Genomic DNA, 278,500 nt, shown 5'->3' with positions numbered 1-278,500 from the left:
GGGAAGCAGCACAGACCCTGAGCGCCATCCCAGTCCCTTTTCCCCCAGCTCTCTCGATATCAGCGCTTTTTGCTCGCTTCTGGGCTGGCAGGTGGTGCTTTCCCACCCCAGCAGCTCCGCAGCATCCCTGCAAGGCAGGCGGCCCCAGAATCGCTGTCGTGAGCGTGGGGGGGGGGTCACAGCAGCGGGGCAAACCCCAACCTCAGCAACAGTGGGGGGATTTCAAAGGATGGGTTTAAAAGGAAAGGAAACCCCCTGTGCCCCTCTCCCCCAAACCCCCAGCGCCCTGGGAAGCAGCGGGTGGGGGCTCTGTCCCGCACCCTTCCCCTCGCAACCCACTCGAGCCCCGGCGAGCTCCATCCCAGCAACACAGTTTCCAAAATAAGAAACTCTGCTCTTCAGCAATTAACGCCGGGGCTGTGGTTACTCTGCTAAAAGTGTTTTTTCCGTGCATGACCAAGGATGGAAAAAGTTGTGGTTAATAAATGACAAATAACCTTTTGTCTCATCGCCCTCCCCCCGGGCACCCTCATCCTGTGATACCAAAAAAAAAAAAAAAAAAAAAAAGAGGGGAAAAAATATATATATATATCTAAAAAGCCACCACCAAAATCTCAAAAAGACGAAAGGACGCCCAGCCCCACAGGCCTTCGAAGAACAGCGCGCGGCGCAGTGCTGAAAGCGAAGGGACGAGCCGCCCGCCCTGCTCAGCGGTGAAAGTCTGCGGGCAGTTTCGGTGCGGCTCTGCGCACGGTTTCGCCTCTCCCGAGGGGAATCACAGTGCACCCAAACCCCTCCGGCTCTTACCTCATGGCAGGTTTCCCAGCTCCTGCCCTGGGGATGCCAGGAGAAGGATGAAATCCCTGGAGATGCTGGGAGAGGGATGCAGGGAGAGGGATGCGGCACCCAGGGATGCAGGGAGAGGGATGCCAGGAGGTGGTACCCAGGGATGCAGGGAGAGGGATGCGGTACCCAGGGATGCAGGGAGAGGGATGCAGCTCTGGCTACGAGCTGTCCAGTGGCCAAGGGATGATGCTACCAGGTCCCTGTTGGCTGCAGGATCAAGGCAGCAACCCTCACCAGCCTGGGATTATGCAACATTTTCTTATTGCCACAAGGGGGGGAGGGGGTGGGAAGTGGTGCGAGCCGGCTCGCCCCTGGGACGAGGGCAGGAGCATCACGGTCCAGCCCGCTCCGGCTCACAGGATGGAGACACCAAAGGGGATCCAGATTGACATAAACGTGCCTTTCCCCTGATGAGGGCGATGACGGGATGCTGAGATGCTTCCCATCACCAGCAAATCCCTTCTTGTGGGGCAAGACAAGACCCCGAGGTTCGCCGGACTCCGCGGCCAGCGAGTGCCCCGCTCGTGGTGGCCCAATAGCTCCTGGAGGAGCTCGGATGGATGCAGGGACCAACAACGCTGGGCTGTCCCCCTGAGGCCTTGCTGACTGCCACACAGAGCCCCAGGCGCCGAAAACCGGAGCTCAGCGGCGCAGGACCTGCTTGCTCAGGAGGTGGCAGTTCTCAGAAACCAGCTTCAGGTGAAAGGAAGGGGAAAAAGAGAGAAAAAAAAAAAAAAGAAAAAGAAAAAAAAGAGAAGAAAAAAAAAAAAAAAAGGAAGTCAAAGCAGTCTCACGCTGAGCAGAGATAAAAATACTGCTCCTCCTGCGGCCACAGCTGAAGACGTACGAGCTGTGACACAGGCACCACGGGTTTTCAGCGGAAGGAGTCTTCCCAGCTTGTCTCGGCATGCCATCGATTTACGGGATGCGCTGGATTTCATTAAAACGCTATAAAGAAACCAGCACAAATGCAAATCCCATTTCCCTTCCCCTTCCTGTAAAAACATCTGGTGAACAGAAACGGCCTGGGACATTTCCGTTGCAAATCACGGTTTTCAAGGAGTTCAGGACTCGGCCGTACCAGAGGAACGCGGGGCTGGGGCTCAGCTGCTGAGCAGGGCTGCCCTAAAGCACGCAAACCTGTTTGGCCAGCTTGGAATAAGTGTATGAAGCTGGACAACCCTCAGAGCTGCCTGATCCTACAAGCAATATGAGAACACATGGCATGGCGGAGGAGAAAGCCCTCAGTGCCCCCACAGAAAGCAGGGAGGACTGGCAAGCATCACCCTCGTACTAGACATCAGAGAATCCACCAGGGCCGTACGTCTAGGAGCATTCCCAAGGTTTCCCTGGTTCTCCTGTGCAGATGTATACACCCATCCGTACGTACAAGCCTTACAGATACCGTGATGTCCCCCCGTCCCAGGCGCTCTGCACGTCAAGGCGGCCGCGCTGCTGCTGGGTCCGGCCCCAGCAGCCTGGTGCCACAGAGCATCATCATCACCTCAGCCTGGCACCGGTCGGCGGCACGGCATCCTCGCTCCCCTCCTCTCCCCCATACGCTGGCACCCACCAGGGTGGGGGTCCGGGTGCCCCGAGCCCACCGGTGCCCTGCGGCCAGGCTGCGACCCCGCTCCTGGGAAAGCTCCGGATCCCGTCGCCTCCAACCCCCCTCCTTCACAACATCGTTTTTCCAGCGCTTGAGGGAGGACGGAGCGATGCCAAAACCATCCCAGCAGCAGCTGCGAGCATGGGAAGCCCCATCTCGTCCAGCCGGAGCTCCCGCAAGACGCGCGCGCGGCCCCGGCACGGCTTGCCTCGGCATCCCTTCGCCCAGCGCGGCGACATTTATATGGTTTTCACGGTTTTATAGTCGCTTATTTAAAACCATTCAACCTTTCACGATGAGCAACAGCATCTTCAAACCAGGGGCAGACCCACGGCACCGGGAAAAGGCAGCGGCAAAGCCCTGCGAGCATCCTGGGGCCAGGGGATGGAGGGGAGGGGGCTCCCTGCAGCCTTCCCTGGACGAGTTATTGGTTATTATTCACTTATTTTAAAGGAAAAAGGAAAAAAACCAAAAAAAACAAAAAAACACCACCACACCACCAAGCTATTCTGTTCCCACCGCTCTGGGGGTTTGGGACCCACGAGGGGCTTTCCACCATCCCCAGGATTCAGCAGCGGTTACTGGGAAAGGGGCTGCACAGCAGACAGGATCTGGCCCCGGCCCAGTTAACGAGAAAGGAAGGACCCGCCCTGTGTGTATTTCCACAGGAAGCAATTAATTCCGGAGCCTCTCAAAAAATCCAGCGAGGAACATCCCAGACCTGGCTGCGAAACCCCCCCTGCTCAGGGTCCTGGGGGAGCGCAGGGTCCCCGGCCTCTCGCGGTGATGGGGATGCAGCGGGAAATCTCTGTGGGATGGAGATTTGCTGCAGAATGCTGGGAATCGCTGGGATGGCTTCCCAAGGGGAAGGAGGGGGGAAAAAAAATAAGGAGACAAAAAAAAAAAAAAAAAGAAAAGATGAAAAGCAGTGTTTGCAGCGGGGGCCCGACCAGGCGCTCGTCCTGCCAGACAAGGGTGCTGCTCCGTGCGCGAGCGCCGGTGGCGCAAGGGCTTTGCTCCCCGCACCCCCCGAAGCCCTTGGGGGAAAAGGCTTCACAGAAAGGACGGCTCGGCTTCCCCGGGTCACTAGGTTTGGCACAGAAGCAGCCGAATCCATTGGGGTCATAACGTGCACGGGGAAGGAAGGGAAAGAAGAAGAAGAAAAAAAAAATCACCCAAAAAAACCAAAACAAAAACCAAAAAACACCACCAAAATTATAAAATCTGAAAGTAAAAGCGTTTTGCTCCATTGGGTCAGGAGTTGCGGTTGTTTGCCCCTTGGGAGCGCGTCCCCAACCCGGGTGTAGAGAGGTCTGGCTCCAAACAGCATTGTTTAGGGACCTGGGTTTTTTTTTTTGTTTTTTTTTGTTTTTTTTTTTAATATGTAATATTTTAAAAAATATTTCTGAATAAATATTAGCAGAAATAGCAGGAACTTAGCCAGCTGCTCCCTGGCCCCGCCGTCCCGGTGAGCAGCAGACACAGCCTGAAGGCAGGGAGCAGGCACTGGCTCTGCCCGAGGCTTCCTCTTTCCAAAGCACAAGCTAGCCAAAAAAAAAAAAAAAAAAAAAAAAAAGAAAAAAAAAAGAGAAAACCCAGCCCATCAGGCCTGCGTAAGACCTGCCATGTGGAGGAACTGTCTTTTTAAAGATTAAACACCCCGGCTCCCCCCGCACCGCTCCCCGTTCGCTCACATCCTGCATCATCTCCGCTCCAGCCGGCATCTGAGTGCCGCGGGAGCTCCCCGGGGTAGTCAGCATCCAAACTTCTAGCCACAAAAGTACTTAGAGCAAAATCAAATTAAACTCCCTTACAGGTCCCATGGGGAGCAGAGGACGGCACAGAGCCTAATTCCTATTTTCCCTTTCCTTTCCCAACCAGCCCAGGCAAGCAGACGCCCCAGCCGCTGAAGCTATGGGGACAGGGCGAATTTGGGGTTCGCCAGAGCTGGCGGTGCCCCGTCTCGCTGGGATGAGTCCGTGGGGCTGGCGATGAGTGGGACGGAGGCCGCCAGCCTCCATCCTCAGCTCATGAGGTGGGCACTTGGCTTCCAGCTGGAAAACCCAGGTGAGAAACGCTCAGAGTGAGAAAAACCCTTGCAACCCAACGGGGGATGCACCGTGGCCCTGCTCCTCCCCACGGCACGTGCTGGCGCCCTGGCATCGTCTCCAACCCCGCTACCGAGGGACCGGGGCATCGTCCAGCCGAACCAGCCGAGAGCCGGCAGGTCCTTACCTTGGGCGGGTCGAAGAGCTCCAGCACGTACTCCTCGCCATCCGACGGCCCCGCTCGCCGCAGCACCAGGCGACAGCGCTGCCAGCGCGTCCCGCTGTCCAGGGAGGTCTCGTCCAACAGCCCATACCTGAGGAGCCCCTCTTTGCGCACCTCGGGGGGCTGCTCCCGCGACAGCCCCCACGGCAAGATGCGCTTGCCCAGTCCCGGCTTGAGAGCCGACTCCGCCATCGCCTCCGTGTCCCCATCGCCGGTCAGGGCGTCCGAGGAGCGGCGTCGGAAGAGGCTGCGCCAGCTCCTGCGCAGCTGGCTGAGGGAGAAGGGCCGGTGCGCCGGCGTCGCCAGCTCCTCCGAGCTCCAGGACTTGCGCAGCCCCATCGGGGTGACCTCGGGGGCTCGGCCAGGCTGCTCGGGGCGAGCGACCGGCTCCGACTCTGTTTTGGTGGCCACCGTGCCCAGGGAGGCGTCCGTGTGCCACCGGTGAGTCTCCCGGTAATCCTGCGCCGGGCCGGCGGGCAGGATGCGGAGCTGGCTCATGGCGAAGCCCTCCTTCACCTCGTGGCAGAAGTACTGCTGGAAGAGGTCGGTGAACCGCACCGAGAAGTTCTCTGCGGCCAGGAGGTCATGGTGCGGGTGCTCGGTGGCGAAGCGCAGGTAGTGCCGCGCCAGCTCCTTGGCGGTGCTGATGGCATGCAGCTCGCAGAACTCATGCCAGCCCCGGGGATGCGCTGGCGTGCCGGCTGGCAGAGCGTGCCCATTCATTGCCGTGGCTCCAGCGAGGCGGCCGCACTGCGAAAGACAGAGCACACCGGCGGCGTCAGGCAACGGCCGGGCAAGGCAACCGGCACCCAGCCCCGCCGCCGCGGCACCTCGAGCCCCCCCCATCCCCTCCTCACAGGGCCGTGCCTCAGTTTCCCCACCCGCAGGCTGGGGTGCGGGCATGTCCCGGCGCGGGGGCGTCTGCGGGGCTTCCCACCGGCACAGCTGCCTGCAGCTGCCCGCCGCCCCGCGGGGAGGACCGGCCGGGCCACATCCGCTCTCCTCCTGCCAAGGCTTCGCAGCACCGATGGGATTCCCTCCAGGGACCCATTTCAACGGAGCTGATAAAGCTGGAGCGGGGGCGGGAAGAGGAGGAAACGACACAAAAAAGCTGCAGAAATCCAGAGACGGGGAGCTGCCTCGCCTGCCGGATCCGCCTGGCCGCGGCGGCCTGGGAAGACGCAGCCGCGCGGCCGGCATGGCCGCGGATGCACACGTGTCCCCGAGGGGATGCTGAGCTGCCCGTGGGACCGAGATGCCGTCAGGATCCGGCGAACCACGCCATATCTCTGCCCCGAGCAGATTTTGCTGCCAGGCCAATCTCACGGCGCCCACAGCCGGCGCGCGGCAGCCCCGGCGTGCCTGGCCGAGCCCGGCAGCGGCGTTCCCGACAGCCGGCCCGGCCGCAGGGCGCTGCTTACCGCCGAACCTCGTGCTCGCCCACGGCACTTATTGCGGCCACGCACTCCGCTCAGGCAGGAAACAACCCACCCGGATCCTGCCGCGCCGCCGCGAGCGTCCACGCCTCCCCAAAACTCCGGTCACCCAGCAGCAGCACCCCAGCTGCTGGGAGGGGAGGAAAAGTGATTGCATTTGTCAAGGGGAGGAAAAGTTTAAAAAGAAATATAAACAATAAATACAAGGGGCCAGGAGGAAGCGAGCGGGGCGGCGCGGAGCGCGCCGGCGTGGCGGATCTTGTGCGCGGCCGGGGAGGCGATAACGCTGGGAAGCGAAGCTCTATCTCTGCCCACCCGCCGCCCTTCCTAGTACGTCCTGTGAAGTTTCTGGGCGAGGGGAGATGTTATCTGTCCCCCGCCAGCCTCGCTGGGGCCCGGCTTCTCAGAAGAGCCGCTCGAGGCTCGGGGCCGGCCGGCGTCACGGCGGGGCCGGGTGTGCGCCTGCCCGCAGCCCGGCCGAATCCCCTGGCGAGGGCCCCGCACGCGGGCGTCTATCAGGGCAGCCAGCCCGCCCGTGACTCAGCATCCTCCGGCTGCGCTCCCGCTTCCTCTCGGCACCCGGGAATCGCCGCCGCCGGCGCCACCACCGTTGCCGGCACGCTCTGCCCAAAAAAATGCAGAAGGAAGCGAGACGCCCACACGGACGGCTCCTCAAGAAGGTGGGAGATTCCCAGGATGGGGAACTTGCCTTCCAAGTTTTCGGGCTCACTCCGCGCTGGCTTTGGGAGAGGTTTGTGGTGCGGGAAAAGCTGGGCTTCGCCTGCACCACGCGGCGGGAAGCAGCCAAAGGCCGTCTCCGGCAGCACTCTTTCCAACCGGCACAATGATGGGAAATACGCCCCCGGCGCTTCCTCCTGCCCAGCACCGTCAGGAACCGCAGCACCATCCTCCCTGCTCCTGCCCGGCGCGCTTCCCGGATCACCCGGATGAACCCACGGCTTGAGCTACCACCGCAGCACCCCGCTCCTCTGCCTGGCTCTGGGTTTCGGCAGGGACGTGCCGTGGGGATGCAAGCGCCCGCTGCCAGGTAGGCTTCTCCCTGCTCCAGCCCGTCGCGCTCCACGATGCCGGAATTCAGCAGCCGGTGGCATTACGGTAGAATTTGCCTTGGCATCCCTTACACTCCTGGCCGTCTTGCAGGGTCACGGCCGAGCTGAAGGACTCGGTGCAACAGCTCATCACTTTGATTTGCACGGAACGGCGAATCCAGCCCACCCCGGGGGGCTGGCTGGGATGGGGGGCTAACGTCCCCCTACCCCAGCTGCTGGAAGAGCTGCACGTCACCCAGTCTGCGCCCGTTTTCAGGTGCTGAGGTTGTTTTTGGGTTGCTGGGCCAGGAGCTTGAGGAAGAGTGGGACGGGACGGATGCGGGACAGGGAGGCAAGCCCCGGCTTGTGCAGGATCCGGCCCTGCAGCTGAGCCGCCTCCGGGAGATTTCATTAAACTCTTGCCCAACCTGGCGAGCGTCGCTGCGGCACGGTAACCCGCCTCTTGGACCCGGCATCGGGTTATTTGTTCCTTTGCAGTAGCAAAAAAATCCCAGCAAATGCGTTTGGTGTTGAATTGCGCCTGAGGAGCCGGCGGCACGGAGCCGCGCTGGGGCAACGCCGGACAAGGGGTTCGGAGACAGCTGGCCATGGAGGGGCCACGGGATCCAGCCCGTTGCCTTCCCACCACGGGATAGCCACGCAGGGGGCCACGGCTGGGCAGCACGGGCACCCTCCAGCACCCACTGCCACAAATCCGGCCTGGAAGGGAAACGTTACGGAGCGGAGACCGTGCGGCCATGCCCAACCAGCCGTGCCCGCGCACCCGCACGTGCACAGGCAGTCCCGGAGCATGTGCAGTGCGGCCAGCGTGCTGCGATCCGAAAATGAAACCGGCCCCAACTCCTCGCCGCCACTCTCCACGCCAGGAAAATGCAACACCAACGACGTAAATAGGAAATTTGATTTATGCGCTGGCTCTCTCAGCAACAATTCTTCCCCAGCTGGGGGAAGAGCGGCCGGCAGCATTTTCAGCTCCCTTGCCCCAGCACAAGGCTATTCAAACTTCACCCCGAGGATTATTTTCAGGAGGGAGCGAAGCGAGGGGCTGGGAGACACCCTCGTCGGCCCCGCAGCTCCCGGCTCCCCGAGTGGCAGAAACACAAAGTTCCCACAATCCCAAGAGCGGGAACATTGTTCCTTCCCAGGATATCCTCCATGAAAAGAGCTATTCTGAGCCGGCAGCAGCCTTTCTTGGCACAGCCCCGCAGCCCGCTCGCGAGGCGGCTATAAAAAGCCGGGTTACAATGAACGGCGCTTTTCAACGGGAGAGCATCCGGCGCAGGGGGTTCGGGGGGATGCGGGTCCCCGGGGTTGGGAGGGGGTGGGCAGCCCACCGGGAGTGGGCTCGCAAGGGCTGGGTGATGTGGAGCATCCCCCCGGCACGGTGCTGAGCGTCCTCCTGGGATGGTGCTGGCGCAGACCCTGCAGCCGCTCTCCACATCCTGATCCCCTGGGAGCTGGGGTGACGGATTCTGGATGTGACCCTGGGTTGAGGGCACGGGGCGGTGCGGCCGTTTGGGGACAGACACGGTGACGCAGCCACTCAGCGAGGCGGGGGGGGCTTGTGCAGGGGGAGAGGTGGGAAAGGGTCCGGCTGCAGCCTCCTGATGTGGGATGAAGGAGGGGTGACGGAGGCAGCACCCCGATTTCGGCCTCCCCGGAGCTGGGTCACAACACAATGTGTTCACGGCACGTTCTCTGCCCCGGACGGGCTCGCTGCTGAGCGAGCGGAGCCAGAGAAAGCAGCCCTGACCCCGCGCTCGCCGAAAGCCCCACAAAGTTTTATTGCTGCCTCTGCTCCCTTCCAGCAGTGGGGTAATTATTGCTGATTTACCCCCCAGCAGAACAGAAAGCCCCAGCCCACGCACCCCGGGCTGCGCAGACTCCACGGGAGGCAAGGAGGACGACAGGGCCCCTGGCACCCCTCCCAAAACCAGCACCCACATCTTTACCGCATCGCTACAGCAGAGCTGAGGCCGTTTGCGCGTCAGGCCAGCACAACCCACCCTGTCCCATCCTGCTCTTCCCTCCGGGAGCAGCTCCCCACTGCCGTGTGTGTGGATTCTCTGGGGTCTCATAGAAGGCGATGGCACAACACAATCGCTCCCTGCGTCCTGCCGGCTGTTTCCACACAAGCTGGAGGAGTCCCGGGACCTTCCCTCCCTCTCCTCCAGCGGAACTGAACTGACAAACTCAAAAGCAACAGCGGAGCAGGTCAGAGAGACCCCGCCGCGCGCTGACGTAGGCTGTTCTCTTAGGAAACAGAGTTAAAAGCTGGGAGGTTGGGGGGGGGCTGATTTTGCTCTCCTACCCCCCCCCCTTTCTCACAGGACACACACCCCTTGTTTGACCCCCTGGCACTACACCACTGGCTGTGTTAAAGGCCAGAGTTGGCCTTAACCACCAGCTCCGCACAGGGCCCAGCAGTGCTGCGGACCTCCGGGGACGCGGCCGATGTCACAGCACCTTAAACCCATGGGAAATCCCCCTTTTCGGCTTCCCCGGATCGATGGAGACAGCCCATCCCAAACCCATCTCATGCCAAACGCAACCCCACAGGGACAAGTGGCTACAGCCAGCTCGGTTCCCCAAAGACCCTCTGCCTGCTCCCGTTCACCCCAGCGCCCATCACTGTGGCGTCTGGCACCCCACAGCCCGGTTGACATTATTGCGCTCTCCTACACCCACCGCCTGCGGGGAAAAGCCCAGCAGCAGGGTGGCCTCTTTCGCCAGGGTTTGTTTTGCTGCGCGAAATGAATCGCTGCGGCGTAGGCGTGGGAGAAGGCGGGGGCTGGGAGCGCTCCTGGGGAAGCAGCCAGCTGGGGGTCCCCGACTTCACCCATGGGGACAGCGGCGAGCAGCCAGCAGCCCAGCCCCCCCCCCCCCCCCCCACCACAGCGGTACCCCCAGGGCCGGATTTGGCCCTTCCTCCTCGCCGCACCTCGGCAGCGCTGCCAGTGCCACAAACCCCGCCGGCGCTGAGCTCTCGCACTTTTACTTCGTCTCACACGCCGGGATTTGGCCCGACGTCTTCACAGCGCCACAGCCAGTCCCCGGCGGCCCCACGGGTGCACAGGCGGGGAGGGCGTAGGACCCCTCGAAAGCCACCAGCACCCACGTCTCTCCAGCGTGATACGCGGCACCGGCAGAGCCGCTGCCCCGCGGGCGCCGGTGAAACCAAAGCGGATCTTTTCGGAGGCGATAAATAACTAAAGGCGAAGGAGAAAATAAAAGCATCGTTGGGGGCGGGGGGAATGCACGGGGACAAGGTTCTCCTGCACCAAAAGCAAGTTTGAAAGAAACCCGAGGCGCCGATCTAGTCCCCAACAAGTCAAAGCGAAACCTGCCGGTAATTTCACGGGCCTTTCAACTCCAATCTCATAACCCACCAGGAAAGCGTGTCGGCAGACGGGGACGCGGCGAGAGCAGGCAGCGCCAGGTCCCCGCACCGGCCACCTCTTCCTCCGCTTTCGCTACCCAAGCGCTTCAACCCGAAAAAGTCCCCGGGGCCGCCAGCCCACAGCTCAGGCGCAACTCGAATCAATTTGCGACAACAATATCGAAATCGCAGCTTGACAACTCATCCCGGTTCTCCTTGACAGTAAATCCCAGCCTGGGCGGCAACGACTGCCGGAGTCAGCGGGTCCAGGTTCTCCGTGGGTGACCCCGCCGCGGCTTGGTGCGGGAGGGACTAGGTGCAGGGGGGGCCGCCAGGACGCTGCCCGCCATCGCAGCATCGTCGGCCTTGCACTCCGAGCCCCCCGCGCCTGCCAAGGTGGGCAGCGCCCACAGCCAACCAAGTCCGCAGGGAGCGGAAAGCCAGAGGAGCAGCTTGGGGTGCTCCGGCCGGCACCTCCGCTTGGCACCCGCAGCGGGGGCACGACCCCCACGCGGGGGCACGACCCCCCACGGGGGATGCTGCACCCTCCAAGGGGATGTATCCCCACGGTGGGGGCTGCAGCGGTCTGGGAGCAGGTGGAAGAGGGTGGCAGGGCTGGGTCCGTGCCTGCTGCACCCCTGGATCAGGGATACTGGGAAACGGGGGACACCGAGGGGGACAGGGACCCTGGGAGAGGGGGTGCTGTGGGGTAAAGGGAGGCTGGAAATATGGGAGTCCTCAGGATTGGGGGACACCCACGGGGGAACAAGGGCCCTGGGACAGGGAGTGCCCATGGGGGAAGTCACCCCGAGGGTGACGGTGACCCCCGGACAGAGGGAGTCAGAGGAAGGAGCGCGGGATAAGCGCGACCCACCCCACCCCCCCCGAAAAAGGGCGCAGGGGAGAGCCCTGGGGCTGGCAGCGGAGTGGGACAGTGCTCCCGGAGCGGAACGGGACGGGGCAGGGAGGGAGGGAGGGGGTCCGCGCCCGGGGCTCCCGGCTGCTGCGGCACCGCCCGACCGGACCCCGCAGCCACTTTCGCTTTGTAGCGATCGCTTCCCGGGGACGCCCGGCCCGGCAGAGCCCACCCCGGCCCGGCAGAGCCCACCCGGCCCGGCAGAGCCCACCGTTACCTGCAGGAGAAGGCGTCCGGTTGCAGCTCGCCCATGTTGGAGCGGGACGGGGCTGGGGGGGGGAGGTTGGACGGCACGGCACGGCACGGCACGGCACGGCACGGCACGGCACGGCACGGCACGGCACGGCACGGGCTCAGGCAGGAAACCGGAGCGGGAGGCTCCGCATTTCCGCGGGGCGGCGCGGGGCGCGGACCCCGGCCCCCGGCCCCCGGGCGCGTTATGTAAAGCGGAGCGGCGCAGGCGGGGGCGGAGGCTGCGCGGGGGCGGGGCGGGGCGGGGCGGGGTGGGGGGGCCGCGCCGTCTGTCCGCCTGCCCGTCCGGCCGTCGGCAGCTCCGCGGGTGCGCAGCGCTCCGCGCCGCCCCTCCCCGTCGGTGCCTTTATCTTATCGCGTCCGCGCCCGCGGAGGCAGCGGCATAAACAGCCCGGCTGCGCTGCCGAGGGCTGGTTTTGTGCTTTATTTATTTATTTCTTCGGTTTGGGTGACTTTTGTAATTTTTTTTCCCTCTGGGGATTTGGGGGTGTCCTTCCCCCCGACTCTGGTCCCCCGTGGGGCTGGAGGGAACCCGGGCACGGGGTCGCTCGGGGGTTCGGGAGGGGTTTCCCCACTTTCCTGCTCCCACTCGACCGCGTCCTCCCACGGCTCCGCAGGCTGGCACCCACGGGAGCTCTGCGGCCGCCGCAGTGGGCGAGACGCCATCTCAAACCCCATTTCTCATCGTTTTCCCTCTGCCTCTCGGTCGAGGAAACTCTCTCAATATGAAAGGCGCTGCCCACGCCCGGCGGAGGGGAGCAGGCTGTGGGGCCCACGTTTGGCCCATGCCACGAGCGAGGGCTTCAGTGGTGACAAACGGAGCCATCGCGGTGTCCCTCCCGTCCCAAGCAGGGCTGGGGGCTGGGATGGGTGCACGCAGACCAGGCTTGGCCATCCCAGTGCTGTCCCAGTGTCGCCCCGGGAGAACAGGGGCGTCATGGCAGAGCTGCAGCTGCCCACGCTGCGAGCCATGGGAAATGGGAGGACAATAAACTTTCACTGCACCTTTTTTTTCCAGGAAAGGGCTGGTCTGTGGTCTGTACAGTCACATCTGGCCCATGCACATCTGCCACCCACGTCACCGCTTGTCCCAAGAGCTCCTCTGGGGCCTCGAACTTCCCAAGCGGCAGCAGTGCCGCGGCAGAGGGGCTCTGCTCGCCCCACAGACCCCTCGCGCTGCGCTTTCAAGAGCTGCAGCAGAGCAGCCCTGCCCGGGGACTGGCATCACCCAGCACACCGAGCTGGGGAAACCCGGGGAAGTGGCAGCTGGGATTTTACAGACACCACGCGATGCATTTGTGGGTGTTGGGAAGGCGGAAGCGGCGGGATTTTGCCCTTGGAGAACGGGCTGAGGCACACTGAGCTGTTTGGGAACGGGCATCCGTGTGCCACCGCCAGCGGGCTCCATCCTCAGTCGCTCACCCCATCCATTCCCCATCCATCTCCTTCCAGCAGCAAAAATCTGAAATGGGGCCCCGCTCTGGTGCCGTTCCCGGGGCTGCCTTTCCCCAGACCACGGCCCCGGGCTGCTGCCAGTGTGGCCCCAGCCCCACTGCCCCCCCTCCAGCCCCACCGACGCCCAAAGCAGAGCAGAGCTTTCCTGCAGGGCCACAACCCCACGCTCCCCTTGGGCATCGCCTGCTCCAGGGGACCCTGCAGCCACCCACCCCTCCCCAAACCCCACAGGGAAGTGGCTAGGAGCAGCTGATGATAAAAATCTTACCTTAAAAGCTGCTTTTTAATTCCTCCCGCCGTTGCTTCATGCATAATTGCACCTTCTGGCTTTTTTTTTGTTTTAATTTTCCGAGCGCTGACAGCGCGCCTGCCCTCCTTCCCACGGCCGGCCGGCCCAGCCCACAGCTGTTGCGCGCTTTTCTTCGTGAGCTTTGTCTCTTTCCAAAGCGCCTTCTCAGCGCCCTCAGCCCCCGTGGCCTGAGATTTCTCTTTTGTTTTGCTTCCCGTACGGATTTTCTCCAGCCCCTAACTGCTAATTCACCACCACCGACTTCTGCTTTTTCTGTTTGTTTGTGCGGAGCTGAGCAGATGCCCCTGTACGCGTGCACACACGCACATGTCGCCGCTTCCCTTCCGCTCTGCACCGGGCTCAGCTTTTAACTATTGCCGCTTTCTCCTCCTGCAAAAGGCTTTGACCAGCTCCCGGCCATCCTTCCCCGCTTCTCTCTTGAACTCCCGCGCTCCGGCCCGCTCCGTTTCTCAGGACGCGTGGGATGGTTTGGAAGCAGCATGTTGGCATTTCCCGGCGTGGGACGCAATCGGTTGTGGGTGACCTCTGCCATCCCGCAGCGGGATGAGGGTCCCCCCTTTTCTGCCTGGAGGGAGTCTGGGGGTGACCTCTGGAAATGTTTGGCCGTTGGGGGTTTGGGGGGGGGGGGGTTTGCACTGAGCTGGCAATGCCTCCCAAAATCTCAGCCTGGCTTTCATGCGCCGCTTCGGAGGGCAGGGTGGGCGATGGGCTGGGTGGGCGATGCTCAGGATGCAGCGGGGCTGGGTGGTGATGGGCAAGGTGGTGATCGGTGGGATGATGATGGGACGGGTAGCGATGGAGCGGCTGCCCCCCGCCCGCCTCCCCCGCCCGCCCCGCAGCTCCCCGCCGCGCTGCCCGCAGCCGTGGCCGGGCTCCAGCCGCCCCCTCCCGGGCCCCCGCCGCGCTGCACCCGCCCGCACCGCTCCGCCCCGCCCCGCTGCCGGAGCCTTGCGGGGGACGCGGAATCCCGCGTGGGCCCGGGTGCCCGCCAAAATACCCCGTGGAGGATCGCGCCAGCCCCGCGCTGGGGATCCTGCGGCGGCCGCAACTTGTTCGCCTCGACGCCCAGGGCGCAGCTTTTGGGTGCGTTTGGGGTGTCTGACAGAGACCCGCACCCCGTCTCCTCCACGCTGGGGACACACACAGCTCTGGGTACCCCCCCCCAGCACCCCTAGGTTCCCTGGCCCCCCCGAGCCGGCACTGGCGGTGACTCAGAGACCCCAGCTCCCCTCGCTGAGCCGTCGAGCACCCGCCGCTGCGTAACCGCGTGCCCAGTCACCGGTCACGGGAGCAGAAGCAAGCGGAGGCCGAGGGCAGCCCATGTCCAAAACGGTGCCCGGCAGCCCCTTCCCTGCTTTCGGACCCTTTTCCCTGCTATCAGTCAAGCCCAGCCCGGGAATTCATTTTTATATCTTTCCCAGCAAGACCTGGCAGGGGAAACTGAGGCACGGGCACTGGGCTCCTCACCGGGGGCGGGGGGGAAGCTGGAGGGGACAAGAGGGAAAAAAAATCATCAGGCTGTGCGGAAGGGGAAGTGCTGGAGCCTACGCAGCAACACGCGACCGTCCCAAGGGAGATCCAACGGGAAGCAAAAACCTGCAGGGGAATTTTGCTGGTGCTTTCTGGGGACTTGAGATGATTTTCCAAAGGGCTCCCCGGGAAGCGGCTGCGCTGGAGGAACAACCCCTGCTAAAGCAGCCGGGGTTTTGGACTCCCAGCAAGGGAAGGCAGAGCTGGGAGCGTGGTTGCCTTTTTTTAATTATCCCAGCTGTTCTAATAAAGATACGGCCTCTCCCCACGTCCTTCCACTCCTCATCCTGCCGTGCGAAAGGGCACCTCTCAGCAAGGCAGCGAGATAAGCGGCGCAGAGAAACCGGGGACTTCCCACCAGTGGCCTTGGAGGGAGCCGCTCCGCTCGGGAGGGAAGATAAAGCCCACATGGTTTTAGTGCTGGCTTAAATCCCGTTTTATAGTCTGAAAGAGAAAGTCTGCAGGTGATAGGGAAAATCCTCAGTGAAGGGAAAAATGCTGCCCCAAGCAGAGGAGTCCAAAGCCCCAAGCCGTGTAGGGTGGTGGGGGAATCTACAGGGGGGTGCGGTGAGGACCACGACCCACAGGCAGCGGCGGTGGTGGTGGGCATTGCTGACAGCAAGATTTCTGCGTTAAGGGCCGGCAAAATGAGCGCCAACACCTTGTTTGCTAAAATATACACATTGCCGTGCAGCTGAGTGGGAGAACGGAGAAACTGGAGGAAAGGGACAGTGACAAGGAGAGCAAATCCCCGGCGCTGGTGTTGACTGGGACATGGTGAGGACAGCAGCGCTGCTGAGGTGGGCCTGGGGCTGGTGACGCTTCCAGGGTAGAGGGCCAACCGGGAGCAGAAGTCAGCCTGGAGGCTTCTCCCAGCCAAAAGGTTTAATGGCTGCTCTGGGACGCGGGTACCAGCAGCGGGAAATCCAGCTCGGCACGGCCAGTCTCGCTCACCCCTGTCCCGGATGGGGCAAGCGCTGGCCACTTGGCCAAGAGCGCATCAACAACTCGAGCGCCACGCGGTCAGGAAGGAGCGAGGGGGCTGCGATCTCTGCCCACGTGGTTGCACAACGCCCAGCAGCTCCAGCGCCTGCCTCATGGTCCCTCACCCTCTGCTTTCTAGCCCCTTGTACCAGTTGTCACCTTCCCACCTTCCTTATACCCAGTCTGAATCTACCCTTTTTAGTTTAAAACCACTACCCGTTGTCCTGTCGCAGCAGGTCCTGCTAAAAAGTTCATCCCAATCTTCCCTATCAGCCCCCTTTAGGGGCTGTGAGGCCGCTCTCAGGTCTCCCCAGAGCCTCCTCTTCTCCAGGCTGAACAGCCCCAGCTCTCTCAGCCTGGCCTCACAGCAGAGCTGCTCCAGCCCTCTCGTCATCTTTGTGCCCTCCTCTGGACTCACTCCAACAGGTCCACGTCCTTCTGATGCTGGGGGCTCCAGAGCTGGACGCAGTGCTGCAGGGTGGGTCTCACCAGAGCGGAGTAGAGGGGCAGGGACCTCCTGGCCACGCTGCTGGTGATGCAGCCCAGGATGCTGTTGGCTTTCTGGGCTGCGAGCGCACATTGCTGGGTCACGTTGAGCTTCTTGTCAACCAACACCCTCAAATCTTTATCCTCAGGGCTGCTCTCAACCCGTTCTATGTCCAGTCTGGATTTGTGTTTGGGATTGCCCTGACCCATGTGTGCATCCATGAGTACATCCATGGATGTGTATACACCCCTGCAGCCCCTGGGTCCGTGCTCCCATCCCAGTGAATCATGGAATCTTAAGGTTGGAAGAGACCTCCAAGATCATAAAGTCCAACCATCAACCCAACACTACCGTGTTCACTAAACCACGTCCCAAAACACCACGTCTACACCTTCTTTGAGCACCTCCAGGGACGGTGACTCTGCCACCCCCCCGGGCAGCCTGTTCCAGCACCTGACCACTCTTCTAGCACAGAAATTTTTCCTCGTGTCCAACCTAAACCTCCCCTGCTGCAACCTGAGGCCGTTTCCTCTCATCCTATCGCCTCTAATTTGGGAGAAGAGACCCGCACCCGCCTCCTCCTTCCGCACCGCCCGCACCTCGGCCCCGCTGCCTGGGGGTTTCACCCGCCGTGGGCTTTGGGCCGGGAGGAGGAGGAAGAAGGAGGAGGAGGAGAAGGAGGAGGAGAAGGAGGAGGAGGAGCCGGGCAGGAGCCGCGCTCCGCCCGTCGGGGCCGGGCCGGGGCGGCGGGGAGCGGAGGACAAAGGTGGCCGCGCGGGACCGGGAGCGGGGCCGGGAGCGGGGCCGGCCGGTACCGTGGGAGGGCGGCTGCCCCGATCCCAAACGTCCCCAAGGCTTTGGGGGACCCCGAAGAGGTCCCCGAGCTGCCTGGGGGAAAGGGGTCCCCGCAGTCCCCCAGGCCCTGGGCAGCCCCCGGAGCCCCCGTCTCGTCCCCGTGAACTTTGCGATGTGGTAAGAAAATAATAATAATAATAATAATAATAATAATAATAATAATAATAATAATAATAATAATAATAATAATCCTGGTACGCATCTGCCTTGTGCTCTGCAGGCTGGGGTGACGCGGGAAAACCACAGGCATTTTGGCGGCCGGAGCAAGGACATCGGGGTGCTGGCTCCCACGGTCTCCTTACACCCACCAACCCCAAACCCAGCGCTCCCGCGGCCGCCACGGCCACCTGTGCGTCGCTGATGCTGGCGAGAGCGCGGAGCTAGAGACGGAGTGCAGGTAGGCGGGAGCCTGGCCCAGCGAGGCCAGCGGCGATTGGGGGCCAAGGGGCGAGGTGACCTCGCGTGGGTGACGGGATTCACGACGGGATTCAGATCTGCGGCACGGGCCGTGAACCTTCCCTGCGCGCCGTGACGCAGGGCGAACACGGTGCCAGCGGTAAGGTCACCTGCGTCAGGTGACGTGGGACACTGGGACAAGGCCTCCCTGGGGCTCCTTCCTGGGAAAACACTCAGCTGGAGGGAAACCCCCTCCCCAGGGAACCCCGGGAGCCCCGACCCGCCAGACACAGCGCCTTGGCTGGGAGCAGGGTTATCCCGGCTGCCGTCGCGGGGCTGTTTATTTACCGGCTCCATTTCCTGGGAGGCGGGGACGGTGCCGCCGGGAACAAAAAGCCGACGTGGTATTGCCGTGCCATGAAGGTGTGCCCATCCCCAGCTGAGCACCCTCTGTCCCTCTGTCCCCGCAGCGCACGGAGCCATGAAGCTGAACGAGCGGAGCCTGGCCTTTTACGCCACCTGCGACTCCCCGGCCGACAACGCCGGCTTCCTGTACAAGCGCGGCGAGCGGCACACGGCGTACCATCGCCGCTGGTTCGTGCTGAAGGGCAACATGCTCTTCTACTTCGAGGAGCGGGAGAGCCGGGAGCCGGTGGGCGTCATCGTGCTGGAGGGTTGCACTGTGGAGCTCTGCGATTCAGCCGAGGAATTCACCTTCGCCATCCGCTTTGGCGGTGCCAAGTCTCGCACCTACGTGCTGGCGGCCGAGAGCCAGGCTGCGATGGAGTCGTGGGTGAAGTCGCTCTCGCGAGCCAGCTTCGACTACATGCGCCTGGTGGTGCGGGAGCTGGAGAAGCAGCTGGAGGAGATGCGCTGGGGGCCGGTTGGTGGATGCGGGGGCTGCCGGGGGTCAGCCGGCTCCTGGAAACCAAAGCCTTCGGGGCTGGAGTGCTCCCCGGAGCGGCTACCGGCTCTGCCCGCCGTCCTGCCGAAGGAGAACGGCTGTGCGGTGTGGAACAATGTGCCAGGAGAGGACCTGCTGTCCAACACCTCCAGCTGTGATGGGCATGACGATGAGGGGAACCCGCGGCCACCGCCGCTGCCACCACGCAGGCGGGCATCGAGCAGCGAGGCCAGCAGCACCGGAGCGGCCGTGGCGGAGAGCCCGTCCACCTTCTGCCGGCTCCACGAGCTGTACGGCCGGGAGGTGGCCCGGCTGCGGCAGGACTGGCTGGAGAGGCGGCGTGGCCACCGGCCCTGAGAGGTGGCCAAGCCCTAGGGACCTGCCAGGACCTGTGGCGGGGAGGAGGTGATCAGTGTCGGTGCCACCTCGGTCCCTTCCTCGCCCAGGGATGCACAGCCCTGGCCGTGGCGGTGATGGACACCTGCTGATGGTGCCACCGAGGGCCCAGCGCTGAGGGACACCAGTGCTGCTCCATCATGGTGAAACGCCAGCCTGGCTCCAACAGCGGCTGGGCTCAGTGTGCCACCAGCCAAGCATGAAACCCCTGGGCTCTGAGGGCTGGAAGCTGTGCCCAGAAGCAAGCTGGATGATGCCTCCTGGGCATCGACCACCTCATTGGGTCTGGTGGGGCCTCTTGATGCTCTTGCAGCAGGGTCACGCATCGACAACGCTTTTGGAGGAGGATTTTGATGGGATCTCTCCTGCCCGAGCCCCAGTGTGGGTGTTTCGCAGCTGGGGAGCCTGCCACCGCCTTCCCCTCCCTGCCCGGCATGAGCGCATGGCTGAGGTTGGCCGAGCTCTGCCGCATCCCTCTGCTCCAGCAGGATGTGGTTTGAAAATGAAAATATCAGCGGGTGCAGCCCTTCCTTAACGGCAGCAGCACCACGCAGGGAGCTGGTGACGTCCAGCCCCGGACACTTTGCACGGGGCGATCGCTGCTTTTACCCCGGCCGCTGAACCCGTCACGAGGGCAGACCCGAGGGGAACGCAGCGGCTGCGGGCATCACCTTGCCGGGCAGACATTTCGGGGCAGGGCATCATCCCCCCCGCCGGCTTGCTAAGGGGAAGCGTTGCTCAGGAAGGCGAACAGGAACGTGTGTGTCAGCGGCGGGGGGTGTCGAGTGATTCATGTGCCGAACTGGAGCAAGGCCAGCGTCTCATGCCGGTGTTTCTCTTCTATTTCCCCAATGGTTTCTATCGACACGGAAGCTGCTGGCGTGGCGGCGGGGTGAGCCACCCCGGGTCTTGGGAGAGCAGTCAGGGAGCCCTGCGTTTGGGCTGGGCGGCTCCGGCTCCCTTTGCCTCCCTGGGACAGGCACAACTTTGCTACAATAAAAGTCGCTTCAGAAATTCCCTCCCAGCACCAGTTCTCGTTTGCGCCTTTTAGCCCCTGGGGAGAAGGGCCCAGGTGGGAATTAATCCTCCGTTTCAATCCCCTCCTGTCCTCACGGTGTCCCTGGGGCCGGGCAGGGACTGTGTCACCCGAGGGGGACACAGCCAGCACCAGGGTCACAGCCTTCTCACGGTTTCACTGGTGGGAACGGCACCGGGCGCCCCGGCGCAAGTTGCTGGCACATTAACGGCTTGGTGGGGTTGTGCAGCCACCCACCCCTCCAAACCCCGCGTTACAGGCAGCACCGCATGATGCCACCCAGGTTTGGGTGCCCCTGCACCTGTGGCGGAACGTCCCCAGCCCTCTGCCAAGGCTGCGGGTCTCGGGCAAGGGACAAAATATCTGTCCCCTCGCCAGGGCCAGCGTTGGTGCTCCGCAGGGACCAGGGAGCCTCTGCTCGCGGAAGTGGCCAACGCAACCCCGTGTCCCTACCGGCGACGTCCCGACCGCGTGTACATCTCCAGCTTCTTGCTAATGTGGGGTCTCGCGGCGGCTGGAGGGGGATGCCTCTCGCGGAAACTGAGGCATGATGCCAGCCAGGATCACTTGCTCGCCGTGAGCCGCTGCGGAGCACGGCACCCTATGTGTTTCGGCGTTTGGAGCAGTGCCGCCGAGGGCAGCGTCCAGATGGTGAACGCGGCCCCGACAGTCGGCGGCAGAGGAAGACTCCGGTTTCCATGGCAGCTGGCCCAGCTCCTCCAGACGTTCAGATATTCATTAAAAATAAATCCTTCCCAACATGTTAGCCGACAAACAAGCTTAAACAGATACGCAACATATGGATTTATTAATTCATCAAACGCAAGCGCCCCCGCCTCACATCGGAAGCGGCAAGCTCGCCCCGCGATGGCCGGCTCCGAGGAAGAGCCATGCCGGGGCACGATGCTGTTGGGCGATGCCGAGCCAAACCTCAGGCCGGAGGATGCCCCAGGGACAGGAGCAAACCTGCATCAGGGATTTCCTGGGGCAGGATGGCACCCAGAGCTGCACCAGCCCCACTGAACACCCTCTTTTTTCCCTAAATCACAGGGAGGCGCTCCTGCCATAAACACAAAGCAAGGCTGAGATTTTGGAAGGAGCCAAGAACAACCCAGTTGCCCCTCCCAGCCGCCTCCAGACAAAACACACCCCAAGGCCGGAGTCGTATCCAACTTCTGTATTTAGTGGCTCTTTTACAGAACTTGTTCCTTCCAAAATTGTTAAACAAAGTTCATCGATCTCATAGAAACTTTTGAAGTACAGTACATAAGCCTAACAAAACCGTGCCCGGTGCGTCCCGCCAGCTCCAATCCAACAGGATTGCCGCGCTCCAGACCATCCTAAGTGCTTCCTTGAATCCCGTTCCACTAAAGCTCCCGCCAGCGCACCACGGAGACAAGCAGTCAGCGGTCGCGCCTCGACCTTCTGCAGCACGGCGGCAGGGAAAAGAGCGGCCGTGGACAAGCTGGGGCCAGCTGGGACAGGGCGAGGAGAGCTGCGCCTTCGCGGAGCCGCTTTTAGCATGGCTCATGGCCTCCCACCCCAATATGAAAATACCTTCTATTCTGGTAAAAACGTGTACCGTGGAAAATCAGTGGATGCATAGCCTCGGCGCCTGGCGGGGAGCCCTTGCGATGACCGCCTTGGTGGGCGACGGCTGATGCCACGTGTGCAGGGGACAGAGCCCAGCGCGGCACACCCCACACCGTTTAAAGGCATTTCGTCAGCAGAGGCCAGCTGGGACAGCGGGGCTGGGGACGTCGGGATGGTGCCACCATCGCCTCTGCACAGGGTCGGCCCTGACAAGCCAAAGCCTGATGATGCTTTGCCCCTTTCAGGCCTGAATTTGCCCAGTTTGGACAGGAGCCTGGCTCGACACCCCGGGGCTTGTCCCAGCTTCACCAGCAGCCACCGCCTGGGGACACGGCTGCGGTGAGGGGACACGGCCGCGATGAGGGGACACTCCTCCTGTCCGGGCGCTCTCCCTAAAACAAAGTGCTTCAGCCGCAGGAGCGGGCTGTGATGCCGGGAGCAGCCCCGAGCAGGGCTCGGCCCCCACGAGCGGCCAGCTCACAATTTTTGAGTGCTCCTCCCCGGGAACCAGTGTCCCAGGGACAAAGCTCGCAGGCTCTGTCTCTTTTCCTTTCCCAAATGGAGAAGGGCAGAGTGCGGGGAAGCAGGATCCCAGGGATGCCCATCTCCAAACCAGAGCCGTCCCCAAGCGCCGCACCCGGGAACCTCTTCCCATCTCGCTCCCAAAATGGCAAACACGAGCGGCCTCCTTCGCTTTTGCCTTATTTTTTTTCTCCTTTAGGAGCTGGCAGGAGCTGCCACCGGCCGCCGGAAGCGCGAGGGACGGCGTTGGGACCATGCTACATGTCGTTCCAGGAGGCTATTGCAGACATTTCTACAACATACACAACCACACAGGACACTCCGCGTGACACAGGTTTCGGAAAACACGGACCACCAGAACTAAACACACACTCGACGGCATCGAGGTTTTCGCTTTAGAGTCTTCAGGGACTTCGACGCAGTCTCTGGCTGGGGCAGAAGCGCCGCGGTGTCTTACAGACGGAGGTGGAAACCGCTCGGCGAAAGCTGATTACATTTGGTCAGTCTCATAGTGCTTCTTGATGGCTTTGCTCAGGAAGTCTTTGCTGTGGGTTTTTTTGTTTGTTTGTTTATTTTTTTAATCTCATCCAGTGGCAAACTACAAGACTTCAGTGTACATTTAATGACACGACTGCTACATCATCTTGATTTTATAGCTATCTTTAATATCAAAGCAGCTTCAGCTGTTAATAAATTCCAAAGTATCCTTTTATTAAAATAGCTAAAAGAGGTCTATAAATATTTTTTGTTTTTTTTTTTTTCTTTTCTTTTCTAAAATCGTTCCCAGTTTTTCACATTTAAAACAAAGCGGAGTGGGGGGGTGGCTTCGTAGCCGGTGCCCCCCCTTTTCCACGGGTGCTCCCCTCCACGGCGCCGGCCGCCTGTTGCCTCTCGGTGCGCGCTGCGTTTAACAAAATATATATATATATGTGCGTGGGGGTGTATATAGATATTTAGGGCGGCTCAGAACTCCCACTCGAGGGCCTCCTCGCGGTTGGCGGCCCTCTCCAGGCGGTGGATGATGTTGTTGAGGTTGGCCATCTTCTCGTGGCGCCGCTGGACGCTGGTGCTGAGCTGGGGGCCGGGAGCCGGCGGCAGCGCTGGTGAAACCGGCCCAGCGGAGGACGGTCCCGGCGAGGCCGAGCCGGCGAGGCCGGGCGAGGAGGCCGCTGAGGGCGATGTCGGGGAGACCTCCAAGCTGCAACGGGACGACCCCGCGGAGGACTGGGAGCTGTCGGGGTGCGGCGGCGGGGGCGGTGGGGGTCCGCCGGCTCGGCCTCCTCGTCGCGGGAGGCTGCCGGTGCTGGGGGCGGCGGCGTGGGGGGCTGCACCCCGCTCCTCCTGGGGAGGTCCGGTCCCTTCAGCCGCCCCGGCCGGGCTGCGCGAGTCCCGCCGGCGGCCCCAGCCGCCTGCCTCCCCGTGTTCCTCTTTCACCTTCACGGGCGCGGCAGCACAGGGATGCTCGCCCTTCCCAAATACGGGTTTATGGTCCTCAGCATCCAAATCGGGGCTGTGGGAAGCCCGGCGCCCAGGGACGGCCACCCCGCTGCTCTGCTCCGGGTCCGTGTCGTTGTCCTGCGTCCCCTCCACCAGCATCTCCCGGCGCATCCGCGACCTGCCGGGACACAACCGTGGAGGGTCGACAACTGCCACCCATGGCCCCACATCGCAGGCACTGCGCGTCTTGAAAAGCATCTCCAGCCAGAAAAATGCAACGACATTGCTTGAGATGTAAAATCCCACCCTGACAGCCTTTAAAACACTTTTTTGGGGGAAAATCATTGCCACTTGAACACGGGGGGAATGGATTTTGCAACATTTTGGGCTGCTTCCAGCCAAATCGACCCAGTTTTGCAAGCGCTTTCCGCTACGTTTTTTGTTGTTGTTCAATACGTAGCGCTTTTCAAAGGTTTATTTCAGGGCAGTTGTGTTTACCAAGAGCAGGAGGAGCTTTCCTGGAACCACGCAAGGGGAAAGGTCGTGGGTTTCATCAATGTTTCACCAAAAAGCTCGATTCTCTAAACTCTCCCCACACGATGGCTCCACGTGAGAAACCTCACCCGGCTCCCATAAATCCTGACCATCCACTCTGTGCTACCCGGGCAGGGTCAGAGGCTCCACGGCCTCAACACAAGTGCTTTTATGTCTTTTTATACTGGTTTATAGAGGGGAGGGGCACAACCTGTCACCTGGGACAGTTATACAGACAGAAAATGGCCCTTGGTGCAGGCCTGGGGAGGATTCAGGAGCCACGTGTCCTGCAATATCGCCCAAGGATGAAGCCCATGCTGCTCCCCGGGGCCGGGCTGCTGCAGGGACGCATCCTGTGCTCCAGAAGCCGCCATGAGGTTTTTCCTCACCCACTGTGGAGCTCCTGCTCGGTGGCAGGTGGTGTCCCGCCGCAGCGTGCAGGTAGACATGGGCACGGTAACCTCTTTAGATGCTCACCATGACTTGGTCAAGGTGGTTGACACCTCTTGACTACCCGCCAGCCAGGGCACACGCAGCGTTTCTGCTGCAATCCTGCACCTGGGGACCTCCAGCACCCATGCATGGATCTGCACTTCCCTGTCTAGGCAAGAGGGACTGGGAGGGCTGGAAGAGGAATGATGTCTCAAGCCCGAGAGTGCCCGTACCTGTAGTTGTGGAACCAGTTGATGACGGTGTTGGTCTTGAGGTTGAGCTGGAAGGAGAGCAGCTCGATGGTCTGCTGGGAGGGGTAGGGCTCCAGCTGGTAGGCTTTCTTCAGGGCTTCCTTCTCCTCTGGGGCGAGCACGACCCGTGGCTTCTTGATCTGGAGGAGGCTGAGGTCCTGCGGCTGTAGGCTGGGGCTAGCGCACTCGGAGCGGGTGCTGGGGGACTCGCTGTCCGAGCCGGCGCTCATCAGCCCATACCGACGCTTCAGGTAGGCTGCAGGAGAGGAGACCCAGCTGCGCGCCGCTCGCCCCCCAGCCCAGGGAGCCCCCGCCTTGGCCAGCACCCTGGACCTCGGGGGTGCTGCATCGCCCTGACCCTCACCTTTCTTCTCCAGCTTCTTCATGTCACGCAGCTTCTCCACGTTGTGGGGGTCATTGAGCCAGAGCTGCATGCGGACGAAGGGCTCCCTCCCCTTCAGGCTCAGCTTGTGCCACGGCTTGGGCCTGGAGAGGAGATCGGACACCGAGCCCTGCGTCAGGCCCAGGATGCTCTCCCCAAACAGCCGCTGGCCTGGCGGAGGAGAAGCAGAGGTTGTTAGAGCGGGGCAGAGCAGCGGGGCGGGCGCTACCATCCCCCCACGGAGCGGGTGCACCCCAGCATCCTCCCCCGCGCGCCACGATCCCCCCCGAGCACCCACAGCGAACCAGGGGCTGTCTGCGGCTATGGGAATGGGGGTGATGCATCCGTGCAGCCTCACCAGCAGCTCCTGAAAACCCGGGCGGGGAGAGGATCCGCACCTAAATTGTTGTCCGTCAAGACCTCCTTGACCTTCTTGGTGATGGAGTAGGTGTCCAGCTCGGGGGACATGGCCACGATCTCCTGGATGCCCACAGGTCCCTGGCTGTTGGGGTATGTCTTCCCCCCCAGCGCGGGCGTCGACCGGCTCTCGGGCTGCTGGTTTTCCTTGCTGCTCTCCAAGGCCAGGGTGAGGGGCTCCTGGCAGCCCTTCTCGTGCTCGGTGGGGCTGGGGGGCGGCGAGGGGGATGGCTGGGGCTCCGCCGGGCTGGCTGCGCAACACCGGGGGAGAGGGGTCAGCGGGACGGCAGGAGGGGAGAGCGGCGGGGACTCGGTGGGAGCAGGAAGGTTATTTTGGGGATGCCTGTGGCTCTGCCCTCTAGAAGGAGGGATGCTGGCCGAGTCTTTCCGGCGGCTTTGGCAATGCCGGAGGCTCCAGCAATGCCGGAGGCGCCAGTGGAATAGCTAGAGAGAGAAGACATCACTAATATATTAAAAACCCCATTACTTCATTATGCCAGGCACAAAGCCAAAGATTTTTGCTGTGGTTTTCCTCTTTTTTTTCCAACTAGATGACTTTCAAACCCTGTTTCTGACAAAATAACATCTGAAGATTTGTACAGCAGGCCCAAATTGTCTAAGCGACTGATTAAGGGGGCTCAAATGAGATGGATGCATCAGAGGAGAGTGGAATGCAAGGGGCTTCCCAGGATCAGGGTGCGGGTAGGGGCGCTGCGGATGGCTCTCCCCAGCACTGGGATGAGGGTCAGATGTGTGGGGCAGATGCTGGGGACACCGATGGCACACGGGGACCGCGGGGACGGCAGCACTTACCCTGGGAGGGGGTCGGCTGCTGGCTGATGCCTTGGCCCAGCTGGTCGGTCAGCCAGAGCTGCATGCGGATGAAAGGCTCCCGACCTTTCTGCGTCAGCTTGCTCCACGGCTTGGGCCGCGACAGCATGTCGCTCACGCTGCCCTGGGACAGCCCCAGCACCTAGGCACCGTGCAGGTGTCACTTGCTGGGGTCCGGGAACGCTCCCGCCAGCGCCAGGCTGCCGCCCACCCTCCATCCCCACGCTGAGGGAGGGGAAGCAGGCTGCCACCCGCTGCCGTGCTCACTTCGGCACTTTCGGACCCTTCGGCCCCAACCGCAGGTGCTGGAACCGTGGTGGGTCCCCCTGGGATACTCAGTGGGCTGGGAAGGTGGTCCCACAGGGCTCTGCACACGGGACAGGGCATTCCTGGTGGGAAGTGCCACCAAGCATTTGGTGGTGGCCACTGGGAGATGGCTCGGGGTTGGGTCAGACCCTGAGGACACAGCATCCTCCAAGGGGAAACCCACTGGGGAGAGCGGGGACCCGGAAGTTGCTGGCAGAGACCTTCAATGAGCCCCAGGCTGTGGGTTGCAGACCAGAGGGAACACCGGACCCCCCTCCTCCAGGCTGGTACCTTCTCTCCAAAGATCCTCTGGCAGATGCCATTCTTGGCCAACTTCTCCTTGACCTGCCGGGTGAGCTCCAGTGTGTCCACCTCCCTGTACATGTACATCTCGTACTGCTCCGGCGTCAGCGGCGGCACGGTGGGCTTCAGGGACCGTGGCACGTAGGAGGGGTAGTAGGAGAGACGACCACCAGCTGCCGGTTCTGCACCGGCTCCCTCTGCCTTCACGTCCGTCAGCCGGTGGGGCTCGTCGTCTGCCGGTGGCAGCTCATCCTCGTTGGTGCCGCCATCACCGGGCTCGCCTCGCGGCCAGCCCCGGCCATTGGCCATGCTGGAGTAGCTTGAGGAGGACGAGGAAAGCGAAGGCGAGACGGAGGTGTAGGGCCGGTTGAGAAGGCTCCGCTCTGATGCCCAGTGCTGGTCGAAGTAGGAACCGGCATCACCGATCTCCGACTTCACCTTCCGGATGATGCTCTGGACGAAGGCGGCGGGCGAGAGGACGGCCAGGGGCGGCTGCGGGGGGCCGGGGCTGGCCCGGCTCCCCTCCTCCTGCTTGACGTAGGTCGAGACAACGTTCTGGTTGACGGCAGCCAGCGTGGAGCGCTCGGCGGGCGGAGCGTCCCCGGGGTGCCCGCTGCCCCCTGACTCCATCTCCAGCAGCGCCTGCTGCTGCGCCTGCATCTCCCGCCGCGCCTGCTCCAGGATGCTCTTGATGGCGTCCTCCGAGCTGTTGCTGCTCGCCCCGTTGGCCACCGCCTGCGATGCTGACAGCGTTTTGGGTTCCCCTGCAAAGAAAAGGGGTGAGGGAGCCCCGAGGAGCAGCACGCACCGCTTTACCACGTGGCCACAATTCAAAACGCAGGGGAAAAGGGATTTTATCCCAGTCTGGTCTGGAGCACTCTCCATTAGGCGGATGCCCCACATGGATGCAGATCAGATGAAGGACCAGCAGCACCCACAAAGCGAAAGCTGTGACACCCCCAGCTCAAAGCGAGCTTCTTTTTTGACGATTGCAAAATAAATCCCATTACCAGCGACGGCAACACACAAACATGTTTGTTTTCCCTGACTGTTTTTCCACCGTTCCTGTCTAATTTAATTCTCCAGCATTCTGCTTTCTCAGCAGACTACCTGTTCTAATGTATTTCATTTCTTGTAATTGACTGCCAGCGCAGCTGCCTTAACGATTCCTTGCGCCAGATGGATCGTGCATCCTCATTTCATCATCTGTTGCGGGGCAGGGGGGAGGAAAAGGGTAGGTCTGAAGTTTCCGAAAGCCCAGATACAAACGCTGCTGCGTGGGCAGTCTTCCATCCCTAACAGTATTTACCAGCGTTTCTTCCCATCACGCCTCAAATCTCCTGTGTGGACGTCAGCGGGAGAAATGACCCCAAAAAAAACCATTTTGGCTCTGCCAGAGCTGGTCCATCCCGCGTGTCAGCTCCCGGCCAGCCGCAGGGCTAGCCCAGGGCCACCCTGCCCAGGACCGTGCCGCAAGCGCCGGGCTTGGCAGGGACTGGCTAACGTTTCCTAGGGAAGGCAGAGACCCCTGCGCCGGATGCTGTGGGTTTTGTGGGTGCGGGCGCTGCTCCCACGGGGGCCGAGTGAGGGCTTGGCCACCCCCGGGGCCACCCAAACATGGGCACCTACCTCCCTTCTGCGACTCGATCTCCTTCTTCGCCTGCTCCAGGATGCTTTTGATGGCGTCGTCAGAGCCGGTCTCCGGCGTCCTGATCCGCGGCGTGATGCTACCTGATCAAAGAAGCAGGATAACAGCTTTGTCACTGGCGCTGGTTTTACAAGCTCCGCTTGTATGTCAGGAAGTATTTACCGCTCCTCGTGTTCAGTTATTTTTAGGGATGCTGGTTTTAAGACAAATGTCACTCCCAATTAGTCGCTAGCTGGAGCGCGGGGAGCCCTGGCTGCCAGCTCTCGCCTCTGGCACGGCATCTCCCGGCCACCTTGCTCACCCCATCCAAGGGCACCCGCTCCCCACCGGTGCGCAGGGTGCTGAGCGGAGACACAGGATGGGGACCACACCGTCCCCAGAGCCATGCATGCTGGCAGCGGGGCGTTACCACCTCAGGGCGGTGCTGACACCACGCCGAGGTGCCGCAGCATTAAGACTTCATCATTTTAGCAAAATATTCCCCAGCGCACCGATTCACGAGCCACGAAAACAGCCCAATGAATAATTAAATGGCACTTGTCGGAATAAATGAGTAAAGCACGGCCGGTGACGCAGCCTACACGATGGGTTGTTGTTAATCGCTGCTGTTTGCGGGGCTCCATCCCACCCTGCGGTGAGCAGGGGGACGATCCCTGAGTGCCACCGGTGACTCCGTGCGGAACCACTGCCTGTCCTGCCAGCACACCCCGGCACGGGACGCCCCAGGGTGCTGCCGGGATGCGTCGGGAGGGGATCCCGCAGCACCGCTCGCAGCATCCTGGAGCGGGACCCCTTGGCCAGGGCCACCCCAACCACTCACCTCTCTGGCGCACCTGGATTGTCCTCAGGGCCAGCACGTTCTGCTCGTCGGAGAGGAACTGCTTCATCTTGATGAACGGCTCCTTGCCCTTCACCGTCAGCTTGCGCCAGGGCTTGGGCCGGGCCAAGATCTCGCTGACGGAGCCCTGCGACAGCCCCAGCACGTAATGCCCGAAGACCCGCTGCCCGATGTTGTGCTTCAGCAGCTGCTCCTTCACCTGGAAGGCGATTTCGGCCGTGTCCAGCTGCTCCTCGTCAGCAGAGCTGCCAGCGCTGCCCTCGGACGGCTCGCTGGGCGGGCTGGCTGCCGGCACGGTGCCGCTTTTGGCCCCGAAGATGGTGGAAGGGAAGGGCGGCCCCCCGCCAGAGTTCTCGCTCTTGTAGGCAGGTGGCGGGACGTGGGGGGTCTTGGGGTCCCCCGAAAGCCGCTCACCCCCTGGGAAGGGGGACAGTGAGAACGTCCGGGGGCCGTTGGGGGCCAGGCCAGGGCCGGGCAGAGGCGGAAGGGGAGCGGGGGAGGCGGGTTCGTCCGCCGGGGCATGCTGAGGGGACGGGTACGGCTGCTCCATGCCCAGTGAATCCTTCCCCGACTCGTCTTCAGAGTGATCCTCCTCTAGAGATGAAGGAGAGAGAGGGAGACGCACTAGAGTCCCCCCGGCCAGCGGCCCTGCCACGGCCTCACAGCGAAGCATCTCCTGCCTCAGCTTCCCCAGGTGGCATCCCATCCCTTGTCTGTCCCCCCCGCCCTGCCGCTGGTTCCGGGCTCCTTCCCACAGCCGGAGCAGGATCCGGCTCTGCCGCCCACGTTCCCAGGGACACTCCCAGGACCAGGGATGCCGTGGGACCCAGGGACCCTACCAGTGCGGGTCAGCAGGCTGGGCCTCTCCAGCAGGTACTTCTGCGAGGGGTAGAAAGGCTCCTTCCCCAGGAGCAGGGCCTCCTCTGCCTTCGATACGCTCTGCAAGGAGCCAAGCCGAGATGGGAAAGGGCGGCGGAGGCACCGGCGGCAGGGCTGGCACGCGCAGGCCAGCCTGGCGAGCGTGTCGGCGCGTGCCGCGGCACTTGCCTGGGGAAGGCTGCAGCCAGCGGAGGCCACCTTCATCGCCTTCAGGATGCTGGGAGGGAGACAAGCGGCGTGACTCAACGGGCACGGCTTTCCACTGCCGTCAAGTCGCCGAGCGTTACGGCTGCTGAAGCGTGCCGCGAGTGCCGGCGGCGCCCGGCCGGTCAGGGGACAGGCAGGCAGCGGGCACGGATGCCGGTCGAGCCGTACCTCAGCTCCGTTTTGATCTCCTCATAGTCCGCCTGCGCTTGCAGCTTCTCCTCCAGCTTCTGCGGAGCAGAGAAGGGGAGTCCTCACAGCTGGCTCCTGGCCGGACCCACGCCCCTCCCTCCCCGGCAAGCCCCGAGCCCCTGTGGGCGCACCTCGATGGCTTCGTTTTTGGCAGCCAGCTGCCCCTCCAGCTCGGCGATCTGGTTGGCAGAGGACTCCTCCAGCTCCTGCAGCGAGCTCTGGAGGTGCCGGACGTCCTTCAGGAGCCGCACAATCTCCCGGTCCTTGGCGGCCAGAGCCGCTTCCAGCCTCGACCCTGAGCACATGGAATAGTTCACTTTGTCCTGCCGGGAGAGGGGACACCGTCAACTCCCGGCCACCCGACACGAGGACACAGGCCACCCTCCCCATCAGACTCATCCCTACGGGGAGCAGGCGAGCCCAGGACTCAGCTCTGAGGGATGGGGACCCGGGCTGACGCAGCTCTGGGGGGGGACAGACCTTTCCTCTGCCCTTACAGGTGTCCCAAGCAGGTCTGCTCGGTGCTACGGGGGTGCACGTCCCCCTCCCCGTAGGAGGCTGGGGCTGCAGGTAGGGCATGGCCAATGCTACCACCCCCACAGCGGAAAAACGCCTCGGTCACGGGGATTTCCGGCTTGTTCCCAAATGCAGCAGGTGCTCCCAAACGCCCAAGGGTGGTCCTGAACTCAACGGGGTGCTCCTAAGCGCCACGGGATGCTCCTGAACGTGACAGGGTGCTCCTGGCTGCTATGGGGTGCTCCTAGCTATGCTGGGGTGCTCCCCGCCCCAAAAGGGTGCTCCTGGCCGTGATGGGGTGCTGCCGGCCCCGAAGGGTGCTCTCACCCCGGCAGCGCCCGGCGGGGAGCAGCAGGCCAGGCGCAGGGAGCTATTCACAGCCGCCAGCTGCTCCCGCAAGCTCTCCACTTCCCTCTGCGCCGCCTCCGCTCGCTGCAAAGAGAGCAGAAAGCACGTCAGGCTGGGCACCCGCGGCTCATCCCACCCCACAGCTGGGCAGAGCGGGGCTCCGGGACCTGAGCATCCTGCTCCCACCACCATAACGGATCCTCAATGGATTTTGGCTCCCCATGTCCTAATCCAGTTCCCATCTGATTCCTGGGCACTGACCACAGGCCACCTCCAGCACGCTGCCTTTTCCACCCAAAAGGCCGTATTTACATGGAAATTCCTCTTTAAGCCTCTTTTATCATCCACACACATTTATTTGCACCTACGTTTTCAGAACTAAATCAAACTAACGAATAGGAATGGATAGGACCAGAAGTAACAACGCCAGAAACCAACGCCAGGGTGGTGTGGGTCGTGCCCTAACACGCCCAGGAGAGGCCAGAGGTGACAAACACCAGCTCCAGCGGCCAAAATGGAGCCTGGCAGAAGCCCAAACACACCAGTGACCCCCAACACGGGGCAGGGGGTCCCGCCGGGCTGGTTTGGAGGAGCCACTGGGTGAAGGAAATCAGAGCCCTGCTTTGTAGGGCTTCCCAGTCCCGGAGCCTGGCCTCCCCTTGCCATTTTTGGGTACAGACGTCCGGGCTCTGTGGGGCAAACCCCAGCAGTGCCGGGGGGCCGCGGCCGAGCGCGGTGCAAGGGGAGCAGGGTATGTGCCCTGCGCTGGCTGGAAAGTCACCTCCTGCTCACCTGGTTGGCTTTTTCCAGGTTCGTCATGATCATGGCTACTTCGTCTGCCCTGGGAGGACAAAGCAAGAGGCGTCAGCCGGCACGGAGGCACGGACACAGCCCTCCACGGCCGGGGCTCCTGCCCGCGCCACAGCCGAGGGCACGGGCAGGTGTCTCGGATACAGGGAGCCCCCGCTGTGGTCACTTAAAGTATCTCAGCTCCTCAAGCCATTTAGCAGCCGTGCGAGGACGTCCCGGCACTGTCACTCAGCCTCGGGCACGCCAACGGCCTCCAGGCACAACCGGGCATCACCGGTGACTTACTTGGACGCGGCTTCCTCGTCGTATTTACACCGCAGCTCCAGCAGCTCCGTCTGGGTGGCCTTCAGTGCTGGGAAGAGGAAGAGGAAGGTGAGCCACGGGGTAGGGGCTTGGCCCCCCGTGGCCGGCAGCCCCTACCCCGGCCTCCCTACCTGCATGGAGCACTTTGATCTTCTCCTCTGCCTCCCCGAGCCGAGTGGCCAACGTGACCTGTGCTTCCTGCAGCCCCCTGCGAGAGACGGGCATCACCAAGGGCCGTGCCGGCCCCGCAGCGCCCCGAGGGCGCGCAGAGACCCCTCGCTGTGTCCCCTCCTCTACCCCATTGCTCGGTGACGCCGGGGAAAGACCCGCTGGCAGATGGCAGGATGTGTTCAAGCTGTGCTACCCGATGTTGAGGGGTTTATAGTCTGGGTGTAAAAAAAATTGACTTCGGGCTGAAAACGATCCTGATCCCCGCTCTGACGGGGCGGGGGGGGTGGCAGCCCGCTCCCGCCTGTAATTAATTGGAGGGGGAGGAAGCAATCAGGGAAAAGTTATTCTGCATTATTTATAGCCTGCACTTGCCAGGAACTTGCTCGCAGAGATCTGCAATTTAGGGTTTAAAGATTCCTCATCTGTTTCCCGGTGCAGCGTGCTAAGGAATAACAACGAAGGCACCAGGAAAGCCAGGAGCCCCACATTAAAAGGCCATTTCACGAGGTTCACCCCCGGACCTGGATGTAACCCATTTGTCCGAGCAAAGCCACGCACCAGGGAGACGGCGCGAGGGGCCGGCAGGAGAGACCCGTCCCGGCTCTGCCTGCGCCTGCCGCAGCCCAAAAACCGCCTGGGATCAGGGATGGACAGACAGACGGACGCTTGGAGCACCTCAGACTGTGTATCAGGTTTCCGGGCTGGATGCGTCCCCTCTCAACCCGGACAGCAACGGAGGCGCAAAGGGAAGGAGGAGAGGGAAGGACAGAAGGACACACCCGTGCAGAAAAGGGGACAGAGTCACATGTGCCCCCTGCACCCCAAAATGACCCCGGCTGCGGGGTGTGAAGCCCCGCTCCCGGTACTCACGTACTTTTGCTTTTCTGCCTCATTTCTCTGCAGCAAGGTTTCTGCGCACAGTGCTTTGCCGTCGACGCTGGAGAGCGGGGGCTCGGCCGCTGCCACAAGCCCGGCCGCCGGTGACGTCCCCTCTCTGCGCTCTGCAAGAGAGACACATTTCACACAGCCATGCTCGGGACGGCAGCAGTCACCGGGGACCGCGGGCCAGAGGCCACGTCCTTGCCCTGAGACTCCCCCGCACCCTGGGGATGCTCGGAGGCACATGGCGGGGACGCCACTGCCGCCCTTCTCCGACAGGGCGGCTGGCGCCGGGGGGTACCTTTGGTGCCAACGAGCTCCGTGTGCTTCTTCCAGGGGCGGCCGAGCTCCTTCAGCGGGGACGGGTCGGGCTCGAGGCGCTGGAGCTGCTGCAGCCGGTCCTCCAGGCTCCGGGCAGCCTCCAGCACAGGAGCGGGGTCTGCGGGACACGGGACGTGGCGGTGAGCGGCAGGGACGCCCACCACCGGCCCCTCTCCCACCGCCCCGGGCACCCGCTGCCACCCACCCCACGGGTGCCACGGGGACACCCCTCGCTCCCGCGCTCCCCATCGCCGGCCCCGTGCGGGGGCATCACGTCCCCCAGTGAGCCAGCGGCACCCGCGGCCCCCGTGCCACCAGCGCCGGCGCGTTTTTGGGCGCGGACAATGGCGGTTTGTGCCGAGGTAAGCAGGTGCGTTCGGAGGCGTCCGTCTTCCCTCCGTCAGCACAACACCATCGTTAGCCGGTGTCTGCTCAGCAGGGTGTGCCATTATGTCTCCCAGGGCTGATGTAATTATACATTGACATAATTAACCCAGCAAGCCCATTAAGCAGGCCAGCTAAAAATTCATCTATAATTATTTGTTGTGTGCATGCTAATGAGTCCATCTGCACTGCCATTGTACAACACGAACAAATTAATTTACAAGTCTGGGTTTTTTAATAAGTTCAAGAAAATGCCTCCTATTGAGCCAGGTTAATATAGGCTTGGATTTTTTTTTTTTTTTAGAAAAGGAGAGGAAAGAAAATAGATTTGAATTCTCCAGGGTCAAAAAGTTAGACAAACAGGGAAGTGGGACGGAGCCGGGCGCGCTACTGTACGGCTTGGACGCGTGGCACGCATCCAAGGGTGGAAAATAATAACGGTGATGGAAAAAAAAAAATCAAACAACCGGCTGCCTCTGCTCCAAACGGGATGCAAAGCAGCTCTTCCGCTCAGCGAGACCCCAGCTGAGACGGCAGCGGTGCGGGATGAAGGGGGTCTGGTGCCACCACGGCCGTGCCGTGGGATTCCGGGTGGTCCGGGGCTGCGCTGGCACAGCCCAACTGCAGCACCGGGTGTTTCTGGGGTCAACACGCGCCCTCCAAGATGGGGTTTGGGGGTCCCCCTGACTCGCCACTGCCCTCCTATCCTGCAGTGTCGCTGCCGCGGGGCGCAAGGCCGCACCACAGCACCTGCCACGCAGCTTCCCCGCAGGACCAGCAACCGCCAGACCCCACGTGCCAACGTCGAAAGCACCCGCAGCCTCCTGCTCCGCAGAGAGCGTCCCCCCTTCTTTCTGCCAGACATCAGACATCTGCTGGCTTCGGTGCTGAATCGGGGCCTTGACCCCGGCTGAGACCCTCCCAGGCTGCGCGTGGTGTCGGGCCGGCGCTGGAGCAGCGGCTCAGCACCCTTTGGGCCGGTTCCCCACCCAAGGATGCGGGAGCGTGCCATCGAAGGAGGCTAGAGCAGGACCGGATGCTCTCACAAACATTAATAACACCCCTAAGTACGCGAGCTGAGATAACGACACGGCTAATTAAACCCTGCGCTCCAAGGCCCCAGCACACAGGCTGCGGGGGCCAGGGAGTCCCCCCACGCGCTCCCCTGGCCCCGGGGGCTCCGTGCCAGCCCGCCAGCCGCCTCCGCAGGGATAAACACCAGGGCAGGCCCCGTCTGATCCGCACCGGCAACTCCTCTCACCTCCTCGATGAGAAATAATACGGGAGGAACTGGCCCGAGCGATAAAGCTCCGGGGATTTTCCTCGCATCAGCATTTCCCCTCCGGTGAGCCGCAGCCTGGCTGCTGAAATACAGCCAGGGCGATCTCCCGGCACGCTGCTCCCCGTTTGGAGCTGACATCCCGGGCTGAAGAGGTGGGCAGCGGAGCTTTTAGAAGAGAACAGAGCAAACGGCGCTCCGGCTCCGCTTCTGACAGCTGGGGCAGCGCTGATGCAAAACGCCCGACTGGATTAATTACATCCACAGGCGACAGGTGACACGAGAGAGGCGCGCGTGCCGAAACAGGACGTCGGGGTGCTGCACGCTCCGGCACCGTGGCGGCTCCCGCAGACCCGGGGACCGCGGCGTGGCGTTGCCCGCCGACGGCGTAGCCGGCTCGTGTGGGAAGCGGCAAGGCCCTGCTGCAAAGCAGAACCCGCTGCCCAGGAGTGCTTATCTATCGCTCCATATGCTCGCCCGCTATAAATATATAAATATATATACATTTTTTTAAATATCTACATATAACAAACGCTGCCACTAGCTGGCGTTATTGGCTGTCCTTTAGTGGCACCAGCAGTGCCGCAGCAGGGACAGGGGCAGTGGGCAGGGGTCCCTCCTGGTGTCCCCAGACCCGGCACAGGGAGTTGGGGCCAGGGGCCTTTCCCCATGCTGGAGGGGGTCTAGGCCACCAGCAGACCCACGCCCGGTCACCCCCACTCAGGCACCGTGCGACAGCGGGACGGGGCGTGAGGTACCCTGGGTGCTCATCACCTTCTCCAAGGAGCACGCGTGTCCCCGCGGACCGGCAGCCCATCCCTGTCCCAGCGCCCGGCCACTTGACCCGGCCTTCGGCGCAGGTGTCCGCGCCGGGGGCTGATGGGTGACATCGGCTCCACGAGCAGCATGGGGCACCCGTGGTCCATCCACGGAGCATCCACACGCATGCACGGTGCATCCACGGTACCCTCGCGGTGCCGTCACCCCTCCCAGCGGCGCGGCACCTCCTCCGCCACCCCATCCCAACCTGCTCAACCGCATCCACCGGCGCCCTACAAATCCCTCCACGAGTCCAAGTCAGCCTTAAATCAAATCATCCCCAACAACAATGACATTAATTATGCTTTTAACACATTTTACTGCTTCCCCCCTTCCCTTCACGCCACATCTGTGTGAACAATATCCAAAAGATTTACGGTTTTCTCCCGTAATTACAGACACACAGCCAGCTCACTTATCAAAATACTTGCTGAGCAATCAGGCTCCGTTACAGTCTCTGCCAGAGATTTGTGTTGACAGCAGCCATTCAAAGCAAAAAATTGTCGAATCAGGACTTATGTGGCGCTTGGAAAGTATTCCACAAAGAGTTCGCCTGTCGAGAGACACACGGACACGTAACGGACAGGGACAAAAAGACAGGCGGGGGGATTCGGGGGGCGGGAGGGTAGGGGGGAGCCAGAGACGGACGCTGTGGGAGAGCAGAGAGAGGGGAGGGGGAGGAGAAGGGGTGCAGAGACCCCAGGGGAGAGGTTTTGGGGCGTGCACGCCTGCGCACGCGTGTGCAAGCAGGAGGAGCGCAGCGGGCGAGCGCGGGGAGGTGGGAAGGGAAGATAACTGGGTTCTGGAAACCGAGCTGACATTTGGTTCTTGTAGCACAGGAGAAAATTTAATGAGGACGAAAATACGTCTCCCTAATTCCCCTAAGAAATCATTAAAACATTTTGTTATTCCTAAATGTCTGGAAAATGAATTAGTGGCCCTGCAGGAGCCTTTCCACGCATCTTCGGTTGTTTGCAGCTCTCTGTCCTCGCCGTGCCAGGGGACGCTCCGTGCACAGCCTGTACCCTCGGCAGAGCCCGCGGCGGCGAGCAGGGAGCAGCGGGGAGCGGGGTCCCGGCCACCGCGCCAGCTCTGCCAACGCAAGGCTCGGGGCTGCTCCGTGCCTCAGTTTCCCTGTCCCAAGACTTGAAGCGGTGCCCCGGACGCGGGGTACGCCCCAGCACGGTGGTGAAACGGGGAGCCGTCCCTAAGCCGCGGGCCGGTGTCAGGAGCCGTGCCGCGAGCCGGCGCTGGGTGGTTTCGGTTAACTTACCGTCGAAAAGACAACTGGGGATAGCCGCAGCGTTACTACAAGGGCTGAGCAAAGGTATTCCTTTCCTAACGTCAAGATGCATTTGGCTCAGGGGCTGAAACGCAGCGACGGCAAAAGCTGCTCCCGCTCCTCTCTTCGGCTGGTATTTCCGGAGCACCACGTGCCAGCGGAGGTCGGCGACACCGTTACGGCACGCGACTCGTTAGGCAGCCAGGTCGCCACCGCGTTGCTTACCTGGAGCTTCGATTAATTGCTTGTAAACGCTCAGGAAAGCCGTCTCAGCCTCCTTGCTTCTCTTACTAAGTGCAATCACCTGCAGGGAGATGGAAAAGGGGTGAGAGATGGGTTTGGGGGAGGGAACGGGCTCTGCGGGGCAGGAGCCAGCTCTGCCAGGCTACCAGGCCTGGTGCCATCCATGATGGGCACACGGGTCCCCGCCAGCACGTCTCTGTGCCCGCTCCGCATCCCCGCTCGCTGCCTTCGGCGAAACTCGCGCTGCCGCCATGTCACGCCACCTAAATCATTGATGTGCTCTGAGTAAATGAAAATTATAATTTAATGGCAGCGCTTAAATAAGAAATAAAGAAGCCTGCCTGTTGTTGGGCTTGCCGGGATGGATACGGCGCGCGGCTGCGGCGACGCCGTGGGCAGGAGCACCGCTCACACCGGCCCCATGCGCCAGGACGGGGACATCATGCCCTGTCCCCCTCGGCTGCCGCGGTGCCAGGGACACTCACGCTGGCCGCGTGGCGGGGAGACAGCACGCTGCGTCGCTAACAACCCAACAACCTATTAATCAGCTGCATGCTCCCATCCAACATTTATGAGCATGAATCATTTACTCCCTTTAATTTTCCAAAGCGCGGTGACATCTCGGGGCGGGGCCCGCTGCCCACCGGGCTCCGGCGCGTTTCGTTTGCCGAGGGTCCCCTCGCTACCCTTGCGCATCCAGCCCCGCCTGCAGCGGGTGGGATGGGGTGCCGGCGGGATGCGCGGGCATCTGCGTCCCTGCTGCCTCGGGCGCGGGAGCTGGGGATGGAGTCGCCCCATTCCCAGCCAGAAAACACCCAGTTTGATACAAACTGGGCACCCTTGCCACATGGTGATGGAGGAAGAGACGCTGACCTGGCATTCAGTGCTGGCACACGCGCTATTAGCGACAGCAGACCAGTCAATTAAATCACTCCTAAGCCACCGACGGGCTCATTATCAAACGAAGCCCAAACTTTGCCCCTCAGCCCGGCGGCAGCTCCCGCGCCGGTGGAGCTCCCAGCTCACCCCGCCGGCCCGGGCGGCGATTGCTTGTCATTCAAAGCCGAAGCAAACCGCTCATTTGTAATCCAGCAGCCACCTGAGCAAACCGCCTTCTCCTTCCAAGCTCGCAGGCACTGGAGCACAAAGATCATTTTTCTATTGTTAAAATTGTATAAGCCGGGCTTTTTATAGCCTCTCGTACACAAACCTACTTCTCGGCGCCGCGCTTCCAGCGGAGGAGGAATTTGGGGGCTTTTCTTCAGCGTTCTGCAAAAACGCTTGGCTTCAGGGTGCTTTAAAATAACAATAATAAAGCGGGGAAAGAGAGGGGAGGCGGCGAGCAGGCGGCGAATGGCGCTGCCCGCGCGTTGTAGCCGGACAGCATCGCGCCTGCCCGGCTCCTGCCGTGTCCCCCGGCACCGGGCTCCGGCTCAGGGCCGGCACCTTTCGGCACCTGGGCATCACCGGGACAGCTGACGGGCAGGGCAGTGAGCCAGGCATCCGCTCTGCTCTTTTGGAGTCCCGCTAAACTCCAAGGAAATGCCAGGGGAAAAAAGATATGCCAAATTTTCAGTGAACTTTTCCGCAGGGGAATAATTCACCAAAATGCCAGGCGAGATTCCTGCCGGAGCAGCTCAGGGGACAGCTCACCCCAGCTCCTGAAACTGCTGTTATTTCTCCTTTAGAGCTGAACAAACACGTGGAAAAAGCCCAGACCAGCCCCTAAATCAAGGTTTTGTAGAAAAAAAAAACAAAAATGTTTGCTCCCCCGGGGCAGAAGCTGGGCCAACCCCTGCGTCCACACCTGAGAGGGCTATGTCACCCGCATCCTGCTAAAACGAGGAGAAAATTGCTAAAAATGGGGGACCTGAACGTCCCCACCAGCAACCCCAGCTCGGCGGGGTCGGGACGGCATTGTTCCCGCTCACCTCACCCCCACGACGCCCATCGGCGACGGCGAACCCGCCGCCAACTGCCCTCCCTCCGCCCGCAAAGCCTCCGGCGAGCTCTCTCCCCGCGTCAGAAATCGATGTACTATTCATTTCTGTTTCTCCTCCCCGCTCCGTCCCCCTCCGCAGCATCTGCGGGCTCAAGGTGAGGCACGGCAGCGGCGCGGGATCGCTGCCGCGTGATGAATTACATTTACGCGCCGGGTCCTTTTCATGGCTGGTGACTTTCCAGCAAAGCAATTATCACTGCAGAATGCGTAATAGCCTAATTAATTACTATTGTCAGCCTGGCCTCTGTGCCATGATTATACCTTCCGAAGCCAACTTTTTAAACATTTGGAAGCAGAAATATTATTATAATTGACTGACAAAATGGTAAAACTCCCCCAGCGCAGCCGGCCCTCCTCCCGGCGCAGCGGCCAGGACCGAGCGTCTGAGCGTCTCCTCTCCAAAGGCACGGGATTTGCGGCGCACCGGTGGCGAGTTTATTCTCATATCCGTGAGATCAAGTGCGGGATAAGTAGCGGGTTATTTCCATCTAAATACTGGTGGCGGTAAACCGCAAATGAGCTCTTTTTCAGTGGAGAGGAACAGCTGTCGGGGGAGAAAGCGGCAGCAGAGACCCCAAATGTTGAAGCAAACTGATGAAAAAAACACATTCAAGCCTTCGCTATTTTCCTCGCTTTTTTTTGCTGATGTGTAAAGAAGGCGGGGAGAGCGGAGGGCTGCGGAGGGGCGAGGGGGGAGAGCCTGGGACGGGGGCGCTGGCCCCGGGGAGAGCTGGGGGTGATGGAGCTGGACCCCCGTGCAGCGCCGGCCACGTGCCAGGGACACCCCGCCTCGTGCCGGGGCCCTTTGCTGCCTTCCAGGCGCCCCGCGTCCGATCGACTCCTGAAACCCGTTGCACTCGTGCACACATCCATCACACGCTCACACAAACCCAGCACACAAATGCACAGACCCATCGCACACCCACAGACCCATCGCATGCTCACAGCCCCATTCCACACACACAGCCCCATCGCACACCCACACAGCCCCATCGCACACCCACACAGACCCATCGCACGCTCACAGCCCCATTCCACACCCACAGCCCCATCGCACGCCCACACGAACCCATCGCACACCCACGCAAACGCATCACACCGACGCAGCCCCATCGCACGCTCACAGATCCACCACACATCCACACAGACCAACCACACACACACAAACCCATGGCACACGCGCACACGTCTATCACACACGCGCACTGCACATGGACACAGACCAACCACGCGCACAGAGACCCAGGGCACACCCAGAAACTCATCGCACACCCACACAGACCCATCGCACACCCACACAGACCCATCGCACGCTCACAGACCCATCGCACACCCACACAGACCCATTGCTCCGACACAGATCCACTGCACACCCACGCTGACCAACCACACGCAGAAACCCATGGCACACGTGCACACGTCCATCGCACACGCGCACACTGCACATGGACACAGACCAACCACGCGCACAGAGACCCCTGGCACACCCCAAAACTCATCGCACACCCACACAGACCCATCGCACGCTCACAGCCCCATTCCACACCCACAGCCTCATCGCACGCCCACGCGAACCCACTGCACACCCACGCAAACGCATCACACCGACGCAGCCCCATCGCACGCTCACAGCCCCATCGCACACCCACCCCCCATCCCTGCTCCTTCCACTTCCTCCTCCCCCAGCCCGTTCCTCTCCAAGGCAGAAACCGCTCGCGCCGTTTTCACCGGGCCAAAAAAGCAATTCACGTCAAAAAAATCAATAACATAAAAATAAAGTCTGAGAATTCTAGTTAAAGGGAACGTCACAGAAATATGTTGTTCACGTTCATGATTCAGAGATTAAAAAAAAAAAAAAAGACCAATCAATAGAAGTTCTTCAGATGATGTTATTTCTAATGAGAAATATACCCGGGCCGCTGCAAATAACTGCTTAATGGAGAAAAAACCCCATTAATAATTTACTTTATAAAGCATAGGATCCCGAACACAAGAAAATTGCTGCTGGTTCTTAATTTTGTTGTAATACTTCCTGACAAGCCCAACGACACTTTGGCCACGTTCCTGAGAGCGGAGTGGGAGCGGGAGGACGCTCAGCTCATTACGTTATTTTTCCCCCTCATCCCTGGCCGGCTCTGGGAGAAGGCGCCCGAGCTCTCCTCTTCCTCCACAGCGCAGGATTTCTTGATTTAATACACTTTTTTTTTCCGCACTGGTTGGTTTAGTTGGTTTTTTCCTTATTTTTTTCCCCTTTATTTTTTCCTTAATTTATTTTTTTAGTGCGTTTGCTGACAGTTGGCAGCCCTGAACCATCTGCTACCGGCACGCATGCTGAAACAAAAGGCACCAGCGCGGCTCAAAGGCGCGGGCTGATTTCCGACCGGCGGCACGAGAAGGTGCCACCCTTGCAAACCCACCAAATTTACTCTCCTGCAAAATTATTTTCCTGCAAAAAATATGGAAAATTCCCCGGGGCGATTGGCGGCAGCGGTCCAGGTCGGTGGGGGCGGGCAGGGATGCGCGGGACCCTGCATCCCTGGTGCGGGTGAAGTGGGGTGACGGGGCTTCCCGCTGCTCCCCGCGTTCCGGACGGAGCCGGGATGGAGCTGGGCTGGTCCTGGCACGCGGGCGCACCCCGAGCGTGGCAAAATTTCACCTCCCATTTAGCAGAACAAAACTTTTAATTTAGATGTTTTCATCTATCTATCAGAGTAAAAAAAAATAAGTTTAAAATAATGACTGTAATAAATGAAGGTAATTAATTGTAGTTTGTTCCTTTACTGTCTAGTCAGCTTAATTTTACCTTTTCATCTAATAATGAGAAAATAATTTTTGTGCTCTGAGGGTTAATGATATGTAACTGCAAGAGCTGCTAATTGCATGTTGCAAACTATTCATCAAAATCCCCATCTGCGCTACTTGATTATGTTTGCTAAATTATTGCTTTGAATTATCTTTCATAAAGCAACTTTTGTAATTAGCAGGGCTTTCGCTTTGCTCTTTTCTCCATCGCAAGGATATTCAAACTTTGTCCCTCTCAAGCTGTTGCCATTAAACCGCCGTCACAGGCGGCTTTTGGGGAGAGAAAGAAGCCGCCCTTTAGCTGATCGGGGTGGGGGGGGAAATAAAGTCGGGTTTATTCGCTGCAGGTAAAATTTATTCTCCTGGCCCTGCTCCTCAATCCTCGAGGAAAAAATTATATGGGAAGGATTTAGGAGCCTAAAAGTACATGAGATGTATTTGGGAACGGCGGAGAGAAACGGCCCGAAAGGCCCGTCCGCACCCACTCAGGTTTGTATTTCAAAATAATTTTTTTTTTTTTTCCTTCCCATCTAGAAGAAGGAGCGGAGAGGGAATGCTGGCCATTCATCACGGCGCTTTTACGGGCTCCTTCCCGTGACGCAGATGATGTAGCGCTCTGCTCTCCCTGGTTAATATTCATGGGGAGCGCTGGAAAGCGGGCTCTGCGGGGGAGGAATATATATCGAAGAGGTATTTTTACAAATTTGAAAAAGAGGGAGAAAGAGAAGGGAAAAGAGGGGAAAAAGGGAAAAGAGGAGGAAAAAGGAAAAATATTTGGGAAGAGAGGAGGGGGAAAGAGGGGGAAAAGAGTCCCCAGGGTGCGGGCAGGCTCAGGCCAGCAGACACAGCAGCACGCTGGTGTCCATCCCACGCTGGTGTCCACCCTGCGCTGGCGTCCACCCCGCGCTGCCTGGCACTGAAGCAGCCCAGAAACCTGACCTCAGGGGAGCAGAATTCTCCTTTTTGGGATAAAATCCCCCAAAATCTTCCACAAAAAAAAAAAACAAAACTGGGGGAAAGAAGCCGGCAGAGGCGGGGAAGCAGCTGCCACCCAGCCCGGAATCGCAACCCGCTCCATCCTTACGTCCCCGAGAACCCGGAGCCGCTGGGCGGAGGCAGCGGCCGGGCTCCCCAAGGATGTAGCTCATGTTCTTGTCGCGGATCTAATGAGGACTATCGGCAAAAACGCAGTATTTAAAAGACTGAAAATGTATTCCTATTGTTATCACTCTCTTTTATGTGTTTACGCATAGCGCACGGGAATGAATCAATACTGGATTGCCCTATAAATAAATGAGCGGATCAGGAAAGCCAGGAATAAAATGAAGTGATGAAAAATATGGAAATCAGACGCATTTGTGTAAATCCACTTATTGTTTACTTTAATATTTTTTCATGCAGTTCCGTAGCTCCAAAGAGACAGATTTAGAACCAGGTAATGCTCAGCAGATGACAGATCCTAATGTGTCGCTGCTGGCAAGCTCGGAGTACCGGCGGCTCTCCGGGGGTTTCCATCCAGGCGCATTAGAGGAGCAGACAGCAGCCCCCAAAGAGCGAGCATTAAAAAGCTGGGAGGAGAAGAGGCATCCTGAGGCACGATGCATCTCTCATTGGCATCGGGGACCAAAGCCAAGGCACCCAGTGAGCCTCCGGGGACGTGGCAGGGGGCTGGGGACCGCCTACGGCCGGCTGGAGAAGTGAGATGTTTCTGCAGCAACAGGGTGGGCTGGGACCACGTCATTCCACCCCGGTGCTCAGCTCCTCCTCAGATTGCCCACCGCAACCTCGTCTGGTGCATCCCGGCCATGCCGCGAAACCTCCTGGTCATGTTGTGGCATCTCCTGGCCACGCTACAGCACCTTCCAGCCACATTGTGACACCTCCTGGTCACACTGTGGTCCCTCCTGGCCATGCCATGGCACCTCCTGATCACATCATGACTTCTGGCCACACCATGGCATCTCCTGGTCACGCCATGGAACTTCCTGGCGATGACAGCTCCTTCCCCTGACCGGAATCTCTCCACCATCCCTGGTGTTGGGGTCTTCATGGAACTCACTGGCAGCCCTGCCCATACCCCCCACCCATGCGTAGCACAGGGACCACCCAGTACCACCCAGGAAGGCAAAGCAAACGGATTTTATCAGCTGCAGAAACCCCTCCAGGGGTGGGGACAGTGACCCGTGCCCTGGCCACACCAAATCCAGTCTGTCCCTCCCAGCGCTCTCCCCTTCCCGTTTCAGCCCCCCATGAGCTGACAGCGTGGGAAGCGGCTGGGACCACGGGGGTGAGGGCAGGTCCTGCCCGCTCCCTGCCCTGTCTCCTCCAAGCATCCCCTAGAACGCTGCCAGATTTCCCTCCCACCCAGGCCAGCAGAAAGCACCATCCCCGCGCAGCCTCCGAGGAAAGCTATTTTAGAGTTGCTCTTTTTTTTTCCCCTTCTTCTCGTCTTTTTTTAATTTTTTTTTTTTTTTTGAAAACAACACATCTCCCCCCATCTGGGCTGCGAGCAGAGTGCCAGCATCTCAGCGCCCAACGCTTGCTTTTTATAAATGCCTCGCAACACAAAGTTTCCTCCCGCGCTGCCGGGATGCACCCAGGCGATGCCGCATCCCACCGCAAAGCCCCCATCTCCCGCCGGGACCCAGCTCTGCCTCTCCAGAGGGGCTACCAGAGGCAGCGAGAGCCAAAAATCCCCACAGCCCAGGGTCACGGGCTATGATTCGTCTTTGTGGCTAATTAGCTTCCCTTCTCGTTAGCCACTTACATCTACAATTCTCAAAAATCCAGTTGTCGGGGAGGGAAATCGGCCATCCTGCCGAGTTAATTCTTCACCAGCAAATCTCCCGTACCTCAGGTACGTTTCTCTTAAATTCCCGGCTGAGTTCAATTAAATGTTTATGAGACCGCGCGCTTTCCCCCCGCCGCGCTGCCAGCGCCAAAGCAACAGAACTGAGCTCCTTCTGGAAAAAAACAAAAACAAAAGGAGGGGGAAAAAGGAAAAAAAAAACAACCAAAACCCGGAGGAAAAATATAAAATAAAGGTGGTTTAGGAGCGGTGGGTTTTAGGATTGCAGGAATATAATTCCCCAGGCCTGATTTTGCTCTGCGCTGCGCAGCCACGGTGCGATGGCGATATCGACAAGGAGGTTCATATGAATAATTGAAGAAATTCTGTATTCCCCGCAAAAGAAAAGGCAAGCGGAGAGGGTTGTTGAGATAATCAGGCGCTCGCTAATCAATATGCTCAGCCCCAGCCTCCTCCTCGCTCCTCCGAAAGGAGCAGTGCCATAAGCTCATCAGTAACTGTAAAAAAAACATCGCACTCCGAGTGTCAAAATAGTCAAGCGCAGCATATTGTATCGCCAGCTTTCCCTCCCGGCCCGCCCCGGCGCCAGATTCCATCCATCAGCGGGGAGGGAAGCCGTCCAACGATGACTTACTTAGGCTTAAGTGTTCATAAATAAGGTTTTTAAGATATAGATGGCTTTTTAATTTTGGTGGAATGCGGGGGAAAGAAAAAAAAAATCGAAAATGATGGAGTTGACGCGATGTGAAGCGACCTCTCGGGTGCTCCCCGGTAAATCCCGCAGCCTGGCTGTGCCAAGGGACGTCCCGGTCCCCATCCGACCTGCGCCACGGTGAAAACAGCCAGAAAAAATTTACACTAGCACCATAAATCGCTGCAAAGCCTTCGTCTGGGGGGGGGCATACGGCGAGAGACCGCATCCCCGCCATGAAAACCTCATTAGACAGACTCTAACTACCGCCCTGCCGCCGGCGGGAGGAGGCAGAAGCCGTAAAACCCGAGTGGGGGGAGAGGCTATTAATGGCTTTTTGACAAATTGGGGGCCGAGGTGTTGGTGGCGGCAGTCGGATGCGTCCCATCCCCAGCTCACCCACCCCAAGCATCGTCACTCAGCTCCTGAAACGGGCACTTTTGGGCAAACCAGGTTTGCAAGGCAAATCCCAGCACCAGCAGCTGGTCCGGCTGCGGGACCTGCAGTTTGCTCCGTCACCTGCATGTCCCACCCAAAACCTCAGGACCACGACCACCACGCTCGGCACGGAGCCAGCCTCGCGCCCCAGCACCGCGGAGATTTAAGCCGCAACCGCCCAAACCGTGGGGGACCGAGCTCTTCCCCCCGGCACCACCAAAACCCCACCCGGCCGCGCTGCGGTGGGACAGGAGGAGACACGGCCACCGCCGTCCCCTGCGCGACGGGCTGGGGAGGGCAGGCGGGGCGCCCCCCGCCATCAATCACCCCCGGCGCCTTGCGTAAATCCGCGACGCTAAAGATGTATGGAGCCAATTACCGGGGGTCGGTGCCGGGTGTAAAATCCAGACAACGAAGCTCCGGGTCTCAAATGAATTTGCGCGAGATTGCAAGCTTACTGCCTTTTATTGGACAATATAAATATTTCACTGTTATATAAAAAAATATTGGCGAGAAAGCAGATCAGCCCGTGCCCTGTGTGTATACAGAGAAGCCGGCAGTGAAAAGCGGTCATCAGCATCTTTTTAACGGCCTTTGGCGCGCAACAGGGGTTGTGAAGGGATTTGATGACCAGAGCGGGGCTGCGGGACCGGGGGCACCCCAGGGACCCCCACCGTGGACCCGCCGGGGCTATGCCGGGAACGCGAGCGATGCTGGCAGCGCAGCCCGGACGGCGGCGTGGTCCGTGGGGGTCGTGTCTTGATCCGGCCGTGACGGAGAGCGACTCGCGGGACGCAGAAACCTCGGAGGCGCAGAGCTGAGCCTGCGCCCACCACAGAGGATTCCCAGGAGGGGAGGGGTCGGGAACAGCCTCGCCACAGAGATCAATCCCAAACTTCCTAACAGTTTTCCCCATGTTGTCCTTCCGGGATTAAATCCATCCTCATTCCCACACCTCCATGCCAGCACAGGGCATCCTTGTTTCACGCTCACCAATATATCAACCCTTCCCCGCGACAATAAAAGCGAGAGAAAGGGAAAAAAAAAAAAAAAAAGCCTACAGGAATCAATACCTCTTTCTCTCTCTCTCTCCCTATATTTTATTAAAAACTTTAGCATCAATATTAATGTTTAAATCCTCACCAAGCTGAGTTTAATTACCTGTAAACTGCATCCACCGCTACGTGGACTTTGCTCCTCGCCGCGGTAAATGCAATGGAGGAGGAGCAGCGCCAGCATCTCCCAGCGTCGCCTCCCCGTCCCCGCAGCAGCGGCCGCATCCGGCCCCCTCGTCCCTCGGCAGCGGCGCCGGCCACGCGGGGAGGGGACGGCGGGTGGTGGAGATGGAGCCATGGTGGGATCCGACCGGGGATGGAGCTGGAAGGAGATGGGGGAGATGAGAGAAGGGGAAAACTGGGATCCCGGGAAGAAAATGATGCGTAAATATAAAATATCTGGGTGTCGTCCAGAACCAGGACCCTGGGACTCTCGCTGCCAAAAGGAATCTGCTTTCAGGCGTGACGTGAATCACACTTTGGGAGGCGGGAAGGAGGGAGCGGTATTTGAATGGGGTCCATTAGGGGCTGAGGACGATGAATAACGCACAGTTAGCGGGAACCGCTCCCGAGGTGCCGGCGAGTTCACGGCCGGCCCGCACGATGGCCAGGAGCCACCGGAGAAGCCAACCGGGGCTGGGACCGGGCCTCCCTTAACCCACCCAGCATCCGCCTCCGCCTGTTGCCCGCTGTGCCAGGAAGGAGAAACACCAGCGTGCCGCGCTTTCCCGGCCGCATCCTTTAACCGTGGGTACGAAGCAAGTGGGCACGGTGGCCAGAAGGGAGCAGGGACCAGTCCCGCTGCGGCTACTGGTCACCCCAGGGCCACCAAAGGGCCGCGGTCCTGCAGCACGGACGCTGAGCCGCGAGGTCTCGGCATCTAAAATGGAATCAGGGTTTACAGCGCCTTATCAAAAGCGCCGTAATGGGATCTCGCAGAGGGCAGGGATTGGAGACGCGCATCAGATTTCCATTCCCGCGGAGATAGAAAAAAGCCGAGTTTTTCAAAAAAACCCATACGTCAAGAGACGCTATCTCGCGTGTCGTACTGGCGGCTGCTCACGGGCCGCTCCGCCGCCCTGGAGTTCTGTCGTCCTGCTCCTTAGCGGAGGCCAGAGAGGGGCTAATGGAGGGGGCCAGCCTGGTCTTGCCCCCAGACCCCACACCCCAGCAAACCCCAATCCCCCCAACCTCTCCTCCACGCTGGGCTCCTCCCCGCCGGCTTCGTTAAGACCCTTTCCTCATTACACCTCTTACAGCGGCTTCCCAAGGCCAGGGCTGGGACGGCGACGGCAGCACTGGAGGGGCTGCGCTCCCGGAACCACATTCATTACCATATCCATTCAGTGTTTATCTCGCAGATGTACGGATCCGTTACAATGGAGAAAAAAGAGAACTCGGAATTTGTTCTCAAAAGATATTCAAATTAGTTAATCAAGAGTCCTTTTATTACGTGTCTCATGTACCAGCAGCAACTCTCCACCGAGATAAATGATCAGCTGCTAATAACTGATTACACTGCAGCAAGTGTTTTCTTATCCCCGTTACCACCATGTTTAAAGACATTTTATAAATTTCTAATTATTGTAAATTGTTTCTCCTTTTGAAAACATCTTCCCATAGTCATCAGCTGTCAATTTCCCCTGAAAACCTCGCTCTGAAATGAGCTCATAGCAAGACGCCCGGGAAGCAGAGAAAACCCTTCCCGGCTCCCGGCCGGCGGGATGCAGCCCAGTCACCTCCATCCCAGGGCACTGGGGGACCGGGATGCACCCCCAGCCCTTTTATAAGTGGACTGGACTTGGGAAAAAAAGAAAATGATCCGTAAGATGGATCGATCCTGCGTGGTGCTGTCTTTACCCGCTATGCACGGTGGAACAGGCCATCCCCCGGAGGGATTTGCTCTCCAGCCAATCCACAAATAAAGAAATAATATCTATAATGTATATAACGTATATAATGTATGTCATACAGCTCCTGGCGAGCACAAGGCACCCGTTCCTACAGACACCGGCATCCGAGGGCAGATCCAGCGTTGGGAGAGCCCTAAACACGATCCCGCTCGCTTCCTGCGTGTTTTACAGACGAAAGCTGAAACAGTGGCGAGGGTCTGACGCCAGCCAGGACTTTAAATCCCGCTGCCGGCCTCCAGCCGATTTCTGGGCTCCATTCATTACTGCAATCAATCAGCTTAAAATAAAAACAACCGCAAACCCAACAATAAACCAGCCTCTAAACTCTTGCAGACACTTTAATGGAAAAGGTATCTCCTTCCATCTTCCCCAGCCGCGACCGCGGGGCTGGAGCAGCGATCCCCGGGCCAGGCTGCAGCTGGGAGGGGCTGCACCACGCCGGCGACTGCGACGGCATGGCCAGAGCATCCATGTGCTCCTGGCAGGGACTCAAGATCCAAGCCGGGGCAACGAGCCCCTCTGGCACGGTGTCACTCTGCCACTGCCATCGCCTCGGGTGATGGTGGCTCCGCGAATGATGTTTGCTGCCCTGGCATGGGGACAGCCGGGGCAGGAGCACCTCAGCCACGTCCCACAGCGTAGCCAGATCGCGGAGACATTCAGTGGGGTCTGGCTGAGCATCTCCAGGCACCAGCTACGGGCTGGAGCCGACTGAGCCAAATTTACCAGTGGCAGCTGTATTGCGGAGGCACGGCACAGAAGGAGGAGGAGGAAGAGGATGAAGGCTGCCTGGGATAACCTCCCCGCAGAGGACCAGGGTGTCCAGCCAAGCAGGTCCTTGGGCAGAGCAGGGCCCGCGGCTGCCAGGAAAGGGAGGAGCAGCCGGCAGGACGCAGAGCGGCCGAGGTCCTTCCCGGCTCCAGGAGGGCTCAGACCAGGGGAGGAGCCGCCGCAGGCACCAGCCAGGCCATTATACGCTTTATTGATGCTGTTCTGAAGAAAGCTAATCAATATATTAGATTTCCCAAAGAAAGAAAACACCAGCTGCCAGCAGCACATAACTCCTCCGCCGCGGTGCATTTTTCCATCAAGCCCCGGAGCCGCGCGTGTCTGCGCAAGATGAGGTCACGGTCAAGAGGAGACCTCCCGCTCCCCCGGCAGCCGGGTCAGGGCCAGGGCCACGGCCACTGCTTCGCCACGCGGCAAAGCCCCCGTCCTCCCGCCTCAGCTTGAAATAAAACCATGAAATTCCCCAAACACCTGGCACCAGCATCACCATGGGGTGCGGAGAGACAGCCCAGCACCCAGGACAAACCCAGTTGGGTCCAATGGGGCTCCCCAGGGACCCCCACCCCAATCCTGATGCCTCTGCATCCCTGCGTGGACCCGCAGCCCCCAGCGCTCATTCGGGCTTCACGGAGGCTTCCCAAAGAGCCTTCCCCACTGGGAAGAGCCATGTCAAAAAAATCCCCTTTGCCAGCAGCATTTCCCCAGCAGAGCCGCTCCCGCAGCACCCACCGGCCCCAAGCGCGGCCGCCCAGCCATGCACCGGCACTGGCGAGAAACTGGGAAGCATCAAAATGACGGATGCGCTTGGAATAGAGGGGATCCTGGCACAGGACCCCCTGGAAAATCAAACCGCTCCTCGCTGCTCACGCCCCGCCGCCGCTCCAGGATATTCATTCCTTAAACCATTAACGCTGACGCCGTCGCAGGTCCAAAAGCCGTTTCAAAAGGACAGGATAAACCCACGTCGGACCCGAAGCTCAGCACCGGCAGGAAGGCGGACTGACGTCACGGGGAATTGATTAGTGTTTTAACAGAATTAGATCATCAGGAGGCTCGCGGACCTGTTTCCAAAACCCAAATGTTACGCAGATTCGCGTTCAAAACCCTAAACCAGGGCACATTTAACCAATGTCCCACATTTCCCCGGGATTATCTGAACCGTATCAGATATAATCCAATGATCTGTAAAGTGATTATACCCGGCTGAATATAAAAGATCTCTTCTGGTAATGCAATATTTCATCCAGCTGCAGACATTAGGAGGAGGCAAACAAAGGAGGAGATTTAATAAGTGGAAATAAAACTATAGGCAGAGATAGTTTTAAATTTTTTTTTTTTGTATCGCATCTAATTGCAATCAACAACAGACATCTGACACAGTGACAGCATCAGCAAAATTGCTGCTGAGAGCACAGAATCTTTGTCTAAAAATAATCAGACATTCAGCGCGCCACTGTTTGTTATAATGGTAATCGATGCTGGAGGCTTTGAATTCCATCAATTTATAGATCCGCTCTGTTCTGCCTGGTGATTGTGTTCTGCACACATCCCCTCCCGCCCCGCGCAGGCAGCGCCGGGGCACTGTGTGATTAAGATAAGCTCAGATTCCTTTCATACATTCCTTATCAGCTCTAATTCTCCACCAGGCAGAGATGTTCGCAGCAGTTAAAGATTAGTTCAGCTTCTCAGACGCCAAATTTGAGGGTATTGATCAATAAATCAAATCACGGGCAATCAATCGCCCGATGCGGAGAGTCTAGCCGATGCATTATTACTGGCGCCTTCGAAGCCCAGGCTTTTTTTTCATGGGTTTCATCAAAACGCCGCTTCCCTGGCTCCCCGCCAGCTCCCGGGCTGCCTAATAGACTCCGCAGCGGAGGAGCTCCAGCCCAGCAGAAGAGCAATAAATTTCTCATCAAACAGCCGATAGAGAAACAAGATGAACATCTGTTTTGCTGCAATGAAACTCCTGTGTTCTTCAGAAGCTGCAAACCAGCTCTGACAGACCACCCCAAAGGCAGCTTTGCCTTCAACAAAGCAGCAAAGCAGAATATTCGCCGGTTATTTCAATCAGGTAATTTAAGAAGACTTTGCATTCTCCTCTCCGCAGCTGCCGGAGCTTTACAGACAGGATTCCAGCTCAGTCGATAATAAAAGCCATCCTGGGACCCCACGCTATGCAGGCAGTTTTATGATACCCATTATGTGGCAATGTAACTTCATTAAAAGCTGTTTATTCCCTCTAAGCATTTTAAGCGCTTTCCCTCACCCATCAAGAAGAGCCTCTCGCTGCACCGGAAAGGTTCTTTGTGCCGGCAGCCGCTTTCGGGTACCTCTTGCCGGGGACGGGGGTCGCGCCGGCAGCGGGATCCCTGGCAAAGGGGCTTCTCCTCACGGCCGGCAGCGAGACGGGAGCCGCTGAGAGGCAGCCGTATTTTATTTTTATTATGCACTCAAGATGAGCTATGTTTACCGGAGCTCTGTTTAGGTGACATTTATTACGCCGGCTTCTTTTATAAATTAACATGGACAAGCACCCTGAAAATTCGCCTCGGCTGCGAAGACAGGCTGGCTCCTCTGCACGCCCGTTTCCTCTTCCACGTGGGACCATTTGGGGTGTCTCAGCCCCGAGAGCTTTATTTTCCAACCCGGCGTTACAAAATTCAGCATCCAGAGACGGAGCCGCAACCACGGCGAAGCGGGAGCCAGACCCCATCCTGCAGCCGACTGCATCCCTGCGGCACGCAAGAGCTGCCCTGCTCCAGAGGGACGAAGTTAAATCCTTAAAAACAACCAACCAACCCACCCCGAAATCTCCAATGTAATGCTCCTTACTCCTGCTGGTAACTTCCCACATCAGCAAAAAAAAAAAAACACCCCACAGTTGGATCCCATCGTGGCGCTCACCGAAGTATTAATTGAACGAGTTAATTCCCTGTAAGCACCATCGATGGGACAGGGTGGGTTGGGGACATTTCTCCCAATTGCTGACAAAAATCCCACATGGAGCTAAAGAGTTAAACCAGGGCAGGGAGGATTTTTGTCTCTGTAGGGGCTTTAGTAGCCTCTTGTCTTCCCAGGTTGCCAGAGCAGGTGGGTCTTTATTTGAGACGTCAAGCCAGCCATCGGTGCACAGCTATTTTTGCTCCTCTGATATTTAAGAGCCAGTGAAACCACCCAGCAGCCCCTTCCCCGTCTAACGATGCATCTTCAATTAGTCAGTGGCGTGGGAGAAAATACCCATAAAGCAGGGCAAGTCAGCCCCCATTTGTAAATTCTCTTTAAAACAACGTGAATTAAAGAAAATAAAAGGCCGGGAATGAGAGAGAGAGACGCGATGGCTCGCAGAAAGGGTTGGATCCCCAAATTTTTTGCTCCTGGCAAGTTTTCTCCTCTGGCCACCGGGGTTTTTCCCACCACACAGAGGCTGTGATGTCTTTAGGGAACGGACCTAAAAGTCCATTTACCGCTGGAACGCCGCAGCGGGACACAGTCACACATCGCTCTCGCATCCTCTCCATTTAGGATCACCCAAAAAATACCTCTAGGAACGCGCTCGAAGGACGCAGCTACATCTCCAGCAATTAATAATCAGGACAACCATTGGCATGAATATACACATTTCAAGGAAAAGAAAATTCCTCCCTTATTACCTTCAAAAAAACCTCCACCTTTCCCCAAACAAACAGGCTTGCGGGAAGAAAGCGGGGCACGGCACGCTCATCGCCGGACGCCAAACTCGACAGCAATAGTTCAGTATTCTCCCATAAACACACAAACAAACACAAAATACTCTTAATGGCTCCGTATTTCTTTAAACAGAGTCGCCAAGGAAAAATAGAATTACTAGAATACATTTTAATTGATTTACAACAGCACTTAGTAACAGTGATAAAAGAAAAACTTGTTTTATTGGACCTCCCGCTAATTAGCTGCCTGACTCTGGATTAGAAGAGCGTATCCCTCGCAACCCGGCACAGCCCCGGCCGGCACCCAACACGGAACAGCTTTCAGGCCCAGAAAATCCTATAAAATAATCAGAGAAAATGCTTATTGCCAGGAGACAGCAGAGGCGAGCGGGCTGCTCCGGGGCCAGAGCCACCGGACGGGATAAACCAGCCTCTCCGGCGGATTCCAGCATCCCCTTCCCATCCCCATGCGCGCCTTCCTTGTGACTTTGATATATCCTTCCCTTAATGACTTTTAAGGGCAGCGGATAAAGTCGAAAGAAGCGCGCCAGCAACCAGCAAATGTTTAATATTCAATAAATGTGTCAATTTTACATACGGAGGCAAATGGGGCTTTATTGAAGAATTGGTAAACTTCCTCGGAGGAAAGTAAGTGCGCTTCAGCCTTCAAGGGGTCCCCGATGAATAGAAATGGAATGCGATTTGTGATAAAACTCAGCTGCTCTATAAAAGACGTTAAATAAATGTTGCTGTTTCACTAGGGATATACAGAATTGATTGCATTATAGACTGATTCGAAGACGCGCTCCCCACGAGCTATCTGCTCGCTCCCGCACGCTGCCCAGCCCGTTCCCACCGCCTCTACGTCGGCCTCTCAACACCTGCGCAGAATTTTCTGGAAATGCTTTTTGTTTGTTTGTTTGTTTTGCCCTGTCCAGTGTCCTGAGCATCAGCTGCAGCGGCGCGGGGTTGGATTCGCCCCAATCTTGAGGAAACGCCAGACCCCCTGGCACAGGACGAGTGCCACCGCCAATCCGCCCCGGGCAGCTCGGTTCCTCCCAAAACACAAGATTCCCCTTTCCTTTGCATCGATGCAGTTAGAATCACAGAATCACAGAAGGGTTTGGGTTGGAAGGGACCTTCAAAGCCCATCCAGTCCAACCCCCCTGCCAGGGACATCCCCAACCAGATCAGGTTGCTCGGAGCTTCGGCCAACCTGGCCTGGGATATTTCCAGGGATGGGGCATCCACCGCCTCTGCTGGTTGGCAGCACAGAATTTAGAATTACCATTAAATGCAAAACTAACAGGAGTCGGGAAGAAAGTAAAAACATTTTTATCACTGAGACCCAGCCGAGTCCCCAGCCGTCCCCAAGCATCCGGTGCCGGGGGACACAACTCATCGGAGTGGCGAGCGACGCCCGGGAAGGGCAAGGCAAACAAACCAATCTCCAACAGACAAACGAGAGGCCAACGGTAGCGCCGCAGCGAGCGCAAACTGTGATATAATTGCGCTGCTGCTCCATCATCTGGAATCAATAACATCCAGGGCTGCCGCCGTGCGCGCAGCCCAGATCCCGGCCTCCGCCAAGGAACAGCGTGTCGTTAAAAAGCCCGATAGCTTTTTCCCCGCTAATAGGTGGCTCGTTCCCTCGGCCCTGCTGATTTTTTAAATAAACCTAAATTCCAATAATTGTTTATTTTTATTTAGCTCTGGTTCACCTACCCTGGCTCTCCATGTCAGAAATTGATATTTTGCTCGGGTGGCTGGGGAAAAAAAAAAAATTAGGAAACTTGGTTAGACAGACCGTGCCAGACCGCAGCCTCCAGCTCACCGGAGGGACGGCTCTACTCCCCCTAAATTCAGATTTGCTGCAGTTTTCCAGGAATCAGCTTGTCCCAGGACCTTGGGAAGGGCTTCCAGCAAGCAAGGGCTTTCCCATAAGCATGGGGTTTCCCCCCCGGCCAAACAAAAGCCTGGATGCTCTCGCTTTCCCAGCGGATTCATCCCTTAAAAACCCAGTGCCGCTGCCTTCCCATCCTCCCCCCGGAAGGTTGAAGGTGGTTCTGGAAAAGTACAGGAAAGCTACAACCAATTCCTTTAGGAGATCCATCACGTCGGATTAGCAACTTAGTTTCTTATTAGCTATTTTCCATCCTATCACATTAATATTTGTTTTCACTAATACAATGCAGGAGTCTCATCATATTAGCAACTTTCACATCACATTAGTGAAAACAAATACTAATACAATACCATACTAATATGACATGATCTGATGGGAAATCAGACTCTCCTACCAGATTAGTATAGAAACGCTGCGTGTCCCAGTTACGGCTCTCTTTGAACCAGGTAAATACCCGGCGTTTCCAAAACCAGCCACCTTCATCGCATCCGAACGCGCACGTGTGGGATGGGGGATGCGCAGGATCGGGCACAGAGGACCTCGCTCTAGAGGACCTCTAGATGACCCACAGCAGATGCATTGAACTGCAATGAAAATTCCGTATTCAGCAGTAAATTAGGGAAATCTGGGTCCCCGCTTCCGAGCAACTGGCTCACCGGGACCAGTTCCCCAGGTCATGGTGGTGGATGGAGAGCCAAGCCAGCCACCGCAACACTGGGAAACATCATGGCCTGAAAACTTGCACAAGTAACAAAAATTTGAAAGAGAAATCCAATTAAACCAAAGAGCCTGTTGTGGAGTTTCAGCGCTGGCAGCTGCCTCTCCCCAAGCCCCCGGCACAAATCCGCGGTGACGCCGGTGGGAGCAACCACGGCGCTGGGAAACGTCCCAAGGAGCAGGAGACTCCCCAGCCAGTTTGCAGCAGCAACTGGTGTGGGGAGCACAGCCCAGATGCCAAGGGGGGAACATCCCCAGGCAGAAATGCCACGCGGAGGAGGAGGAGGAGAAAATCCAGATGTCACGCTGAGGAGGAAGGTTGGACCGCGGGTTGGTGTCCTGGTACCCAAGCCAGGAATGATCCCCTGGACCTCAGGGAGCTCAAGCTCAGCACCAGCCCAGGAATGAGATGGGATACACGCACGAGAAAAAGCAAACATCTCAAAATACTGGCTCTGCTGCAGCCGGAGGAGGAGGGTGCCTGACGGATGGCCCTGGCAGGGAGGCTCACCCTCCCACGCCAGCTTTATTTCCCCATCGCCTCCAGCACCTGGAGCCATTTTCCGGCTCTTCTGCCTCACTTCTCCCGCAGGTCCCACCTCACATCTCCCGACCCCCAGCTGTGAGCTTCGGCTCGAACGCAAAGCAGGGTTTCTCGCCCCAGCTCCTCAGCAAAGCCATCTCCAGAGCCGCTCTCCGGCTCGGCATCGGCACGCGCCCAGGGATGCTCCGCGCCGTCCCGACTGACCGTGCCACCAACCATCGCAGGAAATGGCTCCAGCACGGAGAGCGGCAGGCAGCGGGTCTCCTCCCAGCAATGCCCAGCTTCGGCACGCTCAGCAATTTTCTATTCTCTCAGCAATTTTCTGTTCTACTGAATTAGTAGTTTGTATTGAATTAGTATTCGTTCTCCCTAATATGATATATAAGCATAATCACGTTAGTGACTTTGATATCGCATTAGGCTCTACCGCCGGCACGCATCCCAGCCCCGCAAGCGCCAGGTGGGGAGCACCGTGGCCGAGGAGGAGCATCCAGTGGGAATATTCCAAAGGTGGGGCCGGATCCTGCGCTCACCGACCTCCCCCAGCCCCACGCTGAGGGCATGGCCAGAGCAGGGTGTCCCTGCTCACGATGGTGAGACGCAAACCAAAATAAAAGGTGCTGCATCCAAATTAATAACTTGTTTGTCTAAAATAAGATTCCCAAAGGCCCGCGCAGCAGCCAGCTAACAGCATGGAGACGCGTTCCCAGTGGCACTGGGCTCTCCGCTCCTCACGGAGCCGTGGCAATTTGGGAATTAAAAGCCAAGCAGACAGCGGGATGCAGCCAGGTAGATGGGGTTAGAGCAGGGCTGGGGGTGCTCACTCCGCTGCAGCCGAGAGCCAGCATCGTCCCGCGGGAAAACCCCAGGAGCACTCAGCCTGCCTCAGTTTTCCCATCGGGATGACATGGGGCTCTGCAGGGCCCGCTCCTTAATTAGCCGATGAAGTCGCAACGAGCACAAGCAGCGACATGGAGACGGTGGGGACAGGGAAGGTCCCTGCCCCGCAGGGCACAGAGGGATTGGGGAGGGAAGGGCACCAGGGCCAGCACGGGGCCACCGCGGGCACAGATCGGTAGCTCCGGCGTGGATCCCGCACGGCTCAGCGTGCCTGGCAGCGGGACAGGAACGGGCTTTATGTCAGGATGAGCAGCTCCGGAGCCGCATCCCCAGCGCGCGTCTCCCTGCTGCTGGTGTAGAGCGGCCGGGAAACAGCCAGCGATCTGCTGCATCCCTAATTACCTCTTTTACGGCCTCAAATAAATTGTCTTCACGTTAACGTGAAAGCGTGGTGGTTCTCATCCACTGCCCACGAGGCTCCAACGGCACCAGGCCCGCGCCTCCGACCGAGATGCCATCGCCCACAGCGGGCGCGAGGGGCACCAGGGCCGGAGCAGAGCTGCCCCTAGTGCATCAGCCACGATCTGAGCAGTCAGTGCGAGATCAGCACATTTTATATCTATTTTCTATACATATTTATATTTTAATATCTGTGTGTGCACATATTTTTAAATATATATATGTAAATAAAATCCCCCACCTGCTGATGCCCATGCAGCCATCCCAGAAGAGCCGGCGGCTCGGCGCCGAGCACCCAACGCAGAGCCCAGAGGTTACCCCACGAAAAGAGCTCCCGGCCACGAGCAGATGCGTACACGCGGGTGCAAACACGCGCACAGAGGCATATTTTAAAATCCTAAGAAAATCCGGAGTCTTCGCTGTCAGCGCTGTATATCACTTTGAGATATATACCATATTAGCAAAAAGAACTGAATTATATTGCATTCATGATGCAATTAAACACTTCACTAGGAATCAATGTAAAACTGATGAGGCCTGAAAGTAGTGCATATGGCTTAGAACATTATAAAACATTACCTTCACTCAAATCCTTTTCAGTAGCAATTTAAATCTTCTTACAGTTACTGCTGCCAATGGTAAACCATCTACTGATTCATAACAGTGCATGGGAACGAATGAATTTTTTTAAAAATTTATTCAACTACTAAATTACCCATGAAACCGGAATAGCTGACAGGAGTAATCTGAATTATTATTAGCTCTGCAAGTATTCTGCATTAGCCAATTTAAAACCGCGGCTCACAGGCAGAAACCAGTTAGTACAGGCAGGGTGTTAAATGACTGCCATAGTTCTTCATTTTACTGCTGCTTACCCTTAAAGGTCAAGAGATAAAAATTACATATGACTGCAAACACAGAAAGGGTGTTTATCTTTTTTTTCCCCATGAATCAGGTCAAGCAGAAACTTTAAAAACATTTGGAGATATGATCGTATAAACCAGGATGCCTCTGAACTGCCCCAGGATTTGGGTGGGGGGTTGTTCTTCCTCCTCCTCCTCCTCCTCGCTGTTGCTTTTTGACTCAGCAAGATGGGAGAAGAGAGGGATGAGATGGTCCCGGTGGGGTCCCACTCCGACCACCTTCTCCCAAACATGGGCACCGAGTCCTGACCCGATGCCCGGCCGAGCTGCGGGGGTGACGCGCTGGATCACCTCGCGGTGACGGAGGGTCCCACCGGCGGAGCTCTCCCACCCCTCTCCATCAGCTCCACCACAGAGCCAGCGCCAGGACCCGCTCGTACGAGGACGAGTAATTCAGCCCCAGCCGAAATCCCTGCTGGGCTCCCAATCCACAGGCCAATCAGTCAGAAAGCAGAATTACCTGGGGATCTGGGCACCCGCTGCTCCCGGCAGCGTCAGTCGGTGGGGCAGGGGAGACCTTGATGGCCCCCGAAACAAGGGGAGGGGGTGGTACCCAGGGACAGGCACCCACCGCCCCATAAATCCCCCATTTATAAATCCCTGTCAAGGTGAGAGCAGCCCCCTCGGACGCCAAACGTGCCACAGCCCTCGTCTACCTCCTACAAGGCAATTAAACCCTGCGCAGGGCAGGGGGAGGGATGGGCTCAGCCCCTGGCACGGGCACCCTCGGGGTCCCCAGCTCCCCACCTGCCCGTCTCGGGGCACGGAAGGTGGCTGGTCCCCCCAAAACAAAGGCAGATCCAGCTCTGCAGCGACGGGCAAAGCGACCCCGAGAGCTGCCCCGGCCGCACACACATCCCACGAGGATCTGGCCGCTCGCTTTGCCCGTTTTCCGCAGACGAAGAGGGCAGGACGGGGCAGGTTTCCAGGCAGAAGCCCCCGGTGCCGGCATGCAGCAGAGGCGGTGTCTCTTTAACTGACCATAACACTGCATCATCCTTTCTCTTCCTATTTTCGGTTTTATTAGCAAAGCAGTACAATGTTTATACTAGTGGGTATTACATTTGCCAGAACAATTACGCTATGACAAATGGCACATCAATGTAATCCATCAACTTGGCCCAGACAGGAATCCTTTATCCCGGCCTGCCATTAATTCCCAGCCGGGTCTCTGGGGTCCCATGCGTCAGTAACCATGACAACCTGGGGGGACGCCGGGCGACGATGGCATCTCGCCGGGAGAGACGGGCACCCCGGGGCGGGGTGCTGGGATTTCACCTTTGGCGCCGGCACGTCAACCTTGGGATTGAACTTGGGGGGCGTTCACGTGGCGAGATCCCTCCGTGCAGCATCTGCATCACGCAGGAACCCGAAGTCAGTGTGGGGACAGCAGGAGAAGCCGTAGAGGACGGTGGCACCGGATGGTGGCGGCACAGGAGGATGGTGGCACAGCACAGGCTACGGCAGACAGCTCCCATGCAGATTCTCCAGTGTCTAATATAACATCTGTGCTCGCACTCCCCTCTCGCCACAGAGGACAATTGTTTAAGGTGTTTTTCTCTGGCAGTGCAACAGCCCATTTTCATGAAAGTCTTTGGAATATCTCTTAAAAAAGCTCACATCTCCAGTAACTGAGTTAAAATTAACCACAGGAGTCCAGCGTTACTGAGGGGGATGGTTACTGAGGTCAAGCCTCAGCCCTGGAGGAAGTCAGGCGTGCGGGGAGTGGACTCCGTGCCCGACAGCACGTGGTCTGGGCCGTTGGGGTTGAAGGCCGTGGAGCTTGCCGGTGGGAAGCACAACGGGGTGGTGGCTCTGACAGGCGGGGAGTCAGCAGCACATCCTGCTCTGGACAAGCACTGGTCAGGAGGGACGGCTGGAGGGCTCTTGCCCGACCCACTGTGTGGGGCCACGTCCCGGTCAGCTCCCAAGACCTCAAAGGATGGAGGTCCCAGCGCCTCTCTGGTCCAAGGCTACACCTTGCCATGTGGATGAGCTTTTTCTTTCCATCTGCATCCTCCACGACGGAGACCCTCGCCCAGCACAGCGACCTGGAAGCACACACCTTTAGAGCGAGGACTCGTGTGCTTAGAGAAACGCAGGCTTCACACGAGCTGATGGATTTGGGATCTGAACAGCCAATGCAGACCCTTCCTCTGCTTCCCACTGCCCGTCTCTTGCAGAAGACTGCAGCTTCCATGAGATCCACAGCCCGTGGTGGGTTTGAAGCCATGAGGAGCATCTGCAGCACGAGCCAGGATCACATCTGCTCCCTGAGCACAGAGTTTGGAAGCAACCACGCATCTCGGGTCCCACCAGGGCAGAACCCCAACTGCACCAAAGTTCATTATGAGATGAGATTCGGCTGCACCGATCCCCGGCCAAAACCACCTGTCCCCTCGGTGAGGGGGCTCCCCAAACCCCACGCTGCGAGATGCCCCCAGATGCTCCCTTCCCACCCACGGACACACAGCTTGGCTGCTTCTTTCCCCAAAAATGAAGACAAATTCCACCAGGCAAGAATTCCCAGAGGTCGGCACATCCCCCAGATAACGAAAGGAGCCAATTGCTGCTACTCAGAAGCCAAAACCAAGAGGGAAAAAAAAAAAAAAAATCAAACCCTCCCCATGGCCACGCTCTCCAAAGCACCACAGGGTTTCTCCTCCTCTGCCAAATCAGTCTGGCCCCGACCCAAAGCTGTACGCAGACAGCCTCAGCTACCTCCCCTGTTTCACTAAGCCATTACCAGAATCATCTTGTCCCCATTTATAATGTTCGATACATGGTCTGAAGACTTCTCTAATCCCGTAATTAGATGCAACGCTCAGGCGGATGAAACGGGGACGGTATTTTACGCCATTACGCTGCATTTTCCAAGGGTCTGCCCTGATTTCAATGCCCCAAGCGGTGGGCTGTCACCTGCATCCCGTGCCCAGGAAGGGCTTGGCTCGCTTTTTGGAAAGCAGATGGGTTTGTGGGGTAACAGCGTCGTCCCAAACCCCCTCTGCCTCCACTCGGGTCCCCTCTTGTCCCAGCACAGAGACAGGCAGAGCACAAACACCCAGGAATATCCACGGAGCATCCCCACCCAGCACAGATCCCATCCCTTTCCCATCCATCCCCACTCAGCACTGATCCAGAAGGAAAATCAAGGCTTTTCCCATTTTTCCATCGGTACCAGCACGGGCCACTGCAGCTGCCACAATAAACCCGTTTTCTCTCCAGCCTCTCCCACGTGCGGGGCCAGGAGACGGCTTTATCCCCCTGAATCCCGTAAATCATCTCAAAGCCATCCTGGCAATTTATAGGTAGGACATTAAACATTATAGCCACTGACGGCATCAAATTACACTTGAAAAATTGAGTTCTGCCGGAAAATGAATTTAAAAACTAAATTAAATTAAAACCTAACTAAATTAAAATTAGGTTTCTAAACTAAAATGACTTTTTAATATTTTCAGGAGGAAAAAAAAAACAACAAACCCTTCTGTCAACTAATAAAATTTGCCAGTGTCTTTTATAGCTGACAAGTCTCGTCTGAGAGCAGTTCTGGTTACACTGCATAATAAATAACCGGAATGGGAAAGGCAGCGGAGGACGGGACCATCAGCTGTGCTGCCTCAGCTCCTTGGAAGGGGGCTGGGGAAGGACAGAAAGACCCCCAAAGCAATTACAAAATAATCATAATTAACACAATCTTAAGCAAACAGCCGGATGGGGCAAATCCAGCCGCAACCGCTCCGCTGTAACGATGCTCATGCGGCCCTGGTACGGGGAACCACAGACCACAGCATCCCCCACCGAAACATCAAGACTCCAAACCATCAGCTGAAGCTTCCTAAAAATCTCTCCCCGGTCATTAATGGCGGTAATTAATTCATCCTGCTTTTTAAACAGCGTTCGATGTATGAGCCTGCCTGCTCGCATCTTGATCTGGTGTTGTCAGGGCGTTGATAGAAGAGACACAGAAACAGCCTGGCTGACCATACGTCTATCGATTATTAGTGCCGGCAGATTTAACACGAACCCCCCTAATAGGACACATCCAAACGAGCTCTAGGAGACGAGAGAGATCAAGCACGCAGCAAGCAGGTCTACACAGCCTCATCTGGTAATTTCCAGTATCCAGGGGGAGCTTGTAGGTGTTTGGCCCTGGAAAAGCATCCAGAGGAGTAACGCCAGGGAGAACAGGACAGGACAGGAGTCTTTTCACTTAGATGGGACCTACGATGACCATCTAGCCCAACTGCCACCTCAGGGCTGGCCAAAAGTTAAACCAAATTACCAAGGGCATTGCCCAGATGCCTCTCAAACACCGCCAGGCTCAGGGCACCAACCACCTCTGCAGGAAGCCTGTTCCAAGATCCCAAACCGGTACGGTCCTCGTGAACACCCACACACGATGCTGAGCTGGGGAACAGAGGAACCAGCAACAGCAGCACCGCATCCCTTTTTAAATGCTCTTTTTTTCTCTCTCAATATTATTTATTGCTCCGCTCAACTGGCAGTTCCCTCGGTGGGAAGCATCCCCCCCTCCTCGCCTCGCTGCTGCTTCACAAGATGCCAGACTCGGGGGCCAGCCTGCCAGACGCCAACCCAACGGTCCTCTTTCAACAACATTAATTATCTCAAGCTTTCCATAATAAAAAAAAAAAAAAAAAAAAAAAAAAATCTTGACCCCACTGGCTGCCAATAGCAGAGAAGCTCGCGGAGGAAAAAGCTTTTATCTTCGCATCTTAGAGAAGAGCCTCGTGTTTGATCAGTCGGGTTTTTTTTCCTTCTTCCTTCTTTGTACATTTTGAACTTTACAGACTGATTAATTCCTCCTATCGCGGTAAACTGCTGTGTATGCTCTTGAGTGTTGACTTGATTTTCTTTCTATTAAAAAATAAATATCTTCATAAGAAATTTAAAAAGCTGAGCACATCTTTGCTCCGTAAGCAAGCTGGAAAGGATCTCAGCCTGGAGTAGTGGGATGGAGGAGGGGAAGTGGCGAGTTGAAAAGATTTCTTTATTTTTAAATTAAAGTTCAGGATTAAAGGCATCAAGCTTTCAAGAGTTATTGTGAAAGCCTTTTAAAAAGTCCCAAGTGGATAGTCCATAATCTTCTTTTAAATGGCTAAATTTAGAAGAAACAGCCCTCCAATCTCCAGCCCTGGCGCACAGCACCAGCGAGGACGCAGGAGTTGGGGTTTTTATACCATCGCTGTTTCACAAACACCGAACAAGACTCAAACTGTTTTTGTAAGCCCTGGGTCCACCAGGCCCGGCTTTCCTGGGCCCAGTATCAACAGGATAACGAATAAGCGCTCGTCCCTGCTGCCCAGAAGCGCGAAGGATGGAAGGCAGAAGACGAAGATGGGAGCCACCGAGTTCAGAAGTTAATTTCTCCGGCGGGGCAGGGAAGGCCGCGGCAGGCACCATCCCCAGCATCCACAGGATCAAAGAACCCATGTATTGTAATTTATTCCCTACTTTTTCATTTTGCCATGTTATCTTAACCCTTACCTCTTATCACAGATCAAAGGGCTGACTGGCAGAAACTCTGAGCCTACCACAGAAACCCACTTTACGTTTTACTCTCTACCTTGCAGTCTAAGCTCCTTCATCGTACCTAACAAATAAAGGATTTGAGTGAGTTCGCAGCCACGTCGGATGATAAATGCTTCCAGATTTATGATAGTTATTCATGCAAGGACTACATTACTTGTAAATCAATACCATAAAGAACAATTTGCTAAAAATATAAATACTGTGTTTGGGCTTTAACGAGACGAGCAGAGCGGGATGCTTCGCGCTGCGTGTAAAATAACCGCACCTGTTCCAGAGCCCAGGCTGAGAACCCTTCCCTAAAAATAAGAAATAACAGCAACGCCTGCTCTTCCAAAACAGCTCCTGAAGCCCTGAGGGGCTGGGGAACTCTGCCCTCCATCCACATGGATGCTTGGTTACAGAAATCACAGATAATTCGGAAATAAACACAAAAGCTGCCGCAAACCCTCTTGCAAGGAGACACCAGCCATCTGTAGAGACCTCCCCTGCTCCCGCAGACACTTAGGGTTTATTTTTGTTGTGGTTTTTGGTTTTCCCCGCTCTGCCCAACGGTGGGCGTCCCCGTCCCATGGCCGTGCCACCCGCACCCAGGCAGGACAGGCGCACGGAGGAGGACCCTTTCCCCCCGGGACCGAGGGCTGTGCCGAAGAGAGACATCTCTCCCTGTAACTACATAACTCAGAATAAAAAGCCGAAGCTCGAACACAGCACAATTAATGCAGGAAGCATCGATTTCTGCACAGCACCAAGCTGGCTCATTAATTCCAGGTGCTCCTACAAGCCAATTCCAGCACCGGCCTCCCTGCAACAGGAGACAAACAGGGGAATATCGAAGGCTGAAATTCCTTCATGCGCTGACCTTTCATCACCACGGAGCTTCAAAAAGCCACGCACCCGCCACTGCTCCCCTCCCCAAACTCCACGTTTCGGCTACCGGCGTTGCAAAGCCACGTGAGCCGCTGTCCCGGGAATGCCAGGGCAGGGACACGATTCCAAGGGCAGCACGGCCGGCAGCCTCCCACCCGCCTCTGCCGGGGACCAGCATGATGCTTGGATGCAAGGGACGCCTTTTTGGATGCAAGGGACAAGCCACCTCCACGTGCCTCGGCTCAGCCCCTGCCACCGCATCCTCACAAACCCCCTTTAGCCCCTCGGTCCGCCCAGAGACACCCTCTGCCCTCCCTTGTAGTGGGGTGGGGGGATCTCCCAAGCTTTTGGGGAAGCCACTGGAAATCATTTAACCTCCTAAAAACCATCGGAGATGGACACTGCTGCCCCAGTGCCACCTGGCCACGAGAGCATCTCCCCACGCTGGGAGCCTGCTGCCTCAAACAGCCCCTGGGACAGGAGCCTGGATGTGGGAACATGGGTCAGGCAGCCAAAAAATAACCCCAAGAGGGGTAAAGCTGCCTCCTCGCCCCAGCACCTGGGCCCGTGCGGCTGGAGGAGCAGAGGAGGCTGTAGCCCACCTAGGAGCCGCCGCTACGGGGATGGGAGACAGGGGCCCAGCCAGTCTGGCCCCCCGGCACCCAAACCACCCCCCCGTGCCCTACGGGACCACGTCCCTACATGGGGGTCGGACGCGGCAGCCGGCAGCGACCGTGGCAGCATCCTCCCCGCTGTAACGAACGCCAAATCTGGTTTGCACTTGATCGAGCCTGACAAGAGCAACAATCACAGATTAGTAAGAAAACTTCTTGCTTTTCAACAAAGGTTAATAAATAGTGACAGCATTAAGTCTCTTCTGATTAACTATGCTGAAAGATATTATTGCCGTTTGTAACATGGAATCATTATTGGATTAAGCACAGTGTATAAAAATGAAATGTGAGTTTTAATCTCCAATGCAGGCTCCTCCACGCTCCGATGCAGACAGCGCGACTCGCAAAAGCTTCCTTGTATTAAATTCCGGAACTCCGTCTGCGGAGAGATACCACCTAAACCATGTTGTCTCTCTAGTTTTTGGGGGAATTTTTTTTTTTTCCTTTCCTCAACTAGAACAAAGCCACCGCGACTCGACTTGACAAACGTCTAAAAAACGAGCTGCGTGCTTTGGCTAAAATTAAGCCCCAAATCCCCCGTCATTTCCGAACAGAGGGGAAGATTTCGCCGCGCTCCAGCCCCCCGTGCGGAGAGGGTAGGGATGAAGGCAAGAAGCAGGAATTGCTGGCTAATTAAGGAGGCACTAAATTAAGCGCTTCTGCTCATGTGTGACCACCTCCATGCTTCCTCACCCCGTGGGTCTCAGCAGAGACATTTTAGGGGGCAATGCCCAAGGCACAGCGAGAGAGGGGGACAAACCCAGGGCCTAGGACAGGGCCTAGGACAGGGCCGTTCAGTTGGAAGGGACCTACAATGCTCATCTAGTCCAAGATGTTCAAAGGGAAAAGATTTTTCAGAAAACAGCTAAAAGCAAAACTCCCGAAGCGAGAAGGCCGAACGCCGCGTCCGGGATGGCACCGCTTGTGTCCAAAACCTCCACCTAAACCTCACGATTTGCTGCAACCTCATCACTTCCATGCATCACAAATTCTCTTCGGCCGCTCATCAGGCATTTCTGCACAAACCTGAGACTTAAAATGGAGAAAAAGGTGCTGCCGGGTTTAACGGGACGTACTCGGGCCAAATCCAGGCGCAGGACAACCCAACGCCAACACAGTTACATCAGGGAGGAATTTTATCCCTCTCTACTTAATATTGAAAAAGAAAAGCTCGTGACTGAGCAGAATTTTGTCAGCTTAGGGATATGTTTGGGATTCCTCCCTCCAACCCTCCCACCAGGACTTAAAATATCTCCAGGCTTGGCCAGAGGAAAATCAGGTGGGGAGATAAAGAGAAAGCTCATAGTAGAAGTGGTTTTTTTTCACAGAAAATGCCACTTTTATGAAAAACAAGATGCATTTTCTCCCGAAAAAGGCATTTCTGAAGATGCTCTCACTTGAAATACTGAGGAAAACAAATCTGAACATCCCCCAAAAGAGAAGATTTCTGCTGTTTTATTTTAGGAGGATTCTCTCACATTCATCGTTCCTGCTGTTGGTATTACGCCTGCCTTATTTCACTCCACAGCACTGCGGCTAGTTTATAATACAATAACTTAACTACTTTTATTATATTTTTTAAAATTTTTATTTTTAAAATCATTAAGAGCAGCTGGTAGTTAGCACCGATTGAAACCCCTTATCTTCTCTTTCCGGACAAAAGGGGAGTCTCTTTGTCGTAATGAAACCGGTTTGCACCTAGATCAAAGCCTCCGCTGTCTGCATCCTCGGAAAAGTGTTTGACTCTCGTGTCAAAGTGTCAAACTATTTCATTACCACGCAAAGTGCAGACACTTTGACTAGGGCAGATAAGATGTTTCCATCAATCAGTATCGGGAAACAGCTTCCCCGCGATGATTAGAAAAATAAAATAAGGTGGTTTCAGTCACAGCAGCGGTTTCTGACGCAGAGCGTGAGGACTGCGGATGGGAGCGACGCGACGTAGTAACAAATAACGGCACGAAAGTAAGGCCCAACAGCAACGCACGAGCCTCCCGCGACACTCCTGGGGGTCACCGGCCAAGGGGAAATGCCACTTGATAAATGGGAAAACAGGGAAAATAAAGAACAACTGCCCCAGGGGAGGGGATGCTGCTGCTGTCGCCAGTCCTGGGTTTGAGGCAGGAGCTTGGGGGATATCCCTGGCCTAGCAGGTGGGAAGAGACGAGTCAGGCCTGAGAAATGCCAGAAAGCCTAAAAACAACCCACCTCTCTGCCCACGGAAAATAAAACACGTAGGTGGGAAAGCCCACATCTTCACTGCCTTGCAGCCCGAGCGCAGCAGAGATTACGACGCACGAGGAATAGGTTGAAGCAGAGGAACATTACAATGCCCTCAAATAAATCACCAGCCCAGTGAACTGCAGCCCAAGCCAACTTCTTCCATGGTGCATGACCAAAACCACCCCAACCAGGCAGCTCCAAGGAGCAGGCAGGGCTCAGGGACTTCCACAAAGAAGGAGCCACCTGAGGAACCAGGACTAGGTCAGCAAAGCCACAGGAGGGAGCTGGGACCCCTTGGATATAGCAAAGGAGACAACAGCCAGTTGGATCACATCTTAAGGGACGCATCACATCCGCAGAGCGCTTTTGTGTTTGAAACAGACAGAAGATAGTTGCAAAATTCAGTTAGGAAGGAAGATCTCGGGTGTCTTCAGCTTCATCTCCTCTGAGAAGTCCAAGACTGGGGGGCACTTGTGCTTGGTGCACAGTGTCCCTGCATGGCATCGTCCCACCAGCACCACCGAGCTATGCCAAAAACGGTCAAAACGGGCTATGGGATCTTCTTGACAGTGGGCACAATGATTATGTTTGTTCAAGGGAAAACAGAGTTGGAAGCAGCAGCCAGTCATGGTGGAGATTAGAGAGAAGCCTGCTTAGACCTGGCCACGCTGGAGTAGCCGTACGGGAACACTTCATCCCTATGTAAATATGGCCAGTGTAATGCCGGCAGAGCCGCCAGCTCTGAGACTGGCTAGAAGTTATCAGCTGAGCAAATCCTGCTTGTTTGGTTTTCTATTGCCTTCAGGGACATTCACCTCTCTGATTTTCCCAAAATGCTCTCTCTGGAGGAAGGAGACTTATTCCTGGGGCTCACCCTCCCATAGGATCCATGTGGATTTACAGAAGAGAAGAGCGGCCACGACCTGCGCCAAGAGTGCTTCCCGGGTTAATTCAGGTCGGAGGCGAACTCCCAGCCGGAGCGAGCCATTTGGGGCACAGATGCAGATCTTCTCTGCTAACCTCTTTGCAAACTCCTCCTGCAAAATTGGTTTTTAGCAAAGCCACTTATCACCTTAACCATCTATCGATTCCCTGACTCCCGGCCAGAGCTCCCAGGATCCAATACAGCCCGGGCAGGAAACGCAGAAAAACACAACTGCAGGCGAGGGCACCATGGCGCGCGGCTGAGACCGCCCTCGCCCCGCTCGGAGGCTCACTGGGGACTCCAGCGCCCTCGTCTTGGGGCAAACACTGCCAGACAGAAAATTTCTCCTTTTTTTTTTTTCTTGTTTTGCCACATCCAACACAGGAGAGACGCAGGTGAGCAGGCTCCATCCCACCAGTGCAAATCCTGCCCTCCGATCCAGCTGCATCGCCGAGCTGGGACCCGTGCAATGCTGGGACCTCCCGGCTCCCGCGTGGCAATGGCAAAAGAGAATAAATAAATGAATAAATAAACAACCACCCCCCCGAGCATCCTCCTCCCCCAGGGACGGCACGTCGCCATGCGATCGGCAGCCAGGACACGGGCCGCGAGCGGGAGCCCGACGGCTGCAAGCCGGAGCTCGCGGCCCCGCACGCTTCCCGGCAGTATCGATCTGCCGGCGGTAACAGCCGGTATAATTTTGCTTAGCTTCAAATACCTGGTGATCACGAATTCTTTGGCCACGAGGTTATAAAGCATTCTCTAAAACATGAGAAAAAGATTAAGCCTGCTTATAGTTAATAATACACTGTACCCTGTCTATCAAGCTGGCTGGTTGCTATTGAGAGCCTACTATTAGACACTTATTTAAAAGGCCTTTCAAGGCTTCCCAAGAAAGTGCAGCTAGGCTTTTTTTTTTTTTTTCCTGGCAAGAACTACTACAGATAAACATCAATTCGCTCCTGCAGATCGCAGTCGCAGTAAATAAATTTTTCAGGAAGCTAAGTTCCATACAAAGCCTCCTCAAAGCTCCCATTTCACACAACATCAATGTTTGGCCTCTGAGAAATAAAAAGCTCTAAGGTTGCTTTATCCAGAGCTAAATTACCAATTGTAGCTACCTGAGAAAAAAAAAATAAAACCAGGGCATTTAAATGAGAAATCAGTGTGGGAGGCCAACACCACGATTGCTAGATGGCGATGCCGGTCAGAGAAAATGGGGAAAGACGAGGATTTTGCCGGTGATTGATCCGTGCTCTCAGCGACGGCGTCTGCAGCCCCGAATGTGTCGCTGCGGCTCTGCATCGGCGATGGCATGAAGGGAGCGACCAGCTTTGGGCAAGCTCAGCAGCCAGTGCTCGCGCTATTTTCTTTTACAGCTTTTTAAAGTAGCAGACTGGGATTATCCATTATAAAGTACTTGTCACCAAAAAAAACACCCACGTTGGTTATAACCATAAAAGCCGCAGCTCCTCGGGTCGCTCACAAGCTGCCGGCAGGGGCAGGGTGGAGGGAGAGCCACCCAGCACCCGGCCGAGCCCGCGGTGGCCACGGCGTGCTGGATTTTGCCAACTTGGACCATGGGAAGGAGTTACAACCCACCAGGGCCCAAAAGTTCTTTTTGAAGCAACTCATCAGAATTCAGTCACGGGATAGGGAGGGCCGGAGAGGCGTCTCGGCTCACCTCTACCTAACGACATCCTTGTAATTTTGAGCGGCAGAGCCAGCACCGCCGCCGAGCAACGTCCCACGGGGCTGCTGCCCGCTGCCTGCCCAATAACGTGGACCCTGGGGGGCACATCCAAACCCCGAGCTCCAGGACTCGCTGGCGCTGTCGGAGCCAGGACCACGCTAATGCTCAGGATGCTCCATCTGCTCTTTAAATAAAGAGAAGCTGGGCTCTGTTGTCATTTAATTATTGGCCTAAAAAAAAAAAGACTCAAACACAGAAACCCTTGAGGCTCAGGTCATGCAACCTGGAAGGAAGAGGGGTTCTCTTCCTACCAGGGCAATTTTAGGAGTTACCAGAGGAGCCACTGCCTTTCTCAAGCACAAGAACTGGGCACCTCGTCATTGCCCGACACGAGTCGCTGAAGACCAATCACCTCCATCGATGCTTTCCAAGCACCCGTCATTAAACAAATGCCAGGTCAGCCACCCCTCTACTCTTCGCAAAAGCGTCTTTCCCTCAGCTCGTCTCAGAAAATAACCAGCAGAGAAGCACATTTTCCATCACTAAAATAAACTTAATTTTGAAGTCGTGAACTCGCGACACCCATTGCTCTCCCGAAAATAAAACCGCCACGGATGATATAATATGCATATTTAACCTTCCGATGTCGCTAATGTTTTTAGCAGAAACTGATACATCGCCCGCGCCCGCTGACAGGCGCGAGAGCCCGAAAGCTGCGGCCATTAGCAAACGCTGCTTACCCGCAGCGTTATTTCCAGGTTCTAGAAATGAGCCCTTGGGCTTACAGCACCGTAATAACTCTGGGGACCAGAAGGCCCCAAAGGAGACCCCAGAGCGTGGTTGGCCACGGGCGAAGGCCAGCAGACACAGGGCACACGGGTGCCCGTGCAGGGCTGGAATAGGGTATGGCACGCAGCGGGACCAGGGAGCTCATCCCATCGCCAGCATCCCCATCGCCGGCCAGAGGCACACCTTTCCTGGGGCTTAAACCACTACCTCATCAAACCAACAAAAATCCCTATATATTTATATGTATAAATTCATAATCAACCAAAAACTGTATCTACAAATTCATACATACACGTATTTTTAAATAAGAGGCAACTCTTTCAAGGAAAAAATTGAGGAAAAAAACTGCCAGGAGCAAGCCCTGACACAGTCGTGATCTTAATTGATTCATGGCAAGAGGGAAAAATATTTATTTAGGCTAAGGAGGCTGCCAGAAGGTATAAGTTTTAAAAGTAAAATCCCAAAGCATCCAGGGCAAAACCATGCAAATTATCACGACGACTGATGGTTTTTATCGCTGTCAATAGCCACCAGTGCCTGGCCAGCAATGCAGAGCCGTCTTTACGCTGGTGACACTCCTTGCAAAGCTGCGTTTACCAGACTTTTACCTTTCCTGTTCTTAGAAAACAAGTTCAATTTTCTGGGAATCTCGTTATAATGGTTGTTCACACTTGCTTCAAGTCAAGATCTTGACCCAGTGGATTCCACTTAGGGGAAAACAAACAAACAAACAAACCCGCAATACGTCAGGTTCGGCGTGTCTTTTGTGCTCCAAGTAAGCAAAAAAAAAAAAAATTAAAAAGCAACAAAAAAATAGCATCAGCCCAGGTCCCCGCCCAGTATTTAACTTTTCATGGGAATTTCAGTCCTAATGATGGAATCAAAGCTACTCCCTCGGAAACTTTGCTCGCACCCAGGAATTTGGCCAGGACCTCCTGGCATCCCACGGGGACGCTCTCCCAGCACCCACCAGCTCATCCTGGAGCTGGCCCTCTGTGACGGGAACTCCCTGCAGGGATGCTCGGGAAGGGGCAAGCCGAGCACCCCTGAGGGATTTGATATAAAATGGTGGTTGGTGATGCAAATGATGATTGGTAAGCAAACATTTTTCCATCGATAACAACAGATAGCTAAATCACAGCTTCAGTGTGCCCACGGATCTCAACCAGCGCCGTGGATTTCCTACCGAATCAGCAGACAAATCCAACAACCCGGTGCGAGGCCGCAGATAATCCCGACAATTTATTTTGGGGGAACCGGGACAAGGAAAGGCGGGGGGCAGGCTCCAGCCCCGCCGAGGATTTGCGTATTAGTAAAAACAAACAATCCTGTAAATAACGAGACCCTCGTCCTGTCTCCACCACGCTCCTCTTATCGAGTGAGTCAGATGTTCTGCTGATTAAAAATTGATCCATTTCAAAATCTAATCAACAGAATAGGATTCTTTCATATGTTATCAAGGCAGCTGCTGACAACAAAAACCAAACCTGTTATTAACCCATGAACCCCGATGACCCGAACCTGGCTGGGATCTGCAACTGTAAATTATTCAGCAGTGCAGGAGCGATACCCGTAAGCCTGATGAATTTACGCCCCGACCGGAGCCGGTGGGGGTTAACGCCGATATCACAGACCCCGGGGTCCCCGGGGACGCGGTGCGCAACACGCTGCCACTCCGTGTCATGCCTGGGAATACATTACCGGCGTCTGCTCAGCTTCGCCTTGCAAATATCTAATCCTTTTTCTTTTTTTTTTTTTTTTTGTTTTTAAATGCTTTTCCGGATTCAGCACGGCACCACAGGGAGCAGCCCCACACCAGCGGCGCGGCCGAGCCCAGGCAGCCCTGTGGGCACGGCCAGCGTCCGCTCAAGCCCCAAGTTGCCACCACCGAGCAAAATTCACAGAGTAAACGGTTTGCATCCCTCCTTTAGCCGTAGCCCAGCATTACCAGATCAGTCATGGAGGAACAGAGAAACTGGGAAGGAATTAGGATTTTTTTTTTTTTTATTTTAATCATTATTTTTAAGCCCTGCTTGTGTTCCTTGCCCACGCTACTCAACACAAGGGTGGAGACATCGCAGTGGGTCGATGCTGCCGCTGGATGTTACCCTGTGGGTCATCTCTTGGATCTTGCTTCACTGACCAGCGATGTTTCTCCGCGGTCACACCGCACCCAGGGGACACCCGGCTGGCACGGACCAGGCTTGGCTCTGGTGCTGCTCACTCACATCTCTCCCAGAAAAAACCCTTCACCCAAAAGCACCCAGGACACAGACGAGCCCCAGCCGCACCACAGACTCCGACCCCACACCTCTGCCGGCACCGGAGCAAGCCGGGATCGCCGCCGGCTGAGCCACGGCACCATCGCTTGGATCCCCAAACCTCAAATCAACATCTTTCTGCAAGTTTCGGGGTGGGGAGGGAGGAAAGCAGCAGTTTTAAGTCCAGGTTTCGATGCTTTTTGGGGCAAAGACCTCCTGCTCAACACTGTTGAAGTTTATTTTCCGTCCCATGCTGCCCAGGTGCTGCCCTGGCCGCAGACAGCATCCCCCCGGGGGGTGATCCACCCAGCGTAAGAGGCTTGGACCAGCACGGGGAAAAACCGGCGCCACATAAACCAAGCTTGAAGATAATGACGGCTCTTCTCTTAAATCATAACGTATTTATAAGTTTAATGACTCTGACCTCTCCTTAAAGCCCAAATAACCCCCAGGGAGCCCCCTCAGACCGGCCGCGATCGATCCCAGCTGGGCTGCCATCTCCCAGCGAGCAGCGCCCCCGGAAATGCTCCACACGTTGAGTGGGAGGCAAAACCCCTCCTGCCCCCCGAAAAAACCTGCGGGGTGCCATGCCAGAGCTTCTCAGTTATTTAATACTGAGCCCATCGTTGTCCTTCACCCCACAACCTCGGGGGAAGCTGGGGGACCCCAGCTGGCAAGGTACAGCCAGGAACACGAGATATTGACTGTTTCTTTCCTATATTAAGTCCAACAGTGCCTTAAAAACAACCCAGAGAGCTGCTGGCAGGGGCAGCGCCCACAGGGATGCTCTCCAGCTACCCTAGAAGCAAAGCTCGGGCTCCTCCTCAGCCAGGATTTTGGAAAGCCACGCACTCCCCAGTATGCCAAAGTGGCCACAGTCACAGCCCAGCTCCGACATCAGCGCACAGACGTCACCTCCATCGATTTTTGGATCTAAGTCTCAGCTGAAGGCGGGGGGGCTGGGGGTATGAGGGCAGGGCACAGCCCCTTTTATGCAGGGGTGGCAGAAATCTAAAAAAGCATCAGCGATTGGGCAGTGGGTACCATCCCCACCAGCAAAAAGCAAAAGCAGAGCAGTTTTGTGTTGTTTTTCCCTTTTTTTAAAGCCTCCTTGGTTAAAGGCTTCTGGCTGGGCATCCCCAGGCTCTGCAGCTGGAACAGGCTGATCATCCACGTAAATCCTGGAAGGGGGCTCTACAAGCCCCCCCGCTACGGGGCACAGGGGTCAAACCCCTGGCAGGCTGCAGCCCCACATCCCTCCTCACGCACCGTCCTGCCCAGCCGGCTGCAGGGATGGGATGCCGCCCACACACCCCAGCGTCCTTACAGGGATACTGCCCGGTGGGATACCGGAGTGATTCCGACGCTGAGGATGGAGCAGGGCTTTGCCTCTTGGTAAATAGGACATTCCGTATCATTTTGTTATATTACAAGGTAGATATTGGGGAATGATCTTGGAAGAGAAACTGAGCACAGGATCCAGCCCAGGAGCATCCCCATCCTGGCACAGCCAGTGATCCATTCCCACAATCCGCAAGGATGTACGTAAACAACTGCCTGTTTCCCTCTCCATCATCATCATCGCTGCTCCAGGGCCACTGTGGGTCCGTCGGCGCTGCCAGGCTCACCCACCGCCGGCCATCTCCCCCTCCACTCCCTCCTCGCTACCCGATAATCACACTTGTGCAGAGCTGTTGCCGTACATAAGGAAAAGAGGAAAAAAAACATCCTTGGAGAGCCTAACAATCAGACAATTTTTAAGATCATGGAGCATTAAACCATTCCCAACAGGGTTTACTAATCAAACAGCCAAATCCTTCATAACCAACCAATCCCTACAGAGCAATTAAATCCTTCCCCTTTAAAACACTTGGCACGCCGTCTGGGGAGAAAAAGAAAAATTTGCAAAATTCATTTGATAAATTAACCAGGGAAAAGAAAGAAGTGAATCAAGCTTTGTTCTTTTCATTTTTTTTTTAATTATGGAATTCACAATGCCTGAATAATGTTTAATAAGAACTATGAAAATTCCTAACAGTATTACAACACAACACAAAAGAATTAACCTGGTTACCGTGAAAAATTGCATATTTAATTAAGAACAGAGAGTTCAAAACTATCCAGAGATTTCAAAAGTACCGTTGCCTAAGGGGCTAAATTACACGCTCGCAGTGCTGCTAACAGGGCTGGAGCGCGCAATCATTACCCAAGTGTCCCCATTAAGTGACAACGGGCAGATGACATCAAATTCATTTCAAAAGCAACAGGAATTGAAGCACTCGCTTGGGTAGTGGAAGGGAAAGCGACTATCCTGCTGGTATAAACCAGACCCCTTGTTGATAAAGGCAATAATTAAAGAATAATGTTAATTAGCTGCTTTTATTTGAAAGAAAAGTGCAGTGGCGGGAGACGCCGCTACCTCTGCGGCGTGTGCTGAGCGGAGGATGGAGCAGGCGAAGGCGCTGGCCCTGGATGGCTGCCACCGGCCTGGATGCCAGGACGCGTGCCGGGGCCGTGCCCAGGGTTGGGTCCCGCTGGTCCCGGGCATCCGTTGTGCCGGCCAGCCCTCGCCTCTGCCAGGGCCGGGGTTTGGGGAGTCCAGAGGTGGCTGGGATCAGCAGAACACCAGTCTCTGGTGTCAGAGGAAGGGAACTGGAGCAGCATGGTCGGGGCATCCCACTCTGGCGAACGAATGCGGCACCAGCAAACACTCACGGGAGAAGAGAGATCTCATGGGGGAGCCTTCACCGGCAACTTGGGCGCTGAATTTGGGGCTCAGAGGACCTCGCGGGACCCAGGGCGATGCTCTGCCTCACCAGGGAGGGTGGCGAGTCCTGGTGGGGTACGGGGAGCTGCAGTCTCCCAAAGCCTTCCTCCTGGAGGGCACCATCCTCCCCGTCACCCCATCCAAGCTGCCGTGCGCTGCTGCATCGCGTGCCGTCATTTTAGCAACACCGCTCCCCAAAACCACGTCCAGCTCCCCCCTCGGCCGAGAAACCAGGGAACGAGATGGGTAATGATTACCCAGCTCCTGGGGATGAAGCAATGTTTGCAAATCTCTGCGAGCCACAGACGGAGGCAGCTCTCCCCATCGGCGTGATTAATAAAGAATAAATGTCCTCTGCAGCCAGGCTGAGCAATAACGCACCAGCCCCGGCACCGGCAGTGCTTACGCCGCACATTACAAGGCCCGCTGCCAGCGCCAGGTAATACTCCATTATGTTATCCCAACGGAAGAAAACAAAGGATGCCTGAGGTCCTGACTTGGGTGTAAAACTGCAGGAGCGTTACCAAAGGCAACGGCAGCGCGCTCAGAGCGGCTGACGCACGGCGCAGCTCCCACCAGAGGAATATTTACATGGGGTTCAAATTGGTTATTTACTTTTTTAGAAGTCCGCGTTGCAGAAGAACTACCTAGCACGCGCACGTCAAGCAATTAATATGAAAATGGCCACGCGTTAGCGGCGAGTCGCTTAAACTGCAGCTCAATCAATACTCTGGGGTCCTGTTGCAGCTTTGGGGAAATCATTAAGTGCTACACCAAAGCAGTGAAAAAAATAATTACACAGCAAGGCCGAATAAAAAGAAAAAAAAGAAAAAACAACCACTGAAACCATTTTGGAAGGAGGTGTCGGTGCGTTCAGCTGCGTGAAGTCAGGAAGCTCAGCCTAAAAGGAAAACCAGCAAAGGTGGGGGTACGGCAAAGCAGCTCTCTGGCAGACGCAGCCAAAATAAATCATGTTAGATCTACAGATGGTGGGGCCCAGGATCGCACGCGGCCCTTCCGACTGCCTGCAAGCGTGGGGGGAGCAGTCACTGTCCCCCCCTCACCCAGGGCTCCCCGTCCGCCCCAAACCTGAGCCGGGATCCGCCAGCGCCGGCCGGGACAGACGTGGGAAGGGGCGGACGCTGCTGCGCCCCTGCTCATTAACCAGCACTACGGTAAATAACGAGCACTTCAGCTTTCCAGGCTACCTAAGCCTTTCGGTTAATTTTGCTGATGACCCCCCGTGGCTGGCAGCTTGCTGGCTTCGAGAGCTAGCTCTTCATGGCACTGATACAGCCTGGACCTCTCTGCAGACATGCTCCTCAAGATCCTCTGCGTGGGCAACCAAAACGGCACACGCAACCCTTCCGGGGTCCCTTTGCTACGGGAGAGGGTGGACGAGCGCCCAGCCACATCCCCAGGGCACGGGCACAACTGCCACGATGCTGCCAGGCCCCTCTTTGGGGTGGTTTGCAAGAATACTGCATCCCTTCTGGCCCAGGAGCAGGGTGACCGAGGCACAAGGCCTCAGTTGTCCATTGTCCAAGGCAGGTGCTGGGACAGAGCCCAGCCCAGCGTCGTAGCTGTTTCACTCCATCCCGAACCGCAGAGACTCCTCTGCCTGTGACAGGGAAGAGGACACAACGCCGTTATTTTACGGTGGCCCGGGAACAGGAATCCTGAGTTTTAACCCCCCCACAGAAAAACCCAGCACCCCACGCGCTCAGCCCCATCCTTCCCACCCACCAAGCCCCAAGACGATGGGGTGAGGCATCCCCAGACCCCGCTCCCCCCGCCCTCCATCGCCAAAGCCACGCCGGGAGAGGGGGATCTTAGCAAGGCCGCGATCTCGAGCAAGCTGGGCTCAGCACGGGGCTGAATCGGCTTCCCAGGTTCTGCTGTCTCAGCAAGACACACCAAAAGCTGCAGGAAAGCATGCACCAGAGGAAAAAAAGAGGTAATTAATAGAAACTCAGTCACAGATCCTAATGCAACACGCACGAGAAAGTGTTACGAAAGGGGAAAACTTTTTAATAAAGTCTGCAAGTATATATTCCTCCTTTATCAACCTCCAGATGTATTGACCCGAGAAGCTGTATTGACTGAATAAATCTCGATAACGACCCCAGCAGCAGTCAATACCTGCTTATTATCTCCCAAGTTGGGGAATTACATCTTTTGGTAATAGGAGCAGGACGGTACAAAACGTTCCGAGAAACTTCACCCAGGCATTTTGGGAGGAACGGGCGCTTCTGAAGTGCCTTTTCCAATCCGAGAGGGAATCTGCTGGACCATCAACGCACTGAGCGAGCTGCTGCCTGGTTTCTGGCTTGAGGTCTGGCAAGGGGGGAGCAGGCATCGTCGCTTTGAACCCTAAATTAATTTCATTTCAAGGCAGGCTGTTGAGGAGCAGGATGCTGCAGCTCACCATCACCCTCCCTCCTTGCAAACAATGGCCTCACATTTTCAATTTGCCTTGTTGTGCCAGCAGCTCCTGGGATAATTCCCTGAAATTCAAGACACGGGAATTCCCAAAGCCGGGGATGTACAGCACCGTGATTACGCTGGCACCCAAGGGAGGAGGGGAGCAGCATCGCTGCCATCCCACGGGAGACGCAGCCACCCCCGGGAACCCAAAGACACCACTTTTCTCCAACCAGCAAACGCAGGAGGGGAACTGGGGGAGCAGACGGGCTGCTCCAGCCCCAAAATCCATAGGCAAGCAAAGCCTTCTGCATTTAAAGATGGCGCTGCTTTGGCCAACAGTTAACTTTTCCTTCAGCAGAGAAAACAGTAGCTGTGGGACCGGCGCATGCAACAATTATGCCTGCATTTTTATTTGAAGTCTCTGCAGACAGCAAGAAAAATTAACTGAAGGGAGCAGCTCCGGTGCCAGCATATGGAGGGAGACGAATAGCACGTTCTGCACGCTCCGCTGAGGTTATCTAGTTAAGCAAGTACCTCCTAACAGACTCGCGGGCTGGGAGTGTACTGTTTGCTTAATCTGGTCATAAATAATAATTCGGATCACCGACCGTTTTAACATTCAGCTCCACCTGCAGCACAAAAGCCCTGCTGAGCCCTGCCAAATTCGCTGCCTGCGAGGCAGCAGGAGATGACGACGCAGCCCCCGAGCCCCAACGAAATAGCTCCCCTCTCTCCACCAAGCCACGCTGGGCATCGACACAAGAGCCTCCTCCACCCGGGCTGGCCCGAGGTGGGGTCAGCAGGCAGCTGCCTCCACCCCGTGAGCCCCTCTCCGCGCTCTCCCCCATTTCAGTGGGCACAGCAGCCCCATGCGCTCCGCTCGCTGTCCCCGTGCCCACCTCCAAACCGATAACCCACGCGGAGCCGGCAGGGCTGATACCCTTCCCCAGGTCCCACTTCAAATTCCATTCCCATCCCTGTCCCCTACTCGCCTCCTGGTCACAATCCCATTTTTATTTTTGCCCCCCTCCAAGGCCACAGAGGCAATCCACTAAACTGGATCAGGAGGCCAGCGCGTACATCTCTAATGGGCTGCAGCACACACACAATTAATTAATGGATTTATTAATTAGGGAAGAAGTCACTCTTCGGGCTGGAATTGGGGTCACCAGTTTCTAAAGTGAGAGCTGCAGAGCTAAAGATAAACTCTCATTTTCTGCGGTTCTCTTCTTGTCTGGCAGCGTCTCAATTATTCAGCCACAGCAAAAAAAAAAATTAAAAAAAATTACATTTCACTTCAGGAACTTCACGGTCCAACTTTCTGCCGATGCACAACGCAGACCCAACAGCAGGTGGGACCAGGAATTCAGCCCAGCTCATTCTCCCCTTCACATATGAATTGGAAATATTAGAAATATCAAGTATTTGCTTCCAATGAAGGATTTGGGGGGAAACAGTGGGATGGATGCTGCACCTCATCCTGTCCCAAGAAGGGAGCTGCAGTGGAGGCGTGGAGGAAGGTGACACCACAAGGTGGTCAATGATGGTGACATCCAGAGACACACTGGTCCCTCAGTCGCTGAGGTTTTAAATGGGTCATGCTGGAGCATCAGCTACGCTTTGGTGGTCAGTTCAGCTGAACCTTCTTCATGCGACACAGAAGGGACAAGCATTTCCAGCTGCCATAGCCCTAGATCTCTAAGGAAACAGGGCTCCTGGGTGAAGGAAATGTCACTAGTGTCCCGGCCAAGAGATGGGCTACGGAGCACAGCCACAATAAGAGACAGCAGAGAATCCACCATGAAGAGCACCACTGCTAACATCCTGGTCATTGGGAACCTCTCAAGAGGAGCACACAACTCTCAGGCAACAGATAACCCAATCATGGGACAGACATCTGCAGAGAACCAGGCTTCATCGGTGCCACTGCTCGTAAATTCATCCGAATTGCTCAAACGCCACAATTCCGCAGCACAGAGCCACTGGAAAGCACAAACCACGTTCACCGCCCCGCAGTGCTCCTCAGCCATCCCCCAGCATGGGCTGCACTCGCAGAAACCCTGCGATGTCAGCTTCAAAAGACAAAAATCACGCTGAGATGGGGGCACCCAGAGCCCCCTCGGGCTACCCCCTCTTCCCCCTGGGCATGGTGACCACGGGCACCGTCCCACCCTCCACCTCCGTGGGTGAGCATCGACAGCGCCGGATGCCGGAGGGAACCGGAAGATCCCATGGGTGTCTCCATAAGAGCCCTAAAAACCACACGGGAGACGGTGAATTTGCAGAGGCAAAGCTTCCCCCCACCCCATTCACAGCCCCAAAAGCACCTCAGCCTCCCCCCGAGGTTCTCTCGCCCGCAGGCTGCTCCGCAACGGAGCGGTTAAGTTCGTTAGTCCAAGCTCCAAGAATTAAGCTTCAGCCAAGAGGACTGATAGCTTATTTACTGCTGTCGTCTATATAAAGCAGAATTTTGACACATTGTTAAATGATAGCACATTTAGATAAGTCAAGCTGTCATATCATTTAATGGATGTCTAAACTCCCTCTGTAGCTGATATGTAAAATTTATGCACTTCAGAATATCATAAGGTTATAATATTTTAATCACATCCACACTTCTTTTTTTCCCCTCCCCTAAACTTTGAACAGCAAACACATTCCATCAACCGCACCGCGCTCCCAGGCTCCCGGCACGGCGCCGCCGCCGAAGTTTCTGCCCAACTCCGCTCCAGCACACGCGGAGCATTTGCATTCCGGGAAATAAAACAAAGTGCATTTTATTTGACGAACCAAACACCGGAGTCGCGTAGCCAGAGCTCATTTGCATAACGAGACATGAAGACATTTATTAAAGATGGCTCTAATCGCTCTCTCTCCCCTCACTCGCGGTTGTATTTGTTATCCCAAATCAGCCGCTCGCAACTCTTCCCGTTTTTTGCCATTTTAACACAGAACGGGTTCGATTAAAACGGCATCCGGCACGCGGAGCGTGTAATCCGTACAATGCTCACTGGAACATAATAAACCGAGCGCAAATTAAAACACAAAAAACCCATAAAGGGATGAATCCCGCTATGACCGTTAGACACAAGAAAGCTGTAAAAAAATACCGCATTAGTAATGTACACAATAAAACAATCTCATAACCCAGTGAAATATGTCCGGTATCATCTCTGAGAGAATTTTATCTCTTCTCATTTCCAAGACTATTTGCTGTAAAAAGGCTCAACGGCGTTCCAGCCCAAGCGCTGCCGAGCGGCGCATGATCTGCGCGTTTGACATATGCCCACCATTCATCAGGGCTGCTCCAACTCCGCCGTTCCCGGCCAGCCCCAGGCCGGCAGAGCTGCTCAGCCACACGCGTTAAGGAGGAAGAAAAAAAAAAAAAGGAAAAAGCTCTTGGAAGAATAACAAATGGATTGTTTCTCATCCTTTTTCCTTTTTTTTTTTTAATGGAGGGCATTAGGCCAAGCTGGCACAAGGTCACCTTTCCCAGCGCGATCCCAGCGAGGCGGCAGAACTGCTGCCTGGACAGAAGTCAATCCCCACCGCTCCCAGCCGCGGCCACCCGGTCGAGCGGAACAGCGAGGACGGAGAGCTGCTCACCTCTCCCTCCGGCGAAGGCACCCCCTCCACAAACCCGGGCAGAAGTGGCTGCCGATATTTTTGTCGTTAAATAAAAGGTCTGCGCGCACCCGGGAAAAGTCATTAGTGTGATGTAGCGAGGAATGCTTTTGTATCCGAAGCGCTTAGACCCGTAATCCCTTCCCGACCACAACGCCGTAAACGAGCAGTCACGGCACGCCGGCCGGCCGCGGTACCTGCCTTACTTTTCGGGTCGCGTATCGCAGATGTAGCACATAATCTGCTTAAAAGCCAAAATGCATTAAATGCTGGGGCTGTTGATACAGCACCAGAGCCCCGTAAATCGCATTTCAATTTGTTTACTCCCCGGCGAAGCACGCCGCGTTTTCAGCTCCGCGATATCCTACAGGGATAAACCCATTTAATATCCATGTAAATGAGCGTTTCGGCTTTGGGAGCAGATCCAGGTTGGGTGTCATCCCACGGTGCTGGGAGAGCCATTTGTGTCCGTTATCCGCCTCTCCGCTGCCCGTTTAGGGTCACGAACCCCCAGCACCCCCACAGACCCTCCCCTCGCACCCCTTAACAAAGGACTTACCGTCGGTTTCACGCACGGCGGCGGGATCACGGCACGCGTGACCTGCCCTCTCCCCCGCCGCATCCATCCCCGGCCCCAGCCCCCGGGCCGGTACCGGTCGCCTCTCCCCGACGTTCAGAACCGACCGAGCCCCGGCCCCGAATAACAATGGGAGCCCCCCCCAAGGCGGGGGACGCGGTGACAGGGCCGGCCCCGCTCACGGGGACACCGGGGTCGTTCCGCGACGTGGGGTCCGGGGTGAGGGGGGGAACCGCGAGAAACTTGGCGGAGCGGCGCGGAGGACCGCGCTCCCCGCAACTTCATCCCGCGTAACTTCCCTCCTCTTCCCCCCCCCCCGCCGCTCCCGGCGGGGAGGAGCGGCCACCCCCCCCCCCCCCACCCCGCCGCCGCCCCCCTTCCCGCCACGGCCCCGCTGTCACCTCGGGGGCGGCGGGGCGGGGGCCGGGGCGGCGCGGTTCCATCGCCGCTAGCGCTGCTCCATGCTCCCGGGCGGCGCCGAACAAAGAGCGGCGGCGGGGGGATCAATTTCTGATACCTATCGATGGGGAAGGGCGGGCGGAGGGAGGGCGGGAGGGAGCGGGGAGGGGTGGGGGGGAAGAGGGAGGGATGGGGGCGGCCGCCCGGATTCCCCCCCCCCCCCCCCCCCTTCCCCAGCCCCGCCGCCGCCACCAACCTGGAGCCGGCGGACATCAAACCGCGTCCGGTATCGAAACATCGATCCCACCTCGGCGGCCATCTTGGGGGAGACCGGCGGCGCGGAGGGGGCGCGGAGCGGGCGCGCAGAGGGAGCAGAGAAGCCCGCCCGCCTCCGCCGCCACCGGGGGCGGCCCCGCCACCGCCCCGCCCCGCCCGCGCCCCCGGGGAGGGGGCGGCCTCACCCCCCCCCCCCCCGCCGCAACCGGGTCCACCCGCGCGTCGTGAGACCCCCCCCGCGCGCAGGCATCCGCGGGGAAGGGGCGCAGAGCCCCGGTGCGGTGCAACTGATTTTTTTTTTTTTTTTTAAATCGGTGTTTTACCAACAGCCAGCCGCCGCGGAGGAGGTGGGAAATCACCCTCCAGAAGCCACCGGTTGAAACTTTTTCAGGGTTTTTTTTTTTTTTTTTGCTTCTCCTAACCTGACACATCCAGCACCTTTGACCCTGGCCGGAGCTGCCACAGCAAAGCCACTCACAGCACAGCACCGCCAAGAAAAAAAAAAAAAAAAACCCCAAATTTGGATTGTTTGAGGACTGTATTTTTAAATGACTTCACGTGGACGGGCTCCGAAGAATTCACACAACTCCAACACCAGAACAGGGCACAGAACAAAGCCTGTCCAGCAACACCCCCTTTGCTTTCCTACCAAAAAACCACCAAACTTCACAGCTCCTGCCCCGATTTGCCCCGTATCCTGTCACGCCGACCACACCAACACCCAAAGGCCTTTTGCACGTTAATTTATTTTTTCCGGGGGAACGCAGAGTCCCACTGTGTTTGCCCAGGAGAGAGCCAGCGCTGCGGGCCGCGACGCGCGTTTGGGCGCAGGAAGGCCGAGCTGCCCCGTCGGACGCATTTTGCAGACCGAGCGCGATATTTTAAGGTTCCTGCTAAGAAGCAGAACAGCCCAAGCCGTTGCACAGACACACACGTGTCTCTGTGCATAGAAGAGCCTGGGGCTCCAAAACCAAGAAGAGGACGAGGGTGACGGGCAGCAGCCCACTCCTTCGCCAGCACGCCGGTCCCCGCCGCCTTACCTGTCACCACGTGCCGCTGTAGAGATCCCGGTGCTCCGATGGGCTGGAAGGAGGTGGTCAGTCGCCGTGGCAGCCTCCGCTACCTGTGTGTGTGGATGCCAGCAGAGCCAGGACAAACGCTCCTGCAGCTGGCACGCGTAGTCCTTCACCGTCCCAGCCCCAAAGCTCGCAGCTCCTCTTGCCGCAGCAAACATCGCAGCACTGGAGCCTTCTTCTACGTGTGGCTGGGGAGAAGGCAGCCCTTTGGCCACCGCTGGGCTTGGTCCCACCTGGCACCCTGGGTACTGTCCTGCTGCCGTTACCCGCGTTTTGCGGGACTCTCAAGATTCCACTAAAAATTCCAGCTGTCACAGGGACAGGCATGCTCCTTCCCTTCTTGGTGTCTGAAGTTCACCTGAGCCAGGAAAACTGTCCAAAAGGATGAGGCAGACACCCAAAGCGACCTTGGTAGCAGAGTATAGCACAAACAGCTGTGAAATCATCTCATCCTCCTCATCTCTTCCTCTCATAGCTGCTCACAATCCCACAATTGCAAAATGCCTCAGGCAGAAAAACAAGTGAACAGAAAAATCGGAGTTCAAAGAGATGATTTGCAAGAGCCAGGGCAGTTTGTGTTAGAGAGAGCCGGCATGCTCCAGCCTCTCCCCCGCCTCCAGATCTGGTCCCACAGCAGATCCCCCTCATCATTCTGCAACAAAAGCATCCATCTGGAACCAGGGAACCCCAGGCACAATGCAAATGCTGAGCTGGAATCTTGACCTTGTTGGATCTGGGAACCCAAGCACTATAAATAGATCCTCTCTTAACCCCCACAGCCACAAAAATCAGAGAGCCCAAGTGGGAAGCGTTGAGATTCATAATGGGATTGGGTCTCCTGGTGGTGCTAGGCAGGTGCTTTATCTTTGGCTTAATGAGGCTGTAATTAGCCAGCCCAGGCTGTGCATGGGGAAGAAGGATCCCATCCCATCCCATCCCATCCCATCCCTCCATGGGAATTCATTCCCATCCCTCTCTCAGGGCCGCGCACAGGCGGAGCTTTGGTTGTAGGATGGCTCAATAACCCAGGTGGGATGGGTGGTCTTTGCTAGCGTGAGGGCTGGTTTTTGCTCTTCGATACCAAGGTGTCCACTCCGTGCCAGCACTGGGGATGACCCAGTCTCTTCATGACCAAGATGCTCCAGGGGTCAGGGACGGGTTCCAGCGAGGGGACCTTCTCCCTGTGCCCGCAAAGCTGATCTCACGTCCATAAATCACTGCCCCGCTCTGCTGCCTGGGGAACAGAGGAGCTTGCTCATAAATCAAAAATAAAACTCACTTGGCATCTTTGGTGAGCAAATTAAATTGTGGGCTTTGGAGGAATGTTTCTGTTTGGCCAAATCATTAATAAATCGATGAGAGCAGCAAGGAAGAGGAGAGGGGCTGTGCCTGGCGCGGCGCAGAGGGACGGAGAGCTGCAGGGCGGCACGCTCCCTCCCCGGTGTCCTGGGGCGCCCTGGGGAGAGCAAGGGGAGCCGGGCCCGGCCGCCTCCCCGCCGCCCAGGGCTCACCCGCCCCAGGGAGCGCTGCGAGGCCCAGGTTAATAAATCAGTTTGTCTCCGGAACGGTTTGCTTTGTGCGCCTGACAATAGCCCGTTGTAAATGGCAGCCCCTTGCCTCCTCTTCTGAAAGGCTTTTAATTAAAATATGGAAGGGGCTTTTCTGTGTACTTAAAAAAATATACATATTGTTAGATTTCAGCACGCTCTCATTTCAGGCGTTAATTTATTCTCGCCTTCCTGCCGTTTGTGATCCACGTGATGAGTCCTTTGTGCGGTGATCTGGCCCCGTAAGGCAGCCGAGGGGCGATGGTGGCAGCCAGAGCCACGTGCCAGCGGTGATGCTGACCTCGCTTGGCCACCTTGTCCCGAAGATGAGCAGAGGGATACAAGGACCCACGCCGAGGGACAGCAGTGCGATCAGGACGACTGGGGACCAGTCAGGCCTTGGGGCCAGCCGGGAGCTTGGGGCCAGCTTCACGCCTGGGCACAGAGTAGGAAGACCCTTGTGGAGCCCTGGAGCTCCGTGGCCATCCCGGGCAGGGGCAAGCAGCGTGGCTCCTGTAAGCTGTCACCAAGCAGAGCTGGGACCTGGGGTGCAGGGAAACCTTGGCAGGGGTCCCACTGCCCCGCCGTGCCCCTCGCTGCAGGGTCGTAGAATCACAGAGCGGTTTGGGCTGGAAGGGACCTTCAAAGCCCACCCAGTCCAACCCCCCTGGAAGGAGCTGTGACATCTCCAACCAGATCAGGTTGCTCAGAGCCCCGTCCAACCTGGCCTGGAATGTTTCCAGGGATGGGGCATCCACCACCTTTCTGGGCAACCTGGGCCAGTGTGCCACCACCCCAGGAGGTCCTGGCCTGCTCCCCAGCAACACCTGGCCCTGCCCGGCCTCTGCCAGCCCAGGGGAGTGGGGTACGGAGCCAGGCTGGCCTCTTTCCCAAATTCCCACAAACGGGTTAAAGTGTTTGAGAGCATGGAAGCACATTGCTGCAGGTGACGTATCTTCATGGCCCGCTCCCCTCTCCCCATAGCCCCTCTCCCCATGGCCCCTCTTCCCATGGCCCCTCTCCCTCCTGCCCCTCTCCCCATGGCCCCTCTCCCTCCTCCTCCTCCTCCCCCCCCACCCCCGCCCGGCCGGGGACCGGGCAGCGCCCGCACCGCTCCCGCTACGACGGCGCCACCTGGCGGCCGCTCCTGGGAACTGCAAACGCGTCCCGCCGGGGCGGGGCGGGGGCGCACGGCCGGACACGGGGGGCACCGGGGTGGGGGCACGGCTGGTCACCGCGGGGGGACAGCCAGAGGGGGACACTAAAGGACGCGGGAGGCACAGGAGGGCGCAGGGCGAGGGGCACAGCACCCCTCCATCTCCCCTCCACTGAGCTGTGCCCGGCCTCAGCCCTCGGTGCCCCAAGATAGGCAGGGAGGGTGCCCAGATCCCCCCACTGGCCGCATTTCTGCCAAGGCAGACTTATTTCCAGGCACATTCCCCCTACAATTAGCACATGCTCTTTAATTAATTTTCCTCTTTTATTGCTTCGCCCAAATTATCTCGACTACGGCGCCATTCAGTGTACGCACAGCAGATAATGCTGCTATTTATGGCCTCTCCCCGTCAATGCTGCGGCTTGGGAGGCCAGGATGGCTGCCTCCTCCTGGGGCTGTGTCCTGTGCACAGCACGGGGCACATCCCCGGGACAGGCTAGCGGCTCAGGAATGAGGGTGTCATCTGCCCTCACCCCCATCACCTCCCTGTCCTCAGGCCAGCCGGCTCCCGGCTCCGCTTTGCAGGCAGCACCTCTTCCCCAGACCCCTGAGCTGGGCAAACCCTCCTGGCCATCGCTCCTTCCGAGTCAAAATGCAGCTGAATCAGGCAAAGCTGCTAAATTAAGTCTGTCTGGAACAAGCTGTTAAACATCGAAACCTTCTGAACCCCGAGGGGAGATGGATAAAACTCTTGGAAAGCTCCTGAAGATGCTGCCAGCAGAAAGGGGCTGTGGATGGAGGGGGGAGCGTGATGAGCAAGGACGAGCCCAAGGAAAAGGGAGCGATGCCCCAAAATCCCCACGCAGTGGGAACCGGGGCGCGGGGATGTGGCCGAGGGCACAGAGGCATCAGCCACCAGCCAGCCCTGGGACACGCAGGCCACCCCTGTGACCCCCCTCGGCATGAGCACCGGGGACAAGGTGGCCACCGCCGCCAGCCTCAAGCTGCAGCTCTGGAAGGCACAGGAATCCATCCTTCTGTCTTTAATAAGCGTTCTCCCTTTAAAAGTAATCATTACCAATAAACAAATAAACCAGCCAGTGTATATAAGCATCAAATTAAGTAGCTACACGCATTTGTTATATTTGATATAGCCTTGTTAACTGGAAACTCCTGGGTTTGGAATATGTACGGATTTCAGCAAACATATATTATTTTACTGTAAGTACCAAGAGCCATTGTAGTTAATACACAACAGTTTAATTTAAAATGCATTAGTTTAATAAAAATGCATAAAATAGAAGAGAATTGCATTAGCTTCAATAAAAAAAAAATTCAATTTCATAAATATTATCCAGTGTTAAAATGCATTGATTTCCTGGGAAAATGTATTGGTCAAAGGTAATTTACATTGGGTTGGATGGGAACGTACCGGCGTGTATACATATGTATTAGTTTAGTCAAATGTATCTGATCGCAGGAAAAAATATCAGTTGGAGCAGAAGATATTCATAAGGAAACCGCACCAGCGTGGAGCGAGCGGCTGCAGGGGCAGGCTCTGGAGCATCCCAGCACGCTGATATGGCTGTGCTCGGCTAGCCCTCACCCCCAAATCAGCTCTGTCAATGTCCAGATTCGGGGCTACCGCTGGGCGCGATGCTGCCGGGCTCGCCGGGACGAGGGCAGCTCGTTATCGGCCACGGGCAGGGCTCAGCTCGGGCACGGGCACGCGTCTCGCTCAGGCAGAGCGCGCGCCTGGAAAAGAGCGGGGGTTAATCAAATCCTTTTGACTCCATTTTTTATCGCGCTCAAGAGGGGCTGTCCTATTAATTAGAAAGGCTTTTTCATGTAAAACACAGGCTCTTTTGCTGATAAGAAGGGACAACGCTCGATTTCGCCATGGCACAGGTACGTGTTGTTCCCCGACAGCCATTCACAGGCTGCAGCCACTTCCCAACAGCTCTTTTGTTCACTGCAGAGTCCATAAGCATATATAGAAATATATCTCTAGTTAAAGCACTCAGTTGTTCCTGGATGCCACTAAATCCCCCAACATCCACAGCAGGAGAAGGAAAAGATGTCCCTGGAGCCGCCTCCATCCCCAGGCTGGACCAGGATCCTCGCTGCAGGGACAGGATCTGGCCCGCGCAGCACAGAGGATTACGTCTGACGGCGAGAAGTGAGCAGCAGAGCAGATGCACTGTCTTACAAATTACGGCAGAAACACAGGCAGCCATCTGCCCCCCATCCCCGGCCAGGATTTCTGGGCTGCGCTTGGTGCAGCCGGCCCCTCAAAGCCCCCAGCCACCATCTCGCCCCCAACCGCAGCATGGGGAACACCAGGGAGAGACCGAGATCTGCCCTCTTCCAGGCTGGGCAGGCAGAAATGGTGTTTCCCGCCCCCCAAAAAAAAAAATTCTGGGAAATCTTTCTGGCTCCAGGGCTGCCTCCTGCGTCGCCAGCCTTGCCCCGGCACAGACACGGAGCCAGGGATGGGCAGCACCCGGGCAGCGCCGGCAGCTCCATGGCCGACCGATCCCCTTAAACCGCTACACATCACTTCCCTGATGCTTATGGATTTTTCCTTAATGCCACAAATTAAGGTAATTGGGCTCGGTTGGCCGATGCATCCAACTGAACTTGGCAGGAGGAGGGAGCGTCTGGGCTGAGATTGATCCCCCTCATCCCTGGCCGTGCCCGCGTGCCCGGGGCTGGGCCTCGCCCCACCTCTGCCCCTTGGCTCTCGCCTGACCTTTTCCTCAGACTGATCCCAAACCCCATCCTGAAATCCCTGCCCTCGGCTGCAGTTTCGTCCAGACAAGGCAGCCATTCCTGGATCCGAAGTTTTCTCCTCTCTGGGCGCTTTTCCCTGCTGCCTACTTAAACCCCCCGTGCAATGCCGTCCTTGCTGGCTCAGCCACAGCAGCCGGGCGTTGAGGTGGGACCGAGCGGCGAATGCCAGGGATTCAATGCGATATTTGTGTCCCCTGAGGGAACAAGGGCAGTGTCTGGCAGAGCTGGAACTCCGAGGATCCCGTTTCATGCTGCCTTTGTTCCCAGCCCTGTCCCACCAGCCTCCTCGGCACGCGGAGGGGACGATGCCGGGCGGCGGTGAGGGCAGTGAGGTCCAGGCAGCCACCGGGTCAGGGTCGTGCCAGGCACGGCGGAGCGTGTCAGGCCACAGCGGCGGCTGGCAGGCATCCTTGGATGTGGCCCCGCACTGTTCGCCAGAGCTCGGGATGGGGAGAGTTAATCGTGTGTGCGTCTGGGACCAGGGCGAGCAAATGTTTGGCTTAACTGGGTGACAGGTGCCCCGGTGGGGGGTGACACATGAGAGAGGAGCCCAGCGTGCCTGCCTGGCTTTGCAGGAGCTCGGCATCCGCCTCCGGCCTCATCCCGGCCGTCTCAGACGCATCCGAGTCAGTACTGTGGCAAGGACCATCCCCTTCGGCAAGGGACAGGGTGGCCAGGCAGCCGCTTCTGCTCCTCGAGCATCACAAGCGATGGGACCCCGTTGCACCCAGGACCACGGGGCTCCTCCACCTCCAGCAGCCGAGCAGCACCCGGCTTTGCCATGCAGACACCGCAACAGGGATTGAAGGCTCCCGGCAGGACCGTGGCGAAACATCCATGTCCCAAGGCTTCGGGGACTGTCCCCCCGAGACAAAAGCCCTCCTGGCACGTCCCAGCGGCAGGGAAAAGCCTGGCCCCAGCCCGAGTGACAAAGGCAGGTGGGATCGCTCCTGCGCAGCCCCCGCCTCGGGTCAGCATCTCCAGTGTGGGAGCTGCGGGGCCGCCTGGCACTTCCTTAACCTTGAAGTCCTCTCTGGCTCACATGTCACGTCAGCCAGTGACAACCACAAGCTGCTATTCCAGATTAGACAGAGGGGGACAGAGAAAGCCAGAGACAAGAGGGCTGGGGGCGGCTCGCTTACCTATTACAGCCAAAAGTGGGCATGGGGTTATTTTTAACCCGGAGCGGGACGTATTTATTGTTTCAGGCCGGGGGAAGCGAGGGATTGACTCCAAGACGCCCCTCGCAGTGACATCGGCGGCTGTGCGAAGCCATGGTGAGTACAAGAGCCCGAAGGGTCTGCGGGAAGAGGCAAAATCCTTTCGCTTTTTCACCAGGACAGCTTTAACGGGCAAGCCGGCGAGCTTCTGGCTGCGTCGGCAGCATCCTGCAGGGATGAAAGGTGTCTCCCATGCTGGCAGAGCTTTCCAACCAGGGCAGACTGTTTTGGCGTCCAAATGCCATCTTTCTGCTTTCCCTCCCTCCACGCAGGGAGAGGAAGGGCCGTTGCGTCCCCCAAAACCCTCCCGCTCTGCCTCCTCCCGGCAGACCCCTCCGCGCGTGTCCGGATCAAGGGACGATGGGCAGGGTGGGACAGTGATTTTTTAATAAGTAAACATTTTAATAAGTGCTGTGTCCTTAGCGAGAGGCACAGAAATGTGAGGAAGTGCCTAATGACTACAGCCCTTACGTGCAACCCCAGCAGCGCTCCAAAATCCTGGTTTTCCGCCAGGGAAGATCTCACCCCAGTGCCGATCCTCTTACCCGCCGTAGCCTTCGGTGGGGAAGCGATTTCTTTCCTTGGACCTGTTTGGTGAAATTCACCAGGAAAGTAAAGACAGAGCTGTAATTTAGGCTGGGATCTTAACAACTTGGAGGGTTGCGTGTGCTCAGAGCTCCTGAGCAACGCACAGTAAAAGCACCAAGGGCAGTGGCAGAACCAACCCAGCGCCGCCGTGAAGGACTCAGGACCAAGAATAGGGCAGTTTCGTGCTTTTGTTCCACACCATAAAAAGCCAGTGAGTTAGCAGTACATACTTGGACCCCTGCAGGCACCCAAGAAAGCCAAGAAGAGGATTGAAGGTGCTAATTCCAACGTCTTCTCCATGTTCGAGCAGGCCCAGATCCAGGAATTCAAAGAGGTAGGTGGGTTTGGTAGAAAGGACCAGGGGTCCTTGATGCAATGTGACCCTCAGCTCTTTCTTCAGTGTTTCCAGAACGCGGACAGCGGGCAGCACGCCCGCTTTTGAGCCATTTTATTTTAAAAGTGCGAATAATGACCCGGTGACATTGTTAAATACAGCATCGCCTCAAAGCTTCCTAGGAGCCCGCACCCTGCGGCAGATCCGGCAGCATCCAGGAGAGCGGGAGCATCCCAGCTAGCTCCCACCTGCCCTGCCAGGAACTCTTCACAACTTACCCCCTGCACGGCTGGCACATGTAGATCCCAGTTTCAGGGATAACTGGTCCCAGTTGGGGGAGCTGACGGCTCAGGCTGTCCTCCCCAGTTGGTCTCATCCCCGGGGCGAGAGGCCTTCGTCCAAGGCAGAGGTTCTGCAGGGTGTAGGGTTTGGGCTGCCGTAGGAAGCTGTCACCTCGCGCTGCCCAAGGGCACGGGACGAGGTTTGCTGCTGGGTTAGGTTGTTGCTGCCTCGCTGGGTGAGGACCGCCAAATCGCCATCCTGGGCAGGGCTCAAAGTGCCCTTGTCCCATCCGAGTCGAAGGGAGGAGGAGGAGGATGCTAAAGCCTTCGCAAAGGCCAACAGGTCTCCCTGTGCTCCCTGGCCTCCTCCTGTGCTTCCAGGCGTTCACCATCATGGATCAGAACCGGGACGGCTTCATCGACAAGGCGGATCTGAGAGACACGTTTGCTGCGCTCGGTGAGCCCCCTTCTAGGACCCTCCCCTCCCAGACAGCTTCACCAGCACTAGACCTATTAAGTGAGAAACCAGCTGCGAGCCCCCAGGTATCCAAGCCCCACTGGTTAACTGGATTTCCTGTTTTGCTGGAAACCTCCTGACCCGAAACCACTCCTGTTGGCTGGTGAGGTCCCACATGGGGTGACTCGGAGCAGCTCTGAGTTGGGATGGGGGAAAAACCTGCAGGGCAAGGCTCCCACAGTGTGTCGTTGTGTCCGTTAGCCCACGGCATGTAGAGCAGAGCTCAGAGGTCCGCGTGCATTTGCGGCCAGACAAGGACAGGAGATTCACCCAACGCTGCTCTCCGTAGGGCGCCTGAATGTGAAAAACGAGGAGATCGATGAGATGATAAAGGAGGCTCCCGGCCCGATCAACTTCACCGTGTTCCTCACCATGTTTGGGGAGAAACTCAAAGGTGAGAGAGCACCCGGGGAGCAGGGGCGGGGGCTCAGGGGGCACCCACACCACCACTGCTATCCTGTCCCACTTGGGGAAGCCACCCAGCTCCCGGGGCCTCCATCACCCTTCCAAGTTGCTGCTAAAGGAGCTGCTAAAGGAGGGGCAGGTGGCACTAACTGCCTGGGAGCCTGCGAGGTGGGTCAGACCAAAGACGCCTCCTACACCATGGCCAAGAGGTGACACCTGGGGACGACCACGGGATACCTGTGAAACGATCTCCCTCACCCATCCTGCCTGCATCCCTTAGTGCCACCTTCTCCTGGTGGCAGCACAGGGACCTCCCCAAAGACTGAGGCTTCAGCGGGACCATCACCAGCAATAAGCCCTCTCGCCAAGAGCTCCAGTCCTCGTCCTCCAAATCCTGGACTTAGGCACTGTCCCTGCCACTCCGTCCCGAGACACCACGGATAGGACAAACTCAGCGTCATGTACCCTGAGCAACTGTCCCCAGGGAGGACCCCACACCCCAAAACTCGTCCTCACTTGCAATACCAACAGTCCCAAAGGCAGGACTGGGGCTGCCCATCTGAAGACCTGGATCTCATCCTGTGTGTTCCCAACCTGTTGAGGGCTATGAGCAGGTCTCCGTGTCTCAGTTTCCCCAGCCACTAAAAAAAGAAACCCAACAGGCTGTGATGCTGCTGTCCCCACAGAAAAAGGGGACAGGAGATCTTGCGGCACCTCTGAGCCCACTGACACCAGTGGTGGCACCGACGGCCACCCTGGCAAGGACACTGGCTGCAGCCCGACTCTGACCCAACGGCCCCGCCAGCTGCACCCCGTATCACTTATGCAAGCTGAGGCATGCAGCCTCCCCGCAGATCTCCGGGAGGCGACGCGGCCCCAAGGGCCGGTGCCTGCAGCTCTAAAAATACACTCGGAAGATTAGATAGACGCCGAATGCCAGGGCGGTGGTGACACCGCCGGCATTGTGAGCGCACCACCACCCCAGGTCTGCTCCTCTACATGCCACCACCCGCGCTCAAGGCCCCAGCTGGCATGGGTGGGCTGTGGGGTCAGCGTTCCTGCAGGGACCCTGCTTCCCAGCCTGCCCCACCATCTTGCCCCCAAAAGGCTGGGGGAAGCAGGAAGTTGGAGCTGGCTTCCTCCTCCAACGGCTGTGGTCCTGTCCTCTGCAGGTGCCGACCCGGAGGAGACGATCCTGAATGCGTTCAAGGTGTTCGATCCGGAGGGGAAAGGCCTGAAATCCGCCTAGTGAGTGCAGGGATGCCCGAGGGGGAGGGCAGGGGTCCCCACTGAGCCCTCCCAGGTGTTCACTGCGCTCTTTTGTTCGCAGCATCAAAGAAATGCTGATGACGCAGGGTGAGAGGTTTTCCCAGGAAGAGGTACGAGCTCCTTCCCGCCCTCTGCCTGCCCCCCACGCCCTCCATCCCGACAGACCCCCAGCCCTCCTCCCAGCCCCAGCCCCAACCCCTCCTGTGACGCCTTTTCACCCCGGCTCTCTCCCGGCAGGTCGATCAGATGTTTGCAGCCTTCCCTCCAGACATGTCGGGCAACCTGGATTACAAAAACCTCGTCCACGTCATTACTCACGGCGAAGAGAAGGACTAGCCCACGCTCGGCAGCGGGGCTGGCACCATGGCATCGCCTCTCCGGAGGTCGCACGGGGAGGGGTTCCCCTTGCCTCTCCCCCTGGGGAACATGTGAATGGCATCCACATTAAACCGCCTTTTGGCGAGAGGAAATCCAGCTGCCGGTGTGCGTGGTGCTTGGGCTTGCGTGGCGTGTCTGCGCGGTGCGTCTGTGCCCAGGGGGAGCCCCCGGACCCTGCCGCCCCCAGCCTCCCGGCCCCACTGCACACCCTTGAGTCCCTCAGCCCCGCCGTTTCCCAGCCTGGCCCAGCTCCCAGCCCCAACCAGCCCATTTTGCACCGGGCTTTGGGTAGCGGCCACCTGGTCCCACCAGCCCAGCACTGAGCTCGGCTTTACTTTAGGCAGCAGAGAGCTGCCTGGTTCTCCCAGCTTAGCAGGGAACATCTACCAAGTGTACTCATCCCCTGGTAGAGAAGAGCCCGGGAAGACCCTTCCACTGAGTCGTGGGACTCAGACTGGACCCCCTTGCTTTCTAAACCCCATCCCAGGAAGGAGCCCGGGTGCAGCTGGATCCAGGCTTAGCCCTGACCGGAACGAAGAGTTTGGACCTGGCTTCTGCCACAGAGCCGCTTTATTTCAGCTGGAGCTGGGCTCCTCCCACGAGGGACCCCGAACAAAGAAACCCCTGGGCAATTCTACCCTTCACAATCTCAGCTCCCACCTCACACACTGTGCAGCCCAACGGCATTTCAGGGCCGGGGTCTGCTCGCTCCTCACCAGGTCCCCTCCTCATCTCTAGACAGGCCATCTCCTTATCTCCAAAGTTTGCAGCTGGTCGCTGGTTTCCTTGTCTCCTGGCTTGGGCCCCTCGGTTATCAAGGTCTTTGTTCTCCTGCCTGATGTGAAGGTCTTATTTTCCCTTGAGTCATGGGTTTGGTTCCCCTTATCTCGGAGATGAGGATGTCCTGTACTCCTTCGTTACCTCCTCTCCGTAGCCATCCATGCTAATGAGCGGAGTTCATTTAAAATTCACTGATGCTGAGTTTTAACGCAGGCACGTGGAGCAGGTCCAGGCTGAATCCCCCTCACAGAGCCTGGGGACCGTCCCTCCACCCTGGGAGCAGGGACATCCCACCTCACCCCTCTGGGGACCACTGTCCCCAGGCCAGGAGGGCAGGCGGGGACCCCACACTCCTTCTCCCTCCACCCAGCCCCACACACAGCCAAGGCAGCTCCTGGAGACTGCAATATTTTTGCTGGGTACACGGTGGCAGCATTTAGACGCTTTTAGCTGCGAGAACGCAGCGTTGGGTCTGTCGCAGCTTTGGCCAGAGAGATTTTAAGTTGGCCCTGCACCAGCGTTGTCCAAGGGAAGGCGGCCTCAGGCAGCTCGGTTTTGTCACCGAACAGGTGCAGACCTGCCGGCTTCTTGGCACAGCACAGGTGCTGCTTTTGGGTCACCAAGCTTGAGGGAGCCTTTGAGATATTCTGGGAGCAACCAGGCCAAGGGAACAAGCCAGGTCCTTCACACAGCTTTGTGTCAACGTGGTGCATTTACACCGTTACCAAAAAGCGTTTTGCGCACAGGCCCCGGTGTGGCCCCGCACGTGGTCTTCAGGGTCTGCAAAATGTTGGCTTACAGTGTTCAGATGCATCTCCGCTGTCTCGATCTTGCAGCCCTCTGCTGCTGTTCACGTGCTTCACCTTCACTGATATCCGGTTTTGCCCCACAGTCTTTTTTTCCAGCTCTAGCATCTGCACACACCGAGGAAAAAAACCTGACCCACTTCCGAGCAAAGTCCGCCGGGTGCTTTGCTCCTCAGTAACCCACCCCCATGCTACCACCACTCCCCAGGGCAAGGAGGTCTCAGCAGCAACCAAAACGGTGGCTTCTAGCTGAGAAACCGCCTGACAGGTAAGCACAGAGCTGCGGCAGGCAAATCTACCTCGACCTGCATCCTCAGCTGACCCATATTCCCCAACCCCTGCCTCCCGCAACACCCAAACGTCAGCCCACTGCCTCACCCCCGGCACGGGAGGGCATGCAGAGTCACCCCCACCGCAACCCAGCACCTTGCCGGTGACAGATATCCCGGCTCCCCACCGCCCGGCCGGCTTACCGCACTGCGGCGTTTATTTCTGTGGGTGAGATCCCCACGGCGGATCCTCCACAGCGCCTGTGGAGAAGCTCAGCTTTGGATTGTGCTTCAGTTTTTGCCTTTGAGCCCCTCGTTTCTTCCAGCTAACTCCGCCGGTCGCTCTGCAGACGCTTCGGGAAGGGGGCAAGGAAGGCTCCGCGGGGCCGGGCCTGCTTTCCGAGGGGAGAAATGAACCCCGGGTAAGGGAGCAGTTGTGTCCCCCTGCCCGTCCCTCAGCACCCGCTCGCGTGTTTGGCACAAGGAAACCATCACAGATGGCTGCGCGATGAATAAAAGGAGAGCGTTTGTAGTGATGTCATAGCGATTTGAGTTTAGAAATAGGGGAAGAACAGACGGTTTGAGCTCTTCCACCCCGTTCGGTATCTGGGTTTCCATAGAAATCCCAGCGAGGCCGGGCTGCCCCAGTGGGAAGCGCAGGAGAGGCGAGAGCCCAGCAGGGAGCCGGTCCCGGTCCCACCCTGGCCTGGTTGCCACCATAGCATCTCCACACTGGAGTGCGGACAAGTTGTCCATGGGGGAGGCCACCAAGGAGGACGGGGCAAGGTGGTGGCCTGGGCACCCCTACCCGCCCCAACGGGGAGTGCTGGGAGCACACGCTACATGGACCAGAGGGGTATCCACGCCCCACAACCAGCCCTGAAGCGTGTGCACCAATGTCTCCCTGGCCGCACGGCCACAGCAAGCAGAAACCCTCGTTTTTCCGGTTCTGGCTTCCCTTCGCAGTGTTTGAAGTCCCATAACCTGGGACTTCGAAGCTTTTCGCTCCCACCAGAACGCGGCAGCCAGGGCTTTGCCATCCCCAGCAGCACCTTGGGGCCACAGCGCTGCCGCTGCCTCCTCTTCCTCGCCGGCCCCACAGCCAGATCCCTGGGCTTCCCTACCTGCCTCCTCTCTGTTTTGCTCACGGGGACACTGCAATCGCCACACCACTGCCACTGCCCTCGGCGTCCAGATGCTGAAGGTGAGCAAAGGGATCCGCGTCCCCGTTTGTGGGGCTGTGGCGAGTTCAAGGCGACGGGCAAAAGCCCCCAGCCAGCGCATCGCTCTTGAGGTTTGCATCTCCCTGTTATCCGGGAGATTTTGACGAGCTAACAAGCCAGCTGTCAAATTTCAGGCCAATTCACAGCCAGATAGGCTCCGAGGGTGCATTTAATTGGAAATAATTTAATGGCAGAAAGCAGAATGCGGCGTTATATAAGACAAATCGCAACCAAGGGCAGAGTGATGCTGGGAAGGCACTGGAGTCTGAGGGTCTGGAGCTTTTTGTGCTGTCCCCGCACGATCGACAGCTCCGTGGGACAATAACGCCAGCATCTCCGAGGACGAGGTTGTCACGGTCTCGGTGGCCCTGGCTGTGTCATACTGCAGATCCCTTCTCCCTGGTTTGCTTCTCCTCAGCCTCAGCAGAAATAGGGCCAAACCTCCCGTTCAGCATAAAGGCAGAGCCGCAGGGCAGGACGTTATTTTTCCACAAACAACACTGCCGGGTGGCTCAAAAGCCTGATTTCCCTCGGTTTGGACTGCTCCAGCCTCAAAATACAGCCCATATTGTCTGTCCTTTCTGTGTTTCTTCTCCACGGACAAATTCTCAATTGTTCAGCGATGAACGAGTCAGTAAATTAAACTATTGAGGAGGGATCTGATTCGGTAAGGTCTGGGTCTGTCCCACTCTTTGCAGAAGCATTTCTTTTACTAAAGAGGACTGTTTTCACCCAAACAATGCTCGACTGTCAAATCTGCTCTGAGTGAGGGTGGCTTCATTGTCCAGATGGACCTCCAAGCTCTGGCTGAGCAGAACGGAGCAGGAGATCATCCGTAACATCTGAATCCAACGCGTCTCCATCTTCTGGGAGAAACAGAAGAAAAGTGACTTTCAGTGCAATTTTCACCTTAACCCATCTTCCCTGATTTAACAGGAACATTTAGCACTGATTGACATGGAGAAATTATCCCTTCAGCTGCAGCTTTGGGGTCTAATTAAAACTACTTGTATCTTTTTAAGGGCCAAATTCTGATCAGTGCAAGCAGCGTAAATCCTTCCCGATCCCAGCAGTGATTTCCCCGTTTCACCGGCTCCAGTTAAACGGTGGCGGAGGGGCTGGTCAGAGCTGGGCTGGCTCTGACCCGAGCTCACCTACCCGGGAGCGCCCCGTCCACGTCGAAGAAGAACCTCTGGGGTAAGCTGGAGAATCAGGCCCATATTTTCATGCAAATGTGATACATTCACGTTACTTCATGCCTATTTATAACAAATTCAGAACTTAATTCTACTTAACCCGTCTTCGGAGTTTGACACATGAAATCTGTGAGTCAGGGGACTATATAGGGAACTGTCAAAACCTTCTTTTTTCCCTCCTCTAAAAGCCTGGATTAAATCACCATCGAGCTCCCGGCAGCTCCAGCAGCAGCGCTGGGAGGAGCGGGAAGATGCTGACAACTGCCAAGGCAGCCGTGGTGGGGAGAGATCTCAGCCGGCAGCGCAACGGCAAAACCTCACAGAAGAGGTCCCGGCTCTCGTGCCCAGCATCTAAAACACCACTGCAAACTTCTGACAGTGTTTTCCTTAATTAATGCTTAAAATCTCAACAAAATGAGAGCCAAATACGCCAGATGCTCTACAAGCACGCAGCAGGATGTCCTTCTCACACTGAAAGGGTAAAAATAACACGTGCATATCGTGGACCTGCTGGAGTGAGTCCAGAGGAGGCCACGGAGATGCTGAGAGGGCTGGAGCAGCTCTGCTGTGAGGCCAGGCTGAGAGAGCTGGGGCTGCTCAGCCTGGAGAAGAGGAGGCTCCGGGGAGACCTGAGAGCGGCCTCCCAGTGCCCAAAGGGGGCTGCAGGAAAGATGGGGAGAGACTCTTCAGCAGGGCCTGGTGTGACAGGACGAGGGGTAATGGTTTCAAAATAGAGGGAGGAGATTCAGATCAGATATTAGGAAAAAAATTCTTACACTGAGGGTGGTGGCACACTGGCCCAGGTTGCCCAGAGAGGTGGTGGAAGCCCCATCCCTGGAAGCGTTCCAGGCCAGGTTGGACGGGGCTCTGGGCAACCTGATCTGGTTGCAGATGTCCCTGCTCCTTGCAGGGGAGTTGGACTGGATGGGCTTTAACGGTCCTTTCCAACCCAAACCATTCCATGATTCTGAGTCTATGATTAGAGACAACAAAATACCACAAAAGTAGCTGGTTTTCACCTCTGGGTGTTTTTTTTTCCGACAGCCTGCGAGGGCAGCAGCAACGGGCAGTGGCATGGGATAGAGATGTCACCGTACAGGCACATGGCTCCAAGTTTTAGGAGTAATTGGTGTTAAGTAAGGGGAGAGGAGGTTGTTCACTGCCTCCTCAGTTACAGCTGTAATTCCTCTTCACTCACAGAGGAAATTGTCATCGTGATTTCCCGCAGATGGGTTTTTTTCTGAAGCGCTGACACCAAGCGAAATGCGATTTCCAGCAGTGCACTGACTCCTTTCTGGCATCCCTTGGTATTTTTTAAAGGGTCATTTTAGGAGCAAGTTCCCCAGGCCTTGACTTTGGGAAAGTAAAAGTCTTTTTTCCGCTGCAGGCTCAGCCCCTCCGGAATTACTGCTCCGAGGCTGCCGCCGCGGGTGGGAAAACGCAGAAGGGAAATAGCTGAGGGCGTGCTGAAAGCAAGAAAAGGCCTCCGAAAATTTCGCTGGCCTGAGGTCAAACCTGGCAGGTAGCAAGCGCTCGTATGCCGCAGGGAGATTTTAGCTAAAGCCAGAGAAGGGAACAGAGGACTCAAGGACGGAGCCGTCGCAGAAGCTGCTGTCACACGGGTTCTTGCCGGACCGGGAATATTTTTTTGCCTGTGATTTAGGCAAAAAGTAACGCACAAAGTAACGGTCTTAGCGGGGCCACTGATCCGTCAGCAGTTTCGGAGGGACACGGCCATTTTACAGCACAAAGCCAAGCAGGAGGCAGCCGTGCTCAGGGGTGGGGTATGCGGTGCAACGGCTCCGACTGTCTGGCAGGGCGCTGGGCTCCAGCTCAGCCGAAGGAATCAGTTCCAGCCGTGACCTCCCGGATCCCCGTTCTACCCCAGGGAAGTCTGTTGGCAGATCCAGATGCCATGCGGGAAACCCTCCGTGCCAGGTCCAGCCGGAGAGCACTGGGAAGAGGGGTGGGAGGGTTATTTGTGCCTGAGAAAGCCGCGCACCTTGGGGGGAGTCCCTTCCCCGTGCCCCCAACGGCTCCGGGCAGAGCAGGGCAGCACGGGAGGGCGCAGCGGGTGCAGCCTGGTGTAGAAGAGCCATGTCCAATTAATGATTCCTGATTCCCATCCCGAGCAACGCTCTTGATAGGACCATGAACACCTCATTAGCTGAACGCATTCTGCAAGTGGCTTAAGGCAACTGAGGATTTGCTTCTGTAAGATCACTCAGGGAAACTATTTTGAATTAACATTTAAAGGCAATTAATTAAACTACTGTAGTGTTCTGCACCATCTACACTCAGTTTATCTTCTTTCACTTTTCTGTTCCAAATCAAATGAAGGCTCCTTGATCTCTGGGTTGGGCAAAGGTGGAAAGGATCGGGGCTGGGGGGGGGGAGCCCAAAATTCCCAAGGAAAGCGGGACAACTGCAATAAATCTGCTGGAGGAATCTGCACGGACACATTGCCAAGTAATTGCCCTGTCTCAGCCCTGCCAGTTTTCTGAAGGAGAATTTCAGACCAACTTCACACTGGGAAGAGCCGCTTTCCCAGCCTCCAGCGGCACGGCAGCCCTTCTCTGGAGCAGGAACAGCTTGTTCCCAACGCTCCGGCCCATTGCCATTTCTGTGAGCTGGCTGGATTTGCTGTTTATTGCCACTCACTCAGCAACTGATCTTTCAAAAGATCGCAGCCATCGGTTGCCTCCCCGCCCGTCAGCCGTTGCTTCACGCCCCTCGCTGCAGCTCCAAGGCTTTACCGGGGGCATCGGCTGATCCGTGTAACAGGCGGTTGTTACTCAAGAGTCGATTTAGATTAAAGCTTTAAAAAAGAAAATCCCAAGGGCTTGGGCTGCATATTTCTCTTAGTGTAAATCTGAAGCGACTCCCAAGGAAATGCAGAGGTGACACTGACCAAAGCCGGGTTGTAATGAGCCCTCCTGGGTGTTTTGCTGGGTGCGTGAGCGCACATTTCTGGGGCTAGTTCAGAAGAAATCTGCACAGCTTGGAGATGGGCTGGAAGAGAGACCCCATTTCTAACCCTGCTGCTGATGGCAACTTGCTCTGGGTCATCCCCGTCAGCTGGGAGCATCTTGTCCCAGGGAGCTCTGGGCTGGCCAGGGCAGCGGGATGCAGGGATGCAGTCATCCCCTGCCTGCTCGCTGCTCGGAGGGAGGAGAGGAGCAGGAGGCGGCAGAGCTGTGCTGGTTGCTTGGCAACTCCCTTGCAAATCTCCATCCTGTCAGAAAACATTTTTTCCAGCGATTCGGACGGGTTTCACAGGATCAGGCCTGGATGATCAGGTGGTTTTAAGAAACCACACATCGTACCTGGAGGGGCTGCACATCTGCTTTGGCCAGGTCCTGGCCACGCGACCAGGGAGCGCTGCGAGCAGGGTGACGAGGCTTCCCAGGGCTCCTACATCCCCATTTTGGTCTCTGCTCGGGGACCACGATGCTCTGCATCATTTATGTCCCAGCAAAAGACGGGATGCAGCAGTCTCCCCCTCTGCCATCTGCAGGCAGCCCACAAAGGGGCACGAGCCACCACCAAGGGGGAAACGAGGGGCCGACGTGAGCCCAGGTGAGCTGGTCCCTAGTCCCACTGGCCAGAGCAGACTCTCGGTTAGCTGCCCCTTGCTCTCTCCAGGCTGAGAGGACCAGGCTGATCCTAGTCCAACCTTTGTGTCCCTCCAGCACTGCAGGAGCAAGGCTGCAGCAGCACCATCCCCTGCTCATCCCAGCCAGGCTTTTATCTGACATCCCGTGCTTCAGCCCTCCTTCAGTCTGCACCTGGCTTCATTCAGCCCCCGAACCAGGTGGTCAAACCTGACCTGAGAATCCGCCTGGCTCTCCTGTGACTGCCCAGCACCTGCGGCCTTCACTCTGCCTGCAGAGAGGAAGGAGAAGGAAGACAGGCCGGGGTGGTTCCCAGCATTTCATGGAGAACAGGGACGGGAGGGAGCATCCTCCAAACAAAGCACGACGCTGGGCTTGGTGGTGGAAATACAGCTGAAGAGGAAAAGGGCAGGAGCCGAGGGAGTGCGAAATGTCCCCAAATCATTGCCAGGCAGGCTGGATCCCAGCACTACAGCATCTCTCTGCATTCCTACTTTCCTCTACTCCTGCTTGCGTTTCCCGCAGGAGATGCTCCTGGCTTTGTCACCTGAGAGCACAGGAACCAGTGACTTCGGCCACAGGTCCTGCGGGAGCCCAGCTCACCGAAACCGATGAGCCATCCAAAACTCCCGTTAACCCCCTCCACACTTCGGCAGGAGCCAATTTGTGTGGGAATTTTCTTAAGGAAAACAAAATGGTCTCAGCCCAAAAAGGCTTTTATCTTTTGGATTTTTTAGCTAGGAGCGGTGGCTGGAATTTTCCTCTCGGCTATGCTGACACAACCCCTTCTCCTCCAGCATGGGAGGGGAATTTGGCCCACTGAAATTATAAGCCAAGTTTAGATCCGGATAATGATAGACTCCTTGGGTTTCTATAGATTCTCAGGTCACTTTGTGAGCATGGATTAATCTTGACAACGCAGCTGCAAGGAAATGGAGGTTTTATTGTTCCTGATTTAAAGAGGGGGAAACTGAGACCTGGGGAGTAAACGCTTTTTACAAGGTTTCAGCGAAAACAAGCGACGGAGGCTGGGAGTGAACCCAGGGTCCCAAAAGCCTTTCCGTTTCCCGCAGCGCTGCAGAGCACTCCTTCCCACACAAACCTGTTCTGGAGCATCGCTTTGCACCAGCCCAAAATGTAACTCTCTTTTATATTTAGCTCCCAGGTTCTGTAAAGGGACGTTACATAACAGACCTCAAGTGTGGCATTTTATAATTTACCAGCTCAACTTGTTCTGCTTCTAGAAGCCCGCCTGTGCAGCGTATTCCCCGGCTCCGCGCAGAACCCTCTCCCACCTCCTTCTGAGCTGGAAAAATATCCCACTGGACACTCATGTGCGGTTTTAAAACCCCACATCGTGCCATCCCCCCAGCCCCAGGCTGCCAAGCTCTCTCTTAAGCATTTAGTGCTGTCATCAGCTCCATTTTCATTGTCAAATTTTTTGCTCCTGCAAGAGGAGGAAAGGAGGCAGCTGGACACGGGCAGCTGCAGCCCTCGCTGGTGGGAAATCCTCTTTTGGGCTGCAAAATGGCCCAGTGGGCTCTGAAATCCCTGGGGATGGAGGGAGGGAGGGCGGGCACCCAGGCACCGCAGCCCAGCTGGGCTCTGCAGGGACTCCCACCCGTCCCTTCAGCAAAAATCAGTGTCCCCAAAGTTGGAGGCAAGTGAGGTGACGCAGCCAGCAGTCAGCATCGTGCAGGGATGGCCCTGCTGCCGTACGGCCCCTGTATACCCACTGCTCCCACCCCAGGGCGTGCCAGGAGGGCTGTGGACCCCCGTGCATCAGAAATGGGGGCTTAATGCCCTAGGATGCACCCGCAGGGAGAAGAAACCCAACCCCGAGGCTCCAGAGGCTGCACGGTGTCTTTGATGCTCAGTACTCCCGACAGCCTGTCTGGTCCTCTCCGGATCTGCCACCCCGGCCCAATGCAAGAGCCCAGCGCTTTGGGAGGGCCATGCGTTGCTGCACGCACCCGTCCCCACACGTGTCCTCTTTCTCTGACCAACAGCGAGTTACGCATGGACCCACCGGAGCGGGAAGAGCACGTTGCCTAACGGCAAGAGCTCAGCCTGCTCCCTCTGCCTGCAGCAAACTGAGGCTGCTGGGCTTGGGAGAGAGATTTTCCAGCAGCTCCTCCGCTCTGGCAGCAAGCATCCTCCCCAGACAGAGCTGGTCCTGCCGGTGGACCCCAGCCTGCCCCGGCACAGAGCTGAGCCGGCAAACACCAGCCCACAACTGTGTTGCTCCCTTCTGGCACTGCGGCACAAGTCCCGTGTGACGGCAGCCCGCAGACCCCGGCCCCATCCGTGTGCTGAATCTTCTCCGTGCTCCAAATTTCTACTGACTGCTAAAGAGCTTGGAAATCTGTGGTGTGAGGGAAAGGAGGGCTGATCCCTTTCGGCTGAGCCAAGCAATCACACGGAGTGGCCTTAAATCCTGCCATGTGCTTTTTCCAGGACATTATTTCTACAATAACATACATAAACTGGAGCTCCCTGGAAGTTTTGCCACAAGCTTGGGTGCCTGGTGCTGACGAGCAGTGAGAGTCCATCCTGCCGCTTGCTTCCTTCCCCCTCTAAAAGTCCAGCACTTAACTCCCAGATTGTTGTACCCCTCAACATCTGCAATAAACAATAGAAAGGACTTGGTGTGTGACTCAGACAGGGACAAGGAAATGACCAGAAACTTCAAATCCTGAGCTGCAAATACTGTTTTACTAAAAATACGCATCCAGCCTGTTCCGGTGCATGAGACTGTCCCCACCCCGGGAGGTGACCTTCAGTCACACCACTGAATATCACCATCAAACTAGCGAAATAGAAGAGCATTAATTAATCAAGCAGTTGATGGCCCAGCATTTAAAGGTTGTGCTTGGGAAGAACCTGGGAGGAAGGAGCAGAGGATTTAAAGCATCACTTCGTGTTCCCACTGCAACCCAGGGGAGCTGGGGACACCCCGCAGCCCGAAAGGCATTTCCAGAGCAGGACCAATAAAAGCACGAGGATGTGTGGTCACCCAGCATAGGCATATATGACAATTTCTATATTAATCTGAGAAAAATAAAAAACACCTAACAGAAACGAACTCATCGGTGTGGCTGAGCTCCCAGCACATGAAGACCAAGTGTGTTCTCCTCGTGCTGGCTGCTTGCGCCCCTGGGATTTCCAGTCCCTCCTTGCGCTCCGGTTTTAAGCCCCATGGAATTCAGCCTTGATACAGATACCGCAGTTTCACCAAGTGACTCACACCTCTTCGCCTTTGGACTTTATTTCCTCAGGGCTCCTCGCTTTCTCATGCAAACATGTGGGGCTCCGGCTCCTGGGAGCGTTTCTGGCATCGCCTGCTGCTGCTGGCAGGAGCGAGTTCGGATGAGACAGGGCAGATCGCTTCGTTAGCCGGGGCTGGGAAGAGACTGCAGTATGCACCCTTGATCAGTAAACGCATAATAAAAATACGTGCAACCTTGATAAAAAATAATTAAATAAAGAAATTAAAGTGCATCCGCAGCCAGGCAATGTAACACCGCAGTGAAGAGTTGCTGGCTTGTACCTGCTCCTTCTCCTCCGCAGACGGCAGCGGGGACCAAAGCACCCGGGGACACCAGGCGCATGGCTCACGATGGAGGAAGACGCCCAGGTCTGGAAAAGGTCATTTGAGCAACCAAAATGTAAAAGGGTGCAAGAAGAAAGAAAGCAGAGGAAACGGTGGCTGCTTGCCTTGCTTTGACCCGTTGCCCATGCTTATGCTGCCATTAAAACAGAGAGCGAGCTGGTGGTAGCCGGAGTTGAAAGAGCAGCGAAGCCAAAGCAAATAATGGCTGGGAGAAGGAGCACGTGCTCCAGCACGGCTCCATAGGTCCTCTCCAGAGGTAACGGCTGTGCCGGCAGCTCACCGGCAGGGCAGGCTCTGCAGTGGCCGGGACACACATCCCCTGGGGTCTCCGAGCCATCCCAGGGCTCCTGCACAGCCCCCAACAACTCACGTCCCCCCTGGGCTCGTCCTCAGCAGCCGCCCCCTTATCACCGGTCCTGCCATGTGCCGCATCTTTCCTTCCTCGGCTGGGGAAGGGCAACGACCTTGCCGCTGCCTGCACCTCCCGTGTGCCAAATCGCAGCTATAAAAGGGAGAAAAGTTCAGCTGAGAAATACGGCTCACCTTTTTATAGAAAAATATGGGATCTGTTACATTCCAGCTGAAACCCTTCCAAAAAGCCAGGTGGGACTTTTTCTATATATATCTAAATAAAAGTGTTTCTTTTCTAACAAAAAAAAAAGAACTCTGGCAGCTATCCCACGCCAAGAAAGACATTTAATGGAAGCCACACAAAAGGCAGTCGGTCTCACCAGCAACTGCACTTCCATCGCCTGCAGAACGCCTGACGCACAGATTCAAAATCGAGGATGAATGTCAGCTGTCAGGTCCCTGAGGCTCTCCAGTGACCTACATGCTACCAAGAAAAAAATACCCAACACTTGTTGGAGGCTGCGTTGGGAGAAGTGGCAAAGGCAGGATGGCTCGGCAGAGGGGGGGTCACCGAGCCAGGAGCCGGGGTGAAGCCTCCCCCATGCAGGCACCGCCCAGAGCGAACCCTCTCTCCTGGGGAGCTGTGGTGCAAATCCATCGGTGCACGGAGTTACCCAGGAGCAGTTGTCGCTGGTCCCTTTCTCACCCTGTGTTGGAAAAGTTAAATTCACGGCAAGCTCTGTGCAGAGAAGTCAAACGGCATCAGAAAAAGACAAAGTCCAGGCCAAAGGCTTTTGCCTTTGTTGGAGGCAGCAGAGAAGCAGGCTGTGTGGGTGCATGGGGCTACTCTGACTCCCGGCGGGGTTTCTCCATCTCGGGAGATGTTCCTGGCCTGCTTCGACTCCGGCTGCTTGTGTTTCAAGCTGAAGTAGCTGGGAAGAGTTGGTTGTGTTGGGAAATGTCCCATGAGAGGGTATAAAGGAGAAGCTGTGATGGTCCAAGTTATCATCAGATAAACCTTCAGGTGTGCACAAACTTTCACAAACTACTTTCCTTCTAAAATACTGCCTCTTGGCCTCAAAATCTGCTTTTCCTCCTTGTGCACAACGGGAGGGGAACGGCCCCTGCAGCAAGTCTGGGCAAGTTGCATGTGCTGAATCAATGAGCACATTGGGAGGTGCCGCAAGAAGGTTCAGCCTGATCCTCACCGGGTCTGTAGAGCCTCGTGTGGGCTGTCTCTTCCCTGCTCCGGCTTTGACGTGACGGCTGCTGTCACCGGGTGCATCCTGCCTGATGTGTTTCCGGACGGAAACATGCAGCCTGACCCTCTGCCACAGCAGGATCCGACACAACAGTGCTGAGCACTCGAGCTGAAAGGGCCGGTACGGTCCTCTCTGCTTCACAACGCTTGTTCCCTTTTCGTATGTGCCCTGATTGTCCAAGGCAACATCCTCTCAGGTTTCACTCTCTGCCCATGGTTTGCTTTTGTACTCCTCTCCCTTTCCCACAAAGCACTTTAATTTCCGCAACCTCCCTTTATGGTAAACCCAAACCCACCAGACTCGGCAGCAAGCATCCCCTGGAAGGGGAGGATGGGAATTTGGTAACAGGCATAACGACACAATTGAACCCTAAATGCATCCTTGAATAATCAAAGCTGTTCTGGCTGCAGGGTGAACGCTTCCTCTAATATTCTTTTTTTTTTCAAATGGAAGAAACAATCTGCCCATGCCCAGAGCCAATTTGCTCTGAGGCAGAAGCTTAACGTCACGCCCATGTCCGGCCGGCTGACCCGGAGCCAGTGCGATGCTGAAGTCTCACTTGATCTCAGTTTTTCATTAGGCTGAACCTCACCCGCTGCACAAACACGCGCAGGGTGTTCTCACCGCAAACAAGGCGTCTGTTTTAAAAAGGCAAAAAATCACATGAAGCAAAACATGGAGGGAAAGAAGGGGAAAATTGAATTCCCAGAGAGCAGGGATTGGAACAAAAGTGGCAAGTTTCCAAGGCACCCTTTTCTCCGCAAATTTATGTTCCTGACTCTCCTATCTCACCTGCCGCCCGGCAGCATACGTGTGCATGGAAGCATTTACGTAAAAGCTCAATTTATTGGCTCCAAACCATTATGGTGTATGCTGTCATTCACAGCCCTTAGATTTATCACCGCACCTGAACTGAAATACTCGTGATTTATCACCGAAAGCACCCGGCTGGAGACCAGCGTGGGAGAGAGCCTGGCTCCATGGCTTTGTCACGTTTGTTTCAAACCAGCTCACACCAGCACCTAAAGCGCCATGCGTGCTGCCTTGCTCCCCTTTCCGTCAGGTGCACCCCACAGCATTTTGCAAGCTCTCCGATGTGCTGGAGATCTACACGTTCTCCCTCTCCACTGCTGGGCTGAGCCCCCGTGTCCTCTCCAAGGGCTCTGCCTGGCTGAGGTTGCCCACAACGTGGAGGAAAGACCGTCCTGGGAGAAAAAGGGCTTCCTTGAGTTGCTTAAGGCGTCCTCTGGATGCGGGTGCAGGTCTCCTGAGCTGAGAACACAGATCAGTGCGGCTCTGGCTGAGGCTTTCAGATGAGTTAAATCAGCTTCATACACATCTCCTCAACCAGATAATTACCATTAATTATACAGGCTTGAACTCTGGCCGCGCTCTCCCGGGGACCTGGGAGATGCCGCTCTCGTAAGTGGCTGGATGCCCAGGAGAGCCAGCGCGGGACCCCACCTGCCGTCACGTGGCAGGCGAAGGCGGCTGCAGGAAAGGCAGCGCTCGCCGAGTGGCGCGGCTGGAGACCTCGTCCTCCACGTTACACCGGGTCTGACGGCAGATGATGTCCTGGGGCAAAGTAGCAGCTCACAACAGCGTGCCCAAGCTGTGCGGACAAACCGGGAGCGACTCCAGGCATCAAAGATGACTCCAGCCACCGACTCCTCTGCGTCCTTTTGTACCAAATTCAGCGCAACATTATGTAAGAGCAGCCCGGCTCCTGAAAATCTGCCAGGCTCGCGAGCAGCGAGCCGCGAGGAGGAGGTGAGAACAGAAACAAATAAGTACACGTGGCAGCTACCTCCACAGTGGACCATGTTTTCAAATGCTGATTGTAAGCAGAAACTCCAGGTGTCTGAGAGCCATCAGTGGGATTGTTCTGGATTTTCAGGAGCATAAGAGAAAACAAAACCTGGACCAGCAAACCCTCTGCCCTCTGAACACTCGTAACCTGTCCCAGGCCTGGGAAGGGTTTGGTGCACCAGCTTTGGGAAGTCTGCAGGCACCTGCAAGGGGGATTTCCCACATATTTCATCTACATTTCAAAATCCCCAGCGCAGTCAGGGATCCCCAGGGTGTGCGGAAGATCTCGTTCTCAGTGCTGCATCTTGTGTTCAGTGATGTATCTCCCACCAGGGTCCAGAGAGGCACAGCAGCCATTTGACCAACAGCAAATCAAAAGACCTTCATCTTATTTCCACTTTCTCAGTCCTCTGGCAGCCCTCCTGGTCGTCCTTTTTCATCAGTTTTAATTAGAGAAGCAGCTCATCCATGAAGCAGAGTTATGCCCGGGTAAAATCGGAGGAAGCAAAGAAGCCAGCCGTGTCCCAGGCTGCTAACATGCATTTCTGGCCAATGCAATGAGGAACATCCACAAAGAGCTTTCTCCGAGTCACGTGAAGCTGAAGCTACACAAAATGTCCCACTTAATCTTTCTGAGAAGCAGTTGCCTCTCCCCATCCTGCAAGGTCCGCTTCAGACCATGGGACAATTCACACCCCTCTATAACCACATCCAGGCAGACCGAGGCGAGCCGTGCAGAAAGCCACTCCGCTCCCCACTGCCTTTCCCCTTGCACAGCACAGAGAAAAGGCAAATTATGCTTGCCCCACCATAAACCAGATGGAGAAGGGCTGCAAAGCCCTTTGCTGGATGTATAGCACTGGCTGCTGTGTATGTTCTTCCTTTTCTCCCCCTGTGAACAGCTCAGCTGAGCCCCGCGAAAACCCGCAAGAGCTCTCTAGCCCGTTACGAAAGCCAGGCTTTGGCGGAGCGTAGAGATTCCTGACCGAAGAGGGGAAGACGGGGGCTCTGCTCCTTGCCAAAGCAGCGTCAACTGATCTGCTACGGCTGTTCTCCACTTAAAGTAGGACAAAGCCTCCTTTAGCACCGTTCCTCCTCTTTTTCTAAACGACGGAGCAGATCTCCGCCACACTTGCCCAGGGATGCTCGATGGGGACAGGAGACATCAATCAACTCGTTCTCCAAACGGCTCCTGTGCCTGATCTACCCTCAAAACTCAGATTCACATAAGAACTCACTGAGAAGGTGGAATGTGCTGTGTTTTCTTAATGCAAATAGCTATAGCAGGAAAAATCCTATTGTGGTCACTGCTATATTAGAAAAAAAGCGACTTAAGACATTTTTATATGAGAATGATTTTATTGGTAGTATTTTTGCCAACATGAACCTTCCAAAATTCACCAGCAGAACATTTTTCCATTTGAAAATACCTTTCATCAAAAACCCAAGAAGTACATCAACTTTTATTAAAAAAAAAAAAAAGTAGGAGACATGGCAAATCACATTTCTCCCATGTCAAAATACCCTGCCTCAAAATTTTTTGAGCAGAATCTTTTAACATTTTTTATCAAAAATGTGATTTTAAAAAACTTGAGATGGACTTGTCATCGTTGTTGACAGCTTCTGTTGGTGGGAGATCTCAGACAGAAACCAGCTGTTGAGACTGGAAAACGTTCGGCTCAGTGGGAATTAAGGCCTGGCTCTGGTGTGTGGGGTACACCAGCGAGAAGAGAGAGTGGAACGAAGTTTGCAGCAGGTATCCTGCTGCTGAGTGTCTGGGGATGGGGTTTCATTTGGTTTCTGCACACGACTTGAGTCCTTGGTGAGCCCTAAGGTAAAGCCAGAGGCTCTGGAGCAGCAGCCAACGCCGAGCTCCTTGCCATGTCCCACAGAGCGCAACCGCCTGCCTGCAGTCCACAGGTTTTGTTGCTGTAGGGAGATCACCGCACTGTATGTTTTGTAAATAAAATATAATACTAAGAAAATACCTGCCTGTGCGTCATCAGCTCCCTTCCAAACAGGACACAGACCTCTCCATCTCCTGATCAGCCTCGTGGCACATTCTGGCTGCTCTTCTGTCTGACAAATTGGCACCGTCTACCCCCAAAACTCTGCAGCATCTGAAATTTTTGGGACAGCAAAATATTTTAGACACCAGAAGCAAGACGCATGCATAAAAGCCTTATCTTGATTGTAACACAAGGAAATCTGGATGCAAACAGTAGGAGTTATGAAAACATTTAAACCCTGGCTGTGTATCACGTTAGGAAAAACAACATTTGACCCCCAAGTCACCCGTTCTTGTTTTTGCAGTGTTTGAACAGCCCGTGTAGATCGTTGTTTGAAATGTACACAAATACATTGAATTTCAGGGACTTGGCAAATATGTAATGTAAGGCAAGGGGAAGAAGTGTGGGCGACTCGCAGTTCTTAGGATCCACCTACACACAGGGATAAACCAGGGAGCATTTCGGTATTATGTGCATACGTACACACGTATACGTGTGTGTACAGATAGCGTGTATGCATTTTATATCATACACACTGTATATGTACGTGTGTGCATGTGTTATGTATAGATACGTACAGAACAATAACGAAATTCTCCTTATTTCACTCCTGTATGTAGGTGGGTATTATATACATAATATTTATCTGTTTAAACATAGTCAGATGATGAGCAACCCTACGACAAACAGAAGCGGCATGCGCATGAGATAGCAAGGATAAAGCAGTGGGGAAAGATATTTTACACGGAGGCTTCCAAGGAATGTTACCAAAGCAGTGATTTATTTGTGGAATTTCATGGGGGGGAGGAGGAAAAGACACAAAGGTCTCAGAGCTGTGAGTGAGACAAACCATACATCATGTGTTTAGCAAGCTAGAATGCAAATTGTAGACAAATAGAAAGAAGGGGGAAACCATAAGCTTCACAATTATCGAATGCTTCAAGCCCACATCCAGAGTTTAAGGACAAAGGGATTTCCCTGATTGTTCTCCCTCAAGAAATAAATCATTGTTGTGAGCAACACAGGAGAACAAAATAGTTTCAGGCTACTTAAAACCCCTTAGCTGAGTCCCTTTTCCAATCAGAGAAGCTGGTGTGGGGCAAGGCTTGTTACTTGCAGCAGAGAAAAGTTCTCTTATTAAAAAGATAATGTTGCAGGGGCATTTTAATATCTCTGGCTTGTCACAGAGTTTCTTGCTGTTAAGTATAGGTCCTTATTTTTCACATTCACGTAGCAAAATGTAAATGTGAAAGACCCTGTGCAAAAACACAGGCCCCTCTGAACAGGACACCAAGCATCGGCGGCTGCTGTCAAGACGTAGAGCTGTAGCAATGAAGCTGGTTATCAAGGTGATGACGGGGCCTCGACAGATTCGCCTTTATCTGTCACTTCTTTCCCTTCCCTTCGGCTACGCCTCTTTTAACAAGAATTGACAGTGCTTTGGACCTTGCCTGATGTGCTTCAGCAAGTGAGATACATCCTTTGACCTCACCAGTGTCATTCAAAGGGCCGGATCCTTCCTTCCACAAGTGCGGTGTTCGCAGTGAATTCCCAAGTACATCCCATGAGTCGCACCCTGGAATGTGCTGAGCTCTCCCCCTCCACCCCATTTTCCAGAGCATTAACAGGAGTGAGGGGACTCAGCACCCTATGAAAGGTGCTCAGATCCTCACAGGACTCATCCCTGAAGAGGGGGTAACAGCTGAAGGATGAGATAAGATGAAGAGATTTCCAGCAAGGAAAACAAGGAAAGTTCCTCTGGAAACAGAGGATCAATTTCCCTTTTTAAATAATTCAGCTAAGTCCAAGGGAGCAACTTGCCCTGCAGAACTGGAAAGGATTTGAAAGAGAAAGCAAGCATTGAGTGCCAAAGAGCCGGGGGAGCCATTGCCCAGGAAGGTGCAGCACAAAAATAGATGTAAATCTCTAAATGCTGTCACGTTGAAGTAAATCTGAAGTAACTCCATTGTCTTCAACGGGCTTACTTTGGGCTTACACCAGCGTGACTGAGATTAGCCTATCAGCTTGGGTGTGCTCCTTACGATAAGTGTCCGCTCGCGCAAGTCGAGCGTTAAAGCTGTGTTTTGAACCGGGCAAGCACCTGCGTTTTGGGTAAACTCTGCGTCCTCTTATCTCCTGCCTCCCGACAGATCTAAGGTGTGCTGAGACTGCAAGTCCTGTGCTTTATCAGCCTCACGAACCCGAACTCTGCTCTGGCCCCGCTGTAGCAATAAGCTGTTACGAATATTGTATAACTGTCAGCAGGAGGAATCCGGCACGCATGGTGGGAGCAATTCACGCAGGGAAGGGAGGGGAAGAGGAAAGAGGTTGACACAGCCATCCCTGCAAATTAAAGTAGGAGTAAATAAAGCAATTTAAAAATATTCAGAGATGCAAACTGGACACTGGGAAAGGCCCGCGCAGCCCATCTCCCTCACAAAGACGAGCCAGTTTACAAGCAGAAGCCTATTAAATTGCTTGTAGCCAAGCCATTGCTACATGTAGAATAAAATAACAGCAGAAGCGTGAAATAAAATGGCAAGATGCTCTTGTAAGAGTAGGCTAATTTCTCCATCCATAAGGATTTCAAAGAGCTGTATGTTTGTTACTTAAAAGTATTCCCAGGAGGAGAGCCAGGTACCTGCAATTACTCAGGAGCTGAAGGCTTTGCCCAGGCCGCAAAAAAACTCCCGTGAACGAGCTGAAACGGGAGCTGCCAGCTCAGCAGCGACCCGCCACCGGGCACCGAGCGGGCACCTCGCCCAGGCCGGGGAGCGGGAAGGGGCCACCGCCGCCTTCACCCGGTCCCCCCAACGGCGGGACAGCCCGGCGTGCCCCACAGGGCTTTCCCCCCCCACAGGCCACAGCACCCCGTGAGGGGCACGGCAGCCGCAGGCACGATTTTGGTACTGTTCGCCCCGGTTTGGGGCAGGGGCTGGGGTGGCGGCCATGACGCTGGGGAGAAGGGCAGCCGAGGCAGCGCAGCGAGCGGGTGCCATGAGGCGGCAGCACTCACAGAAGCCCGACCCCAGCCACCGCCTCCCAGCGTCGGGCAGGCGCTAAACGGACAGCTGGCCCAGCTCACGGCCAGGCTGCGACGGACGGAAACCAGGCCCGCTGGCGACCGCGACACCGGGAGGCGGCAGCGCCGCACTATTTCACCTCCTGTGAGCGGCGGAAGGATCCCGCCCCTGCCGCGGTAAGTTTTCCCGCCCCGCTCAGCTCTTCCCGCCCGGCCTATAAAGGGTTACGGGTGAGGCGCCGCGCGCTCGTAGTATCCGTGCGCCGGCGGGGCTGGCTGAGGAGACGGCGGCCATTTTGTTCAGTGCTGGGTCTCTGCTGAGGCCGGCTGTCGCGGGGGGGGGTGGGGGGGGAAGAGAAAGAGGGAAGAAGGCGAGGGGAAGGGGAACACAGAGACAGAACGAAGCGAAAAGTCGGGCCGGCCAGGCAGCCAGCAGAGGGAGGGGAGCCGCGGGGAGGGGTCCGCCCGGCCGCTGAGAGGCGATGGCGGATGTAGACAAGCTCAACATCGACAGCATCATCCAACGGCTGCTGGAGGGTGAGGGTTGGGGACGGCACGGGGCGGGCGGCCGTGGGGGTGGGTGGCGGCCGGGCCGGTGCCCGGGAGCCCGCCCGTGGGGCTCCTTCCTAATCCCGCCTCGGCCACCGCCGCGGGTGATGCACCGCGTCCTGCCCGCCCGCTGGGGTCGAGGGGACCAAAATGGAGGGGCGCCGAGGCGCTTTGTCCTCCCGGGGCTCGCCTCGGCCGCCCCCCCGGGCCGCTCTGCCCTTCAGCTCCAACTTTTCCCTCAGCCCTTGTGTTTCCAAGCTGTGCCTGCCCTCTGATCCCCTCTGCGTTCCCGGTGCAGCGTTGGGACCAGCCGGCTGCCCCCCATTCTCCCCTGTACCTCTAAGGAGATGCTTAATTTTGTCTTATTTTGGTAGGAAAGCGTTTGAAGAAAACTGGGGTTTTCTCTTGCTTTCCACACATGCAGGTGGGCTCTGTGCATGGCTGGGTACTCGTGAGGCTCTGGAAATCAGACTTAGCATGTTTAAAGAGTCTGTTGAGGCAGGTTTTCAGAAAGTCGGGAGTAGACTTGCATGGATTTGGGGATATTGCAGTTTTAGCTTTGATTAGCTGCTTGCATTAATGCTACCATAGGACTTTGGCTCGTAATTCGTAACATATGGTGGCTTTTTTAGGTGTGAATAGGGGGTTGGGTTTTGGTGTTTCAGACAGTCTGTGGAAGGGCTTATTGTCTTGTCTTGTTAATGCTTTGGCTTGGAGAGTTGCATGGAAGTTTCTAAATGAAAGGCAAACCTAGAAGTTGCAGGGGGTGTCTTCTGCGTCATCCCTTTGGTTGCAGGGGTCAGCACTGGACTAGAATTGGTGGCTGATCTTTGCTAGGGCAAAAGGCTGAAACGTAGCCAATGACAATTTTTTTTTTCCAGGCACCAAGGAAAATCATAACTATTCAGAGATGGAAGCTAGCCTGATGCAGCCTCATTTCACAGATGTCGGGGCAGGCATCCCTTCTGGACTTAAGCTTGAAGAGCTCGGTCAGGGATTTAACTTTTTGCCATTTGGCGCAAAGTCATCCGAGATGTTGCTGAGACAAATGGGCAAGAAATGTCTTTCAGCGATATTACACCCTTTCCTTCTTAGAAGATTTTGCTTGTGTAATAGCTTGGGTAGCAAAAGGTCAGACAGAGGAACAGTAGTGCTGCTCTAGAAAGTTAAAAATCCTATAGATGTATTATGGGATTATTGAACTAGAATAAGTAAAAGGAAATAAGGCTTTTCCTGTGATCCGTTTTGGGTTTTGCCTGTTACCAATTTCAACTGCCCTGGTTTAAATTATTTAAAGACTTCCCTTCATAAACTTAGACCAGGATTTTCCTGAAACTTAAGTAGGATGACTTGTGGATGTCAGGTCCTGTATATCATCTCTTTGGTGACGTGTTAATACACGCTCAGTTTTACTGCAGGTATTAGTTACAGTTCTTACTTTATTTCCCCTAGCGTAACTAGCACAATTTTCTCAAAGCGTAAGTTCTTACTACCAAAACCATGGAATAAAATAATCTGGAAAAAGATGTGAATGATTTAGAGTTATTTCTCTCATTTAAAGTTTCAAGAAGTAGTAAGATGTAGTATGTCAATATGTTACGTTCTTACCCAGCTTATATCAGTAGTACACGTTTGGGGGTGATGAGAGCTCGTAAATCAGGCTTCAGAACGTTTACTGACAAGATCTTTTAAGAGGTGGTTTGTGCAGCTAAAGATGTTACCCGAGGTTGCATCAGCTCCCAGAACTGAAATTAATTTTTTTTCCTTTCTTGACATTTCAGCTGGGATTTTGGATTGTCTTGTCTTTCAATCTTTAAAACAATTACCAACATTAGTAACCCATGCTGGTGCTTTTTTTGTGGCTTCTTTAATGTCTATTATAAACATCTTTTCCAGACAGAGGAGTGATTGACCTTTATGGCAGTCTGTCATTCTTCTATTTCTTTTCCAGAAGGGGTAAAATGATGCCGCATTTTAGCAAATGCTGCATTTTTTTTTTATAGAGTGCTAAATTGTGTGAACTACTGTGCAAATGCCATTCTTTTTTGTTTTCTTGACTCATTGTTTTCCTGAAATTATTTAGGTCCATCTAGGTAGGTGACAGGACTGAACTTCTGAAGTGGAGGTCTGCATGGTGTTAAATGGAGGGGGGAGGAAATCGAAAGAATGTGTAGGGATTCTCATCCTATGCAGATTTGGAGCAAAGGATAAATTCTTTTTTTTCTGTGCGAGTCTGGTAGAACAGCCACATGGAGCACCTTTCCTGTGAGGCCAGGCTGAGAGAGCTGGGCTGTTCAGCCTGGAGAAGAGGAGGCTCCGGGGAGACCTTAGAGGGGCCTTCCAATGCCCAAAGGGGGCTGCAGGAAAGGTGGGGAGAGGCTGTTCAGTAGGGCCTGGTGTGATAGGATGAGGGGTCATGGTTTTAAGATAGAGGGAGGGAGATTTAGATTGGATATTAGGGAAAAAATTTTTTACAATGAGGGTTGTAGAACACTGGAACAGGTTGCCCAGAGAGGCGGTGGATGCCCCATCCCTGGAATCGTTCAAGGCCAGGTTGGACGGGGCTCTGAGCAACCTGATCTAGTCAGGGATGTCCCTGCTCCTGGCAGGGGGGTTGGACTGGGTGGCCTTTGAAGGTCCCTTCCAACTCAAACCATTCTTTGATGTTAGTTAGACAAAGTCTGGTCTGTCTGTACCAGCACTCTGTTTCAAGTGATATCCTTTTCAGACAAGGTTGTGCACAGGTTAAAATCATACTCGAGCATGAAAACACTGCAAAATCTGGTTTAATAATCAGCTTACGCACAAATTGAGTTGCCCAGATCCTTGTGCAAGCTTTGATTTTTAGAGCAATTTGGTATTTTATTACAGCTCTCTTTAAGTGGGATACTTATTTTCGTAACAGTGAACTTTAGGTGATTTTGCTACTAAACGGCAAAGGATATGAAGAGGGAGCATTATCCTTTCTGAAGGTAATAAACCCAAGTGTTAAGGAGATACTTGATGAAATTTTTCAAATCAAGCAGAAAATACAGGTCAGGAGATTTGTGTTTTATAATATGCCTTAGCATTCCACTGCTGGAAGAGACCAAGAGAGCTGCCAGTAGTGAATCTAGTCTGATGGTCGAGGTAAAGTGATTAAAGGGTGAATAATAAATTACTCTTGCTTTTGTTCTTAATAGAAGGTAGTAATAAGGTCTTAGTGGGGAGGTTTTACTTGCTTTCTATCCTGACTTCTCTAACCAAATGATGTTATTCTTTCTTTTCTCCAACATAGTTAATATTCTCCCACCCACCTGAGACTGTTTAGCTGAATTTGTTTGTTGTGTAAAAGGCCTGAAAGTAAATATTTAGCTTCTCATTCGAAGGTAAATATTTGAGGAGTCTTTCTTGCTCCAAATGTTTATAGTACAGAGCCTTTTGACATTGAAATGTCACCAAAAAAGATTTTTCAGTAATGTTGTTCCCAGCCTTGGAAAGCTGTTCAATGAAAACATTGAACATACTGATCTTCTTTCGCTGTAATTGAATTTGTACCTGTTGCCCTCTTTCCTAGTGAGGGTTGTGTTCTGCTAGCAACAATTTCATGAGTACAGGTTGTCTAGTTTTATCACTTCAGTAACTGTTGTAACAACAATTTTCACAAGAATAAGGCTTCTAAAGTATAGGAAATTACAGTGTTCTGCACTGAGTATTGAAATGTTTTCGAAGTGTCCTTATAGTGGTCAAAAGCTCGAATATTTATGGAACTAACTCACTACTGAGGAATAAGAAGGGGCGAACATGAGAGCAAATGACTCTCCTTCGAGGAGGAACGTTTTAGGCAGTAACTTCATGGTTCTGGGCTTGCAGTACATGTCTACTGGCAGTTTTTGCTTCGCAGACAAGGAGATGCTAGAAAAGCTCCCTGTAAGATGAAAAATCATTGGCATCTGAATGGTCGTGGAAAGAGTTCCAGGAAATGGCAGAATTCCCGCTCAGCCCTGGGCAAAGAATGAGTGACAAATCCCAAGATTCCCCGAGTGTGAGCACGGCTTCCTTTCCGCGTCATGTCAGATGGTGTTCCTGTAACTTGAGCCCCTTATCCGTTTCCTTCATCTAGTGCATTGGCAGCTTTTCACAGATAAGTAGGGTCTGGTTTGAAAATGGAGCTCACAGTAACATACCTAGAAAACAAGCTAGAAATGTGCTAGTCTGACCATGGGAATTCTAAATAACAGAGGGAAATAACACAATTTCAACTTACGTAAGTAGAATCCAATTTGAAATATGTTTCTGAAAATCTTTTCTGTGCTCCAGCCCCTGCAAGTGCTATTAAGGGAAAACTAAGTAATGAACGGAGACTACTTTGGATAAAGCCATGTGAGGCTAGAATGGTAGTAGCCCTTCTGAAAACCGAAATACTGGTTAGTGCACTAAAATCGGCAAAAAGACTCTAAATCCTCAAACTTTCCTGTTTATACACCCACAGATTTCTATTTGTGGTAAAGCCTGTTGTATAGCTGTCAAGGAGATATTATCTCTAATTTGCTTTAAATGGGGAAAGAGGATCATCCAGTTATTAAAAATAGTTGAGCCAGAGAGTATGGATAAACTTTTTCTGACAACAGAGAAGACTATTTCTTACGAATGCAGCTCTCCAGTTTTTTCACTTTTCTGGTAAATCCAGCATTGATTGTGTCTGAAGGGTTGCATGCCGTTTAGCTTCATAATACTGAGTGTTTGTCTCATTCTCCCAGTTGTCAGTCTGAGAGGGAGTCAGATTTCCCTCACTGGGTTGGGATTCTGTGATAAAGTTCCTAAGCACTTGCTGACCTCAAACCATATATTTTCCATAGTTTGTGTAGCTTAATGTTAATAGCTTCCTGCTGCGTTGCAGCCCTTTCTAGTAATGGGAAAAAAGGAGCTCTGCATTTGGAAGACAAGGATTCGATTCCTGTCACTGCTGTGGATTCAAATAAGTCCGTTAAATTCTGTGTTTGTTGCCTAGTCAGTCAAGTGGAGGAACTTGTCATCTCCGAGTATTTGTGATCAGCGTGAATACCTATTGCTACGTAGCTCCCTCCAGTGCGGAAGTATGTTACAAGATGAAAATTTTGCAGTTGTGCAGAATCTTCTGTTTGATCATGCTGCTGTGAACTTTTGTCATACTAAAAAGTAGACTAGAACTTTTTCTTTTTAGAGGCTTGGGCACTGAGGAGTTTCTTTTCACTTTCAATTTTGAATTTGAAATGATCTGATCAAAGTTGGTAGTGCCTGCAATAAAGTAAAACCTTTTTTTACATCAGCTACTTTCAAGTTATTTATTCCCTTTGTGCCTATGGTGCAAAACTGAACGTGAAACTGTCATCAAGAACTCCTAAAAACAAGATAAAAAACAACCTGCAGTATTTTTGGAAATGTCTCTAGGATTGCAGACATCTCAACGTAAAATACAGTAAAACTGAGACAGTTGTTTTAAAGAAAATAGTCCATCAGCAGGTCAGTTCATTTTTTGCTTTATTAAACATTTTCTGTACGAGCACTTGATTCTAGCACTTCAGTTGACAACATTTCAGTTGCTTCTTGTAATGTAGTACTGAAGGAAAATGAGACATTTGGATCACAGACATTTCTAGTATTTGTGAATTTTCTGTTATCTTTTTAATACTTTCCTAAGTATCCCTCCCTTTGCTATTAACTGTGAGTGAATGAGGTAATATGCTCCGTTTTATAATAGTGTTTGTCTTCGTTAAATGATTGTGTGGCACCCAACTGAACGTTGGAAAATGCTAGCGATGGGCTGTGGTGTAGAAATCTGTGCTTTATGTGCATGTGGTCACCTGACTCTTGTACATTCTAAATCCCAGAGTTCTTGAACCATTTATCCTTTGCGAAGAAACGTGTAAAAGTTATTCTGGATGTCAGGTGATGTTTTAAGTCCTGGCAGCTGCCCCTGTGCTGTGCACTGGCTGTATTTACTTGCATCGAAATGACAGGGGTGCAGTTAAAGTTCTTGCTCCTCTTCCTTTTACTTCCTTTTCCCCCTCTGCTGGGCTGCTGTTGTGTTGCATTCACCCCTGCTTGTAATACTTCATTTTGGAGTTGGTATCTGTTGTTGCTTTCCAGCAGTTTTCCTCCTTGTCTTGAAAAGCAACATTAATTTTAATAGTGGGAACCTATTTTCAAGTCAGTATCTCTGCAGAGATCATCCTGTTTGTGCAGTGGAGAAGATTTTACTTGTTAGAAGACTGCCCAGACTAGACATTGAAATTCAAGCTCTTGAAAAATTACTTTTAAGAACAGAAGCATCTCTGCCTAAAAGAGGATGGGAATATATTACTGTCTGGAAGTAGTGCAGCAGTACGTTGATACAAGATATAAATAAAATATTATTTGAAATGGGCTGACTCTTTTCCTCAACTGATTAATCTTTAGTGTGTTCTGCTGTCCGTTCCTGACTGACATTTCTGAGAGGTTATTTTTTATGCATTGAAAGAACAAATGTGCATGTACATTGAGCTGCTCTTTTGACTTTATGTCCAAGCTGCCAATTAGTATCGTACTGTCTGATCTCTACAAGCCGCCTTGTTTTGGTCCAAAACAGAAGAAACTAAATACAGCATATTTTTTCATACAATATTATTTTTGCCTTGCTTAGTGGTACTAAATAACTTCAAGATTGAATCAGAGAAACCTTTAAAGAAGTCATTCAGACTGAACATCCTGCGTTTCCTTGCCAGCTCTTTCATTATGGATGAGAAAATCCTTGCACTAAAAATACAGGTTTCTCAAACCAACATGCCCTTCTGCATATTTGATTATTCTGAAGCCAAAAATATTTTTTTCCAGCTTTTCGGGATATATAGGTCAACGTTAGAAGAAATTGAACACTCTCATTTCTTCTGTGCTGATTCCACATTGAACGAAAGTGGTCAAATGTCAGTAGCAGGCAGCGTGCTACAGAACTGAATCAAATTGTCCTATTCTTCTTCCATGCTGCTGGTGTCTGTGCTAGTGAGTCTGTGAACTGCAAGAAAGCATCGTTTTATCTTGTCAAGGTTTTCCACAAGCAGATGACTAAACCCGCGTGAATTATACTTATTATTATACTGATTCAGTGAGATGCATTGAAGAAACATAGGAAACTTCTGTCTGAAACAGTTTTTGGATTTTCATTTAATCTTCAGCAAAAATAATACATATGTGTTATTCATGAGCTTTAGTGACTCAGTGCATTACATAGTCTGTATAATATTTTATACTTTTTAATTTATGGATGTGAGATACAGGATTTGGTTTTAGCGATTTCTAACAAGCCCAAATAATGGAAAGTTAGATTTTTGGCTTCTCAGAGAACTAAGTATGAGTATGTTGTATTATCTCAAAAACAAAAGTCAACTATAAAAATTTAAGAGTAGGGAAAAATTTAACATTTATATTTCAGCCAGCTGATCACTTTGTTCTATAAATTTCTGTTCTTTATTTCTTCTAGGTATTTGGCACTTTGAGTAACTTGCTCATTGCTCAGGAGTGTTTGGAAAATTACTGTATGGATGAAAAAATTACTGTGTGGATGAAAAGCCTCATGCGTGATAAACTGCTGTGACAAAGATTTAACTTTCATTTATATGCTTCATTACTTCGAATATTTTAATGGAAGACATGAAGTGTGGTGGTAATTCCAGTGTTGCTGTGTAATGTCACTGTTGAGTGACAGTAGACAAGCAGTGAAGAGTAAAGGAGCATGTACTGCTTGAGAGAGAATGTCATTAAAGCCGTGACTTCTGACCTACAATTAACTGAATGTCACTGTCAGTATGCGTTGTAATTTGAACTAAAGATTAATTTTGATGCTTGTTTGAGAAAAGATGGTGTGGTTTAGGGTACTGCCAATGATTCTGTAGGACAACCTGTGCCACCATGACTAGGGTGTCTGTGACGGGGGTCAGTGTGCAGGGTGGAATTGTTACAGTGGAAACACTGTAAGTGCTGGTAGAGATTGCGGCCAATGACACTTGAGTTTATGGATGATATTACACAGTCATTATTTTATTCTTGGTCTAGATAAGATGCACACTGACTGAACAATGTTTTCTGCTCTAGATCAGAAGCTTGCACAAAAGTAGGAAACTTCTGTGCTAATGAGAAATTGTAATCCCTTTGGAACGCAGCCATTTTTGGTTTTACTTTTCCTAAAACATGCCCGCTCCCCCACAGCCTTGCCTGCTGCAGTTCTCGCTTCTTGACGTCATGCAAGGCCCGCAGTGGCAGTACAGAGATTTGAGTCATCTGTAGCTTCCAGTTTTCTCACTCGGAGGTTAAACAATATCAAGGGAGTTAGACTGAATTGGTATCTGAGAAGTTATATAGGATTCAGGAAGATAATATTGCATCGCTTATTGTATTTGAAAGAGTTTGGAGCTTGTCATTTGCCTTTTTTGTAACTGCAGACCAAGCTTTTTTGGATAAGAGCATAGGTCCTTCAGTCTCAATGCCAGCTGGGTTTTACACAGTAAGTCACCTATCTAGGCAACATTAGCAGTGTAGTGATTTTGCTTCTGGAGGTGTTGAAAGAGTGTTTCCAGGCATCTGAGGCAAAAGTTCTGAGGTCATTTGGCTTTGATGTGACCAAACCAGTGGGTTATGTTGTAGAAGATGGCTGCTCTTATTCCACAGCCTTACTGGAATTTGCTAAAGGGTTTTTGCTTCAGCCTTATCAGTGCTCCATGTTGTCACTGGTTTTGACACCAAATAAAAATATAATAAGCTTCAGCAGTAAAGGCTTAATCAGTTTTTTATTTAGTCTTGTCCTAGCCCTGATAAATGCACTTGCATGCTATTTAGCCATAGTTACGGCATTGCTGCCATAGAAATGTCCTTTGTATTTCTGGGCATCAGAAATGGGGGGCGGGGCGTGATAAACAAATGGAGGGAAAGCTGTGCTGGTGGCTGTAGGAACTTGTTCAGGCCAAGCTGGTGTCTTTGTTGTCCAGGCTAGGAATAGAAGCTTTGATAGATGTCGAAGAGAACCGACTACTGTGAATTGTTGCAGTAGGGTAGATTGAAGCAGTAATGGAGGGGGAGAGAATGACTGGAAAAGAAACAAAAAAAAGTGGACTGAGGCTGGGAGACCAAGCTTGTAGGAGATTTGTCTTCTGCTGTGCTCAAAGACAATGAGAAGGAGAGACGTGATGGAGGAGTGATGTAGAAAAAGTAGTACTTTTTTTTTTTTTTTTTTAATACAAGTGAGTTTCTGTAGGATCTGCCTAAGTGATGAAACAGCTGGGTTTAAATGGCAAAAAAATCCAGAATATCCTCTTCTGAAATGCAGGAGCAATTTCCATCTTGACTAAATCCTTTATAACTTTGAGATGGTCAGTCTCCTTCTGTGTTAAAGCTCACACTCTTCAAAGTAGTGATGGTGTCTGTCAGCTTTGTGGACTTCATCAACTTGAAACGTACTTTAAGTGTTCAGAGTAGTTTGAAGGAGACTTCTGCGCTCACTAACTCCACTGCTAAAGAAAACTGAAAAATAAATTTTAGAATATATCAGTAAAATGATGTAGAATAGCCATGTGACCCTGCCTTTAAGGCTTCTTTGAAATCCTTGTAATTGTTTATAAAGCAGCAGCGGGTGAAAGATGCAGGTCTTCTGCTGCCTCTCTCTTAAAATACCTTGTAATTGAAAAATCAGCTTCTTAACTGGATTGATCCCTTGTAAATCATACCAAATATTTAGTAGCAATATTTTTTTATAATCTCTTGTGAAAGAGACTGCTCATTCTGGGGAGCTCTTTTGTCATTGTGATCCAAAAATGTTTCCTTGCATATAGTTCTGACCTTCCAATCATATGTGTTTTTTCCCCACACTTGCTAACTGCAGTGTAGGATGGGACAGTGCAGTATTTATTGGTACTGTAGTCTTGTTTCTTTAAACGCTGTCTTTGGTGAGATTATGTGATGGTTTAGGGAAACTTGCACATTTGAGCTGTGGTGTTGATGATTAGATGGGAGACTGCTTTTTTTCAAGCTCAGATAGCTTTCCAGAGAACCAGTGTATAACTGCTTCATTAAAAAAAAAAAAAAATGTATATATAGCGACACATTGCCCAAGATGGGGTTTGTAACTAAATAGAACTAAAGTGATGCTATTTAAAATGTGACATTTAGCGGGGGAGGTGTTGAGCCATGAATTCTGTTTGATGCAAGTAGCATACAACTGAAACAGAACCTTTCTCTCGGAACACAGCAGTGCAGTTCCAGCTCGGTGTTCTGATATTACGCTGTTATCTTGTCATTCTCTATTACAATGACATTTAGTTAGGCTCTTAAAATAGCACCAGAGATATTGTTGATTTTGATAACTGACTTCTGACTCCTTCCGGCAGTGCGAGGATCAAAACCAGGCAAAAATGTCCAGCTTCAAGAGAATGAAATCAGAGGACTGTGCTTGAAATCCAGAGAAATCTTTCTGAGTCAGCCTATTCTGCTAGAACTTGAAGCTCCACTGAAAATATGTGGTGAGTGCTGTGATTTTGATTTGATGCTTGCTTGGGTGGCGGCGGTCAGGTAAACGCAGACCTTAAGTGGAGAACAAATGCCACATGCTACTTGTTAACAGGGGAACTAATAAATGATAGCAGCAAAAGGAAAAATAAAACTCTGCTGGGTCCTTAGGGTGGAGGAGTGGGGAGGAGGGAACAAACATGGGAATTGTAGTGAGAATCAAAAAAATCCCAAAGCAAAAAGTAACCAGTCCAGTTTCACCAGATCTCTTGGGGAAGGGATTTCTATGCAATTTTGGAAAGGAGTTTTTCTATCAATGAAAGAATATTTGGCCCAGTCATGACTGAACAAGGGAAAACAAAGGAGAGCTGCAGTAGTTTATTGTAGCTGCTATTCAAAGTTGAACGGTGGTTTGACAATATTTTAAAATCCCGCTGGAAACTTAAATTTCTGTACTGTTTCTTGGAATTACTTTCTAGTTTGGTTTCACCATACTTGTATACAGTGGTGCTCATTTTGTGCACGCTTTCATGTCTCGTTATGCTAAGAGAATGAAGAATGTCAAAATAAAAGCCTCGATAAATGCACTTTTAAAAGCTTCTAGCAAACAGTATTTTATCCTCCTCTAACACTGAGGATTTACTTCAATTTGAAGTAGCTCATTCAATGTTCGTAACATTGGTAGTCTAGAACTGTGATTTAGTGTTCTGCTTGTCAAACAAAACTGTGATTTAAACCAAAGGCAGAAATACTAGTTTCTTTCTCAATACAGTTTCACTGCTCGAATTTGAATTACTGAGTCTTTCTAGAAGACACCAGAGATGGTACAAAGGAAAGCAAATTCTCCAAGTGGTCAGTTTTCCATCAGTAGTACTAGTGCTGTGTGGAAATACCAAGGGTGAGATTAAGGTTCCTGATATCACAGCCACCAGTCAAGTAAAGGATTTGACTGGATGTCAGATTTTCGTTTGAACGTGCAGTTGGTTTCTTGGAATCTCAGTTTTGTTTTACCCGCATGTGAATATTTTTAAGTAGCTACATACTTCATCTCAGTGCAGTTAACCATTGCATTACATAGATGTCAAACTTCAGAATGTGGTAATTCTGTGTACCTTAAGATAAACTGTAATGAAGTTTGTTGTAGGTAGTATCTAACGGCAAGCTTTTTTCTTTCTGAAGTGTCATTCATTTGTTCTTTCTCTAGAATCAAAGAATGGAGCAGGGGGTCACTTACACCTTGTTTCTGAATACTCTTTACAGGTGATATCCATGGACAATACTATGACTTACTTCGACTCTTTGAATATGGAGGTTTTCCACCAGAAAGCAACTACCTGTTTCTTGGTGATTATGTTGACAGAGGAAAACAGTCTTTAGAAACAATTTGTCTTCTATTGGCTTATAAAATTAAATACCCAGAGAATTTCTTCCTCCTCAGAGGGAATCATGAATGTGCCAGCATCAATAGAATTTATGGATTTTACGATGAATGTAAGTAATGCAGGTGTGTGCGTCTTTCGCTTGGGAAGGCAGGGCTGGAGGTGCCTGTGTTGCAGCGTTAGGTGATTCTTCCCTAATTTGCAGTTCCCTTTGCGTGCTTCAGGGTGGCCCTTGGCCTGTATTGGGAAGGGAAACATGTCCTTTCCCTGGTCCTGTTGGAGTCCAATCCTCATAGTACAAAGTAGGATGCAAGTGGGTAACTTTATTTATTGGCTGCATTGTTAACTAACAGGTCTCACTGGTACATACTGTTGAAGTTCTTAAGGTCATCTGAGAGACCAGAGAATTTTACTTGATGTGCTTTACAGAAGTTTGCCGCTTTCTTTCAGCTGAGGGATGGTGGTGTATACTTGGGTTATAACTTGGAGAACGGGCTTGTCTTTACTGTGGTTATGTTACAGTGCTTGCAATCTACTTCATATTAAGACCTGTAATGGGGTGGGGGGGGAACCCCACACACACAAAAAAAACCCAAAACCAAAACTTTGCCTTGCTCAGGATGTAGTCTTGCTGTATTGTGTGCTGTTGCTTTGCCCAAAACCAGTATTTCCTTTCATAAATGGGGCAGAACATGCGTGAAGCCGTCGGTGTGATGTGTGCTTGGATTGCGCACCAGATACTTGCTCTCTCAATAGGTGGCTTCAGCTGCTGGAGTTGTTACTTGAACCTTGAACGTCAGCCTTTTAATGAAGAAATGTGTTTGTATTTCTTTGGCATCACGAACGCTCCTATTGAACAAACACTGAGTTGCTATGCAGTTAACGTACCTGCTCTGTCACTGCGGAGTCTGTTGTGATGGGGACTGTACGCAGACCTTACCCTGACGTAACAAGTAATTTTGCTGTCAAGTAGAAGCGTATGTTCACATTTCAAAGGATGTGACTTAATAAATCCAGATAACGTAGAGGAGGTTAAACTGTTAAATTAATTGTGCACTGAAGCATTCTCACAACTTCTGCTGTGGGACATACTTGGCTTGTCGCTTACAAGATGTGCTCTCCGTGTCTTGTTCTCCTTCAACAAGGAAACAAAGATGTGTGGTATTTTAGAGTCGACTCCTCAGAGATTAATCACAGGCTTAGTCATATATCGCAAATATGTTCAGGGTTCATATCTGTTGGGAGAATCCCTTGGAAATAAAACTGCAGCAGTTTCATTTTTCAGTCCCATTTCTTTGCCTAGAGAGACTTTATGTGGTAAAGCATTAGCAGAAGTTTAAAGAAAAACTGCTTTCCAAGAATTGCTGTCTTCCCCTGAAGAACACAGCAAATGGCAAGGTTTTCTGAAACTGATGGCGTTCTCCAAAGGATAACTTTCCAAACCCGAGTTGGGACTGGAGAGTCTGGCGGCCAGCAGTGGAATGTCGTTCTGTTGAACAGACTTGTGCTGTCCTCAGAGCCACTTCAGAGCACTCTGCCGCACTGAGAGACCTTTGCAACTGTCTTACAAGCAGTGAAGTATCACAGTGGATGACGGAGAAGATATTGTGTGTAGGCTTTAATGCTAAATTTTTGTGAACCTTAATAAATTTAAGGCAGCCGTGTTAGGTTGGTTGTAGTTGTGTTAGAAAAGGAAATTGACTGTGTTTTCTCCAAAATGTCTTCTAGGTAAGAGAAGATACAACATTAAGCTGTGGAAAACCTTCACAGACTGTTTTAACTGTTTACCAATTGCAGCTATTGTGGATGAGAAAATATTCTGCTGTCATGGGGGTAAGTAACAGTTGGTTGATATTGAGAAACTGTAGTACTCTGATAGTCATGGCAATTTCATGTTTATGTTGCTGAAGCTTCAGAACTTCAGGGATTTTTCTCTGCCTTGGTCCATGTACGAGGTAGGGTTGAGCCTGATTAGCGTCAGTTTTGTGACTCATGGAGCTGTTAGTTTTGTAACTTCGGACACAATGCTCTGCTTTTCCTTTTATCCCAAAAGGCGTATGTAGTAGCCTTTCCTTCTGAGTAAAGAATCCTTGTAGGATTTTTTTAGACTTAAATGATTAGGAGTTTTGTGTACATTCTGAAAACATAGGTTTTCATAGAATCATAGGATGGTTTGGGAGGGCGCCTTTGAAGATCATTCAGTAGATTTCCCTCCTGCCATGCGCAGGGACATCTTTCACTAGAGCAGGTTGCTCAAAGCCCTGTCCAACCCGAGTTTGGAGTTTAATTTGTAGAGGCTGGCTCTGTTACGCTGTGTGATACCTGCTTCATGCAACTTCGCAAGGTAATAAAATACACATTGCACCTTCAGTGTTTTATCACTTGCAAGTAATTACAGTTGCCCAGGGAGACATATCAGTGAAAAATGGTATGAGGTCTGTTTGATACTGTATTTCATCTTACTAGGCCCGATCCTTAAAGTAAACATACCCTGTGATTTCTAGTATTAATGCCTCTTTTACTTAACAGCTCTTTTAACAGACACTTGCAAGATATTACAGTGAGATTATTGTAATCCTGTGAAATGTGGAAATGGCTTTGCTTATCTTGTTTCCAGTAAATCTTCTAGAAAGTGACTTGTCTTCTGTTACAAAAGCTTTAAAACAAATGCTGGATTTAAAAAATGTCAGTTAACATTCCGTTGAAGTACGTAAAATTGCAATGGTGAATCAGTTTGAATACAAATTAGTTTTGTCTCGAATTAATACCTCAGTCTTGCAGAGCAAAGTTGGACCAAAATGTGAACTGGATGTGTCTTAACTCTGAACAGGCTTGTCACCAGACCTCCAGTCAATGGAACAGATAAGACGAATTATGCGCCCCACCGATGTACCAGATCAAGGTCTGCTTTGTGATCTCCTGTGGTCTGACCCTGACAAGGATGTCCTAGGATGGGGTGAAAATGACAGAGGAGTGTCCTTCACATTTGGTGCTGAAGTGGTTGCTAAGTTTCTCCATAAACATGATTTGGATCTCATATGTAGAGCTCATCAGGTATTTTAATTTTGTTCATTAGACCATAGAATAATTTAGGTTCAGACCTGAGGTGGTCATCAGGTCCAATGCGTACTAAACACACATGTACACAGGACAAAGCAGTGTAAGCCCCAGTTGCTGAGGGTCTTGTCCAGCCAAGTTTTAAATATCTGCAAGGATCGAGATTCCACTGTCTGGACACCTCGTCCCAGTGCTTTAACAACCCTTGTAATGAACAATTTTTTTCTTAATACGTATAAACTGTGACTCTGATTCCTGAGTAAGATTGTCTTGAACCTAGCAGAATCCTGGTTTTCTCGTTGCTCATGGACTCTTGCTGAACTGCATCCTATGATGCCCTTCCTAGTTTGGTGTAAAAGTTTGGCACTCGTGCTCCTTAGATGTAGCCAGTTTTCCAGCTGCTGGCTCTGTTAAAGCTGCTCTGCACCTTGGCAGGAAGAACTTGTCCAGTCTAAGATTTCTGCTTTTCTCTCTAAAGGTTGTTGAAGATGGATATGAGTTTTTTGCAAAAAGGCAGTTGGTAACTCTCTTTTCTGCCCCAAATTACTGTGGAGAGTTTGATAATGCGGGCGCCATGATGAGCGTGGATGAGACTCTAATGTGCTCTTTTCAGGTATGGTATCTGAAGGTTTTACCTCCGAGTTGGAGTAGTCACACTTTAAATTTGCTCTATTTTGAATTTATACTTTACTGTTACGAACCCATAATGCTTGTTTCAAATAGATCTTTACAGATGTCTGATGTAGACAGGGCTCTTTTTTGCACTCACCTTTTCAGAAATGTGCCAAGCCTGCGCTGCTGCGAGTAGCTGGACTGGTTTACCCTGGAGTTAAATCACCCAAGCAAAGCCGCCAGCTGCTGGCCTGCTTCCGTTGGCGTGGGCTCTCCCATGAGCTGCCCTAAGCCCTGTATAGCTCTGCGCAGGAAACGCATTTGTTTCTTGGCAGATGTGTCACTTCTCCAGATGACCTGTATAATGCCTTTACCAGTGAATTAATTGTTTGATTGTAAGAAAGCAAAAACTAAGTGACTGAACTATCTTTTCAGATTTTGAAACCTGCAGAGAAAAAGAAGCCCAATTCCAGCAGACCAGTAACGCCTCCCAGGGGTATGATCACAAAGCAAGCGAAGAAATAGTCACTTTGGCGCTGCCTTGGTGGGACTTGTACTATAAATATAACCTCCATTTTTAAACCTGTCACGTGTACTGTTCAGCTTGCTCAAAATAGATAACGTGTTTGTGGTTTTCCTTTTGATTTGATGAATGGCATTTGCTGGTTGTAACAGCGAATGAAAGACTTTTCTCCCTCCCAGGAAGAGTTTTAAGCTTTCCTTTCGTTGGTGTTAACAGCCGTACACTCCACAGCATCTTACCGTGTCGTTCTGGGTGACTGTACAACCGACTCTGAACCTGTACAATGAGTAGTGTAAATGCTTGTTTTCTTCTTTAGGACCTAAAGAGGGCACTAGTGGGCACTAGTGTGCTGTGAGAGTAGAAATTTGTTACTGTCAGGAATTACATACTGTTTATACAAACCACTGTGAACTTTTTTTACGTTAAAATTTTGTTTTAAAGGGATCGCTTTTCTTTTAATGTCTTGTTAGGTACACATTAGTTTTATTGCTGTCAACTTTAGAAATAATCAACCTTACCAGCATGACTGGTATGATGTATATTTAATTCAGACACATCCCTCTCCGTGTACTTCAGATGATAATTAAAGCCATTCTTTTAAGTGTTTGTGTCTCGTTCCTGAAGCCAAAGTTTGCTTAGAAAACTTCGTACACGACCCATCGCACTGAGTTGGCAGGGCTTTCCACTCTCGTCTTCCTCTTGGAGATAAAAGGAAGTCCGGACTCGAAATAGCACGTGGAAGTGCTGTGCTGTTTGTTCTGTCCATGGTAGAAGTAAACACGTTTTTGTACAGTTTTGTTTCTGTATCAAGCGGACGTTTTTACAGCGGCGTCGGTCCTGTGGCAGCCAGTGTTGGAAAGCTGGAAGTTTAACGGAAATGGTTCTGGATCTGCCTGAATGGTTTTGCACATTTTAGGCTGAGGACTTTGTTCTACGGAGGAACCTAGGACATAGCTTGATAAGCCAACCAGAGGCGTTGATCACCGGTTTATATAAATCTCTCACAGAATCTTGTTTTTTAAAAACTGTTAATCTTTTTTGAACAGATGACAGTGTACAATACCATGTAGTGAAAATCACTTATTAAATGAAGAAGTTGTTAAATCCTCTCAGTGTCAGTTTATCACAAGTATACACTACTGCTGTCAGAGGACCTGACTTAGATGAATAAATTGTTCTGGAAACACACAGATGCTTGGCTTGGATTTGTCTGAGCTGCAAGCACTAGCGGTGTGTTTTTAACCGGGAGTGTCGAATTCAGATCCGGTTCTGGAGCTTTCATACACATTCTGCCCGCCAGAGCTGGGGCGTGCGGGCACGCGGCTCCCAGACCGCACCGCTGCGCTGCCTGTGCCTCTGCAGAAGGGTCTCACAGACAACTCGGACACCGCAGTGCGGCAGCAGAAGGTGCTGGCGGCTCAGCTTCTGCTTTTCGCGGACTTGTGGCCGGAGCAGCCGTGGGCTGAGCCTTCCCAGGCTTCTGCAGCAGCTGTGGTTCACATGCGTGGGAGGATGCGCTCCGCTCGTGTTTGTCGTTCTGTGTTTTGTGTTGATTTTGCCTTGACTACAAGTACTGCTTTGACCAATTTCCTCTGGTTCTTTGTTAAAGAACTGGAAATTCTTGGTGAAGAAGGAAAGTTCAGAGAGCTTTATTGCTGCTCTCTGGTTAGCCAGCCTTGGTGCGCGCCAGCCGGCGCAGGGTGCATGGGGGGTGGCAGGTGAGGGATGGTGCCGGCTCTGGGCCGTCAGCTCTCCTGGCCGGGGCAGGAACGCACTGCTGGTCTGTGTTCCTTCATCTGCTGCCTCTGCTCATGCGCCTTGTGGGAAATACTGCCAGATTTTTAGGGGTCAAACCAAGTGGCGTGTCCAGCCTGTTCTAAAACGTCTGCAGTGATGAACTTGAGGTGCTTGGTGGAGCCTGGTTGTGAAGCGGTTTGTCAGTGAAATGCCCGGCTCTGATAAACCACCAGCTCTGCTCTGACCTCCCGCTTAGCAGATGCGTTTCCCTTCGTTTCTGGAGCGAGCTGAGCTTTTCTGACAAGAATACATCTGGGCAGCCACCAGCCATTGATTTTATCCTTTACTGTATTTCTCTGCCAAATCAGAAAGCCTTTTTCCAACTCTGAAGACTTTGGTTTTTTTTTTCCTCCCTCTAAAGCTAATTAATCAAACCACCTCTTGGTAACTTCTGATGAACTCATTAGATTAGGTGTCAGAGATTGCCTGTTAAAGGCTTTCTTGCAAACTTACTTTCACCCTTTGAATCACATTTGTGGTTTTCTTTATAGCACTATAATTTTTCTACCTCCTTGTAAAACAGTCACCTGCATGTCTTTTATTGATCTAGTGAATAATAGAGCGCGTGTGGAACCAGTTTTTATTTGACTTGTATCTAAAGGAATGCATTGACTGCTCCGCCGCCATTAGCTCGCCAGCCATTCTGCGTGTCGCATCTTATTCCTCTGTGACTTGTGTTTTTTTCCTCTCCTCAAACGCAGCTTCAGTGACATGTGCCTATTCTGGGCTGCCTGTTTTGCTCGGCTGCATTCCCCTGGGGTGCTTCACGTACTTCAGGCTCCCCAGCTGCTCGGGGTGAAGGAAGTCCCAGGGCAGCATGGTGGCAGTGGAAAGGTTCCTGCTCCACCGCCGAGGCAGAAAGAGAAGACAACCTGCGGATCTCGCTGCGGGATGTGATCAAAAGTTCAGAGGCACATTTGATGCCCGTTTGTTGGAGTTGGGTTTCTTTGATCACTGGAGGGAGAGAAGGAGCAGGAGCTGTCGGTTTCCTATTGTTTTTCCATGATACTTCCATGAACATCTGGCTCACGCAGGGAATGCGCAGACAGCACGTGAGCCTCCCGAGCCTCTTCTCCCCACAGCCCTCGCCTGCCGGCCCACAGCTCTGTGGAAATTGCAGAGGACAGACAGTAGCAGGGAGGGGCTCCGGACTTTGCTGAAGATCTCCACAAAAGGTGGCAGGAAAGATGTGATAAACTCAAGTTCTCCTCAATCCTCGTCTTCTGCCTTTCGTGGTACGCCCAAGTCTAACATAAACGCGCTGACTCTGGAAAAGAGGAAAGCATTTGGGAGCGCAGCAGCATCAGGCCCCTGCGCATTGCGAAGCATTGGGCCCACCGCAGCCACAGCACCGGGGCGTTGGAGGGGGCGAGGGGCCAATGCAGGGTGCTCGAGGTGGGCTGAGCCACCCGCGCTGCGCCGTAGGCCCCCGAGGTGCCACATAAAGCAGTCCTTATTCAGAGTTGTGGCTGGCAAGGTATGGCACAGTGTGCTCTGCTCGGGGATTTTAGGCAGCTGTTGAGTTCTGAGGTCGAGCTCTCTCCAAGCAGTTGGGTTTTCTACCCTTCCTTGAGCCCCAGGGGTTTCAGTGTTAGAAAAACATCTCTCTGGGCTCTTCTTTTCATAGGGATTTGTGTTTAAGTTTAAAAAAGCTCTTTTTTGTAAGATGCAGTCCAATCCCGTCTCCATTCCCCTGGCCATCTTCTGCCCCTGTTCCCCTTTGACCGCAGGCGTCTGGCACTGACACCCAGCGGCACCAGAGGTTTAAGGTGAGGCCCTGGGGCGAGGCCACTGAGCTTCCCCTGCTCCAGCCCTTTAACGCTGGATCCACCCTGAAATTGTGCCCCAGGCGCCAGCCTGGTCCTCAGCAAGAGTGCCACTGCTCTGCGGGCAGCATCTCCTCCTGGTAGACCACCGCAGCACCTCGCAGACGTGGTTAACGTGCAGCCCCTCAGAGCTCTGAGTGCACAACCCGATTATTGGGATTTTAGTTAAGTGCTGACAATGAGGCTTCACATTTGTGGTCAGCCTGGTAGCTGCTCTGCACAGCAGCTGTGCTCGGGGGCCGGGTGAGCTCAAGCTGGTCCGTGGTACAGACCAGATTCAGCTCATGGGGGAGCAGAAGCTGGCTGCTTTCTCCTTAAAACCTGCGCTCCTTACCGAAAAGGGGGTCAGGTGTGTTGAGGTCTCAGGAGGAGGTCTGCCATCTGCAGCTCCAGTCCTGAGCTGGTGCCTTCCACCCTCAGCTGATTGCGTCGCTGTTTACTGGAGTCAGCTGAGACCAAAATGCCTAAATTAGCTGGAAACTCCCAGAACAAAACTCCTCCCTCCTGCTGGTCCAGGGTTGTGCCTTTGCTGTCCTGCTCCTGGGTGGTCAGCTGATTTCGGCAAGTAGGTGGTTTGGGTGATGGTCGAGGGACGGGGGTTTTGGAGTTCTGGGAGGGCATTGCCTGTGCTGATGTCCCATCGCTCCGGGGAGGAGGATGGGCCTGTACGCGTTGGGAGGAAGTGCTAGAAAATCTTTAGGTTCCAGGAAAAGTTTTAGCCACTCTCCAGGAGGAAACCACTTCCAAAAATGAGATGTCTTTAGGCTTTGAAAGGGCAAAAATGGAGAGACATTTCTTCATTAGGAGAGAATTAGAAATATTTCAGGTTTGTACCAGCAGAGGTGTGACAGAGATGGGTCCTTGATCCTTCTGCAGCTGAGTTTGCTCAGGGCGCTTTCCAAACCAGCTTGTGTTTGAAGACGGAGTGGAACCCTAAGTAAGAAGAGGCCTTCTGATAAAATATGAGCATGTAAATGGAGGCCGGTTAATCCAGGCCTAATTTCCCGGCTTTACACTTCGGTAATCCTTGTGATCCCTGCTCCCCCACCTACATTGTGGGACCGATCTGTGTCCCTGCTCAGCAGCCGAGCTCTGACGGCAGCAGGGGCTCACGATTTCGTTTCATGCCCGTCCTGGATGTCCGCTCGCTTTGTCGGAGTGGGTATTTAAAAAAAAAAAAAAAAAGCTTCAAAACAAAAGTTTAAACTGCATCCGGCGTGTCCTGTTCCGGCAGCTCCCGCTCAGGGACGGATCGCAGCGAGTCTGCAGGGGAAGGAAAAAAAAAAAAAAGTTGGGGAAAATGGAAAATGTCGGAGCGCTGACGCTGGGGATGGGGATGGGGATCCCGGCCCGGGGGCTCCGGGACCCGCTTGCAGCGGGGAGGGAGGGGGCGGCGGGGCCGGGCCGGGGCCGGGGAAGGCGGGGCCGGGCCGGGCCGGGGGAGGCCCCGCAGCGGCGGCGGAGGCGCAGGGCGGCGGCGGGTGCAGCGGGACACGCACGGTATGGGGGCCTGGGGCTGGGGTCGGGGGGCGGCTGGGGCTCGGCCCGGTGGCTTCCGGCCCGGGGAGGGGGTGGGTTTGCAGCGCCCCCCCCCGGGGCCGCCACGTCCTTCCCGTCGGGGGTCCCGCCGGGGCCGGGGGCTCCGTCCCGCTGCGGGCCGGCGTTGCGGGCTCGGGGAAGTTGCGGAGCCCCAGCCGAAGCTGGGTCCCGGTTGCTCCATCCGCCGGCGACGGGTCCGGGCGCCGCGGCCCGAGCGAGCACGGGGCCGGGGGGCTCTGGGGGCTCCGCTCGTCAGCGCCCGGCGGCTGGGAGCCGAGGTGCTGCCACCGTGATGGCAACGTGGGGCCAACCCCGTCCCTTGGTCCCCGGAGGGGTCCCCGGAGCCCACGTGCCCTCCAGTACCCCCCACTGCTGTGAGCGGATCCCACTGGGACCCCCCGAGACCCCCGTTTGCAGGGGGTGCAGCCCGGGGTCCCGGGCAGAGCCACGGCAGCTCCCGCGGGCCAAGAGCGGCTCGCGCCGGGCTCCCAACCGGCTTTGGCCAAGGCCAGATGCACAGAGAGCCCCGCCGGCCCTGGGGACTGGTTGTCCCCGGGCATCGGGAGCGTTTTTGGCAGGGTTCGTGGGCCAGGCAGCCTCACCAGGTTGCCCAAAAAGGAAGGGCAAGCTGGGGGGGCTGTGACAGGAGAACACGAGCGTGGACAGAGCCTCTCCTGCGGCCGTTCTCGGCAGCGAGCTGCCACCGGGATCATCTGCAGGTTTGGGGTTGGGCCTGCCCCTCGCTGGGTGCCCGAGGGTGAGGTTGGCGCTGGGGGGTGCGGGGAGAAGAGACGGGAGAGGACAGCATCGGCCAGGCTGAACTGCAGGGATCACCTGCTTGTTTTGCCTGCAAAGGCTGAAATAACGGGGGCCCCTGATGTTAACGACGGGAAATTATGGCGGTTCTTCGGCTTGGTGGTGTGGCTGGAGGCTGAGGACATCCCAGTTAGTGTGGGGGCAGCTGGGCTGCAACCGCAGCCACCCGAAGGGACGAGGGCAGCTCTGGGACGCAGCGGAAGGTTTGTCCTGGACCCGATGCTGAGAGCAGCCTGCCCCGGCGCGTAGGGGATGAGGGAGCAAACAAAGGGGAGGAGGAAGCTGCCTGCTTCCAGCTCCTGACCGATACCCTCCGTCGGTCAGTGTCTAACAGAAACACGACGGCTCTTTCTAATGGGAAATCGGCAGCTGCCGCCTCTTGTATTGCAAGATGCGAGATAAGGGCTGGGATTTTTCTTTTTTTTTTCCTCCTGTAATCAATGAGATGTTATGAGATGTCTGGAAATACCTCGCGAGGAAGTTCCTCATCGTAGAGCAGCACGATGGGGTGCAAACGGCACTGAGGAGGGTGGCGGGGGCTCCACGTCGCGCCGTGGGAGGTGATGCACAACAAGCGGCACCACCGTTAAGCAATTTCCCGTCCCGAGCGAGGCTCGTCTGCGTCTGAACGAAGCATCACGCTCTTGTCACGCTCACTGTGGTGAAACGGGGGAGATTTGGCATTTTGGTTGGCCCCGAGCGGTGACGCTCTGTTCTTGTCCCTCGGACGTTGGCAGGGTGATGCCAGCGTGATCCGGAGTCATGTCCAGGTACCTGAAGCACTTCACAGTGGTGGGGGATGACCCCGTGCAGTGGAGCAATGACTATCAGAAATGGGAGGAGGAGGAGGATGTCGGGGAGAATGGAGAGAAGCATCTGGATTCGGAGATCAAGCTGGAGCCCACCAGGAGCCGTGTCTCCTTCCAGGACATGATGAAAAAGCTCTTCAGCTCCCACAGGTTTCAGGTGAGGCAGAACAAACCCAGGACAAGGGGAAATGAGGGCGAGATTTGGCCCAAGGTGCCTGGGGCAGCAGAGCCGATGTGGGATGAAGCACGCAGCAGTGGGCTGGAAGCAGTGCCAAGCTTGTGAGCACTAACGGTGCCTGCGAGAGTGGCTGCTGCCCCCGAGCTGGGCTGTCCTGTCGGAAACAAGGGGCTCTGCAGCGGGCGCAGATGTTTCCTGAGCGGCGACAAGCCTCGGTGCACCCTCGTCACGGCATGGGTGGAGGCGTGTGCTCTGCTGTGGTTCGAGCTCCCCAAGACCTCCCGATGCCAAGTGGTGGGGAATGGCTGGGTTTGGTGGGGAGCCAAGTGGTTTCATCCGGGCGAGACTTTGCAGGAATAACCCACCGACCAGGGGCGGGGAGAGTGGGAGTCCTGGGTGGGAGCAACAGAAAGCTCGGTGAAATACACCCGGCTGAATCGGGGAGGCGGGGTGTTGGGGCACGTTGAGCTGAAGGCTGTGTTGGCTCCTCTTGCCGATCTGTCCTTGCAGGGAAGGGGTTCACATCGGTTCTTTTCCTCCAACAGATCCTGGTTGTCTGTTTGGTCATCCTGGATGCCTTGTTGGTCCTCGGGGAATTGTTAATGGACTTGAAAATCATCCATCCGGACAAGTACAATATAACGCCAAAGGTAAAATGCAGGGAAATGTCAACGTGAACCGTGATTTCCCTCTCTTTGGTTCAAAGCCCGCTAGGTAGGACAACTGGGCAGGCAAGACCTGGACCTCCAGCCTGGCTGAGCCGGCAGTCGTAGGCACGTGGACAAAAGTCTTGCAGGGTGAATGCGTGTGACAGCCCTGCAGCATGCGGGGCTGACCTGGCTCGGCTCACGCTGGCCCATGCAGCAGCTTCGTGTTTCGTTGGGCTGAGGCAGAGCTGAATCGCACTTGCCACCCTTCTCCCATTCGTCTTCACACCTCCTGGTCCAGCTTAGCCAAAGCCACCAGCTGCCCAGCCATGCTCGCTCTGGTTGTCCTTTAGAGCAGAAGAAAAGTCCCCAGCCCTTCTTCTTGTAGAGTCAGATCAGCCATCCCCTTGAGCGGTGGAGGTTTTCCAGCCTGCCCTGCTTGCATGTACTCAGGAGGGTTTTCTGGCCCTAAACTTGCAATGTCTTTTCCCAGGTTTTCCATTACCTCTCCCTTTCCATTTTAACCATCTTCCTGGTTGAGGTGGGGTTTAAAGTCTTCGTCTACCGCCGGGAGTTCTTCCACCACAAGTTCGAAGTGCTGGACGGGATCGTCGTCGTCGTGTCGTTCATCCTCGACGTCGTCCTCATCTTTCGTGAGCACGAGTTTGAAGCCGTGGGGCTCCTGATACTCCTGCGGCTGTGGCGCGTGGCCAGGATTATCAATGGTAGGTGCGTGTGGCTGGTCGGCAGCTTTCCCTTGCATGGGTTGGATTTGCCAACTTTACCTAAATTTTATGGGCTTGCGTCTTTGTTCCCTTCTCAAAGCCATCTCTGCGAGATGCCCGGGTCTTGCTCTCCGAGTTAACTCGGTGTTTTGCCCGTGCGGTTTTCGTTGCTGGAGTGTGGCCTCAGTTAGGCTGTAATTTATTTGGAGCAGCAGCAATCTGCTGCTTCGTTGGTGTCATGCCTCGGTGATGAGGCAGCTGGCCCGGGCTAGTGGAGATGCCCGGCTCTAGTACGGCAGCATCAGGCACGTTCCCCTAAAAACAACCCGGAATCTGTTCTCGCATCCCTCCCTCCTGGAGGGGGATGGCTCATGTCTTAAGTTTGTGCTGGAGGATTGTTTTGGCAATGTTTTAACAGGGGGGAGGGTAAAACCCTGCCCTCCTGAATGTACCTCTACAGCAGAGTGGGTTTTACTGCTCTGGTGTTCTGCTGCGAGTCTGTCAGCCCCTCCAGAGAACGTCCTGATCTCACTCGGGAGCTTTCTTGCTTGGATGGAAAGGGCTCACTGGAAAAAAAAAAAAGAGGAATATAAAATGTCCCCAAATCAGACTTTACCAGCTCCGCTGTTGTCACTAAATCGATGCAAATAGATGTAAATTCAGACACTTTGAAACAACTGTAGCTGGAAACATTTTCTTCCTCCCTCTTTTGGGACTCAAAAAATGTGGCGGTGGGATTTTTGCCAATTCCTGCGTGAAACCTCAGCCCCAATGCTGCCCTGCGCCTACCAGTGCGCTGGGGGTGAGTGCTCTGTCCTTGGTGGGGCTGTACGTCTCGTTGGTTGGAACAAAAGGAAAGGATGGCTGGGGCCGAGTCCATCACCTGCAGCCCTCTGCTGCCACTTTGGTGGGGAGAACGTTCCGGATCTGTCCGGGAAAAGGACAGAAGTGAGAGCGGCTTGTGGCTCTTAGTCTGGAGTGAAAGTCAGAGAGAAACCAAATTCATGCACAGCTGCGTGAGCCACAGGAACCTCGGTGCCTCTTAACACGCCGCTTTACAGCAGAAGACCAGTATTGCATTTCCAAGTAAATCTCCTTATCCTTGGGTGCTCCTGGTTTTTCCCCAAAGCTTCTCACTGTGCCCCCCATCCGCTCGGAGCAACAGAGGGGACAAAGAAAACCTGCCCCCAGCTTCGGGCGCTGTGCGCCTAAGCCTCGGCACGGTTCGCTGCCTTCCGTCGCTGTTGCTTGATGGGGACCGGGTGACAGGCAGGTGGGGACTGGTTGATGTTATCAATGCAAATAAGCAGCATCGCTGCTTTGTCTTCAGGGAAATGAACCCCCAAACCTCGAGCCTGCTGCTCGTAGGACCAGGAGCACAGGCACGCGTGGGTGCCTGCCTTCCTGCACGTTGTTCTGTCAGCAGCCGGAGGAGAGCTCCGTCGGATAGGAAGAACGTGATGTTCCTGATGCTCTTACCAAGATTTCTTTTTTTTTTTTTTTTTTTCCTCCCTTCAGAAAGGGGTGGGAAGAAAACGTCTTTGCTGTGGGGGCTGAGTTCACATGTAATAACCTAACAATATTTGGGTAGAGAGGTGACACCTCTGCTGTAATGAGAAACTGCACGTCCTTACTGCAGCCACGCAGGGTGAAGCCAAAACCTTGAGGAGCTGATGATGTGCCATGTCCCCTTACAAGGGGCCAGGAGCGTGCCCCAGGCTGTGCTGTGCGCTGCTGTTAGAGCAAGGCTCCCAACGACATGAAATCAGCAAAAACACAGCCCCTCCTGAGAACAAAGCTGCCAGTTACATCCCCCCCAGGCTCTGCCAAGGGAGCGAATTCAAATTCGGGATTTGAGTGACAGTCTGAGTGATTAATTCAGCTCAGAGGCCAGCCTGCCTCTTCCCAGCGGAGTACGGGTATCTGAATCCCCAGGGTGGCTGATTCCAAACCCTGCTCATTAAGGAGAGCGCTTGGGAAGGGTGGTTTGGAGATGACAGCAGCAGAGCTCGGGAGGAACACGTTCAACTCCTTGCGTACAGAGCCTGTGTACCGTTAACTTCCTGCTCGTGGCCGTTCTGCATTGTAAAACGAATCCACCGTGAATTGGTTCACAGGAATCATTTTATCGGTGAAGACACGCTCGGAACAACAAGTGTCCAAGCTAAAGCAAGCAAACCTGAAACTTGCAACCAGGGTTGAACAACTGGAACACAGCTGTGTAGAGAAGGTAAGAAAACACTTTTAATTGAAACGAGGTTTACCCGCCGGCCGCTCCCCAGGACAAGCTGGCCTGCGATCCTTTTGCAAGGTTGCCACTGCCAGCTTGGTTTCTTCATCAGAAAGTTGTGGGGTAAGCGGGGCCGAAGAACCGCAGCCCTGCCTGTCCTCTGTGCTTCCCTTAGCTGCTGCTGTTGCGAAGGAATGAGGGCTACCTCTGTCCTACTTACTTTAGCCAGGTTGTCCTGTTTTCCTGCAGGGAAATACCTTAAAATAGTTTTCCAGATCCCACAGATCTTCCCACTGCTGAAATGTTGGATCTATATTAATGATTTGACTTTTGTCTCCTACAGGAGCAAGAAATTGAGAGGCTTAACAAGATATTAAAACAGCACGGACTCATCAGCGAGCCAAAATAGGAGGCCAGTTTCGGGAGGCAGGGAAGTCTGCCCTGGAGAGTGCAGTGTTGAAATCTCCCAGTTTGACCTGCAAGGTTTTCCTGTCTCTTTGCTTTCTCTTGTATAGTGTTGTCTGTAAACATTTTCTATTTGACCACATTTTGATGAGATTTTGGGATTGCAAAAATACTTTTGCTGGAAAATTAATCGTGCCTACTCCCTGTAAACAGTGATTTCGTAAGATGTTTTTTGTACAGTTGTACAGTCAAAACTGCAAAATAATTTAATAAAGACACATCTTTACAACCCATACATCCATGAAAGTACTGCTTATCTTAAATAACTTAATTTTTCTGTGATTATATTCTTTGTTTGCAACATCTGGTAGAAACTTGGAGTACAAATGATAAGAATTCAGCTGAAAAGGTCACTTCTTCTCTACAAGCTGACTGTTCATCATCAGTACATTTCTTCTTTGCCAAGTATATTGTTGGTAGTTTCCTCATTTCTGTTGCTGCTTGTACCATGTTATTATTTATATAACGCTCATTTCAATAGTACCAACAGACCACTCCTTTAGTTGATAATCAGACTTGGCACCAAAATAGAGGTGAACGCGTGCCATCTTACGTCAAACAGCACCTTGTTCTCAGCAGCAGATTTGAGTTCTGATACTGCATTCTCTCATCTCTTCTTCCACTTCATTTGTGGTCCGCTGGGCTTCCAAGTTCCTTCTGTTTCCACAGCTCATAAATCAACACACTGAAAGAATTAGAATATGTAAGGACAGATGTAGGTGAGGGGACTGCTGGGAACAGTCAGACTCCAGAAAAGCCATTAGAAAGCATATTCTAAAGGACCGGGCAGGAGTGTGAACACAATGTAAACTTTTTCAGGTACTAGAAGGCCCCTGGGGTGAGACTATTTTTTAGTTGAAGAGTAAGATTCAATAAGTGGGAATTTTGAAAGGTGCTGACTGTAGCAGGCCAGAGTCAGCTGGAAGGGTCATTAAGCTTTTCTGAAAGCATAATTTAACTGTTTGGATTTTTAAAGAAAGGTAATTAATTAATGGTTTGGGAAAAAGAGCTAGAAATATGTGGCTTATTCATCTAAGAAAACAGATAAAGCAGATTGTATTAATTAACAATTTAGCTCTGCTATTCGCAGAATAATGAAGCCTGTTTTCCTTTGGAGCCATACTATGTCGCTGCGCTCTTCCCTTCCCCTCCTGCCTCCGTGCCGCTAGGCAGGCAGCTCAGACTAGCGCTGGTTCAGAGCATCTGATGAGCTGGAGGGCTGGTGGCTGTACGTGTGCTGACTGGCCAGCTAGAACCACCATCAAGTTCATACTGCAACCTTTTTTTTTCCTCTCTGCAGAAGTATGATTGGGAACTTTCCACTTAATGTGGGCTTTTTTTCAGCCCTAACGCTTCTGAGAACCCTCACAACAGCTCACCCTTTCTCTCTTGGCCAATTTTAACCCAGTCTGTCTATAATTTAGAAGGAATGGATGGCCCATCACAGTGACTGGATAAACCTTGCTTCTTTAGGAAATGGACTAAAAATCAGAAAAAGCAGAAATATGGCTTAAAAAAAAAAATTCATGCTTACCTTAGACAAACGGATAGAAAAAATCAAAGGGTAACTTGGCATTAATGGTGGGCCAAGCTTTATAGCCTGGCTCCGCAGGCAAAGAAATATCAGTGAAAACAACAGAACTTGTTATAGGAATAGTCCTTTCCCTTCCTGAGGGAAGCTGCAATGAAAATACAAATGGTCATTAGCTTCAGGCTTCTCTTTGTATGACTGCTTTGTTTGCACTGGGTTATATTTTTCAGCTCTTATTTGTAAAAAGTTTTTTTTCATATACAGTTCCATGTTTCTTTTCATGAATGGTGTATAGATTTTTATTGAAGTGTGCTTTGGCAAGCAGCCCACAGTTGTCTTTGAGCTGGAACAGAAACTGTTGGGTGTCATACATTCTAATCTGGGGTGCTACCTTTACATAAAGAGATTAACGAGTACACTGTTGCACAGCTGATACCTAAGCAAAACAAGCCATCCTTTTGATCTTAAATCCTGCAATTTAATTACCTACCTGCTTCAATGTGGTGGTAGTGATCACTGCTGTAACGTTCACTATTCTGGCTTGCGGATTGACGAGAGATCCATATTTAGTCCACTTCACTTCTATTTCAAGTGATACTGGTATTTGGCAGGAGCTCTGAAAAGCGTTATAAATTCTCTCATTGTCTGACTTGTACAGAAGGAACCACATTAATTATTTATCTCTGTAAATTGGCAGAATGCCCCCAGAAAGCTTGCTCTGGGAGATTACCAGAGCAACTATGCCATGCTGTGCCCCGCACCCCTGCCTGTGCAAGCAGCACGGGTGCTCGCAGCTGTGGCACAGGGGCATCCCCGCAGCTTCTCCATAGGTGACAAACCAACTCTGTAACTGCACCGCAAGCAGGACTGTTCTACCCGAGCAGAGGAGGACTTTGGCTCTTAATGACAGTGCTGAGCTGGAGGAAGTAGGAAGACTTATTTCAATAATACCACTGAAAATCCTTAACTCTGTCAGGGCAGAATCTGGAAGCCTACAGTCTTATTTTCAGGTATTTCTTCTTGAACTATCAAGTTTCTGGTTATAGAAATAATTCACTGTTTAGCTGCAAAAGCACGCAAGAAACCTACATACAAGCTCTCAGTGAGGGGGTGTGTCCTGGTTCCAGCTAGGATAGAGTTAATTTTTACCTGAGATGGGAGAGGAGCTGCAGCCCTGGCACCTGTGGCTTGGGGACACAGTTGGGATAGTTTACTAATTAGCCAGCAGCTGGGACAGTTTACCCAAATTAGCCAAAGGGCTATTCCACACCGTGTGACATCATGCTCAGTGTATAAAGTGGGGATGGTGCTGAGGGGTGAGTTTTGCTATGCAGGAGGGAGCCAGGCATCAGGATTCACTGTGAGCTATTGTACTGTAAATTATATGCTTACATATATTCTCATTATGTTACTGTTATCCCTCTCTGTTTTTCTCAATTCTCCTCCCCATCCCACTGGGGAGGCAGCGAGGGGGAGAATGACTGAGCAAGCGACTGTGTGGTATATTAGCTGCTGAGTGGGGCTAAATCACAATAGGATGCTGTCATTCAGCACGTGCCAAGCAGCACTGCCCACCACCAGTAGCAGGGACTGTGCTGCATCAGGAGGAAAAAGGCTAGGATAGAAGATGCTAAGAATAAATGTGGTGTTTGGGTCGCTCAAGTATACCGTTTCTGTGCTGTAAAGGATTCTTGCTATCTTACCCTAACCTGGCGTAAGAGCACCAAGGAGAAACGCTGATTCTGTTACTTCACCTTTTCAACCTTACCTCTTGTGCTTCATCCTGTCTGAAGAGCAAGGCTCTAAAGTGTGGCTAGAACTCATTCTGTACCTAACAGATCCTGACGCGTAACTGGGGTGCCTGGATATCAGGCACCTGCCCTCTACAGCAAGAGTGAAACTCCTCTTTTTGTCAGTATTTCAGGAGGACTTTCCCCCAGTTTGTTTCTTCATCCCCCCCACCATAGGTCTGAGAAACCTAAGCTGATGCTGCAATGCAGGTACAGATCTCAGGAGAGAGGACAATAAGAGTGAAGGGGGTGGTGTGGTGGTAGTGGTGTAACTCACCTGTTCTGAGATGTGGAGGTGAGTTATCGGCACCCAGTCAAGCACATCCTGGGCTTGAGAATTTCCAAATGAGGCCACGTATTCAGGAAAGTTTTGTCCCTTCAGTAAATCTAGGAGGGTCTGAGTCAAAGGCTGGCATTTCATAGCTGCAGTAATTCTTACAGGGGGAAAAAAAAAAAAAAGAAAAAGAAAAAAGATTAGTTAAAGCAAAATCCATTGGTTTGGCACTGTAATAATTTCTTCTTGCTCTCATGCGCTGTACAGGCCTTCTGGCTACAGTTGCTAATGTACATAATCTTTTCAAGAGAAAGACCATTGTTAATTAAATGAGATTTTTTATAATTAAATACTGCTACAGCAGAATAAATGTGCCAGGACCTGAACAGATCCTAATAGAAAGGGTTGTCAGAGGGTTAAAAGCACTAAATTAAAAAAAAAAAAAAAAATTAAAAGTCTTCTTACCGTAACTTACAGCCTGATATCATGTTATAACCAAATAATATTGGAGTCCTGGCTTCCTGTGCTGCCAAACAGTCCTGGTGGGATGTACTTTGCAGAATGGTAAGTTGACTGTATTTGTTAGTACTCTGAATGATGCCAGATGTAACAGACAGGTAAAGGGAAATTCAGTAGTTGATGAATATAATGAAGAAAGAATCCTTAATCAAATCCTTAAAATACATCTGAAAATGCTATAATAGCTCAAGACTCCTCTTACACTGAGAAGAAGAACTAGAGTGTACAATGGAGGTCTAAATCTACTTCACTGAAAAGTCCCAGGAGATTGCAGTCAGGACCGAGTCATTTGCTACTTCTAAAACATAGCCCAAAAAAGCACACTTCTGCACTTGTTAAAGAACAGATACATTTTATAGATGTCCATGCTAGAGAGCGTTTGTGAAGATGGACCAGAAAAAATGCTGCAAACAAAATTTCAACAGGGAAAGGATATCCTTGTGGCCGGAAGCCTGCTCTTACAGGCAGTCCAACAACATAACCAGGATTACCACTGAGAGGAACTGGCTCTGTATTTACCTGCAACGTAAATACACAGTATTAGTTCTTATCCTGTACTGAAATGGCTGGACAACACAAATATTTCACTTATTTTAGGATTAACGGCCTTGAACAATGTTAGTAAAACTGCTGTGAGATTGTAACAGTTCTCTAACACTGGGGCAGGCTTTGCTTTCACGACTCTTTTAAATGTGAAAAGCAGACTTTGGAGACCTTTACTGCCCAGTTCTGAAATGCTGTCTCATTTGTATACCCAGGGCGAGTTACATTTTACCTTGCTGCTAACAATTGTTCTGATTCAAGTTTAATAAGTTTTGTAATTAAATGTCTTTCAACAAGTCATCCGTAACATCTCTAGCAGTTACCTGAGTAAAGCTGATTTCAAAGCTCTGCTGTATTGAAAGTGCTTCTTTGTTAATTGCCCCCAAGACAAAAGAAGCAGCTGCTTCTATTATTTCTCCTGTGTCTGTGTATGTAATGTGATAACTCACCTAAAAATTAAACATTTTAGATATTAATTAGAACAAATACATAAGAGTATGAAACCAGAAAAAAAAAAAGGCATTTTAAAGTATGTATTGTTTTCTTTCTTCCTTGCTTAAGATACACTCAACTACGTGGTAGAGATACTCTATAGTCTCCAGAGGCTGGAGCCTCTTCACAACAGCCGTCTTGATACACCTCCTCTAAGCATAAGCCCAATGTTCACCTGTTTAAGATGAAAAGATGAGATGATTTGCACTGCGTATTCCTCTATCTCTGCTACTGCTGTGCCTGAAGTCATCTTCTCCCAAGCATAATGCAGACTCGAAACTCATGTTATTGTCTGTTATGTCACACACACCCAGTAATAATAGAAAAGGATTTCATCCTCTCTCTGTGTTATGTTGCATATAGTTATTATTTTGTTGCAAAACACTCTCTTTTATCCCAAAGTCAGTGTTTCTCCTGTCACATTTGCTCTGGAGATGTCATAATATATGGAAACTGTGCAAGGCCTTTCTCACATCTTTGTAATTTGTGAATCAGATTTTATTTGATGCATACATGCTTTCCATCGAACGTGAGGAGGAAAAGAACCATCATACCTACCCCAAGAACTATATTTATGCATAGTTCATCCAAAATCATAGGGAGCCTGAGGACATCGCTACCATTAAGCAAAGTCTGCATTCCATTCAGAGACTGGACAACTATGGACTGGACAGTAATATTAACCTGAAAAACAAATTCACGTCATTTCTGAATATTGTGTATAATTATTTTTTGCTTTTTCTGTGTTGTTATGTTTGTGACCCTTCTAGGTTCTGTTCCTACAGGGACAGCAGTCAATAATCCTCAGAATAACTGCTATGTTACATATATTGCTGAAGTTCAACAAAAGGTTCTATTTTTAAGTAACTTGACAGAGTTTAATGTGAGGGGTATGCATCAGGCTTAAATGTTTGCAGGTAGCATATGATCTTGGAGTTGCTAAGTAACATTACTGATAGCAAGTGACAGATTATTTTTTTTTTTAATTTAAAGATTAAGGATAAAGTCCCCATTCTGATGAAGTCAGTGAAAAAGTCTCACAGACCGTAACTGAGTAAGAATTTTGCCCCCAGCTGTTCCAACTAATTTAGAAGGATACTTACCATCTGACTTGATTTGGGCACCTAGAGGAGAATAAAACAAAAAGTTCAAACAACAGCAAAGGTATGACCTATTACAAGTGGCAGTTAAGTAAAGCAGTTAAGGTTTAACTGATTTGCCTATTTAACTCCCTATCATTACAGTAAATTTTACATTGTGAAAGTGATTGGATATACACTACAATATCCAGCCAGTGTGAAAATAATTGCTGTTCTTTGTGGCCAGGAGGTAAAATCTTACAGTCCAAGCCTCTTCTTCCCCTGGCAGTAACTGGAAAATTTCTTAGGAACTTCCATCAGTTTTCCATCAGGCTTAGCTTTGACTACATTCCCAACAAATATACGGTGCATTCAATAAGTAGCAGATGAATCCAGTGTTTCCCTTGGATGCTCTATTTGCAGCTCAGAACTAAGAAACACTGAAAAAGTTTACTTGCTCCAGAAAGGAGACCCAAGAAAGGCACCTCAGTTTGGCATGGCTGTTATTGTGCATCATAAGGTTTCGCCTATTGAGGGCGTCAGAGAACATTGTTCCTATTGCAGATTTGTGCAAAACCACTTGGAACTATTCGTAGACTGCCAGTTTAGAAAGTCTGCCAGGCTGTTCGTACCTAGAGAAATGGAGAGCTTTTGTTGTTCCATTCTGATGGTAATGAGGCCGTAGTTTCATGATCTCTAGAAATGAGAAGCAAGTATCCCTCTTGTTACGCAGCATGTGGACATGCACAGTTGCCCCACTGGAAAACATCCACCAAATTTTCAGGGAAAGACAGAAATGCCAGACCAAGCTCATCAATCAGGACTGAAAAATACTCATACAGAGGACCATTTTGTCAAAAGTTTTATTTTTGTGAATTCCCATTGAGTGTTTGATTCATAGCTTTGGGAAGGGACCAAGAACTGGTAATTCTGCAAGTTCTGCAGAATTACGACAGAACACAGAGACCGGTCTGCTCACATAACGTCACGGCAGAGAACGCAATCCTATGAGCTGGAGACCCAAAGGTGATGCAGGTAAGGGCTGTCAGACACTGTCACTTATTTATATCAACATCCTGATGTACAGCTCAGCCATCAGTATCAGCTGGGTGCACAAAAGTGCTTGTAAAAATTAGACTTGTCCTTCAGGGAAGAATGCAGTTTCTGACTAAGGTAGAGGGAATGATCACCGCTCCTAAGATTCTATTTATCTGTGAGTGGGGTGATAGATTATGTTTCTGTAGGTGGCAGACAGCACCGCTGCTTCCCACTGACTCATCTTCCCACCAGCGAGGGAGGCAAGCAGGGGCAGGCAGCGGCGTGTTGCTTTGGCAGCTGCGCAGCACACGCTCACCATAGCTGAACTGCAACAGCCCAGCCTGGCACTGAGCACGGGCTCATAGCAGTGGGGTTTTCTGAAGGAACTGCGGTACCAGTCCTCTCACCCGGGGCTCCCAGCAGGACTCCCTGGGTTGATGCATTTCGCCATTTCTTTTGCTAGCAGCTCCACCTGCTGGCACTGAAATGGCTTCCTGCTCTGCCCTGTGACCATCCTGTCCCCGATACCAAGTCACTTTTCTATTGTCACTCACATCCCATCTTCAGCTCCCTTTGGGAGGGGGAGTTTCCTGTAGATCCTCTCTAGCGTCTCTCCAGCCTTCTCTGGTTCTTGCATCTGATCCTTCCTGAATCTCCAATGTACTTTGGACAGGAGTCTGACCTCTCCTAAGCTGAGCCATCGTAACTGGCAAACAGCACGTGGGTAATGTGTTATGTACTGTTCTAGTGAGGAAGGGGGATTAATCTTTTAATTCAAAAGCATTCAGCTGCTTGGAGCCTGTCCTGATGCATGCATTTTATTTTCTGATTCTGCAGCCACCAAGAACGCTAAATTCTGGGTGCATGTGGAAACACTCAAAGCCTTTCTGAGGTAGTTGGTTTTTTTCCACCTCTTCCACAGTGGGATGATCAAAAGCTAACATTTGTGAACAATCCTTTGCTGATTTCAGTGAGGTCCTCAAAGATCAGGAGAATGATCCCACCTGTGAGAACGTGAACTATTTAGTAGGGTTTCCTTCACTGTTGATAGCTTTGGAAACTGTGAGGAGGACTGGAGGAGCTCTTTAGGCAGTCACTCATAATTACATAAATTAAAAATGTTTTAATGGTGGAGAGTATGCTGCTTCTTGGTGACCTTCAGCTTCTGGAAGGAGCTATCAGGTTAAGGTATTCTGTATTTCAGTTTCAATTTTGCATGCATGATTTCTTTGTCTTCCTCAATATCTGTAAAGGGTATTTATTTCTACATAAGACACAGTCCTCCAGTTCAAAAAGGAATGAAAAGGTAAGATTAGCATTGAAAAATAACCACAGACTGGATTTGGTAGTAGGCTGGATACAAACAAATTTGCTTTCAGTGGGGTAAAAGGTCACGTTCTTTGAGGAGCATAAGGAAGGCTCAGCACGCAAGGGCAATACCTCACTATAAAAAACTGAGGCTTGTAAGAAAGGTGTATATGCAGAGGATTAAACCTTACAGGTTCTTCTTTAAGTACAAAGGTTTACCAACTCTTTAAAACCCAGACTTCTTAGAATTATGCACTCTGGTAACAGGCTTCTTGGAAAAGCTCGAACATGCGCAAGAGCACAAAACTTCTGCCACTGCAGTAAGCATTAGCTCAGTGACACAAGCTCGTCTCTTCAGGACTGTTATTTTTGTTGGTTAAGCAGAGAACAGTAAATGCTTCTGTTTCCAAAGTGTGACGTAAAAAAGCATTTCCAAAGGCTTTCCATATAAAAGTCTGTTACACAGGGAGATTTTTTTCCCCCAGCCCACAATTTAAAAATCCAAATTAAAACACCATATCCTGTAGTAAATAGAAGTTACTTAATTCTGGAGATGCAAAAAGTTATGTAACGTCAACGGTCCGCTAGATGACAGTTTTATTATCATACTTACTGCTAAAATGCTGGAGTTGATATAGAACAGCATACTGACTGCTTGTATGTTGCTACATTTTTCCACACTTACTGATCTAGTACATTTTGTAGCCCGGTTTACTAAAAACCCTGAAAAAAAATAATAAAGCATTACTAACCAAAATTAAAGAGTAATTATGAAAGACAGAAATAAAAACAATATCAGAAACTCAAGTATAAGCAAAAGTGAAAGTAAACATAATTTCTATTGCAGATAAGGTTTTATGTGAGCCATAATGATACTTTCTTAGATTCTCCAGAAATGCTATGAGACAAAATATTACTTCTTAACAATAGAATCTCAACAAAAGCAAGAAGATTATTTTTTTACTTAATTTTTCAGATCTCATAAGATTATTTTCTTTCACAAGAGACTTCAGTTTTCCTGTTGTCATCATGACGATTGTTACAATACCATAATTTAATAATAACAGTGAGGTTTGGAAAATGAAGGTGTGTGGCTTTGGTTTGTGGTTTTCTTTTTTCCCCCTCTTCAGATTTTCAGGAAACTGTGTGAAAGGTCAATATATAGAGCTTAAGCCTGCAAGCCTGTATTGAGTTGCATTCAGGCTGTGAATGCATGTACCAAGGGGACATCTTAAAAAGGTTGCGCAGTTAGGTCTTGCTTTGTGTAATACCCTCTTCCCTCACGGTGTCACCCTCCTACTATTTTATTAAACCAATTAGAATGTTTTATTGCTGGATAAACAACCTATTAACAAGACTCTCAAGGACTTGAATATCTAAGTTTGTTTAATATAGATGCAACACAACTTTCAATCTATGTCTAAAAAAACCCCAGAGAAACAGCGGCCATTTGAAAAACATTTCTTCATGAACCTCTATCTGAGTTTACATTTGTGTGTGTACCAATTCATTGACTGATTAAGCTCGAGTCAGAGCAGAATACTCTAAAGCAAATAAACCAGAATTCAAATGCATTTTCCAACCTGCAGGATTCGCATCAGAGCACCAAGAGGAGACAACAGGACTGGGTAGTCTTAGAAATGCATCCACTGTTTGAATAGGAGCACCATACTGCCAAATAAAACAACACAGTCGAGTACACAGGTGTGTTTCAGCCCATGGAAAGCTTTAGAGTAGTTGTGCTAACAATACATCTGAATAAAATAAGTACTTATTCACACTATATCTGTCAATAGTATACACTGTGCATGAATTCTTAAGCCACTGCTAACAGCTTTATGTTTACAATAGCAAAACCGCTACTTATTTTTCAAAGATGTTAAAAATTTAGTTCACTTTTTAAGTAAGCTAACACAAAATGCTACGCTTCTTATTTTTACATTTCTATATTTAAAGACCAAAATAAAGTTTGTCTTTTCCAGAAGAACTGCATTTTTTTAAAGGCAGATGCAAACAATGCTCACTTGTTCTTTTACGGAACAAGCTAATACTAGTTGAACCAGATGATTATTTACCTCGTATCTGTAAGTTTCATTTGCATCAGAAGCATTCTGAGCATCTATGTCCTTATTCCAGCTGCCAGGCTCAGCACTGAAAGCAGCACTTCCAAACTGTTTAAGCAGTTGATCAAAATTTTCAGAAGTAGGCATTTCAGGGGAACTGAAGGACAGTGCTTTTTCATCTGTCAAAACATTTTAAAGAATTTGGTAACTGTTAGGATAAGAGATATAGAAACAGCATTTAGTAACAATTTTTCCTTCTGGATTTGTTAAAGACTCAGTTACAGAAGAATGTAAATGCAGCTTTTCTTTAAGAGAAAAGCTAGGCGTACATTAATTCAACATTTCACCCAAGTCCAGGAAAGTACAAAACTTAAGGAAAGAGGTAGGTACCTTTCTTTCAAAATCATGGTTTCTAACCACATCAGATGTTCCAAAACAAAGTCATGTTAATTAGCGTCTACAGTTTCCATGCTAAGTATTCAGAAGACTACTGCACAGTCTTAATTAAATTAAGAGAACACAGTACTGATCACTTCTTACTTCCCTGTGAGTCACTTCAAAGCTGGCAATAATGGCTTTGTACCACTGGTGCCTATTACGTAGTTACAGTAACAGATCGGGAAGGAGTCAGTTTCCCATGAGACAACTTTAAATGTCATCTATTTGGGATGCTAAATTATTTACACAAAAAACCCACCAACTTTTTTTTCAACAGAGAAGACTAAGAGTTAGAGTATGAGACATTTTAACTCCATAGTTTCCCAAGTGAAAGGATTACAACATAAGGACTGTGAGCATACAGAATAACCAGTTTTCTGACAGACTTAGTTACTTCTAATTTTAGTCTGTCTCTGGTACTTAAAGAGCTTATAAAAATAACAGCACAATGCTTAATATTGGCAACAACTCTACTTACAGTTCGTAGCATGAATGCAGAAAACACTGGGATTGATTTGGTCAATTAATTTAAATACCATTTCTGGTGGATTTGCTTCAACATCAAGTGAATATAGAGCAGCTTTCTGACTACAAAGACGGCTGTCACCTCTGCAAACAATAATAATAAAATCAATAATCCACTAGAAGTTAGTTTGGGCCATATTTTAAAGTTTTTTTCATGTATTGAGGCAGCATGAAAAAAGCACAAAAAAGATTACTCTTTTTAACACAATTTGTGTAGCAACTGTACCTCCTTAGAAGGTTTATGCTGTTTTATACTGTGTGCTTACTGATAAAGAACAGAGAATTTTCCAATGTGTTTTACCTAACAGAGGAAACTGTGTGAGCAGCAACATGAAGAAAGGTAAGAGACTGACAGTAATAACATTAGAGCCAAAAAGACAAGTTGGGTGGGATCCACACCACAAATGCAGGGTGCACCATGGGCTATACGCAGCTCAGAAATGTTTTTATTTACACAACACAAGTGGGAAGTATGATCTTTAGGGTAACGTGATGCACATAGACCAGAAAAAAAGGTCAATTTCATGAATACTGGAATAATATTCACTTTGCAGGGGGAGCAGGAAAAAGTCCTACTCAAGATGCACACAAAAGAAATGGCAGAGCGAGAAACCGGGAGGCGAAATAACCCACCCGACCTAGGAAAAGTATTTGTAGTATTTGTGCCATGGGCTCATCAACAGCAGCCCAGAACTCCAGCAGGCTGCACAGTGAATGTGCCTGTTCGTACCCTGAAGAGTGCCGGTGTGTCCCACATGCTAGAAAGACAAGATTATGATGCTTGGGAAACTGGTGCTTAGGCAGAGTTAAAGCAGTCAAGGACAGACACTGAAGAAGTGAAATTACTGTTAGAAATTACTTTTTAAGGATGGAGTTAAACTTTTCCATTTCTTAGCAGGATCACATCATCAATCAAACACCTTTTTCTGCTGTTTCAGAGACCACATACTAGTGATCAAACCCTTTCAGTAATTAACACAATTATACAAATGTATACAAATCTAGATGTAAATAATGAGATCTGCAATACTTGCAGACATTGAAAATCCCATTGGATTTTCACGCAAAACGAACATTTTACACAAAAGAATTTGGGGAAAGAAACACAACTTCATTTTAAGCACTTCTAGTTGACAAAGACAGAATAGTCACCTGAGACAATTAAACTGTCACTCAGGAAGGCGTTGATTAGACCTTTCTGATATATATAAATATCTATAAATGGGTAGCAGTAGTCATTGTGTGCAAGAATAAAAAGAAAAGACAGTCTGGGATGACTGCTAATTCAAATTTCAAAGCACCCCACTGTTCAGATTGGTATAATTTATGCAGAAAGTGGGTTGAAGAGCTGTACTCAGTGTTCTGAGAAGTCACCATGAGATTTTTGCAGTACGATTTTGAAGTGAGGTTTCTTAACTCCTTTTTGAGAAAATTAAATTGGGTGAAAGTGCTTTCAGATAAACTGACTGTAAACAGCAAAGAAACAACGATGGGCATTACTTTATTGATATAATGTTACATTTTACTGTTTGTGAAGTGACAGACCGGCAGTGAGGCAGCAGGCTGGGAGGCTGACTTGTAAAACTAGGATCAGAACGATGCTCTCACTACTTCATTAAGCCCTGAATTGATCAAGTTTCTAGCTGATATCATGAACTGTCATGAAAGAGGTTACTGATAAATTGTTGATGACCCATGGAGGTGGCCAGATGGTCGCATGGTATCGCCTTTCTTAACTTTCAGACGCTGCATCATATTGATGAAAGTGTAAAGATGTATTATTCTTTCCCCAACAGAAGACATTACCACCTAAGTGTTTCAGCACAATGAAACGGGAGAAAAGCCAAGAATGTGAGTTTAGTCAAGGAGAAGCTGCGGTGGGAGGCAAATCTGCTGTTCTACTTGGTTGGAGCCAAAAGTTTACAGGTCTAGTGGAGGAAGAACTGCTGAAAGCGTAGGCAGGAGTTAGGATGGCAGGGGAGAGGGGGGTTAGGAATTGGTGAGAGGAGAGGATAGAGCTCTTACAAATGTAAGCAACAAATAAAACAAGATTTTGTGTTTCATGTAGCTATTTATCTACTTACGTGACAATAGGAACCGAACAAGTAGTAAAGAGACTGAAATCTGCTGCACTGCAATCAGGGTCACAGCAGCAATTTACATCACACTGTGCCACCAACAGATCACAAACACACAGCTTGGCAACTGGAGGAGAGATTTAAATTAGAATTAGAACTTTACACATTACAGCATGTTCCCTAACACTTTCATTTTTCACCTCGCCTTATTTTTGACAATGGACAAAAGTCTCTATCCAAATTCACGTGCTTTTTTTAAGTTCTTTTTAAAAGCCATCTTTTCTGCTACTTAGCAAATCTATTTGGAACACAATACAAAACCAAGGGCATACTAAAATGTGATGGTGTGTTCCCTGTGAAATCAACACAAAAGCAACTTAATAGGAATTTTGAAGGTATGAAAATATACTCGGCCCTGGAGATGAAAAAAAAAAAAAAGAGATATAAACAAGGTATGCTTATCTGCTTGTTTTAGCTTATTGGGAAAAAAAAAAACACAAAAACAACCTTGTGATAGAGCAGTGAGATGTTTACAAGTACTGAGAATGTCCCAGGATATTGTCTCAGTAGTACATTTTCCTGATGTGCCAACATAATTATAGCTGACTTCAAATAAGTTGTTTTTTCTCTGTCTTTAGATTCTGTGAAATATTGCAATAATGCAGAAAGTAACTGCTAGCAATATTGTAAAATGTCTCGACAAAATCCATCTGGTGACTTCTTAAAACATTCTTAGGTTTTCAAGTTTACAAATTCAAAAAGCAGCTATTACTCTACTGAACTGTTTAGGAGAGTTGCTGTTCTATTCTTAAGAACAGCACAGAATGAAGAAAATTTAGACCGGCGCTCCACAGGCAAGACATTCAAAGAACACTCATTTTTGTAACTAGCGTTTATTTTATTTCAACTCGACTGTTGCCCGTTTCTCTGCAGCTTCCTAGATGTTCTCTGACCATCTGAACAGTATCCAGGCATTTCCTGGAATCTCTGAAGTTCTGACTTTTCTGTTAGCCGAGCTTAGCACTGCAATTCTTAGCTCACCTTGTAAACAAGAGAAGTTTAAACATGGATTATTAAATTGCACAGTTATGTCTCTGAGATCAGGGATTTAAGTCTCTTTTCCCAAAGGAGGTACACGCTAGGACAATAATTTGGTAAGTAATCTAGAGAAGCTGAACTTATGGCAACAACACTGGGAAATCAAAAGTTAGATAAAAGTAGACCTGCCAATTAGAAGACAGTGGGAAACATCTGATAGCACAGTAACAAAAACTTGTGATCTATACTGTTGTAGCACCACTATATATCCAGAGAGCAGGGGATGAATCAGAAGTACTGGGGCAGACAGCGTGCGCATCCAGCATTGTGTGTAAGCGGAGATCTCCAAGAACACAGCGGGCGAGCCCGGGTCTCCTCTGCAAGGCCAAGCTGTGTCCTGCGGGCTCAGAGAGTGCTGGATGGGCTGGAGAGCCTGCCCTCCATCAGCGCCGGCTCCCAGGACTCTGCGTGCCAGGATCAGCGTGCCCAGTACCCGAGGGCTGTGTCGGGCCTTGCTCAGCCTGCCTTTCTGAGGAGGCTCCGAGCCTTGGCTGAAGTGGGGTGCTCGGGGTCCCCCTGCACCACAGCCCCTGTAAATCCCCAAGGAGAAGCAGGGAAGCCGCCGCCCTGTCTTGTCGCAGCACCGGGCGCCTGCAGTGGCAGCCAGAGGGGGACCAAGGGCCCAGTGGTAACGGATGAGCCACCGGTGCCTCACAGACCCTACCCCACCAGCCACCCACCGTCCGTGACCGGGGCCGGCCCGCTGCGTGGCCGCGCCGGGGCGGCAGCGCTGGTGTCCGGTGTCGCCGCGGGCTCGGCGCTCAGCTCTGCTGCCCGGAGCGGGAGAAGGAGGAGGAAGGCCCCGAGCCTCAGCGCCGCCGCCATGGCGGCCGCCCCTAGCAACGGCGCGGTTACCAGGGAACGCGGAGCATCACGGGAAGGGCGGGCTCGGCCCCTCCCCGGGGCATCACGGGAAGCGAGGGGCCCGCGGCCGCGGGGCACGATGGGAGGGGGCTGCGGTCCCGGGCACCATGGCGGGCGGCGAGGGGCGGCCGCCATTTCCCGCCGCCTTCCCTCAGCGCAGGGAGGCTTGAGCTGAGGCCGCACGCTGGGCCTCTGGCTGGGCATGGCTTCCTGCGAGGCCACGCTGCTCGCCTCGCCATTCGCCTCGCCGTCGCGGTGGGCTCGGGCGTCCCCTCGTGCCACTGAGCCCCTTCAGAAAGAGCCCGGCGCGGCGGTAAGCCGGCGGTTAGTGGCCCCTCAGTAGCAGGCCTAAGGCAACAAGAAAATGTGTAAGGTTTAGCGACCTAAGCGTAAGCCACATAGGTAGGTTGGGCAAAAATGCTATTGGATGGCCATACACACACACACAAAAAAAACCCTAATATAGGGAATGGCTGCTTGTGAGCTATAAAATGCTCTGTTTAGCATATCTTTGCAACTTGGTTTTTAGTGATATGCTCTCCTTAAACTAATTTTTAGTCTTAGCAATTTCTTTCTCCTTTTGAAAATGCCATGGATCTGTAATAGTGTGCATATGCATTCATTAATTAATCTTGTTAGTAATCTTGCAACATATACCAGTATTTTTATACTGATTTGGAAAACCTGAGCCTCAAGAAGTGACTAAGTGATCAAGGTTCCTTAAGGTTATCTTACAAACATTAACATCCAGGCTTCAGTTCCAACCAAGAGATGACTCTAAGATTGCTGAAGTTTGTCTTCTGCATTACCTGATCAACAGCAACTTTCCCTGCATCAAACTGGCAAGTACATTGTTATACAGTGTTGGTTTTCTGACCAGGTGCATTCCTGTCATCTTGAAGGGAAGCTGATAAAAGCTTTAAGACCACAAGAGGGCACGTTTAATACAGCTGACTGCTCTCCCTGCCAGGCACAACAGCTGAGCAGCGCAACTTCATGCCCGCATGCAAATTTAGTACGTTGGAGATGTTCCAGTTTCTTCTACTGAAAACTGAAATAATTCCACAGTGCCTACAGCATCTTTGTCACTTCTTTGCGTTATCCTCTGTTGCATAAGAGCCAATTATTCACAAAGGTGTTGATGAGTTACGTGAGACAGACTATTGTCTGCCTCACAGAGTACAAGGCTACCAAGGTCATTTGATATTATCAAAGAGCTGGTAACTTAGGATGGATCTGAAATCGCTTCATACCGGGTGGCAAAATCCTGGAGTCATCCTTCCTCTTGGAAAGTCCTCATTCTTCGAAGGTGAGAATGCAGTGTACTCCCTTGGACCTCAGACCTCTGCGTGCCTCACATGCAATAGCAGTCTCACCCGAGTCTCCATTCTGCATTCCTTCTGTTAAAACAAGTATAACCCAAAGTTACTGTATTTGCCTCCTTCCTTGGGGAAGAAGAACTGATGTGTTTAGTGTCTTTGTTTCTTTGCTGTTTCTGAGATTATTTTGATTCAGCTGGAAACGTTCATGCATTTCCTTTCAATAAGGTCTCCTAAATGATGTTACTAGCGTTGGGTGTTTTCTTTAGGCTTGAAGAGAAACAGAAACGAAGTACACTACCATTTGGAAAACTGACTGTAAAAATGGTGTCGTGGGACTCCTTTTTGCTTCCCACTACAGCTGTGCCAGGACTGACTGCGGCCATAGAGGAGAATTCGTGCCTATATTTGGAGAAAGTGATGGAATCTTTAAAAAGCAGTATCTTTCTTCATCCCACAGCAGATAAAAATGTTGGCTTTGCCAGTTTACCTAGATTTGCACATTCATAGCTGTGTTCAGGTCAGATGCTGGTGCACTACTCTGGAAACTCTAGTGTCTTTGGCCCTGCTTAACAAAGCAAATCAGCACAGGTTGTGGACGTCAGCCGAGGGCCGGTTCTCAGCTGGCAGAGTTAGGAGTCTCGCAGCTTCATGGAGGAGGCCTTAGGCAGGGAGCAGTCCTCTGAGTAGAGGAGGCTTGTTTTCCTACCTGTTAAAAGGAGAGCAAGGCTCTTTACTTTTGTCACTATTCAGTGAGCATCCTCTTGCTTGAGGGAAAGTAAAACCGATTTTGGAGTTCTAATTGCTGTGGTGCTTGTCCCAGCTGGGAGAGGCAAGCCCGCAGGAAGGAACAGCTTGAGCACGTGGCTGCTCTCTCTTTTGCTGCCATGTGTTTGAGATCAGACATCTCTCTGGGCAAAGCTGACTTAGTCTCTTGAACGTCCTTAACTAATCTGCTCCCATCTACTACATCTGGGGAGATAACAAGGATGAAGATGTTTCCTCTACTTAGAAGCCCTGCAAGTTTTGAAACTTGGAGTTTAGTTTGCGGGCTTGGAGGGAGAGCGGTGCTTAGTTTATTGTTTATCATCGCTTTTTCAACTGTAGTGTCATGAGATGAGACAATTAATATTGGAGCACCCCTACTTGTTAGTTTACGCGTTTCTGATGCATTTACAATCAGTTAAAAGGGCTGTTGACAATGCACAAGGGAAAATATAATTTAATGCATTCTTTTTGCCTCCAGAATTACTTTGCAAAGCTGATGGTGCACAGGGGACCGAACTCCTAGGTGAAAAGGAAGCCTTGCTGAAATCTGCGAGCTATTCGGAAGCACAGATTGCACCCTGAATGCACGCGGGCAGGAGCTGGATAGCAAAGTATGATGTAATTAATCTGTTTTTCTCATGACCTTTTTTTTTTTCCCGGAAGTAAGTTAGGGCTTTGCTCAGACCAACAGTTCACCTAAACTCATCCCCAATACTTGCTGTAAAAGAAGAACAGGGCAAACATAGCTGTTGTATCACTTCAGTTTCCTCTTTATTAATGTTTAAGTGACTAACTCTGAATTCCTTAACTGTAGGATGTGATAGTTCAGTAAAGTCATGAAGCCTCTCCAGAAGGAGGTACACACAAAGAGAATGCAGTAAGTAAAGTCCCTGCAGAAACAAACGTAAAGAAAATAATAAAAAAAAAAAGCAGCAGCTTTGTCATACAGAGAAGAAAGGCAAGACAAAAGCCAAGTATAAGAAAAACCATTTGGAAAATCCCACCACCACCACAAAAAAAACATCCTTGTGTTAGACTTCTGAAGCAGGTTCCAAAGAGCAAACTCCACAGTGTGTAGGACAAGAGCAGGACATTAATAAATAATGCATGTTCTCCATCACAGAGATTTTCATTTATCCTACCAACATGAGTTAATTAATAATGTAAAAGGGTGCTGTGATCCTCATGTGGGAGGTCTTACAAAATGAAAATTCAAGCAGTTTAAAATGCAGTAGATTGCTGCCTATTAAAAAAATGTTAAGGGATTTACTGTGTTACTACTTTAATTATATATTAAGCAGCAAGGTTTTGATGTGCGTTAAGTGTGGCATTTGCAATCCGAGCACTGCAGGATTAAGTCCCATCAGGTACAGTAAAACCAGGGGAAGTATCTGATTATAAACACAAATAAAACTAACACAGATGTCTGTTATGAAATGCTAAGACTAAGCAGAAAGCACTACTTATATTTCAGTTTCTCTCATCCAAGCTTCTTTTAATAATACAGTTCCAATTAAATTTTTATCTATACAACTTTCATCACAGCCCTTCACTTTTAAAATTACTGGAGATTTAAATAATTTAATTAGTTTTACACATAGAAAATTGTTGCTGTTCCTCAGAAAAAAAGACGCTAAAGTTTTCGGAATAGTGCACCAAGATCTGTCCCGAACACAGCTACAAATACACAAATCCAAGTGAGTAAACTGGTAAAGTCAACATGTTTCTCTGCAGCGGGTCAGTGACAGAAATTCACCCATGGACACATATGCTTTTGATTAAAGAGTTTAATTTTATTTTTGGACATTTAAACTAACTCAGAGTAGAATTAGCTGAATAACAATGGTCTTCGTAAATTAATGAGGGATGAGGTGTTCAAGCTCTTTGTTGGCTGAATGCGTGCTGCTCTGTCTGAACACATCATACACAAGGCTTTTAACTGACTCAGTTTTTAGTGTTAGAAAGTTTTTAGTAATAAAAAGCGCTCAACAGAGTTACTATCATGAAAGAGCTTCTCTAGGAAGTGGTATAATTCCTGTTACTTTAAAATTAGGAGAAAATCCTGAGGAAACAGTTTTGTATGTGCATTACTTGCTCTAAATATGTATTTTCAGTTTGATGCCATTTAAAACAATTTTACCACTGACCAAAAGTCACAGTCACCACTAAATGACAATCCTTTGTATTTTATAGAGAAGCTGGATGACTTGGGTGAGGCTGTAAAGGAACTGAGGGAGAAACTGATAGACAAAATAAATCAGCTCTCCCAGATCTCAGACAGCTGGGATTTGGGAGGTCCTAGTTCCCCATCCTGAGATGGTGATGTTCTGACTCTGCTTCTTCTCTTGGCTCTTCCATGTGGAGAAGTCTGGTGTCGTCGTCCTTTTCACATTAGTTTTCTGTTTGATGCTAACTATGCTGTCTGAACTTCTTTGGCTTTTCAAGGCAAACATTGCTTTTGCTCTATGACAGATCGCTTTAAAAATGCAAGTGGACATGCATTCTTAATTAGGGTGAAAACAAAGTCAAATAAGGCTGAAATAAACTGCATTCTGGTCTAGCACAACATTAGCCCTTAAATAAATAGCGAGAAGCCTGGGCTGTCTCTGTACGGCAGATGGCATTACAAATAATATTTATCAGACTCCAATCCCAAGGCTGAGGTGGTAGGGAGGGAGGATTGACGTCAGCTATGAGTGAATCAGTCTTAATACAAGCTGAGAAACTGCTTGTGCCTTCAACAGTTGATTACGTTGCACAGCACTTCTGCTTCGCGCTCCCCGTTGCATTTATCAGTCTGTCTGAGCAAGCCTAGCGGGAAGAGTTCATTTTGTTTTGCAGCTTACATGCACCGATGTAAATGGATCTTGGACTCTGAGGTGGGAAGATTCCACCCCGCTGCAGTAACCAGGGGGATGCCCTTTGCCCCAGTTTTTTCTGCCAAATTTGTGCATTCAGGAATTTTAAACAAGTATCACTTGGCAGGATATCCACCCTCGGGGTACAAGAATAATACTGAGTGAGACAGCAGGGCATGTCCTGGGAGTGATTTATGGAAAAAGCTATCAAGACTGGTACTGCACGGTGGGGAAAACCCGTTCTGTCCTCTTTCATTAAAAATAGTTGTTCTTTGTCTCACAGGAGCTGAGTGATCCTCTGAATGAAAACCAAAAGCAATTTTTTCACCTGCGTTCAGCGTCATCGTGCAGGAGTGAAAGAGTTCAGCAAAGGTTACTAATTATCACATAACTGCTGTAGTCTTCCTTGCCCGTCTGGCCAGACCTGGGTGGGTGACCAGGGACGGAGGGAATATGTACTGCTCACGGCGTGCCTTGGCTTGGGAGCCCTTGCCAGGCACGGAGTCATGCTCTGCCACGTGTGTTTGACAGCCTTGTGCTCACACCGACTGTCTCAATCTGCGAGCCATGGTTGATTGGCAGAGCGCTACGGATGGCGTCCCGTCCGGCTCTGGGAAACACGCTGTGGTGAGGCACGGGGAGCTTGGGGCGGGATCACGGGCTGAGAAGCCAGCGTAGGACAGATCGCCTTGCGCTAACCTGGCGCTGTAGGCAGTATTGAAATCTGCCGCATTAAAGAAAAAGGGGTTAGGCCGGGTCGGACTTACCCTGGAAGGGACCTGGGCAAGAAGGAGGAAGAATGAGAAAGAGGGGAGGGAAAGAATGACTCTGTGGGGGAAACTGACAATATGCGCTTCCCTTTCCTGCTGGAGATACGGGAGGGGGTGAGGCAGCCACGTTTGCTGCTGAGGAGAGCTTGTACCTTGCAAGTGCTGTTTGTCATCTCGCACACCTTGACGGGCCTTGGCAGCAGCACACCCTTATCTGCAGCACATTGGCAAATTCGGGTGTGCGGCAGTTTCCTAATTCCCCAAGGCTGGGCCTGGCCTGCTCTTTGCGTTCCCCGCGCTCTCCTTCTCCCCGTTCCAATGGGCAGATGCATTTTTTTTTTAGTAAGTTTGGATACAATTTCAGCTTTAGGTGGAAAATTTTCATGCTTTGCTTAAGCCTTTAGCAGTTGAAAGGGGAGGAATAGTGTCTGCGTCAAGAGACACGGCAAGTGAAACGCCTCCCGTCTCGTAACGCTGTCGTAATGACGGTGGGTTGGGCCTGCGGAGTACGCCACACGGTGTTTCCTTTCACTGGTGTCAGCTCGGGGCTGGGGTTTCAGACCTACCTCCGCTTTATTTACACCCGCCTATTGTTTCGTTATTTACCTGTCTCGGGTTATAAAACCCAGCGGCAGCCTCTGTACGCGGGGGTACGCGGAGGCATTAATTAAATTTGCGCATGTTGTGCAGAGCTGCCTGCTAGGAACTTCCGAAGGGATGAGCCGTGTTGCATGCCCGCAAGGGCACGGAAAACCTAGTTGCAAAAAGATAAGGAATTGGGTCTTTTTGAACACAGCGGGTCGTTAAAGTATTGATGTCTTGGCATTTTGGATGTCTTTGAAGTTGTCGAGAGGGACACCTAAAAGCCAGCTGGCTGCCTGCTTTTGTAGCACACGCTCACCTGCAGTTACAGTGATTTTCGTGGTTTTTGCGTGGTGACTGCACGCTGTGGCCTTCCCGTGAGGGTTTTGTTTGGCATCTCCTATCCCGTACCCAAAATAAGACAAACGCTCCGCACTTTCTTGAAATTTCCACAGAAACCACACAAACATCACGCGCCGCAGTGAGCTGGCGCTCTCCCTAACTGCTCCCCGCCGGGGAAAACAGGGGGAGTTGTCCTTTAAAAATAAATTTTTGTGTGGCGTGACTCACATAACCGTCCTTAATAAGCCAGAAAGTACAAACGGCCACCGAGTCCCGGCAAGTTATGCGGAGCACGCCAGACACGCGGCCTGATATGGGCGTGGAGGGCAAGTATCTGGGTTAGGCGCAGCCCCGGTGTTGAAAACCTAATTGCGATAATTACAGGTAAAAACGCAGCGAGCCGGAGAAACGTCTCCCCGGTCCGCACCGACACCCCGCCGTTCGGGGCCTGCGGGGCTCCGAGGCGCGGAGCCGGGGTGGGGGAGAAGGCCCGGCCCGGCCCGGCCCGGCCCGGCTCGACCCCTCCCACTCGCGCCGCCGCCGCGGGGGCTGCCGGGAGCCGCGCGCTGTTATTGTCCCGCAACATGCAAATGAAGCGCGGCGCGGAGCCAATGGAAGCGGCAGCCGGCTGCCGCGCAAGCGTGTTGAGGCGGGGCGGGGCTGACCTCGCAGCCCGCCCGCTCGCTTGCCCGGCGTTGGGGCCTCAGCACGCGCGGGGAAGATGGCGGCTGCGGCCGGCGGGGTGCGGGGGTGGCGCAGCGTGCACTGCCGGCTCTGACCGGGCCGACCCCACGGCGCGGCGGGAGGGCGCCCGGAGGCCTTCGCGGGGCAGCGCCGGCCGGCCGGGGAGGAGGCAGAGCCCCCCTTCGGGGGGGGGGGGTGCGGAGCGCAAGGCGGGGGCGCCGCCGGCGAGCCCGGCCGTGAGGCGTGAGGGGCAGCGCGGGCGGCGGGGGCGAGGGCGGGAGCCGGCCCGGAGGGGCGAGGCGGCCCGCGGGGGGGTGGGGGGGGAGGGAGGGCGAGGGGCCGGGCCGAGGAGGGGCAGCGCGGGCCGGCGAGGGCTGAGGCGAGCCGGCCGGCGGGCAGGGGAAGGCTGGCTCCCTGCGGCGGGCGATCGCAGGTCAGGAGGCGGCTGCGCCGGTGGCTCCCCGCGTTCCTGGCTCTGGGCTGCTGGGCGCCCCACGCCATGTTCTCGGTGCTCTCCTATGGCAGGCTGGTGGCCCGGGCAGTCCTGGGCGGCCTCTCGCAGACGGACTCCCGTGACTACAGCTTGGTGACAGCCAGCTGTGGCTTTGGCAAGGATTTCCGTAAGGGCATCCTCAAGAAAGGCATGTGTTACGGGGATGACGCCTGCTTCGTGGCCCGGCACCGGTCAGCAGATGTGTTGGGTAAGTGCCGGCGGGGCCGTGCTCGGGGCTGCCGGGGGGGCTGTGGCGTCGGTGCGGTGACCTCTCCTTCAGCCGCACATGCGGAAGCGGCTCAGTCCGTCACAGACAAAGGAGCCGGTTCCGCCTCTAAATGTCAGCGCGAGTTCTCTTTATTTATTTATTTATTTTTAATTTCGTGCTTTTTGCTGCAGCACTATGCCCGCCTCCCTCAGCCTGCCTGTGGGATGGGGTGGTGCGGGTGCCGAGTGTCAGGGGCCTTGGCCTTTCGCCTGTAGCTGCCTGTAAGGCCTGGTGGCTCCGAAAGCCAGAGAAACAGCTCGCAGGCCGCTTCACTTTTTATCTGCCTTTAAAACCTAACCAGGCGCCGCGTATATGTATTGCATTTCCACATAAAGGGTCATTGAAATGCACACTTCCTGATTTTAGCGCGTGCTATGTCCTTGTCAAGTGAAAGGCAAAGTGACATTGAGACTGGTTTCAAATGTCAAACTTCAGTTTCAGTATTTGTTCTCTCCTGATTACACTCACTGGTTGAATTCACATGTGAAATGAATCTTAAGGGTTCACATTTTAGAGGTAGTGAATAATTACAGATAATCAATGGAATCTTCAGTTTATGAGCAGTGTTGCTTTTCACAGTGCTTGACCTTTCTCCTCTGCAGTCAAGGTTGAATTTGGCTAACTAACACTCTGCAATGTTAGCTTTCGAGCAACTGACAGAAGTAAATTTTCACCAAAACTTTGACATTAACAAAAAAAAAGTGCTTTGCCCCCCCCTTGCCCCTGTGTGGTTTTTTTTTTGTTTGTTTAAAATTAGTGGATTTGCGCTGCAGTATCTCATAATGTGACAGTGCTTGGTCACGTTACTGCTTTGCAGTTTGGTGCTGTCATTGTAACTTGGTTGCCATTTAATATAGCCAAGACATTTTTTTCAGGAAGCTCTAACTTGGCGCTAGGTAACAATATTGCTGATTATTCATTCTCAAGGGAGCTGTTGCTCTGAGGGTGACGCTATGACTTTCAGAGAGAGGTGGAAAACCGATCAACGCAGTTCAGATACTCTACATCTTTTCTGTTTTGCCTGTTCCAGATAAACTTTTTTTTTTTCCTGTTGGACAGCCTTACTTTAACATGTGACTAAGGCTGGCTGCCTTTAAAGTTCATACAAGGCCAGCACTGATAAATCACTGTGAAATAAGTATTTGCATGTAAGAGAAATGCAGAATCTCCTTTACTTATAGGTGGGCTCTGCATGAGGAAGCGGGTGGATTTAGACCCGTTGGATGATATTTAGGGGTTTTTGGCCATATTTGGTAATTGCCATATGTGGACCTCCAGCTTGTCTTGTCTTCCTGCTGGAATCAACAGAGAATTGCGTTTCTGAGTTGGTCTTTGCATTAATTTTCATGGCAACTTGAAAACAAACAGAATTGTAACTCCACTTAAGGATCAAACGGCAAAGAAGGCTTCAGACCAGGATGTCATAAGTACCAAGAAGAAAGTAATTTAAATAGAAAAACTGTTGTGGTTTTTTTTCCCCTGTAAAGCTATTTTTATGTTAGTTCTTTATGGCTTTTCTAATACATACCAAAAAACCAAGATCACTGTATGTTCTGCAAACAGTAATGCTCAGGATGGGTTTCGATGCAGTCTAACTTGATGCTTTTTCTTCATCTGTAGTTCTTAAGTTTACAGACATGGTAGTTTTCCCCTTGTTCTTGCTACTATGATCATCTCTCTGCTCTCCCTTTCTCAACCAGCTATTCTACACTGCTGGAAAAAAGAAGAGTTTCAGCACCAATGTTTTCCTGGCCTCAAGTCCTCTTACTCTCATCACAAATCTGAGATTTTGTACCTCTTTTTTTAAAGGCCCTCATAAATTTTGTACTAACTCAATACCTGCCGAACTCAGCATCTCAAAAAACTGGCTAAGCTCAACTATTACTGTTCAAGCTTAATTTTTCAGTATTAGTTTAATGAAGAGGCTCACGCGGCTTTACCCAGAGTGCATGCTAGACTCAGTAAGAGTGCTTTTAGAGAACAGGAAATTTCAAGTGTATCACTTAGAGTTAGCCTGTACTCATCGGTGACAAAGCTACGCCAGATAATTAATTTAAAATTCTTCTGTGCCAGTCTGCTCTGGAAGCAATATATGGGAAGCATGCCTGTGTGGGATGGATATGGGTGTGGTGTAGTAGTGAAGGAGCTACTCCCAGCCGTTTGGCATGAGTGCTTGGGGATTCATTTTCTTAGGTCAAACAAAAGTTGACTAGGCAGTGTGTTTATAAGCAGATAGGAAAATGCTAAACACTTCTTTTGTTATATGTATACTGTATAGTCTTAAGGCTGAAAGTCTTCTAGTCCGTGCTTTGTCCTTTCATAGTAAGACCAACAGAAAGGTCATGAAGATTCCGTGTTATTTCCAACCCTCCCATAGTTGTTAAAGGCTTGATAGGACTTGTTACTGGTGTACTTGAATTCTTGGAGTTTTTGTCTCTTATTTTGTCTTTTGTCTGGTACATACCTGTTAAATTTGCATGTTTTCTTCCCATCCTGAGCACAGGGAGAAACAAGAAACTCAAAACCAGAGTATTTCCTTTGGGATCGCTCAGAGAAAAGGAAATGGCTTTACTACTACTATTAGTCTCTAGAGCTTTATGATTCAGGCCCGTGTTTCCTTTTTGCTGCTGCTTGAACCGTATTGCACCTTTTTTGTATCTTCACTGTAACTCAAAATATTCAAATACCTTATTGAGACTTGGTAGATGCTTATATACCTCTTCAGGCATGCCTTTGTAACTTAAAAGGGCAGAAATGTTGTTTATTGAAGCTGAAAAACGAAACTGTTCAGAAACGGACACCTTTTTTTTTCTAATTAGCATAGGAGTAGAATTTTTGGTGCATAGGGAGCAAACCACAAATTCTAAAAATGAACTTGAACGCTTTACATATGCATTTCACTCATTTAACAAAACTAAACATTGAAGCTTGTTTATAAATTTAGAGAAGCCTCACACTGGTGATTGTTTTCTCTTTTGTTGAGGTCTGTCTTTTCTGGCTTATTCCTGCCTTATCTTGCTCCCAATGTCTTTGCTAGGGTTTTTTTTTTTTTATGAATTTTCCAAGCTGTTGTGTGACTCATTATTGAAACATTTCAGCAACCAATGCGCATCCCGTGACAGCGTCACTTATACAATGTCTGTGCTGGGTAGAAGTTTGGGTGTAGCCAGTATGATTTGACTAGTCTTACAAACTATTTTTGTCCCCAGCAGTGGTAGGATATACTGTCTGACAGCAGGGTACTGTTTGTCCACTGCAAAGTTAAAACTAGGCAGCTGTTTTATCTGCTACAAATCTCAATTTTAGGTTTTTTTTTTTGAGGGGGAGAGGGGGTGGTATTGTAGGGCAGCTACTCTAAAGTGAAAGGAATTGTAAACTTGAAAATTAAGTTTGTCAGCAGCCTGCATAGGAGGTATGTAAAACTCTGAAGTGACAAAGGCCCTGGAATATTGTTACTGTACCTGTAATCAAGAAAAGTAAACTACAAAACGTAAAAAGATTCATAGATGAAATGCCAAGGTTGTTCTGGCAACTCTAGAGGAGGAAAGGATTCTTACTTTAATGCCTGAAGGTCATAAAAGACTATGTTGAGTGGTTTATTTGGTGTCATACCTATTAAAGAGATTGCTACCTTATCACAGTTTACCACACTAAAGGAGGTAAGTTGTCTGCTTACTTCAGAGTAGCTTTTCACCTAGTCTGTGGAGGGAACTCAGCACGTCTTAGAAGGAATAATCGGTGATTTGAAAAAAATGTGTATGTGTCTTAGTTTGTAATGGACCAAATCAAATTTTCTGTTTAACTTCGCGTAACTACTGTTATTTGTAGAGAAACTACAGATTAATGAGAAGTATCCCCATTAACAGTCATATTCAGCGACATTCTTGTCAGTACAGCTCATCCAAATGTCAGCAGAGCTGTTCTTAGGTGACATTGAATGTAACCTCTTGGAAGCGTGTAAGCTCTCTTTCTGAGAATGAAACTAAAATCTGGTTGTTATTCTTTACCACTGTTTCTGGAAGGGCATTGCACACAACATATGCTGATCAGAAATTGCAGTTGCACACTTACTTAATTGTAAGTGCTATTGATAGCGGACAATTTTAATGCATACACAGATCTTAGCTTGTGCGAAAGCAGGTTCTGTCAGAAATCACAGAAGGACATAGGCAAAGCTGAACACAGCATGCTATGTGAGACATTAATCATACTCATGTCGCAGGAAATGTTGCAGAAATCTCCCACTAGTTGCTTTGGTTCATCCGTGCTATGGATATTGTGAGCCTGAGATTGTTCAGGCTCTAAGTCATTTCAGTACAGCTTGCCTGGTGTCTGTTCTGCACTGCCTCTCCCTTTTCAGCATTTAAACACCAGACACCAGTAGCAGTTCAGCTACAAACAGAATTTCCAGGGTTGCCCAAGACCTTGAGAGATTTAAGTAGCTATAATTATGTAGGGAAGTTTTTACAAAACTTTTGCAGATGAAGAATGGTTTAGTGTTCACCTGTAACTCCCCAAATCCACTGAGCGATTTCTCAGGCTTAAATAAAATAGGTAAGATATCTACCTGCTAAAAACCTGTTTCAGGAACAACAGAGTCTTGTAGCAGGGGGAAGAGAAAAGATATAAGGAACTACTGCTTTTTCCTGGAAGTAGATGCACAATTTAGTGTTTGCAGTTCCTTATTTCTTCTTCAGCCTGCTCTTCAACATCATCTCTCACTTCGCTTCTTGCTTTTTGCTCCTCGTTATCCTGTAGCCGGTTATTCTTCCGGTACCTTCCAGTTTAATGCAAGGCTACTCTGAGCTCTACTGTAACTTTAAAATGCATGTTATGACTAAGTAAACTTTCCTTTTGTAACTAGTTACCAGTCACACACAATCTGCCTTCAGGGATTTGTATTTAACCAGGTTATTTCTCTGTCAAAAGCTGGGCGGGGAGCAGGCAGCATTTGGCTGTGACATTGTGATCCCGTACACGCAGCCAGTGAAGCTGCGGGAGAGCTAGTGCTGGCTTGGAGCGTGTGACTTGCTCTGGATGGAGAACCTGTGTAGGTGTGCGATTTATCTCATCCCTGATAAAACAAGAAATCTTATCAGTTAATCTTGATTCTGATATGTTGACAAATATTAGGCGCTGTATTTCAAACCTGCGTAGCGCAACAGATTGCGCTTTGCTACCATTTTAGCCTCCCTTCTGTATTCAAAGCAAAATAAATCCAGTCACAGATACATCCTTTTGATTTTCTTTTGTCGCTGTTTCATTGCTAATTCAGATATGGATCTCAAGAAATTTAAAGCTCAACAGGATGCATGAAGTGTCTTACGGAATTAATTGTGGTTGCATGAAAAGTAATTCCTGCTGGCATACTTGTGCCTGCCTGCTGCTTCGATGTGTGATGATTATTCTCAGCTGATGCAATGTTTGAAAGTACCCATCTTCCAAGAGATTTTGGGGACAGGGTGATACTTTTGGACTCTGACCATGGGCAAGTTAGTTTGCCAGCTAGCCAGAACTTTCACTCATAACGGTATTTATATTAAACAGGGTTTGATTAGTATCATGGTTCAGTTCTGAACTTTAAGCCTGTTTAGTTTATATTTGCTCTGCACTGGATGGAAGATCTGGATCTCATAAGAGTGCAGTGAAAAGCAGATATTACTACTCTCAGCGCTGGCTGGCTGTTCCCTGGGCTTCTGCAGTTAAACTTATGAGTTGGCAGTCAGAACAGCTTTACGTTTACATTTCAAGTGATACTTTATCCCAGGTGCTTCTAGCATTTTGAAATATATTTTAACAAGTTTCAGTGCCAGTATCTTCACTTGCTCAGTTTTGGTGCTGGAGCATCAGTCACTTGGGCTTTGTCTTGGGACTTCATACAGCTGTCTCTCTGTGAGAGATCTTCGTACACTGAGTCTTTAAGAAGTTAGAGCCAGTTTTTGGACTGACACATGCAGTGAGTATTTAATCTGGCAGTAGTATTTGTGTACTTTCCAGCAGAAAGCAGTGTAGTGGAGTGTTAACTCTTAAAGATTCTGAAAGGTCTTCATAATATAGGTAGATACTTGAGAAGCATTTGTTCTTTTGGATTAATTTACTGTGAATTTTTTCAGTTGCTTTATTTACAGTGGTTGTTCATCTAGCCAGAGGCATTTCACTGTGTCACGTGGACACTGTATGGTTTCTGTATAGGCTTGAATGGGGAATATCCAAAGAAATATTATTTCTGTAAAGTTTTTTGATTTACTGAATAGCTTAAGAGAAAATCAAGGATTGTGTACAGTTCGATTTCAGCAATTCTTCTCAGCCATGCGGTTTGTCTTAAATGTCCTGTGAGTCCTATTTTATGACAGTTAAGTTAAATGGTGGATACTGGTGAAATATAAGAAAATTAAAACCTGTGTAATCTTTTTCACGTATTAAAACAATAGTTATTTTGAATATTTACAGAGGTTTCTTTTGTCTTAGATGAAAACAAAAATAATAAAAATGAATAGGGCTTGGCGTTACTCCTTGGCAAGGATACCGCCAGTAGCAGTACCTTTGAATTTTCCTTTGGCGACAGGGGGGAAAACATGCTGTTACATAGAAATTAGTCCATTTTTGAGTTGAGTTTTCAGTTCTTGCTGCTTCTGGAGTTTGAAATGTCTCACAAATAGTTTTGCTCCTTGTTTGCAGTGTATCAAATACCACAAAGTTTGGGGTTTTTTAACTTTATTCTTATTTACATTTAATCTATTTCAGTAGCAGTTTGTTCAATCTGTTTCAAAGTCACATAATCCTTTCTTGTAAAACTTTTTAGTTTATGTTGAGAATGTAGAATGTAAAGATACTGGTTTTTAAAACCATGCTGAAAGTGGGATAGGATCACTAGGGATCTTAGGGAATGTAAAATTCTTCTCTTAAGGCAAAAACAATCAAGGCAGACATTTTCTAGGTGACACTGTGTGGTATAGGACTTCTTGAGTGTGCTTTGCCAGCGTACTGCCATTGATCTCGATGGCAGCAGTAATTCCTGGCTCTGTGCCGGTGCAGGAGGAAGCATTTGACTGCTCTGGCCATGTTCAGGAGCCATACTCTGGGAGCCAACAAGGTCATTTAGCTTAAGTTAAATGGACTGACCTTTTGTCTTTGAGATACAGGTTTTAAAAGAAAGAAAAAAAAAAAAAAAAAAGGAGGAGGAGAAAACCCACAACCTAAACCTTTGCAAAACCCCACGTTGTCCATTTTGGGGAAGGACAAGAAATAGATGCCTGTGGTGGTACATGGGTTAGTGAGCTGATGAGGTGGTGTGGAGGTGTTGCAGTGAAAGGGTTCTCCAGGGTCCGCTCATGAATGCGGTGGTCCTGTTTGCTTCTGTGCCAGCAATAGAGAAGGAATGCGCAACTGTCCTGTTGATTCTTAAGCAGACAATCTGCTCTCTTAAGTTTGGTACAACGCTAAGTCACAGGACCTACGTGGGGACCGTCTAGAGGACGATTGTTTTGGAAGGCACTGGCAGAATGTACTTAAAGCTGTTTATAGCTTGCAAAAAGCAGACAGACAAAGCCATTTCGTGGCTTGAGATGGAGTATGAAGTGTGCTGCCATGATTACAAATTCAGATTTCCTGCCTGGAGTAAGAAGTGAGCAAAGATAATCAGGTGGCATACTCTTATTTTTACTTTAAAAATTGAAATAGGTTTTGATAATTAACCTTGTCAGGTGCTTGCTATGATGGCTTTCTTGTACTGTATACTAATGCTGTAGTGTTTCTGCTTAAATATTTCCCAAGAAGACTAATACAAAAATGGTTAACCGATTGCTTGAGAGAGCTCCATAACTTCTGATGAGCTTGTTTTGTAACCACGTTAGGAGTCAAAAGGTTTGGACAGTACTTGTCAAATGTCATATTTGCATTGCATTAACTCTCTTGTCAGTGAAGCAATGCTGTATTCAGCTGGCAAAAGTGCATCTGGATTGTGTTAATCTTAAGGGGAAAAAAGCTGCTCATCTGGTAAAGCAAGCATCATCATCCGAATTGAAGCATAGTTTCTGTTGCAAGTTCTAGATCTAGAACTCTTTCTTAATAATCTCTTATTCTAGACTTGTCTGTCTGGCAGCAGAAAGCAAAGGGTTAATCCAGTATTAACCTGAAGTTGTGGCACCTGTAGAGGATTAGTTTATTCTTGAAGAAACTGGAAAAGGCATTTCTGAGAATGCCAGGGTTGCTTTTGCATGAGCTTCTTCCCGGGATCTGATCTGAAAAGGTGAATACAGGAATCTGCCTTCCTACAGTATTCTTCTAAGAAAGCAAATGGACAAAGCAGGTGTCTAAAAGGTTGTGCACTATTTTTGGGAGAAATCTGATTAATGTTGGTAGGCTGTTCAGAATCTGGCTATAACCTCCGGTCAGATTATAGTTCATGCCAAGGTCGGCTCTAAACTTCCGTCTCAGTTTCAGATGGTGTCCCGCGTGAAGGGCATTTGTAGATGAGGCAAACTTAGCTTTACCTGCTCAGTCCAATTTTCATGCCTTTGCTAACAGCGGCATTTGTTTCTGAGGAGGTTGTTGTTCAGCACAATCTGAGCTCTGAAATGGGCTCCTCATGCTTTTCTCATGAACGTATTATTTTAGCTTTATTATGTTGTGGAAACCTGTGCTTGAAATAGTCCCTTAACATGCTGAGGATCAAAAAGATTTTTGGAAAAAATTCCAAACAGGAATATTTTTCTCTTAAATAATACTTTTGGACAGTGTTTTACTTTTATCCTTAAAGATGGTTGAGGAATTTAAAAATACTTTATCCAAATGGGCAACAGAATATCGTACCTGTTGCTTATCTTCCTCTGACCACCCCCCTTTTCTCTGTGCATCTTCTCTATTTGCCCCGTGGTTCCTCAGAAGTTTCCCAAGCTTTCACAGAATTGGTCTAATTTTCCGGTATCTAGGTTGTTTTAAATAATTGAATGAAAATTGACTGGATCATAGTCAGTTTTCACTCTCTTGCTTGGCTGAAACTGTAAGCAACAAGCTTACCATTGCTGGGGTAAGTCCCAGCATTGTGTTGGTTACATGATTTTTTTTGAACACACTTTTAAAATTGGAATTTAGTTTCTACAGAAATAGATACCGCCAAATAAAAAGCATTATCCTTCATGTGAGCAAGTAGCCTGAGAAAAAAACTTTTGGTTGCTGAATAGTGAGGAAGAGTTTCTTTATATTTTCTCTCCTGTTTAAAATCTTAGCAACCTTCACCTTTAAAATGAATAGAAAGTTGTCTTCCTTTTTAATGGGCTAATCAAAGCTTAATATGATTGAATCCTTCTGCTTACCCCCCCGAATTCCCCATTAGTTGTTTTCTAGTGAAGAGAGCCTCCTCACAGAGTTCTCAGCACTGGACTTTTACCCTCTCTTCAGCAGTTCAGATGATATTTAGAGATTTGTCTAGGAGCTGATGTCAGAAGTTGTCTTAAAAATGTTCAGAAATTTTTTTTCTTAATCAAAAAAATATTTTTCAAGCAGGTGCTATGTCCTACTTTTTAGTTACTGAATATTGTAAATGATGTCAAAAATTAAAAACCTTGTTTTGGAAACAATTTCTGTTTGTATAACTTTCTTTTTTTTGTTTTCTTCTAGGCGTAGCAGATGGTGTAGGTGGCTGGAGAGACTATGGGGTTGACCCTTCTCAGTTCTCAGGGACTCTAATGCGAACATGTGAACGTTTAGTAAAAGAAGGACGGTTTGTACCAAGTAATCCTGTTGGGATACTCACCGCAGGTTATTGTGAGCTGCTGCAGAACAAAGTACCTTTGCTTGGTAAGAGGAAGAATATATAAATTGGGTCTGTGTTGTATGTTATCTAGATGTATACTTGGTCAATGTTGGTTAAATCTGTTGTCAGCTTCTACAATAAATTTGCAGGCAGTTATCTTCTCTTAATTAAAAAAAAAAAAGTAGAAATGTAGCTGTCTTACTAAGGTAGGATTCTTAGTTTTTAAACATACAAAAGAAAATCTCTCGATTCATTTAGTAATGCAGAGAATGTTTGTGTATGTCTGTGGGTGTATAAAAAGTAGAAGGCAAACTGCCCTTGTGTGTGAAGGGTGGTAATTCACCAGGGCCTGCAGAGAGTTTGCAAAACAAGTTCAGCACTAGAATATGCTGTGGCATGTGCACTTGCTCGCTCTCTCTGTTACGTACGTATAAATAACTGTTCTCTGTTTAAAACTCTTAATGGTTGGTTGTGGCTTTTTGCTTAAGCTATGCAAGCAAAAATATTTTCTGATGATAACTGGATGCAGTTCTGCTCGTTCCTTGCCTTACTGCTCCTGTTGCCTTTTATGTCCAGAGAACTTTAAAGCTAATTGGTTGACTTCAGTAGTTTATATCGTACAATCACTGGTACTGTATATTATTTTTATAGTTCTTTGTGGGGGATTCATTACAGATTTTTTTGAAAGCGAACTAAAGTAGATGCTTAGCATATTGTGTGTCAAACTTGATTTTAGACAGGGCTGGGAATGGTGAGCAGATAGAGAGGCAACGCTTGCCCTCAGCTGACAACCTTGAAAATAGAATACTTTTCTAAAGGGCATGCGAGCTCTTCTGCAGCAAGAAAGTGTTACCCTGCATGATAGCATGCTTCTCACCTGACCTTAAACTTCTGTGCCAGAAGAGCGCTGTGTAAGCTATATTTAACTTGTCTGCTGAGCTTCGGAACAGATGTTCTCAAATTATATGCCTAAAGAATAGGTTTGAACCTCAGAAGTGACCTTAAGTGTCACTAAAATAGCAGTAGTCGGTAATTACATTAGGATTCTCTGTGTTTAATAGTGCTTATTTGTGCAAAGCAGATGTAGCTGCAAGTGATCTAGAAAGTGTGCCATTGGTGAGAGCTCTCACAACAGCGTTGTAGACGGAGGCAGCCCTGCTTGGCTTGACCTTTCCAATTCTGAAAAGCGGCGTATGCTGAGTCACAAGATCTGCATTCCACACGTGGCCTCCTAGTTACACTCTGCTAATAGAGTTAGAATTTGAAACTAATGATTCTTAGTGTTTCTCCTTTACCCAAGAACAGTATTTTTAGAAGTAGGAATTAAACCCTGGAATTGTCACAGCAGTGAGCATTTAGAGTTTATTTTAAATAAAGTGAAGGGTGAGGACTTTATTAAGGAGTATTCATTAGGCAATAACTCTTCCTTGCTGTTGTGCTTTAAGTCTTGATACTTCGTTCATCACAATTGAGTCTAGCAAATATTTTAAAACAAAACTGAAGTGAGAGGAAACTGTGCCATTTATTTGAACACTATTCTTGTATTGCAGAACAGTCTTGAACACTGTCACATATAAAATCTGATTTTTTCCTAAGATACTGCTTTGACTTACCATTCACTAAGAGTGGAGAATGTCCTACATTTTCACTAGAGAACAAATTAAATGCAAGTGTATTGCAGGGAACTCCCTGTATTAGAAAGGGAAACATCTGGAATAAGCGATGCCTAGAGCCAGCTGGACTTCTGTACTAGCAAGCCTGACTTAGCTCATCGCAAGCTTGTGGTCTGTCCAACATCTAGCTGTGCTTGGAGACTTCTGCTGGAAGAACATTAGGATAGGAGATGATGACTATTCACCAGCTGGTGATACAGGCACTTATGTTAGAGGCAAAAGTCAAGAAGAAATGCTTTAGCTGTATTTCACCCTCTTCAGGAGTGAAAGTTCTTGTGGTGGATGTGCTATCGTGTTTGCAGAAATGAAGTGATTGCTGTTTGCTGTGAGGGACCTAGTCTGTGGATGGGTATCTTTTCAGTACAGTTATTTTTGTGGCTTGCCACCAAGTGCAGTTGGTGGCTACTTCCCAGTGAATGACTCAAGAATTCCTCAGTGCCCTCAAGCATGGCTGGGATAGTTCTGAGCACGGTTGACAAGTAGATGTGTTTCCAATCTGTCTTAATTTAATCTGGAATAGTATTTGTCTCTCAAACATATTTTCATTAAACTTGTGAAGTTAGTAATCTGAAGATGTGACAGGATTAATTATTTTAAACATGAAGATAGCTCTACAGAGCTGTACTATCAAGAAAAGCATTTTAATGTTTGACAAGAGCAAAGGAATAATACTTAAGAACTGCTTGCAATTCAGTACTTACTTGGTGTGGCTTGTTTACAGCTGATGAGTGAAAATGTGTGGGGAGCACCTAGAATTGTATGGATGCTACTAGAATTCTATTATCTCAATGATTTCGGAATTTCAGTATTTTATGTGACTTCTGTAAATCCTGTCCTATAGCAGAATGTGCTGACGTATGTTGGGTTGGAAAACTGTAAATAAAGTGGAACAAAACAGGTATTTGTCAGCATAATGTGTTTACCAAAATCAAAGCAGGAAAAGTAAGTTCTATACAAAATCATAGTTTGTGTAGCAAAAATTTCAAGCGTTTTGCTGGGTTTATGTGTATATTAATTTTGGCATCATTGAGTATTTTTATTTCTCCTGATTTGTAAGATTTGATTAAATATTTGAGTAATTGGACTAAAATCAGTGACAGAATAAGCAATTTCTGTAAGGCTGACTCCAGTTACCGTATTCTGTTTGCCTCCAGGAAGCAGTACAGCTTGTATAGTAGTTTTGGACAGAACAAGTCATCGTTTACATACAGCCAACTTGGGAGATTCTGGATTTCTGGTAGTCAGAGGAGGAGAAGTTGTACATCGATCTGATGAGCAACAGCATTACTTCAACACTCCGTTCCAGCTGTCAATAGCTCCACCAGAAGCAGAAGGAGTTGTTTTAAGTGACAGGTAAGATGGGAAAGGGTCTTAAATTTTCAATCTGAGTATGTGATCAGCTCCTGGAAGGCTGCAGTTTTGCTGCTACAGCGCTTTTTGTATAGCGTGTGGGATATAAGCATGTATCCAATTAAAGGGTCTTATACTTGCACCCCCATCTTTAAGGTAACGTGACCATTTCTCACCTTATACTGAACGAATTTGATACGCTGTTGCACAGGCAGAATTCATTGGGTAATGGTTATTCATTCGGGATGGCGTATTCCCACAGTGTATGCTGTGCTCTAGGCACGTTCTGATCTGTGGAAACACGCCGTTCGGTGAGGCCGCCACAATAAGACCGCAGCTGGTGTACGGACTGGCCGTCCTGCATGAGTGGCTTGTCTTATCAGTGACGCTGGTTTGCAGTCCCTGTCTGTACTCTCTTGAGGCCGGTTTGGAGTAGGCTAATTCAGATATCTTGGCAGTGAGGTAGCAAGTACTTGAAGAATAGAGCAGAGAGACATGTGACTGTAACTTGTGTTTCCAAATAGCTGTGTTTCCCGCAGCATATTGTATTTGACCAAAATGAGAAGAGAAGGAAAAAAAAAAAAACAAAACAAAAAAAACCTGTTTGGCGGAACACCAAGCTGGGAAATTGGGAAAGGACAATCTGTTCACAGAAACGAGACATTTCAAAGGCAGACTTGTACTTGTGTCTTCCCCTAAGAATGTCAGGCTGATCCAGTCTCTGACTTTGTGAAGTCTCACCAGGAAAATAAAACAAACCAATCAAACAAACTAAAAAAACCCTCCAAAAACCCAACCAAACCCCCAAAAAAACCCAAACCAACCAAACAAAAAACCCCACAAACCAAAACCCCCAGCTTTTAAGTATGTATTAAAATGCAGTTCTCACACCAATGCTTACACACTCATTACAGTGATACACCCCTTCTGAATACAGGAGAGTGATAAAGGGGTCTTCAAAGAGTCACCATAGTACAGAGGGAATGCAATAGGCATCGTAAGTTTTTGATACAAGGCTTTAAATGTCAAAGCTGAGGCAGTAAGAGTTACAACTTTTAATGCCAAAATCGCTCTTTTTGAAAATGTTGGTTAAGCTGTTGAAACTCCTGACTATTCTTGCATGTGGTTTTATTACTTCATCATAAGACTGCAGAGAGGAGGCTAGGGTGAAACTCTGAAATTAGAACCCTTAAATAATCTAACCTTTCTTATTAGACTGAAACAAAATGATTGCTTGTGTCGTGGTTTTGTTAGTGAGGGGGGGGCCTAAGGTGGTAGCTTCTGTAGGAAACTGCTAGAAGTCACTCCTCTTTGTTCAGTGGACTCGGCCAGGCCTAGGGCGGACCCGCTGCTGGCCAAGGCCGAGCCGATTGGTAGCAGAATGTCCCGTGATAACACCTCTGCGATAACGTATTTAAGAATGGGAAAACAGAAAAAAAAGAGAGAGGAGAGAAGATGTGAAGAAGCTGAGCGGGGGCAGAGGCGCAGAGGGGGAGGCGCAGGCCTCATGGGCCTTGCAGGCCTCACCCTCTGGCCTCTCGCCAGGCAGCCGACTGGGCCCGACTCGGTACAGCCCAGCTGCAAGAAGTGGAAAGGAGATGAGAAGTGAATAAGATGTAAAAAAAGATCCTGAGAGACATCTGCCAGCCTGTTGTGAGGAACGGCTGCAGACACCAAGGTCAGTTCAGAAGGAGGGGGAGGAGTAATGCGGCTCCTGGCCAAGATTCCCCTGCAGCCTGTGGTGACGACCATGGTGGAGCAGGTTGTCCCCCTGCAGCCCATGGAGGTCCACGGAGGAGCAGAGATCCACTTGGAGCCCGTGAAGGACCCCATACCGGGGGAGGTGGATGCCTGAAGGCAGCTGTGGCCCGTGGAGGGCCCGCTGGGACAGCTGTTCTGGAGGGACTGCACCCCGTGGAAGAGATGAGAGATGACCCACGCCAGAGCAGTTCCACGAAGGACTGTGGCCCGTGGGAGGGACCCCACGATGGAGCAGGGGAGGAATGTGAGGAGTTCTTCCCCCAACCATGAAGCAGCGGTGTGAAACAACATGTGATGAACTGACTGCAACCCCCATTCCCTCTTCCCCCCCGTGCCGCTCGGGAGGGGAAGGTAGTAGAGATAATGTTAAGCTTGGGAAGAGGGAGGGGTGGAGGGAGGTTATCTTGTTCTCTGTCTCATTATCTTGCTGTTTGTAGTAATAAATGAATAGTTTTCCCCAAGTCGAGTCTGTTTTGCCCGTGACGGTAACTTTAAGGATTTCTCCCTGTCCTTATCTCAAACCTCGAGCCGTTTTTCTTGTATTTTCCCTCCCTGTTCTCTCGGAAGGTGGGGGGAGTGAGAGAGAGACTGCGTAGTCTGGTCTGATCGGGGCTGAACTACGACAGCTTGAAATTCCAGAACTGTAAAAATCTTAACTTTTCTGAGATTCTGTGTCATCTATGGGCAGACAAAAAGCAAAAAGCACCAGGATAATTGAGAATGTCCAGTGGAAGTTGGGAAAGCCAAATAATCTGAGTCATCACATAATAAGGAAAGCGCAAGACAAATGGGCTCCCACACTTCAATTCTGAGTCATGATTATAGCTCTCTGGCTAGCTTTTGCACTGTTCTTGATGTTAATTAGTACTCATGCATGTTGTCTAAATGCTTCTCCAATACTGTTTTAAAAATTTGTTGTCCCAGTTGAATGTTAGATTTGGCTATATATGGGAATAGGCAAGCAATCTTGTCTCTATTAACCTTCCTGAGCCTACAAATCAGTTGAACAAAGCAGCTCTTCTGCTTTTTGGCTTAGCCAGTGGTGCCCCAACCAAATGGCACAGGATGCAGCGTTTTCTCCCTTTTAAAGACCCCTGAAGAATCTGTAGAAATGAAGGGTTTGTCATTATGCTGCTTCTGAGGATCAGATTTTGCAGCAATATTCGTGGCCAAAATGGATGTGTTCTCCTCCTGGTGTTGTGTAAGACATTAGACCTAAGCAGACCAACCGGCTATGGTCTCCTGGTAGCGATTTCCAGATACGTTTCATATTCCATGGCGTTAGAAAGTGATTCAGAATCCTTAAATGTCGTGGCCGTTCCTGTTATGAATTGTCCTTTCAAGCCTGGCTGTCTTACGTATTTAAGATGAGAGAGAAGGAAGCCCTGAGCTGCCATTCTACTTAGTGGTTTCCATGGAGATCCACTTATGAAGCGGATTAGTTTGCAGGATTGTTCATCTGGGAATTTTACATGCAAATCCTTTGTGTAATAGCTGGAACGTTACCTGTTTGCAATCACAGTTCTTCTGTTGTAGCTGTCTTGACAAGCCATCCTGGTGCAAAAGCTCCCCAGTCAGTGATGATTTCTTTCTTTTGCAGCAAAACACGTAACAGTAGTGAATTACAAAAGCTAGTTTGGCATTGCTTGGTGCCTTCCTTTAACATACCTGTCACCTTCACAGCCCTGATGCTGCTGATAGTACGTCTTTCGATGTCCAACTGGGAGACATCATTTTGACTGCGACAGATGGACTGTTCGACAACATGCCTGACTACATGATTCTGCAGGAGTTAAAAAAGCTGAAGGTAAGCGTGCGTGTTCCGGATGTCTTTTGCACTGGTTCCCTCATGGCTGCTACCGTTACTTTTTATGCAGTAACTTTTGTATTGTATAAAAAAGACCCACCAAAAAGCGCTGTCGTTTAGAGACGTCTCAGTTAACGCCAGGCGTGAGCGGTAGAAAGGGCCGTTGACCCCAAAGCGCTGTGTGTCGGATCTGCACCCGGGCTGAACCCAGACGCAGCAGCTTGGGCATAGATTTCCTGAGCAGCAGCTGCGTCACTGAGCAGTGATGGGAGAGAGGGAGGTGTTCGGTAGCAGGCACTGCCCTTGGCCAGCTGCCCACACATTGTATTTTGTGTGAATTTGAAGGTTGTAGATTATACACGTGACAATACAGCATTCTCTGGTGGTTATTTGAGGCGGTGAACTGTATACTTAAAAAAAAAATTGAAGCTTTTCTGAAGGCTTATAAAACAGTGATTCGAAAGAGGTATGGGCTGTCTGAATTGTGGGTTGTGTGTACTTGAAAATCATTAATGTTCTGTAAAAGAAAAATTCATAGCAGCTTTTCCAGGTTAGTGAACACAGATGTTATTTTTAAATAGTAAAAATACATTAAAATATTTTAATTTGGATGAGAACATTTAGCTTAAGGCTATTTACCTACAGAAAGGAAAGTATGCTTAGGAGATACCAGTGTGTTCAGCCTCCCTGAGGAAACGGTTTTGATGTTATGAAATGCAAATAAGAATAACATGTAGAATTATAGTGCGGTTTTAAAAAAATTTCCCTGCTGTTATCCTGCAGCTACATAACTGGAAGGTGGTGTCAGACAGAGAATGGGTCCTTACAGACAAAAATGCCCCAGAAGCCTCTGTGCCTCAGGCAGGCTCTGGTGTTTCCCCCTCCCTGCAGCCCCCGCTGTCGCTGTCCTGTCTTGGTGCAGTGTTCGGGTCTGAAATTGAGAAGCAGCTCGCTGCGCTGAGAAAGGGAAAATGCGGTCACGCTGCAGCAGGAGCTGTCACAGGAGCTTTAATCTGGCTAGCCAAGGGAGTGACAGCACGGAAGATGTGTCAGCGTGCTGTCGTGGCTTGGAAGGGGCTGGTGGGCTGGTGGCTGACCTGTGTGGCTCTTCGCTGACACTACAGCCAGCTCATGCCTCTGCTGCGCTCCCACCTTCCCTTTGCTGCACAGACCCGCGGTTAGCCTGGGCGGGTGCTGGAGGTGGAATTCCCTGCTGAATTCCCCACTGCTGAAGAAAGTCGGGCTCCACCTTTTGGCATGTTTGGGAAAGGCACTGAAGTTCCCCTTGAGGTTCAGCCAAAAGTGAATCGCCTAAATGCCTGCTAATTCCCCAAACTGCAGGGAAGACTCTCGCAATGACAAGGCATTTTAAAATAGTTACAGACAAAGAGCAGTGGTTGTTGTGTCTTGATGGCTTGAGTAAGAAAAGTCTTGGAGTAAACAGCAGAGTTACTAAAGCGGGAAAAAAGCGGCAGTTAAAATGCACTCTGTAGAAAGCGTGTGTGCTCAATAAATTTTTTCTCATCTGAGTTTTAAAGTGCCCCTTCTTCTCAAGCGTGCCCTTGTCGATTTGAGTAAGAAGGTCAGAGAAGTAAGACTTTCCGTTCAAGGTAAACCAGAATTACTTCAACAGAGCCCAATTTGTGAGGGAAGGGTGGTTCCTCGGGGGTGAACTCTAGTACAGCTGTCACATGCCCTCTTTCCTTCGGGTGAGACTGTTCAGTCTGTTTTGAGGATTAGTCTTCTAAGTTTCTAAACTTTAGAAATCCACCAAAACCTTGTAGCTGCTGATAGGGAATGGAGGTCTGGACTTCAGTTGTGAAGCTTTGCAGTTCAAAGCCAAAAGATGGTGAGGGCTCCATTTGGAGGAGAAGGTGGTGCCCTAATCTGTGAGAGCGGGGTCTGGCAGTCAGGGATCTATAAAACTGACACGCAGCAGCAAAGCCACTACCAGTAGACTTCCGTGTAAGAATACGCTTTTTTCCTCCTTAATTTAGAACTCCAACTATGAGAGCATACAGCAGACTGCAAGAAGCATTGCTGAGCAAGCTCACGAGCTGGCATATGATCCCACTTACATGTCACCGTTTGCACAGTTTGCGTGTGACAATGGATTGAATGTGAGAGGTAAGATTTTATTTTATTTTATTTTATTTTTTTCCCCTCCTCCTCCCGCTCAGGCTATCTTTGAGAGACCTCAATCAAAGTGGAGTTCTGTTTGTTCCAAAAATCTGATAGGAAAATGGAGTGTTAAGAAATGTGGTTGGCAGTGGAGAGCCAAGCTAACGCGCTGGGTTTGGCAAGGACCCCAGCTCCTGACGCAGGTCATCCCAGGCCCTGGCTGATCAGAAGCCTCCTGTGGGGAAGCAGCTGGAACGCAGAGAACGCAGTGCACTGATTTTTAATTTTTTTTAAACATATGTGCGTTTCTGCCCCAGGAATCCTGCCTGACAAGTTCTCCAGGCTTAGGGAAACTGTACCTGACTTGTTCCTTGGATTCGGGCGTGTGGGTGGCGGGGTGTGTGCGTGTGGGGATTTTTTTAGTGTCTTCTATTATTGATGCCTGCTCTTTGGTGTTGCGGGTTTTTTTGGTTGAAATTTCTGACCCTTGTAGCGTTAGCATCCCCACCCTGATCTTTCTGTTTGTTCTATTTCCTACGCTCTGGAAAGATACTAACACCTGGCAGAGTTCAGGGTCCTGTCAAATACCTTTAAAAAAAAATAAATAAAATTCTGCTAGTAAAGATGTTCTCGTGATCTCTGTATCAGGAGGCAGGATTTCCTGCAAGGCCCTTAAGTGTCTTTGCGAAGGGTAGAGACAATACCTGTAAAGCTTGGGGTCTGTGTTGCTACGCAGCTCACTGGCTCGGTCATCAAACTGCAGATCTGAGCCCGAAGGACTGGTCTGCCCTCCTGCATGACAAAACGCCTCTTCTCTGCGCTGTTCCTCTGGGATTTGAGTGTTTTGCTCTAGCTGTTGAGGTTTGAAAAGTGGCTGCTAAAAATGTTAAGTAGTAGCTTTTAGAAAGATGCAGTAATACGGTGCTGGAGGAGGTGCTACAGAGGTGTTTGATTTACAGTAGACATTCCTGAGAAGATACTGACTTCCAGTAGTCCGTGCTCTCGCTGTAGCTTAAAAAGAGAGTGCTGTTCTGCTGTGTTAGTGGCCCTGCTGCCCTCGGCTGCCTTTTGAAAAGGAGGTGGAGGAAGCAGATTTATTGTGTCTACACAAAACAGGTTTTGAAAATTTAAACTGTATTTTAAAGAGCTTTCTGTTGGGGGAATGTCAGACATCATAAGAAGATGATTCACTGTGGTTTGATGAAATGTTATTTTTCTTGCATTACAGGGGGAAAACCAGATGACATCACCGTCCTTCTTTCTATCGTAGCCGAGTATACAGACTGATTTGCCTGGAGTGTCGGCTTCTGACGTTTTCGTTACCCCTGAGCTCCTAGCTTCACCCGTACGGTTTCCTGCTGGCAGGATTGCTTTCTTCCTTCACAGCTGATCTCAGCAGCCAGTTCTCAAGCTCGTTGCCTGTCTTGAGACACAACTGAAGTCCTTGTGAAGAACCACTCTCCTAGTACACTGGTCTTTGTCTGCCAGCAAGAAACGAAGAAGCTCAAGGCTTGAAGCATGTCTTTCAGAGCTTAGTCATCGCCCTCTCAAGGGGAAGGATCAATCCCACCTCGTACCTGCGTTTGAAATGTGACTGACTTTCAAAAGAGTAGAATTGGTTTATCATCTTTCAAACTAGACTCAGTAGGTAAAGCCTCTACAGGAGGGCGTGTTACTCTATTTGCTAGAAACGTTCGCTATTCTTCAAAGGGTATGTTACAGAACACCGTGTCATAAGCATAGTCTTGTTACAGTGACAGCTGAGGTTTCGTGTTTCTGAGCTCCGGTTTTCAGGAGGTTTATAACTGCTGTAAACGTTCTGCTCTTGCCATACATGGTGTCGGCCTAGGAGCCCTTTCTAGTACGAAATTTCAAAAAACATACTTAGTTCAAGTTTATGGATGCAAATGTGTTTTGTGATTTCAGGTGCTTAACTGTGATCTTAAAAGCTCTGCAGATCATTCGTCCGTAATGGGCCTGGTATCTGGGTGTTTTGGCTGTGGATAATTTTTTTTTTTTTTTTTTTTTTTTTGTAAACAAAAATTGTAACTCAGTCTCCAAAAGCCGAGCTGGCCAAAGTTGAGGTCCTTTCAGCATTTTAACCCCTCTCACCGGTGCGGGATGATGTGGCATAAACGCTACAGTGGGAGGTTGCACAAAGAACAGATTGTCCTCTGAACCTCTTCATTTTTGGTGTATAATTCTGTCGTTAATGAAACGCAGTTTTTGTTAATTGCCATTCTCGCTTGTGTAGAACAGAATCTGCCGCACCAGTTGAAGTCCAGTTGATCCTTATCTTTCTGACTCTGAGAAGCACCTCTTTGCTTACGCTGTGGCAGCAGTAGTAAGTACGTCAACAGAAACTATTAATAATCAGCAAAACGTAACATTTCAGTAACTAAAGTTGAGGGTTTGGGGAATGAACCTTACTGATGTTTACAGTTATCTAACAGCCACTTTGCAATATTACATTTCCTTTTGAATTACAGTAGCTCACGTTTGTTCCCCCTGTTCCAGCAAGCTTTCCTTTCTCTTCCCGGAGGTTCATGCAAAAAGCTGATAGCTGTAAAGATATATATATTTTTGGTCAGTTTTTCATTAACTTTTTTGCTGGTAGAAGAGTATGTAGAAATAAATTAAAGCCATGTTTTTATATATAAAAAGTCGGGTAATGTTGCTGTTTAGGTGAGTGCAGTTAAACTTGGTCAGTAAGTAATCTTACCTGCTCTCAAAAGGAGATTTTTACTACCTGGTTTATTTGTATTAAAACTGTTTAAGTTTGAGGTTATCTCAACCTGTTTAAAGAATTTTTGTGGACTTGTACTGTATATTTGCGTAACTATGTCAAGCTTTTATTTAAGATCATTTAACATGTACCATGTACATGTCATTTTACTATATTTCAATGCATCATGCTTGTAACAGGCATTTCATTTGTAATAAGTGATTAATCTGGAGGCTTTCCGGTAATTTATCTGCTATTCCTAAATTGGCATCACGTTAGCTATCTTATTTTCAATCACCTTGTAATTACTTGTCAAAATGCCTTAACTACCCTGACTTGACCAAAATACGATTTTGGTGAGGGTATGGGGAGGATTATATTAATGAAGAAAAACTAATTACTTTTGCCATCCATGCAACAGTGAGTGGTGGATAACTTTGCACAAATTGTCAGTCCGTGTTGTTTTTTAAAACTGAACAAGCTGTATCAAGCTGTCTCGTCAGAAGGAATGTATTCACGCTGCAGTATAGGGCTTTGTTTCTAGCATTTGGGAGGGGCTTCCCTCTCAAATGTGGATGTCTTTTACATTTTATTCTCCAGTATTTACTATCACGCTTCTTGATTAGAGCAGATTTGATCAATTCTTCTTTCCCTCGAACTTACCTTTAAGCGCTGCCCCTGCAGACTTGGGCTGTGCTGCTCTCAGCACAGGCATCCCCAGCCCTCGTTATTTCCCCCCCGCCGCGTTCCAGAGCCGTACACTGGGAGACTGGTGCGGATCTGACGGACGAGCGTGGCGAAGGCGCTCGCCCCTGCGCAGGTGTCGCGTGCGTCGTACTCTGCTGGGCTGGGGTCCGGAATCCCCGAGCGGAGAGACTCAGCCACTTTTGCCAGGCGGGTGTGGGGCCAGGCCTCGCGCTCGGTGTGAAAGTTGCTCTCCGCTGAGCAGTGCCCCCAAAGTCATTTGCCTCGTATCACGTAACGATTTTTTTTTTTTTTTTTAGTAAAGAACAAGTCTGGATTTTGATTTACAAATCATGAGTTTATCCCTCACCAGACACACCAAAGACCAGTAAAGCTTCTAGCTTTTCCATCTGTTTATAAAGCAATACTGTATTATAAAGAATTGATATTTTTATCACATGCTTGATTGTTTTTGGTTTTTTTAATATGTGCATTCTAAACATATCAAACCTAATTTCTTCCTATGAACTTAAGCTGTCTGCGCACAACAAATTTTTGGAAAAGGAAATGACAGGGCCCATACGATCTATCAAAATAACTTTACACAATGCATGAAGCAGTATCACTTCCTAGGAGTTAGGTTCTTGTGGCTTTTCATGAGAGGAATGTACAAGAAGGGCGTTCCGCGGAATAGAAGCCTGCACGAGCGGAACGCGGGCTGACTTGCAGCCGCTGCTGAGGGTGTTCGTTATCAGGAGCTGGTGGTTCGGGAGCGGTGATCTGGAGGAAAAGGAAGAGTTTTCTGTGTACCGGTAACCACATAATGTCGCAGGACTGGCGGGAGCTGGGGTTTCTGCAGCAGCGTTACTGGGTATTTGGGTAAAACGGGGCTAAGATGTGGTGACTTGGAAAAACTCTGTGGTTCCTTGCTGTTTTTATGGCTATCTTTGGGAGACCTGCGACATACAGTTTCCCTCTAAATGTACTTAATGTCTGTGAAGAAGGTGTGGCTGAAAAAAAACCAAAATACCAGATTTTGGGACCAGACAGTTAGGGCTGAGTGAAGGAGAAGGGAGAGGCAAAGGTGAGAAGGATTTTGTGGTGGTGTCTTCATCTCTTGGCAGTGGACATGCTTTCTCCGGGGAGAAAGATCGTGTGTGTAGAAACCGACTGTATGAAGCAGCTTCTGACAAAGATAGCTGAAATAACGAAGCGAATCTGAGTCTGTATCTAACGAGAATGCTTTGTTGTTGTTGTTAAAATGAGACTATCATCTATGCTTACCTAAGAGGCAATTATGTGAATTTCATGTCTGAGGTATAACTTATGCAGGAATAGTTCTGTAAATACATTTAAATGAATTGTAAAGATATTTAATAAATATAGTATTTATACTAAAATGTGTTTTTTAAAGTAAAGTTGACTGCAGAAACTCTTGTTTGTTAACGCAGTGGTGTCGCTGGTGGCGCGGAGATGCGTACGCACCAGTACGTGGCGTGCTGGGCCCCGTTCACAGCTTTGCACGGTTCTCAGCCCCACACGGGAACGAAGAGGCAGGGAGAGGGAAGAGGGTAATGCAAGCCTCAAACACAAAAGCCTCCAACTCACGCGTTCAAACATTGCTTTTATTTTTTTACTGCACTTCCATGACAGCTTTGGCTGTTCAGTTAACTGCTAGCTCTATGACATTTCTGTAAAGCGGAACAGAAACAGGAGCAGTACTGGGTTTGGCTGTGCTGGAGGGGATGGCTCTGAACTTGACAACAGCAGCTGAATTTGCCTGAAGCGGTAGCACAGTTTGGATTCTCTGGCAAGAACGTACGCGGTACCCAAAACTCCATCTAGGCAGTCGTGAGCTACACTTATATTGTGTTACGGCAGCAGCTCAGGGTTTCAGAATGGCCTGTGCTGGTGGTGAGCAGTGAATACGCACTCAACCTGTACTGACCAGCAGGACCTGAGAAAGAACGTGGTACCAAGTCCAGTTCTGTCCTTTTTGTGTATGTCTTGCAAAAAAATGGGCCCCATTTGAGTGGGATTCCCGCTTTCCTATTGTCTGAATAGGTATTTCTGAAACGCGGTTCACCACGCAAGCTCAGAATACGCACAGCTTCCATCGAGCTCCGACTTGCTGAAGAACTGCAATTAAACTTCTAAAACTACAAACAGCTCCGCAGTTCCCAAGTCAAGCATACTTTTATCTTTCAAGGCAACCCCCAGTCGTCTTTGCTTGGATTCAAACTCTGTGTTACTAGAGAACCTGGGAGCCCTGCGCGTTGCCAAAATCCTCTTCGGTGTCGCTAGCTGTTGCTAAACTATGGAAGGCGTGACTGATGGCATCCTTCTTACAAGAAACTGCTCCAAAAAATACGGAATGGAACTGGAAAATGCAATATTTATACAAGTAAGAAACGGCACGTGATACAGAATTTGAGTGTTAATTATTTCCGAAGCTTTTGCCACTTTAGAAATCTTTATTAGTCCACAGCATTTCCTAGTAAAACGCACCTGCCACCCGAGTGTTTCCAGCACTGCAGTTAAACACGGCACTGGCGGGTTTTCTGTAGCTGTGCTGCGGTGAAAGTCAGCGCCATTCAAAGGCTGCGCGGAGGGCTGAGTGCCGAGGCGCAGTAACCCCCGGCCTGCGGGTAGCGTTCGGCTCCACGCCAGCTGAGGTGTCCCCCCGTATGTACGGCTGCGAGCCTCCTTACCTTCTGGTAGTGAGACTCCGTTGCCTCCCCTTCCAGCGCTGCACGGTCCTGTGCCTTGGTCATGGCTGTTCCTTTTACACCTGCCACCTCTCTCTCTGTGACTCGGGGAACATTTTTAATCTCTTGTTTTGCCAGAGGACTCACAGGTTTTGCTGACTCCGTGTCCGGTGCGTTTCCATTCCGCTGTGGCTTTTTGGAAGCAACTGCTTCTGCATTGCTGTCTTTAGCCACGGAGGCTTTTTCAGATTTACCTGTACGTGTCTTAGACCTGGATTGGGGAGAGCAAGTCAGGTTAGTAACTAGCTTTTACGCGTTTCTGTTAGAATGTCTGTTCTCTGTTAATGAAAGGCATTACGGCTTTAGACTCCCAACAAGTATCTTCCCTTCCCCTCCTACTGCAACAGACCACCACAGAGATACAGGAAGGCAGAAGCTAGCACACAGTGTGCTCTGCTGCACCAGTTTTTATTGCTCTGTGTGACGCCAAGATGTTCTGACCCTGTCTAGTTCACAGTTTCCCTGTGAACAAAGACTCCAGGATCTGTACAGTGCTTACCAACGCCCTGCAGCAATGAGCACATTGCTTCCTCTCCATCTGAAGTCTGACTTGGCTGGAAAACCTTAGACTTTCCATTTTTCATCCTCCTAAGGCAACCTGCCTCCCTCGCCCGCCCCTGGAGCCACCTGGTACCTTTCCTGCTGTTGTGAAAAGCACGGAGGCTGCTGGGAGGCGCTCTCCTTTTCAAGGTCAGACAAGGTAGCCAAAATAAAGCTGGCTTCCAGCAACATATCTTCAATGCTGAAAGCAATTGGTCTGAACACAAAAATTCAGAGACTGAAACAGCATGTATAATTACACGTATTGGAGGAAATACAGCTCATGCGATTTTATACATACAGATTAAAAAACGTTGCCTCTGAAAAGCTGGAAATCTAATATATTTGCTGATGAAGAACAGAAGATGGCTTCCTGTTAGATTTAAATGCACCAACAAGCAAATGCTATACCATATTATACTTAGTCAAATTATAGTTTTAAATATCTGTTAAAATTATATTTTAAACAGAAAATATTGTTTCTTTAGAGTACTAAATAAAATAATTGCATGTATTAGACGGAGAGCCTGAAGTGCCCAGGTAACTTGCAGGTGCTCGTTAGTCAGCACGGCTGGCTCAGTAACGCTGGCGCCTCTGTTAAATGCTCTGTGCATAACAACAAACTACTTACCCCTGCGTCACAGATCAGAAACACAGCTTTTGGTACGAAATGGAAATCTATTTACTGTTCCCATTAAATTTTCATTGAGTAACCTGCAGACAGAAACCACCTGCGGGGTTGTAACTGCAGCAGTTCTAGCCAGGTGCCTTCCAAAACGTACCTTCCAGCTCTGTCAAAGTGGATTGAGACAGGAACACTGGCAGCTTCTGAAAACGCGAGCAGTCCCTGGGAAAGGAGGGGTGGGTGGTTAACCGCAGTTTAAAAAAAAATCATCAATCTTAGAATGTAAGTTTATCCCGGCTGTTGTTTACTAGCAAAAAGAGGGTAAAAGTCTAATGCTTCTAGAATGTTTCTTGCCTTCCCTGCCGGGAGCTTTGCCAGAGAAGCTTCTGCACGGGGAGCCTCTGTGGCCGCAATGCTTTCTCCAGTACAGTTATCGTGTGCCTGCCCAGCACTGAAACTGCATTTTGTTCTCAAAATGTTTCGCTTGCCTTTCAAAGGCTACTGTGAGGGACTCTGCAGTGTCCTGAAGATCCTGGGTTTTAAAGTGAACCCTCAACCAGCTGGTGGAGTACTGCTGCTGGTCAGGAGGCCTGGGGGAACACCTCCCAGGGCTGTTCTGCAGGGACCATTCTGCATTGTCCTGGTCACGTCAGGCAAATTAAGAGGAAATGTTTTATTTTAAAAAAAAATTCTTACTTTACCCTCAATTCTCTAAGGCAAAACGTCACTTCAGAATCTACTCCAACTTGAAAGTAGTCAAATTCATCTGGATTCAGTTGTATTTCAGTAAGCATTGTCTTTGAAAGGTCTGCTTAAAATAACAAGAAAGTCAAGGACTCAAAGGAGGGAAGTTTGAACTCAACAAAACTATTATAACCATGAGGTTTTTGCATCAGCGTCGTTTGGAGACATAATTGTATTTTTATAGTGACTAACAGTAATAAGTGTTTAGCTTATCTAAATTTATTTCATAATGAAGATAGAATCCTCCCTTTGTTTACACTACATTATGTAGATGTAAATGTCTTTTAACAGAACCTGTTTTGTGTTCCACTGTGTGATCGAACCCGATACCTCCTGTCGTTCCTGCAGATCGGCTTTGTCTACAGGCATTCCTCACAAACAGTATTACCGGCTGCTGCTTACTGTTGCGGAGAAGGGAAGACCAAAATGCAGCATGACTTTTACAGATTAATCGTAATTGCTGACGATAATCAGAGGACAATGAAGGTGGACTTAAGTTCTTTGTTTTAAATTACAATCTTTTCCGGATACTTAAGTGGCAACAGGAAACAGGCTCTCCAGTTTCAGGTATGCAATTGTTGCTTGCTATCCTTAGATTAGTCCGCAGTTGTGATTAGGTGTGTGAGAAGAAAGTAAGAGGGTACTGCCATGATGCGTTATTGTCTCAGAGGCATTCAGAAAAGTTCTACGTTGGCTTCAACAGTACACAAGTACACACCTATCCCATTCCCTTCCAACGCCAGGCTGCCAGCAGAGTATTACAAACTGTTCCCAGTCTTCTGTTTCTCTGCTCAAGGTTGTTTTTCTTTTTTTCCCTCTCAGCCTTCAACAAGGCCCCACTGCGCGTTCAAATAGCCTCTTGTAAAGTTCCTTACAACTGCAGAGATGTAGCACACCTGCCAGCTTCTGCAAGGCAGAGCTCACCCCATGCAAATGAAAACAAGTCCAGGCAGAAGGTGTGATTGCTTTCTTTGAAAATGAATCCCGAAAGTGGACAAACCCAAGCTGCCACCAGACGATGTGTTCAAAGGACACGTTTTCAGTGCATACAGAACATTCGCTGCAGGGAGTGTATTGCACCACACGCTACATAGGAAAAATGCTTGTAATTACTCCTTTTTCTCCTTGACTGTTTGCTTTCTTGGTATCTATTAGATTTTTACCAACTCTTTTTTCCCCTTTTTCTTACAATAACCCTTGTAAGTGTATGTTTCCAAATAACAACGTTTGTCATTCAAAATGTACTCTTTAGTGTCTCTTTATTTTCAGTAGTTTCTTCCCTCTTTCACTCCAGTTTCCACCACTCAATCCTCCTTGCTCTCCGCTCCTTTGGCCTGTTCTCTGCGCAATCCCCACCCCTACGCTCTAGGCAGTCATCTTTCTCTAGCTCATTATCCTCAGCTTTGGTCATACGCAAGCATGAAAAGCATCCCTCTATTACATGATATACAAGAACCTACAGTTCAAGAACACAATTAGATCTTTAAAATTACTTCGGGTCACGCACCAAGCATCTAGATGGTTCTCCATCGCAGCTGGAGGGCTGAAAATGGCAGCGTGCAGCGTAACAGCGTTAGGAGCTAACACACTGCACTGCCCTTACACTGAAATATCCTTCGTAATGATATCAACTCTATAATGACTGTATTCAGATTTAAATAGTTCTTTATAAAATTATCTTTTGCCTGTCTCTTGCCATGCTTCTGCTCTCGCAGCACAGTAATTACCTGTTTACGCCTACGGCAAGCGGCATCATTTATTTCAATTGGCTGCTCGGTCTGCTGTCTGTCACTGATACCAGCAAAATGTTATTAAAACCACACTTTCTTAAAATAGATTAAAAGCAGAGGGCGGCAGCATGACTTAAAATCTCTCTATACGGGTTCCCTCTCTTAAAAGTCTCATTCAGCCATAAAATGCATTCTCTGTTTACGCTGTGATAGTTATCATTCCTTTAGTTCACCTGTTTGAAAGTCTCAATATTGTTTCATTTTTGAATTTCCTTACCGGTGTCTTCCTCAGTGTAACTCTTGAAACAAACTTTCACCGGAGTAACTGATAAGGTTACTTCTTCTTGACTGGTTGGAAAGTGAATCATTATGTCAGCCAGCAGCCTACAAAATCACATTCCACATTAAAATAATTTTACCTGCCACAAATGACGAGACTCACGTTAGAAATGAAAATTGTTAGTTGGCAACACTGTTTGAAAACCTGCCTTTGCAGCGCGCAGCCCTCGAGCGTGCTGCATCTTTTTATTCATATAGCAACAGGTACGCAGAGATCAAAATATACAACCAGTAATTATGAAAGGAAATTTGTTTATATTTAATGCTGCTGTATGCTGCCAAATCACTTACACATACACACATTGCTGCCGCCTTTCTGTGTGCGTGTATCACAATTCTGAGCAAACCCCGGCACCCTATACTCTGTTCAAAAGCTTGCAGTTTTAAAAGCTGCATCATCTTTTTCTACACACAGCACGTAGAATCTATAGGGAGATCTCTTTACACCCCTTTAATGTTGATTATTGTGAGAAGAGCTCCTGTGCACAACAAACTTTTAACAGAAACGCTGCCAGGAGAAGCCGAGTCTAACTGTGCTTTGCCTTTGCTTGCAAGGACACGCCAAATCTTGGGTTCTTCCAAAGGGCTGCTTTTCAAAGCAGAACTTTGCCTTATTGCGTTAAAAAAAAAAAAAAAGTGTACTTTTACCACTGGATTCCCTGCCTATAAAAGTAAAGCAGTACTTCATTTGTCATCGGGGGAAGCTGCTCAAAAGTGTGAATTCAAATTACACGTTGCACACTTCTCAAGGTTACACTGAGTAGGATTCACGGCAGGATGACCCACATTTCTGAAGCTGTAATGTGAAAAATCAAGCACCAAGATACAGGGTTTAGGAATTTGCCATTTTTGCCTCTGCTCTAATGAGATTTTGATTATGTTAATGACAATGAGAGCAGTGTTGCCTCTTGTACGATTTTTTTTTTTCCCCCCCAGAAAAAATACTTTTGTATTCATTACCTGGAGTGGACTTTAAGTACGTTTGGACACATATGCTTTGCAAAAACAGCCTGCAGTGGGTCACATTCTTGAAAAGTCAAATTATATGTTTTTACAACACCTAAGTATAAAGAATATGAACAAAAATCAATGCTGATCTGTGATTTTCAATTTTTTTTTCAGTATTATTTCTTATTTTCCAAAATCTTAATAGAGAATGTAACCAAGCAACTTACTCTAGCTACGTGGAAATAACTCACCCACAAACAGAAAATTGAATTAACCTGCTAAGACTTCCTTCATCCTATTAGTTATGGCCCTCCAGCATCCTGCTTTTTTAAAAAATCCACAAGAAGTAAGTGAACAGTAACAAGTGCAACAAATGCAAGGGAAAAAACACACGCAAGTGTTTGGCATAACGTTCCATCAATAACATTCAGTCAATAATTACACCAAATATTATGTTGCCCTGCTGTTTTAAACTGCTTCTGTTTCTGTAGAGTCACTTGATGTGTAACCTACCGTGTTTGCAGAGGAGCTGAAAAGTTATGTGATGATCGTTAATATTTGTGTAAATGCTGCATTTCTCTACGTTCCTTTCCAGCACATTTACACCTCTAAATACAGGAAGAACTGACTGTAAAAAAAAAAAAACCAACAAAAAAAAAATCAGTGCAGAGTTTACTCACCAAGCGGTTTTGCAATGTTATTCCCCCAGTTTTGTACGGTTTATCTCAAGCTCCTCCTCTTACAGCTTCCCTAAGCGGCTTTGCAAGCAGACGCTGAGGCAGCTGATACTGATCCTCGCCATCCTCACCCACTGTTCCAACACGTGGCCAACAGATCTGTTTGCTAAACAACTGATCAACTCTCCTGCCTCATACTGGTTTCGAAGGCTAGAGGAGCAACGCTCCAGAGGCAGAAATGCGGTGTTCCTTCACCCCCAGGTGAAGCTGGTTCAGACTGCGGAACCGCAGGACACGGCTCAGGACGTACACCTTCTCAGCGTAATTAAATACTAACCCGCTCTTTTGCGGAGTGGCTCAGAAGCGCTTCAGTTTAGAGCCATCCACATGCCTCAGTGAGCCTCCTCCTGTAATTTCATTTGGAAATTGGGCTAATTTGCTGCTTACAAAGCCGTGCATAACAATCCATTACAATGTACCTTAATTATCAATTTACATGGAAGGGATAACTGTTTTTCCTTCTGACATGGTTGAGAGGCAGCTGTCCAGCAATAATGTTGAAAAAACATAGATGAGAAGAAGACACATGCATATGCTGACCTTGAAGAATTCACGGATCTTAAGGCAAGCTGAAAATATAAGGAAAATAATTTATTAACTCAAAACTATTTCTTATTGAACCTTTAACAAAAAAGCCACCTCTGTGTTTCAATACCGTACCTAAGCCGCAAAACTTTTTAATGTGTACAGCTCAAAATAAATATAGATGCATCGTGCCTGCAATCGTGTTCCAACTTAGTACCTTCATTGTTACAGGTCAGAAGTCACAGGTGTGATACAGGCATAGAAATCCAACCTGCAGACATTTGAGTGCCCTGAAGTGTGGGTTACCTCAACACTTAAAGCTCAGCTTGCCTTTGAGGCAGCTGAAGGACTGGAGTTTAAAACAATTTTCCTGTACGCCCATCCATGTGATACGTACAAATGAGTAAAGACAGTAGTGGCACTTCAACAATTCTTCAGGAATTCAGAAATTACCTCCACTTCTGGTCTTCCAGCCTCCCAGTGAGGAGAGTTGATCACTTTTAACTAAGAAACCTCTGGAGAAAACCCTAATTCTGCTGCTAATGGTGTTTGATTAATCAGAGGGGTATTAATGGATGCATTCTTCCTGTTGAGTCATACGGGTTCAAAAACACGTTTAGAGGCAGCTTCTGATGTGGTACAAAACATAAACCTTTTGACCCATGACAACAGAAACAAAACCCTTGGTATTAATCCAGATGTCCTGGACGAGCTTCAGCCTGAGTAACAACAAACCTGAAGAATACTAGGGGCAGAGCAGGAATGAATCTTCCATGACGTAATCTGCATAATTACAATTACCAAAAATATGGCATTTGTCCATATTGAAAGTGGAGGAAGCTGAGAGATAATGTAACTCAGACTGAGGGGTGCCTGTAGGAAAACAACACAATCTCCAACAACATAAACACTGTGCTTCCAATAAAGATTTTAAAATTACAATAAATCAAATGCACTTACGCCTTTTTCTATGGGGTCAAACCAGAATTCATCACTGATACGTGCTATGGCATGTATTGCTCTTCTGAACACTGGCAGAAGAAAACAGTGCAATATGCATTCTAAGTTAAAAATAAAGTTAGACTGTATTTTCTCCAAAATAATTTAAGGGGAAATATTACAGATTTCCAACATGTTTCAAACAAAACTGATGATATGATGGAAAACATTATTCCTTCCTTTTTAGTAGCGCAAACACCTTGAGGTTTTGAAAGCTGCCTCCAGCAAGGTGCACTTCAAACGTCATAGAATCATAGAATAAAATAATAAAATAGTTTGGGTTGGATGGGATCCTTAAAGCCCACCCAGTCCAACCCCCCTGCCAGGAGCAGGGACATCTCCAACCAGATCAGGTTGCTCAGAGCCCCGTCCAACCTGGCCTGGAATGTTTCCAGGGATGGGGCATCCACCGCCTCTCTGGGCAACCTGGGCCAGTGCTCCACTGGTATGAGCTGACGTCACCAGAAATTAATTCAACCTAATGATACAAAACACCACTGAAGTGAGAAATTAGTTTGTAGAGGGCAACAAGTGTGAGCTAGTGCCAAGCAGCTGGCCATCTGTAAAGATTCAGCCCTAAGAAACACAGAAGCAGCCAGCAGTGGGTCTCAAAATTTGCCCCCAGCACCAGCAGGGCAGCATTTTGTATGAAAGGTGGTGCGCAGGAGGTTTAGTTGGGCCTCTGGAAGGAGAACAGCGTGCACAGGGAGGCACCCAGATAAGCAATTCCTTCCCCACCTGAAAGTACCACGAATCCAGCCCTCTCCTCTCTAACCTGCTGCGTAATGCCCCACAAAAAATGCCTTTGCCCCCCGAGCCGCAGGGCCTAGTGCTTCGCGCCCGGCTTCACACCGGGAATCCGTGCCAGGGACCGTGCACTCCCCGCCCCCACGGCCGCCGGCCCCGCTGAAGTGCCACCCGCTCCGGGGACCCCGCTTCTCCCACATCCAGCCCTGGGGCCACGGGTACCTCGCAGATGAGCCCCCCCAATGACGCACTTCATGGCCTGCGGACCCCTTCCCCTCCCCTCCCCGGGCGGCCGCACAAAGGGCGGGAAAACACAAAGGGCGGGAAACGCCCCGCTGCGGGCGAGGAGAAGGATTTCGTGCTCCTCAGAGACCCGGATGTAGCCGTAGGGGCGTGGCTGCGGAGAACCGCGTTTAGGGCAAGATTGGCCCTTCGGAGGCGCCGTAGCGGGTGGTTGGTAGCGGCCTGGCTTCCGGGAGGAGCCGCAACGGCGGGTGTGCGGGAGCGCGGCGGCCGGCAGGATGGTGAGCGGCGGGGGCGGCCCGGCCCCCACCCCCCGGGGCCCTCGACCCGCCGAGGGGGGACCCTGGGCTCGCTTCCTCCGGCCGGCCTGGGTCCGGGGCGCGGCGGGCGGGCGGCCGCGGGCTCGGGGGCGTTTTCTGTCAGCTGCCCCGGCGGGAATCCGCGTCCTGGCGAGCGGGGGGGGGGGGGGGGAGGGGATGGAGGGGCGGGGTGGGGTGGGGGGGCGCTGAGAGGAGGGGGAGCCCCGCTGAGGGCCCGCCGGTGGGACGGGGGCCGAGCTGAGGGGCTGTCACCAGCGGGGCAGAGCGCAGGAGCCGATTTTTATTTATTTTTATTTTTTTTTAACGCTTCTTTCATAACATCAGCAATTCATTAATTATAATTTGCCTGTTCATTTGGCTATGTTTTCTTTTCTGTTGCTTCCTTTTGTTTAACATTGATCGTGTTTCACCCTGTTTTTCGTTCCGCCCTGTCTGCAATCAACTCCTTCATTCCAATCAGGCTGGGCACAGAGTAAGTCGACTCCTCTTGGCGCTTGCTGACTCCGGCGGTGAGGGCTGGCTCGCCGTCCCGGGCCGGACCGGTGCCCGGTGCTGCGTGCGAAGGAGGGGCCGCTGTGCAAACCGCGCTCCAGATCGCGCCTAAATTCCTAGTGAAAGCCGGGCGTCGTCACGGTCTTTGCTGCTGTTTTATGCCGCGGGTAGCTGCGATTATTGAACGCGCTTCAGTGCTTTTGATTTGGTTGTGTTACTGTAGCTTGCTGAGCTTTTCTTTACTTAATGGCAGCTCAGACGTGATTTGGGGGGAAATACGGGGCTTTGTCAGCAAGGGAAATGGTCTTTGAATGTACAAACTCTGCTGACTGCGGTGGGGTTGTGTGTTTTAAGTGACCGTGTAAGTTTATTAAATACAAAACTGGTGTTACATGTCCCTCAAGTGTCAGTAAGAGAGTCAGTCTATCGCCACTTTAATAATCAAAATCACTTGTTATCCATGTTTTACTTGCATTCAAGTATGTAATCTCTAGACTCATGCCAGTGAGGGTATTTTTCACTGGGAACTCTTGAAAGACCATCAGAAATGTGTTTGGGGTTTCCCCCCCCACCCCCTTCCTCTTCTGGGTTAGTTTTAAATTGGTAGCTCATTGATGGAAAAACTCCTGTGTGGCTTTACGGAAACCTTCGAAGATGCATGGCTTTGATGATGGCACTGAGACGTTCTTCAGCTAAAAAAAATCCAAACCCAAACAAAAACCCCACCCAAGTTCCCTTTACCTTTTTTTGATGACTGTTAGCATGAAGAAATTGAATTTCTGAATTTCTGAATTAGCTGCATGGCCTAAAAAATTTAAAAAGCAAAAATTTAAAAAAGATAATTTCTCAGTATGTGCTTTTATGTGTACCTACCTAGGCTGTGTCTGTTACAAACATGTTTTATGGCTGTCGCTTTAGGAACAAAGCGTTACGGTTGGAAGATAAGCGATCCTTTTTAATATGGAGCTATTCATCAAGTTAGCGGGGACGACTGTCTCTAGACCCAGTGTTTTTACAGTGCAGTGGCGTAACACCCCGTGCTTTAAGAGCTTTTTGTGCCCTTTTTGCATAATTAATTTATTGCTGTGTTGCTTGCATTAATTATTACTTTATTTGCAGATTTAAAGCCTGTGGTATTAAACTTTGGTCTTACTTCATCTGAATCCTTAATTTTGAAGCCCCGGTTAAATTTGTATTCTCCTTCCATGTATTGTAGTGAGAACTGGTAACAGAGCCACTGTGTGCAGTAGTCTAGGCTTATCTCCTCTGCAGCACCTTGGCTTTGGTTTTGTTTTTTCTTTAAACTGGTAGTCTCATCCTGTTGTTCAGTGGTTCCTATAATAGACTCTCAACAAGCTTCCTATTCTGGCCAGCTATTAACACATGTTGCAAATTTGCTGCTTTTTAAAATTATTTTTTAATAAGGAAGAAAACAGAAGTAAATTAAAGTAGAAAGAAACTTGGCGAAAGAGTTTTAAAGGGAAGTGACCACAGTTTAGCCAGGTCTGTGCTTGAGAACCTGTACTGATGTACTAGAGATGTCCCTTTTTTTCTTTTTTTTTTTTTTTATGTTTAAGGGGAAGGAAAAAAGTGGGATAGTTTATGGTTGTTCCCAAGTTTGTGTAAAACACACCAAGTAGTAACACGTTTATGGTGTTGTACCTTGCAGTGGCTTTCAGCAACAAACCAAAAAAAATATCTGTAGACTGTTGTGTTTGTAAGGGCCCCCTCTCTGTTCTGAGTTAGTAAGGGCCCTTGTTTTCCCTCAAAACACCAATATTCCATCACCATTTCATCCTTATTTTAGTAGCTTTTATATCAAAATGCAGATTTAGGAAACTGAAGAAAACATTGCAATGCTTTCTGTTTGGCAATGATTCTCATCTTAAGTATCTGTAACGATCTTTCTTCCCTGTCATGACACCTGATAGTTGGTGTTAGTATTAGGAGATCTTCACATTCCGCACCGATGCAACAGCCTCCCAGCCAAATTCAAAAAACTGCTGGTTCCAGGGAAGATCCAACACATCCTCTGCACGGGAAACCTCTGCACCAAGGACACTTATGACTACCTCAAGACTCTGGCTGGGGATGTTCATGTTGTCAGAGGGGACTTTGATGAGGTAGTGTCCTCTTTTGATAATGTCATTTTTTGTGCATCTTGTACAGAAAGGCAATATTTGGGTTATTTGTAATTCAAGTAAAGGTGGGCAAACTGAGATTCTGTAGCACTAAGAGCATGGGAAACGAAAACTGGACAACAGCTGGAGTTACAGTCAATAATGTGAATTGCACAGTAAGTTCTCATCTGCCATCAGTATGACAGAAAGTAATTTCCGTACTTGGCTATGTCTAGGACTCCAGCAAACAGGATCTGCGGTTGTCAGACCTTTGAAATTCCTTGCATCCTCCCTCTTTCTCCACAGTGTTCAGAAAAGCAGCTTTGTAGCAGCAGGGCCAATTACATTGAATGTTTCTATAAGCTTTCCCCCTCTCTTGGTGTTCCATAGAGATTTTAAAATATAAATCTGTACATCTAATCTGTGGTGAATTTTTTGTTTTAATTTTTAGAACCTGAATTATCCTGAACAGAAAGTTGTAACTGTTGGACAGTTCAAAATTGGGCTGATTCATGGCCATCAGGTTATTCCCTGGGGTGATATGGCCAGCCTGGCACTGCTACAAAGGCAGTTTGATGTGGACATCCTCATTTCAGGACACACACACAAATTTGAGGCGTTTGAACATGAAAACAAGTTCTATATCAATCCAGGATCAGCTACAGGAGCTTATCATGCCTTAGAGAAGTAAGTGAAGTGTGGGAAATACCTGTGGGGGGTTTCTTTTTGGTAACAAAACTGATTATGAAGGTTAATGTTTACATTCTAAACATCAGGGAGAGGAAGGGTTGATAGTACTTCCTAAATCTCCCAGACTGAAACAAATGAGAATGAAATACTTAAAGGTTTGTATCTGATGTACTGTGCTTACTAAATTCATACCCATTTTTCTTAGATTGATTTCTTACCTGGTGGTGAAACACTGCTACAGCCATTGTATACGCACAACTAACACAATTTTTTCCTCTCTTTCCAGCAACATCATTCCTTCCTTTGTGTTGATGGATATCCAGGCTTCTACAGTAGTTACGTATGTCTATCAGCTAATCGGAGATGATGTGAAAGTAGAAAGAATTGAGTACAAAAAGTCTTAAAAATGTCTCTGCTTGTCTCATTCTGAACTGCAAGTTACTACAATACTTGATGGCTAGTTTACAGTACTACACTTACTCGCTAACGGCTTAGCAATGTAGCTGGTTGGTAATAACTTTAAAACAACATTGTGTTTGCTTTTCTCTGTATGAATCAATTTGTAAAATATTCCATTAAAATAACTGGTTAAATATTGTTCCTTAATGTTGTAATAAACTCCACTTCATAGAAAAACTAAGCTTTATGAACTGTTGTTGGAAAAAAATGCAACAGTTGTAGTTGCTTTTTAAAATGCCTGATGCTCTGTTTTGGTAACTTACTTCTAAAGGATGCTTGTCAAGGGCTTGGACACAAACATTGAGGGCTCTGGGGCCATGTTATGTTTGCTTCACAATCCAGTGGGTACTTAATTTTCTCAATCTAACATTCCTAATTAAGTTAAAAGAATAAAATGGATTGATAGATTTTGAAAACATTACAATGCACTCATAACTTAGAGTAGTAATTTCACGGTAGAAAGTTTAACTAGCTTTTTATAATCAAAACAGTTTCAAATACCACTATGCTTTAATGAATGATGGTCTCAAATCTATAAAGAGTGAAGAGAGGCTTTCCTTTATTTATGGCTTATATCTGACGCTCCATGTGTATGCACTTTGCTCCATGTATGAAGGTTTTAAATAATGTAATTCTGTGTGGCGCTCGTACTACTACTGAAGACTGGTTGTTCAAGAAGACCGGACCTCTTGGCTGTCCTATTCCCGTGACTGCAGGCAACTGAATATTTTAACAGCTCCCACTTCTCATGACTGCTAACTTTCCAATAAAAAGAGAGTTTTATCTTTTGTCTTCTACAGAAGATCTAGAATGGTGGCCTGTTCCTTTGGCAGATGTTGGGCTTTGTGTTACGACTTTTTTCAGTGCAGTCGGTACCTGTTCAAAAAGCTGTGCAGTATTTCTTATGAAGGTATGAGTTAAATTAATGGTTTTCCATCAGCCAGAACCTTACTTCTCTCTCATAAGCTGACAAAATAAGTTATTTCTATTCAAAATAAACTTGCTTTACCTTAGAAAAAGACCAGGCATCTCAGCCTGGTATCTCAGAAACTTCTGGCCATCTCATGGAGTGAAACACATGCCTAGTGCTTTTTGCTGTTGCAGCCATACAGAAAGAACAAAGTTGAAAAGAAAACCTTGGCAAACATTATTTAAGGAAGGTTAGTGACTGAGCAGAACATCAATTTACTGACAGCTCCATAATTAAAAAAGGGTTATAGAATACTGTAAGGCCAAAATGGATATATATAAGACTTTATTTGTACTCACTGTAGTTAAAATCACAATTTGTCTACAAAGTGTATTTTACATGAAGTACAACACTTACAGTTTTTAAAAAACAGGTTTATCACAATTCTGCAAGGGGATGTTTGTGTGAATTAAATCTTAGAGTGATCCTGGCAGCAGACTTAAATGTGGAAAAATATAGAAGTAAGGGAAATAAACTGTAATCCTTCCTAAAATCAAAGCGCTGAAGATGAACAGTCTAAAATGTTTCAATAGAGATGGAGTATGGAGAAGAAACAGCCTAGAACAGTTTTAAAAAATGTGGAAAGCTCAGGGTAGCTTTTGATAAAAGAACATCGAGGTTTTAGCTTAAACCTGACCAGTTTGAGCATTCTCAATGCACGGCCTTCATCTCGCCAGTAGAGGGAGAAGAGAAAAGGGTGAATCAAGACGTGGGTGACAGTTCGAGTACACAGGTCTCCCCGTGTCCCTTCAGATACATCTGGAAGGTAAGAGAACAACATTAATAGGGCTTAGGAAAAGGGGATATAATTTAAGACCTGTGAAATGACTTGAAAGTGGCTCAGCATGGCACAGATTTGGTTTGAGTAAAATTAATTATTTGAATTAAAAAAGGGATATTTTACATACAATATATTTTACTAAAATTGGCTAACAAGTATTTTTGCTAAAAGTTGAAAGTCTTAATTTAGAAAAAAAAAAAAGGAGAAATGCTGCATGAGTTACAAAAGTGGCTTGTTTTACCTTCAGAAGGTCAGATGATGGTACGTCTACCAGAGTAGAATTTCCAAATTTTTCTTGATATTCTTTGATTAAGGCTGTTGCATCATCAATGCTGTATGAAGCAAAAGTGTATCAAATTTGTCAACGTGTTATATAAAAAGCCAAGAATTCAGACTACATCCACTGAAGTATAAAAATCAGTTATGACCCCACATTTTTTAAGCCAGATAGGTCCCATCATTTCCCAGTAGATGAAAACAAGCCGTGACAAACCTAGTATTTAACCTGTGGCTGTTAATAAAATCAATATATACTAGAATTTAAATGGTTATTTATTGGTTCCTGTCCCATTCTGACTGCAGGATAACTGGTAACAGTGTGACTTGCAAAACGGAGTATTTGGGGTCTAAAATGAAGGTTTGCAGCTGTGCACAATGAGCCCAAGTGCTGTGAGTCACTGACAGATTGCTGATTGAGAACCACCCTGTGGTAGGGTTGCTGGCAAGAGCCTTTGTTTTATTTAAGTGGAACGTAGGAGGTGTCTCTAACTCTTGAAACTTAGCAGAGAAACCACTGATTCCTAAGTCTTCAGCAGAGGCAGTTCATTTATTTTTCCAGAGTGTTCTTCTTGCTGAAGCTGTTGCTCCATAATGCTGCTAAGCTGAATTCATCTGAAGGTAAGGTGACATGATTAAAAATAAAAGTGTTTGCTCTTTCAGTTGGGTTGCTTTTGCTATTTTAACTGCATTTGATCTGCCTGCTGGTCCAGGTTCAATAAGCTGTTACTTAGGATAGAGTTTTACAGTGTCATTCAAGCCAAAGTATGCAAAGTAGTGAGGTGAGATTTTAATTTTATTTATTTAACTTAGCAATTCTTTAAAAATTCTTGGAGTACTAGAAAATCTCCATGATTTCAAATAAATGAAAGTAAAATAAGGAAAAGATTCAGTTTCTGTAATTGCTATCAGTCATGCATCACTTGTTTTGTTAACTTACCAGTTCTTTTTGGCAAAATAATCCACCAGCTCTTTCATTCGGTGAGTACTCATCAGTTGTTGCTTCAACAGTGGAAAATACTTAGTTTTCAAGAATCTTTCATATAGCTTCTCATTTATGATACTGTCCAAAACCAAAGATCTGATCTGTAGATTTAAGTTTTAGTAATGGAAAAGTATTAATCTTTTAAATATTTTTTAAAAATTAATTTTTAAGGAAAAGAGCTCAGACTTTTCTTATGGAACTCCCACAGAGGAGGGTTGTTTTTGTTTGGGGTTTTTTTTTTTTTTTTATTTAAATTTTTTACTATTGTGAAATGGCAGATTTTGTGAAGACTTCTCTCAGATTCACATAGGGGAGCAAGTTCAGAAACTTGCCTTAAGAAGGCAGCCCAAGGCAAGGTGAGAGAGAGCGTAGTTTCATAAGCCCTCTGGCCTTTTTGCTTAAAACATTTATTTAGAAAAAGAAAGTAGTACTACTGCAAACAATGCTGTTGTACAAATAGGGGCAGCCTGTAACACAGCACTGTGTATATACAAAGGAGTTTTTCAGTTGCACAACATCAGTAAAAATGCAAAAATCCCTGCAAACGTTGCTATGTTTTAGAAGTGTGCCTTATGTCAACTAATGCTTGGCAACATCAGGAGAGAGAGGAATAAAAAGGTTCTGTGTACACTTATCTATCCAAAAAGCCTTTAGGTCAAAGGCCGGTGAAATAAATTTTATTTACCTGAGAAGCAAACGCCACTACTTCTCCAGTGTTCATGTGTTCATCTATCTGTTGCAGCACAGTTTCGGTGTTACATGTTGATAAGAAACCCTTGCAAAAAGAGGTTACAAAACATTAATATTCTGTGAATGATTAAAGTAGAAACTCTCCTTTCAGAGCAAGCATTTGATTTATTCAGGAACAGCTTATGTTTTGAAATTCTAGGTACAAACATGAAATTATCAAACCAGGGTCTGTGCAGTTTCACTGAAAGAGTTGTACTCATTGCTTTTAACTCTCAAAGGGTATTTTGCTGTAGCAGATTTTTTTGACTCATTGCCAGCAAACTAATGCTGTAATTTGGGAAAGTCTTTCTGAGCTCAGCTTTAATGACTGGAAGTCTAAGAATTTAAGATGCCTTTAGTAGTGCCAGTTCGCTCACAACAAATATGGCAACAGCCTGTAGTGTTTCATCTGGGAGAGCAATGCAGAGCATAAATTAATGAAAACAAATGAGAAGGGAAAGGAAACTGTCAAGATATGTGAATAGTGATGATATGGCTTTAAGGCAAATGGTTTACATCTGAACTTGTGATGCCTATCAAGCATCTTTCTAAGAAGTCACGAGCTTTTGACTCAACACTTCCGAAGTAGGATTTGGTGCTTTTCTTGCAATCTGCTGTGAAACTAGACCACTGGTAGCTTCTCAGAAATTCTATGTTATAACATCACACTGCTCCAGCAGGTATATGGCTATGGCTTGGGTTTTGGTTTTTTTTCATGTATGGCAGGATCCCATAAAATATCTTCAAATCCTCAAAAGGCAAAGTCATATGACAAAGCTGCTGAGGATGACTTGAAGCTTGCTGGTTTTGCTTTTAAAAAAGAAAAAAAAAAAGAGAAAAAAGAGGAAGTGTTCACATGATCCCTTTCAGAAGGACTTATTCAGGGCAATAGCCCTGAATGTAGGTGGGAAATGCCAAGCAGCTGTGAGCAGTGGCATCTTTAATTAAGATGGGATTGTGAGTTACCATCCATCACAGTCTGTTGAACATAACATGCTTAAAGACACTTCCCTTGCGCAGATGGAACACAAAACTTATTATTTACCTGAATTTGCTGTTCTCGCTTCTCAGACTGAGGAATCAGCAACAGGCACCCCAAAGCAAAAGCTGGAAGGTCCAGCTGTGCATATTGTTTAGCTATTCCAATGACATCCAAGTCAGCCAGAACAGGACACCTTCAGAAGATGATAAGGACTGAAGTTCTCAACTATGATATGTATTAACTGGATGGTTTAGTACTGTCAACAAAACTGCACTGAGATTTTTAAGCCAGATAGAGTAATACATTTTAAACTTACTTTATTTTCAGAAACAGCCAAGCTATGTGAGTTGAAGTTTCACAGAATATAAATGCAAGATTACTTTCTAGCTCAAACCCACCCCCCCCCCCCCATTCCAGTTTCTCTTTCTAAGCACCCAATGCCCTGTTTTGCGAGGAAGTGTTGGCTAACTGCCCGGAGAAATGCTTTGGTACATACGTATTTGCACAGTAGTGTAGGCATGCTCTTCAGTTGGATCCCTTTCCAGTATCTCCTAACTAACTTTTGGTTCAAGTCAGGTTCTCTGAGCTCTGGTTCTTTCCTTGAGCAAGTCAGAGCATTGTAGCAATTAAGATAATGATTCATTGTGCTTTTTTTGCTTTGTAAAGGCAACGCAAAACTGATTTATGTATAGACTGTTTTGGAACATTAATACCATAGGTTAACTATGTTTATAGATGTGCAGCTTCTCAATTTTTGTCATGTCAGATTTATTCTTTTTAGGAAAATTAATTCCTTCTCTTATACTCTGTGTTAATGTTTTAGGAAATGTGCTATGTTTTGGGCTAATAAAAATATTAACTAGACTTTTAGGGGAGGCAAAATGTTCTTCCTCATACCTCGGGTTCCCCAGTTTTCAGAGCTCCTTTGCATGTTCCAGGGCAGGCTGTTGGATGACAAACTACAAATGGCCATTCCCACTCAGACTAGAACAAATGCAGGGTGCACCATCTACTTACTTGAGCAGAATCACAAAACTCTCGCAACATTCTTCTAATTGTTTAGGACTTGGTGGACAAGAAGCTAAGAAATAAAGAAAGCATGATAAAGTAAATATATAACCAAGCCACTATACAAGCGTGATAGCCAATAACAACCTTACCTGTGAGAAATGGTGACAGAATTACACTTCGCCAAGCTCGACTGAAGTTGGTAATCTGTTGACAGCAAAGGTTTTAAGTAATAGTCAAATCCAGTTGTAAGTAAGTGTACTTATAAACACAGACGCACAGAAATCTGATGTACTGCAGGTGGAAGAAGCCTGTCAAACTTATTTTATTTTTATCCTGGATTAATTATTCCCTAGCATTGCTTCCTCATCTCACAGTCCAAGATTTAGCCATACTTTGACAGTAAAATTATTCTGTCCAACTTTACAAAACCCTCCAAGTAAGTATTTACTGAAGGAACCGTAAGTGCAAAATATGCTATTTCAGTAATTAATAATGATACTCATCTGCATATTGCATTGTCATAAAAATAGTCATTCAAAAAGAATCTTTTTGTGCATAACACTTTGTGGGATAGATGGCTGCCATTTACATACACACACACACGATGCTAAACTCCTGTTAAGTGAAGAAAAAGATTAGGACTCACAGAATACTTGCTTACCTCCCATAATGAATGAATCCCAGTAATTGCTATCAAAACTCTTCTTAGATATTGAATCTGGAAAAAAAAAAATCGTTATAACATACGACAGTGTTTTTGAAGATTTGGCCATAATCTACAGAACCGCATCACGCTTGTCCGCAGGATGCAAACTCACAGTTCTCAAGGTATCTCTGTCCTTTGGGTTGAGTAACATGCATATGGAAATATGATTTATAGGTTAGTAAATTAAATTACCACAAGCAGTAGCAGCATATGTTGTCTCAGTAAATACCCAACATGTCCATTAGTCTTAGTATAACTGGTGCTGAAAAGCCTATGATCCCACCTTCTTAGCTATTAGTACCTAAATCTCATTAGATTAAAACTAACTTCAATATCTGCTCCTGGTGAACCACATCGCCAGGTACATCTGTTCCCTCCTCAGGCTTTAGCAGCATTACATAAAGTTTGACAATCAGAGGTAATTAAGATTCTGAATGACAAAAATCAGGATTACTATCATAATAAATATATTTTAGGGGTAATATTTGTGTGTGTGTATATGTATACACATACATGCACAAACCATGTGTGTGTACATATTTGCACACAATAATATGCATATTATGTTGTAAAATTATAATAATATGAAGATATTTTCCAATTTATTATTGTAGGATTTACTCTTGCCATCTGAAAGGTTTTGTGCTTTAAAAAAAAAAAAACTAGTACAATTTAATATCAACATTCTCAAGCAGTACTGCTAAAACACAAATTCCTCAAAGCTTCATCAGCTCAGTATCTAAGAGCCCAAAGGAACCACATAAATTATCAATAATTATTCACAGCAAGTTTATAGTTTATGTATCTATCCCATTCTTTAGAAATCAGTGGATAAAAAAGCCTTTTTCCCACCTTGCTGCAGAATCTCATGCTTAAAAATTCCTTACCATATTGAAACCAAGGAGTTTCTGTAGCAGGCCATTCCACAGTTGGGAATCGTAAACTTTGTATTCTAGACTAAGCTCTGTCACCAGTCTAACAGCCTAAGGGAAGCAAGGTCACATTGTATTTTAATATACATTATGATCTTCAAACATTTACTGCTTGCCAGTGTAATTTTGTATTTTTACAGTGTTACTAGGACCGGAAAGCCCACAATGAAGCTACTTTCAAAATTATTTTATACACCTGAGAAGAATTAAAACTAAACAAAAAAACCCCACCTATATATAATAGCACTTTATTTTCTGATTGTGAGAAGGCTAAAGCTTATTTTATCTGTAGTTTTCAAATTTTAGACTAGCAAAAGTGTGTATTTCAGCTAAACAACAGATCACTTCTACTTTATGGCTATAAATCAGAAGTATTACTGTTGAAGCCTTAATAGAATGGTATAATTTTTTTTTTTTTTTGTCATACACTATTGTCTACCTGGAAATCTCATTCACCTGCCCTTGTCTTCAGTGTTAAGTTAGCTGTTTACAAAACATACTTGGTAACACAAAGTAATTGCCAAAGTCAAATTCCTAAGCAGAGTATAACTTAAAACCTATCCCTGGCATATTTGATAAGTAACTAACAGCTATTCTAAATGTGTTTCCTGTTAATATTTAATTCATATTAAAGTATGAGGTATGAGTCCAAGCAGCTTCAAAAAAATTAAAAGAAAAAAAGAAAAAAAAAAAAGGGCTTCTGCACCAAAGATCTTGGTTCCCAGACAAAAGACAAGATATGGGTACACAAAGGTGGACAAGTACTAGGGAATAATTATGTTACAGGCAGTAGTCAGAACGTTAACAGGTTTTTTGTTTTGTGGTTTTTTTTTGGTTTTTTTTTGGTCCCTCTGAAAGAGGAGGGTCTTTGGGGTAACTGCATATTCGCTGGTATTTTTAAACAGAATCATGAGTAGCACACCATGAGTAGTGTATGAATAGAACAGAGCACATAGGAACAACATCTGTTTAGAAATGCATGAGCTATGTAGAAAGGTGTACATTTCACACAATGTGTAACTTACAAATTACAAAGAATTTAAAAATCATACCGTGGGTTCATGGCTGTGATTCTTCCATAGCCCTTTAATCATTCCTTCCTTAGGACTCTTATGAAATGATTCATAAGTGTATGGAATATTCAAGATTTCAAACTCTGCCAGATAAATGCAGCATTTTAGAAAATACCTGTAAAAAAAGCCCCCCCATGAAACAGAAGTTAACAATATTTACAGTCATTATTCTATTATAACTCACATAAACAAGCTCAGGATAGTACTGGAAAAATGTTCTTCTGTTGCTTAAAAAAAAAAGGAAAAAAAATAATGTATACTGCATTTGTACTTGTGAAGGAGATCTTAATGAGGTAAAAAACTTTCTGGTAATTGCTAAGGGAAACCTTGTTCACCTGAATGATGGATGGCTTGGATCAAATCTAAAGGTAAAGCAGTTGGTAGATCTCTTACAACTGAAATTTTATTCATGCACAGAGACAGCATATTTACAGAAACCTGGATGTAGCTATTTGGCATGATGTACTCTGAAAACATCAATTCTGTTGCAATGGCCCTAATTCCAGATTACCAGCACAGAAATTCCATTCTAAATACTTTCTAAGGAAGTTTTTTCTACAGGTATTTTCAAGAAACAACACTGTTGTGCTGGGGTTTTGGTTCCTTACTTTTGCAGAGGACTATGTCTTTGCAAGATGACCAGTTCTGAACTCTGATGAATGGAATACTATATATATGGGTAGGAGAAAATGCTTCAGTTACTAGAGAAGTAACTGCAATCTATGCAAAATGGAACAAAATATTTTCCATGTAATGTCATATTACTTTCAGGTTTACAAATTAGGACTGTCATGTACTGGACTGCTTTACAGTGAAGTTAAAGGATCTGATTACATAAATACATTTTGAAAGCTCAAAAAACAGATTAGTAAAAAAATATTTCTCTAAATATCATATCTCTTCCCAATAGCTATTAATGATTAAAAAAAACCCAACATTATTAAGGAGCACATTAAAGAAAATTTGTCTTACTTTATGCTCTCGATGGGTTTCTTGAAGAGTGATTCCACAGTGCTGGTATCTGCCAAGTAGAGCAGACACTTAAGTGCTCTGCTCCTGTGAGCAAACGTCAACTGAGTAACACCAATCGGCTGAGGGGGGAAAAAACCAACATAGTGAAAAGTCACAAGTGGGTGAATAACAATAACTAGAAAGAGGGTTATGTATAATCTAGTATGATCCTTCATAAGTTAGTTTTTTTTTTTTTTTTTATTCATTTAGTGGAAATATATGCTAAATAACAGACTGGTTCACATTCAACTTTTATACTAACCAATTGAAATATTTGTCAGCTTCAAAGAACACTGCTAAGCCAGGTGGTTTTCTAGGTTTAAGGACTATTAATACAGGCAAGAAAAATATTTGTGATATATAGCATCATAAATAGATTTAGTAAATGTGAAAGACTGAAGGTTAAGGTTCTGCTAAAGTAATTTTACCACTCTACTCTAATTCCACCCAAAGTGAGCCAATATATTATATCAGCTTAAAGCACACTCTAGAAAATGTTTAATGAAGTTATTTTCAGGTAATATCAACAATTAAATTTTAAAAACCCAGAGTCCAAAGGCTGCTCCTGACAGTTAATGGCAAAATGCAGATACAAAGGCCTTAGGCTGAAACCCATACAGTTAAGCAGACAACACTTGATTTTAATAAGAGGTAAAAGTTTCCCAAATCAAGATAAGAATCTAGAAACTTACACATGTGGCAGATGTTGTAATCGCAAAAAGCATTCTTGAACTATAATCCATTGGGCGTGACTGAAGTAGATACACAACTCTGCAAAAATGCATTTGTTTTTAATACAAGTACAGCACAGCTACTGAAATACAACGTAAATATATTTCACTGTTAAAAAGAGATTAGGGACAAGAGATTCCAAGGATATAGAAAACAAGGAGAAAAATCTCTGCATAGCTACTCTTAAGCACGCACTTACATCTGTAAGATATTGCAAATAGCATTTCATTGATTAAGTAAGTATTTGACAATCAAAACTGATGTCACCAGCAATTAAAAATAAGAACACAGCAGTGAGTTCTGAATCACGTGCACTGGTAGGTTTCTTGAAAAAGCCAGATATAGTTAAACTTGCAAGTTACCAATAATTTGCCATATTACATGTAAGACAACACACATACCTTCGGAGCTCTTCATCTTCCTGTACGTCTCCAAAGAGTTCTTGATGTTTCTTTAAAAAGACATGAAAATCTAGTTGTGAGAGTTTTGTAAATTTTGGAGAAATAGCTGGGTCATATCCTTGCTTAAACCCTGTCTTAAAAGCTGGGCACCTCTGCTAATGCAGCAAAGGAAATAAATTTTTGTTTTATCAGTCCTTTCTTTACTTAACTGCATGGTTGGCAGTCAACACCATTCCTCAGCCTGCTAACCGGTATTTTGAAGCAGAGGCAATGCCTGCTCCCTGCCCTTTCTCATCCAGCTATGTGCTGCACAGACAGCAATTAACTGTCTGTTAGCTAAGTTGCAACAGAAGAGGATTCATTGTCTGTCTGGTTGTAGAATCAGATGAGCCTGTTTGATGAGGCTGATGTATTTACAACTCTTTTAGGCTCACTACACAACCTTACTGTAGCACCAAAGGTAAGATTTTAATCTCTATCCAGAGAGAAAGGAAAGCATTTCAAATCATTCTTACTAGAGACAGTGGTGTGCAACAATATTAGAAATGCAGTTAAATTGTTAGTAGTCTGAATTCAGATGCATCTTAAATAGATTCATGAGTGCTAAAGGCAAATTGTGCAAAATAACTTTATTTTAATCACTTGCTCAAAAGACTAGACTTATTTTATGTAATTGGCCATTTTTCTCCAAAACTAAATCTCCAGTGAGGACTTACTTCTGAGGGCAGTATACTTGGACACAGCCATTTATCCAGCAGCTTATCCCAAATTTTGTTCATATCCAAATCGTTAATTTCGGCTATTTCCTTAGCTGCCATATGGATATCTACATAAACAGGTAGAGACAATTTATTTACAAACTAGTAGTATCTTGCTTGGCATTTTTTAAAGAACTTTTTTGCTCCTTTGGATCTAGATTATGGATGCTCACCTGGATAATCTCTGCCAGTTGGGTTTTGGATTCTTTGGTCTATACTGTGGTGCTCGTATAGCAAAAGGATAAGATTTGCTGGTTTCCCGATGGAGTTTAAATGCTCTTCAGTGTTCAAGTTATGTGTTATTAGAACACTTTCTGTTGCTGATCGCTTATACTGCATATATAATTTCTTCTGTAGCACTTCCGCTTTTTTGTGTGAATCATCCTTTAGCAAAACACCACAGTTTTATACAAAACTTCCTTTTACTCAAAAGCACTAGAAAAATAATCTTAACTTCCTATCGTCTGAAACAGCAAACTGGGTAGCAACACCTGTTCTTCAAATGTGTCCCCATGCCCGTATCTACAGGTATTTTTTTCTGTAAACAGATGGATTAACCATGCGGCTCTAGCAAGAAAATGTATTTTGAGAAAAATTGTAAACAAAGGTATGTTGTGAAAAAGCCAATAAATAGGTACCACATGCACCAGTGTTTAAAATTAAGACATTTTAGGGTAAACTGGAGAAGAATTTAATATTAAACCTTGGCTGCTAGAATAACAGTTTAATTTTTGCCATAATTCTATTCAAAGATGTGACTAAGTATTGGAGAACTATTTAGTGTCTCAACAACTTCACAGCAAGTTTGATATTTATAAGCAAGAGTAAGACTCTTATTCACCTTTCCCTACCAACCATGCAAAAATAAGCCTAAGAATCAAGTCAAAGCAGACTTTCCTTATACTACTACAAACAGCTAGAGAGTCTTGGAACTCAAAGCAGAAGTTAATAATGCTATAGATCTAACAGCTGGAACAGATTCCATATCATTCTCTTCCAGCAAGAAAAATGCACAGAACAGGAGAAAGAACAAATTATTCTTCCTTAAAACTATATATTTTTTTTGTCCAGCCACCAAGAACTGTAAGCCTAATTTTTGCTAGTTGTGAAAAAGAGAAGGTTACTGGACAGGGAGGGTTCTTCTGAGGGGGTCGCTTACAGTTGCTTCCCCAAAAGGAAGTACTTCCCATATCAGCATTGGTTAAGGTACAATTACACACCACTATCCAAAACACCAAGAGATAAAACACTGAACACAAGTACCTGACTGTACAACAACAGTTTTGCAAGCAGTTTACCATTACCTCATCTGTAGTATTCTTTAGCCATTTGTCAGCTAGATAGAGACAGAATTTAAATGCCTGAATCTGGTCAGGACCTTTTTAAAAAAAAAAAGAAAAAAAAGAGGGGGAAGTAAATAAAGTAAATTTTCACAAATCCTTTACAGTACACAGAATATTAATTTTATTTAATAGTTTTTGGTTTGTTTTTAAATAGAAGCTATTGAAAACATTAGGAAAGCTCTTGTGCCTATAGAGAAAAAAAATATCTATTTGGATTCGGATAATAGAGCAGCTAGCTTAAATTTGGCTGAAACGTTTGCTTTTGCTGAAGAACTTGTCTGAAGATGGTATGAATGTGCAGAAACTTTAAGCAAGACAATACAGGTTAAAAAGCGAGGAAAAAAGATTTAAGTGATGCCGTGTTATAAAATAGCTGTTGTTCTAGCCTACTGTTCAAAATTGGATGTAGGAGACAAATGCATTTTTATTCTCACACATCCCTGACTTTTATCCAAGAATATTGAACAAATGCTTGGTTATAGGCTAGCTTTTGTTTTCTCAATCCTATTCTCCTCCTCCCATTACTTCACTCCTCAAGTTATCACATATGCACCTTACCTGTTGGAAATTCTTGTGCGATCTTGTGTGCAATAGCTGCAGCCCATTCTGGATTAATTATAGACAGCAGATATGACTGAATTGTCTGCACAGTTTTAGTTGTTTCCTTGTTAACAACTGATGTATACCCAGTGTTTCTCATTTCAAATATTTTTGGTTTCAATTTTTTTTCAAAGACATGTCGAGCTGCAGACATGTGTAAGCTATCCAGTGAAACCTAGAAAAACATGAAAGTAGATTAAGAGTTGCCAGAAGCTCTATAGTGAGGCCAAAATAATGCAAAAGAAAGACAAAAGCTCTTTTTTTGGGTGAGGAGAAAAAGAATAATTTGGAAATAAATCCTTTCAAGATGCTACTTTACCTTCATTAGTTTGGAAATCAACAGGAGTGTTGGGAAGGATTCCTCACTGAGCTCTGCAGCTGAAAGAAAAAAGACAGCTGCCTATGACGGTACCACAGTCCACTGGCAGCTTTCTCTAGGAAAAACAGCACTTTCAGTTTATTGTTAGATGCAGACCTCCATTGGAACAGAAAGAATTTAATCTTAATTATCTATATTGGCCTGGGAAGTGGGATACGTGAATTACTTTGGTCTTTGAGAGGTCCTAAGAAAAGAATTTGAGGAGACAATTCTGTATTGTATATATCGTCTTAGCTCCACTGAAAGCCAGTTACTGCACCAGCAGCAGTTTGGGAGCACAAGTGCTTTCAGAAGTACTTGGGATGAAAACTGCATTAATAAAGAAATAAAAGCAATATAAAATACCTACTATAGAACTTTAAAGTTCACATAGAGCAGAGAAAGAGAATCATACCTATATCTAGTCATAAAAAATACTGAACGTACATATAATGGTCCAGAAACATTGTGCAGTTCTAAAGAACAACAGATGAAAGGGCAGTCTGGTTCGAGCAGCCGGAGATAAGGGAATCACATGCTCTAAAACATACTGGTGTTCTAGGTCTACAGGTGGAGAAACTCTTTTGTAAGACTGCAGGTGTTTGAGGAGGCTCAAAGCCTAGGGGGAGGAAATAAGAATGAAAAAAATGAAAAAACCAAGGAAAACGCAAAAAAGCCACAAGACTACTATATTTCTTCTTCCCCCCAGTAAACACAGCTAAGTCCTGGAGACACATGTGTTTTTGGCAGAGTTGGTACAGATGTGTAGAGATTTTATCCCTGTTATGAGTCATGGTTGAGAAACAGCTAGCGATAGCTATTTCTTGAATGCTATTTTATGAATGAGAGCTGTGTAGGTAGAATAATAAATTTCAATAGACTCTTGAATAACTATGCTAATAAATAGATAAAACAATACGGAGACAGCAGCATATTTGGGCATACCTGATTCACCTGGATACTGGCGTTCCTTTCATCGGCATTTTGTATCACTTTCAGGACAATTTCAATACTCTCATAGTCATAAGGATCAAGCTGTTGAAAATAACAATCTGTTTTATAAGATCTTTTATGACTTGTCTTAACACACATACTGAGTTAACTTTTTCCAATTTTAATACCAACTATATTGTCATAACGCTGAAGAAACAATATAAGCACCATGACATACTTCTCTAAACAGAAGACTTCCACTTCACCATCCTAAATCCTAAAAAAATTGTCAGAGCACTGCACAACGACCAAACATGAAGTGATGAAGAAAAAACCCCAACAAAACCAACCTCCCACAAACAAAACTAACCAACCAAAATAATCAAGTTATAATTTTTTTTCCCCATCTATTTTTAATGTAGCTCTTTCAAATATTTCCAGTGTGCTATGATTTTTAGAAGATATTTTTTTTGTTTGCTTATTTTCTGTTTATTTTTTAAGGGAAGTTGGGAAGAAAGACTTAGCATTTGTGTTCTTTAGCAAAATTGGAAAAAAAGAAACTTTTCAAATTTCTGTGGAATTATCAATCTGCCATTCAAATGACATGCAGCATTTGAGACTAGATGCATACTTCAGGGATTCTTTTTGCTTGTTTTGGTGTGTTGTGTTTTGTTTGGTGTGTTTTTTGTTTGGTTTTTTTTTTTTTTTTTCTTTTTTACCTTGTACAGTATTCCACTGAGGCTAGTGACCAGGTCTTTCATGCTTTTCAGTAGAGGAATTATTTCTAGTGCTCTCGCTAGTAATGTGGAATGAGGTTGCTTCTCACTGCATTCTGCAGAGTCATCTTCAGCATGATTTGTATTAGCATTCTGGAGGAGAAGTGTTTCAATGCAAAGCTGCAGTGCGGCATCACTGTCCAGCATGAAAGTACTAGAAGAGGACAGAATATTTTGTCTGTGATCTTTGGTGTTGTCAAGGTGCTTATTTCCTTATGAATAAATTCATCAGGAAACCAGTATGTATTCTGATTAATACTTTAAAAAAAAAAAAAATACAACCCCCAATAATTTGCATATTACATTAGTTAGGATTTATTTAAACTACAATAGATTTCAATAGGCATGGTTATTATTGCAGCAACAATTAAACACAATTGATTTGCTTCAATTATTACCTGCAGTAATTCAGTATGAGATCTGTGTCTACTTTTGGATTTTGTACCAGTGTTCTTATGAGTTCCTTCTTCCTTATTGATGGTTGTCTAAATACAGTCTCGAAAGAAATCTACAGATAAATAAACATTTTATCTTCTTCCCAAATAAGTCTTTTAGACAATATCAAGACTATTTCCTTATATAGTTAGCTTTTTACTTTCTTAGTTTCAATCCAGAGATTTTTAGAGCAGGAAAAAGCAGTGCATTTGCTGACAATGCCCTGTGCCAAGTAATGCTTAAGCACTTAAACGTTCTCTTATAGCACCCTGAATTATTGCACGTCTCTGTTTCTGAGGTTTATTTAAGCAGACGAATAGAATGAAAAATTAAAAACAAAACAAAACCCTAACTTTCCTTAGGGATGGGAAATCTGTCTAAAAAAATCACAATACATCTCCGAATATACTGACATTTAATCAGTTCAGTAAATGATTAAATAAATAAATAAATAATCAAACTTACACCAAATTTACCAAGTTGGATACCCCATTCTGCATCAGTAGCCAATTCTTGGAATTTTTTTTTTTCTTCTGCTTCACCACACTGGTTAGCAAGCTCTGCTCCAACCAGAGCTACTGCCTAAAAAGAGTGAGAAGGAAAAGGAATACAAGTATAATAAATAATCTGAAAATTGGGAATCCTAAGGTCTAAATCCCTAGAGGAACTTAATTCATAGATGATCACACAACTGTGTAAAACCAGAACAAACCTCACAGAAGGTAGCATCAGGAATACCCCACCTCTTCAGCTGGCAGTTCAAAGTTACTTTAAAATTTAGTTTCTTTCTCAAAAACACTTTGTTAATACTGTATTAGTGAAACTAATACAATACAGATTTTTTTAGACATATTTTCTCCAAATTTATGTCCACGTTTCTTTGTTATGCTTTACTTCCCACCTTCCTTTATATTTTATTAGATGTATTTATTCATTCTGTTTTTGACAACTGCTGTCAGGACAATTTCTCCTAAATACAGTGTAGGTATAAATTACGACGGGACCCAAAATAAACAATTTCAAGCTTTGGAATAACTCAGGAGGAGGTAACCTAATGCTTGGACTTGCATCACACTAACTATTCACAGCAACTGCCTGTGCACAAACTTACACTGTGATAAAGGGAGGTAGCTTCTCTCTCAGTGGCACCCTAAATGAGGAACTTGTTCCAACAGCTACACCCTTAATAATGGCAAATTATTGCACTTGCATATCATACTGCTAACATTTTTTTAAAGAAACTCTTTAACATTCTTTACTTGTTAAGGAAATACATTGCCTTGTGAATTTACCAAAACTTTTCTGTAATTTTGCCATGTATTGTTTATGACATCCCACAGCTTATTGAACATATCTTCCTTGCGCAAAATTGTGCAATATCCCAATGCCAGGTTCTGATCTATGAGACGACAGTTGAACACCTGTGTTTTAGGGGGAAAAAAAAGGATATAAACTTTAGGAATTTATTTTAATAGGTCTCTTTGTATAAAGTACTGCACATAAAAAGTAGTCTGTAATTTAGAGGTATATCGGGCTTTTAAGTTAAAGGGAGGAGAAAAAAGAATAAAAGTGCATTTCAGGTTTTAGGACTTAAAATCTAAATATACTGAAGCCAATCTAAAAGTAACTTGCCTTAGTCTAAAACTGCCTTAGAAGATGGTGTATTACAGATAGCTTTTTTTTTTTTTAAAAACTCCCCTCAACTAGAAGCCTACAAATCTAAAATGAAACTAGGATTGAAAATGAGATACAGAATACCTACAGATCGTAAAAGTCACTATCAGAATTTAGGAGTCCTTAAAGGATCCTACAAAGATGAAGGTCTTGCTGGCACATAACCTTTCAGGCTATGTACTAGTGTACAATCAAAGAGCCATAGTCCATAAGAGGCTCAAATAAGCCAGGGCTACAACACGTGGCTGCCGGTAAGGCAGTGTCTGTTCAAAGGTTGTTTGGAAACACGCACTCCAGCTGCGGCAGGAAGGGAGGCAGCTGGGACTGTAGGCACCAACGCTGTCAGGCCATCCAGCCCATCCTTGTCCCATTCTGGTACTGAGACATGAGGCTGCAGTACCCAGTCCCTTCCTGCCACTGCAATACTGGCAGTACTGCCCTTCACCATGGTTTTCCAAGGTGCGTGATTTTTCCAGAACGTGTGGGGGGTTTTGCAGTGTTCAGCCACACAACAATGAGCTTCTGCAATAGGAAGGGTAGCCCCTTTCTTGAGCAAAAGAAAGGGGCTTTCTTTTTATCTTTTTTAGAGCATTCTTACCTTGTGTAGTAAGGTCAGAATGGTGGTCATAATTACTGACGTACACTTCTGTTTCATAGCAATGAGAAAGCTCTTGGTTTCAGCTAGCATATTGCCATCATGTAGCTAAAACAAAAAAAAAAAGACAGCATATGGCTAAAAATAAATTCCAAGCCTTCAACTTCTCTTGTCATTTATAGCATAATAGGAGGTACTATAGTAATCGTATTTTTAGATTGAATTAAAGTTTTACAAAGATCTCTTCTAGATAGAAGAGTTTTCCAGTGCTTTTGAACTGTAGAGTGTTTCTTAAATGTTCTACTTGCAACTTTTCCTATACTAACCAATAATAAAACAATGTGAAAGAACATAATAAACATTATTAACGTCAACTTTATTCCTAACCTGCCTGCAGAGATTAGAAGTTTAGTTCTGGACATATACTTTGCAAAGAGAAACAGAGGATCATGAGAAACAGGGAAGAAACTACCAGTTCCTTTCACAAAATGACTCAACATCTGATCAGGCGGTAGGAATTTTTAAAAGGTCATGGCAATATCAAATTCTTATATTACTACTCTAAACTTGTTAATAGTTGGCATACTTCTAAGATTTACTTTCAGCAAAATTTAGCATTGTCCTTGCCACACCTTTTCACTCAGGGACAAATCCATGTTGTTGCATATTCCGTGCTGAAGACAGGATCCAAATGAACAGACTATTAGCCGCAAAGCTAACTCGCACTGACTGCACTCCATGAGGTTCTGTAGCATTGCACAGATGGGAGTTCTAGCTGGCAGCAGAAGGTTCTGTCCTGTGAGATATTTCAAAAACAAAGAAACCCAGAAAATAATTACTATATTTATAGTAAGCATATTGTCCTTGGAATTCATATCAAAGCAGCTTATCTTTTTCTTCATTAAATTTATGACACAAGATCAGCCTTAGCTCCCTTTGAAGCCTTACATTTTCAGGGCTTTTAATTTAATACATACTCCCATTTTAGTTCAAAACCCAGAAGTGGGTCATCTTCTTGGAAAGGCTCTACTGGATCTTAGCTCATAGCGGTAGAATTTCTGTACTGAAGTACAGGCTTTGACAACGTGCCCAAAATTACATGGCTGAATGGTAGCAATTACCATCCAAACAGGTGTCTTCTGTACTGAACCAAGCTATCCCCCTACAACACGGTGTTAGATGGAACATCTAGGCACGTATTTAAAAAAAACTGTGTTAGTCATGCTTGTGTAGGTTTAATTTAAAACTCTTGTTTTCTAGTGTTGTCTGGTGTATAGTTCTAGCCTGGTGAATCTACCATCATGATACCTTTAATAAATGCGGAATTTGCCAGGCTCGTAGAGTCCAAAGGATACAGCTTGTTCTCTGAAAGACAGACAAATACACATCAGCAGTGTGCCAAGATCTCAGCAACGCTATGAAGTCTGGAAGTACCTTAAAAATACTGTACTTCAGGGAAAGTACATAAAATAGAAACATGAACTCTAAGAGCCAGAACAGCTAATTTTTATAATAATAATATTCAGTGCTTCTTTTAGAGAGTGACTTTTCCCAGCACCTACAATGTTGTAGACTCCTGTTTATAATACTTTAAATTTTCAAAAAGTTCTGTGTACCTACAATGGTATGTAATACAAGGACAATCATTTTAGAACAAGCTGAAATTCATCTTGATAAAATCCTGTCTCCATTAGTGGCTACCAGAAGATGTCTAGAGAAGATAATAAGACTAGGGCAAGCTTATAGCAACACTTCTCCAGAGCATTCTCCATGTCTTCAGGTATCTGTCATTCAGATTCTTCCTGAACTACAACAAAAAACCATGGTCATCTTTACCTTCTATACCTCCCCAATGGATACTTTTTCCATAAGTTTCTCTAACTGATATTTCTGAGGTGATAATTTCCACACATATGCTGAATTATTTATATTCCTAGATAAAAATCAATATGAAATCCAGATTATATATAGACTCAGTATTCACGGAAGCAAGATTACCAGAAATAGGCAGAAGAGAAGAAATAGTTTCATATGCAACTGGAAGAGCTATCTGTGGATCAAGAACTATCCCATCTTCATTAAAGAAGTCATCATAAGTCCACTCTTCATAAGGATCTTTATCTCCTCCAAAAGAAGTTGTCTACATAAGAACATTATCAGAAGTACACACAATAAATAGAACAGCTAATAAGTCTGCTAACAAAATAAGTGTTGCAAGAGATTCCAGTTTTTGAGTACAGGAATAGAACATGATCTTCTATTTGAAAATGGATTCTGTTATGCTACTTTTTGTTAAATGATCAGTAGCATTAAACACATTTCCTACTTAGTGGCCACATTTCTCTTTGATGTTGCACTTAATTACTTGTACAGCCAAAATGCATTCTTATTTAATTTAATAGAGCCTTTCATAAACATTCTTGGCCAAATATTGTAAGGAAACATTTTTCAAATGGATAACTTTTTTTTTAAAAATAACATTCAGTGCATAAATACGGTTGCCTAGACACTTTGATATATTCCACTCAAACTGTCAGAGTCCATTCATTTCAAGCAGCCTAAAGCAGTGCTTGACCTAAACAAAACCCAAAGATGCTATTCAAGAACTTGAACCATATTAAAGTTTTACAAAACTGTTGGAAATGCCTTCACGTAATACATGCGTTTAAAAATCAAATCCTCTCTGCCATATTTCACCTATTTAGAAATAGAGAGGTTTTATAAAGTTAAGTCTCTTTGCTCTCTAGTGGTCCCAGCAGCAGCTATTCAATAAAATCACTGATGTTTTCAGTCACAATTAACATGATTTATTATACTGAAACATAAGTGGAGAACGCTACTTGTGCTTGTGCCATAGCTGGTGCAGTGCTTTGAGTACTAAAGTTGGTTTACTCTTTACACTGAAGTACACACATACTCAGGGAAATTTTTATTTGTAGAGCTGTGTGGAGTTTTCTTGCGTGCTTTTTCAACAAACTCATTAAATATTGCTGGAGAAATGGAAGAAAAAATGTATGTACAGTGAACACTACTCAGTCAATCAAGACATTATGTATATTAAAAATACATTTAAGTTAGCAGAAAATACCTTTGCTGTAAATCCATAGTTTTCTATTTGGCATTGCCTGTAAATTTCCTTTGCAGCTAAAGTATATTTACATAGTTCCAGAGAATCTAATAGCAAATCTGTAAAAACATTAAGATCATTAGCATACTATGAATGGAAGGTTCATATGTCCTATTAAAAAGAAAATTTTTTTCAGCACCTATTTTTACAGAGGCATATATAGAAATTAACTTTGTTTTCATGTTTATTAAATATTGTTTGGAAAGTGGTATTCCCAACATGAACACAAATAAATGATAATGATAATTACCTGGGCTACATACTGTAGCTGCTTGGCAAGCCATTTCATAGATTACTGCTGGAAGATTCATATCCCTAGGAGTTATCATTGGAATATCAGCTCCCAACATATGACAAAGCCTTCGACATGCTGAGAACAGCAGCTTCCCTGTTTCTTCGTTACAGTGATTTTCATAGAAATCCCTGTTTAAAAAAAAGGATGTTAAAAATTCTTTTTTAAAAAGTCCTTAGGGCTTTTACTTAAGGCCACATTCTGTTCTAATTATTTAATTCTCTTTTACTTATTTCACCTACATGACTCACTGCAACTAAAAAAATGGAGCTTACCTTAGAGAGATATACTGACGCACACAGAATAGGTTAATAATAAGAAATATATTTAACATTTTCATCTCTTTTGGAGGGAGGTAGCATAAGTTTAAATTATCTGGCAACCTAAGCATGAGGCAGAGACCAGCTAGAAGCCGTGACATGGTACATACAGTCAGTGTTACAACAGTTTTCTCCTATCCGTGTAAGCCAAGAAGCTCTTGTAATGGTTCTTTAATATTGGGCCTTACTTATCTCTGACTATAAAATTGTAGGGAATCTTTTTACTTAGTAATTATATTATGGCAAAATCCAACGGTAATTTTCAGAGGCTACAACTTAACCACACTCAATATTGTACAAAAGCAATATAAGCATATTGCTTAAACACTCATTTTTAGGAAAAAAAAAAACAAAACTAAAACAAAAAAAACCCCCACCCTTTCCTTTGCTCTACATCTACTTACTTCTGCAAAGTATCAGAAATAGTACAGAAAAGTTATAATCTTGAAAAACTCTGCAGTTTTACCTGCATATTTTTACAGCATCTTCAACTTTCCCAGCATCTAGTGCTCTCAAGGCCAGTTTTTCTCCCAGTTCTTGCTCTGACACTTGCAGGAGCAAAGCCAGTCTATACAACCTTGATTCAGTAGAGCAGTTCTTGGTTTTGCCATCTTCTGAATTACAATTCATTGTTTGAACTTTTCTAGACTTTGACAGAGATCTGGCAGTTTCATAAGCTTTTATGTGCTTCTCAAGAAGCCTAGACCTTAGTGATGGATTCCTAAATTCTTCAACTGAAAGAAAGATACCAAAATCTTCCTGCAACAACAACAACAACAACAAGATTATATATTTGTATTCATGTCACGTCCTTTGAAAATGTTGGTTTGTTGTTGGTTTTTTTTCCTGTTAAAATGCTTTTATTTCTTGTTTCGTTCTGAGGAGTATTTTCAGTATAAAGTCGACTTTACTAGTTTTTACAAATTACTGATTTATGTAATAAATTAGAGAATTTTGCTAGGCAGTAGATAAGCAACAAAAAAAAAACCCGGAAGGATACTACGTGCTCAAATGCTGTATTAAATAATGTAAGTTTACAAACCACAATAAGACCTTAATAAATTATTACAGTACTCTATAATGAAATCTTTGAACTGTTAGCAATTAAGACTTTTGGTATGGTATCTAATTTTTTGGTTTAAATGTATAACTGAGTTCTAGTACTCAGAACTTTCCCAGACACTATTTAATTTTCTAGATTAGCCTTAGAATCTATTTGAAGTCAATCATATGAACAACCTTTGCACATAAATTGTAAATACAATTAATATGTAATATCATCCATGTGTTGAGAATAATTGGAATAACTACAGTAAATTAAAAGTGGTTGGAAACTATAAAGATACCTACCTGCAAGGTAGCAAGTGTTTCAAACATTTTTAGGTTAGCTTCACACTCATCTTTCTTCAGAGGATTGTCTGGAGGAGAAAAACAATTAATTCCTAACTCCATTTACAAACAAAAGGTAAGATTTTGATGTTGTAGCTTACCTTTTTGAATGCTGAACAGGAATTTAAGGATTTCCACGAGTGTCTTAGTCATAAACATTTGTGGTTTTTGCTGCAGGAAAGAAAGAGGTTCATGTTTTGGTCAAAAAGTTGCCAGTAACAGATAGTGATATTCAGGCTTCCACTCTATTAAAATGCTATGTAATGCTCTGCAAATGTCTTAAGCAACAATTCTCAAGTCTAAGATACAACCAGTTGAAAAGCAAGGGAACAGAAAGTTATTGTAAATATGCACCCTTTATAGAAATAGCAAATCTTTTATAGACGTAACAAATATGTACTCCACACAGTGTGTTAGCTGTCACAGGAGTTTTGAAAATATCCACCCTTCTCCCTTTGTTCTTCTTTCCCTTGCCCAGAATAACTCCCTAAAATAATTATTAACAAAAATTCTCTTCTGTGGTTGCAAGACAGTAATGTGTACTGTGAAGCTTCAACCCACTTTGGTGCATGGCAGAGCCACACCTACCATTTATGTTTTCCAAGTAATCAAAGAAGAACTGGAAAATAGGTAGGACTAGAGGTATAATAATGCAGCAGGATTTATATAAATTATTAATTCAGATAGCCATGCCACTGTGTGGAGACGCCTTTAAAATTGCACAAAATAATTGTATCGTATACAGGATCAGAACAAACTTAAGATGGAAGAGGATTCAAGAGGTTACCTAGTCCAACCTCTTGCTCAAAGGTTGAGCAAGTTCATCATTCCTTTTTGCTGGAAGACAGTTTTTACATTTGTATTCCCTACCTTTTTTTAAGCATCTGGATAGGAATAGGATTTCAAATAATTTGTACACAGACTTTACAATGTGAAATGACTTGATACCTCTTCAGAATCATCTGCTTTATTCTGTAACACCAGTGTTCCCCATAAAGTCAATCTCTCTGCAACTTCTTCAGCTTCAGATAGAGTCAGAGATTTTAACAAAGTCAGAGATTCCTCTCCCTGAAGAGAAAAAAACAAAACAAAACAAAACAAAACAACCCAAATGTAATTGTAAGAAAAGGGCATTTGCTTTTGGAAAAGCTAAGTTATATGTAATCCCTTGCTTTGATACAATGGTTGCATGATGGCCAATTGAGTAAGATTAATCTTCTGGTAATGAAGTTCAAATCTCTTTAGAAAATACATTTACTATGATACGACTCCCTTGAACTCCCTGAATAGGTTTTACTATGAGACTTTCAGTAAAATCTATGTGCTTACTCACTAAGGGTTATAATAGGCAAATTAAAATGCATTTTGTCTATTTGCAACTATGCAATATTTTTAAAACAGTATGATTCTCAAGAATACCATGTGCTAATAAAACAAAACAAATGTTAACATGAGAAACACTGTTTCACAAGGGAGTCAATTTGATTCCTTTAATCTAAAAGCCTCCTTTTCTTCAGGTCAAAGGGATCCCAATAACACAACCAGGGACAGCCACAGGGTACAAAAGTAATCACTCCTACTGTAATGTAGCAAGTGAAGCTAAGTGTTTCCAGTTAGGACAGCAGTGTAATTTAAAGATAACTTTAGGGGTTTTTGCTAAAAACTGGGACTTGAAATTAACTTGGAAGAAAACTTTGTACTAATAGATAAACATTCAACACCCTGTATCACAAGACATTCTGGTGTTCTCAATACTGAAGCAGCAGGTTTGTATTATTGCCTTAGAAGAAAGCATTTCTCAGAAGAAATAATCTTTTTTTGTTGGCAAGAAAGCATCTTGCCCCAAAACAACTGCAGCAAAAACAGCAGGTAAAAATATGTGAAGACTTCAATTCCAAACTTGTTTTGTATATTGTGAGTCTTATTTTTTAACCTTTTTTGGCACAAATGGAGGATGGTTCATGATGTTGAAAACTGTGACAAAGGTCTCATTTTCAATGTCAGGAATAGGCAGTTATTTGTACAATTAATGAAAAAAAAATTGTTTGTAAACTGTGCATAAGATTTTAGCATGCAGTACAACTTGCCCCTGTTTTGAAAATAGGCCTCAGTGTCTCTAATTCTGAGATCAACTGACACAAAGTATTTTAGTACCCTTTTTTTGTCAATCAGGTCTATCATCCTCAGAATGTAGACTTCCACAGTGGGCAGCATATAAGCTGCTACAATTTTCAAAGCATCCTCCAAAGAAGTAGGAGTATCGTGTTTGAGAATGTATTTCACCAGCCTCTGTAAGAAGAAAACAGATATGGACTTCAGTTTGTTAATGTATAGGATAACAAAGGAAGTCATTTACACACGCTACTTCTGCACTGTAATTGTACAGCTCGTACCAAACAGGTTACCTAAAAGTTTAAAACTTGTATCTAGAGAAAACTTGACTAAAGCATAACTAGAAGAAGACTGGGCTTGAGGAAGAGAATTATCCAGAGAACTCTCATAATTCAGTGGACTCATCGGTCTCCAAAGGATGGCAAAGAGCTTTTCTAGGAATGCTCATGTCTTCTGCCTAATTAAGGGGAGATACTAAAAAAAAATTTTAAAAACTTTGCCAATTCTAATTAACTGTGACCTTAGGAGAAACTGGATCTGAAGTCTTGAGGGGATTTAGCCTTCCATTTTGTTAGTTTCCTCTTTTCTTTCCTTCCCCCCATACAGAAACCACCATATTATCAATCCTGGTCTAATCAGGTTGGACTAAGCTAATCTGCTAATTCTTAAGAAAACTGGGCTTTTGGGCAAAAAAACATGTCCCAACAGGACAAGAAAAATAGATATTGATAACAAGCGAGAGCCACCAGTTGCTAAGACGTTTTGAAAATTCTGCCTTCTAGTACTCCATAAAAATACATGCAGGTAAGTGTAGAGATTTTTGTTTAATAGAAATAAGGGTAATGCTGATCACTTGCCATTATCATCTGCTTATCCTTTAAAAGGTTAGTATCTCTTATCCCATAGGCTCGCAAAAGCTTCTTCATCTCCATCAGTCGGTAACTTTCCTGCAGTAACTTTACTCTACGGACAAATTAGATTATAATTAATTTATTTACAGCTATGTGATTTAATCATCATACTAATCAGATACACAGTATTTCCCCGCACAACAGCATTCTAATTGAAAGTAAGTTAAAACTGAGGTGTAGACTCTCAATGCTGCCTTACTTGACATGATTCATTTCCAAATGCTGTTTTACCAGCTGCTCCACTGCTGCACTCCATGGTACCACAGCACTATGCATTATCTGTAGAACTGCATCAAATTTCAGCTATAAAAGGAACATAAAGAGCTTATTTTTCAAAATAAGTTACAAAGTAATCTCTTGAAGTATTGTTCACATGTGATTGATTCATTTAGGCAACCATTTTATTTCCCAGCCCAATCTCCACTTACATAAAGGGCAATTATTATCACAAAATGATGTGTCAAGTTAGATTAGGAAATGTTTATAGTAATTTATGACACTGTAGAGCTTGATTTTCATACATATTAAAGTTGGTGAGTTTTTCATGGGACTACATCAAAACTACAATTAATCTTCTCCCATGTGATATTCGTTGCCTGAGAATTTACTGGATTACTAAAATAGAATGAAAAGACAGCATACTGTTTGTTCCCCCTCATACCACTCATGTAAAAATGTACTCATATGCTTATGTAAAAATTATGTTTCATTCTGAACTGATGTTAAAGACACTTGATACTTACGTCTGTATCAGAGATACAGCCAATGACAGCTATTGCCTTTGCCTCCCACGCAGTTTCAAACACTGAAGCAGATCGTGTACGACAACGTTCCAACAAATCCTATATATTGTGATAAGGATTATTAGGATATTTGAATTCAGAAAAGATAGGACTATCTTATAATATAAACAAAAATTTAAAGTTTTTTGGACATTAAGGGACAGATTTGGCTACCTTCCTCTTTATCTCCTAATGCCTTATTACTGAAATAGTAACTATCAATAAATTAATTGACAGGAGTAAGCTAACCTGAAAGCTAGTCCTAAAATTCAAGTGTAAATAAAAATGATAATCAGATTTGTATTCTGGTTACTTATGTTTAAATAGCTTACTTCAAAAGGAAGAAAATATGGATACCTTGATATACTGTAGAAGTAGTTCATCCTTTTGTAGATTATGTTCACACAGGTAGGGTTTTATAAACTTCTCCAAAATTGATGGGACAAGCTCTGGTGCCAGAATTTTATCAAACATGCGAAACACAATAGTAGTTGCATTTTCCTGGGCAGCAAGCAGAACAATGCCATGTTAGAATATCACACGTTAGTATGTGATACTCTACATCTCTAATAAATAATGAAACATCCAGTGACCATTGAAACCAACTGAATGATTTCAAGAACTAGCAGGAACCTCTTCAGCTCAAATAAAAGCTTTATTTTACTAAGTCCCTTATTGTTCAGTTGCAATTCTAATAACTCTGTGGCTAATGCTTGCTTCACAATATACGATCTGCAATGAACTGCCAATCGTGGCGTTTAAGCCATACCTTCTCATAGTATCTTGTCACATTATATACTTATACCCACAGTTGAAAGATAATTTATAACAAACACAACATATCAAAAAAAGCTTTAGCAGCTTATGAACACAAGTTTAACCAACCAATCCATCAGGATTCCTCTTTTGTCTGACTTTAAATAGCATGCTACAAGATTTTTCTCCTTCTCAGAACAATCCACTACTCAAAAGCACTTCTTGAAGTGTCTGCAGAATTACCTTTTCAAAATCACAGAGTGCCAGCCTGCAGTTGTATTTTCTGTACAGATTTATCAGTTCTTGTAAATCATTTACCAGCTTCTTTAACCTACGTACCTCTTCACAGTCAGTACATCTCTGAAACAGTGGTTAGAAGTAAAACATTAAAAGACTTGCTACAATGTTCAAGACCATTAAAGGGCTGTCATAAACAGGAAGAAAACAAATTATTCTCTACATCTCTAGCAAAAGACAAGGGTAATTGACTTACAACGCCGCAAGAGAGATTCTGGTAAGATAATAGGAAAAGGTTTTTTTTTCTAAATTTAAGTGTTTTGTAATACTCACTTATTTGTGTACTATAGAATATTCAAGAATCTTATTCATATTTAGGCTATTAATACATCTGTTAAAGCGTATTAATGTTGTACTGACTTTTTTTTTTTTTTTTTTTTAAATCTTTAAACCAACTAGATTGGAACTCAGCTCTTTTCATGAAATTAAGTCAATCTTCACGAAAAACAATAGTAACCTAACTACCATCCATTCCAACTCTAGCACAGAGCATGTGTTCCGAAGTCTCTTAGTAGGAAATCCTTGTTTGCTACACTTCTTACCAAAGGAGTCCACTGGCCAAAAGTTGTCAGTCCCATTTCACCTTGGTTTTTACTTGTAAAAAAAATCTCTGCCATTTGGAGTCCATTTTCTGGCCAATTTGCCTGTCCAAAATAGTTGATGTGAGCAAACCACATTATACATATGTGTTCTCAGATCAGATATACCAGTTTATTCTTAACAGAAACAAAGACATGCAAAGTTTCTGCAGGATGACTTACCTTATCAGTTAATTCAAGGTTTCGAGCACCTTGTTCCAGCCATTTTGCTAATATTTTCTGAAAAAAAAGACAGTTATAAGTAGAGCTATCTATTAAAGCAAAATTTGCCATTAGAAATCTGTTTTAAAATAAATATTTTTAAATATAAACTTTAAAGAAAAGAATTCCTTTAAAAGACAGAGGAACAAGGTTCTGACATTCAAAAATAAGAGGTTGTAGGTCTGGCTATAAAATTATCTTAGCCTGAGAAAATGATATTATGCATTTAAGGCAGTCTTACCTGTCCCTTTGGCACAACTCTTCTTAAGAAAGGGATCACAACATTTTTAAGCCACAAACATAGTTCCTTCAAAGGAACAGTGAAATGGATGGCATTAAGCAAGTTCTCCAGCATTTTCTCATCAAAGTTGCTTTCAAAATCTGCCTAAAATATTAAAACAGAACAATTACAGATATATGGAGTATATATTTATCTAATACTTTGTAAAGCTGTTTCACTAATAGGAAGAAGCAACAGATTTCACAAACACAAAGATAAAATCTCAGTAATTAGCCATGAATTTAAAAAAAATATATAGCCCTGTTAAGAAAAACTAGAACTTGGTCTTTATAAACAAGACCTAATTGAAGCAATTTCTTTGCAAATTGCAGTGCTGGGATCATGTGCTATTACTTTAGGACTTGCTCTATAGTTCTGTCTTATTAAGAAAACAACAGACATGAAACTGAAAGTCCTGCACTAAAGAATGTAACAGCTCACAGCCACTATTATGAATGTGTCACTCAGAGTAAGGAGGCTATTTGATTGTTTTTAAAGCATTTTAAGGTAGCCAGCAAATGTCCATTTAAAAATTATGAGTGCCATGCTTGCAAGAAAGTGAATGGAAGATTATAATCACCACAATAAATCAAAGAATTATCATCCTTCAGACCTAGAAATATGAGTTCTCACATCAGAAATACCAGCTTATTCTTAAATCAATAAGAAGTTCAGCCTTCTAAGGAGCTAGGCGAACAGGTAATCGTTGTGATAATAGATGAGATTCTGCCATAGACCCTTGTTCTTTGAGGAGCTGTTTTGTAACCGCATCAGTCCGATTCTGTTGAATAAGGCTGGAAAATTTAACAGGCTTAACAACCTCCATAAATAGCAAAGACATGTCTGTGCCATCTCACCTGATGCCTAAGCCAGAGGTACTGTGCACAAGATAAGTTTCCTTCTTCTAGCTGAAAAAGGATATTCTTGAAAATGTCTTCGTTATTCAAGAATTCTGTCCAAGCAATACCACTAGAAGCAAGGATGAAAAGAAACTGTGGTTGTTATACGTCAATAGTAAAGGAGTTGGGGAGAGAACCTCAAACTTTTTCTAGCCATGCTAGAAGACATAACAGTAGTGTTAGATTGTGTGTGCATAAAATCACACCCCCTCCTATATATGTTAAATATATATATAAAAATCTATACAGGATGGTGCATGATAATGTATGTTTTCAACATATAGGATGACTCCAGCTCTCTGCATTCTCCCTTCTCCACAGTAGAGGACAGGAAACTTCAGGAAGAGAAGGAAGCGTTTGAAGTTTAATGAACTGAAATAAAAAATAAAATTTTAAAAAAAAATACACCAAAAAAACAACCAAACCATTTCAATGACACTTACTTAACCATTACAATTAAATTTACTTTAAATCTTAATGAACAAACAGAAACAAACCTGAATTTCTCCAGTCCAAAAGCTCCATAAAACGTTGTAAGCCTTGCCTGAGCTCTCAATACCTGAATGCAGACAGGAGATTTAAGGTCAGTATCTGTCTTATCAAACAGTGATATTACATGGTTAGAATATCCATCACAAAGAGAAAGAATGGAGGAAAATACAGACTTTCCAATAATTTCAGTTTATTACATATGCAAGTTTATTTAATAAAACATTAATCCAAAATTTCAATTGTGTAAACACTGATTTTCCCTGAAGGCAGGTAAGGCCTGCCCAGTATACAACAGAACTAAATAAGAAACAAAATTAAATACCTAAAAGCACTTAAGAAAGCTTCTTCCTTTGATTTCTAGAACATCTGAAAATGAATCTTTCTATGACTGAAGGAATCACTTATTTCTGAAACCTGTCATTACTGTGGTTCTCTTTCGTACTATATAATCTTGTTTAGACTTAAAAAGTTCAACAGTAGTACAGTTTTTAAAATTCTGCATTGCACTTGTTTATCATATGATACTGTGGGGCCCAAGAAGTTTGTCCTCACCTCAGTTATGGATACCAGAGCCCCATCAGATGATGGAGCAATGGTTCTATCGTCTTTCTTCAAGATCTGAAACAAATACATGAAATGGTTTAGCTGACAACTCAGTACATGCAGAACATGCCAGAGAGTATTACCAATTTCATAAAGTCACAAGCGAAAACTTAGCACCTCTGTAAACAGGAGTCTTTATTTTAAAAGACTGGACTCTGATTGGATTTCTACATGTATGCAGGATCAGACAGATAATATGTATCTCTCTGATTCTGCTTGACAAGGCAGCAAAGACCGAAATAACGAAAACAAAGGTGAACTATTTTGAGCTTTTAGTCCTGAAATCAATATTTAACTAAAATCTGCTTTCTGATGTGGAAATAAAGCTGTGAGCTCTTTTTTGCCCTACAACTTATAACGTGTTTATTTTTTGAATGACTGTAACTGGTGTGATGATGTTTCCCCCCCCCTCAAGTTGCACAGAAGCAGGTAATAGGAATAGATGAGTATAAGCAATTTAAACAAATAAAACCCCTTACTCTGACTTTGGCGTAGTTCAACATTTCTTGAGTGGTTTCATACAGTGGCCATGGCGCATTTATACAGTAATCCACAACAAATTGACTATCCTGTTTGCATAAGGAAACAACTGAAATTAATTCCAAGCTCCTTGATAATTTTAAATACGTTATTAGAGAAAGACTATAGAAATAAAAACATACCTGAATTTTTTGCAAGTTTTCTTTGGCTTTATTCACAAGATCCAACCAGACTTCGTGACCATAACTTCCAATGGATGCTGAGGCTAGTTTCTCTAAAATAGTATTTGCTTTCACTTTGTATACAAGCTGTTTAAAAAATAGAAACACAGTTTTCAGTTTGATGCAATTATGTTTTAAGCAGACAGTCTTCAACTGAAAACTCTACACTTTCATTCACAATGTTTTTGAGATAAAGTGTGTCCATATACATTGAATGATTTAATTACAGAAATGGCTTACCAGTTAGTCCCTGACAACTGATATCTTTTTCTCTCACCAGCTAAGCATGTTTTTTTTATTTAAAAAACAAACAAACAAACCACCCAACCAAAAAAACTCAAAACAAAACAAAAAAGCAGAGGGAACATTCAAATTGCATTAACTGATTTCTTCAAATAATGAAGCTATACATACATGTATGTGAAAATTCTCTTTTTTTTTAGCAACACTGTTTCCTGCTACATAAAGGGACAAATGTGTCTTCTCCTGATCCAGCAGCACTTATTTTGATCAAAGATGTAATTCTGCGCCACTTCTCATTGCAATGTTCATTAGTTATTTTAAATAAAAAGATAGTTCACTATGTCATCTAATTTTGAATCAGCTTTCAAGTATAGTGAGTTGCTTTGTAAGGTAACATTCCAGTCACTATATTTGTAATATTTTTAATACTTTCTGTTGGACTACAGGGAAAGAACTTTACTTATAAGAATTGATGTCCATATGTGTTTATCATGAACGGACAACTTACCTCAACATCTAGTCCAAACTGAATAGCAAAATTCTCTGCTTCAGTGAATTTGTGTTTGTGAAGTAAGCGACTTAGTCTAGGGGTGAAATAAAATGCATTACTTCAATATAAGTGCCAAACCACAGAAAAAAAAAAACCAAACCAAAGAACCCCCCCCCTCCCCCCCCCCAAACCAACAACAAAACGGAACTGTTTCACAGAAACTAGTACCTATTTTCCGGCAAGGCTTCAGTTAAACTTCTCATCACAACAATAGAAACCGGGCCTTCAGAAGGTCTGAGGATGAGAGAGAACCATTTGAGTTTACCAACTATGAAACAACAATATGTAGAAATAATTGCCATTTTTATAGAATAATGATCTAGTAAGAAACAAAACATTGTCTTACATCTGATGGTTTTCATTAATTCCTTCCAAGAAGTATATTGTATCCTGCAGCATGGAATAACAGAAATCATTAGGGGGTAAGGGAAATCAGTCATAAGAAAGCACAACTGTAAGGCATTAAATGCTTCTTAATCTACAAACAAACCACTGCTTTTCTCTCAGGTAAGTTTGTTGGGTTTTTTTTAAATGCTTATCATGTTATTTCTCAGATAGTTTCCACCATTTAAAATTTCTGAGGGCCTTAACTGAACAGACTGAAGCCACTCTGCTATCCCAGCCGAATTATTACCAGAATATCCTCCACGAGTGAATAGTCTTCTCAAAATTACACTTTGTCATTTTGTTAAAGCTATAAGCAGCTCACTTTGTATCCAACTTCACATCTTTTAGAATCTGATCTCTGTGCAACATTCCACAGCAGGAACAGCTAGCAGTAGCATTAAACATTGCAATAGATCTGAGCCTAGAATTAAACTGTTCAGTTTTCTATATATTGTATCCTTCTTTCTTTGTATAGTTCCTGCACAGTTTCTAGCACAAATTCATTCTGATCTAACAAGAATAACACAGTACCCTCTTTAATAATTATACCTATTAAGATAACTGTATTTATTCAAAGAACAACAAAAAAGTCATCTACTCGTACTGTGCCAATCCCGCTTTGAACAAGTGAAGAAACAATAGATACTTCCAAAGAATAAAGCAGTTGCATAGTGGGCAATGAGAAAACCATGAGACTTCTCATCTATTAAAAAAAGGGGAAAACAAAAAAACAAGTTAGAAATTTTTTTCCTGATACACTGGTAACAGAGTGATGTTTGCAGAATCACTGCTGGATTTTTGTGAAGTTACAAGGAACTATTTTTATAAGTTTTTATTAAAAAAGCAGATCTCTACAATTTGAGAAAGTTTAATGAAGTTTTATATGTTGCCTCTATATATTGGCCTATTATATATAATCAGACAGGTTTTATTTTAAAAACTGTATAAGTTTCATCCTGGTATTCTATTTCAGTTGACTCCAGTTAATGTTCATGGAGGTAGGTGCTCAATACAGCAGAGAATACCGCTGTAAATAAATTTGTGAAGGTATATAAGACAAGTTCTGCAGCTCTCCCCTATCTGCCTACCATTAAAAAAAGCAAAGAAACAAAGACCTAACGATCCATAAAAAACCCAAACAGCAGAGCAGCTTGCCCTGGTCACCACCATAAGACATCGCAATCGTCCCTCCCTTGCTGTATCCTAATGTATAGATGGTTAGATTCCAGTTTTGACTTTGAGCTCCTCAGAATTCTGTCTACTCCAGATATTTAGTCATAATTTTTTTTTCCTCTGTATTTTATTATGTGAGTGACTGCATAACAATTGAGGAACAGAGCACAGATATATAGCACAGAGATTATACCTGTTTGTTATCCGGTATTGTCATGACTATCAGTTTAACATTGGCAAGCCCTTGCCTACAGAACAAGAGAGAAAAAAAAAGAAAGCAAAATATACTGTACAGATCTTATGTTAAAAGTGTGAAATATTCTGGCCTCTGACATTTAGAAAATTTAGTTTTCCATGGAAACTGGTACATTTTAAAACCCTATAGTGCACCCAAAAATAACAGTGTTGTACCATGTAGAGGACATACATTTAACTTCTAACATTTTTAAGGTTTTCAAATGGATCCAATTCTTATTTTTTTTTAAACTGGCACACAGCAATGGAAAGAGCCAAAAAGCTTGTCACCATTAATTCCTTTCATATTTCAACCAATACATGCACCTCCGGATTTTGGCTTCTCCATCTGCAGAATGAAGATCTTAATATTTATATATCCAAAAGATAGATCAGCTTTTTTATAAAATCAAACTTGTAACCAACATTATACACCTTATTTTAGACAAGCATTTCCTAAATGATACGGGTTATGTTCAAGATTCCTTAGCAGAAAAAAACAGACAAACCAAGAAAAAGCAGAAAGCACCAACATTTTCTTTTCTGCAACACAAACCTAAGGATACCTACAGTCCAATTATTTTGTCTGACCAACTACAAAGATTTCAAAGACTTCTAAAAATTTACTACCAAAGAAAAGCAAGTGTTTGTGGCACATTTCCTGAAACGATAGACAATTTTTCACTTTTCAGAACTGGTGCTTTACTTACCATATGACTGGAGAAGAATCTGACTCTGTACTTAGAAGAAATTCTTCTATATGTATTAAAGGCCAATCCCAAATTAGAGTAAGAGAATAAACATCCCACATGCTTAAGACATTCTAGGTTTAAAAAAAGAAAACCAGATATAGACTTCATATTTTCTTTATAGAAAATAGTTTTTATCTTTTTTTGAGCAGAATATTAACACATTCCGTAGCTTAAATAATGACTAGGAGAATTAAAAAAAAACACAGAAAGATCAAGATCCTCTGTAAACATAAACAACTTAATTTTATAGAATAAATATAGCTGGTTGAAGGATACTGTAAAATGAAGACTAAACCAAATCATTACACTTACCTCTGTATCTAAAACAAACAGCAGATTGTCAAGAACTTGAAGTTTTGCTGCATCTAAAAAATATCCATAGTCACATAAATTTATTATTTTTCTTGGGAAATGTATTGGAAGCAAAAAATGTGTTAAACTGCACAACCAAGCCCTGGAAACATACAGATATTTAACCTCATTTAACTTCCTAGGTTTATGAAAAGTTTAGCTTAAACAGAATTGTGATGTATGTATCTAAGTTAAACTCAACTATTTTGAAGGATACACTTTGGCTATTCCTTTACAAGAAGTTTCATTTGGTATACGTGTATTTACTAAAAAAAAATGAAATAACTGAAAATGTTGTAATATTTTCTGCAATTAAATATGAATTCTAGTCTTGTCTATAAAAACAAAAAAAACCCTCCTTCTTTACCTTTGATCAGACTCGAATCGGCAAAACTTCGAAGGGACACCAGGTTAGTGGTAGTGTCTACCTCCCATTTGGAGAGTACGTAGTCGCCTCTACCCTGTTAGTAAAGGCAAAATAAAATGGAGTTATACATTAGAAATCTGGCCATTGACAGGTGTGCTTCTTCAATTGATCTTTAACTTATAGGACAACTTATAAAAAAAAAAAGCTGCAAAACTAACTTAAACTTTATTCCCAGTGAATGTCGATGTCCAGAAAAAATAATTTTTTTTTTATTTACTCTTTCTCCTTTCAAGAGTGGCCTTAACTACAGTAATTGTTACAGTCAGCATCCCCAAACAATTAGCTTCTCTAAGAGCAAGCCATATTTCAAAACATCCACTTTCCGTTCAATTAGGACATAAAACCTGAATGAAATGTACACTGAACCTAAGGAGAAAAATTACATTAAATTCAACAGGCTTCAGTCATTTAACTCAGAAAACTTGTTTCTAGTCCAAAATAACATTTCAAAACATGTCTGTACTTTTATTTTTTTTTTATTAGTCCCTGTACTTAATTCATAGTTAAGGGCTTTGTTCAGTTGAGACCTTGATTGTTACTTTGGCAAGCCTTTGTTGAGCGTGAACCTGACTGGAAGACTCTTGCCAACTCTGGCTTTGTCTCTGAGCTGAATGAAGGACAAGACCATAAACAGACTAGCCTGCACAGGCTGGGAACCACAGCGATTTACTAAGGTCATGCAACCAGGGTGAAAATATTTTTCCCCCATTCATCATAACAGAGCAAGTTCTGAAATGAAAACAGTTTCTTAAGAGAAAAACTACGCACAGACTGCACACCTGCTAAACTTTAAATTTAGGGTGATGAAAATGAAAGACAAAACATCTTAGTGTGAACACTTTATTATCTTCTTTTTCAACCAGCTAGAGAGAAATTTTGTTGAAGATCAAAAAACACTGTCACTGATCACATAACAAATGTTACAAACACATTCTTAGTACTTACCCCAACTATCAAATGGATTTTGTTCACGGAGTTACTTATCACAAAATTCTGACAGCCGAGGCTGTGATACTCTTCTGTGGAAATGAAAGCTGTCTTTATCTGGCCTTGTAACTTGTGGAGTAGAAGATGAAGGGAAAGCAAACAAAAGAGGAAGCAAAAAAGTTGTTTATACAAACAGCAGATAAAACCTTGAACTGCTTACTTCTCCATGTACAAAAAAGCAATAATCATAGTTACGAGTTGTAATAATAAACTGGTAAGCAGGCAACGAAATGTACAGAGCGAAGTTTTGTTACAAAGTCTGCATTTAACGCATACGTTACAAGTTAGCAGGTAGTTCTTACTTTCTTTGCCGTAATCATATCCATCTTGTCAATTGCTACATTAAAAAGCAAAAAAAATCAGTGTTAAGTAAGCTTTTTCAAAATTGAAAAAAAAAGCTACTAAATGTCATATAGCATTGTTTAATCCTAACTCGACTATGCCGAAAAACACTTTGACAGGGTCTATTTCTATTGATCACAGTATTAAGTTACAGAAAATTAACTAATAACTATACTTATACAGTATTAAAATTTTAAATTATTCCCAATATTCCTCAATATAGGTAAGACTTAATATGTCTTAAAATCCTGCTTCCATAATATTCAGTACTCTCTCTAAAGCAGTGACTCAGAGAATCATAAACTAAAGGAATTATTGGAAGAATACAAAAATAATTTTATTACAGGACTAGTTGCATGTCGGTTTGCCTTTAAAAATGAACTAAGATTACATGGAAAATTCCAACTCAATATCTTATTCTCATTAGAAAGATGCATGGAAAAGCTTTTTTTAGTACAGCTCTTCTTGTTCAAATGGAAATCCCAAGCGGTTTGTAGATCATCCTACCTTCCTGTGTTTTAGCAAGGGGGAGACACATAATGCAGAAGAATCCACTGCTTGTGAGAATGAACATATGATAAACACCTAAAAAAAAAAAAAAAACCAACAAAAATTTCAAACTTGAATATTCAATAACCGTAAAGAGACTACTTGCTTATAAATAGGGGCAGTTAAATAACTGACAAAAAAATCTGACCAATAGCCTAGACTATTTTTAAACAAAAAATTTGTCATCTTCAACAAAGAGTAGAATAAGTTTGTACTTTTGTTTAAAATTATGGGTTTTGTAGGCATCTACCAGACTGCAAATTCTGTTATCATGACAAAACTAGGTTTGAATATATTATATCATGACAGAACAAGACTAGGATCTTATAGAGCAGGACCTACTGAAATCTGAAGTCTAACAGAAGAAGGAGACAAAAGGAATCCTTTTTTAAGCATTTTCTTATGTTTATTGCAGTCTCAAAAGAAAGGAGTATTGAGTTCTGAATATTTGTTTTCTATGATATTTGTAAAATAATTTATGAAAACTAAATATCTTTACACGAAAGCCTTAAGAAAAGCACATTTAATGTGTGCAATGCAAAGTAAAGCTGTATCTGATTATTTATTTTATAGTCTTTTTCCCTGGGAAACATTAAAGGGGAACAAAATCACAAAAATTGAGACAAGGAAAAAAAAAAAAAAAATTCTTACCTGCATCTGCATTATCTTTTTCAATAAAGAGATTTAAGTAAGTCTTTTCTCTTGAAGATTTTTCAACCAAAACCTAAAATAGAATCAACATAAAGACTATTAGACTATTATTCTGTATTTTATCTGAAAAAAAATATTTTAAATACTGATCAACAGTTCAAACTTTACACTTTTTTATTTCATGAAGAACTGGTTCTTGTTTACACATGCCACTCCTAAATATATTTTGCTTATTCATTACTTGTGGGAACAAAAGTGTCCTTCTAATCTTGTTTGTTCGAAGTACAAGATACGTTCAAAACATGAGAATGTTTATATTTTGATAACTGGAAGAAAGAAAAAAACAACTCATGGGATTCTGAGAATAACAAGTTTTCAGCAAAATTAGAATAGAAACATTACTGTACCTTAGTTAGCAAGGTTTGTTTTGATGGTATGTGAATAAGGTGGAAATTGCCACTTCTCTCACCGACCACAAGAAATTGCTTTTCTTGACACATACCAACTACATCCACATTAGTATCTGAAAAGTTCCACAGCAAAATATCAAATATTAAGATTTGTTTTTAATGAATAGACATTCATATTTGAAACATAGGAATTAGACAATACAATGTCCCAAATGTCTTCAAAATTATTTATTTTGATTAAACAAAGTACAGGAAACGGTATATAGGGAGTGATTTTGGTATCCATTGTTCCCATTTCAGTGAAAAGTTAGCAAGCATTCAAATTAAAATGCACAGAAATACTTAGTTAATTGTACATAGAATCAGCAATCACTTTTTATTATTTAGGTACTTATTATAATACTTCCTCTTACAGGCTAGTTAGATATGTAAGATACTTGCCATATTTTCTATAGAAGCCTAGCATATGTATTTTAAAAGTCAGTTTTAACTTCCAGTTGAATTCCAAGGTAGTGAGCTTACCAAACTGAATGTGCATCTGAAGAGACTGCCCAGTACTATCAAGAAGTGCCACCGATCCGTCAACAACAATAATACTGCCATCCCTTGAGCTGCACACGTACAACTGCGGATTAACAGCGACCTAAGAAGAAAAAGGTTGTTATATGCAATTTAACAACAATTTAAATGCTTTAGAAAATATGACAAAGAAGTTCTGGTTCTTATTAAGAAAAAGAAAAACGCAGCTTTGATGAATTCTACCTTTTCTGAAGATGTGATTTGAAGTAGCGTATCCACTTGGTACAATGCAGTTCCACATTCGTGTTCTAAACCTACAGGGAGCTGTGCACTCCCTGTGTCATCATTTGCAAGAAGTTCAATATCATTCCACATGTTTACCTATGATAAAAATGTAAGGAGAGAGCTTTAAAAAAGTTATACGATCACACGCAAGTTATTGATTTTATTATTCTATCGTGATTCTGCGTCTAGGAGGAAGGATAGCACAAGAAGCCTCCTAAAGGCAAACTGCTTGTTTAGGAAAGACAAAACTAAGCCGCGAGAGTGATGTGGCTCCCAGCTGACGTCTCCAGCGGGCCCGACTGAACGCAGCTCAGCGGGGACAAATTTCATGCCCGAAGCTGAAGGAAATTCAGTGCCAGAGAGCCCTCCCCACCACGCAGCCGACACCCCTGCCCACAGCGACCGCGCACCGTCCCCGCCGTGTCCTCACCGCGGCCCCGCAGGCCGGTGACAAACCACTGCCGCGCTCCTCCAGGCTTTCAAATTGGCGGGAGCCCCGGCTGGCGCTACGGGTCGCAGCGTGGCCCAAGCTTCCTCCAAAGGCGAGCGGCACCGTTGCTAAGACACCGCCTAATTGCTCTCCGCCCCCAGAATGCACCGCGGCTCCCTCGCTCCCGGCCGCCTTCCCCCTCCCCATGGTTACATCCGGGCGCCTGAAGGGAGAGGGAGGGCGGGGCGCGTCGCGTCGCGTCGGCTCGGTTCGCGAGCGCAACGGCGGCGGCTGGTGAGGGAGGTTGAGCCTCTTGTCAGGAGTTGTTGAGGGGGAGCGGTGTCCCGGGCGCTCGGTTATGGCGGTAAGTGGTGTTCGCCGCCGGGATTTTTGGAGAGAGAGGAATTGGGAAGAGGTTTGCCGCGGGGCGGGAGGCGAGAGCGTGTGAGATGGGGAGGGCTGGGTCGGGAAGCCGTGTGCGCGGAGAGACAAAATGGCGCCCGCCTCTCCTTCGCTTACCGGCGCCATGATGGGCCTCGGGGAGAGGGTGGCTGCTTTTCACCCGTTATTTCTCTCCCTGTTTCCAGAAGTTTCTGTTTAATTTCTCTGGGCTTGGAGAGAAGTGAAGAGGCCTCGTGACCCTGGTTCTGTTATTTTCTTGCCGGGGAGAGAACTGGTGTGGCTATAGCAGCGGGCGTTTCTCAGAGGAGCTGTGGGGCACAGGTTCCCTGGGAGGGTAGGAGGGAGGCGATCGATTGGGCGCTTGGGCCATGCTTAGTTTTCATTCGTGTAGCTTGCCCTGTCCTGTTATTTTTCTTAGCATTTGGTCACAGGCCTGCTATTCTCAGCGTCTTATTACACTCAGTGATTAATTATTTGCCCCATCCTCCTGTTGTTACGGTTAATATCAATAGGAAATGCCTCTGCTGTAGTTATCATTGTCCTTTATGTTCGTACACGGTCTAAGAGTGTAGTTTTGTTCTCTTATAGAATTTGTGCAGTCTGGCAACCCATAAAAGTGTTTGTCCCATAATTGAGTTGAAGAACCAATAAAAGTAGTTATCAAACCGGATGTGGTTAATTTTTTTTTTTCAGAAGTTATTTAATAGTCTTGAGTGCAGAAAACCAAAACCAAACAAACTCGACTCTGATGTGATAAAACTCTTCAAAGTTACTTTAAGTATTTTGTGGTGTTTAGTCTGGTATTTTAAGTTATTGTCTTGAAAGTTTGAACAGTGGTGAAACAGAACAAGATAACCATAAACTTCTGGGAAAAAAATTAATCCTTTTTTTTCTTTTTATTGTACTTTTTCAGTATAACTTAACCTGTTAAGATAACCTTTTTTTTAAAAAAAGGACTTGAAGGATTAGGAACTTGTAGTTCCCCACCTAGATTATAGGCACTGTCTTTGAGATTCTTCTAAAGTAGTAGGTGAGGGGCTTGTTCAGTGAAATCGTGAGCTTGTGGCCAATCTTGTACTTGTAAGAACTGAGAGCAGTCTTATTTAAGTCTGTCAGCCTTTTCTTGCTGTCTGTGTTTTTTGTAGAGCTGAGAGATTTCTCTAAGGTGCAGTGCACAAGGGCACTAATGAGTAGCTGTGTGTATAAATTGTGAGACTGGTAGCCTTGGAAAATGTGGCAGTAGGCTCGGTTTCACTTGGGTACTATGTTTAACAACCCAGTTAACTTAGACTGTTAGCTGGCATTCTCCTTATCCTTCTAAGTATCTTTGAAATGTAAATTTATAGAAATTTCTAAATTCCTTTGAAACTTCATCTGGCTGAGTCTTTTGGAAACCTTAGATGAGAAAGGGAGGGTCTGAGTAGAAGAGGAGCAAGTGTAGATAAGCAGATGATAGATGTGGAATGCCAAGGATTGTAATGGCTAAGAATACAAATAGAGGAGTCAGTTCCTACTCTATATCTAATGTTCTGAAGTTTTCAGGACAATGGGTGGGGTATCAACAGTATTCAGAAGTGTTGTTAAAGCCTTGCTGCAGATGCAGTCTTAAGCAATCAATGCTCTTGTCCGCATACTGGTATGTTTTGAACTAGATATCAGTATACCATGTGAAGGGAGAAGTTAACAGCTGCTTTATCTCTCACTCTTTAAGAGGTTTTGCTATAGATGTATCTTTGTACAGATGAAAATGAATAAAGAATCGGTCAGACTGAACAGCACTAGCTTAAATACAAATCCAAATATTTACCTGTAGCATGTTGCAAAGGAAATATACCATCAACACACCATATACTAATGACAGTCTGTAGTATCTGTTGTGGTTTAAGAAAAAACAACTGGTTTGTTTTCAGCGTTATTTACATAAATCAGCATTTGAGAAATTTGCACTTCTTGTTCAGTTTGCAGATCGAACTGTAGATCACAGTTTATTTTTTCCATGTGCTTTTATCAGTAAGACTAAAGTGCAGTCTAATGTAGCAGGAAAGCAAAATGTTACTATATATGAGTTGTCTTTAATAAAGACTTGAAAAATCAGTCTGTATGCAGTTACAGAGTTCACTGCAAGTCAGTCAGGGTGTTGCCTAACTAGTAGTGAGATGGCTATGCGTGAGGTTGCCTTCACAGAAAATACTTTTAAGTGTGTGTTCAAATAAAGTAATAAGTAAATAGTTCTTCTTGGTTTTCAGTCCTAAGTTTTTTGTTTTTAAGCATTCTGTCTTTGTGTGTAGGGTAGTGATACAGAACGAGATGGAGTAGCCCCAGAAAAATCCTCTCCAGAAAGAGAGAAGAAAAAGGAGCAATCAGATGCCTCTAGTTCTCCCAGAACATCAAAGCATCATTATTCAAGATCACGCTCACGGTCAAGGGAAAGAAGACGGAAATCAGGTATGGTGGTCTTATAAGGAAAGTTGCTTAGTAACGTTCTGATATGTGCTTGTAGAGCTGAAATCTCTTTAAAGCTGTTCTGGAAAAAATATACAGACTTAGCTCTTGTAACTTGTTATAATTGGGGGAAAAAATGAAGGTCCTAGTTTTGATTTTGTATCTTAAATGTGTTATTTTGAAACATTTCAATTTTAATCATAGAAATGCTAAGGAGAAAGGTCTTGTCAATCAGTGTTCAGGGGATGGAGTGGGAGGACAACACCAAACAGAAGACCATACCACTTTGTCTTAGTTTTAATTAGATATGCTTATACTGGGATACTTTTGCATGGTTGTTACAAAAATAAGGTTACCTGGCTGAAGAATTTGACTGGAGTATGACATGGACTGTTTTTTTTTTACTGCTGGAGCTTAAATCTATGCAAACAAAGAACTGGGAGTAACAGTTAGAGTTTGCATTCTGCAATAGATATTCAAATAGTGCTGTTGGTTTTCTAAATATTCTTGACTTTGGGAGGTAGAATAGCTGAAGGGAACTAGAAATGTTCTAGCCAGCTGATCTCCTCTTTAACTTGGTAATAACAATAAATGTTTCTTTCTCCAGATACTGAAGGAAGAAAACACAGAAGCCGGAGCAGAAGCAAAGAGGTAATTAACACTTTGTAGTGTTTAGGTAATTGTACAATACATATTAATAAGTATTTTGTAGTAATGCACATATGTGTAAACCTATATAAATTACTTTATGGTAAGTACAAGAAATTGGAAACTTTAAGTTTAAAAAATGGATATGGAGATCCTTTCATAGTGAAGCATGATTGCAGCCATCATGTTGACAAGGTAATAGTTTTATAGAAAAATGCTTTCAGAAACTAGTAACTTAATTTCTTTTTTTTTTTTTTTTTTTTTTTGTGGAAACAGCCAAAAGAAAGAATTCATGTGGAGAAGTAGAATGGTGTTCTTGATGACTTTCACAGAGCTTCCATTAAGCAAAAACTTCTTTGGGTGGCTTTAGTTCTGGCCAATGTTCACAACTTTCAAGGATACATACCCATCTACTTAAGTATATTAAAAATAATTCCCCACCTGACTGAGCTCTCTTTACTGCATCCTTTAATTGTAAAGACTGTCATAGCTTGACAAACAGGCTGAGTCAGCTGCAAACATTACAGTAGTAGCAAAAATTCCAGAGGGCTGTCTCTTTTTAAATAAATACATATGTTTGTGTATATATAGGGGAATGAGAAGAGACAGCATCGGTAGTACCTTGAAAATAACTGGCTTACACACCAGAGAAGAGATGAAATGAGCAAACCAGGAGCATCAAAACAGTCACAAAGAAGCTTAAGCCATGTGGGGCAGTAGCAGACTGGGTCACATGAGGGACTCCTTAACTTTTAACCTGGGTCAGGAACTTCTCCTTCCCCCATTCCAATGGAAGCTCTGTTTAAAAAATGAGGAGGAAAAAAAAAAAAGAAAAATAATCTAGGAGAGTTTTTGTGAAATTGAATATATTGTTTAGCTCACATGATAACATTTCTATAATAAATCATACTCAGCGTGCTAATGCGCGAAGAGACTGAACTGAAGACGCTGCAGACTCAGATAGCAAAATTATAAGCCTACTTCATGATAAGGTAACTATTAGTCATTCAAACTCATATTTCCCTTAAAAGTATCTTAAATCCGTTATGGGATATCATGGTGGTTTATTACTAAGTGTGTGCCTGGAAGACATGATTTTAAAAAAAAATCTAATGGTTTTTTTTTTTTTTAAAAAAAAAGAGAGTCCTCACTTAAAATTATGTCCAGTGTTTTGCCATGCTGTTGGATCTAATCTTACACAATGTATTTAGCAGTTTCTAAGTTTCACAGAGTGAACAGATGAGGAATAATGTCCCTCAGTAGATTTACTGTTTTCATTCATTTGCAAGATTAAGCGCTTTGTCTGTAGACTAAATACTGAACATCAGCAATTCTTTTTAATATGCGTATCAGAACAACTGCTTAGGTAAATGCATTTTTAAAATTAATGTACAGGTAACATCTCAAACTTCATGCATGTTTTTATGCAATTCAAGGAGTTAAGAATAAAATACTCTAAAGCAGGAAAAATATCTATACTTGAAGAACTATAATCAAATATACTTAGAAATGGGTATATATTAATGAGTAGATAAAAAGGCTTGGATAAGGGGGTATAAGCTGACTATAGCATCTTCTCCAGACTTGTTTCTTTTGAGAGAGAGTTATGTTTATAGGAAAGGTTTAATGAGTACTTAACAGATTTAGACAAGCAAAAAAAAAAAAACAAACCCCATCTGAAGAATTGGGTTTTAGTGTGAAATTAATGTATCATGCTTAAATGAAAACTTGAAACAAACGTTATTTAAATATAAGACTTAAGTGGGGTGTGCGTTTGTGCTAGAAAGATTTCAGAATAAACTGGATATGTTAAGAAAAGGTGTTGATGTCATGACTTAGTCTCTAAGGAAAACACTGGCAAAAATCAGGCCTGACCTTGCTAAGTATTTTTGGCATTGCAGCTATAAAAAGGAATCTTTTTTTAAGAGGCACTGCAGGAAGAAACTGCGGTATAGTGGAGCAGCATATCTTTAATTTAAAACTACTGTGGGAGGTCTCAGAGTGATACATGTTGGTTTTAAATACTAAACATGGGGTGTCAACCATGTAACTTATTGCTTCGCTTTTTAAAAACTGAAGAGTTTTGCTCTAAAAATTATCTCATGATTGATAGAAAATGGTTTTGGTTCTAAAAGTGAAATAGTATATGTCTGCAACTGTGTATGGATTTTAGCCAGTTTCTACATGGTAGGATTAGGCAAATATTAAGTATTCACTACAAATGTGAGTGTATCTATAATGCATATTCATAAATAATCAGATATTTATAGATAGGTACTTATGTGTTCAGAATGGAAACAGTAACTGAGAGTGACAGTTGGTTTTGTTACAATGCTGTGTACTCATATGGATCCATGTAACACTGTAAAGATACCTTGATGGATGCTTTAGAAACTCTTTAGATAGTGGGGAGGAGGGGAAAGGGGAAAAAATTATAGCGTGCATTTGCAACTTTGGTTAGTTGGTGGCAGTAGGTAAAATAGCCATTGCTCATGATTGAGTCACACTCCTAAGGTTACTAATGTTGCATCACAACTTATCATTTTTTATCTTCTGATACCCATACTAACTCTCTTTGTTGCACTATTTTCCTGAAAGAACCAACTTCTTCTTAAAACAGGCAAGAAGACATGAATCCAAAGAGAAGTCCTCCAAGAAGCACAAATGTGAAGACCACAATGACAAAGAACATTCTTCTGACAAGGGAAGAGAGAGCCTAAATTCGTCTGAAAATTGTGAGGATAGACATAAACGTAAAGAGAGAAAATCATCAAGAGGCAGGAGTCATTCAAGATCCAGGTCTCGTGAAAGGTAATTTGGTTTACATGATTATTCTTTAAGTGTATTTGGGAAAGCAGTGTTTGAAATTTGTGTAGACTTCTGAAGTACAGCTGAATTATATTACTGACCTGATTTAACTCTAAAGCATCAATTTATACTGCATGTTTTAGTTTTCATTGGGTAGTGCATTTGCTGCTGCTTCATTCTTTTTCAGATTGATTCTGAGTAAAAGTACAAAATGTCTCTTTAAGACATTATATAGGTGATCTGTCTCATGTTTATAATTAGAATATAAAGTATAGAAAATATATAAACAGTGTGTTAAATATTCCCTGTTGTCAGTGACAGGAAAGAAAATATGCCTTAGCAATGTCATGGCTTTTTACCTCCTAAATCAAGAACTCAGCCAGAAACAGTGCTGTCTGAGCCTTCTTACGCGGTAGGCCACCTGACACACAGTAAGGGTGAGAGAGTTGCTTGGAACAAACAGGTTGCTGCCAGTAGAGCTTTTCGGCCAGCTCTGCTCATAGCTGAGAAATCTGTAGCAAATATGATGGCGAGGAACAGGCTTCAGCTATATGCTGAGGGCCTACGTGTGACTCTGAAGCTGAAATTTGGGGATCCCTTCACTAAGGTATTGGAGTATCATGGGGAGGAGGAGAGTTTTATTGCCTTGAATTTAAGACTCCTGTATCAGATTCGTTTGGCTGTATTTGTTTTGAGATGTACACTTTAATGAATGACTAAAAACAGCTGTGTTGATGGGTGTGATTGTTTACATAAAATCTGTGTAACTCACTTGTCTGTTGTGGCTGTTAGTAGTGTTTGGTTCCTTTCCCATTTCATCTCCTAGTCTTACAACTTAAACTGTTCCAGGCTTGAACTCTTCTGTGTGTAGTTTGCAGTCTCCCCACCCTGCCTGATGCGTTTTGCCCTGTGGTGACAAACCTGTATGTAAGTTTTTAAGTAGAAGCTGAATTTAAACGTGAGAATATATGTAAGAATTTGGGACGTGTGTTTCAGACGTCATCGTAGTAGAAGTCGTGATAGGAAAAAATCCCGATCTCGCAGCAGAGAGAGAAAACGACGTATAAGATCTCGTTCTAGATCAAGATCAAGACACAGATATAGAAGCAGAAGTAAAAGCAGAAGTAGGAGTAGAAGCAGGTGAGTGTTAACTTCCGTATATGCTTAGTGATGGTGTTTGGTTGAATGTTCTGTGGCAGGCTACACATAGAAGAATGATGGGTTTGCCAGTTAATGTCTATTCAGTGTAACTAAATGTGGTGTTACAGAGCCTTATTGGTACAGTGGGTTAAGTACTGGGTGGTTTGCATACAGTTAAGGTAACATTTGTCCTACACAGCTTGAGTGTCTCAGATTCTCGGCTCTTCATAGCATGACTTGATGCTAAGTGAATGGAGTCATGCTTAACTAGGTATTTTGTGAGTATCTTACAAATCCACCATTATAGAAATTTTGACTCATAAAAGTAGAAGGAAAGTGAATAATATTTTGAGTAGTAATGATTACCAGAGTTCAAACTGGTTTTGGTTTCTTATACCACAACTGAATTTACTATTTTAAATAAATTATTTAGGTGGGGGAAAAATGAAGAATAAGATACAACTAACCCTTTCATGTGTTTGATACAAGAGTAGTGTGGTTGGCAGAGCACTGCTTTAGAAATACTATTGTATTTATCTCTTTGTGTATATATCATAAAAGAGAAGTTTAACTGGGAATCACTGGCTGTCAGAACAGATACACTAATAGGAAGCTAATCCTGATTAACTCCACAGACTTTATTTTAAAATTTCTTGTCTGTGGACTAGCAGTTAGTGTGGTGGAAAGGTAAATTTTGAGTGAGATAAACTATTTCTGATCCAAATGTACTATTTTGTGTTAGTGAAGACCAACTCCTTTTTGTCGAGTTCAACATGAGAATATTTGTCATGTTAATTTTTCTTCCTATCTTGGGTACTTTCATTTGTTCCTTAAACTTAAATTCTAGAAGCACGGATTGAAACGCTCTAGCTAGACACATGCAGGCTTATTCTGGGTCTGTTTGACAGAGTTGAGATCTATATTCCTCACCTGGAATATGCTAGAGTTGAGATTTTCATCACTGTATAGAAATTAATGTTTTCTGATTTTCATTTATTATTTTAGTGTAGAGTTCTGAGTCTATTTGTATGCGTCATCTTTGCATTCTTAATGCCCTGTAGGATTTTCTGAATGAGTAAGCTGAAATATGTCTTAACGACTACTACAGTTCTGTCTTTTCCTTCCTCCTTGTTTAAAGTAAAACAAGTAGTTTGAATTCAAATTGGTGTCCCTTCAGAGCTCCCATGAAAGTGTTGACAGTGTTCCAGTTCATTTAGTAGTATTTTTACTAGAGTATTTTAAATTGCATATTTAAAGGGTGTAGAAGTTTGTTATGACTACTCAGCATTACGGCGGATCGTTGGAGACTTAAGAACTTAGCACACTCGTGTAATGCTACATCACGACTTGTGAAACTGTTAAGAAGACTTATCTTTCTGAAGAAGTAGTTGAATTACATGGTTTGTTACATATTTAGGTTTGGCATGTACTAAACTTTCAGTTGGGGTGAGTAGAGCTGGATCTTCAGTTGGTATACATGTTACTTGCATTTAGTGGTATTTAAGCCATCTTCAGCATGATGTGTAAGGCTTCAGTTCCCCTTTGTTACTAGGTACTGTAGATGATGCGCACTTACTGTTTTTAAAAATAATTTTGAACATTTTATGTTTAATGGCTTTGTGAAAACTTTGCATCCCAGAACAGTTTTTTGCTTCTGCAGTGGAATTCAGATTACCTGAGACAGAACAGCAAATGTGGGATGGAAGAGTAAGGGAGCTTAGGAATTTGTTCAACTGGAAGCGTGCTTTGTTGGATAATGGTGGATGTACTACAAGAATACATTTCTTTTAAGTACTGTTTTTGTCTCGCGAATCCTAGAGAAGGAAAATAAGTGAGGCATAAGTCTTTTTTTAACAGTAGCTAGAACACTTCATCAAGTTCTGGGCTCTGATAAAGCTTTTGGAAAGAGAATTGTGGGGCAGCCTCAAGGAAAAATCTTCACAAGCCAGATAAAACATGGTGTGGAAGCCTACCCTGTTAAAACTCAGTTGTGAAATGATTTTCCTCCTTCACAAAATGCAATATTTGTTGGGTTACAGTTAACAGTCTATGACAGAAGCATTTGTGAATAGTAGAGCTTGACCTTCTCTTGATGGTTCTTTGCATAATCTCAAGCTCACGTTTTCAAGTGATCTGTCCTCAGTAGCATTTGAACTAATCTCTTTGTTCTGTGAGCACGTAAACTCTCCTGGCAGTTCTTATGTGGCATTGCTCTGATTAAATGCTAGGTGGAAAACGTGACACCATCTGCTTGTCTCGAGTGGAAATACTTAAATACAAAAGCTCAAATATTTATTTCCTTGATGTTTACCAGTGCAATAAAGCATCAGACCAAAGACAAGACCAAACTACAATAGTCAGCACGGGAAAAATGAAGGTATCTTTGAAACATGCATTACATCTTATCTCAGGAATGCAGATCTGTCACTTCCCAGTGCCTGAATCTGCATCTTGTCATCTTCTATGAAAAGATAAGTCTTGCCTCCTTTGTATTCTACCAGATTTGTCATGTAAACAAGGATCTCTCTTTGTAACTTCCGTCTGCGTTTCATGATGTTTGTAGATGCTGCCCAAGTTGCAAACAGAAGAAACAGAATATGTGAATGTCGTTTAAAGTAGCTGTTCTCAAGTTAGCTATTGTCTCAAGTTAGGTATTATCTCAAATGATTGATAATAACATTTAAGTATGAATTTGCAGAAATATCTTTGTGTATCTCAACTTACTGTTTATGGCAAATCTGTGAAAAATGTGAGTGATATCTCCTGTAATTTAAACTTTGTTGAACACTTCCAGTATCTTTGACTTCTTTGTTTAAAACATCAGTGTCAGAGGCTTAAACAGGGATATACCTTTATCTCTTGTAATGTTCATACTAATGATCTTGACAAGGAGAAATACTGCTAATAGTACTTCACTTGTGCATTTTGAGCGGCTGTTGCTTAGATGGGACTAGATATGTGTCATAAGAGCAACTTCTACTGGGGAGGAGGTGGGGAGAAGGTTAATACAGGAGAATTGAACTGACTATTACGGTATTTTTTGCTTAAAAGTATTTTTAACTGGATTCTTTTCAGATTGTTAGGCTCTATATCTTGCATACGTTGTAGTTTTCCACACAGTAGTGTCCTTCTCAAGAACACACCTGAGACAAATCACGTGTTTAAACCTGCTCTGATGTTTAGCTTGATAGCCTCCCTCAAACGGTTGTCCAAAGCACGTTTAGTGAAAAGTATACAGAGGGGAGAGAAATAGTAATTTCCCTGAGTAATATTGCAATTTTTTTAATTTAGCCTCTTCAAAATGCTCATTTTTAACATAATTATAGTACTGTGAGGTCTTTCATGATTTTAAAGTATTCTTGTAACTTGATCTGTTTTGCAGTTTTCTTCCAATTGGCTTTACTGAAAGTTACACAATGTTTTCACGTCAGATTTTAGAATGAAAATCTCTAGAGCAGATGTATTTGCTCAAAACACTATAGGAGGGTAAATGAATACTGAGAATTACACGTTCTGTTACATCTTGTAGTTTTAAATCTTCAGTTTTAGCTCTTTTGTTACAAGGCAAGCGTGACTGTTATATTGTTCTAGTACAATCTCTGTGAAATCTGTTCTTGAGAGCTTTCCAAATTTATCATTAAACAGTTTTTTTCGAGTTGTGATCAAATAGTTTACGAAGTGTTAAGGTATATGCATAAGTATCTTGTTAAGGTATATACTTTAACAACTCTGTTCAAATTTGGTTACAGAGAGCGAAAGAAAAGAATTGAAAAGCCCCGAAGGTTCAGCAGGAGTCACAGCCGGAGTCCAAGTCCGCCACCTTTTCGAGGACGAAATACAGCTATGGATGCACAGGAAGCGTTAGCTAGAAGGTCAGAAGTTCTTATAACTTTAATGATATGTGGCATAAGTAAGCTGCTGCTCTTGATTTTGCATGTCTAAATATTTTTATTCTCATGTGCTTACTTCTAGACTGGAAAGAGCAAAGAAACTGCAAGAACAGAGAGAGAAAGAAATGGTTGAAAAACAGAAGCAGCAAGAAATGGCTGCAGGTAGTCCATGTATTTTATATTAACTCCTAAACAAAACTCTGAGTGTGAAAGGCTTATGTGCTGAATGTTACAGTCCTATCCAACAGATGTGCAAGTTGTCTGTCTTTGTGTAATTGTTAACTTAGTCCATATATAAGAACCGCAACTAGAACTAGGAAACTTTTGAAAAAAACGAAATCAAAATAAACCCAACAAACATAAAATCTCAACCAAAACAGATCAGGATTTCTTACCGAATATTCCTGACTCAGTAACAGAAATGTTGTACCTTAGGCTGATAAACAATTTCATGATAGTTGTTGGACCCTTCCTTTATGCATCATTAGGCAAGAATTTGAAAGATACTACGAGCTCAGGGGTATTTAGAAGCATGAGGTACCTCAGTTTCAGTTCTGGTTTACTGAAACTATTAGAGGCTTGTTTCTTAATTTACAAATAACATGTATTTTATGATACATTTGTTATTGGGACATATTCAACTTATTTCTGATGAAGGGAAGTATTTGCTGGTTTTTCGTGGTGTTTGGTTTAAGTTGTGGTTTTGTTGTGTTTTGTTTTTTTTTTTTTTTCTTAAAAAACAAAAAAGGCTGAACTTATTGTCTGATAGCAAGTTACCTTTCTTCTTCAGCGGCTGCAGCTACTGGAGGTTCTGTTATTAATGTTGCTGCTCTTCTGGCATCGGGAACACAAGTAACTCCTCAAATAGCGATGGCAGCTCAAATGGCAGCACTACAAGCAAAAGCATTAGCAGAGACTGGAATAGCTGTACCTAGCTATTATAACCCGGCAGCAGTGAACCCAATGAAATTTGCTGAGCAAGAGAAAAAGCGGAAGATGCTTTGGCAAGGCAAAAAGGAAGGGGTAATGTTGTCTTTTTTCTTACTTTCATAATACTTGTTTGGAAGCATCTTTCACTCAGATAGTTCAAGGATGCTTATTAATGTTAATTTGCAGCAAAATTACTTTCCTACCTATTAGAACGTTTATCTGTTAGGAGCATCCAGAGGTAAAACTTGAGGAGTGAAAGGACTAAGATAACTAGACCTTGAATGGCAGATGGTTGTGACACAAGCCTTAGGAAAAACCCTGTCGTAAATCTTAAGAGGTATAACTGGATCTTAATGCTACTTTTGGCAGTTTGCCTACAACTTGCAACTAAAAATCAAATGCAGATGGTCTCATTTTTACTGAAAAGTGATGGCTAAGTTATAGGAACTATAATTGACCACTCCTTTCTATGACTGTAGAGGTTTTTCATTTGATTGTTGTATCCTGTCCGATTCCAGACTTCAAAAACAAGTCTGCAAACCTTGCTTGTAACTTTTCAGGAGAAATATAAATAAGCCTTCAAACTTTATGCAATGCTCTTGCAATTAGTGAAGCAGAAGCCATCAAATAAAAAAGGCTTCTGTGACAGTTGCTTTTTCAGAAATTCACTGGATTTAAGTACAGATTTTGCGTGCTGATACTGTGGAAAATTGGCACTTTAATATTTTTACTTTTGTCTTTCAACACTCTGTGCTAGTATGGAATTGTTTGTTACATTAATTATCATCGTGTGTCTGTTACGTAACAAGCTTACTTAGCTTTTCATAGACTGTTTCATAAGATGTGAAAAACTGAAACTGGTTCATGTCACGTTGGTGGGAGGCAAAAGGGAGGGAAGAAGAAACCTGAATATTGTCTAAGCAGTTCCTCCTGCGTTGTGCTGTATATTGCTCAATTGTAATAACCAACTTCATTTTTCCGTAATTCACTTGAAGTTTGCATTCTGACAAGGTTTCCAAACTTTTATAGAAATTAGTGCAATCTGCCCAAGTAAAGAATACACCTCCATTTTGAAACGTATGGTTACGTAGACTTCCCTCACAAAGAGTTTCTGTGAGGATGCTGCATGTGTCAGACGTGACTTGGAAACCTTTTACTTCCAACTATGCTAGTGCTGCACAACGGACTCAATACTGCTTTTTTTTGCTTGCTACTGTATTGTGATACTAACAGAAACTTACATGAGAAGGTGATATATCTTTTTTTTTTAACTTGTACAGGACAAATCACAGTCTGCAGAAATATGGGAAAAATTAAATTTTGGAAACAAGGACCAAAATGTCAAATTCAGAAAACTGATGGGCATTAAGGTAAAACGAGTTCTGAATGTGTAATTAAGTTTATTATTAATTGTAGGGATGGCAATTTCTTTTTTTTTTAAGTACACTTTAACTGGTAAAGATGTTGACCTGATACTACCTGATGTAGTTAAAACTTTAAGTATTCCTCATTAAAGTTCACAAGCAGTGTCCAAATGTGAATTCAGTTCAAATTCTAGAATTCCATTATGTTTCTGGCTAGCAAGGCAACTGTTACGATCTGTTACAACAGTGGTAACTGTAATCAATATTGATAATATCATAAACAACACGACCTTGTATAGATACGTTTATTTGAATGAGTTAGAAAAAGGACCTGGATGAAGGCCTCTACGTGTTTCTTGACTGTGAGAGGAAAGCTACACTAGAATGTTCCAGCAACAAAATTAAATGCTTGAATTCTTACAGCTTTGAAACAGCAAAGCAAAATTATTATGTTTAGGACACCTGTAGTATATGAAAGCACCACTGCCTACACAGCTAATGTTTGTTTTCTTCTGTCTTGTTTCTAGAGTGAGGATGAAGCTGGCTGTAGTTCCGTTGATGAAGAGAGTTACAAAACGCTGAAACAACAGGAGGAGGTTTTCAGAAATTTAGACGCACAGTATGAAATGGCAAGATCACAGACTCATACGCAAAGAGGAATGGGGTTGGGGTTTACATCTTCAATGCGAGGAATGGATACAGTTTGAAAAAAGTTGGCGGGTGGGGAAAGCCGTTTTAAAGTTTGGGACTATGGAAGGTTCTTGTTCAAATGTTGGGTCCTTGTTCACCAAAAAGCTAGCATTCTAGCTTGCATGGGTGTTGCATTGACTTTAATTTATTGAAAAATACAATTTTTTTTGTAAATATCAGATCAGTGATACTGGTGTTAGTGTTGTAATTAGGTTATACCCACTTCATTAAACTTGACAGAACTATAGAAGGACAGTATTTTTTAGTTAAAGTTCTACTTTTCAAACCAAGCAGCAGATGGGATAAACTCATACATGGATATTTCGTGTCCACTGTCTTGTGTACTTTTGTACTTTAACCTTGTACAGTTATTTCCAATTCTTGAAACATGAAAGAAACATTGTGTAGATGTTATTTAGCAGTCCTGGCCAATAGGCACATAATCCAGTGCAAAAAAAAAAAAAACTGGTTAATAATAAAGACATTTTTTTCTCTAAGCTCTTTACTTTTTGTTAATTAAGTTGTCTTTTGGGCCAGACTCTAAGGAAGCTAGTTAAGACATGTCAGGAAAACTTGAGAAGTCAGAAATAGTGTTTATTTTGCTTTGCTTATTTTGAAGTAGGTTCTTCCTAAAATAAGGAAATTTGTGGTGTGGAGCACAGTTATGGAGATGAATGCTGAACTTAATTTTCTGGGTTTTTTTGGTCAGTTTGATACTTGTAAATTTTAGTAGAGAGAAAGGAATAACCAAACGAGGTTAGATTGTTGATATAAGCTTCTCTTACAGGACTGCCTGTTTCTGAGCACGTTAAATGCAGGAGGTGGTGCCGCAGTGAGAGCGGGACTCTTTTTTCCAGGGTGCGCGGGGGTTTGGATGGGGCCTTACTGCAGCCAGCCTACTTAAAAATGCTCTTGTCGGGTGCCGTGCTGCTGCCCTCTTTTATCTGTCCACCCCTTACTCTTTGGGAGGGGGGTGGAGGGTGGAGAGAGAGAAAAAAGAACCACAAAAAAAAAGGAGCAATGCAGCGGGTGGTTCCCGGAGGCAAGAGTCCACCCGAAAGCTGCCGGCCTCCTATTGTGGGGGCGTCTGTCCCCCGCAGAACTACAGCTCCCGGCGTGCCGTGCGCCGCGAGAGACCAGCAAGCACCGCGCCCGTCGGCAGAGCGCGGACTCCATCTCCCAGTGCGCATAGCGCTGCAGGCCGACTGCCGCTATGGCGGGTTGCCGCCGCTGCATGCTGGGAGCTGTGGTCCGGCTCCGCGCTGGGGCAAGGGCCCGCCCGGCGCTTCCCGCCGCGAGCGGCAGCTCCTTCTGCCCTTTGCCCCCTCGGCAGCTCCCCCTCCCCCCCCAAGCCCCGCCCTTCCTGCTGCAGCTAAGATGGCGGCTGAGGTGGATTTCGGGGACCGCGAGCTTTTCGAGCAGCTCGAAGAAGAGGAGGGGCCACCGCCACCGCCTCGCCTCCGCATGGAAGAGGAGGAGGAGAGACCCGAGAAAGCCCTGGAGGAGCTGTACGCGCGGCTGCGGGACCGCGAGGAGACGGTGCGGCGGCTCCGGGCGGAGAATATCCTGACGGGAGAGGCAGGGCCTGCTCCGGGGAGGGCGCGGCGGGGCGGGGGAAAGGGGGGTTCCGCGCCATCCTCCGGTTCCCTTCCGGGCCAGCATTGGCGACTGTCCTCCAGGGGCTGGAGGCCGCCCGTGGCGTGAGGGGCTCCGGCTTTTCCCGCCTCCCGGGGACTCCGTGAGGCCGGGCTCTGTGCTCTGCCTGGCAGCTGGGGCCCTGGCGCGTCCTGAAGGACGATGAGAACTGAGCTTGGCGGGGAGGGGGCAGCCACCCCTGCCTTGGGCCGCTGCGAGCCCGCCTCTCGGTGTGGTGGCTGTTTTTTCCTGGCTTCTGCTTCCATCAGTTAAGAGGAAGTTTTCTCTGAAAACTTTGCCTCAGAACACCCAGGCCCGTGCTTTGCTTCAGCTGGCAGAGGAGGTAGTTGAGTTCTTGAGTGCTGGGGTGACTGTTGAAACACTTGACGCTGGACTCCTTTCTATCTTTCTAGGGAAATGTAAGAGCTCTACGTTTGCTTTGAAAGTCCATTTTTAATATAGCTAGAGATAATTTTTAACTGCTTTAAACCCATTCTCTAAAGGGGTTTTGGGTTCACTACTGCAGCAGAGTAGAATTTGAAAATTTTTTTATAGCTTATGTTCTGTTTACAAGTATATGTGTCTTACTGCTGACTTTTTTGTAATGATTGTAGGTATTCTAAAAATAAAATACTACAAGTCTGACAGTTCAACCACAGGGCTTATAACGAATTATGCTATTTGGAGTGTCACAGCTAGTCCTCTTTCACTTGTGGTGTTCTTGGTTTTGGTTTTGGGCTTTTTGTTCATTTTGCTGTGTTTCTTCAGCAACACTTGGGTTTGTAAATTATCCTCTCTGCCATGAAAAGGAAGGTCTGAAACCCCATTTGTTGTTCAGTGGAATTCTTGCTAGGTGTTTTCATGTTTGTTTTGATCTTTTAACTAATTAAGGTGTGAGTCTGTCTATTCTGAAGAAAGTAATGTTCCTTAACAAGAAATTAACATCAGGAACTCAAAAGGAAGCTGAATATTCTAACTCGTCCTAGGTATGTTAATGCTGAGCTAAAACACTTTGTATGACGTGTGTATGTTTGAAATAGAGTTTGTCTGAGATAATAGCTGCCTGCGGTAACAATGTCTGCCACATCTTTTAGAAACTTTGTTTCTGTGTCCCTGTCCCTGCTCAGATGTTGGGGTTCTAAAATGCCATTATCAGTCTTGAAAAGTCTTTTAGACTTGAGTATCAAGAATTCAGTTTGTATTGCCATAACTTTATTTATTTGTGTGTATCTGTCTGTTTATGAAACTTACCTGGCCTTTAGGAAGTTCTGCGGTGAGAACAAGTACATTACAATGATTGAATAAATAATTGTATTTATAAGGTCTTTTAACAGTTTACTGCAGTTAAAAGAAAACTTTTGTAGTGTGCTGTTCTGTTTTGTTTTCTTTCCACCTCACACCAGGCAACCTGTTTTGCTTGGCAAAGGATGATTTCTCTTTAAATGAATAGGAACTTCTTAACAGAACTTGTATTGGCCAAACCTTCATCTCTCTGGGCTACAGACTCTTTGCTGTGATAAAACAAATGGGGAATATTAGAGTAATGCTAATGCAGTGACGATTGTCTGTGTCTCTGTTCTGTTTTTCTAGTGGAATTTCAGTGGGCAATTCCAAATTTGATGGACCTCTGTTACAGATTTTATTTATGAATAATGTCATTTCTAAGTAAGTACTTCCCCAGAAAAAGTAATCCTGATGGGAAATGCAACTTTCTGTTTGTTTATTTGGATGTGTTAATGTTTGCCTAAAGGATGGATAGATGTTTCATTGAGTAACATAAACTTGTTAAGCTTAAAAGGGAAAAAGGATAATGAGCAATGTGACAAGAGGTCTGTTGCTTTCATTAGCAATATCTGGTTTTATCACAAAAAGAAGTGTAACTTCCAGGAACCTGGAGTGAGTCTGAAGAGCAGTTTGGGTTTCATGAGTGCTGTGGGTAAATATAGTAAATTAAATTTTCCCTGGCTCTGAGTTGATTTTTTTGCCACACTAATGTAACAATGCTCTCTAATTTTAGATAGCATTCATGTTGGTGAGTGTTGGGAGCAGGACATGAGAGAAGTTGACTGCCCCTTTTCTGAGTTCTTAAGAAGTAGTAATGGTAAATGCTTGAAAAAAAGACGTCTGGCATGTTTCAGTCTTGCTCATGTCTTCGCCTCTATGTGCTACTTCACTCCATTACAGGCACTATCATCAAGAAATTGAAGATTTTGTTTTGAATTTAGTTCAGAAATATGAAGAACATAAGAGAGGTGAACAAGAAAAAACACACTTCAATGTTAAGCCACAGGTACTGTAAAACTCAGATTGTTATTAGGTGCTCCTTCTTGTGCATCTTTATAGTAGGAATATTGAAATACTACACTGCTAAATAAGTGAATTCTAGATTTTTTTCCTGTTTAATTGCAAATCAAGTAACTATCAAACAAATGTTATGTAACTGTTTGTTCCAAAAATAGAGGACCAGGATAAAGAAAATGTCCTTTCTGCCTATGAAAATGTTTCTTTAAAATTGTTTCTAGTGAAATTTTGCAAAAGCAAAGTAGTAAGTTGGTTTAAATAATCGAGAAAAGACCGTAAGGTACAAACTTAAGGTATCCTCTTCTGATTTTATTTGGCCCAACTTTGATGTAAGAGCACAGATGAACAACACAGAATCTGGAATTTCCACTTTCTTCTCCTAGTTTAGAGTTCCGAGTTTTACTTAACATTCACTTTTTAGCATTAACTTTGAATAAAAGAGTGAAATGGCACATTTCTCTCCATCTTTCTCTTAGCTTTTGAGATAAAAATAAAGATGATGTTATCCAGCATATTTCTTATCAAAGAAAACATTAGAAATGAGCTGTGTTGTACTTTGGACAGTGGAAAGCATTGTGACTAATGTAGACATCTCCATCCTACTGTTTAACTAAAGTTTCATGAAAGAATAGAAGCTGTAGTCCACGTTCTGTGCCTTTTACATACTTTAGTAATTTAGGAGCTCTTCTATTTACTGTTATTTTAAATTAATTATTTACATTTTTACTTTTCATGTCAGCCCTCCAGTGTTCTTTTGGAAGAGGACTGTAAAACAGCAAGCTTGAATTCTGTTAAAAAAATTAAAGAAGCTTTTAGTGTAAGTTTTTGACTATGTACTCTTCAATGGTAGGTCGACTCTTCATTCTATGTATTCAATATACACTGCCATTAAAATAAGATTTTGTTAAATTTCATTTATCAATGTAATAACAGTTAAGTTCAGCATGTTTTGGCTACACCAGTGGAAAAAAATACTTATTTGTACAGATGTGGGCATGTAGTATTTGTAAATTCTTACAGAGTGGGGTAAAAAAAACAAACTGGGAGTATTTCAAGCAGTGTAACTTTATAGAAATGCTACCAATCTGACCTAAATACTGACACATTTCTGACAATTTTCTGACTTTTTTTCTACAGGTTGTAGGAAGTGTTCTGTATTTTACCAATTTTTGTCTTGATAAACTGGGACAGCCTATATTAAATGAGAATCCACAGCTGACAGAAGGATGGGAAATACCTAAGTATCCTGTTTACTAAAACAAGGGGTTTCTTTTTCCGTTTGTCAAATCCAAAGAATGCCAGTTGGTAAATAGAACTCAAATTCTGTTCAGTAGATTGTACATTTCTATCAAACTGTATCAGTCATTATAGATTAAAAGTTTTAATGAGTCATTAATGGCTTTTCTACTCAAAACATATAAGTATTTTGATATGATTGGCTTGCTGATTTTTAGAAGGCTTATACTTGGGAAAAGTGAATGTTTTATCCCCATAAATACATCTCGTGACTTTAGGAATTTCCTAGGCCGGTCTGTAGTCAGATTTAGAATGACAGCTCATTCCAGATAGGAATAAGCATTCTCCCTCTATAAAATCTGCCATTAGGGAGAAGAAAAGGGCTTGGCAAACTCAAATATCTTGTAAGGTGGTTTTTTTTCAAATGTGGGAGCCAGCTGGAAAGTCTTTTAATAAAATTTAATTATGGCATGCTCTTAACTTACATCCATTTTAAAGTTAGTTCTTTACTGTTCATTATAACTAGTATTTGAAAGGTGGGATTGAAGGAAATGTTGGAAAAAGTGTTTGTTAATATTGTAGTTCTGCATGACAAGAAATTTCTTGTCCACGTTCTTCTTAAGTAGTCTCATCTCCCTGGTTTTCCAGTACTGCTTCTGCCTCAGAAAGAGTCAGGACAAGAACCTGTCCTGAACTGTTTCACAGTTTATTTCTGCAATATCTAGTTAGTAAGCTTGTAGTAAAGGTCATTTCCTAGCCTTAAAAAAAAAATTACTTGTATCTGAACAAAAATTGCAAATTTCTAAGCTGGCTACCCTGGGTTTTCTTGTGCCTTTTACTGTGTATGCACTGTGCTGTAATTTTACATTTGGAAAGCTGTCTCCGTTATAGTGCATTAAGTCAGTCTTAATTTTCCAATTATATTTGCACTGTCTCCCAGCCTCCAGATGAAGGAATATATGGGTAACAGGGGAATTTCTTCTAAAATACAAAGTGAAGTGGCTGAACTGCCATGTCTCCCAGCTTAGCTTTGATACAGTTCTTGAAATGTACTTACAGCATGTTTCTTTAGAGCTCCCATAGACGACCTTAAGCCTAAAGTAGAGCTTTCTTCTGAGTGAAATGGTGTATCGGTTGCCATGCTTCTGAAGTACTGCACTCAATTAACACGTCAGTTCAACTAGTATCTGGCAGCTGCTTTTCTTTTTAAAAGCAACTGTTAGATTCTGGAGACTGCTATGCTTCTGAACTGAACCATTTCATCTTTATCGTGCCATTTTGCTTGTCGCCCTCTTGTCTTCTCATACGTTTTTAGACAAATGGGCAGAGCAGCTGACACCTTGCAGTTCAAAAGTAAACACGTGTAGTAGGATACGACCTGTCGCTACCTACCTGAGAAGTAAGTTATATTTTTGAAACTCGGTCAAAATATGTTATTAGTAAGATCGCTGTGAAGCATATCAGAATTATTAGCTTGGAACTTCTGCCTATAACAACAGGATTGTCGTTTTAGCAAGTACTGGTAAAGAACAGAATGGGTTATTGGGTAGGAGGAAACATCATAAGCCCATCTTAGCAAATAGTTTATACTAGATACAGTTTTATAGTTTATACTGTGGACTTCATATCAAGGACCCATCTGTAACTTAATCCAGACGACTCAGTGTTCTATTCAAAGCAGTATTAGATTTTCACTGATATTTTAAACAAGATTGAAATTTTGCTTCATCCAGTAGCAGTTCCTTATTGAAATCTAAAGATATCAGCAAGTTTTCAGCCAGATTCTCTCCCTAGATGGACAAGAAATACAAGTAAAACCAAAAAGGTTTGTATTGTTCTTAAATATAAAGTTTTGAGCTGAAAAGTTCAGATGTACACTTTGATTATTCCCCAGAATATTAAACCCTTGAACATACTTGAGTAATGAGTTTAAATTAAGTAAACCAATGCTGAGCTTTGCAGCCAATGGGTGTCTGTTGTTTATTGACTTTCTTTAGGAAGGGCCTAAAATAAATATGTAAAAACTTTCTGAAGTTTATGCTCAGTTTTTCTGTTGCTTGCCTTTTTAGTGATTGCTTTGCCATCCTCGCACTGGTGTACTATCATAGTTCTTACTGTTTCGTGGAACAACTCCTGTGACTTACTTTATAGGCTTTTAAGACAGACTGATCTTAGAGTTCATTGTGTAGCTTTTATGGGAGGTAAGAAGTAAAGTAAATTGAATTTCCAACTGACAGCTTGTGTGGTCTTCGTGGCATCTAAAGTGACTGATTTCAGATGCCATGCAGACCAGGCAAGCTTTTAGTGGGAATTTCAAAGATAAAGAGGCAAGCTGAGTTAAACTCTGGTTTTATCAGAAATACTGCAATCTGAATGGAAAGCAGATTGAAGGATTGTGCTCATGATATGGTGTGGTGATAAAATACTTGGATCACCACAGAAGGTTTCTGTTTGAATACTATGTAAAGATGAAGCTGAAGACGTGCTTCACTTAATCTAATTAGAGGCTTCAAGAGGTGTGTGCATGCATGGCGTTGCAGTGGATACACATCCTTGTGTCACCCTTTTGTCTCCACTTCTGGTTCCCATGCTAATTTGGTAAAAATGAATGTTCAGAAAAGAATTCTGTCTCTCAAATCTTGTAAGAGATTGGGATTTTCCCCCTCTATGATGTTGAAAAGATCTGCTGCCATGGTATGAATTTACAAGGAAAATTAAACTTGAAGCCAGCTGCAGTTCAGTTCCAGGTTTTCAGTGCACAGTTTCACAATATGCGTAGTTTGTTCAAACTCTGGACCAGGATTTTCCAAAGAAGTAGTCGTGCTCCCCTACTTGTTTCTATTGGTAACTGATTCTCAGTATGTAAGAAGGATCAGACGTCTGATGATGCAGGCGTAAAAAAGAGAAATAGAGGTATTGAGGTACTACAGGCATATTAAATTGAAGGGTTCCGTATCTGTACTCTGAAGTATTGTTTTAACATCTTCACTTTCCTTCCTCTGGACCTAGCAGAAGCTTTAGTATGTATGTTTTGTTTTCATGTATTGGCACTATCTAAGCAAATGTTTACATATTTAATCAGAAGCAGAAATCCTTCAGTGAATGCTTTTCTATCTGCAGCATGGTAGAAAGAAAAGCTTTTCCACCTTTAGGACAGTAAGCTGTTGGATCAGGTTGCCCAGAGAGGTTATGCAGTCTCTGTCCTGAGAGATTTTCAAGACCAGCTGGATAGAGCCCTGAGCAACCTGGTCTGGTCTCACAGCTGACCCAGCTTTGATTAAGGGAATGGATTAGAGATCTCCTAAGATACAGCCTGAATTATTCTATGGCTATTCTATTCCCTGATAAAATGAATAGCTCTCTATTATGTGGGATATAAAAGCTCAACTTCTGCCTGGAAGTACTACTTTTCAAGTGTAATTTTAGTTCTCTTTCTTTGTTTCCTCTCCGTATGCTGTCATGGTTTTTTGGGGGGTTCCCCCCGCCCCCGAATGCTGTGCCTGTGTTTTTCTCATTTCCTGTGTTCTCCTTAGGACTATGAAATAAACAATATTCTATTACTCTATTTTGAAGATTGACATTAAGCAGTCAATTTAAGAGAAGCAGAAGACAGAATATGAAATCAGCAAGCAGTGCTTACATTTTTTTCTTTCTAAGTCTAAAACTGAAAATCTAACAAGATTTAAAATAATTAAGTGCATTTAAAATAGCAAAATAATTTTCAGGCTTAACTTCTTGTGCATTTTTTAAGCAGGCCAAAACCGCATTGTTTCAATTGTGGCTCTGAAGACCATCAAATGAAAGACTGTCCAAAGGTAAAGTCTACATCAGTGTTCAAAAGACTGCTGCTCTCCAAGAAATGTTATGGTGTAACTGCACTGTTTTAAAAAAATTCATTAGTTGCACTGGCGTTAGGATGTACAAATGGTTATTTCTGTCTGTTGATTAGATTATCCTGTTCATATTCAATTAAATTCTAACATACTCAAGCAGAACTTAAATTAATTTTGTAGCATAATGGTTTGAATGTCTCCTTTAATTTATGGAGGAACAGTTTTCAGCTTGAATAGTCTTTCCTCCTGTTCTAGAGCTCTACTAGATCCAATGCAAATACTCTGGGATTTCTACTATGTAGTTTTCATTGCAGCTGTAGTTGTATCAGATGGCCATGTGATAAATGATTTAAACATGCTGAGGGTGAGGAGTACCAGTTTTATGTTGGGTAAAGGAGTGCATAAATTGTAAATTGTCCAAATCTAAACTTCCCAATTGTATTATCTTTAAGCCACGAAATGCAGCTCGTATAAGTGAGAAGAGAAAGGAGTTTATGGAAGCTTGTGGTGAAACGAGCAATCAGAATTTTCAGCAACGTTATCATGCAGAAGAAGTAGAAGAGAGGTTTGGAAAATTTAAACCAGGAGTAATTAGGTATCTCTTTTCTTTCCATTAGCTGTTGCACTGCTTTTCTGGAATGTCTTTTGTACCTTTGAAGTGCCAAATGTTATTTTCCAGAGCTCTCTAAGTCCATCTGCTTCTCTTAACTATGGGTGTATTATGTTCAAATTTGTTTGCTAAATAAAATTTTGTTTAATAAATTGCACAGATACTTTTCAAATGAAAACTCATTGCTAGCTTAATAGTCCTGCCCTTTCCCATGGCACTTTCCCACTGTAGGGAGACAGTGGCTACTCAAATTGTGAATATATTATGTTCCTAATAGACTTAAGAATGCATGCAAGATTCTGAAAATTTTATGCTTTGAGTGTCCATTCCCCTCTTTTTCTCTCTATTCAAAATGTTTTAAAAAATCATGGTTTGGCTGTAACAGTCTCCAAAGAAATCAGTAAATTTAGTGTTGCATTAACTTAGTTACAGTTAAGGCCATGAATCAAAAGTAACAAGTTGGGCAACTTCTTCTCAGCGTAGAATTCATTCTCATAAAACGTTTAAGCATATGAGAAATGAAAGTGTTAAAAGTTATCTTTAACATCACAGCTTATCTTGACCTAGAATTGCTATATCTGGGATTGACAGGCAACATAGTTTGAGCTAAAACTAAATTATTTTAACTTGATAGTTTAAAATTCAACAAAATGTTCAGAACTTCCTTCTGTCAAAACTCAATTATGGATTTTACTGGAGGACTTTTTGTTTTCTTAACTTAGTGGGGAACTTCAAGATGCACTCGGTGTCACAAATAAGAGTCTTCCTCCATTTATATATCGCATGCGTCAGCTGGGTTATCCTCCAGGTTGGCTCAAGGAGGCTGAAATGGAGCACTCGGGCCTTGCGCTTTATGATGGAAGAGGTAAGGAATGTGCTGCGGGAATGCCATTTTCAGTATGCAGGCTATTTACTGGTTGCACCCTATTCAGGAGATAATAAAGTACCTAGTTTGTAAACCTTCATCTTCCTCGTGGCAGAATGTGAAAGCTGTATATCAAGTTTTCTTTTCTAACGTCATGTTAAAATACTCCCCTTTCATCTAGCTGTGCTGTGACAATGAACCAACTTCTGTAATGATTGCATTGCATAGATGAAGACCCTTTGTCAGTGTGATTTCACTCTAATCACGTGATATTGAACATGATATTAGAACATGGCGTTCCTGTGAAACTGTGCAAGAGTTGCAAATAGCTTTTTGTAAAATTTCCTCCTTTTTAAAATAAGTTTCGCTCTTCTTATGTTTTATGAAAGGAACCATAATACTTCCTAAAGTTCAATAACTTCCTCTTATGTAAGTGTAAGATGACCACCAGCAAGCAAAGGATACATTTCTTTAAATCCAATCTATCAAGTAATTTACGAGCTTTTTACTAATGACCAACATATATGCTGCATCTTGGAGAACAGTCCTAATGCCAAATTCTGAGGCTTGTAACGGTACCTGAAGAGTGGTATTATTAATACCCAGTTAGGTTTCTGGGGGAGCTTCATGCATGTATCTGATAGATTTGGTCACTGGTACTGCCTTTGTGGATTACAAAGCCTTCTATCAATGCTTACGTTCCAAAACCCTGTTCTTAAATCCTGTGGATTTTTTCAGTAGCGTTCTTAATTAGCATCAATAAGAATTATATTTTGTTATAGGTGATGGTGGAACAGAAGAAGGATCTCATCAACCAAAACGCATCACTTACGATGTCTCTAAGTTGATAAACTATCCGGGCTTTAATATATCCACTCCCAGTGGGATCCCAGATGTAAGTGGCTGTCCTCAGCCTTCTGAACAACATGCTGAGTAACATTAATTGCTTTTAGCCAAGTTTGAAGTTCTGCATTCTGCATCTGTTTCTCTTAGGTTTTACTGTCATGTTATTAGCCAACCATATGCAACATTATTTCTCTTTGTTTTTTCTTTTTGCTGTAGGAGTGGCAGATATTTGGTTCCATCCCCATGCAGCCATCTCAACAGAAGGATGTTTTTGCTAACTACCTTTCCAATTTTCATGCGGTAAATATATCTCATTGTCATTCACTAAAAAAAACATAAAAATCTTGTAGTTAGTGTAGCCAATGATGATCACTTGTTTATATCTTCTTTTTTGCACAAGAGGATAGACTTCCTTATTGACACTACCAGGTGTGAAATGCTGATGCTTGGCTTGTGTTCTAACACAAAGATTCATATTTAGAACGAGTTCCATTATTTCAATTAATATGAGCAGATTCCAATTGGCCAATATTTTATAAACAGTTGTAAAAAAGGTCACTATAAACATTTACAGCTTAAAACCAGTCTTAGTTCCAGACTTCCCAAATAAGTGAAAAGCTCACTTGCCATAGTTGTGATTTACAGTAGTCCTATAGTAACTTGAGAAAACACGTGGTAGTCCTGTCCTGTGTCATCTTGGGTCGTCTCTAATGTGACTCTAGCCTAGTGTTACCTACTGCAGAATGCTTCCAGGTAAGGATGGAAGGTGTGTGCTCTGCTCTGTGTAATGCTATATGGAGTTAAACAGTAAATTCTAAGCCTGCCAGGAAGGGATTTGCAATACTTGTGTTGTGATGGTCTCGTAAGATGTAGGTGTCCAGGTGGAAACTTAGTCCTAATCCTGTGTTAGGAATGCAGACGGTCTTTTCTTTTGCCACTTAAACCTGAGCAAGATTAGTTCTGTTCAGCTGCATTAAATCTCTCGGACTTCAATATCTAGTTTACACACTGGGTCACCAAATGATTGTATAGTTATGAAATTGCTTTAAATATGTTTTTATAGCTGGAAATGCTATAAGAATTTTATAACCTCGTACAGTTTAATACTAATTTATTTTGTTTTCATGGATAATTTCTTTTCAGCCAAGTCCAAAATCTGCCAATAAAAGGCCTGCACCTCAGTCAAGCTCTCATCCTTCAAAACAACCAAAAGAAGACAATTGGGAGGTAGCAGCAGCTGATATGGACCTAGATTCTGGTACAGGTACTCTACTTTTTTTTTTTTCTCGTTTCAATTTTTATTTTGAAAATAACTTGCTCTGAATTGAAATGTCACTGTTCATAAAAAGAAACCAGTGTGTTAGTATTCATTGTGGTAGTAATTAATGTAACTGCTAACATACGCTAGCAGCGTCCCACTGTAGTTGCATTTGGGCTTCTACAAGAAGCATTCTCTGTTGCTGTGATTGTCCTATCTTCCAGTGTCAAGCAGGAGGTTTCAAGTGTGCTCAGAGCAATTGGAATGTTAGGTCAGAAAATCCTGTCTCTCTACTTTAGATGTATCCTAAAGAAACTTCTGTTATGAAGACCTCCAAATCCTTAAATATTTGGATGAAACAATGTAGGAAGTTACAAGCTCACAACTTCTTAAAAATGAGGAAGAGGATTTAGTGTTGTTCAAATCTTGGAATACCTGGAGAAACTTCTTGCTTTCCTTTTGGATTTCCTGTGAGGAAGACCTTCAATGTGTCTCAGTGTGGATTAAGTTTGCTCTCAATACATTCAAGAGTTGTTCTTCAGATGTGTTTGGTTTTTGGGGTTTTTTTTGTTGTTTGTTTTTTTTTTTTTCAGCTTGAATGGCTAGCTGAGTTAAAATCTTCCAGAACACAATTTCAGTGGATAATTAAAACCTTCAGAAAGTTTGTTCTATCTCAGCTGAAAACCAAGGATGAGAAGACATAAGTCTGCTAAATCAGAACATTGGCACTTTGAAGCTTGTCCTAGTGAGATTTCAGATTCTAATAGATGTCTTTTAATCTGTTTCTAGATCTGGAAGTGTCACAAAGATCTCAAAGTCATAACAGTTTTCAGTTCCAACCTCCGCTGCCACCAGGACGTCCATCGATGTCAACTCCTCCTCCTTTACCACGAGGAACACCTCTACAAAATGTTACGCCAACTCAACCTTCAGCCCCCGCCCGCCCTCCTCTTCCTAGGACTACTCAACCGTTGAATCCTTCCAGTGACACTCCTCAGCCAAAAATAGTGGACTCAGTCATGGATGAGGATACTCTGACTTTGGAAGAGTTAGAGGAACAGCAGCGATTAATCTGGGCAGCACTAGAGCAGGCAGAAAGCACAAACAGTGACTCTGACATTCCTGTTGATACACCTTTAACTGGGAATTCTGTTACATCGTCACCGTCTAGGAACGAAGTAGACCTTGTTGCAGAAGTAAGATCATCTGATAAGGTGATTACAGTGGAAACTAAGTTTTCCACCATCAGTGAACAGATACCAGAAAATGAACATTCTATAACTAGTCCGAATCTGGGAGATAGTTTACTTAATTTAAAGGAGAATCCTGATAATGCAGATTCGGAAGGCTTGCTGGATAGCACCATGCCTGCTCCCAACTGTGAGGTTAACGATGGAGAAAATAAAGATGGTACTAAAGTGGTCACAAGTATTGAATCATCTGCAAAGCACTCTAGTCTTGTTCCTGATATGAGCAAGTTTGCTGCAGGTATAACACCATTTGAATTTGAAAATATGGCAGAATCAACAGGTGTTTATCTACGAATAAGAAGCGTGTTAAAAAATTCCCCAAGAAACCAGCAGAAGAAAAAGACTTAGTCTTAACTGGTCTTCCTTTGTTTCACTGTGTCCAAATCCCTGCTTCCTTCTCTCTCCTCCATTTTTACAAACTCTGATCACCTTCCTCATCCTTTTGTGGGAAGGAGAAAATCTTGACAAATACAGCTCTACCCCATTCTTCCGTGGAACTGAAGTCAGTGCAGGGCTTCCATATTGACCAGGACCACCAATTCAGCCAGGAAATATAGAAGAATTTTCCCAAATTACATCCTTCCACTGAGGAATAACAGGACTGTGCATTTGTTAAGAGCGATTTACTTGCCAATACATGAAACTCCAAAAAGAGGAATTTGTGATTTGCTGTTCATTACTTTGGCTAAGATTTATATTGTCCTTGAGCTTCAGGTGGATTGGTGATTTTTTTATATCTGTCCTTTGTACAATAATCTATACTTTATACATTTTGCTAATTATCCTGTAGATAAGTTTAATATATTGAGAGTGTTTTTAAAAAAGTCTAACATTAAGATTTCCCACGTCAAAATCCTGGCAATTGGATGAAAATATTCAGGGATTACCAGCATTATCGCCACCATTTCAAATATTTTTATAAATTATTTATGTAGGTCCGTTTTAATTACCAGTGTATCTTTTGTAACATCATCCTTCATGTAAACTTGCTGTACATACATGTTCATTGTTGTGTACAGAGGTTTAATAAATGAGCTTTCATATAAAGTTTTTTTTTTTAAATTGGAGTCCTAAAGCATCAAACTGCTGATTTTTGAAAATTAGCTGCTGAAGATAATTAGAAAAACAAACTGATTAAAATGAGGATGAGTACAGTTAAATGTTTTAGGAATGGTCATAACTACTGGGTTCAGGTTTTAATGATCAAGAAGCTGTTACAATTATTTTAGGTACTTAAATAAAACTTTGCCATACCATTCAATTTTCATAATCCGAAGAATTTCCCACTTCAGAAAGCTTAAAGGTGTTATAGTTTTGCTGATTAATTGTTCTAACACATTTTTCCCTTCTCTTAATTGTCTTCAGAGACCTGTAGGTGAAATGACTGTACGTTATTTGCATTGCCAACAGAGGGAGTACTAGATTGAGTTAACAGTACTCATTGGAGCTGGTAAAGCATTTCTTTGTCAGCCTATAAATGCAGGAAGAAAGTCTTCCTAGCCAAGTGGAATGCATAGTAAAAGAAAAAGTATTCTTGAGTATCTAAGAAAAGACTTTTGAAGGGGGGATGTTCCAGGGTGGTTTTGATAAGATAATTTCAAAGACTTAACTTACTCTTTACAATTCTCGGCTTTGCAGATATTACAAGGATCCTTGGGAAATATGTACTATAGGACGTTAGTACACTCTGCACTTGGATGCTGAAGAGAACCCCAGGCTTCTTGTAGTTAAAGCTTTTATATTTATTTCCTTTTTTTTTCTCTAAACTTTACAGGAAGGAAAAACCAAAGTTGCTTTATATAGAGCTGCTTGTCTCCCAAGAGGCTGAAAAAACTTTTTGCAGCTTATACCAGTTCAGTTTATCTGATTACATTTGGAAAGCAGTAGTCAAGGTAAATGTTCACTGTATGTGCCAAAATAAAAGGTGCTTTTTTTCCCTTCATATTTTATGGGAGAAATAATACTACTTTCTGTAACAGGAATGGATAAAAAATAGCATTGTTGCTTCCAGCTTCTACACACTTTACAAAGAAATGTCGATTGGGAAGCATATAGAGAACTTGTATTGTGTGCTGCATCATTCACTTGTGGATGATAACGTGATGCAGGGCATGAGGTGATGATTTCAAGCGTACACACCTTTTGGGTGTGTTGAGGTGCTCATGTTTTAAACATGCAGTTCTCTCTCTGCACCTTAGAAGATCTTTTTTATAAGTCTTATAAAATGCTGCTTCTTTAGTGGGAGATGCAGCCTTAAATTTATGGGAGTACTTGTACTTCTGCCTTGCTTACGGATGCCGCAAGATGAAAATCATCTTAGTACCCTTCAGTGCTCTGTATGTTCACAATAAATTCATAATAGGTCACCCTTTCACCTAATAGCTCCGAATAGATAAGTACAAATTCTCAGACTTGTATCACTAAGTAGCTGTTATCTTTATTACTTCTAAGGTTTATACTGAAGGTATTAAGAGTAAGGGTAAAATGAAGTCATTTCAGCAACACGGCTTTTAATGTAATGGTAAATTCTAGTTTAAATATGTTAAACCCTGAATTTTATAAGGCTTTGAATTTTAAATTGTTCAGCATTTTTTATCACTTTTGTCACTCTCGTATTTACTCCACACAGACTACTTGGAAGTACGGATCTTTTTCATTTTTGGAAGATAATGTCTTCTGGTTTCTAAAGCAAATATTTGGAGGAGCTTAGGACAGGAATGGGCTGTGTTTGGGTCTGCGTTTTATATCCACTGGAATTTTTGTTCAAAGTTACTGGACTGACTAAGTTATTAAAGTCAGCAAATGTTTTTGTCCTTCACCTGTAGTCTGCTGCAAGGGGAAGCATGTGTCCCATGTATACATGCTTGAATTAAAATTCCCGCAACTGGGATTGTTCCCATTTAACAATCTCGGTTTTTACCATTACGAAAGACTCTGGCTTTTGTAAATGGTGAGTTGTCTGTGTGCTCAGAATTGTTTTTTACATTTCTTTTGTGCTTCTTTTTTTGCAAAACTGTGGGCAGATAATTAGACGTGCTCCTTTCAGTCTTGGCATTATCCTTGTCTGTCTTTAATATGTTTTTGGGGGTAAGTCAAGTGTCATCTGATACTAGTGCTCATTCCTTTTTATGGGTACAAATATAATTAATAAATAGGTGGTATGGATGTTTTCCTATATAGTCAAAATCTGTATGATGAGTTGGTTATTGATAGGCAAAAGTAGGCACTTCTGTAGACTGCTAACAGGGGATGAAGAAAATGCCGAGCCAGGAGCTGCCTGGGGCGGATCAATGGAAAGCATTGGGTTAGCTGGCCTTGCCTGGCGTTTGGGCTGTCTGGATATTGTATTTAGAGGATATTCCTGAATCCTGTTATGAATTAGAGCATGAACTATTGGACTTAGACCACCTATACCATATATTGAGAAATCTTCTTCCTTTTTTTTCCTTGTCCTATCCATCTTAAACATCTGTTCATGTTTAGTTTCAAGTTTGAGGCTGCCAAAATCCAAACCCTTTTTCACGAATGATGTGTATAACCTGTATGTTAAAACAAAAAAACTTATCCCCTGTTAGCCTAAGAATTTATTTACCTACTTGGTAAAGCAAAACATAGCTGGGAATAGAATACTTTCATTTGTTATTTTTTTCCCTTTCAAATTGTAAAGAAAACTTATAAAAGTTTCTGTACTACTTCTTTTTTCTTAAAATAAGATTTTTGTAATCCCAATGTTTTGATCACAGAAAAGCAGAGAGCCTGTGGCAGGAACTGTATAATTTTTGGTTTTAACTTTTAGTAATTAATTTGATATAAGGGTAATCATAGAAAATACCGGGCACTCAGAGATATATTTTAAATGGTTCCTTTAAATCTTCTCTTTTAAATTGTCCTTTCTATGGAGGTGGCAGTCTGTGGATAGTGCTCAGAGAAGATCAAACAGATCCAATAAGTAAAACTCTATATTTACCTCTGCTGTAGGACATAGAGTTAATTAGGGATGGGAAGTTCTCTCTGCTGTTTCTCTCATGGTTAGGGATGAGTTCATCTTGATCTCTTAGTCACTTATCTATACTTCACTGTTCCTATCAAATGCCATATATTATCGCTGCACTGAAGATGCTTGCAGTTATTGACGTTTTTGAACCTGTTAGGTGTAACTGCTCAAATTGGTTTTGTGTATTGAAACGGCAATCAGATCACACTACAAGGTCTGAGAAAAAGCTGAATAGCAAAGTATTTCTGATGCTTCTAAATCACATTCCCATGGTGATGGGTGTGGCATAATAACCTAGATTAGAGCTTACTAAAATGAATGAGTAATAAAATTTGTAATGAGGTGGGTATAGTGTGAGCAGGCGTCACTCAAATTTTCCCACAGATTCCTGTTGGCATAGTACTCGTGTGTTTACAGCACTTAGAACAGCAAAACTATTTAAAAATGCTTATTCACATCTAAAAATAGCTAGTCTGTGCAAAATATTCAGGGTATCAGTCAGGTGGCTAGTTGTGTCTTGAAAAGATAGAATTTCTAACATTTTTATAATCTAATCTGCAGTGCTTAAAATGTCATGAAAAGAGAAATAGCTGAGATTCTGGAAGATATCTGAAAGACATGTTAGCTGTAAGAAGAATTATTTTTGCTGCAAACTCTGTAAGGCAGGATAGCTGGGGAAAAAAAAAAGAAAAATGAAGAATAAAAAGCTCAAATATAATTAAAATGTTTCAAATGCATTGGTAGCTGCCACGAAACCCCGTATTACCTTCAGTTTGTAACACAGCTGTATTGCCCCTGGTAAGTAAATGCCATTGAAGATTGATGCTGTTCCTAAGAATACTTTGTAAAGTCATACTTAAATTTTGTGGGGTGAGAACGGATGAGTCAGAGGTAGGAATTGGTCTTGATCCTTGGAGAAGCTTAGAAACAGGATGAATTTAATAACACAGTAATTAATGTGTGACAACTGGACACTTCCTAAACTTTAGTACAAGCAACAAAGATTTGACATGGGATTTTTTGCAACATATATTTAGCTGTCATCCAATGACTGAATAAAATTTTATTTATCCTTTCTTTAGAACTCAGCACTCTCAATAGGAACAAAAAGACTTCTGCTTTGCTTCTCTGTAGGTGAGAATTCAGCTTTTGTTGGCATTTGCAAATCGTTCTACCACTTCTGTGTAGCCCACCTTTTTTAATAGACTATGGTTTCTCAGTTACCTGTGAAATGAAACACTCATAATCAAGATGAACATTATTAAATTAACTACCTTGTTTAAACAAACATGCAGAAAGGATTCTTTAAAAATAGGTGTGACCATCACTTCTGTATAGGAATTGCCAAATGTACATATTGAGGAGATTATTCAGCGTAAAAAAAAAATCCTGTACTCAATACTTGAGCATGGATATGTCCTATTGAATATAAAAATTGATCTCTTAAGTCAGGATATCCTTAAATACCATTCTTAAAGAACAACATTTTAGCTATTCTGAAAGCTTCAATAATTTCGAACCCTTAAAAATCTGAAAAAGGGGCAGAAACAATTTCAACTAGTGTTCCCACATGAT

The 278,500-nt window shown here is 47.3% G+C and overlaps 13 protein-coding genes and 2 long non-coding RNA genes across 28 annotated transcripts in view; 10 read left to right on the top strand and 5 right to left on the bottom strand.

The window, feature by feature from the left end:
• Positions 1–14,085, bottom strand: part of SH2B3 (SH2B adaptor protein 3) — a 23,936-nt gene extending 9,851 nt beyond the window's left edge. For 2 of the 3 annotated variants that reach the window (XM_086761279.1, XM_086761280.1), the window contains exons 1-2: positions 11,745–12,000; positions 4,691–5,476 (exon numbers count right to left, since the gene is read on the bottom strand). In XM_086761279.1, the coding sequence (XP_086617405.1) occupies positions 4,691–5,449 (759 nt within the window). In that variant the 5' untranslated portion in view covers positions 5,450–5,476; positions 11,745–12,000. Of the gene's footprint in view, positions 1–4,690; positions 5,477–11,744; positions 12,001–13,502 lie in introns of those variants that run through there. The other variant, XM_086761278.1, reaches the window with a different exon arrangement.
• Positions 14,086–17,643: 3,558 nt separating this feature from the next.
• PHETA1 (PH domain containing endocytic trafficking adaptor 1) lies at positions 17,644–20,114 on the top strand. Its single transcript, XM_086761547.1, has 2 exons — positions 17,644–17,797; positions 18,267–20,114. The coding sequence occupies exon 2, from the start codon at positions 18,278–18,280 to the stop codon at positions 19,055–19,057; it is 780 nt and encodes a 259-aa protein (XP_086617673.1). The 5' UTR covers positions 17,644–17,797; positions 18,267–18,277; the 3' UTR covers positions 19,058–20,114.
• Positions 20,115–22,799: 2,685 nt separating this feature from the next.
• CUX2 (cut like homeobox 2) lies at positions 22,800–84,988 on the bottom strand. 2 transcript variants are annotated; one of them, XM_086761726.1, is made up of 19 exons: positions 84,869–84,988; positions 38,239–38,317; positions 34,230–34,367; positions 33,924–34,050; positions 33,010–33,086; positions 32,861–32,927; positions 32,558–32,606; positions 31,745–31,849; positions 31,033–31,224; positions 30,881–30,939; positions 30,466–30,722; positions 29,609–30,220; positions 28,770–28,871; positions 27,129–27,904; positions 26,514–26,673; positions 25,682–25,951; positions 25,266–25,454; positions 24,884–25,157; positions 22,800–23,862 (listed from the first exon to the last, which is right to left on the bottom strand). In XM_086761726.1, exons 1-19 carry the CDS (start codon positions 84,929–84,931, stop codon positions 23,211–23,213), a joined length of 4,248 nt encoding a protein of 1,415 aa, XP_086617852.1. In that variant the 5' UTR covers positions 84,932–84,988; the 3' UTR covers positions 22,800–23,210. The 2 variants fall into 2 exon arrangements, with proteins under 2 accessions (XP_086617852.1, XP_086617853.1); XM_086761727.1 differs by lacking the exon at positions 84,869–84,988 and adding an exon at positions 84,196–84,425.
• Positions 84,989–92,664: 7,676 nt separating this feature from the next.
• MYL2 (myosin light chain 2) lies at positions 92,665–96,548 on the top strand. Its single transcript, XM_010123523.2, has 7 exons — positions 92,665–92,737; positions 93,513–93,602; positions 94,265–94,340; positions 94,690–94,794; positions 95,978–96,053; positions 96,136–96,184; positions 96,312–96,548. Exons 1-7 carry the CDS (start codon positions 92,735–92,737, stop codon positions 96,408–96,410), a joined length of 498 nt encoding a protein of 165 aa, XP_010121825.1. The 5' UTR covers positions 92,665–92,734; the 3' UTR covers positions 96,411–96,548.
• A 20,265-nt stretch (positions 96,549–116,813) lies between these two features.
• PPP1CC (protein phosphatase 1 catalytic subunit gamma) lies at positions 116,814–134,202 on the top strand. The gene is made up of 7 exons (XM_086761872.1): positions 116,814–116,943; positions 127,326–127,457; positions 128,704–128,934; positions 130,551–130,655; positions 131,653–131,876; positions 132,358–132,492; positions 132,927–134,202. The coding sequence occupies exons 1-7, from the start codon at positions 116,889–116,891 to the stop codon at positions 133,014–133,016; spliced, it is 972 nt and encodes a 323-aa protein (XP_086617998.1). The 5' UTR covers positions 116,814–116,888; the 3' UTR covers positions 133,017–134,202.
• Positions 134,203–138,080: 3,878 nt separating this feature from the next.
• On the top strand, positions 138,081–144,281 carry HVCN1 (hydrogen voltage gated channel 1). Its single transcript, XM_086761873.1, has 6 exons — positions 138,081–138,137; positions 139,730–139,958; positions 140,525–140,629; positions 141,120–141,351; positions 143,469–143,581; positions 143,925–144,281. The coding sequence occupies exons 2-6, from the start codon at positions 139,755–139,757 to the stop codon at positions 143,988–143,990; spliced, it is 720 nt and encodes a 239-aa protein (XP_086617999.1). The 5' UTR covers positions 138,081–138,137; positions 139,730–139,754; the 3' UTR covers positions 143,991–144,281.
• On the bottom strand, positions 141,376–159,647 carry TCTN1 (tectonic family member 1). Of its 5 annotated transcripts, none has more exons than XM_086761869.1 (15): positions 159,503–159,647; positions 157,731–157,851; positions 155,600–155,730; positions 154,696–154,862; positions 154,204–154,291; positions 153,234–153,343; positions 150,299–150,319; positions 149,754–149,879; positions 149,027–149,152; positions 148,597–148,679; positions 148,107–148,247; positions 147,645–147,801; positions 146,068–146,193; positions 145,581–145,725; positions 141,376–141,917 (listed from the first exon to the last, which is right to left on the bottom strand). In XM_086761869.1, the coding sequence occupies exons 1-14, from the start codon at positions 159,645–159,647 to the stop codon at positions 145,582–145,584; spliced, it is 1,686 nt and encodes a 561-aa protein (XP_086617995.1). In that variant the 3' UTR covers positions 141,376–141,917; position 145,581. The 5 variants fall into 5 exon arrangements, with proteins under 5 accessions (XP_086617995.1, XP_086617996.1, XP_086617994.1 ...); XM_086761870.1 differs by lacking the exon at positions 141,376–141,917 and adding an exon at positions 143,574–143,824; XM_086761868.1 differs by lacking the exon at positions 141,376–141,917 and adding an exon at positions 144,284–145,004.
• Positions 159,648–159,793: 146 nt separating this feature from the next.
• On the top strand, positions 159,794–166,794 carry LOC147598537 (uncharacterized). The gene is made up of 3 exons (XR_015260434.1): positions 159,794–160,995; positions 162,252–162,391; positions 164,918–166,794. It is a non-coding gene; the product is annotated as an uncharacterized LOC147598537 (long non-coding RNA).
• A 587-nt stretch (positions 166,795–167,381) lies between these two features.
• Positions 167,382–191,859, top strand: PPTC7 (protein phosphatase targeting COQ7). Of its 5 annotated transcripts, XR_015260386.1 has the most exons (8): positions 167,382–167,710; positions 177,389–177,568; positions 180,352–180,550; positions 183,992–184,115; positions 186,113–186,242; positions 187,465–187,884; positions 188,491–188,580; positions 191,710–191,859. XR_015260386.1 is itself a non-coding variant. In XM_086761112.1 (6 exons), exons 1-6 carry the CDS (start codon positions 167,509–167,511, stop codon positions 187,521–187,523), a joined length of 894 nt encoding a protein of 297 aa, XP_086617238.1. In that variant the 5' UTR covers positions 167,382–167,508; the 3' UTR covers positions 187,524–191,077. The 5 variants fall into 5 exon arrangements, 2 of the variants coding, with proteins under 2 accessions (XP_086617238.1, XP_086617237.1); XR_015260385.1 differs by lacking the exon at positions 191,710–191,859 and having other exon boundaries at positions 187,465–187,880; positions 188,491–191,077; XR_015260384.1 differs by lacking the exon at positions 191,710–191,859 and having other exon boundaries at positions 188,491–191,077.
• Positions 191,860–191,886: 27 nt separating this feature from the next.
• RAD9B (RAD9 checkpoint clamp component B) lies at positions 191,887–200,603 on the bottom strand. The gene is made up of 11 exons (XM_086761108.1): positions 200,570–200,603; positions 199,562–199,632; positions 198,496–198,645; positions 197,853–197,967; positions 197,352–197,451; positions 196,330–196,436; positions 194,280–194,386; positions 193,736–193,800; positions 193,048–193,170; positions 192,357–192,624; positions 191,887–192,025 (listed from the first exon to the last, which is right to left on the bottom strand). The coding sequence occupies exons 1-11, from the start codon at positions 200,601–200,603 to the stop codon at positions 191,897–191,899; spliced, it is 1,269 nt and encodes a 422-aa protein (XP_086617234.1). The 3' UTR covers positions 191,887–191,896.
• On the top strand, positions 192,546–196,254 carry LOC147598536 (uncharacterized). The gene is made up of 3 exons (XR_015260387.1): positions 192,546–192,647; positions 193,007–193,103; positions 194,614–196,254. It is a non-coding gene; the product is annotated as an uncharacterized LOC147598536 (long non-coding RNA).
• Positions 200,604–200,755: 152 nt separating the features above from the next.
• VPS29 (VPS29 retromer complex component) lies at positions 200,756–205,475 on the top strand. Its single transcript, XM_086761113.1, has 4 exons — positions 200,756–200,871; positions 203,334–203,525; positions 203,974–204,209; positions 204,499–205,475. The coding sequence occupies exons 1-4, from the start codon at positions 200,869–200,871 to the stop codon at positions 204,614–204,616; spliced, it is 549 nt and encodes a 182-aa protein (XP_086617239.1). The 5' UTR covers positions 200,756–200,868; the 3' UTR covers positions 204,617–205,475.
• Positions 205,476–205,909: 434 nt separating this feature from the next.
• On the bottom strand, positions 205,910–244,908 carry KNTC1 (kinetochore associated 1). Its single transcript, XM_086761114.1, has 64 exons — positions 244,784–244,908; positions 244,312–244,449; positions 244,072–244,192; positions 243,547–243,662; positions 243,140–243,212; positions 242,447–242,524; positions 241,900–241,934; positions 241,556–241,666; positions 240,551–240,644; positions 240,145–240,197; positions 239,791–239,903; positions 239,040–239,094; positions 238,278–238,376; positions 237,633–237,676; positions 237,455–237,520; positions 237,245–237,320; positions 236,455–236,580; positions 236,272–236,361; positions 235,742–235,807; positions 235,195–235,256; positions 234,656–234,767; positions 233,760–233,903; positions 233,480–233,536; positions 233,261–233,362; positions 232,665–232,781; positions 232,023–232,166; positions 231,627–231,725; positions 231,083–231,186; positions 230,830–230,935; positions 230,015–230,149; positions 228,809–228,928; positions 227,962–228,031; positions 227,822–227,889; positions 226,938–227,230; positions 226,110–226,282; positions 225,821–225,918; positions 224,731–224,872; positions 224,041–224,097; positions 223,365–223,528; positions 222,736–222,840; positions 221,756–221,884; positions 220,929–221,045; positions 220,427–220,536; positions 219,972–220,182; positions 219,265–219,354; positions 218,767–218,938; positions 218,281–218,339; positions 217,920–218,136; positions 217,323–217,396; positions 216,192–216,402; positions 215,977–216,086; positions 215,261–215,310; positions 214,820–214,898; positions 214,089–214,207; positions 213,096–213,231; positions 211,999–212,094; positions 211,067–211,123; positions 210,555–210,609; positions 210,412–210,475; positions 209,458–209,587; positions 208,369–208,458; positions 207,639–207,784; positions 206,664–206,754; positions 205,910–206,400 (listed from the first exon to the last, which is right to left on the bottom strand). The coding sequence occupies exons 2-64, from the start codon at positions 244,441–244,443 to the stop codon at positions 206,344–206,346; spliced, it is 6,690 nt and encodes a 2,229-aa protein (XP_086617240.1). The 5' UTR covers positions 244,444–244,449; positions 244,784–244,908; the 3' UTR covers positions 205,910–206,343.
• Positions 244,909–245,024: 116 nt separating this feature from the next.
• RSRC2 (arginine and serine rich coiled-coil 2) lies at positions 245,025–259,128 on the top strand. Of its 2 annotated transcripts, XM_086761110.1 has the most exons (12): positions 245,032–245,147; positions 245,371–245,506; positions 247,474–247,630; positions 248,235–248,278; positions 249,190–249,267; positions 250,874–251,086; positions 252,080–252,223; positions 255,973–256,095; positions 256,196–256,275; positions 256,904–257,136; positions 258,324–258,413; positions 258,935–259,128. In XM_086761110.1, exons 5-12 carry the CDS (start codon positions 249,260–249,262, stop codon positions 259,112–259,114), a joined length of 1,071 nt encoding a protein of 356 aa, XP_086617236.1. In that variant the 5' UTR covers positions 245,032–245,147; positions 245,371–245,506; positions 247,474–247,630; positions 248,235–248,278; positions 249,190–249,259; the 3' UTR covers positions 259,115–259,128. The 2 variants fall into 2 exon arrangements, with proteins under 2 accessions (XP_086617235.1, XP_086617236.1); XM_086761109.1 differs by lacking the exons at positions 245,371–245,506; positions 249,190–249,267 and having other exon boundaries at positions 245,025–245,147; positions 250,896–251,086.
• Positions 259,129–260,420: 1,292 nt separating this feature from the next.
• ZCCHC8 (zinc finger CCHC-type containing 8) lies at positions 260,421–273,978 on the top strand. 2 transcript variants are annotated; one of them, XM_086761915.1, is made up of 14 exons: positions 260,421–260,660; positions 261,678–261,718; positions 262,323–262,397; positions 262,917–263,022; positions 263,773–263,850; positions 264,171–264,274; positions 266,029–266,094; positions 268,021–268,084; positions 268,555–268,697; positions 269,435–269,577; positions 270,360–270,472; positions 270,640–270,723; positions 271,567–271,681; positions 272,471–273,978. In XM_086761915.1, exons 1-14 carry the CDS (start codon positions 260,475–260,477, stop codon positions 273,277–273,279), a joined length of 2,127 nt encoding a protein of 708 aa, XP_086618041.1. In that variant the 5' UTR covers positions 260,421–260,474; the 3' UTR covers positions 273,280–273,978. The 2 variants fall into 2 exon arrangements, with proteins under 2 accessions (XP_086618041.1, XP_086618042.1); XM_086761916.1 differs by having other exon boundaries at positions 260,422–260,660; positions 268,024–268,084.
• The last annotated feature ends 4,522 nt before the right edge of the window (positions 273,979–278,500 follow it).

This window comes from Chlamydotis macqueenii, chromosome 17 (assembly GCF_036417535.1).
Source record: "Chlamydotis macqueenii isolate bChlMac1 chromosome 17, bChlMac1.mat, whole genome shotgun sequence".
Taxonomy (NCBI): Eukaryota; Metazoa; Chordata; class Aves; order Otidiformes; family Otididae; genus Chlamydotis; species Chlamydotis macqueenii.
This window is presented reverse-complemented; position numbering and strand designations above follow the sequence as displayed.

What these genes read in the sequence shown, in the direction of transcription:
- PPTC7 (XM_086761111.1), top strand. Translation starts at nt 167,509, where the DNA reads ATGTTCTCGGTGCTCTCCTATGGCAGGCTGGTGGCCCGGGCAGTCCTG. An exon ending in GAACAAAGTACCTTTGCTTG is followed by an intron (nt 177,569 to 180,351) that starts GTAAGAGGAAGA and finishes GTTTGCCTCCAG; the next exon opens with GAAGCAGTACAGCTTGTATA. An exon ending in GGAGTTGTTTTAAGTGACAG is followed by an intron (nt 180,551 to 183,991) that starts GTAAGATGGGAA and finishes TCACCTTCACAG; the next exon opens with CCCTGATGCTGCTGATAGTA.
- HVCN1 (XM_086761873.1), top strand. Translation starts at nt 139,755, where the DNA reads ATGTCCAGGTACCTGAAGCACTTCACAGTGGTGGGGGATGACCCCGTG. An exon ending in CGTGGCCAGGATTATCAATG is followed by an intron (nt 141,352 to 143,468) that starts GTAGGTGCGTGT and finishes ATTGGTTCACAG; the next exon opens with GAATCATTTTATCGGTGAAG. An exon ending in AACACAGCTGTGTAGAGAAG is followed by an intron (nt 143,582 to 143,924) that starts GTAAGAAAACAC and finishes TGTCTCCTACAG; the next exon opens with GAGCAAGAAATTGAGAGGCT.
- TCTN1 (XM_086761869.1), bottom strand. Translation starts at nt 159,647, where the DNA reads ATGGCGGCGGCGCTGAGGCTCGGGGCCTTCCTCCTCCTTCTCCCGCTC. An exon ending in CTCTGATGCGAATCCTGCAG is followed by an intron (nt 153,344 to 154,203) that starts GTTGGAAAATGC and finishes ATTTTTTTTCAG; the next exon opens with GGTTTTTAGTAAACCGGGCT. An exon ending in TCAACTCCAGCATTTTAGCA is followed by an intron (nt 150,320 to 153,233) that starts GTAAGTATGATA and finishes ATTCTCCTCTAG; the next exon opens with GTGCCCAAATCAAGTCAGAT.
- CUX2 (XM_086761726.1), bottom strand. Translation starts at nt 84,931, where the DNA reads ATGGCCGCCGAGGTGGGATCGATGTTTCGATACCGGACGCGGTTTGAT. An exon ending in AATGAGGCAGAAAAGCAAAA is followed by an intron (nt 33,087 to 33,923) that starts GTACGTGAGTAC and finishes CGTCTCTCGCAG; the next exon opens with GGGGCTGCAGGAAGCACAGG. An exon ending in GAGATCAAAACGGAGCTGAG is followed by an intron (nt 30,723 to 30,880) that starts GTACGGCTCGAC and finishes TCTCCCTCCCAG; the next exon opens with CATCCTGAAGGCGATGAAGG.
- ZCCHC8 (XM_086761915.1), top strand. Translation starts at nt 260,475, where the DNA reads ATGGCGGCTGAGGTGGATTTCGGGGACCGCGAGCTTTTCGAGCAGCTC. An exon ending in ATGAATAATGTCATTTCTAA is followed by an intron (nt 262,398 to 262,916) that starts GTAAGTACTTCC and finishes ACTCCATTACAG; the next exon opens with GCACTATCATCAAGAAATTG. An exon ending in AAATGAAAGACTGTCCAAAG is followed by an intron (nt 268,085 to 268,554) that starts GTAAAGTCTACA and finishes ATTATCTTTAAG; the next exon opens with CCACGAAATGCAGCTCGTAT.
- PPP1CC (XM_086761872.1), top strand. Translation starts at nt 116,889, where the DNA reads ATGGCGGATGTAGACAAGCTCAACATCGACAGCATCATCCAACGGCTG. An exon ending in TCATATGTAGAGCTCATCAG is followed by an intron (nt 131,877 to 132,357) that starts GTATTTTAATTT and finishes TTCTCTCTAAAG; the next exon opens with GTTGTTGAAGATGGATATGA. An exon ending in CTCTAATGTGCTCTTTTCAG is followed by an intron (nt 132,493 to 132,926) that starts GTATGGTATCTG and finishes CTATCTTTTCAG; the next exon opens with ATTTTGAAACCTGCAGAGAA.
- MYL2 (XM_010123523.2), top strand. An exon ending in AGACACGTTTGCTGCGCTCG is followed by an intron (nt 94,341 to 94,689) that starts GTGAGCCCCCTT and finishes TGCTCTCCGTAG; the next exon opens with GGCGCCTGAATGTGAAAAAC. An exon ending in GTTTGGGGAGAAACTCAAAG is followed by an intron (nt 94,795 to 95,977) that starts GTGAGAGAGCAC and finishes TGTCCTCTGCAG; the next exon opens with GTGCCGACCCGGAGGAGACG.
- RAD9B (XM_086761108.1), bottom strand. Translation starts at nt 200,603, where the DNA reads ATGAAGTGCGTCATTGGGGGGGCTCATCTGCGAG. An exon ending in TTACACTGAGGAAGACACCG is followed by an intron (nt 194,387 to 196,329) that starts GTAAGGAAATTC and finishes TATTTTAAGCAG; the next exon opens with ACCTTTCAAAGACAATGCTT. An exon ending in CACTTTGACAGAGCTGGAAG is followed by an intron (nt 193,171 to 193,735) that starts GTACGTTTTGGA and finishes TTTTGTGTTCAG; the next exon opens with ACCAATTGCTTTCAGCATTG.
- PHETA1 (XM_086761547.1), top strand. Translation starts at nt 18,278, where the DNA reads ATGAAGCTGAACGAGCGGAGCCTGGCCTTTTACGCCACCTGCGACTCC.
- KNTC1 (XM_086761114.1), bottom strand. Translation starts at nt 244,443, where the DNA reads ATGTGGAATGATATTGAACTTCTTGCAAATGATGACACAGGGAGTGCA. An exon ending in ATGTTTCTGGACCATTATAT is followed by an intron (nt 218,340 to 218,766) that starts GTACGTTCAGTA and finishes TTTTTCTTTCAG; the next exon opens with CTGCAGAGCTCAGTGAGGAA. An exon ending in AGTTTTGTGATTCTGCTCAA is followed by an intron (nt 209,588 to 210,411) that starts GTAAGTAGATGG and finishes CATCTTCTGAAG; the next exon opens with GTGTCCTGTTCTGGCTGACT.
- VPS29 (XM_086761113.1), top strand. An exon ending in TCAGAGGGGACTTTGATGAG is followed by an intron (nt 203,526 to 203,973) that starts GTAGTGTCCTCT and finishes TTTAATTTTTAG; the next exon opens with AACCTGAATTATCCTGAACA. An exon ending in GCTTATCATGCCTTAGAGAA is followed by an intron (nt 204,210 to 204,498) that starts GTAAGTGAAGTG and finishes CTCTCTTTCCAG; the next exon opens with CAACATCATTCCTTCCTTTG.
- RSRC2 (XM_086761109.1), top strand. An exon ending in GCAGCAAGAAATGGCTGCAG is followed by an intron (nt 256,276 to 256,903) that starts GTAGTCCATGTA and finishes TTTCTTCTTCAG; the next exon opens with CGGCTGCAGCTACTGGAGGT. An exon ending in GGCAAGGCAAAAAGGAAGGG is followed by an intron (nt 257,137 to 258,323) that starts GTAATGTTGTCT and finishes TAACTTGTACAG; the next exon opens with GACAAATCACAGTCTGCAGA.